Below are 288,358 nucleotides of genomic sequence, written 5' to 3' on the forward strand. Positions count from 1 at the left end.
AAGAGAAATATTGATCAGCACACCCACATCTCCAACTCCGGACCTGGCCTGCAACCTAGGCATGTGCCCCAACTGGGAATCGAACTGGCGACCTCTAGGTCTGCAGAATGATGCCCAACCTACTAAGCCACACCAATCAGGTCTTATTTACTGATTTAAGAGAAACATCAATTTCTTGTCCCACTTATTTATGCATTCACTGGTTCATTCTTGTACGTGCTCTGACCAGGGATCAAACCCATAATGTTGGTATATCGGGATGATGCTCTAACCAACTGAGCTACCCATCCAGGGCAAATCTATTAAATTCTAAACAGTGAATATTAAATGCATGCAAACTTATCTAAAAATAAAACAAAACAGAAAACAATCATAGCAACTTTATTTTTTACAAAACATAATTTAACCCACTAAGCTCACTCTAGCAGCAGACTAATAAAATAAGAGATTTGGATAAGCACCTTGTATTTCTGTTTTTGGTTTCACTACTAACCTGTTTTACAATGTCATTTCCTTTATCATCTGAAAGCAAAAACTAAAAACCCAGAAGCTACTCAGGAAACAAGTAACATTTTAAAATGAGACAGAAATATGAAAAGTGGTATCTACTTCTACAGAAGACCATTTAAATAAATATATCTCAAGCAGAAAAGGGAAGCAGTAAAGAAAAATCTAGCTTCACAAAAATACCCTAAGAAAATACACTTAACCTTTAAATAAAATAAGTATTTAAAATAATATCTGAAATGGCTTCCAAAGTAGTTTTAATATTAAGTGTTTAATACAAGACACATGAGGCTCACAAGCATTTCCAGCGTAGCCTCTGGTTACCCACTGAGACAACTCAGAGTGGCCAGTGAGCCCAGCCCACCTACAAGGAAGTGCTGCAGGTGGCCACGCCATGGAGTGCCTTGATAAAGTGATGCTGAGCCAATGTCAGAAATGGAAGTTCATTAGCATCTACCCTGAAGACTCTCCTGTTCTTCACAGCTTGAAAGATCACTGTACCTATTGGGTTATATTTTATCACTAACTCTTATGTCGTTTTTTTAAAAATTTAATTAATTTATTTTTAGAGCAGTGAAGGGAAGGAGAAAAAGAGGGAGAGAAACATCAATGTGTGGTTGCCTCTCATGTGGCCCTTACTGGGGACCTAGCTTGCAACCTAGGCATGTGCCCTGACTGGGCAGTGAACCAGCAACCCTTTGGTTCGCAGACCGGCACTCGATGCACTGAGCCACAGCAGCCAGAGCTAAATCTTATGTTTTTGAAGGTAGCTTTGGGATTTCCAATAGGGACAACTTTTTTATGCTGCTTTTGCTGCAGTGGTTGCCATTCACGTGGTGTGGGCCCTCTTTGTCTACATGGCCTGGAGTGAAGGTTCAAGACAATGGCGTGAAGGAAAACAGAATCAAAATGAACATCGTTCTGGATAGTATTAAACTGATTTTTAAAATGGGAAATGTGTCCAGGATACTGATGATTTCAATAAAGTCGAAAGAACATATTAAAAATAAAAAAATAAAAGACACATGATTAAGTAAATTATAGATGATCAGCTTCATGAATTATAATAATCATTTAAAATAATATGAAAACGCTATGGAACAACAGCATTTGGAAATAGAACAACACCCTCACTACAATTTTATAAAAATATCCAAATAAGAAGAAACAAAAATAAAAGTGGTTATGAGAATATGGACAGAATTTTCAAACTCTCTAGAATGTTACAGTGTTGATTTAACAGATTTAAAACAGATTCACAGAAGGGTTTTCTAAAAGCCCTTATTTAAGTGTTGTTGTTTTTGAGCAATCACAAACTTACTTGTTTTAACTGACTCCGTCTTTTCGACAAAAGCATAATATTTTCATTAAGCAAATCCCATTCTTTAGCCTCATAGCACATCTTCACTACTGCAACTAAGATACGAGATGTAGACACCATATCAGAAGCCTGTAAAGATGAAAATGCATTGAAAGTTAATGGAACCATATTAAATGAAATTATTGCTAACTGTGGTAACTTGAGGTTTTCACTATAAGCTACTCACAGTACGGGTCTGTTTTTCCAAAGAGAGCAGGGTTTCAATGACTTCTTGAAGTCTTCCTTCCTAAAACAAAAGATTAAAATGAACAATGAAAACATCACCACCAACACAAAACCAAATAACTAGTCTAAAATTTCCAACTTGGGGCCCATAAGCTATCTTTAATGTTCCAAAATACCTAAGAGAAATTAAATTCAGAACAACAATGATTTAATGCCTGAGCAAAACATCAAGAGTTTGTTTTGGATTCTAACTTATCAACTCAGTATAGCAGTATCTGTTTATCTGGTTCTAAACAGATATTCTTAACTGGCAACCACATGTGTACTTAAAGAATAAAAATGGGAAAAAGAATGGTTCTTTATAAATTACCATAACAAATATATTTTTTAAATTTTTTTAAAAGGTTTTATTTATTTATTTTTAGAGAGAAAAGCGAGGGAGATAGAGAGAGAAACATCAATGTGCAGTTGCTGGTGGCCATGGCCTGCAACCCAGGCATGTGCCCTGACGGGGAATCGAATCTGCGACACTTTGGTTCACAGTCCGCACTCAATCCACTGAGCTATGCCAGCCAGGGCTAACAAATATTTTAAAACATGAAATTTTGAGGAGAAATAAAAAGGATATTTGGTGGCAAAAAGGTAGGAAACTCTGATTAAATTACCAGAGACTTTAAAAATAAATAATTGTGCTGAAAAGAAATGAAGCCCTCTTGGCAGCAGCCACACTTGCCCTACCAAAAGTCATGCTTTTAAGCAGATACTGATCTAAATGAAATACATCCCTTTTTGCCTACTAATAATAAGCTCTACCTCATAAGCAAAACAGAAACATCCTCCCTGGGACACATTAAGAAATGAAAGTTGCCCTGGCTGGCGTAGCTCAGTGGATTGAGCGCGGGCTGGGAACCAAAGTGTCCCAGGTTCGATTCCCAGCTAGGGTACATTCCTGGGTTGCAGGCCATAACCCCCAGCAACCGCACATTGATGTCTCTCTGTCTCTCTCTCTCTCTCTCTCTCTCTCTCTCTCTCTCTCTCTCTCTCTCCCTTCCCTCCCTAAAAATAAATAAATAAAATCTTTGGGGGGGGGGGGAAGAAATGAAAGTTAACAGCCCTGGCTGGTGTGGCTCAGTGGATTGCATGCAGCCTGCGAACCAAAGGGTTGCTGGTTCGATTCCCAGTCAGGGCACATGCCTGGGGCCAGGTCCCCAGTAGGGGGTGCAAGAGAGGCAACCACACACTGATGTTTCCCTCTCTCCCCTTCTCTCTAAAAATAAATAAATAAATAAATTCTTTTTTAACATGTTTATTTTTATTTATTTATTAAAGATTTTTTAAATTTATTTTTAGAGAGAGAAAGGAGGGAGGGAGAGGGAGGGAGAGAGAGAGAGAGAGAGAGAGAGAGAGAGAGAGAGAGACATCAATGTGTGGTTGCTGGGGGCTGTGGCCTGCAACCCAGGCATGTGCCCTGATTGGGAATCGAAACTGCGATGCTTTGGTTCGCAGCCTGTGCTCAATCCACTGAGCTATGCCAGCCAGGGCTAGTAAATAAATTCTTAAAAAAAAAAAAAAGAAAGTAATAAAATTCAAACAACATAAACCTAAATGATAATACACTGGGACTAAAATAAGCCATCCTATTAAGAACCACACATTTTGATAAAACCAACCCACAGCACAAAAACTGCATTTCCAATACTGATATTAATAACAACGAACTGAAAGCTATGAGGAGTGTTTTATTTAGAAATTGTTCTTCTAACCGTAAATGGAAAAAAATTTTTTTTATTTTAGTGATATTCATGGATGGCACATGAGTACTCTTTTACTGATAAAAAATAAAACCTTATTAAACAGCTTTTGAATTAAGGGCACAAATAATGTTTGGACTTTTCAAAAATACTGTTTCTATATTTGCCAAGATAACTTTTAAACTATGAATTTCCTTTTTTCTTTTTAAAGATTTTTTTTTAATTTATTTTCTGAGAGAGGGGAAGGGAGAGAGAAAGAAAAGGAGAGAAAGAAACATTAACCTGTACAAAAAAGATGCATCTATCGGTTGCCTCTCACAGGCCCCCACCTGGGGGGACCTGGCCCGTAACCCAGGCGTGTGCCCTGACGGAATCAACCTGGTGACCTTATGGTTCTCAGGCTGGCTCTCAATCCACAAAGCCACACCAGCCAGGGCTAAACTATGAATTTTCTGTGCAGCAGGATATGTACTTTGCAAAGCCACTGTTTGAACTTACTTTAATTGAATCTGAAACATACGTGATTAACATTTTAACAATGTTTCCTATGCAAAGGGGAGAACCAGTTCTCAAAGTTCTATAGATTCATATATACAATAAATGCCCGCTAAATGTCCACCAGAGGAAAAGAACAAAAGGCAAATCTATAAATTCTCTAAAGGCTAATAAATCATAAAATAAAATAAAAAAACATCAGAACTGAAAATACTGCTAGACATTATTTAATTCAATCGTCTTACTTTCGAGGAAAAGAACTGAAGGCCAAACAACTCAGCCACAAAACCAACCAGCAGAACCAGAGCCCAGGGCCCTTGGTTCCTGGTCCAATTTTTCCTTCCCTTCACTACACTATATTAGTTTAAACTATATACCTTTGCTTTGATCAAAGTAATCATCACTGGGAAATGGTTACCGTCTGGCAACAAAATGTAATGTGAAATAGTTTAAATGTGAAATAGCTGTTTATTCATGGTCACCTCTTGTCACATTTGCAATTACTGTTATTTATATGACTGATCAATACAATATAGTGTATATAACATTCAAATTCAGAACTATGATTTTTACTTTTATTTTTTTAAGACTTCATTTATTTTTAGAGAGGAAGGGAGGGAGAAAGAGGAGAGAAAACATCGATGTGTCCGAGTTGCCTCTCACACACCCCCAACTAAGGACCTGGCCCAAAACCCAGACATGTGCCCTGACTGGGAATCAAACCAGGGACCCTTCAGTTTGCAGGCCAGGGATCAACCCACTGAGCCACACCAGCCAGGGCCAAACTCAGAACTATGGCTGTTAAAGAACTGAACCCTACATGTGAAGGAATAACACACTGCTCTAGAGCAATGGTCTGCATGTATCAATGAAACATTAAATGTTACCTTTTCAAAAAGATGTTCTTGACTAATGCTCTCTCAAATCAAGTCACTCAGCACCTCCTCTAACACTCAAGCCCAATGAATTTCTGTTTTGCCATGACCCCAAATTCTATTCTATCTTAATGTTTACTGTCTTTGTAATCTCACTAGAATACAAACTCTTAAGAGTAGGGTTAGTGTCTATACTGTCGATCAGTGCAGTTCAGTGCTCTGCATCTGGACAAGCATACATTGCTTTTGTAGATATTGTGGTGCATCCCCTTATACTTGTGCCAGTTATTAAAGTGCATGTCTTGCCTTCTAAGTGGTAAGTTCTTTTAGGGCTGGACCTTGCTTAGTTAATTGTTATTTCCCTTGCACCAACTGCACATATCGACACTGACCTGAACTAGTAGTCAGTTGACCTTAATGGCTTAAAATTTCTGATTCTTAGTGTCACAGCAAGTAGGATGTGACAGGTTATATAGCTAATAATTTGGTGCTATTTGAGGGACACTACCATCAACTTCATTAAATACAACTCCCAATTCTCTACCCACCGCCCCCCATCCCATCTTCCAGGTTCAATCCCATGGCTAAACATCTTCCTTTCCTATCTAATTAGATAGTTCCTGAAGTGCCACCTCCTCAATTCTGCCTTTCAACTCAGAGAGAAGCAAGATGGCCAGAGCTATCAAAACCAAGTTGGAACATGTGACTTTTGTGAATCATTTTTCTCATTAAAACATTCCTTGAAAATGAGGTAAATGACTACGGAGTTTGTTTAACATCAGTACATGTTGGGTATCTGTAAGTTCTGTGTATCTGTGTCCATCCTTTAACTCCTAAATGGATCCAATCTTTTAATGATTTGTTAAATAATCTAAACAAGAAAAAGCAAATAAGAAGTTACCACAGATAGCTGAGATTTAGTGCCAATCCAACACTTTAAATGAACTGTTTGTTAAGTGGGTCTTTGTCCAAGCTGCTAGCCATCAGTAAACTCTTCTACACTTCACTTCCTCTTTATTTTTAATACTAACCTTGAGAAGAGGCTGCAGGTGACCAAATGAAATGAAAAGACACCAAGAGAAAGGAGAACCAAGGGATATATTCAATTTAATAACTCAAGTAGTCCTCAAATAACCATATAGCACATATACCATCATCAAAAAGGAGAGAGGGAATCCTTTGTGTATTAAGAACTGCTAAATGTTCCATCTTTACAGTTTAGAAAAGGCCTTCTTTGGATTAATTTTTAACTCCCTGAAACAACGGTAAAGGAGAAAGCATTAGCAAAAACTGGTATCACTTTTATTATCTCACCGACCTAAGGTAGGATCCTCGAATACCAAAGACACAACAGAATGTAATGGTTAAAAACGAAGGCTCTGCAGCCAGACTGCTTCGGAACAAATCCCAGCCCTACCACTGCGTTACCTTGAGCAAGACACCCTCTCTGACTCGCAGTTTTCTCTTTAGTGAGATGGGCATAATAATAGTTCCTAGTCCACAGGGTTGGTGTAACGATTAATGTGATATCTATGAAGATATGCTGGAACACAGTATGAACATAATCATCATCATAATAGTTAACACTATGTAGAACTTACACAGCAATAAATGTTGGTTATTATTGCTATCTGCTAGGTGAGTGTCAGAACACAGAAACAGAATTCTATTAGGTCGTAATTGTAGGAGATCTGAATGGCCTGGATTTGACAATTTGACCACCCCGGTCTAGACTTCAGTCTACCTTTTGAAGGCTTTTGCTACGTGTGCGTATCTTTTTTACCTGATATATCTTTATTAAAGCCTCTATACACATGTAATTTCCATCTCTGAATGTCTTTTACATTAAAAATAAAAAGTTTCTTAAGCAAAGTAAGCACAAAAGTGATAGTCCCTGTTACAAAAAAGAACACTCTCCATGTTCCCAGAGACCTGAGCTTGACCTGGCTCTGCTGTGGTCCTTGGATAAACTGCTTTAGCTGCCTGAACCTTAGTTTCCTCACAAGTAAAATGAAAATAAAACTTTTTTTTCAGCTTTATTACTGTGTTCAAAGTAAAAAATATGCCCTGGCTGGTGTAGCTCAGTGGACTGAGCACGGGCTGCGAACCAGTTCGATTCCCAGTCAGGGCACATGCCTGGGTTGCAGGCCAGGTCCCCAGAGGGGGCCATGTGAGAACCAACCACACATTAATGTTTCTCTCCCTCTTTCTCCCTCCCTTCTCCTCTCTTTAAAAGTAAATAAGTAAAATCTTTAAAAATTAAAAAAATTATGCATGCTAACATGTTCCATATATTCTAATGCAGACATGCAATGCTAAATCAGTATTTCCTTATGTTTGGCAGAATGGTTATAAAAAACTATAAAACAATGAATAAATAGCAAATCAGAGAGACATACCATTTAAAAAGTTAACTAGGACTATATGACAACCATTTGTTTTTAACCTAATCCAAAGGTTAAAAACTGTGGGTCTGTATGAATAAAAAATGTACACCCTACCACCTCCAAGTCCCACCCCTACCCCCACAAAAGCAATTCACTTCTACACACTTGTTTTGTCCCACTGGTATGCTGGCTTTAAAAAACAAAACAGAACAACCAGAATTCAAATGCCTTTAATTTTAAACATTTCCATTCCACCTGACAACTTAAAAGGCCATCTGGTTTTTGAGTTGCAAATCCTTCAACTGTCTTGGACATAACAACAATGTCCTGAATAAATGCCATACATGTAATCACTAGGTAGCAGTGAAATAGTATTTTCTTACTGGCCTCTAACCTATTCGAGGGCAATAGCTTTGACTAGTAATCTTTACCCCCCACAATGCTTAGTGCCGACTAGGTCTTGCACACAGCAGACTGTCAGAACACATGGGTAAAAGGAAGATTTTTTTCCCAGGTCTCAGTTCTACAACAGCTGTACTTCTTTAAAGCTAATGGTTTCTTCCTATGGACAATGTCACTCTATTAGTTCCAAAGTGGTGGTTCAGGGGCTGCCTTTGGCCTGTAGGTAAGTTTCATTTGATCTACATGGTAGTGACTCGGGTACTATTTTAAAACAGATTACTGTCCAGTTTCTAAATACGGAGGCATTTCATATATGAATCCATGTTCCTGATTTTCTCCCTCAAAATAGGAGAATTAACAAGGCTTGGCCTTCATCCCCAATTGGCAAAGATTAACTGGAGGGGTAGAGTTACTGCTCTTTTCCCTGGGCAGGTGTTTAGAAGTTCAGGGTTTCCTCACACGAGGCCCTCTAGGCTGGGCAGCATGGTGAGAGCGCAAGCTTTAGAATCCGTCTGCCCGGGTCTGCATCCTGGCCCCATCACTTCAGTAGCGGTAAGACCTCGGAGTGTGTGACTTAACTCCTCCTAGCCTGCTGTCTGTGAAGTAAGAATAGTAATACCCATCACACAGGGCTACAGCGAGCAGCGAATAAGTTAATGCATGTAAGCACTAGGAAGAGTGCCTGGCACTGCAGAAATGACTCAGTGAATGGTGGCTACTGTTATCCCTCTGGCACTGCAGGTGTTTGAATTCTCCAACCCTTAAGTAACAAATGATGTTTCTTTACACTCTCTGCTAGAAATCTCAGAGATGAACTTATGGCTCCCTCCATCAAGTGCACTGTCCCTGAGAAATACAGGTGTGTCAACATCATCTATCCCTATCCTTGTTTTTTTGTAAAGTCTCATTAAATTTTTTTTGAGAGGCCTTAAAAAGGTGTCTTTCTAAGACTAAATGTGAAGTAAGTGCCCTCCTCCTGCCCCTGAACTTGCTGCACTTTAATGTACTTATTTGGTAAGCTCTTTAGGGACAAAAACGTCCTTATGAGTGAATGCACCCCAGGTGAATAACAATAAAAATCTGCAAGTGGAAACTGATCAAAGAATTTGTTAAGGCCTGAGCATGATGAGGCCTTAGAGCAACAGCCCATGATGTCGCTGACTCAAAAACCACCCTTCCCCTCCCATGTCAGCTAAACCGAGTCTTGAATCCCTGGCTCTACCTATTAATAACCGTAACGTTGGACAAGTAACTCTTGAGCCTTGGTTTCTTTACATGTAAAACGATACACAAAGTTGCCTGATACACAGTAGGGGGTGCGATAATGCTTGGACCAAGTTAGGTTTCTATCCTATGGGAGATAGGCAATGGAGCTAACCTACTGTTCAAGACCTCCTCTAATTAGGCTATTCTGCACTTTAGTGCCTATGTGTCTTATGTAGTTCCCGCTAAAGGAATGACCTTTTCCCCACTCAACCTTATTCATTCTTCCAGGTCCAACACAAACATGAGCTTCTCGGTAAACGCTTCCCTTATCCCACCAGTAAGAAGGAAGAGCTGCCTTCCGTATTACAAGAACACTTTACTCATTATTGTCGGGCACAGACCACCCTGCAGGACTTGTCTAATTCATTACGTACACGAGCTCCTCCTGGACAGAAATCCTGTGTTAATCATCTCGTACTATCACTTTCCTGCCCCTTTTCCTGGCCAAAGGCCAAGCACATTGCCGTGATCCACAAACAGCTTGACATAAACCAATTCAGCAAGAGCAGAACGAAACTCCCTGATCTAGCCTGAATGCTGAAGCGGCCTTTTAACCCCTGCGAAACTACTAAAGTAAGCGTTAAGCAGTATCCAAGGAAACGCAGAAAGTAGTATCCAGCCCCAACTCCTGCGGGTAGGAAGTGACCATCTGTCCTGAGAAGGGTCTGCAGAGCTGTACGCATCATCGTACCCCGCCTGGCATCCCCCTGATCAGGCAGACTTGGGGTGTCCCACTCAGACAGGCCCAACCTGGGCTGGGGATGCGCGGTCCAGCCCTCAGGCCCCCTGAGGCCTAAGCAGCCTCCGCGCCGTGACTCAGCCCGTGGCGCCCGCCAACAGACAACCGGCCTCCCCTCACCTTGGCCAGCTTCTCGCACTCGGGCAGACGCTGATCCACCGTAGCGCTGTAGTCCACCTCCATCTTGACGATGCGCCCATCAGCCCGCTCCGAGCCGCCGTCCGCCATGGTCCCTGCCTGAGCGTCCCTTGCTGTCCCCCTGCCTCAGCCACCACTCGTCACCCACACCGGAAGCTGCCTGCGCACCGGCTCAGGCAGTGAGTCGGCAGCTCGCGCGAAGGACCCCACGAGGCCCCCTGTGCCGGCCGCCAATCAGGCAGTGTCGGGGACAACCCTTAGGGCGGAGCTCGCCCACGTCCGGTTTTGGATGATAGTGTGGTATCGAAAATTTGCGGTGAGAATATCCAGTGTAATAGAGTAGGCTGTCCCGTATATTCTTACACCCCTGTTTTGAAATGTTACGATATCTCAGAGCGGTGGGCAAGTCTCGGTTTTCTCATCTCTATAGGAGCAGGCTGAAATAAGTCCTAAAGAAAACAGTTGTAAGGTTTTATCTGGTTGAGAATCTTGGTGCCTTAATCTGTGGGGTCTCTGAAAGCTTATAAACAAAGATAAGGCAGCGGCTCAAGTAAAGTATTTTTGGTTTTCGTTTTTACTGTAACGTACTACAGTTGGTAACAATCGTTGGAAAGACATTTTATTTGCTTGCCCTGTAGGATCCTTGAGGACACAAATGAGATCATGTATGCGAGACTATTTTAATTCTTAAAGACCATACAAGTTTTCTTTATCATCATCCGCACTATTAGGGTCCCTATGGAAAAACTTAGGATCCTTGAAAATGAAAATGACCTCGAATAGGGTGTGGTCAAAGTGTCACCAGTAAACTGGGAAGCAAATGGGAAATCTGGGAGTGGTCTGTTATGTCAGTGTAGTGGGCACCAACTTCCCTTTGTGCATGCTGAGTAGCCCTTTTTAAAAATATCGATCTGTAATGAAAACCATAGATAATATAATCCATCTACACACAATTTTTTAAAAAGGAAAACATCCCAGTTGTAAAGGAAAATTACAAAATAATACACACACACACACACACACACACACACTGTATTTTTCAGACTATAAGATGCACCCCCCAAATTTGGGAGCTTTACGTTGGTGAAATATGTTATGTTATTAAATATTTTACCACATTTTTTGCTTCAATTTTCCCCCCTATTTTCCTCTAAAACCTTATGGTCCTAAAACCTTAGGTGTGTCTTATGGTCCGAAAAATCTGGTAATTCAAAATATAAAAGCTGAAACATGTCTACAGTAGAAAATACATAGTGTCATTTGCTTGGGTGTAGCAAGCAAACAATAACTATAAATATAAAAGCTACAATTGCAATAGGTGTGTTCTATTGGTCTCTCAAGCATCATAAAGGCTTTCTGTTGGTGGCATGATTTTTCCAAAATAGTATACAACTTCTTGGTAAAGTTCTGACTATATCAAGTATAATCTTCCATTGCTTTTCACACGGAAGAATTCTAAGAAATTTTAGTCCATATTGAAACTTCAAGAAGAATAGCTTGGCATAAGTAAAATGGAGTTAGAGTCTAGGCCTCAGACACATAAGTAGGTGTCTGGAAGGACATTGAAAACTTTGATGAAACATGGGACAATGTTTTTATTGTGTAGGTTTGTTGCATTGCAGATGTCTAGCACCCCAGTTACATGCTGCTGTATCCCTCTCCCCTCAGTGATTGTGACAACCCCAAGTTCCCTTAACAGATTTCTAAAACACACTCTAGGGGCCAGTGTGGTTGAGACACGGTGAGCTAAGATGCTTTCTGGTTTTTATTTTGTGTGCAGTTGGTTTGATTGGAATAGGCAAAAGAATTGAGAGGTGTACATTTTTGTGAGAAGAGTTTGAAAAGACAAAAAGTAACAAAGGTGCAATAAACAGAGTTATGATGTCCAGAACTCAAAAATGAGAGTGTAAGGGGGTCTAAGAAAAAGGCAAATAGGTAGAGAAAACTGTAGTTGCTTCCCACACCAAACTGAAGCCTTTCTTCCCTAAGCTGGGAGGTAACAAAAAGTGAGAGCAAATTGAAGTCTAAGGGATAGCCTGAAAAGGAAACAAAAAATTAAAGTGAAGTAAATAAAGAAGGAATTCAGTAAAAGTTGGACCAGTGGACAGAGAAAATATATGAGCACCATAGTACAGAAAGACTACAAATCCTTTATTTGGGTGAGTCTGAGATTAAATTTGTTACTTTGTTAGAAAGAATCTGGTTTCAGCCCCGCCTGATGTGTCTCAGTGGATTGAGTGTCATCCTGGGAACCAAGGGCTCACCGGTTGATTCCCAGTCAGGGCACATGCCTGGGTTGTGGGCCAGGCCTCCAGTTGCAGGATGTGAGAGGCAACCAGTCAATGCTGATGTTTCTCTCCCTTTCTTCCTCCCTTCCCCTCTCTCTGAAAATAAAGAAAGAAAATATATTGAGAGGGAGAGAAACATCAGTGTGTGGTTGCCTCTCGTGCCCCTCCCCGCTGGGGACCTGGCCTGCAACCCAGGCATGTGCCCTGACTGGGAATCAACTGGCAACTTTTTGGTTTGCAGTCCAGCACTCAATCCACTGAGCCACACCAGCCAGGGCAAATATATAAAATCTTTAAAAAGAAAGAAAAGAAAGAATTTAGTTTCAGAAGAGAAAAATTGGCAGTGGAAGAATAAGGAACCTAAAAGGTAGGCTGAAAATAGTGATTGGGAAAAAATTATTCAGAAAGATTGGTAATGTATACTATGCTACTAATTACTGAAAACAATGTGTGTGTATATATAGTCATTACTTTTGGTATTTTTTTTTATCACATTAGGCATTTCTGGCATGTTTGGCTTACAGGCTCTGCACATAGCTGACTCAAAGCCCCTGCCTCTGCGAAGTGAGCATTCTAAAGGGGGGAAGACAGACACTTGTGTAAATGTGTACCAGAGGGTGCCCGTGTTTGGGAGGTGGTCAAGGAAGGCATCGATAGTGAGCCAATACCTCAAGAAAGGGAGTCTTACAATGGGGGAGGGGGAGGTGGCAGTGAAGATTCCAGGCAGAGAGAGGCAGGTGCAAGAACCCTGGGGAGAGAGCTGTCAGATCATGCCTGGCCTGTTTGAAGACCAGAATGGATGAGGGTTCAAGTTATAGGATATGCGGTTCAGGGCAGTTTGGCTGTTACAAGGAATTGGCTTTTTAATCTGAGTAAGATGGGAAGCCGGGGGTGGGGGGGTTTGGGGCAAAGGAGTAGCATGAGCTCACTCACTTACAAAAGAATCACTCTGTCTGATGTGGTGACTAGGTCGGAGCTTATTGCAATAATCCAAGAGGAAAAGGATGGTGGCTTGGACTGGGGCGGAGGCCGTAGAAGTGCTAAGAAGTGGCTAGGTCCTGGATGTAATCCGAAGATAGAGCTAAAATAGGATTTGCTGCCAGATGTGAGGGGAGAGGGTTAAACATGCCATCAAGATTTTCGACCTGGCTGTCTGGAAAAATGGAGTTGTCATTTAACAAAGTGGAGCAGATTAGTAACGAGCAGGTCAGGGGGAAAGGGCAGCAGCCCTGTGTGGGATATGTTAAATTTGAGGCGCCTGTTGGATATCAGAGCCACCGTGTTAAGAAGGTAAGTGGCTATACACGTGTCAGATTAAGGGGACTCATTTGGGCTGGAGATCTGAAGTTAGGAGTCCTTAGCATATCAATGGTATGCAAAGCTATGAGGCTTACATTATAGAAATGTTCTTGACATGTGTGTAAAATATTTGTTTTTGTAAATTGCTGATTTTAAATGCAGTGGGAGAACTTGGTATTTTCAAGTCTGCTGTCAATCATTTTGTAAAATATATATATATACTGTGTTTTATCTTTTGAATACATCAGTCCTGTGTAGAAGTTCTTCAAAGTTATATCAGGTGAACAAAGTCCTAACTAAAACATTATATTCATTTACTCTTATTGCTGCAGCAAATAACCACAAATTTAGTGGCTTAAAACAAGAGAAATTGATTCTGTCACAGTCTGGAGTCCAGAAGTCTGCAGTCAGTATCGCTGTGCCAAAATCAGGGTATGGCAGGGCCACGCCTCCCTGTTGAGGCTCTAGGGGACGATTCTTCCTCTTCCACCTTCTGGGGCTGTGGGCAGTCCTTATCAGTGGCCTCCTGTCTCCAGTCTCTGTCTTCCTGGTCAGGTGGCCTCCTCTTCCTGTGTGTGGAATCTTCTCTACCCTCCTCCTGTGCGGACACCTGTGATTGTATTTAGGGCCCACCCAGATAATCCAAGATAATCTCCTTATCACAAATCCTTAATTTAATCACATCTGCAAAGGTCCTTTTTCCAATAAGGTGATATTTTCAGGTTTCAGGATTTAGGACCTGATCTCTTTGGGGGCCAATGTTCAGCCCACCTACAATTACCTGAGCAATTTTTAAACTGGGATTTTGATATAAATGATTATATGTGCTTCATAAGCAAACATAGTTCTCTCTTTCTCTCTCTGGTAGTATTTAAAATGTTCCACAAAAAGTCATTGCACAACTAAGAATACATTTCCAGATGTGCCAACATCATTTTATGATACTAGGTTAAATATGCTTTGGCATTAAAGAACTGTGGATACAGTAAATTATGGTTGCACAGTTGCCTCCTCTTAAGGACACTCAGGATCAAGGACAATGTTTTCTTTCATCTTTAAAATTTCTCTCCAGGGAGTACAGGTTACCTGTAGTCCCATTAATTCATCTCAGAACTTTCCAACGTTTTGCCAATTCCTGTAAATAGGTAATGCAATTAAAAGTAATACTTTCCCTGGCTGGCATAGCTCAGTGGATTGAGCTCAGGCTGTGAACCAATGCATCGCAGGTTTGATTCCCAGTGAGGGCACGTGCCTGGGTTGCAGGCCACGGCCCCCAGCAACCGCACATTGATGTTTCTTTCTCTTTCTCTTACTCCTTCCCTTCCCTCTCTAAAAATAAATAAATAAAATCTTAAAAAATAAAGTAAAAACAAATAAAATCTTAAAAAAAAAGACAAAACTGTAAGTGACTACAGAACTTCCAGAGTTTTTCTGTGAAGCATTCTGTACCACATTATTGCCAATTAATTTATACTTTATGTGCATTTACTGCACAGTACAAGGAATTACACATCAAAGAGATTCTCTGTATCTAATGGAGGCCTGATACATGAATCTACACATAAGAATTGCCTTAGGACTTGCTTTATGTCGACTTTAGCCGTGACTGGTGTGGCTCAGTTGGTTGGGCATCATCCCACAAAGCTAAGGTCTTGGGTTCAATTCCCAGTCAGGGTGTGTGTGGGGGTTGTGGGCCTGGTTCCTTGTTGGGGTGTGCACGAGAGGCAGGCAACCAATATTTCTCTCCCCTTCTCCCTCCCTTCCCCTTCTCTAAAAATAAGTAAATAAAATGTTTCAAAAAGGAATGAATTTAACATTTGCTTAGCACCTAAAAAGGTGTTTATAACACACACAGATGTGCAGGCATTTAAAACACACATAGCCCTGGCTGGTGTAGCTCAGTGGATTGAGCGCAGGCCTGCAAACCAAAGGGTCACCAGTTCAGTTCCCAGTCAGGGCACATGCCTGGGTTGCGGGCTAGGTCCTCAGTAGGGGGCACATTAGAGGCAACCACACATTGATGTTTCTCTCCCTCTCTTTCTCCCTCCTTTCCCCTCTATAAAAAAAAAATAAATAATCTAAAAAAATTACAAAATACCTTTTTTTTAATTAAATTTATTTATTTTTAGAGAAGGAAGAGAAGGAGAATGAGAGAGAGAGAGAGAGGAACATCAATATGCAGTTGCTGGGGGCCATGGCCTGCAACCCAGGCATGTACCCTGACTCGGAATCGAACTTGTGATGCTTTGGTTCGCAGCCCGCACTCAATCCACTGAGCTACACCAGCCAGGGCACAAAATAGCTTTAAAAAAATAAAATAAAATAAAATAAAACACACAGAAGCACATATAGGTATACTTTGCTACAATTAAACAATATTTAATAAAAATTTTAAAAATTTAATCTTTATTGTATTTTTTTCATTACCATTTACTCCCCTTATATCTCCCTGCCCCCAGCAATCATCACACCAATAGTGTTGTCCATAATACAACAAAAATAGTTGCAGAGGGTAACATTTGATTTTCAAAAGTCTCCCATACAAAGTGGGGCATGTTGAAAGGGCACAGGAACCAAACAGCAAGAGCTACCAACCGTCCAAGGCTGGAACAATATGAGCAACAAAATTAATGTGGTACAGAGTTACAACAAGTATAGAATATGCACGAGTCCAGTCCGCACTGATATAAACGAGTGAATGAATAAATGAGGGAACGGACAAACCTTGCAGAATTCCATGTTGTGTAGTGAATTCTGCAAGATTTCCCTGAAGGAGGTGGGGCTCCCTTGAGTGTGGGCTGCATGTAGTGACTCCCAAACAATAAAGTACAGAAAGGGAAAAAGTAACTTTATAATGGAAAAACTTGACAGATACTACCTTAACCAAGTGATCAAGGTAGCCCTTTATCGAGGGCTATTTTGGTAATATAAAGCAGATCATAGGAATGACAAAGGGAGATCTTTACATCACTGTGATGTAACAGTTTTGTTTAATTGCTTTTCTCCTTAGCCCTGATTTTGGCAAGCTGAGTCAGTGTCTCCAGAAGCTTCTTCTTGGAGTAGCTAAACATTTAGATGAGATTAATTAATGCTACACTAATACAGTGCCTCCCCTCCATACCAAGCACTATATTTGGTAATGTATGTGTGTGTGTATCGGGGTGTGGGGAGTTGGTACATATTTAGTGGATAAAGACCAGGGCTGCTATTAAAAATCCTACAGTGACTTCCACAACAAAGAATTATCTGGTACCAAATGTCAGTCATGCCAAGGTTGAGAACCCTAACCTAATACATGCATACATCTGACAGACACATGTTGGGTACCTGTAATATCCCTCACACCAGGCTGTTTCCAGATGACATAAATAGGACATGTTCCATCCCTTCTAGAAGGGGAATCATGTTGGGGAATTGGAGAACAGGTGAAACACAGTACTGTATATGACATTTTATATATAAAGGCCACGCTCACATACACACAATCAAAATGAATGGTTCAAATAAGTTATGGGGGTTGTCTAGAAAGGTAAAGAATCATCTAAAATGGTTCTGTATAGGAAATAGTACTTTTTTAAAAAATTGAGTTTATTGAGAGGGAGACAGGATTTTCGATGGGCCTTGGTGGATCCACAGACCTTAGATACAGTGAGTGGGAAAGAGGAAGCAGGAAGAACCATGTGTTTTACAGTAGAAGTACCAGGGGTGTTCTAGGAATAAAACATAATTTGAATAGTCACAAAGATTCGGTACGCTGTTCTTTCAGACCCTACTTACAGAGGTGGGTAGGACCTTCTTACAGTTCTTTCACACATACTGAAGAGGTTTCAAATGGGGGATGGGGGTGCATCATCAGAATTCTGGTGAAGACAATGGGTTGTAAAAGCTCCTAGGATGATTGACTTTGATGTGTACCTCCTCCATCTCGAGTTTTGAGAACCTCTGCTTTCATAGGTTGTCACTCATCTGAGGATGAATGCTGTCACAGGCATGCATAGGCTAGTATTCTCTTCCTTTTGGTCATATCTTCCACATTGGGAACTTTTTCTCTTTTTTGTCCTTTGTGTCCACCCCCATTTTTCAATATGTGATGGTCAGTAGCTGTAGGTGATATGTTGTTAATGCAACATCAGGCCACCCACAGTGATAATAGCAACATCTTCAAGGCTCTTTGGTGACAGATACTGCGGGGACTCCATTGGTTGAAAAGCAAGATAAAATTCTTGTCAGACTTGCTAAGGTGACTTAAAACATTTGTTAAAATGTGTCTGACCAGTAGATGGCGCGTTCCTCCCTTTGTGAGAATGTTATGAATGGATAAGCTCTCCCTTTGCCCTCTCCACCCCCAAGTGCTGTTGTAGTGAAAGCAAATCCACCCCTATCCTCTTTTCGTTCTCGATTTCAAGCCCTTCCCCTAAATCTCGTATAGAACTATAATAATATAATAACCTGCCTCTGGTATCCTTCCGTCCTACACCATCCAACATGCTGCCGTCAGAATCACTTTCCAGAAACAAAGATTGTCAGTGCCCTGCTGAAAATTGAAAAATGGTGTCTGGGGGGAACGTGGGCGTGGGGAGGATTCTCTGTGAAGGCAATCACAGGAGAGAAAAGTCTAGGCACAGCAGAGGCCTCTCTGACCAACAGATTTGTCTCAGGGGATGAGTGACTGGCTATTGTGGGAAAGGTAGATTCAGAGCCTTGATCCTCCTGCCAAGGAATTTGAACTTGCTCAATAGGCCATGGAGAATCATTAAGAGGTTTTGAAGGCTGCAGGATTACAGCTGTGTTGGAACGAGATTAATGTGACCAGGCATGCGGATGGACTGACTGAAAAGGAGTTCAGTGGAGAAGTCAGCTTAAGAGAGGAGGGTAAGAGGAGAGGTGTAGTCAGGCTGATTCGAGTTTGGAAAAATCAGTAGTTCCTCAACCATAATATTCATCAGTAATATACAGAGTAACAGAATCCATGCCAGGCAATGTCTGGGAAGTCAGAAATACACCCCCAGAGTCTGATGTCCCTGCATGCACGTGTCCACCGGGCTAACCACTACGAGCCCTGGCTGGGTCTGGGAAGAGTATTAGGTGCCGAAAACGAAGCCACTACACGTGTTTTCAAGTCAGCAGTAGAAAAAACAAAAACAGCTTGAGCTTTTTTCCATATCACAGGCTTTCAATGTGTTATTATTCAACACTACAGTGTCAGATTTAGATTTTCCACCTCGAGGAATTTGGTTTAGCTTTAATTAGTTGCTAGGAATGTTTCTGAGCCAAGTCTGGGAAACATTTATCTAGAAAAGCGTTTTCACTAAAATGTAAGCTGGATATAGGGTGTCGTTTTTCTATCAAGCTTTGTATCATGTTCACACAGTTATAAATTTTCTCCAGCCATCTGGATGATTTTTGTCACCACCCACCATAGTTATACTGGGTAATTATTTATTAATCATAATTCAAAATACTATACAATTGAGGCCATCTGAGCTCTATGAGTAGCTGCAGGACTTTAGAGTATGAATATTTTTCAGAGAAAAGGTGTTCTGCATAGAGGCAACTGATGCATTTTTCATCCAACAACTTTTCAGAAAAACAAGCTTAAAAATACCAAATAACCCCTGCCCCGACTTTAGCAGTTATATGAAGCTTCCTGAGTAACCAAAGAATGTGCCTCTTGTGGTTAAAATGAGGGATCTGTGTAATATGGGAGAAATACCAGCACTCCAGGCATTTCCACTGACATTTCACTGTGACTTTTTGAACTTAGGAGAGCTGACGCGAAAACCTGTCCTCGCTGCTCTGCGAAGCCTGCAGTCAGACTGCAGGGCAGGGCCTGGAGCGGTGCGAGGCCGCGCCCCTCACCCTCTTTTTTCTGCTTGGGGTGTGTTCACGTCTCCCTTTCTGCCCGCTGCTGCACTGACCGTTTTCCAGGACTCCTGTTCTGAAGCCAGTTAGGAAAGAAGGCAAAGGTTTGTTTTCAAATCCCACGGCCTCTCCAGCGCTGCACTTGGTTAGTGAACCAAAGTGAAAACGCTTGTGATGGGTATTTGTAAAGACCTTTGCCAAAGGTCAAGGAGCACTTCTGTTCCTTGGAACCAGAAGTTTCCCAGAGTGGCTGGACGGAGCACTGTGGCACTCGGGGCACGTTGGAGAACCGATTCAAAGTGCACAGGAGTCTAGGGAAGCCCCGGTCTCCAATCCTCCCCAGATACGGTCAGGCTGTTTGGCAGCAGCCCGGGAGAGACATGCTGTTTTGTTTAAATCCTCCACATTCTTTGCCATTTCCCTATTGGCCGGATGGGGCTCCCCGCCACGGCCGCTGCTGATGTCAGCCCTGCCGGCGCTGGCTCCTCCCGCACCCACCTCCCCGGCCCGAGGCACACTGCAGCTCGGCGCGGACTCTCCGGCCCCCGCGAGGTGGCTGCAAACTCGCGGGCACGCACGGCGCTGGGGGAGCCGAGGGATTCGGGGGAGGGGACGCGCGCGGAAGGCGCCAGCCAGCTCTCGCACGCCCCTCGCAGTGCGAGTGGAGGCTGGAGGAACCCGGGCCCCAGCGCAGCAGAGCCGGTGGCGGTGGCGGCTTCCCTTTTCTACCCCCACGAGCTCCGGAGCGTCTCAGGGACCGGCCCTAAAAAGAGCAGGAAATCTTGTTTACCGCCCGGGGAGAGGAGCCCTCTGAGCCTTTGTCTGGAAAGTCAGCATCTCCGGCTGCAATGTGTTCCTGGTGAATTAGCTCTGGGCGGACCGGCTGGAGAAGGGGGGTCGTCAGGTTCGTGTTTGGTTTCAGAGGCAGATCGAGCGGGTGACTTTTGTGCATTCGTTTTAATTTTTGGAAATCTCTTTTTTCCTCCCTCGCCCGCCACCGGGCATGTCCTGATCTGACGGCCGCTCCTACCGCCCGCGGCTGCGGATCAGAGAGGTTTCCAGCGGGGCTCCCTCCCTCCCTGACTTTGCAACACCGCGTTCCAGGAGGACCGACCTCGGCGAGGAAGGAGGCGGGGGAGCCGCGAACACCCGGACCCAAACCTTGACATGGTCTCGGCCCGGGAGGAGGAAGCCAGAAGCTGAGCGCAACCGCCAGAGCTTATTCTCCCGCCGGCTCCGAGAGTGGGGCTCCGGGCTCCCTGCCCTGCGCCTGGGCGGCAGCTTTGTTGTTCTGGGGGGCGTCCCCCGCTTTCCGCCCCGAGGGCCCGCGGCCGGCAGGACCATGTTGCTGAAGGAGTACCGGATCTGCATGCCGCTCACCGTGGAAGAGGTAAGCGCCGCCCCGGCCCGGCCTCGCCCGCTCCCGGCCCCCCGCCCAGGGGCGCCGCGTACCCCGCTGCCGCCTCCCCGTCGGCGAGTCCACTACGGGCCGCCGGGAAACCTGGCTGGAGGGGAGGGAGGAAGGGGGATTGCTGTTTCCACTTGTCACCCCAGCGGGGGAGGGCGGCGTTGGGTGGGGCGGTGAACTCCAGGTGGGCCCTTTGGGGGCACGCAGAATTCTCATTACTGGGGATCAGAGTCGGTGCATTTTTCCAGTTAAGCGAATGAATAAAGCAAACCCAACAACCCCAGGCGCGCGCTGGTAGCTGGGGGGTGGGGGTCGTCGTCCCGTTCTGGCAAGGGCCCAGGCTCCCCTCCTGCCCTTCTCTGTGAGGTCCTGGTACGGGGAGATGCCCTTTGCCCTCGGGATCTAGAGGGCCCGAGCCCTGCAGGGGGATAACTTGGAGCCATGGGAGGGTCCGCCTGGGCCCGGACCTCTTGCGTTGGCCGCCAGCCTGCGTGCTGCTCCCGCCACGCCCTCGCACCCAGGCTCCCGGACCGGGCTTCGACCTTTTAGCAAACCGCCTGACTCGGAAACTTTCTGCGTCTCTTGTTTCCTCTGCCGCGGGGAGCGTGGTCTGCAGGCGAGCTGCGCGCTGCGGGGGCTGCGGCGCGGCCACTGGAGGGCGCTCCAGCACGCGGGTGCGGGGTCAGGCCCTGGGGTCCGGCCGCTGCGGCAGCGCGGGCGAGTGGCGGGGGTCGTCCTCCACGCGCGCTGCTCAGGTCCGTTCCCTCCAAGCAGCAAGCTGCATCACTCAGGAAATGATGACTCAATGAGGATTATTCAGGCCTCGGCTTCCTTTAATACCCCTCTCTCCCCGACCTCGTTGGTGATTTCACCATTGCTTAGCGTCTGTCTAGGGACCGCAAGGGAGCGGGAAGCCAATCAAGGCAATTCGAAACTCACTAGTGTGGTTTGGTATGGTAACACAAACGAAATCGGGAACCCCAACTGTATTTACATTTAAATACCGTGCCCATAATGTCTCAGGTGTTATTGAGCTACACTACTTTGTGCGGTGGGTGCTTTGGGAGAGAAAAAAGATAATTAACCAAGAACACGTCTGTGCACCCAATGGGCTGTCTTCATTAGTCGCTGGAGCCAGTGTTGAGGCAAGACCCACCTACCTACACTGACAGGCAAGATCGGAGTAGCTCTGAGTTTACAAAATGCATCCCAGGGACTCCTGCTGCCAGAAAACTATCAGCCAGGCCCCACCCGAATGACCAACCGAAAGTTGCAGTTTGTTGGCATCTGAGGAGATAGCACCGGAGCAAGATCATGAAGGGTGGAGGCCTTGTGGGTAGGCAGAATTTTGGTGGGGGAGCATCCCGACTGTGTAAATAGAGTGGTGAAGCACCACACAGCCCTCTGGAGAGTGAGGGGGGCAAAGGAATGAAACTGGTTAACTGGAGTATTTCTAGAAAAGGTTGAGATTGTCCCACTCGGGCAGCTGAGCTGGAGTAGTTCAGCTTGCTGGTGAGTTTGCTTCTACCCTGTCTCCTCCTAATGACTTTATTTATTGACAGGAATTTGGAATCTAGGGGCCATGTTAGTACTGCATGAAATACCCCAAAGTGCAGGTGATAGTCAGGGAAATAACCAGTTCTAGAATCTTCTCTACTACCTGCAAAATCTCTTTATTCTGGTTGGTTCTCTTCTCTGGCTTTCTTGAAAATGCAGGCAAAACTCCGTTCCCTACTTTTCTTTTCCCCATTACTTAAGTACCCACCACTTCCTGGTGAAGTAGTAACATTGAGTGGTTAGGTGGAGGCCCTTCCTTTGTTAATTGGCAAATTAAATCAGACTCCACCTGTAACATAATGTATAATTATAACCTAATTAATGTATAATTCATTTGGACTAAAGCATGATTCAGTTTCTGTAAGGTCATACTCTGAAGTAGTTTTCTACTTTGTCGGAGAAGCAGGGGTGCAGTTTAGGTTGATAGAGCTTCCCAGCTGGAAGGATTCAGGTGAAACCCATCAGGTGATGGATTTGGCTAGGCCCACCCCGCTTGCCAGAGGTTAGGCCCCTAGAGTCTGACTGGTAGTAAACCCCACAATCACCGTGATCCCCCTTTGCACTGTGCCCTACTGACCTGAGCATTGAAAATTGGGAAGCAACATAACAGTGTCTTCACAGAAGACATTTCCACCAATTTGGGTAGTCTTTTGGAACTCTTAACTAGTTTCAACTCTTGATTTGCTTTAGGCTGCATTCATAGATCTATGGAACTTCTGGAACTTATTTCTGTTTAACTGCCACAGTTAATCAGTAGCAGTGTCCATATTTGTAAAAACGAAGCAAATGCCTTGTCTCGGAGAGTCATTGAGAGAACAGACACCGCGTGCCAGTTCTTTATCCCTGGCCTTTTCCCATTTAACTCCTCGTGGAGGGAGCGTAAGGGGCCTGGTGTGTTGTTATCTGCATTTTGCAGGCAACTAAACTGAGGTGCAGAATGATTAAGTAGTGTGCACCTGGCCACACAACTAGTTAATAGCCAAGCCAGAACCAGGGCCATGGTACACACCACTATTTGTTTTTTCTTACTCTGTTCTTTGCCTGTCATTAGTATTTTCTCCAGCAAAAGCCAAACATACTTCTTGAAAACAGATCAAGTCAGCACTACTAACTAAAGGTAAAATCAACTGCTCTTTAATTATTATAGAGAGTACTGTTTCTGCTATTCCTCTAGCCTTATTTTCACTCATAAAATGTCTCCTAGTCCCAGGAAAGAAGAACAGCTCTGTGAGATAAAGAAAAGAAAGCTGAACTATAATCTAGACAGAGTGTTGGTGTTTTGTTCTGCTTTAGACATTAATTTCAGAAAAAAAGAATTATAAGAAGTCACATCCCATGGGTTAATTTTAATTTTAAAAATTTCATTAGAACAGTCTCCTCATTTATGTTCCTACAAATAAAAACCATTGGAAAGCTCTGCTCAGTAAAGGGTCCTGGGGGCTGAGAGTTGGTCATACAGAGATAGAGAGTTGTCGTTGTTTTCATTTGAAACATTTGGTGATGTTGATTCTGGAGTTTTAGACTCAGAAGGGCTTTTAGAGGTGATCTATAGTTGAGCCATTTCACTTTGCGGAGAAGAATAGAGTTGTACAAGGTTCAGTTAGTTGCCCATCTTCTAGCTAAGGGCAGGGTCTAGGCCAGAACCTAGGTCTTCCGATACCTGGTACAAAGCTGTTTTACCACTTTCCCTGCCTCTGGGCTTCCTTGTTTGAAGGGAATATTATCCCTGAGCATGATACACAAAACAGGCATACTAGACAGTCTTTAGTTGAAGGTAGGTTGGAGACGTTGACTTTGTGTACTTAGGGATATTTAGGGTAGTCAGCTGACCAGAAGGGTGGCCAGGGGTGCTCTATTTGAAGCTGCTTCTGTTTAACAAGCCTACTGGTTTTCCTTATACTGTGTACTTACTTGGGGTGGCTTTTGGATGTGTGGCTTCAAGGAGGTTATGGTGGAGTTCAAGACCCCTTCCTCCCCAAGAAACTCCTTGGATGTGGTCACTGGTCCCAGCATCCCAATCCAAAAAGTCATTTTTTAAAAAGATTTTGTTTTTATTTATTTTTAGAGAGAGGGGAAGGGAAGGGAAAAGAGAGGGAGAGAAACATCAGTGGGCTGACTCTCACATGCCCCCAACTGGGGACCTACCTGGCAACCCAGGCATGTGCCTTGACTGAGAATCGAAGTGGCTACCTTTCAGTTTGCAGGATGACACCCAACCTATCGAGCCACACCAGTCAGGGCCCAAAGGTCATCTTCATGACTCCGAGGCATGGTCTGAAGATCACCCTGACCAGTACTTAGCAGCAGGATAAGCATTTTCCTAGAGCTGAGCACATCCTAATGTAATCTAAGGCAGGAACCCTTTCGTGCACACTGCTTGCTTTGGTGTTCAACAGTTCTTCTGGCTGCATTAACATTAATGCATGTACTTTTAGGAATCTATTTTTGGACTTTAGGAATTTGGTGCACAATGAAAGAAAGAAAATGAAAAAATAAAAGAAAAATAACTTTATTTATTTATTTTTAAAGATTTTATTTATTTTTAAAGAGATGGGAGCAGAGAGGGAGAAGCCAGCCTGCAGCCCAGGTGTGTGCCCTGACTGGGAATCAAACCAGCAACTTTTCCGTTCATAGGCCAGTGTTCAGTCCACTGAACCATACCACCCAGGGCAAAAACAAAAACAAAAACAAACAACCCCCCCACAACTTCCTTTACTATGGAATATTGTTTTGTTCTTTGTCCTGGCAGAGAGCCAATGCACTTTATCCTGGTTCCCTGGGTCTCCACACACATGTCTTACACACATCTCTGAGAACAGATTTGGAACCAGGGTGGTGCCATCTCTGGAGCCGCCATAATGCCCAGCAGTGCTCCTTATTCTCTGTTTAAATGATTTTTGTGGGCTGCATCATTTTAAAGAGATTTTAAGTTTGATATTGGCACTGACAGTTTGTCTTTTGTACCAAGTGATACCCCTGAGTATAAAGGTTCCTTGAGTTAATCTCATAGACTTTCCCCAGGAATCCTTATAATCATAATTTTGAAAATGTTTTTATAGGAATGAGCACTACTGCCCTGACTGGCGTGGTTCAGCGGGTTGGACATCACCCTACAAAGCGAAGGGTCGCTGGTTTGATCTCGGTCAGGGCACATGCCTGGGTTGCGCATTCAGTCCCATGGTGGGCTGTGTATGAGAAGCAACTGATGGGTGTTTCTCTCTCACATCCATGTCTCTATCCCTCTCTCTCTCCCTCCCTTACCCTCTCTCCAAGAATAAATAAAAAAAAATCTTACCAAAATCAATAAGCACTATTAATAAAAAAAAAAAAGAAAAGAAAAGAGCCCTGGCTGGCGTAGCTCAGTGGATTGAACGCGGGCTGTGACCCAGGCATCGCAGGTTCGATTCCCAGTCAGGGCACATGCATATAGGTTGCAGGCCATGGCCCCCACCAACCGCACATTGATGTTTCTCTCTCTTCCCTCTCTAAAAATAAATAAATAAAATCTTTAAAAAAAATAAATAAAAGAAGCATAAACAAAGAAAAACAAAAACCTGGAAAACAACAAAAAAAGACAAACCCAAAACAATAACAACAAAAGGATGAGTACTGTTGTAACCCCCCCTCCCCCCCAGTCCCAGCCTAGCTGGGAGGAATCAATGCCAGGGTCCTGGATTTGACTTCCGGCCCCTCCTGGCAGCTTCTCTTGCTGGTTCCACAGCCAGGGAGCAATGTTCCTCAGCTGCCCAGCTGTCTTGCAGAGCTCCCTCCTGGTTTGTGAGAGGTACCTGGGGAGAGGGGCGGGTTAATGGATAAGTACAAACCTTTCACGGCTAATGGATCGGACAACAAGGAGCAGATGCCCTCCTCCTGGCTGGCCAGTGAAATTGACTTTGTGTGCGCAGGGCACTGCATTTTCCCTGTAATTTTGGTGCGAATGCCCTTCACATGAAACACATTCTGGGCCTTGAAAAAAATGCACACTGTTATTAACAAAACCCTAGTTAAGAGAGAGTGGTAATTAACTTTTGCTTTTCATTTAAAAGGCATTGAGTGAGTCCCTAAAGCTCTTAAAAATCAACTTAGAAACCTGGTCTGATTAAGTGAGTATTACTGATATTCAGAGAAAAGTGAGCCATCTTCATTTCAGAAAGGCTCTCATTTCAGGTGAATGGAGAATACTATTTTTTGTAAGCAATTTTTAAAAAATATTTTTCCAACATTAAATCCTGTCAGGTCTCCCTGAAGCCCCAGAGTATGAATTAAGAAAGTGTGTGTAAGCCCTGGCTGGCGTAGCTCAGTGGATTGAGCGCGGGCTGGGAACCAAAGTGTCCCAGGTTCGATTCCCAGCCAGGGTACATGCCTGGGTTGCAGGCCATAACCCCCAGCAACCGCACATTGAAGTTTCTCTGTCTCCCTCTCTCTATCTCCCTCCCTTCTCTCTCTAAAAATAAATAAATAAAATCTTAAAAAGAAAAAAAAAAAGAAAGTGTGTGTAGTGTGTGTGTGCTTCACACAGTTGTTTTAAAAACAAAAATGTGTGCACAGTGACAGGCAGGACGTGTGGTTTTCAGGGGCCGTGGTTCCTGGAAGAGTCAGCCGAGGGTCATTGCCTCCACCGCCTGAGTGGGGCACAGGTGCCTCTCCCCGACTGGCCCGTGTGGGCTTCTGCCTGCCTTCTGTTGCCTGCAGGTCTGTGTGGTCAAGGGGCTCTGAAAACCTTTTTTTGAAAACCAGCAAACACTTGTGCCTCTGTTCAGAGAAGAAGACAGATACAGAAATCAACTGATTTGTAGCAAGAAGTCAGGAAGGTTTTACGTATCTTGAGCAAATTTAGCCCCCTGGGAGAGGAAAAAGAGAATTTCAGATTGCAGGCCGCCAACTGTCCCGCCTCCCTGTCTCCTGCTTGAAGTCAGGAATTTGGTGGTATTCCCCAGTGGAGATTTTTTTGTAGGCCACATGGCAGATAAAGTCCAAGTGTGTTATAAGTATTAAAACCCAAAAACAAATCGTATCTGGAAAATGTAAAGTTGTTTGAAAAAATTATCTTGGAAGCTTGAGTTTCCAGACCTCCAACATAGAAATTTATGAACAGTTCGTGCAAACACACGGAATCTCAGGGGTGCGCACCTGCAGGGTGCATGGCACCCAGAGGACACTGCGCACTGTGACGGCCCTGCCCCTGAGCCCTGTCAGGCTCCCTGGCCCCAGTGTCTGTAGAGTGTGTGGAAAACTTCTGGGTATACAAGCGGAGATGTCACCTCCTCCGAGACATCCTTCCTTACTGCTCCTTCTAAAATAGTTTCCCCCTATTATGTACCTCTGCACTTCTTTCTTTCCTTCAGAGCATTTATCATGAGCTGTACTTATTTATTTGTTTACTTGTCATCCTAGAGCTTGTGGCGCACAGGCCCTTGGAGAAGTTTCATTGCCGTTATAGAACAGATTATGGTGATGGTTAGACAACTCTGCAAATATATTCAAAACTATTGAGGCAAGTGGCTCAGTTGGTTAGAGCATCATCCCAATACACAAGGTTTGGGGTTTGATCCCCTGTCAGGGCACATACAAGAAGCAACCAATCGATGCATAAATAAGTGGAACAACAAACCAGTCTCTCTCTCTCTCTCTCTCTCTCCCGCTCCCTCTCTCTCCCTTTCTCTCATTCCAAAATCAATAAATTTAAAAAGTTTAAAAAATCATTGAGTTGGTATATAAAATGCATCTCGATAAAGCTGTCCCCCCCACAAATTGAGGTGCCTACAGGTTTTTTCCTGCAGGGTTGATGATCTGTGTTGAGAGAGAGCGAGTCGTTGACAGAAAATGCCAAATTTGAATTATGGCTGCACCCAAAAGTTACGGTCCCTCTCCTCAAGGAGGTGGCTCTGGTTGTCCTGGATCTGGCTTTCCAAACGAGGTTGTTCTCTTCTGCAGCAGTGTGGGAAAAAAGTCTGCCAGATTTGGATCCGAATGACCACAATTTAGGTCAGAACTTCATACTTAAGGGAAAAAAAGTAATCACAACTTGACTAGTCACCCTAAGGCCATGTGCAGGGCTTCAGGGAGCTGGGGTCCTTTGTTGACTGATTGCACAACCCTTGGGAGCCCCCAGCCCTGTCCTCAAGGGGACAGAGGATGATGGCCATCATTTCTGGCTTTGGCTCCATCTCTCTGTGTTCTGTGCTCATGAAATGGGAAGTAATGTGTTGGCAGAATGAATCTTGGAATACGCATTCTGGGGCAGGAAATGGTTTAATAGGAGAGCCGAGTCCTCTGCCTTAAGACCTCCCATCACGGGTTTCTTTTCTTTTTATTATAATTTTTACTTTAGAGAGAGGGGAAGGGAGAGAGAAAGAGAGGGAGAGAAACATCAATGTGAGAGAGAAACATTGACTGTTTGCCTCTCATATGTGCCCTGACGGGGGTGGAAGGGGCACCAAACCCACAACATAGGTGTGTACCCTGACATGGAATTGAACCGATGACCTTTTGTTTTATGGGACCATGCCCAACCTAATGAGCCACACCGGCTGGGGCTGTCATGGGCTTTTAATAAAGGAGGCTAACTAGCTATTCAAAGTGTGTCTCAATAGACTCAGTCTGGGATGGCAGAAAGGACACCGCATCAGCCTGGGCAAGTCTCCCAGGGTGGCGGATCATTGGAAGGGAACCCCTCTGCACAGGACACAGTGCTTTGGCTGCTGGCTTTACCCGTGACAGAGGAAGGAGTGTAGGGTCACCCACCACTTCCTGGCTAACTGCCTGTGCAACATTATACAGTGCTGTTTGTTGATTTAGAAACTCGAAAGCCAGAAATCACCAAGAGTTTGACATCAAGTATTAAAGTGACTCATTCTTGCATTTCCCAGCACTCCGACAAAAGGGGCGCTCTTATAACTCCTTTTTAGACGTTGGTGAAAGTCGACTCATATCTAAACAAATATAGCTAACGTAAGTTCTTGATCAGATTTATTTGATGACACTTCACTTCTTTTCTTTTTCTCTTTTTGATCCTTTAAAGTTTGGGTGAAGGATGACCTTCTAGAATTCCTGTTGTTCCTGAGCAAAGAGAAAAACCTCATCATCCTTTAAGTCCTCCAGAATTATGTCTGATGATCTTTAGGGTGTTGTTTCTTTCCCAGGATGAGTCACCTAGAGCAGCAAGACTGACCAAACAAATGTAACTTGATGACAATCTATAACAATGTTGGTCAGGCGCCTAATTGAAGCAGCTCGTCTCCAAAGGCTGGCCCCTGCCCCACGTCGCCTGCACACACCCCCACCACGCAGGTCTGACTCTGTTTGCTATGTTACGGTGTTTTGGAGCAGTAGTTTTTTTTTGTTTTTTTTTCTATTATCAAAAATCACCAATCAATGTATTTAGAAGAAAATATATGAACTGGGGAATGAGAAGTCACCACTAACTTGGATGCTAATACAGTGGTCCCCCCTGATCCTCAGGATACGTTCCAAGACCCCACCTGCCCCGGGGATGCCTGAGACTGAGGATATACCAAAAACTATATGCACTGTTTTTCCTACACATACATACCTATGATAAAGCTTAATTTATAAATTAGGCACAATAAGAGGTTAACATCAATAACTGATAATAGCATAGAACAATTACAACGATATATGTAGTAGAAGTAATGTGAATGGCTTTGGGGCCGTTATTAGGTAAAACAAGGGTTACTTAAACACGAGGACTCCAGCATTGTGATAGTCAATCTGATGAACAGGTTGGCCCCTAAGTGGCTAATAGGTGGCCACTCTATAGTAGGGGTGTGTGCTGGACAGAGGGGTGATTCTCATCCCTAGTGGGGTGGAGCGGGACCCCACTAGGTCTTATCATAGTACTCAGAGTGGCATGCAAGTTAAAACACAAATTGTTTATTTCTGGAATCTTCCATGTAATATTTTCAGACCCTGGTGGACCACAGGTAACTGAAATGGCAGAGAGGAAAACTGGGTAGGGGGTGGGGCCTGCTGTGTACTGAAAGGGCTGAAACCTTCAAGTGCACTGGGTCTTCACTGGGTCTTATTTGCTTGTTTGTATTTCTCCAAAGCTATGCAATATTTTTTTTGTTGTTTTAAACATTATAGTGGGATTCCTTTAGTTATATTTAAAATGGGAAACTCACTTGCCTCTTGATTCTCTGGCCAGAAAGTTCCCAACCTGGAGAGCTAGTTTATAGAGACAGTGAAAAGGCCTGAGAGTGAGCATTGTCCCCAGGCCTCCTAAAAGTGTTGTGGAGGACTGGATAGTGCCTCGAAAGCTGAGGGTTGCTGTGTTCATTCTGCTTATCTGTGCCATCTCTCTCTTCTTGTCTTCACATATATTGTGAAAGTTATTTTCTCTGACTATCTTAGGAGCTAGACCTGTGTCACAAGATCTTGTTGAGTGTGGCCTTGCAGTAACCTTGCTTTTATGTACATAATAAAATAGCACCATATGCCTCAGCAATGCATCCCATGAAATACTGTATTTGGAAAGTGTTTAAAATTTTTATTTCTATTTTATGTGCTTAGACTGGTAGCAGCCACATTTCATATGCAAAGGAGAGAAAGAGAAATTACACTTGTTGAGTGTTTCCTTAGTCCTCATAATGGCCCCACGAGTAAGACATTATCCCACTCTGCAGATGTGGGCCACGGGTGCGTGTGTGGCCAGGCGTCGTAGACCGAGATCCACAGCGAGGTGGTCCAACTCCATAGCCCGTGCTCTTTGCTTTGCCCAGTTTTCCCTTCTTTAGAATCCCAAAGCTGAAAGGAGCTCTAGGGGTTACTTATTAAAGATAAAATAATTTGTTCAGGATTATCAAAGGAAATAGGTGGGGGCAGGCCGTTCTTCTATTCCAGTTAAGCTGAGAGAGTGGTCCACAAGCTTTATCCTTCATTGAACTATCAGTTTTACCCAAGTACCAAAGCAAGTGACATCCCTCAGCTTAACTTTGATAAATGAATCATACTCCTTTGAAAATAACTTTCGTAGCTCATGCTCTAAAAAGAGAACCACCTATACACTTTTGAGAATTATTCCTTTTAATGGCAGTAAAAACCTTCGGCTTTCATAGACATCAGCAGCAGAGATGTTCACTGATGAGCACCTGTGAATTTCTCCAAGTCAGCATCTAAAAATAACGACGGGAACAGGCAAACGGCACCATGTTTTTGGCATATTTAGTGGAAAAGTTAAAACTTTTCACCTGGAGGTGAGCGAATTGGAGGGCATGAGAAATGATGGAAGCATACTGTTCAGACTTGAATATCGTATTTACTTCCCCTCCCTGCTGAGACGGCCCCCCTGTGCCAGCATTCCCTGCACAGCCCGATTACCAAGCCCATGAGCAAATGAACACCTCATGTCGACTTCAATGAAAAATTCCAACTTGGTACGATTTTTTGTTGAGAATGGAGCTGTAAGAGATCTTTCATCCAAATTTAAAATCAGCCTCAAAAGACACTATTACCGAGAATGTTAAAACGACGAAGAAAACCCAAACAAACCTACCCTGCCTTCCACAGTGGAGATTCAGAGATGTTTTGCTCTCTGTCAGCACTATTGAAATAAACATGTAATCAATCACCTAAAATGAACTATTTGAAGGGACCACACTTACCTGGCAAGTTGTGTGTGTTCTGGTTAGTTTCCTTTTTTAATAATAATTTTTAAAAGTTGTAAAGTTCATATTACATAAAGCTTGCCATCCTGACCATTGTTAAGTGTCCAGTTCGGTGGCGCTGGGCAGCACACTCACTTATGCCGCCGTGGGGCGGCCCTCTGCACCTCTGGCCCTTGCCTTCCAACCGGTCTCCTCTCAGCAGGAGGGAGACTCTGCTCCTTGCTCAGCGGTGGCTCCCTGGCCCACCTCCCTCCCACCCTGGGCAGCTGCCCTTCACTTGCTGCCTCTGTGAATCTGCTACTTTACGGACCTGGTCAGTTTTTCTCTTTTAAGTGTCCTTGTATTACTTTATTAAACGTATACACCATTTCCTCACACAAACTCAGTAAGACTTAAATTAATGGAAACTAACTAGGATTTTTCCTGAGTTCTGCCTTCTCTCAAAGGCAGAAAATGGCAAGGTGGACTCATATCCGTATTTTGGGTGGCATTAGTGACTCAAAGGCTGTTACCTTTGCAGTAAGAGCCGAAGCACTTGAAAATTTAAATCCAGGAGAACCTAATTCTGTTCTGCCATTTAACAACAACAACAACAACAAAAGCGCATCTTTGGTGAGAATACGTACTAAGACAGGAAAAAGTGCCAGGCATTTTAGAAGCATTTTAAATAAACAGGGTTGGCACTGACGAGCGTTCTGTTAAAGTAGAAGACAGAATATTTGATTAATGACCATGCTCTATTCCTGTCCCAGGTGGAAACAGACATTAGTTGGATACTTCTTCTGAGTAAAGAAGTACAGTTAAAATGCTATTTTATTCTGCTTTATTTTTTTGATTTTGTAAATGTTTAACCCAGGAGAAAAAAATAATTTAAGTTAGTATGATGGCTTATTATTCAATTTGTAACATCTTCATTCTTGTCAGTTTTCTTAGTGATGTCTGTAGATAGAGTTTTCAAGTCGAGCCAACAATTGGATTTCATTAGATTTTATAGGACGATGGTCCTGCCACTCTCAGGGTGAAGTTGGTTCCATGCACTGTCCCGCAAGGTAGCGGGATCGAGAAACGTGTTAGCCCGCAGAGTTTCAATCCAGTCTGAGAAGCATTTTCCAGTGCCTGAGATACCCTACAGGTGTATTTGACCTCTAATGCACCTGAAATATTAGACACTTGTAATACAGAGTCATAGAAAACAAAACCCTTGTTAAAGCAGTCATTAGCAATTAAACAAAATAGAGAATCAACACTGGATAGATGTTTGAGAACACAAGCCATGTAATCACCGGCTTGTGTGGACAGGTTGTTCCGAAAACAGGGCATGCCCTCCGAAGTGTGTGTGTTCCTGATGGATGGTGCCCTAGTGTTACAGTTCCCCAGGAGGCGCATTTTGCTGAGTTTGCTGTGATCTGAAATTGTGGGGATGCTGCTGCTGATGAAAAGACTAATGCGGCCCCTTAATGTCTCCTCTCACGCATCCATCATTCTGTCCATTCAGCTGCCTAAAAGTGAGGCGGTGGATAAAGGTGGTTTATCATTATTTTTAAAATGCTGTGAAAAGACGGTTCTTTTGCTCAGTGAGGCAGGTTTAAAGATATGAAGTATGGTTATTTAATCTCCTCCCCCCTCAAGTGCAAAGGGCTGGGTAACTAGAATTACATTTAATCAGCAGGGTACAGATTGTACTGTACGTGGTGGAGACCCAAACCCTGGGCTATTGAAGGCTGCGATGGATGCTCATTTTTTTGGTATTATGTTTTTGCTGCTCATAAAGAGGCATCGCGTCCAAAATGAAAAACCTTTAGATGCAGGATTCAATAGTTTACCTCTTTTGGATTGTGTTTGACGGGATCTTGGACACGGCGGAGTGTAATTACATTTTTCAGCAGTATGACTTATGGAGCTGCAGATACGGGTGTACTTAAGATTTCTTGCCAAGGTCTGGCTGAAAAGGTGCTTGGTTGTTGTTGTTTTTAAAATAAATAGTAATTAGGCTATTAGTTGTCCAAATGGAGTAATCCCTGTAAGCCTTTTAAAGAAAAAGACTTCGAAACGGGTCAAGTATATTGAAAATTAGTCATTATTTATGTGCGTGCTCAGCCTTTTGCCCACACCTCCTCTAGTTGTTTCTTTGAAAAAAAAAATATTGGTTATGTCTGTCAGAAACCATCTAATTTTTCAAAAGGGTTAGAACTGGTTCTTAAATCAAAAGCAGCCAAATGCCTGGCCTCACAGAAGTGTCATCACAGTCACCTAGTTTTTGCACCCGGGGAGCGGCTACACTCAGTGCGGCCCTGGCCTCGGGGCGTCTCTTCTGTGGACCTGGAGAGGGAGCCGCACGAGGGCCTTCCAGGCCGCTGCTAACCGAGAAAAGTCAGGAACGAAGGAAACAGGGAACACGAAGTAGGGCTGGTTGGACCCAGGCCTGTGTAGCTGACCGCAGGGCCCAGCTCTGCCCTTGGGGCAGAACCCGGTCACCCTGACGCAGACTCCTCTACTCCTCTCGGGGCTGTGGCCCCAGGCCGCCCACTGACACGCCCTCTGGGTGCGGCCAGCCCTGCCCTCCAGCGGGAAGATCAGCCTGCCTTCTGCTTTTGTTGGGTCTTTTTGAATTGCAAATCAGCCACACCTGACAAAGGTCACATTTTAAGTCCAGGTAATTGCCCTGCCTCCCACAGGGAATTTCATCCCTGAAAAGAAGTAGAATTACTTTCAAACATTATTTTTTTCCATTTTCTCTATCTTTTCATTTAATAAAACACTGCATTTTATCACCTCGAGCCAAAGCGGTTATGCCCTAAGTTGGGGCTTCTGGTGTGGGGTGGTACCACGTGGCGAGGGGTGCGAGCATGGAGGCAAAGGGACTAGCTGAGTCCTTGCTGTGTGATAATCCAAGAATTGATTTAGGGAGACTTGATGTCCTTGTGCCTCAGTTCCCCCAACTGTCAACTCCTTTGCCTCCATCAAAGACTGATCACATGAGATATGGATCCCACATGTGTAAGGAGTGATGGTAGTCATCCATTCCTGGCTGCTGATGAATACCTAGCAATCATGCCTTCCCTGAGCCATGCACAAAAGGGTAATTGCCTCACTTTTTAAATCCCTTTATTTTAGGGGGACCATCTAGTCCGGTAGATGTTTTGGAGTCTGTGCTTTCCAAATGGCCCTCAGGAAGGAATCCTGAGATACCCATAAGGTCTGAGTTTGGAGAGTGGGAATATTTTGTCGTAGTAACAAATGCTTAAGGATTAGTTTATTTTCAGCCCTGCAGGGGCTATGAGTTGCTTCTTCAAATTTTATTTTCCGACACCATGATGTTTATGTTGCTATGGTGGTGTGTCCCTTGCTTGGGTATCAAGATTGCCATTGAAAATAGATAGGCCAAAATAACAGCTTAACAGGTGGCTGTTTTGTGATGTTCGTGGAACTGTTTCTTGAGGAAGTCCAATGCAAGTAAATCACACCACTATGCCCATTTTTTATATATAGACTCCCCACTCTTTTAAGCAGTGCCATGCCGATTTCCTGTAGTAACACAGGGAAAGACATCGGCTCATTTTACTTAGCAGTGAATGTCCTTTCCTTATTTTGTGTAATCGGAGCCTTCCTCCTAAAAATAACCCTTCTTTTCTTGATGTGATTCTTTTTATATCTGATGTACTCTTTATTTAAATGGAAGACCTCTTTTCAACATGCCGTATACACACGCACACGCACACCACACACACAAATACATATACATGTACTTGTAGGTATATATACTTGTATTTCCCTGTAGGATATGATCCTTAGTGAATGTGGTAGTCAACATTGTTTCCCATTGACCTCTCGTTAAGCTTTCACCTATTTATGATTATTTTCTTTCTTTTAAGTTAAAATCATAGGAAGAACCTTAGTGTTAAAACAGTGCAGCTTCCTACCCATTGTCAGAATCCTTTCTATTATAACCTTGCATGCTGATCATCTTGCCTTTTAGCTTAAGCATCAGCGTGGGAGGGTGGTTGTTCTTGCGGTGTAACCTCTCCTGTGAGTGTCCTCCTCGGCAGGTTAGAAGACTCATGCTTGGTTGATGTCTGCCTCAAGCATTGGCATGGGCAATGTCAGAAGCTGCATTAAACTGCTAGCTGCTTTGGACAAGGCAATCAGCTCACTTAGGTCTTATCCAGGGCACCTCCTGGCACAGCTAAGTCTCTCTCCCCTGGGTGTGTGAGCTCTACAGAAACCAGTGGCCTCAGAGCAACAACCACCATTCTACCGGACTTTGAGGTGTATGTGAGATGAATGGCAGCTGATGATGTCAAATTGGACAGAGTGTTTTGATTCTTGCTTCTTTTATTTTTACCATGTTAGCTACTCTTGACTTAGTGATGGATGTGGTAAGCATGTCCTTCTGTCTTTATCTAAGCCCCTGACCTTTCAGTGACATCCCAGTCCTAAAATATAGGTCACAACTGCTTACCTTGGTTGTAGAAACCAGTATGCATTGAGGTGTGGAGATGAAGCCCTAATTATATTAATAAGCTTAAGAATGGATTATGCTCTCCTTCCTCATTAGTTTTAATTTTTAAAATAAGGTTCTCATTAGCTATTTTGCAACACAGTTTAACTAAGATTATAATTTAACATGCAGAGGAGAGAAAATTTAGTAAATGGTGAAGCCAATTTTTTTAGTGTCCAAACACTTAATTAAAATTATGTTTGTCTGTGTGGACATTTACCTAGCAAGGCTTTGCTTTCACAGACAGAGAACACAGAGGGTTGACATCAGTGGAGCATTCCAGTGTGCCAGGACCACTGTGTTCATCACCTCAGTTCATCCTTGCCATCATCCTCCAAGGCAGATCCTATTATTTTCATTTTACAGGTGGGAAATTGAGGCTCACAGGATTTGCCAAAGTCATGGAGACAGTCTATGGCAGAGCTGAATTCAGACCCACGGCTCTTTGGCTACAGGTTCATTTTGCTTTCTCCAACAACAATGTTGCATTCTTTCTATAGCCAAAGAAAAGTTGACATCCATTCATTATCAAGTTAATTGTATCAATATAGACAGTTGATCCTAAAATGGATATACAAGGCCTGTCTACAAAGTATCCAGCTATGGAAAATAGAGACATTTATTGAAGAACATACTAGAAACATTGTACATAGGACAATGACTCCACAGTTCTCTTTAAAGTAGGCAGACACCTTGGGACCACACACAGTTCTAGCAATCGCCATCAGCTGCCCCGTTGTATTTTTCTGAATCTCATCAACAGTCTGAAATCTCTTCTCTTTCAAAGGTGATTTTAGTTTTGGGAAAAGCCAGAAGTCACAGGGTGCCAAATCTCCTTCCTCATTACCTGGCTCACTATGTGTGTGTGTGGGGGGGGGGGGGGTAGGGGGGTGGGGCCGTAGGAGACTGAGTCACCTGGGTGATTTGACATTTCGCCAGAAATCTCTGCATGAGATGTGATGAATAGGCGAGTTGTTGTGATAAAGGTACAATCACCAGTTATCCATAGCTGCAGACTTCTGAATCATCATCAGAACAGTTTCTGCAGAGGAATGTTCAAGCCTAACAGAAAATTTGATTCAGATTCGTTGCTCTACTCACTCAGTCACTTTGAATGCGTTGGCCACACAGTATACATGCTCCCTCAACAGCGTCTACCACCCCCACCGACTGTTGTTCACACATGCACATTCCAGTCCACTGTCCTTGGCTGCCGGGTTACATCGATGTCACAACAAACTGTTCTCATTATATTAACAATGGCTGGACTTTTTCTGGACAGACTGTGGCAGATAGTCCTAAAATAGTTACTGGAGTGATACATTTTGGAGTATATGTTCCAGAAGCTGTGATATAAAATAAGAATATTGACCTTCATAATAGAAAGAGTGTTCAAGTTCATATTATTTGCATTTGCCATATTTTGGTAAAATTAGACACATAGATACAATTTTAGATTACCTTAAAGCTACTGTAAATCTTGAGGGAAACTGCAATTGTTTTTAGAAAGCTTCTGTGTTTATCTAGACTGAATCTTGCAAAAAAGCACTTCAAGATGTCATTATATGAATATTCTAAAGGAAACTAATAGAGCCTAGATGAGAATGTGTGATAATCTAAAAATATCACTTAAGTCAGGATTTTAAAAACACATCACTGTATTTTTCAGACTATAAGACGCACTTCCCCGCAAATTTGGGAGGAAAAGGGGGTGTGTGTGTCTTATTGTTCAAATGTAGCTTACCTGGCTCACTATGTGTGTGTGTGGGGGGGTGGTGGTGGTGGTGGTGGCCTATGTTATTTATGTTATTAAATACTTTACCACACTTTTTGCTTCAAAAATTTTTTTCCTATTTTCCTCTAAAACCTAAGTGCATCTTATGGCTCGGTGCGTCTTACAGTCCAAAAAATTCGGTACTTCCAGTGAAAAAAACGTCTCATAGGCATGCTCTAATTCCACCTGCATTTGAGTCCCCAAAAGATTTATAAAAGGGAGATGAAATGAATATTCAGAATAAAATGTTGATGTTCTGAAAGTAAAATCTATGTCATATTATTGTATAATTGTTTGACTGTGTGAAATGGATTCCTTAATAATAGCCAGTTTGCCAGGAGCGGCAGAAGCTTTGCTGAGCTTATTCGATGAGGAAGCTGGTTGAGGGGCTGGCGGCTGCTCCAGGTTTATCCTCCTTCGAGGACCACGATTGTCGCTGCCTCTTGGAACTCCCTACCTCTCATGTTTGTGTTATGGTGCTTTGCACATAGTGGTTGCTTAGTTGAGGCTGACTACTACCTTGTGGTCATTCAAATAGAGATCTGATTTTTGTACTGATTGTGGCTTGAAAAACGGGGGGAAAACTATTATTATTATTTTTTAACTATTTTATTGTCGTTCAAGTACAGTTGTCTGCCTTTATCCCCCATCCCTCACCCCACCCCCAAACTATTTTTCTTTAAAAAATTTGATTTTTATTAACTACTGAATACACCCATGAATGCATGCCCAACTTAATAAGTAGAACAGTACAAGTTCATTCACACGTTACGTGCCCCTCCCTGGACCCTGGGTTCCCTATGCACACGGCGTCAGAGAAGACACAGCCTTCAACAGCTTGCTGTCTTTTTCTATTCAGTGTTCATGTTGACGTGTAATGTGCGTGCTATAAAACCGACTCTTTTCAATATATTACAGATCAGTAGTTTCTAGTGTATTTACAAACTTGTGCAACTATTACCACTGTCTGATGCTACAATATTGCTGTCACTTAAAAAGAAACCCTGTACCCATTGGCAGTCACTCCCCATTCTCTACTTTCCCCAGCCTTTGGCAACCACTAATCTGCTTTGTATCTGTATGGGTTTACGTATTCTGGACATTTCATATGAATTAAGTCATAGAATACATGGCATCTGCGCCTGGCTTCTTTCCCTGAGCACGGTGTTTTCAAGGTTCGTCTACATATGCTGTTGCGTGGATCAGCACCTCATTTCTTCTTATGGCTGAGTTTCATTGGATGGATGGACCACATTTTGTCACCAGTTGATGGACATTTAGGTTTTCCCACTTGTTGGCTATTACGAATATTGATGCTTTGATTATTTGCTGACAAGCTTTTGTCTGAACACCAGATTTTCATTGTTTTGGATATATACTATGGGTGGAATTGATGGGTCATAATAAAGTTCTGTTTAACTTGTCAAGGACCCGCCAACCTCTTTTCCACGGTGGATGCTCTATTTTACATCCCCAGCAGTGGTGGGCGGGGCCCCGCGTTTCCACATCCTCCGCCCCCCTGGTTACTGTCTGTTTGATCCCAGTCATCCTGGTGGGCGTGGTGAAGTATCTCACTTTGGTTTCCATTTGCATCTCCTTAACCTCTAAGAATGTTGAGCATCTTTTCATGTGCTTATTGGCTATCTGTATGTCTTCAGAAAAATTTCTGTTCAAGTTATTTGTCTTTTTATTGCTGGGTTTTAAGAGTTCTTTCTGTATTCTGGGATGTTAGGCCCTTGTCAGATACATGATTTGTATTTGTATATTGAATACATGTTTACATGAATATTTGTAAATATTTTCTCTCATTCCATGGGTTGTCTTTTCAGCTTTTTGGGAATGTCCTTTGAAGCACAGAAGTTACTTTTTAACCAAGTCCCATGTATCTGTTTTTTCCTTGGTCCGCTTTTGGTGACATAGCTAAGAAACTGTTCCCTAATCCAAGGTCACAGAGATTATACTGAAGTTTTTTTCTAAGAGTTTTATAGTTTTAAGCTTTCACATTTAGGTCCTAAGTCCATTTTGAGTTAATTTTTGTATATGGTATAGGGCACTAGTCCAAATTCATTCTCTTGTACATGGCTATGCATTTGTCCCAGCCATTTGTTGAAGAGACTGTTTTTCCCCATTGTATTGCAGAATTTGCCCTTTTCCACTCAACATTTTGATCCTTTTTTTAAAAAAAATTCTCACTCGAGAATATATTTTTTTATTTGAGACAGAGAAATATTGATTGGTTGCCTTCTATATGTGCCCTGATCAGGGATTGAACCAGCAACCTAGGTATGTGCCCTGACTGGGAATCAGACCCACAACGTTTTGGTGTACAGGGTGATGCTCCAACCAATGGAGCCACGGCGGCCAGGACAGTGCCCTCAGGACAGTTTTGATCCTGAGATTCATATAACTCCAATTAATTCATTTTTGTGGCTCTATAATATCCTTTATGTGAATCCGCTATGATGTATTTTCCGTTCTTCGATCCATGCACAATGGATTACTTCCAGAGTTTCGTTTTTATAAACACTGTTGCTGGGAACATACTTCATGTTTCTTACTACCCACTTGCGAGAGCGTGTTTCTAGGGAATATGTCTTGGAGAGTAGAGTTATGCACACATTTTCCAAAGCGATTGTAATATTTATGCTGCTGTCATCTGTGTATGAGAGTTACACTTGGGAAAACTCAGTTTTTCAACATTCCGGTTGTTTAGTATCTCTTTGAAAACAGTCATTACCTAAAGGGAAGAAATAGTATTTGCAAGTGAAATTTGCCGTTTAGGCCTCTGATACTTTATTAGTAAAAATTATTTGAGTGAGCAAAAGGTTGATAGCGGGAGAACATTGTATGCAGTGTGAGGCTTAAACAGATCTTTGGCTGGGTGAGGTTGTGAAGCTTTTTGCTCTGAGTACATGGGCTTGTGTGCCCATTGAAGCTGCACCACAACAGCCCACTACTACTGCTCCTTTACGCACGAGTCTGGAGCAAGTATAACATAGCAGTTGGCAGAATCGGAGTATGAGGAGTGGGAGGGATGCTTCCCTTCCTTGGTACCCACATATCAGTACACACTGGCTATGCTAAGACAAAACTGTGTCCACAATAATGAGAAGTGTGTTCTGTCTTGTCCTGTAGTATCTCAGGAAGGGGTGGAGTGAGGACAGAGTTGGGCAGGTGGTGCTCAGAACCTTGGAAGGCACGGAAGTGCTCTCCGGGACGGGACAGACCCACCGCTGATGATTAAAGGGAGCTGCACCTAGAAAGCACAACACGCTCGTGCCAGACCACCCAGGCAGGTGGGTGTCAGCAGGGATGGCCATCGGGATGTGAAAAGAGGCCTCTGGAAGGCAAGTGGGTGGAGGATGCAGGCAGCCTGCCTGGCAGCATCAGAGAAGCACACTGGGGTGGGGAGGGTTCCAGCTCAGACTGGGGCCCCGGGACAGGATGCCAGGTATGACGCAAGAGTGAGGGTGGGGGGAAGGAAGAGATTGGCAAGATGTTCCAGCCCCAGGGGCACTTGAGTCGGTCATCAGGCTCTGTATTTAAACTTCAATACGAGGATGCAGCTTGACCTCAGGAATAAGCTGAAGTTATGGCTGGTGCTATAAACTGAATGCTTATGTCTCCCCTCCAAATTCATATGTTGAAACCTACTCCCCAATGGGATGGTGTGTGGAGGTGAAGCCTTTTAGAGGTGCTTAGGTCAGACAGGTGGAGCCCTCATGAATGGGGTTAGTGTCTCCATAAAAGAGACCCCAGGGAAGCCCCTTGGCCCTTCCTCCCTGTGGGGACGCAGAGAGAAGACAGCCCTTTATGAACCAGGAAGTAGGCCCCCACCAGATCCCCAGTCTGTGCCTCAGTTTGGACTCCCCGACCTCCAGAACTGTGAGGAGTGCATTTCCGTTTGTGAGCCACCCAGGCCACAGTGCTCTGCCGCAGCAGCCCGGGTGGCCCGAGTGGACCGGCGCTCAAGAGCAGGAAGAACTCGATGGGCTTCGACCTTTGTTCAGACGGCTGTTGTTTTGGGGGTACTTAACGTGGGCGAAGTATTATGTGAATATGTGTCATCCACACAAAGATCCTATGGAGTGCATTCTACTCTGGGAAACCGAGGCACAGAGCAGTTAAACAACTTGCCAAAGGTCACACACTAGTGAGTGGTAGAGTCAGGATTTGAACCCAGACATTCTGGCTCCAGAGCCCAGGCTCCTCCACCATGGAATTATGCGTCCCCTCGGAAAAACTGTGGCTTAGGGAGTCAAATGACCTTGGTTTGTAATCCTCACTTCAGCATCATACTATCTTTATAATCTTAGACAGGTCAAGTAAATACTCTGTTACTCAGTTTCCTTATTTATAAAATAGGAAGCCTCGTTTGCAGCTCACATGTGGAAGTTCCTCACACCTTGGCTAGCCTGCAGTAGGTTCTCAGTAAGTATTCATTAATACTACTTCCACTAATAAACCTTTCCAAACTGAGGACAGGACTTGGCCTGGAGCCCAGGACAGGGTTTAATGTGTATGTGAGGATCAGGTTGTTCATCTGCGGAGAGACAACGGAGGTCAAAATTCCAGGCAGGTTCTGACAAAAGCAGGCGCTCCTGTCACTATCCCCAGGATGCCTCGAATTAGCCAGCTCAACTCGAGACACGGTTCAAATCTTGATGACGCCTCACTCGCTCTGTTTGCCTCTCTGGAATGACGCTCCGGTCTCCCTTGGCCTTACAGAGACTCCGAGTTAATGCAGACGGGAGGAACAGGAAGACGACGGGGAGCACGGTTTCACTTCCTCACACACTTCCTGCTCTTTATGCTTGTTTCTTTTCCCCTTTATATTATCTCCCATTTTGCTAGATGGTCTTTCTAGTTCCTCTCTATTATTCCCGCATCACAGTTTCCCTCTGCAGTTAGTGGGTTCCTGCATCTCACGTCAGTGCCCCTGAGCGTTGGAGAAGGATGGAAGAGCCTCGGAGAGCGCGGGAGGAGACGGAGATGACGGCAGGAGGATTAGGTTTATTGTCCCCCTTTCCCAAAATGCAGCAGAAACTGGAGGTTAGATCATTCAGAAAGAGAATTCAGCGTTTTCCAAACTGCTTGTGAGAGTGTCTTGGTGGCTCGACCTGACTCAGTACTTTTGAGGAGAGGAAAAATGAATTTGTATTTTTAGTAAATATTTCCCATGACTCTAATAAACCAAATACGGGAACCGAACTTAAACCCTCTTTAAATAAGGTCCCCAAGTGGGACCCATTAGCTCAGCTGTAGAATTACTAAATATTTTTAGTATTGACACATCCAAAAAACGCCCACTTTATATAAAGCGCTTATTTTTTTTCTATCATGTGAAAGTTGAAAGTTGCACAAAAGTGGCGAGAATGGTGTGAAGGTTCCGGTGTACCTCACCCAGCCTCCCCAGTTATCAGCCTGTGGCTAAGTATGGACGTGCCTTTGAAAGAGGACAGAGGTGTTCCTAACTAGTAAAGGCAGGAATTAAAAATACAAGTGCCTGGGCCTGCTTTGTGTGTAATGCTCAAAATCTGGAAACAACCAGATGTCCATCAACAGGTGAATGTAGCAACAAATGATGGGAGATCTGTTCAGTGGGATACTACTCAGCAATAAAAAAGAACCAGCTGTACACATGACGATGCGGAAGAAATTGCGGAGTCATTATGCTGAGTAAGAGAGTCGGACCAGAACAAGAGTACATGCTGTTGGGCTGACTCCTGTGACATTTCAGAAATGCCCACTAATCTTCAGGGACAGAAAGTAGATGAGTGGTTGCTTGGGACAGGGTTGGGTAGGGGGGAATCTAGGGTGGGAGGGATTATAAAGCACACAGGTACTTTGGAAAGATGACAGACACATTTATTTCCTTGACTGAGGTGATGGTTTCACGTGGGTTTGCATATGTCAGCATTTATCAACCTGTATACTGTAAATGTGTGTAACTCAGTGTATGTTAATGACACCTTGATAAAGCTGTAAAAAAAAGGGGTGATCAGGCTAGAATGAAATAAATTTCATTTCTGATTTTTTTTTGTTTTATCCAACCTAAACAAATTTAGATCTCTTAGTCATATCTTCAAAGATTCATAAAGTCCATGGCCCTTTTTTTGGATTCAAAATCAATATTTTCTTATGTACTGAACAGATTTATGCTAGTGTCACAATTTGGGTAATTGAATGTCTTTGCTGTCCCTCTTCAGTCAAGGCACCAGAAAAGCCTGTATTATTTTTAGAAAGTCCCTGAATTTGTTCAACTGTTTTTATGCCTTCATAACATGGGTGTTGTTGTTTTCTTCCACTGGGGAGGGAAAACAGTGGTTTTCTTTCTAGGGTTTAAAGGCGGTCATAAACAGAATGACCACTGTCTGATGTCCTTCCACCTTGTGGAACCCAATTTTTATGGAAATACCTGGAGGACATTAAAAATCTGGCCAGGGTGAGGTGACATTCAGCCAGAGGAGATCAGTCTTAGAAACTTGGAATTGTAGAACCCAAAGAGGGCCTTAGAATTCATCTTGTCTAATCCCCTCATTTTACTGATGAGGAAACTGAGGCAAAGAGAGACAACCTGTTTGGGCTCCAGAGCTATTATCAGGGGCTAAGCTGAATCCTCCTGACTCTTGGCCCATTAACTTTCTTGCCTCAAGTGTTTCTTCCGCTCATTTTTCAATATATCCACTACACTCTCGTGTCTCAGACCAACCACGAGCCATTATAAAACTCCATCATTTGGCCCTGACACTTGTGGCTCGGATCGTTGGGTGTCGTCCTGCAAACTGGAAGGTCACTGATTTGATTCCCGGTCAGAGTACATGCCTGGGTTGCGGGTTTGGTCCCTGGTTGGGGTGTGTGGAAGAGGCAGCCGATTGATGCTTCTCCCTCTTACATCGATGTTTCTCTCCCTCTCTTTCTGCTTCCCTTCCCCCTCTCTAAAAATAGTAAATACAATCTTAAAAAAAAAAAAAACCCAACCTTTCATCCTTTGGTCCTGCAAACTCTATGGGGCCTTGCCTAATAACCCTGTGGTATGTATTGAGACGGAGCTTCTGTTGACTATTTCCTATCTAACATCAATATTAAAAATAGTTCTCTTGCCCGCTTCCAGCTTTATGCTGACAAGACCCCCAAATGAAAATAGGCCTTTCTGTTTCCCCGAGAGAAATGCCTGGGGTCATTTTGCCCCACTTCTATCCAGTCTTTCTCACTGATGTGATGAGGAGTTGACTTAGCCCTGGGAGAGTTCCTCCAACCCTTGGCCTCTGCAGAACCGTTCGCATTCTCTGTGTGGACAATGGCTAGATTGGAAAAGACTGACATATTAAGTGTTGGTGAGATTGCAGAGCAGCTGGAGTTCTCATTGCTGTTGGGGATGCAAAATAATACAGCCACTCTGGAAAACATTTTGGAATTTCCTTAGAGAGTGAAACATGTACTTATTCTACGGTCTAGCAGTCTCATTCTTAGGTTACCCAAGAGAAATAAAGACACATGCTATAAGACACTTGTATAAAAATATTTATAGCAGCTTTATACGTAATCATCAAACACCTGAAAACAAGACAACTGTTCTCCAGCCGATGAGAGGGTGGACCGAGGGCGGTGCTTCCGTTCAGAGGGACTAGGATGCTACTCCGCAATCCAGAAAGGAACAAATGCCTGGCGCACGGCAACACCTGTGGGTCCCAGAAGCCCAGTACAAAGTGAAAGGAGCTAGACGCGGAAGGGAATATTTATATGACATTTTGGAAAAGATCAGATCATAGGAACAGGAATCAGATCAGCAGTCCCCGGGGCTGGTGGTGATAGGAGAGATTAACTGCCAAGGGACACAAGGAAATGTCCTTGTGGGCACATTTTTGGAGTACAGGGCATGTGCCCTCTGTGGTGTTGGCTAAATGACTGTGTCAAAATTTATGGACCTATACAGTTTAAAAAGGGTGAATTTTATTGCATGAGTTATATCTCAGTGAGCCTAACTTAAAAAAAGAGAAAAAACCTTCATGGTATCCCACGCCCTCTAAAATAAAGTCCAAACTCTCACACACAAATTTCCTTATAGAGTGGAATTTCAACTGACTTTATAGCTTATTCATTTGTATTCAGCCACTCAACAAGCAATCACTCAGCGCCTGCCACATCAGGTCCTGCTAGGTGCCCAGCACACAGGCTGTCATGCCTCGGAGAGCAGGGTCTGCCAAATCCCTCCTGTTGGCCAGTTCCCAGTCGCCACCTCTTTCTGGAGGTGCAGTTTTACTGGGACCCAGTCACACTCGTATTTATGTGTTGTCTGTGGCTTTCATGCCGCCAGTCAAGCTAAGTAGTTGTGATGGAGACCATAGGACCTGCAGAGCTTGAAATAGTTAACAGCTGGCTCTCTAAGTTCACTCGCCCCTCCTTTAGAGGTGGAGACAGTAAAACGGGAGTAATGGCCAATCATTATTAGTGCCATGCCTTAGAGAATGACAAGGGCAAAGGGGAGCCTCCTCCTGCAGGGCGCTTCCTGTGCATCTTACTATAGGGCTCAGGTGAAATTCTCATCACTTCCCCAGTGTATTCGGTGTTTTTCTGCCTCCACGTGTTCCCATACATTTGTCTCCTTTGTTGCCATCCACTGTCCCAGCTCTACCCGCCCCAGGGCCCAGCTGAAATGCCTCATTTCTCAGGGAAGTTTCCCCATCTCCCCCTTCATACTACATTTCCCTCCTGCCTTTTGTTACCTCATGAACCTCTTTGGGTGTCACTTCCATTAGGTGGTAAGTTTCCTAATAACAAGACCCAAGTCGCATTCTTCTCTGAGTCTCTTGGGTCAGCACAGCCTCTTCTGCAATGAGTCCAAGCCCCTTCGTGTGGCATTTGACGTCCTTCTGGGCAGATTTCTCCCAGCCTCATCCTCTGCGCCTCCCTTGCATCCTGTGCTCTGGCCAAATCAAACTAATTATGGCTCCCCAAATGTACCATGCAGTTAACTTTTAGTGTCTCTTCTTTTTATTGCCTTGGCTTTCTCGCAAATCAGAGCTAATGAAATGTTGGCTGTTACAGTTACATGGACGTGACGCTATAATCGCCTTGCCATGCCCTTCGTACACGAAACCTTAAAATGTTACCTCTTTTCCAACCCAGAAACTCATTCTGGCTCTATTCTTTCTGAAGCTTTGTGACATTTTTTTCCGAAGATCACGTTGTACTCTCCCTTCTTCTGGCGATTTGCACAGAACTTTGGTCAAAAGCAATAAAGTAATGACTTGGATGTGATACATATGCAATAGTCACACATTTCAGAATGAAAAACACTGACTTTTAAAAGTTGTGCTTGCACGAAGAGCAAACCTGCATGTGTTTTGTATTTATTATACGTGGAAAAATGCACTGCAGTTCTTCACTGTCATTTGCTTATTTGCTGAGGAACAGTTGCCGGTTGAAGGCACAGCGGTGTCGGTGTTATGTGTGGATCACTGTGGAAAGCAGCGTGGCGATGACTGGAGTCTCACCATCACAGACACCGACTCTGAAAAGTTCACTTAACTTGCCCAGTAAGGCTGCCTCCTTTTTTGTGCATGAATGTACACCCCTTTTCATCGTTCACTTGTATTGCTGTTTTATTTACAGTGAGGTTTTGCACAATTTCACTCACTGTAAGATTAGATTAAGATCCTCTATTTTTAGCTAAGGGTATATAAACCTAGGAAATCAAGGAGGTCATGGGGAGCTGGGGGAGATGCAATATATTTCTGCCTAAACTCCTGGGCCCCTCCAGTCTGTTGTTGGGGTTCTGAGGTGCAGGGAGGCTGGCGGACCTGGGTAAGGCCCTTTCATACTCGGGAAGTTCAGTTTTTGCTGTATCATAAACTGTGTGTGTGTGTGTGTGTGTGTGTGTGTGTGTGTGTGTGTGTGTGTAATACATTGTTTATTCATTTAACTACCATACACCTCTTTTATTTAACTGGGCATCTACATCACCATTAAAGAGGAACCTATGTCAGTGACATAAAATGCTTTAAAAGGAAGTTGCCCCCCCCCATCCAGGACCCTCCTGGTTCTTGAGGCCAACGTGGTATCAGCCAGGAAAGCAGAGGCAGAGTTGACTTGATCCAGATATAACGCCCTGGTGGGCAGCCTTCCTGAGTCTTCTAAGGCCCATGGCTCAACAAACGTGTTGTATTCAAAAGCCTGGATTGAATCTATTTCCTATAAAATTCTGGATGCCTGGATCATGTATAAGGGGGGACCCCCTCCAAAAAAAAAAAAAACCCACCTGAAATTATCTTCTGGAGGGTGGGCCCCTTGTAATACAGGCTTCTCCCGCTATGTGAGCATTCTAGGAACCCATCTGTATCAGTGTACCAGCTGGTGTTGTGTGAGGCTGCGTTCGTCTTCACTGAATTTTTTTGAAGACTCTTTCAACACGTTTGCCCACTTCATGATGGGTGATTGACAAGTGCACCTGCCCACACTGCACTGACCAAAACACAGCATGACCCCTATGCCCCACCCTCCCTATTCACCCAATCTCTCCCTGAGCAATGTTTTTTTGTTTCTCTGGATAAAAGAACTCTTCAAAGGGAAACATTTGCTGATGTGGAAGAGATGATACGAAAAAACGGCAAAGCACTAAAAGGCATCAAAATCAATGAGTTCAAAAACTGTTTTGAGCAGTGGGAAAAATGTCTTAGTAGGTGTACAGCATTAAGTGGAGAATACTTGGAAGGTAACTGAAGTTTAAGCATTTAAGAATAAATACACACTTTTTCATAAATAAATTCTGTTTTTTTGGGGGGTTGCCCTTTATATGTATCAATATTTGCACTTTTTAAGTAACTTCTTGTCAACCATCCTGCTGATGGCATACCTTTGTGTCCAGTGCCATTGTAAACCACCCGCCTCCCGCCGGCTTCCCAAGGAGGGGAGTTCTGACTGACTGCACAGTCAGCGGGATGAGGCCATGTATTGGGGTATTCTCTCCTTGGGAAGTGTGCGTGTGTGTGTGTGTGTGTGTGTGTGTGTAATCTCCCTGACAGATGATTTGGGTCTCAAGGCACCAAGGCTCATGACCTCATTATCAGCAGGTGATTAGCCAACAGATTACGATCTCCTTATTGCTTTGCAGGCTTTGTAAAGCTCCCAATACTTATTTTTATTAGAGACTAAATTTCTAACTTGCTCAGTTGGTTTGTTTATGGCAGCGCTGCTCTGCTAGTCTTGGGAGAAGACAATTTTGCACTTAAATGGACTATTATAACTGAGTAAATAGTGACCTAAAATTACAGTGCAAGGCAATGGAATTGCAGTGTTTCATGTAGAAACTTCTTATCCCAAGAAAATTCCATTTTTTTATTCTTTGGGTAGGTAGGCGGATTCCTCCCTGTTCCGTGAAATGGTCTTCCTGGAAGGGAGGAAACAAAAAAGAAAGAAATCAGCAACTGAAGACGGCATCATTTTAGGAATGTGCTTGATTAATCGTGATGAAAATGAATGCCCTTGACCGGAGAACACAGGCGCTGGTGGTGCCTTGGGTCGTGACCAGAGATCTCTCAGCCTGTCAGAACACAGGGCTAGCTTGGCCTTCGGAGGTAGCTAACTAGCTCCTTTCATGCCAGCCCACCTGGCAAGGGGCAGAGAACAGCAACCTGTTGGCTCAGATTAACACTGGATTGAAATTAAGTGGACTGGCTCGCAACCATAGTAGAAGGTTGTTCAGGGGGAGGAGGAAGAGAGAGAGGAAAGATGTGAAAACAGAGAAGGATGGCAAGAGGAGGTTGGCAAAGACGGGCAAGTGCAGGGGGAAAGGAGGGGAAAGGTACCTATGGTGGAGAAGTGGACACTTACCAGTTGTTCCATCAGCTCTGTCTCATTGGCATGAATTCTAGAAGATTCCTGTTTCTAGAGAAGAGCATGGATATGGTGCATTTCCCGCTAAGACAGATTTCTATGCAGCAAACATCCCCAGGTGCTATGCCAGACTCATAGGTCCTTCCCTGTGTTCTTGCCTCGGCCTCTGTAGATTCAGTGCATGCTTCAGACCTGCTGGGGACACCTTCTAGTTTTGACCTTAAAAATAATGTCAGAAAAAATCTGAGAAAGGAAGACCCTCTTTTTTTTGTGAATTACAGAGTAAACTGACTCATGAAAAAAAAAATCTTTGTCCCAGAACAATCCACTCCTGGCTACACAGAAGGCACAGATTTATCGGAGATAAGTCATGCTCATTTTCCTTTGTGCTCAAGGGCCTGACATTAGTCTGTCTTTGATCCCCGGGGGGCGGCAGGAAAGCAGTGCTTTTCAGGTTGAAGCTAAAAAAGGCACTCTGTGGAAAGGCATATATTTTATTGATCAATGATTAGTCAATCTTTTTGTGATACTTTGTATTAAATATGATTTCAAAACCTTCAAAGAAGGTTCTTAAGAATTACTAAGTCACAGCCTGTCGGCATGTTCCCAAGTGCAGCCAGAAGCATTGGCGCAAAAATTCCAGTGCGTGGCCAAGTTCTGAATACTCGGGGGCACACCGAGATGAACCAGTCCATTTTCTATTTGTGGGTTTATTCCCATTGCCTCTCCTGACATGGAATATATTTTCTCACCATAGAAGCGTTTAGTGTCTTGGTACTCAGGCTAATTTCCCAGCATCTCTTCTAATGAAACCAGTAGTCCTCTACTTATACGGTCCGTATGCCACGCAAGGAAATTCGGAAATGCCTAATATAAGTCCTAATTCACAATGATATTACTAAGAATCTCACCATCCATGAATAATGCTTTACCCACGATGTTAACTAGAACCTACTCAGTGCCAGTCGTGTTTGGGTGCAGAGGGGAAGATGGCACTTTGGGGGACCTCTGCGCCCCTCTCCGGGGTGGGCATCCTCCTCCCTTCCCGGTAGGCTGAGAGAAGGCTTTCTTCCTCAGGGTGCTTGTGAGAACTTGGCAGGGGGAGCAAGGACTGTTAGTTTTCACCCCGTGTTGGATTCATTCACACTTACAGCCCATATACAGGGTTGTCTTTTATCTTGTTGCCAAAGACTTGGGAGCTGAGGACAGTGACTTTCGAGACCCATTCCCGTTGTTCCAGTCCTGCGGTGGAGTGCGCTGTGGCAGAGGCGCCAGGCTGCTCTCGTCCAGGTTATGGCTGTTCTTACATTGCTTCGTAAGAAAAGCCCTACTCTTTCATGGTCTCAGGAAAGTTGCCTTAATTTTCTTGTGCCTTAGATTGCTTGCCTTCTTGAAGTGTGGCAAAGATAAGTGTCATTCATCTAGTAAATATTTACCAAGTTCCGGGAATACAGTGGTGAATGAGCCAGCTAGCCCTTCCTTCCTTGATGGGGCTCACCGTCTAGCAGGGCCTCGGCAATTAGAGACCTTCCAGAAATAACGTTGAGAGGCAGATTCCACATGTAGGCAACACCTCTGGCCAACAGGAAATGACCTTAAACTGACATTAAGATTCACAGTTTGAGAGGCGAGCCAGGAATCTGTGAACCCTCAGAACCCAGCTTGGTGAGCTGGCATAACTTGTAGGAAGTATGATTCAATCAGGACTGTGACACAGAAGGCCTAAGGCAAACCATCCGAAGACAGGCTGTGCCAATGTATGCTTCCAAAGAGTAGACGGGGAGGCAGAGAGAAAAACAGCACCTTCTGTGGCCTGTCCCACAAGAGAGGAGGTCACAGACCTCTGCCATGGTGCAGAGGTGGGGGAAAACAAAACAGGGCTTCGGAGTTAGGCTGAGCTTGACTTTCGGTTCTGCCAGTTTTTCCTAGGTGCTTGACTTTGGACGAGTCCCTTCAACTATCTGAACTTCAGTGTGTTTATATTTAAAAGTGGGCTGAGAAGTAGTGGTTGTGGGTACGTGTCTCAGTGTCTTGTGTGTGATGCGCGATCAGTAAATGTCGGGTCTGCTGTGAGAGACGGAGTTCTGGTTTGAACCCAGCCATGTCCTGATTCTGATACTCCCATGACTTCAGAATACTTGTTTGTTTAAACAAAGACATATGAGAAAGAATTTAAGGAAGAACAGTGTTTTAATTGAACCACCGCTGAACTACTGTTTTGATATGTTGAACAAAGTCCATTGATTCTTTGTGGAGGAGTGCTCATTGGGGAGTGTGAGTCAGGCGTCTGCATTATTAACTTGTTCTGAAGCTTTTTGTGGCAGATTGATTTTAAAAGTCCCCACCAAAACAGGGTTTTTGTTTAATAGAAATATTGTCAGAATGGCATTGAGATTTGGGTTTGGCTTTCAAATGATGCAGTACACGATGAATAAAGGTCTTTTCCCAACAGACACAAGGATCTCCATGTGCTGGGGAAACACTCCATCATCTCCCAGGGACTTTACCTGGGGGAGGTGATGCTTACCTGGAGAGCCAAGAAAGGTGGTGACTCTGCACAGCAGGCTTTCTTTTCTTTCCTTTTATAAAAATTTAAAATATGTATTTACTTATTTATAGAGAGAGGTGAAGGGAGGGAGAGAAGTGTCAATGTGAGAAACATGGACCGGTTGCCTTTTGTACACACCCTGACGAGGGACTGAGCCCGTAGCCCAGGCATGTGCCCTGACCAGGAATTGAACCAGCAGCCTCTCACTTTGTGGGACAATGCCCAACCTCTCTGGTCAGGGCAGGCTTTCTTTTCTTCTCTAGTATTTTCAACTTACAGGGTTGCATGGTCCACCTGCGTTTGAATGAGATGGGCACGTGCCAGGTGTGTGTATGTGGGTCTGCGTCCTGTGGTTCAAAGGCAAAGTACAAAGAGAAGAAAGTTGCTAAAGAGGAGAGTTTCCGTGGCCCCAGATTTGTACCCTCCAACCTGGGGGGGAACGCACGGCCCAGGCCGCATGCAGACAGTTGCGGTGGCTCTTCGTAGGTGTCTTCATCCTCATTTGGATTCAGTGCCGGAACATCCAGATCAGTTTCATAGAAGAGGTTTTGAGTAGATTCCTTGCAACCCTGGAAGTCACACTTGTCTGAAATTGGTTTAACACCAATCCAAATCCCACTGGCGTTCCTGTTACATCTTGCAGCTCTTTGTACACCCCTTTGTAAATGACCTCGGTAGAGAAAGAAGGGTCATTGTGCAGGAAGAAGTGGCCACAGCTTTATTCAAGACGTCTCACCTGTTCGGGAGGCACATCGCTTCACCAGGAATCCTTGCTACGGGCCAGCTTTTTCTTAAAGGGCCACTAAGTAACTATTACTGGTTTGTGTGCCATAAGGGCACTGTCACAGCAGTTTTCAACCTTTTTCATCTCATGGCACACATAAAGTAATTACTGAAACTCTGCAGCACACGGAGAAACATATATTTTACCAATCTAACACAATAAAAGGCATAATTTGGATTCATTCACATGAAATGGCTATTGTTGTGTTGGTGTTGTCATGTTTTTTAATTTGACAAACTAATGGAAAAGAGGTCAGTGCCCCTGACTACATAGTCAGGTATCGCGTATCTTTAAAATTCTTGCGACACACCGGTTGAAAGTCGCTGCTCTATCACAGTCATTCATTCAGTTCTGCTTCTGTAGCTCCGCTGTGGACAGTAGGATAGCGGAATGAGTGTGACTGTGTCAATAAAACTGCTTACTAAGTAGGTTGTTAGATTATCATAAACTTCCTGTATGCTTGTGACAGGAAGCTTTCTGTCAAACAGAAAGCTTGTTTTATGCTTTGAAATAAGAAACTCATTTGGATATAAATGTATAAATGTTTGCTAAGGGTGCCCACGTTTGATAGGAAACCGATTAATCCATGACGCTTGCATTCCTGTTCACTTTGAGGATCACTTTCCTGTGCCTGTGGGTCCTCAGCGCCACGTTCCTCACATCTCTCCTTTGTAGCATCACCAGTATGAGGTCCTTATACGTGTAATTCCCCCCACTGCTGGGGCGGTGCCACCCCAACAGACTTCCTAATCCTGCGTGAGTCTCCACAGTTCCCCCAGGAGAAGTTCTCCTGGTTGTGGGGGTGAATCCAAGCTAATAGAGATGGGCTGTGAGGCATTGTGAGGCCCTGGCCACTTTATTCCTTTCCCAGAATTTTTACTTTCTTACTGTTAAAACCTTCTCTGATGCTCACAAGAGTACCTATGCTGGGTTTGCCGCATTTCAAAGTCGTCCTTCGTTGTGCTTGAACATTGGCTCTGCCCCGAGCATGGCTGTGAACTGATTATTCTCACCAGGACCTGTTAACACAAATTCCATCACTCTCAGGGCTAAAAATAAACCACACTCAACACTTGGAAGCAAAATTCCAGGCAAATATATAATCTGATTTGATCTAATCTGTGTTGAAAACATTAATGGTGGAATTAGATGCTTACCTTTAAGATGGAAGATTGCATTTCTTCAGTGGGTGAGTAGGGTGCTAGGAATCAATTCCGCCTATCAATCGATGTAATCAGAGATTGATGGATGTCTAAGCACCTGAAGTGACACTAGTTGGTCTTCTTCAAGGACGCGCCCCCCCCCCCCCATTTGTGGCACACTGCCATTGAGGGTCAGTTTTCTATTTCAATCATGCCGCTCCATTAGAGGAGTTAGGAGTGTTTCGTGCCAGCATGTCTAGCTAGTGTCTGCATAATACAAAAACATGCGCTGCCTGGGAGGTACAAACGCCAGTTACAGTCATCAGTGAGTGGCTGGATTATAGATGATTTTAAACTTTCTTCTTATAATTTAAGGAATATGTATTACCCTAAGAAAAACAGTACAAAGGGTTTTAAAGCTTGACTGTGACCCACAGTAAGAAGTTCATTTTATACTGAGACCCAGGACAAACATGCATTTATGATTTATGTTTTTAAATTTTTAGAGAAAAAGAGAGGGGGGAGAAAGAGAGAGAGAGAGAGAGAGAGAGAGAGAGACACACACATCAGCTTGTTTTTCCACTTATGTATGCACTCATTGGTGGATTCTTGTGTGTGCCCTGACTGGGGATTGAATCCACCACCTTGGTGTATCAGGACGATGCTCCAGCCAGCTGAGCTACCTGGACAGGGCCATACATATATGGCTTTTTTTGTTTGTTTATTTGTTTGTTTTTGATTTTACAAAGAGAGGAAGGCAGAGAGGAAGAGATGGAGAGAAACATCAATGTGTGGTTGCCTCTCACAAACCCCCTACTGGGGACTTGGCCCACAACCCAGGCACATTCCCTGACTGGGAATCAAACCAGCAACCCTTTGGTTTCTAGGCCAACACTCAATTTACTGAGCCATACCAGCCGGAGCAGGATTATCTACTTTCTATGTTACAGAATAAGGATATTTAAAACGTATACCGTAAGCCCTGACTAGTGTGGCTCAGTTAAGGGCCTATTGTCCCATAACTGAAAGGTTGCTGGTTTCATTCCCCGTCAGGGCACATCCCAAGGTTGAATGTCTGATCCCCCATTCAGGTGCGTTCAAGAGGCAACCAATCAGTGCCTCTCTCTTGAGTCAATGTTTCTCTCTCTTCTCCGTTCCTCTTTCTCTAAAAAAAAAAAAAAAAAAAAGGCAATGGAAAAATGACCTCGGGCCAGGATTAAAAAAAGTTGCGCTGTTATATTCTTTTATTAATTTCTCATTTAGAATTTTGTTTTTATGATTTGGGGGAATTTTCATGACAAAATACCCTTTTATGAAAGAATATTTAAACATGAAACATTAGGAGGGTTACAATTTCAGGATTCAAATAGTGAATATATTCACCTTTATGAAAACAGACTACACTTGCTTTGTGTTTTCTGTTTGGCAATGAACCTGGGTAAACGTTGTGGCACGACAGCGCTTAGGAGTGATCCGTGTAGCCCCCAAGAGCACTGCTCTGGAACAGCACCATTTCGTTCCCAGCTCTGAATCCCTTCTACTTTGTGGGGCGTGGGGGCGCTGAGTCGCTTTTCTGAAGCTTATTTTGCCTGTCTGGGAAAGGGGTACCTTTTAGGTGTAAAGATAAGATTTATGAAGAGTTTAAGACAGTTCCAGGCACAGAGGAGCTAATAGGTGTTAGCATCTCAGGATCATTAACTCTCTCTGCTGCTTGGTGATCTGAAAACTAGGACCGTTGAAAGTTCATCATGTGTTTCTACTTAGAATGAAATGTTCCTTTAACAATCGTTAATATGAACAACACTTTTTTTAGAGTTTGCTGTCTTGTCTTACCCTCAAGCTTTACCCATCTTCCCACCTTTTCTCCCATCTTTTAACCTGTCTGCCTCCTTATGCCATCCTTCATGACAGGGACCAAGCTTGTCCAGCAGTTTGGTTTTAGGGTGCAATTAGAAAGCATTCCTTCATAGTACAGTGAGTTTGCAGTTTTTAAGTTGTGGTTTTGGCTAGAGAGGACTTGGACATTGAGTGGAATACTATGAATAAAGAAAGGATGTGCTTAAAATAGATCTCATGCGCCTTCTGTTTAATTACATGGTGATTTGTAAAACAGACTAGTTTCTGTGGCCTTGAATACTAATAGAGATCTGTCCCTTAACACAACTGACCCTAGAAGCACAAACATGGGGATATGCATAGTTGACACATCCCTCCACACATGATGTCTCCACGGGCTCCACACGCGTCACTCGGAAAACCTTTTCTCGTTTTTCTACGAGTCACGACTTTTTTGACAATGGACTGTATGCTTATTTCTTTAGCAGCATATTTAGAGTCTCTTCTATTTTCAGTTTTAGAAGGCACTGACCACACCCACGCCACCTCCGATTTCCCCAGTGGTTAGCCATCCTGGAAAACTCCAGGAAGCGCTCTCTCTCTGGGACTCTCAGGAAGTGAGCTGCGTGTACCTGATAAGGAAGGTTTACCAAAATCATGCGAATCTTTCTAGAGCGTTTTCTATAATAATAGCTAACGTTTTTGTGGGCTTGCTATATTCTAGAAAATTTTGTTACAGGTTTTGTGAACATCTCATTTAATCATAAAAAAAAGATGAATACCTCTCTCTGCCTTGATTCCTTGAGAGATCTTTGTCAGTATCAGCTGCTACATAGAGTGAGTGCGATCTGCCTTTGGCTTCCAGGTGTGCGGGTCTGTGCTCACTGAGCTCACCGCTGGTTATGGAGTGATTATTGTGTGTCACGCGGGGCTCTGGGCACTGCACATACACACCAGTGACTGGGACAAACGCCCTGCCCTCAGCAGGAAGGGGAACCCAGACAATAAAGTAAACTTACAAAACATACGAATGGAATGTCAGGGATTGATAAACAAAGCAGGATAAAGGGGCAGCTTGTGGGGATGGGGAGGGTGATGGGGGAAGGCCTTTGATAAGGTGACACTTGAACTGAGACCTGAATGAATTGTGGGAGCAAGACTTGCAGATATTTGGCCAAAGAGCCATTTGCTTCTTTAGATGTCCCTTTAGTTGTTTTGAATAGTTGTCCCTCTTCTGCTTTTTGTAATTTTTCTGTCCCCTCTTTGCTGTCAGTGTCAGAAATGGGCCTAGTCGATCCCAGACCAAGGGAAGCCAGTGGGGAGCAGAGCTACCTGTACGGAGCAGAGAATGTAGAGGTCTTAGCTGCAGACTGAGGGAGCAGGTCTGGACACATAGGTGTTTGCATAGAACCAGGGCTGCAGATCAAAGTGAGCTGCAGCTGCTGGACTTATGCTCGCACCTCAGCTATGGGGCCAGGGTCCTCTGTCCCCTCCCTGTGCTCACATAGGATGACCGGAAACAATCTCTCTGCGTATGTTGATCGCCCCCTCTGCCTGGTGACTGAGCAGCAAAGGGAAGCTCCCACCCACATGCAAGCAGAGTTTCCTCTCCCAGCCCCCACGGAGCTATTATTACATAACCTTTATATGCCTCTTGGCCAAGAGCTGCCATCTGTGTTTGGGAGGCAGGCTAGAAGTCCAAAGCACAGATCTACGACCACCTGGTTTGACCTTTGCCTTCCCTTGGGCAAGTTGTTTAACCTCAGTGACTTCATCTGTAAAACGAGAATGGTAAGAACACCTGCCCTGTAGGATTGTTGTGAAGGTAAAATCTACCCAACAGTGTCTGGCCTCTTAAGTTTTACTGCTGTCGACAAGTCTGTATGCCCTCACTATACTGCGAACCCCTCCAGGCAAGCCCCTGTTCTCATGGGGCTGACATTCTACTGGAGGAGACAGACTGTAAATAAGCAAATACAGAAGTAAATTACTTCAGATAGTCTTAAGTGCAAGAAAAATCAAATTAGGGTAATGCAGTCAAGTGACCTAAGTTGTGCTGGGATGCAGGTGCTATTGCAAATAGGATGGACGAAGAAGGCTTTTCCAAGGACTTAACATTTGAACAATAGTCTGAGCCAAGTGACAATCTGGAGGACAGCCATCCAGACAAGGGGGAAGCAGCTAATGCTGGAGTGACCTGGGTGTGTTTGCACAGGGAGATGTGTGAAGGTAAAGCTGCGTGTGCCAGGAGCCCAGTGGAAGGTAGCGAGGCAAGGGCGGGAGAAGGAAGGAAGGTTGGTGGGGGAGTAGGAGGGTGCAAAAGGGCAAACCGGGCTGAGGCCCAACCAGGAATGTGGGACATGGCCTTCTTACAAAGGGAGCCACTGAGAGTTATAAGTAGGGGAGTGATATAATTTGTGCCTCTTTGCCATGTGCAGAGTCAAGGTCAGAGTGGGGACAGGGATAAAAGTCGGGGGTGACTTGGACTTCTGGGCATGCGAGATAAAGGGGACTTGTTCTGATGGCCTTCTGTGTCATTGGTTGAGTCAATATTCCAATACAGAATCAACATTTGTGTCCACCTGCAGCCTCAGAAGTGACCCTGTTTGGAAATATGGACTTTGCAGATGCAGACTAGTTGAGGGTCTTGAGAAGAAACCACTCTGGATGTAGGACAGGCCTAAATCCAATGACTGGTGTCCTTTGAAGAAGAGAAGGCACAGTGACACAGAACAGGTGGCTGTGTGAAGATGGAGGCAGAGATTAGAATTAATGCATTTGCAAGCCAAGGAGGCCTGGGACCACCGGAAACAGGAAGAGGCAGGAAGGGTTCTTCCCCAGGGCCTCCAGGCCCTGCCAACACCTTGATTTTGTACTTGTAGCCTTCAAAGCTGAGAGAATAGTTTTCTGTTGTCTTTTTTTTTTCAGGTTTTAAAACTTTTTACTTGTATAGTTAAAAAATTGTACATTCCAATAATTACAATTATTTTAACCACACACAAAAAGGAGCCCTCTGATTAAACTGCATTTTACAGCCTGCATGACACCTTGGACCAGCTTGGTTTTTACTCCAGATTTCACTGTCGTCCCACCAGCTTCTTCACCAAGTTCTTCTCCTTCACTGTCAGTAGTGCTCTGATGTGAAGGGGGGCAGCACAATCATTTACACTGATCCGTCCTCTCCGCATCTCACAAAGTTAAAAAGCTAAAAGCATTAAAATAAGAAGGCAATGCTTGTGGTGTGTATGGTGCATATTGGTGGTGTGCCCTCATTAGGATTTGCCTACTCGCTTCACGTGTTCAATAATTTCTTTGGAAAGCAGTAGATTTTTCTCTTGCATTTCTGTCTTTTTCAGTTCTGATTTATCAAATCTCTCAATCTTGGCCACACTGGGTTTGTCACACATGGTTGAGGAGGAAGCAGAGTGAGGTGCGCCAACAAGAAGAGTCCAGTCTGCTCAGTGACCGCCACCAAGTCTGTTTCTTTTGTCTTTAAGCCACATGGTTTGTGGTACTTTGTTACAGCAGCCGCTGGAAACTAATATGTACACCTTCCAAGGGTCTCTGTTCTCTTAGGAGATTTGCACTGGGGGTTGGGGTGAGGGGCAAGGTCTCATCAGGAGCTTTGGTAGCTCTGTAGACCTTAAAGTCAGGGAGGGTAGTCTTACCTGGAACTGAGGGAGCTCAGAGGAGGTTTCTGATGAACGTTGATTGAGTGAATGAATGAATGAATGAATGGGCCTTAGACTGGGCCGTGCTTGGGAATCATTGAATTGCCCCAGCCATGACAATTACAGTTGACAGTCTTCAGGTCTCGGCCCTGTTTGACAGTGTACCCCTTCTGCTGTGTGCCTTCTAAGCTCCTGCAGGTTAAGCAACCAGATTAAGGTCTTGGTTAGAATATCTTTGGTTGAAGCAGACAGAGTCCCTCCCTAAGTGAATACCTAAGTGACTTTGTAGAAATTTGTGGATTTTAGAATCTGGACTTTTTAAACGTTGGTTTTCTGAGCTCAGAAGTAATTTTTCTTTCCTCCCTTTAGCTGTTCATTAGATAGGTCAGGTTAGGAGAACCGGAGAAGTAATCCAGCAGCATAATCCTGTGCCTCAGCAACAAAAATCAGCCCTGCTGCCAGCTTGCTACTTTTCCATTTTTTAGAGTTGAAAGTGCTGAAAAGGGAGAGGAATCTCCAGGCCACAAAAATTTAATTTTATTGTAATCCTACCAGAGGTCCACCCCCTCTGCTCCTATAAATTTCTCTTGGCCTGTCCGGCAGAAAGTGTACTTGGATTGAAATAAAGACCTTTTTTTTTTTTTTTTTTAAATTAAGCTAATGTACTGTGCTCTTTTCCATAAAACACTGGTCCAACTGGCAATGCTCTGTTGTTGGGCTCCTGTCTGTCTCAGGACACCTGGCCCTTTGTCTTGGTGATACAAATTCCTGGTTGTGTCCGGACACACAGTAAGCGCTGAATGAATGCTTCTTTAATTGAAATCAGGACTGATGTTGCAATAGTTTGTTTGCACTGTAAAGAAGCATCCGATTTGCTTAGGAAATTGGAGAGTATGTGTACCTACACCCCCATGTCAATTTCGGTGTCAGTTTCTCTTCTGTGTAACTGATGAGCCTCCTAATGTTGATTTAAAAAAAGATCAAGCTCTGTATTTAGTTAAAAAAATACAGAATAAGAGTCATAACAGCCATGTTTGCTGTTGGCATGTGGTTACCCTCTTCATACTTGTGTATGTCATAACAATACCACATTTGTAGAAACAAAAGTTTAGAAAGAAAAAGGATGACTTTTCTCCCTCCAGCTATCAGTGACAAGCTCAGCCCATTGTATTTATTTCACTTTGTATCTGGTAAGAGGGCTCAGAGACAATGCTGTGAAGCAGATGTGTGAAGATGTTATCATAACAAAAGCTTATAAAAATATGTTATCCAGCTTTAGGTCAGGGGGTATGACATTACCCTTAGACACTTCCTTTTTGTGTCCTTGAATATAATTATGGATAGCATGAAACATTTTAAAGATTTTGTTTATTTATTTTTAGAGAGAGGGGAAGGGAGAAAGAAAGAGAGGGAGGGAAACATTGATCAGGCACCTTCTGCACGTGCCCCAACCCATGATGGAACCCGCAGTCCAGGTATGTGACCCAACTGGAATGGAACCTTTTGCTTTGTGCACGATGCCCAATCATCTAAGCCACACCAGTCAGGGCGATAGCGTGAAACTTTTTGCCTCCATTTTCCAATTTGCCACCTTTTACCACATTAAAAATTTTCTTGTATTTATTGATTTGAGAGAGAGAGAGAAACATCGATGTCATTCCACTTATTTATGCATTCATTAGTTGATTCTTTTTTATATTATATTTTATTGATTATGCTATTACAGTTGTCCTGATTTTTCCCCTTTTGCCCTCCTCCATCCAGCACCCCTACTCCCTCAAGCAATCCCTCCACCATTGTTCATGTCAATGAGTCATTTGTATAAGTTCTGTGGCTACTCCATTTCCTCTACTGTACTTTACATCCCCATGGCTATTCTGTAACTACCTATTTGTACTTCTTTGTCCCCTCACCTCTTCAACCATTCCCCCACAACCATCTGGCAACCATCAAAATGCTTTCTGTGCCATGACTCTGTCTCTGTTGTTCTTGTTTGCTTAGTTTGTTTGATTCAATTTAGATTCAATTTAGTTAGTTTTTTAGATTCAATTTTTGATGATATGTATTATTTTTGCCATGTTATTGTTCATAGTTTTCATCTTCTTTTTCTTAAATAAGTCCCTTTAACATTTCATATAATAATGGTTTGGTGACAATGAACTCCTTTAGTTTTTTCTTGTCTTGGAAGAAGCTCTTTATCTGCCCTTTGATTATCAGTGATAGCTTTGCTGGGTAGAGCAATCTTGGCTGTAGGTCTCTGCTTTTCATGACTCTGAATATTTCTTGCCAATCCTTCTAGCCTGCAAAATTTCTTTTGAGAAATCAGTTGACGCTCCTATGGGAACTCCCCTGTAGGTAACTACCTGCTTTTCTCTTGCTGTTTTTAAGATTCTATCTTTATTTTTAAACTTAGGCATTTTAATTATGGTGTGTCTTGGAGTGGGCCTCATTGCATTCATCTTGATTGGGATTCTCTGTGCTTCCTGGACTTGTGTATCCCTTCACCAGATTAGGGAAGTTTTCTTTCATTATTTTGCAAATAGATTTCCAATTTCTTGCTTTTTCTCTTCTCCTTCTGGTACCCTTATGATGTGAATGTTGGACCTCTTGAAGTTGTCCCAGAGGCTGTGTATACTATCCTCATTTTTTTGGATTTTTTTGTTCCGACTGGTTGTTTTTTGCTACCTTATGTTCCAGACCATTGATTTGATTCTCAGCTTAATCCACTCTATTGGTGTTTCCCTGTAAATTGTTCTTTATTTCAATTAGTGTATATCCTTTGTTTCTGACTGGATCTTTATTATGCTGTTGAGATCTTCACTAAGTTCTTTTTAAAATTTTCAAATTTTCTTTTTAAGTCCTTTAAAGATTTATTAATTTCTTTTAGAGAGAGGGGAAGGGAGGGAGAAAGAGAGAGAGAGAAACATTGATGTGTGGTCACTTCTCACAAGCCCCCAACTGAGCACCTGGCCTGCAACCTAGGCATGTTCCTTGACTGGTAATTGAACTGGTGACCCTTTGGTTCATAGGCTGGTACTCAATCCACTTAGCCATACCAGCCAGGGCTAGATCCTCACTGAGTTCTTGAGCATCCTTATAACCAGTGTTTTGAACTCTGCATCTGATAGATTGCTTATCTCCATTTCGTTTAGCTCTTTTTCTGGGGTTTTGGTCTGTTCTTTCCTTTGGGCCATGTTTCTTTGTCTCCTCATTTTAGCAGCCTCCCTGTGTTTGTTTCTATATATTAGGCGGAGCTGCTATGACTCTGTGTCTTGGTAGTGTGGCCTAACGTAGTAGGTGTCCTGTAGGGTCCAGGGCACAGCCTTCCCTATCACCCAAGCTAGGTACTTGAGGTGCACCCTTCTTGTAGTCTGAGTACACCCTCCTCTTGTAGTTGAGCCTTGGTTGCTGTTGGCAGGTGAATGGGAGGGATTTACCCAGACCAGTCAGCTACAAGGATTGGCTGTGACCATGTACCACCAACCTCTGCCCTCTGTGTAGGATCAGCTGTGCAGGGGCAGGGTGGTGGTCCTCTGACATGGTCCGTAGCTCTTCACTGGGTGCACTCACTGGCTCTGGGTATCCCAGGTGGTGCAGGACAAGGTCAGCCCCCACCTCTGTTTTGCCTAGGGCCACCCTGCCTGAGCTATAAAGCAATCTGAGATATCAGCTACTTGTGCTGGGCTTGGAGATTTCCAGGTGAAGCCAAGCTGTGAATCTAGGCTGGCTGCTGCTAGTGTCAGACTGAAGCCAGCTGTTTCTGACTTGAGATGATTTAGGAGGTTGTATAGTTTGAGCCAAGAGCAGCCATTCATATGGAAAAGCAGCTTGGGTGGGTCTGTAAATTGGGTGGAGTGTAGTCTCCAGAAATCTCTAGGGCCGGTCAGACAGGGTTAGCCTGGTTGTTGGAGTCTCAAATATGGCACCAACCTGCTGCCTCTGTGGCTTTGCAGGGGGAGGGCTCAGAAAACGGAAAACGGGTTGTGTTCACCTTGATGCCAGACACTTAGCTTCTCCTGGCGTACCACTGGTACCCTTCAAGCCACCACCCCAGTGCTGGAGCTCACAGGGAGTGAGTCTGAGTAGGTGAGTCTGTGTGTGGGTTCTTTAAGAGGAACTGCTTGAGACTCCAGAATTTCTTCCTTTGACTTGAACTCCATTGGTATTTGCAGCCATAAGTTTTGGAGACTTATCTTCTTGGCACTGGAACCCTGGGCTGGGGCCTAGTGTGGGGCTTGGTCTCCTTGTTCCCAAGATGTTCCACCTAAATTTCTATCCATCACACGTGGGTGAGGGACCTTGTCTGTGGCCCTCCTACTAGACTGGATGGATGTGGTTTTTTTAATTCCATTGTTGTCAGTCAGACTTCCATTCAACTCGATTTCAGATGGTACTGAGTGGTGGTTGTTCTATATTTTATTTGTAATTTTGATGTTGTGGTGTGAAGAGACGATCCATGTCTGCCCACGCTGCCATCTTGACGAGAAGTCTCTTCATTGGTTGATTATTGTGTGTGCCCTGACTGGGGCCTCTTTTGCTACATTTCTTGCTTATAAATATCCCAGCCAGTGAGTTTCTTTCTGAATAAAGAAACAGGATAAAGGAAAAAAACAAAATGAACAACAACAAAAACAAAAGAAAAAAAAAAAACAAGAAATAAAAAATGAAAACCTCTTTCCCAGGGGGCAGTAACTTTGGATGTAAAACTTATGAGGCAGGCTAGCAGGAGGAAGGGAAAAGTCTGCTGGGAGTGAGAGCTGCTCTGCAGATTCCATTCAGGTTATCACAGGTCCGATGTGCCTGGAGCAGAGCCAACTAGGCCAAGACACGCCCTTTGGGTGCAGAATTGAAGGGAGCACCAAAAAACTCAATAATTGCAATGAATAATATTTTAATACAATGTTTTTAAAATCATAATTAATGCAAAATACTTTATGATGAACAAAATAGCAAAATGTTCAAGTCAGGAACTGACCCTGCCCTGGAAACTCAGCCTCATTCACTTCCCTCTAACCAAAAGTAAGGTCATTGAGATCTGCAAAGGAAAGGTTTCTCATTCCTTTAAGCATGGTTTAGCTCCGGCTTTTAATTCTCACCGTGTTAGGACCAGCTGCGTGACTTCAGGCAAATAACATCTCTAAGCTTCCTTTTGTCAAGTGAAAATAATGCTTTCCTTTGCAGGGCTTTGGGGTGGTTGAAAAACTAAGCCTGTGATGCACTGAGCACATCGTAGATGCCTGATAAACAGTGGTCTTAAATAATTCATAATTGTTCACAAAGAATTAAGTTTTCTGGGAGATCCAAGCAGGTACCACCTATAAGCTCATGAGTCAGTTGCACATCTGTCAGGGTTCACACAGCTCGGTTTTCACTTTATAGGATGAACATAGCCTGTGCCAGGGCTCTGAACTCGCATACATCCGTTCAACTGCTAAGTAACCGATTTCCTGTTAAGCCACAGCCCCTTGCCTGGGTCTGGCCACACATTGCAAGCTGTCAACTCTGTACTGTACCTCCCTCTCAGAGCAGCTCAGCCTTCTGACGCCTTCTAGAGGTTGGGGTTTAGCAGCTTTTATTTATGAAGAACTACCCCTCCTCCAGGCATTATGAGTCTCTTAAGCGCATTTCCACACCTGATGATTCATCTGGATGACGCCTCGCCCCATTGTCACTTGAACTATCCGCAGTCCTGAGCTGGCCTCTGATTTGCTTTGCAGACATGGGGCCATGTCCTTATCACCTAAGACTGAAGGTAACACGGGCAGGCTAGAGAGAGTGAGGTGGGGGTCTAGTTAATATTTGATACAGAAAACTGGAAAGCAGCTCGGCTGTGCTCTCCAATTGCACAAAGCAGGGAAAACACCAATTTTGTCAGCTTTTCTTCTAATCTGATAGCTGCAAGGACCATAAAGCTGAGCCCCGATTATTGTTCTCCCTAGTCCTAAGGGTGCAAAATGAAATGGGAAAACAATAGGAGAGTGTCATCCAAATAACTTATTAGTGTTTGGGGCTCATAGTCATTGTTAATGGTTCATATGTTTTGAATATTCACCGCTTCTCCCTGCTCTTCATCGAGAGGCTATATGAAGTAGGAACTACACACTTCTGGCTTCAGTTGTGTGTGCTTTGGATTTAAGTTCTTTTTTCCACCTAATTATTTATTTTTAAATACTTTTTAAAAGATTTTATTTATTTATTTTTAGAGAGAGGAGAAAGGAAGGAGAAAGGGAAGGAGAGAAACATCAATGTGTGGTTGCCTCTCACACACCCCCAACTGGGGTCCTGGCCTGCAACCCAGGCCTGTGCCCTGATTGGGAATTGAACCCGGCCTCCCTTTGGTTTGCAAGCTGGCACTCAATCCACCAAGCCACACCAGCCAGGGAATCCACCTAATTTTTTAATAGGAACTCATTGAGCTGGGTGTAACATGATTTAAAAAAAAATAAATTAAATTAAAAAGGACTAGGAGAATGGTACTTCTGCCCCGGAAGCACTTAGGATATAGTTGGGTAGAATAAATTAAGCTTAACATGAACCTTAAGGTCCACACCCCTGTGTTTCCACCGTCTCTCGTTTCTGCCCTTGAGATGTTTGAATCTGGTGTCTCCTCTTTAACCCTAGGGGCGTGTGCTCTTGCTTTAAGGGTGGCCCCTCCCCATGTCTCCCCATCTCTTTTTCAGAGTCCCGCTACCCATGTTGGAGCCCAGTGCAAACAAAACCGTGCACCCCTGTATGTGCTCATCAAAATATCCTCCCGTGTGGTGACCCAAGTGGGAAAAGTTAATAAAAGCTCTACAATTAAAAAAAATACAACTATATATAAAGCGTCATATATGTCCCATCTGTTCCCATATCATTGTCAACCCTCATAAATCCACCCAGTGGTGGGGGGTGGGGACGGGAGGTGGGTTGGGTTTCCAGTTACATAGTAAGGGAGGGTCGTAAAACAGCAACAGCCTGCCTTTATTTACAATTTGGGTTTTTTTCATTGTGGATTTTTTTTGCATTAATCTTGATTTCTAAAAAGTATTGCATTTAAATGTAATATTTATCTGGATCATTGAGTTTTGGGCGCCCCTTTAAATCTGGCACCTCATCCACCCTGACCCTGGCTGTGGTCGCTCCCTGCTTTCACTTGCACAGCTGCCAGGTACCTTCCTGACAGACCGACAGTGGTTCCCTGTTGATTTCTGATGGCCTAAGAGGTCAAATCCAGACCCCTTGGTTTGGCTTTGGCCCCTTCACAGTCTGACCCCCATTTATGTTACCAGGGCACCCCCCCCTTCACAACTGCCCCTTTGTGCCCATGTCCCTAAACTCCTTCACCTAACATGTTCTGTCCCTGCTGAGCTTTTGAGCTCCATCTGGACACCACTCCTGACTGGGCTGCTTTTGGGGCTCCCCAGGCCGGCTTAATGACTCTGTTTTCCCACAGGAAATTGTTTCCACTCAGTTCCTATCTTGCCTGTTTTGCACTCACTATTTTCCACTGTCATTTATCTGTTTACCTGTGTCCCCAGTTACACTGCCAGCTCCTTGAGGAGAACAACCAGGGCTTTCCATGTCAAATGAATAAAGAATACAATAGGATAAAGGGGAAAAGGCCGTGACAGCAACAATGAAATAATTAATGAAAAAGCAGTACTCTGCAGAGAGGACACTGGTGTTACAGTCAGGAGGTCTTGCGTTCAAATTTAGGCTCTGTCACTCGCTAGCTTCTGGCCACTCGTTATTTTCAGGTTTTCACTGTGGAAATTCAAACATAAGCAGAAGTGGAGAGAACCTCGTATGAACCCATATGTCTCCATCCTCCTACAAGGACAGGCAGCTCCTGGCCATTCCTGTGCCTGTGACGCTGCTCCCTCTGCCTCCATCCGTGGGTTATTTTGAAGCAAATCCCAGACAACGTATTATCCGATATGTCAGTATTTCAGTAAGAACATTAAACTTAATCAACTGCAGACTTGCTATTGACCACGTGCAAAGAAGAGCTTGCAAGGGGTTGGGATCATGGATGGGTCACGGGGAGGCTCTTTGAAGGAAGTCCTGAAGGATGAATATGGATTTTGGCAAAGAAGGTTTGAAAGTGGGGAGCTGTAGGTCGTGTGTGCTGCACGTGGGCGGCAGATTGTTTTAGCTGGAACCAAGGGCAGGGTAGGGAATAGCAAATGGAAGGAAATTGTAGGTGTGGGACAGAGAGGGGGCTAGCCCCTTGATGCTTTAGAGGCAGCCTTTTGGCTGGGAATCTGATACTTTATGTAACAGTGTGTTACTTTGAAGAGTTGCACTCACAATTGTGACATGGCCCCGAAGACAGTGGTAATACTCAAGCTCTGTTTCTCAAGGCACTTTGCTAACAGGGGAAGAAATTGTGACAGGCACATTTAAAGAAATTAGAGCCTGTACCAACCACCAGGCTTTACTTGGGAGACAAGAGCTCACTTTTCCATGCTTAGCCCTACATAACTAAGTTGACTTGGCAACTGTGCATTTTATCCTGTTGGGTTTAATCCTTAGTATGAATAACAGAGCGAAGCTTTGTTATTTGTGGGAGTGGACTTCTGCTGCTAGGAGAATTAGCTGCAATCTTATTCGGAAGGTGCCTTCTGATGCAATGAGGTCTTTTGGACTGTGCATAAATAGAGCCCATTGTTTAGGCATTTGGAGCGTAAGGCTTAAATTGCTTCAGAAGTTCCAGTCGGACTCCAGGTATCTTTGTGTGGCTGATTCCCTAACCCCCACCTCCAGCCACAAGCAGTAGTTTTCTCTATATTGCTTAGGACCTACCTCTTCAGCACCTCCCCAAACGAGGGCACATTCAACTCTTTTTAACTGGAGTCTTTTGCCTTGGTATAGGGGTGGGGGTGGTCAATTCTTCTGGGTCAAAAAAAAATGAATGAATAATAAAAGTATGTGCAAGCTTAACCAGGATGTCACAAAGAAATAGAGCCTTTAGGAACATGGTGGAAAAACTAATTTTGTTTCTGATTTAATTTTTTTTTTAAATTTAAGCTCAGAGAAATAGAAGAATGGTATAGAGTGAGCCTTTTAATGACTTGCTACCCTGGGATCTCTTAGGGGAGAAGAAGATACTTCAGGATTTCTAAAGGAAGAGTTGGTTATTTGTGCAAGTTTCAAAGCTCCCACACCCCAGTTCCCCAGCACAGTAAGGGTTTCTGGGTCCTTGGTGTGGCGGATGTGAAACTTGCTTGTTTTTGAAACCACAGAGAGAAGCCCCGTCCTTTGAAGGTGTTTTCTTCTGAAATTCTTACCTGGGATCCCAACTAATGCATTGCTGTTCTTTAAAAAAAAAAAAAAACACAACTCAATGTGAGTGTGTGTGTGTGTGTGTTATGAGAACTTTTAAGATCTACTTCTGTAGGAAATTTTAAGTATACAATGGAGCATTGTTAACTATAGCCACCACGTGGTATATTCCATCTCCAGGACGTACACTGTTTTCCTGGAAAGGTTTATGGCAAATGATTTGTGGGCTTAATCCTGGTGTTTTGTTTTTCTTTTGGTCACTTCATTCTGCACGTGTCCCTGGCTGGATGGCAGTGGTTCTACCCAGAATGAAGTGATTTTCTTACCTGGGACCAGATGCTCTCAGGACCAGGGCAGCTTCCCTGACTTTAAGGAGAGGTACAGGTCTCTTCAGCACCCTGAGGACTCCACCTTTACTAATCTCACCTCTGCTTCTCCCACCGCTGAGCCTGTCCAGAACCACCATGCCTTTTTCTTCCATCTTCAGTGATTCTGTGCTTCCAGCCCTTGCTAGGGGATAAGATCTTCAGGTGCAAAGTCCTTTCTCACTGCCCAGTCAAAATCATCCTTAGGCCCTATTTACTGAACTGCAGAGGCAGGTACATTGATCTTCAAAGCATTTATTGCTCTGCTCCTTTAAGTGCTAGCATTTTAATCTCTTTGCTCTTCCTCTTTGTCACCTAAGCAATTAAAACTATTTGGTCCTACCAATTTAATTTACCTTCCGTGTCCATGTTGACATAGCTAAGTCCCTTCTCTTACATATTCTCCTTCTCCATGCTTGAGGCTGGAAAGGCTTGGTGCTTGGAAAAAGGTAAAAGTGACCCAGGAAATTGCTCATGATGATGCTGATACACACATCTTTTGAAGGCTGGAGTGGGCATTGTCAATTTAATTTGGACTCTGTCACTTTGTTGCATTCTAATCCACCATTTTAAAGCCTTGCTGAGGACCCAAGATTAAACTGACATTGGAATAAATATAATACTTTTCTTTAAAAGGAAAAGAACTTGAAAAAAAGGTAACAAGCATGGCTCTATATTGTCTTGACAGATATAAAAAAAAAAAAACCAAAACACCTTCCTGTCTTTATCTTGATAAGACATCTGACATTGCTGGGAGGTTTTGCTTGTGTGAGAACTTCAATGTTATAATCTAGAAATCTCACAGAATTGAACTCAACTACTTTCTCTGTTTGGGTGTGGTACAAAGGGACAATAAAATAGTTCTATGCATCTGGTTACCAAAACAGTCAAATATGAAAGCTAATTCGTTTCATGTTAATCTCCTTTTAAAAATGTTAGTCCTTTGATGTAGGAATCACAATTGATGCTAAAAAAACGTGTTAGCAACATACACTTTTTTTCTGTTCTAGTTCAGGTTTTGAATATCTTAATTACTTAACTGTTTATCTCTCTGGCAGTGAGGTCAGCAGAGTAGCCAGTGATTGCAATTAAATAAATCTATGAGTCATCTGCAGCAACACTTACACTCCCAGAAAGCCTAATTAACATCGCACTTCATTTTTGCTTTCATGATTTAGAAGTAAATTTAGAATCATTTCCATGATTCTTGTGGTATTTTCCAAATTAAAGACTGCAGACATTTGGACCCTGAGCTGTGTAAAGGCTAAATGTGTTTTCTTCCCTTTGCTGTCAATTAGATATTTAAGAACTCAACCGAAAAAGAAATAGCCACTGAAAGTGAACCAAGGCCATGGCCCCATATCCTTTCTCAGGCGAGATACTGCACAGGAGACCTTTTAAAAAATTGTATGTCGTGTGTGTGTGTGTGTGTGTGTGTGTAATTTACCATTTTAGCTGTTTTTAAGTGATATTAAATACAGTCACAGTGTTGTGCAGTCACCACCACTATGCATTTCCAGAACTTTACCATCTTCCCCGAAAAGAAACTCTGTACCGGAAAAGGCTAACTTCCTTTCTTTCCTCCTCCAGCCCCTGGCAATCACCGTTCTACTTTCCGTCTCAACGCTTTGACTATTCTAGGGACCTCCCGTAATTGGAATTATACCGTATTCAGCTTTTCATATCTGGATTATTTCTCTTAGCATAAGGCTTTCTAGGTTCATCTGCGTTGCAGCTTGTGCCAGTATTTTCTTCCTTTTAAAGGCTGAATAATACTCTGTTGTGTGCATGCACCACGTTATGTTTATCCGTTTGTCCGTTAATGAATGCACAGGAGGTTTTTAAAATTTCATTCTTGCTCGCATGGCACATACACGGAGGGTTCACTGCGGGAGGACATATGTTGGTTAGCTTGACTGCAGCGACTGTTTCGTGACGTGTGTGCGTGTGAAGTCATCCTGTTGCACACCCTCAGCACGGTCATGGGACACACAGTGTTGTGGAGAACAGTGGATAAGGAAGCTAAAAAATTCCTGTTGCCGAATGACGTGGCTGTCACGGCACCCTAGCTGTTGCAGTGCAGCGCGGCGCCGTTGTGGAATAAATCGAACGTAGCCCGAGTGCGCAGTGTTCCTGCAAGTCCGTCGTAGGAGACGGCGGCCTCCCAGGCCTGCGCACTCGCTCACCGCTGGCCGACCCCCAGAGCGGCGTCCGCTCCTGCCGGCGCCGTTCGTGGTAGATAAGTGCTCTCTCTGTACAGGTGTACCATTTTTCCATCTTTCAGACCACATTTTTACTGTCCCTTTTCTATATTTAGATATGTTTTGGTACAGAAATAGTTACCACTGGTGGCAGCTGCCTACAGTGTTCAATCAGTACAACGCTAGGCTGTGCAGACGTTAGCCCGGGAGCAGCAGGCTGTACCGTACAGGCCAGGTGTGTAGCAGGCCACACCACCCGGGTTTGTGTGGGTGCACCGTGTGATGTTCACACAGCACCGAAATCGCCTCGTGGCGCATTTCCAGAACATGTTCCCATCATTAAGTGATGCTTAACTATATGTACAATTTTTATTAAAAAAAATCTAATATAACATTTTTATTTTTAGTATGTGCCATTTAGAAGTCCTTCCTACTTCTACTTTTCTGCCATTCTTTCACTTGGGAGTCATTGCTGGAGCCCCCTACACGAGGCCGAGTAATGAGAACACAAGAAGAACGAGCTCTGCTTTGTGTCCCGGAGGCTCCTTATCTGGTCACGTGAGACAGACACGGAAATGTGGACCCTGCCTGGGTAGAAGGGGCCCAGGCAGAAAACAGACGGGCAGTCAGGGCAGCTCTCCATTGGAGGAGGCCTGCTGTAGGGGGCGGGCGAGGCCTGAGCAGCAAAGAATGAGGGGCTCCAGGTCATGTTCTGAGTTCTGTTACTAAAAGGCTAGAAACATGTGTGAACAGAATTAAAGGCTATGTACAGAAGGGGAGTCAATTAAACTGTAGTTCCTCCACACCTAAGCATGCTTTCTTGTAAATTATTCTCATATTTTACCAGCAAAGGTTCTTGTCCCCCCTGAAACAGTAGAGCATCGCTCTAACTTCTTCGGCCTCTCAGTATGTAGGAGCTGCTGTGGGATCTGACCAACTGTCAGGCAGTATTATCCCATGTTGTACAACACTTACTTTTTCAAAACCTGTAGTGTGCATTGTAGGCCCATTTGTACGTGCGAAGAATATAATTAACTTGTCCATGGTGGAAGAATAAAGTATAGAATCTGGATCTCTTGGCATTTAGCCAACTGTTCTTTGTCTACATTTCTTACCTGTATGTGGATGGTATTGTATGACATTTTTTGGCCTCTCCCCGTGTCAGCCATTTGGGGGCATTGGGAAGGTCCAAGAAGGCCATTCCCCAGGAACCGATGTGCGTATCTCGTTATTGAGCGATGGTAGAACTGATGGGCATTTGGATGGCTGTGTGTGAGCTGAGGGCAATAGACAGAATCTGACCCTTAACCTGAAAGAGCAGATGAAATGCCTGTGCTAGAAATACGAGTTTTGAAGCCAGCTAAAACATGTACCTTGCTCTCTAGAGAGCAAATTCTGTATAGTCTAAATTGCCTATGTTGTATTCTGCCATTAGGTTCTCCAATCTGTATATCTGTTCCCAGTCTGATTATCATCTTTCTCATGTTTGCTTTGTAATCTCGAACTCTTTATAAAAATATGTTAGCAGTCTGCTAGGAATAGACTAATGATAAGAACAACAGAGGAAAAACATTTCCATCATGTCTGCTCACAGGACAAAGTAAATTGTGGGGTTTATTTATTTATTTTTAGAGAGAGGGAAAGGGAAAGGGAGGGAGGGAGAGAGTGTGAGAAGCATCAATGTAAGAGACACACATCTCTCATATGCACCCTTACTGGGGACCATACCTGCAACCTAGTACATGCTCTGACCGGAAGTTGAACGGTGATTTTTCACTTTGCAGGATGACACCCAACCACTGAGCAACACAGTCACAGAAAGACTTTATAAATCTTAAGCCCTAACTTCTTGCTCTTTATGTGAATCCACAAGAGCTTAACTCACTTGAGCTGTTTCAGTGACCATCTTTTTGCTAAGGATTTCCCAAGCCACAGCTCCAACTCCAAACTCTTTTCCAAGTTTGCAGTTGTACACTGGATATTTATACCTGAATATTTCCCCTGGCACCTCAAAAATCAACGTAGGCCCTGGCTGGTGTGGCTTAGTGGGTTGGGCGCAGGCCTACAAACCAAATGATTACCAGCTTGGTTACCAGTCAGGGCACATGCCTGGGTTGTGGGCCGGGTCCCCAGTGGGGGCTGTGCCAGAGGCAAACACACACTGATGTTTCTCTCCCTCTCTTGCTCCTTCCCTTCTCTTCTGTCTAGAAATGAATAAATAAATTTTTTTTAAAAAATCACCCTAAAACAGGACTTATTGTCACCTTCCTTCAAACCTACTTCTGCTCCTGTAATCCTTGTCTGATTTTAGTGATACCACCATCTTCTCAGCCACTGAGACCAAAAGCTGTCTTCCTCGTCTCTCCCACCACCTCATTAGAAACTAAGGGTTGGTTCTGTCTTCCAAATCATTTTGATCTGACTTCTACCCACTTTGCCTACAGCCCTGCTTTCCTTTATATCTTTTACCTGGATGTGGCCTCTTGCTTTTTCCCCCCTTATCTCTAAGTCATCTGTTTTTTACATTCCCTCCAGCGTTAGCTTTCTAACACTCAAATTTGATAGTCATTCACCTGCTTAAAATCCCGTAATGACTTCTTATCGCTTAGGAGATGAAGTGCCAATTTCTTGGCAAGGCCCCCTGTTTCCTCATTTGTCCCTCTTTCCAAGTGCATCCTACCTCCAGTATCACGTCCTTCTTTTCCTTACCCAAATGCTACCTAAGTTTTCGTGCCTTCTTGCCTTTGCACACTTAAATCCCCACCTCAACTAAATGTTCAGTTGCATGATGTTATCTCAGAAGTTCTCTCTTCTGGAAACTTTTCTACCTTTTCTCCACCTCAGTCAATTAGCTGCCCCTTTGTCCCTACAGTTTTGTTGAACACCTTTATTAGGAATAATTTGCATATCATAAGTTCATTCATGTTAAGTGTGCTGATGAGTTTTAGTAAATCTATGCATTTGGCCCTAGCTGGTGTGGCTTAGTGGATTGAGCACCGGACTATGAAGCAAAGGGTCACCAGTTTGATTCCCAGTCAGGGCACATGCCTGGGTTATGGGCCAGGTCCCTAGTAAGGGATACATGAGAGGCAACCACACATTGATGTTTCTCTCATTTTCTTTCTCCCTCTCATCCCCTTTCTCTAAAAATAAATAAATAAAATCTTTTAAAAAATTATGCATTTGTGCAACCGTTACCACAATCGTTTTTGAACTTAACATCACCCCCAAAAGCTCCCTTGTGCTTGTTTGCTGTCAGTCCTTGCCCTCACCCCAACCCAATGGCAACCACTGATCTGCTTTCTTGTCTCTATAGCTTCATCTTTTCAGGAAATACCATTTAGAAATCATACAGTATGCAGTCTTTTGAGATTGGGTTCTTCCACTTAGCATACTGTTTTTTGAGTTCATCCATGTTGTTGAGTGAATCAGCAGCTGGTTCTTTTTGTATCTGTGAGTAGTATCCTATTGTGTGATGCACCACATTTTATTTACCCAGTTGTCAGTTGGTGGATATTTGGGTTGTTTCCAGCTTGGGACTGTCCTGAGAATACTGCTGTGGTCAACTGTGTACAAGTCTTGGGATGGATGTATGTTTCCGTTCCTCTTGGGCAGATATGTGGGAGTAGAATTTCTAGGTCATATCTTAAGCATATATTTAAGTTTTGAAGAAACTGCCAGACTGTTTCCGTGGTTGGTTGCATTTATATTTTATATTTCAATCAGCAATGTATAAGGGTTTCTGTTTCCCCACATTCTTGCCAATACTTGGTATTGCCTGTCCTTTGCTTATAGCTGTTATGGGTGTGTGATGGCATCTTACTTTCATTTTAATTTGCATTTCCTGTAGTCTTTTAAAACTGCTTTCTGTTACAGAGTGTGTTGTGTTGTATTGTTGTATATCTTCTCATCTGTGAGCTATTCTAGGGCTAATCCATCCATTGCACAGGGTATGTGGTAAATGAGTTTGTTGAATGAATGAATGAATGAACTGATACTTATTCTCAGTTATTTTTTGTAATAAAAACAGTGATCATTTAATTTCAGAGATGATATATAAGTCTAATCTCTTCCTTGAACAATTTTTGCCAGTTCCTATGAAGCTATAAACTGATTGAACTAAGTTTTACTTTCTTTTCTTTGCTCACGCCTTGGTGAGAAGTAATAGATTTAAAAAAATACAGACATGGCAAAAGAAAAAGGAAAGAAACACAATCTCTAAATGACTAAGAGCTTGTGGAATAGCTTGGGGGAGAGAGCCATTTGGGTTACCGGTCACCCCAGGGCTCCAGGTGTGGGATTTCCTGAGTGCTGTGAATTGTCTGCTGTTTCTTCTGCTTTCCTCTGTCAGATCTTCAGACATTTTCTGTACAGGGCCAGAGAGTAAATATTTGAGGCTTTGTGGGCCAAGAAATAATATCAAGGACATGATGTAGGTGCTCATTTTATTGAGAGACAAACAAATTTCAATGAATTTTTATTGATGAAGTTAAAAACAATAGTAACTGGGTACAATTTTCTGTAATACAGGTTTACTAACGAGAAGAATGGAATTCTTTTGGGGAGGTTAAAATTTTGTTTAATTGGAGTTCAAAGTTAGTGTTTCTTATCGTCATGGTAAAAACTGGGCCTCATTCTCCAAGAAGCTTCCCTGAAACACCATGGTCTTCCATCCTGAGAATTCACCAGAACGTCTGTCTGCATTTGCCATCATAGTGTTGGAAAACTTTCCATATGGGGGAAGCAGGTTAAGACCATAAGCCCTGGGGTAAGACTTCCTGGGTTTGTTTTTTAAAGATTTTTATTTATTTTTAGGGAGAGGGGAAGGGAAGGAGAAAGAGGAAGAGAAACATTGATCGGTTGCCTCATGTCTCCAACTGGGGACTTGGCCTGCAACTCAGGCATGTGCCCTAGACTGGGAATCGAACCAGCAACCCTTTCATTCACAGGCTGGCACTCAATCCACTGAGCCACACCAGCCAGAGCTAAAACACTTTTATTTTTAAAACAATTTAAATACATAAAAGTGTACAGACAGTGAAACTCACACCTCTGTACCCACCAGAAAGATTGAACAAGTGTTAACATTGTGTCACTCCTGCATCGTGCTCTGAAGGTTCTCCTTGCCTACTCCTGCTTTTCCCAACATCCTTTCTTCTTTCTTGGCACTTGCTTCTTGGAGTGTTCAAACTAACACAGTCTCTCTGTTTTATTCATCTGATCTTCTATTTTTTTAATAAAGTTTTCTTTTTTCTTTTAAAATTAATCTTGGAGAGAGAGAGAGAAACATTGATTTTTTGTTTTACTTATTTATGCATTCACTGGTTGCTTCTTGTATGTGTCCTGACTGTAGATCGAACCTACACCCTTGGCATATTGGGGCAGTGCTCCAACCAACTGAGCTACTTGTTCAGAGCCATCATCTGGATCTTGTATTAAATAGATATGGGTTTTCTTATCGTATTCTCCATTCACTTAGCTGTTCTTTCATGCTCTTTGTTACCTTCCTGATGTCTTTTAGCATTCTTCAAATCTGTCTTTCATTTTACTCAGGTCTCTCTTTGTGTCTAATCTGCTATTTAACCTATCTGTTGACTTTTAAAAATAAATTTTAATTATTAATTTTTAGAAAGAGAGGAAGCAAGGGAGAGAAACATTGATGTGAGAGAGAAACATTGATTGGTTGCATCTCATGTGTGTGCTGTCCGGGACCTAACTCACAACCCTGGGCTGTGCCCTGACCTTTCACTTTCCAGGACAATGTCCAACCCACTGAGCCACACTGGTCAGGGCTATCTGTTGACTTTTTAATTTCAGTGATTGTATTATTCATTTCTAGAATTTCTGTTTGGTTTATTTTTAAATGTTACTTTTTCGTATTTTTTATCTGGGTTTTATTTCCTACTTTATTGTCTTTAATAGTTTTTTTTTAAGATTTTATTTGTTTATTTTTAGAGAGGGAAGGGAGGGAGAAAGAGAGAGAGAGAAACATGAATGTGCGGTTGCTGGGGGTCATGGCCTGCAACCCAGGCATGTACCCTGACTGGGAATCGAACCTGTGACACTTTGGTTCACAGCCCGCACTCAATCCACTGAGCTACGCCAGCCAGGGCTTGTCTTTAATAGTTTTAAACACACTCATTTAGTATTCTCTTTTTCAAACTGTAATTTTATTTTATTTTATTTTTTTTTGAATTATTTTTTTTAAAGATTTATTTATTTATTTATTTATTTATTTATTTATTTATTTATTTAGAGAGGGAAGGGGGGGGAGAGAAACATCAATGTGCGGTTGCTGGGGGTTATGGCCTGCAACCCAGGAATGTACCCTGGCTGGGAATCGAACCTGGGACACTTTGGTTCCCAGCCCGCGCTCAATCCACTGAGCTACGCCAGCCAGGGCTTCAAACTGTAATTTTATTATCACAAGTTCCTGAAACTTGGATAATCTTACTTGTTATGTTTGCTGTTTTCTGCTCATGGTACATTATACTTTTTAATTTTCTTATAGGCTAATCTTTAGTGGGGATTTTTTCCCTCTGTTGATGTCCTGTGGCCTGGCCTGATAGCAGGACTCCTCCAAAACCATTTGCATCTTCTAGAGACGCCAGGAGAATCACTGGCTTGGGATCAGCATTTCTGCTGCTTGCTTAGTTTGGAACTTCCTGGGTCACGCTGTTCAAGGCTCAGATCTGGAATATCCATTTTTCAGGGGCACACAGAATCGTCTCCTCGGACCCCTTTTCCAGAGGACGAGTTTTTCTCTCCTCGTCTTCCTTTTCACAAGGGAGCATCCTGCCTTTCCTCAAGGGTTTTACTTTCAACTCCCTGTCTTATGGCAGCTCAAGGTTTCACCGCCTTTGTCCATTGGGTTTAAAAATATAAATCTGTAAATTACCAGAGTAGACCTCAGAGTCAGCTCATAAACTTTTACTTGGCTTTTTCCTTTCTTTCTCAGGTTATGTTTTACCCAGCATTCCCAGGTGTTTGTAGTGGGAGGTGTTTTTTTCCCCCACAATATCTTAGCCTGTTGCCATATTGCTGATCCAGAAGTCCCATTTATCGTACTGAATTCTGTGTTTCAAGACTTCACAGGACACTGGTTTCTAAGCAGTGTCGTTAGTGAGGCCCATAAATTCACCCCTTCCTAAAAAAGACACGTGTTTGAGATCTTGTTGAGACTATAGATGTGTAGTACTTTCTGAGGAATTTTGAAGAAAGCTACCTTTATATCCAACCCATGGTAAATCAGGAAGTGCTGTAAAAATTTACAATTACGACAGACACTTATAAAGCAACGACATCGCTTTACTATTATTATTATTTCTTTTATTGCACAGGCCTAGTATCAGAGCTCTTCTGTTTCCCTCCCTCCTTTCTCCCAGTTTCTCACTATCCTTCTCAATTTGTCCTGTGTCAACAGGGCAGAAAAGAGAGGTTGAAGTGATGTATGGGTGCAATCCACTGTGCACTGCTAAAAAGATAAACTTAAATGAAGTGATTTATTACCTGTGGCAGGTATTCTGCACCCAGCATTGTCTATCAAAGCGTGTGCTCATTGATTTTCCATACTTACCCTGTCAGCCTGTGGATCGCCATTGTTCTCAGCAGTGCAGGAACAGCCTAAGGTGGCAGGGAGCGCTCCTAGCCAGGCACTCTGCTGCAGGGTTAGTCTTCACTTGTGTTCTAGGGCTCGGAACTCTTGCCTTCTCCCGCCTTCAACTGTGTGTACCAGAAAAGGGGCAATTCCATGGGTACCCCAAATTACTCAAAATAGAAGTAAAACATGTTATATACTCCCATTTTGAAAATGCTTCTAGACTCTTCCTACTTGAGTCAAGTAGACAATAGGGCCCAGTAGAGGAGCATAGACACACACAGCTGCAGGACAGTGTCTTGAGTCAGTCTGGTCTGCGGCTGATGAGAAACACGAGCATCCTCTGGGGATTAGTGAACTAGGGAACGTCCTTCTCTTCAGGGGCCACACGCATATCACACAAGACAAGTTTTTCCTGTTTTCCTTCAAATGCACCCATTGTCCTGGGGAGTAACGAAGTGAAATCTTTCCAACATCAAATTTAAAGATAACTATGCAGGTGGCAGTTCTCACCTTTGAAGCCCATTTGCTGGGTCCTTTGATCAGGAAGGGAGTCCTGTTAATTATTGGCTGGGAAGAGTGAACTTAGCTTCAATTTTTTCTTTTTTTCCTGTTGTGTGCTTCGGGTAGAGTGATCTGGACAAGAACACCATACACTGGACACTTTCCAAATACATACTGTGCTGGAAAGAAGACTGCTTTTATGCAGTTGGGATGGAGCCAGGGGAATTATTTGCATGACATAATGATTTCCTTAGCAGTGATGGCTGTAGCTGTCATTGCCACTCCCTGGCCCCCAAAATGATTTAACTAACTGGTGAATTTAAGGGGAGAAAAAGGCTAGTTTGATTACTAATTATAGACAAATACATAGGTTGTGTTTATGTGCACACACATGCACTGATAGTAACATATTGATGATATTTGGTATTTTTATATTTTAAAACTATAAGCTTCCTGCCCTGGCAGGTGTAGCTCAGTGGATTGAGTGCAGGCCTGTGAACCAAAGGGTCACTGGTTCGGTTCCAAGTTAGGGCACATGCCTGGGTTGCAGGCCAGGTCCCCAGTAGGGGGTGGGTGAGAGGCAACCACACATTGATATTTCTCTTCCTCCTTTCCTTCTCCTCTCTCTAAAAATAAATAAATAAAATCTATAAAACAAAACAAAATGAAACTATAAGCCTCCTGTAGTAATTCAGATTTATGAATACCTTTGCATAGCAAGAAACAGTTTATAATAGCTAAAGAGGGATGTATACTGATAATATTTCTTTGAACCTCAGATTGGCAGTTGGGGAAAATTAAAAACTTGATTTGGGTTAGGTTTTTTTTTTTAAATACTTATTTGTAATACCATTTAATCACTTTCTTAACTGAATTTGTGGCCTGTATTTCCATAATAGACATTTGTCACAACATCAATTTAGCTCTTTCCCTGAGCCCCAAGTACCAGTTCCCACAAGGTAAGTGGGATGTCGCCTTCATGCTGGAAATATTTTGTACTTCACATAATGCACTGGACGTGTGAGAAGGCAACACCTGCTTCCAGAAGTCCTTAACTTAGGGTCGAGAAACGTCAGAGATAGCAGGAGACACTACCTGAAGGTGTATGTGGTGGTAGAATGAAAAGGTATTTTATGCACTCGTGGAAGCAGAGAAAAACTGTGTAGACCCCCATTATGTTCATTTTCTTCCCTGTGTTCCTTGGTGGCCTGATTATTCATCTGGCTGAGATGTAAGATCTTTTGAACTTCTAACATAATAGTTATTCATAAAGGCATTTAGGCTGATGGCTTTCCCAGAATGTCCTGCTGTTCAGGATGGACTTCATATATATTTTAACAAATTTCTAAATGGGGGACACAGAACATTTTTCCTTTGATTAATTTATTGGGTGTTTTAGTCCTCAAGGACTCGTATGCTGGTGCACTCCAAAAGGAAGTCAGTAAAGGAAGAATGGTGAATTGGAATTGGAGCCCATTAAAAAAAGCCTTTGACCACTGTCCTAAATTCAACATCTGAAATACAGCGGGCCAGGCGAAGATTTATGACAGCTAGTTTAAAATTGTATCAGGGAGCACAGTGTTATGAGTTATATAAAGTTCTTAGGCTGTTTTAGACTGCTGTTTTTACAACTCTGGCTTTTGTGCTACTTTGCCCAAGAATCGAGTACTTTGGCACGTTACTGCTAGTGAGAACACAGAGGCAGCCTTTGCCATCTTGGGTTATTCACTGGGGATATGCCCTCTGGATCTATGATTTTAAGATATTATGTTACTGGATGTCCATCTGACGTCCTTTCTCCCATCTGAATAAAGAAGGACTGGGAAATGACCCTGACCTCTGGTTTGGAGGCATCAGCTGGGCTTCGATCAGAGTCCTGTCTCTCTGCCTAGTTGTCTTCAGGGGAGGACTGTCCTTGAACTGGAAGTTATCTTCCCAGGATGTACCAGGCACTCCCAACACTTCATGAAAGCTTGACTCCTAGTGTTTTGGGTCAGGTTCCTTAGAAGTGGAGGGAGTCTCCTGCAGATGCGTAGGGAGGGGTGGAGGTGGACAGAGTGGCAGGGCACTGGGGAAGCGGAGCTTCAGCTGGGTTCTTGGGGAGCTTGGGAGCATGACCTGCACCACAGAGCTTGTCTTCCTGCACCCAAGGGTCGGCCTTTTGTACCCTCTCCCATGTCAGCCATTGATCGGCTGTGGGCCTCTCTCAGGGCAGGTATGACCTTTCCGGGCAGAATGGCTGCCATTAGCTGAAGGCCATTTTGTGGACTAGGGAGCAGATGGGACCCATTAGCAGCTGACACCCTCACCACCCTTGCCTGGTAAAGGGACCCAGGCAGGGTGCTCGGTGTTGCCCAGAAGAGCGAAGAGAATAGGGTCAGGTGCTGACGTTTTTCTAATTCCTCTCCTTTAACACGGGTCACCAGCCCTCCAAGTGCCCTCTTCAAAGCACCCCTCCTGCCCCCCAAATTCATTGTCCTCAGCCCTTGAACAGCTTCACTGCTGGACACAGGGGAAAGGAGGCTCAGAGGCCCGTGCCTTTTGGCGCCTGTGGCTTGAGCTGAGTTCCACCGGGAGCTCGCTGGCAGAGGTGGGGTGGGAAATGATGAATGGTTTAATCCTGATCTGTCTCTCAGCTACTTTCCCCCAGAGTCAGCTAAAGGCGAATAGGCCTCAGCAATGAGTATTAATTTTCTGCCCCAAACAACCTAGTAACCAATCTAGTTTTATAAGAAGTATTTTCTTCCTATGAGCAGGACTTCGACTCTACTCTTTGCAAAATAATAACCCGGCATTCTTGTGTGAAGGACCATCTGATTTCTTCCTGAGCCCGCTTTTGTTACCATGTTAGCTGAAGAGGGTGCTGAGGCAACCAGGACATTTTTTTCTGAACTCAAATTTCTTTCCAGATACGAGATTGGGGGAGGGAGGCGTGCACTGGTGAGAGAGGTTCAGGTGTACCTTTTTGATCTGTACTCCGACCCAGAGTGACTGGGGTATTAACTTAATGGATGCTCTCACTGAATCTCTTGAGGTGGCCATGTCAGTGACTGAACAGCTGCTGCAACAATTCCGAATTTTGGAACCAGGTATTGTCTGTCCCTTCAGCCATCTAACAAGGCTTGCTGGGCCTGTGCCCCACACAGGTTCACTCTACAAGCTATTGCCATTCAGGGTGAACACCCAGCTCTGTATCTTGGTGAAAAGCTTAGAATCATCAAAAAGCAAAGCCTGCCCTGTCTGGGCAGTTCAGTTGATTGGAGCGTCACCCCAATACATCAAGGTTGAGGGTTGGATCCCAGGTCAAGGCACATACAGGAATCAACCAGTGAATGCATAGATAAGTAGAACAACAAATCAATGTTTACCTCTAAAATCAATAAATGGAAAGAAAGAAAAAAAAAGCAAAGGGACCTGGCCAGCCATGCCCAGGTGTGTGTTGAGTTTGGATATTGGGATATCCAGTATCTTCAGGGCCTGAGAGTAAAACCCCTAAAGCGGTGAGCCTGACATCCTAGAAAGACCTGCCTAGGGCACACTCGAAACAGGAGTGTCATTAAATCCTGCCTGCGTTTAAGGGGAAGGAAATTGAACTCTACCTCCTAAAGAAAGGTTGTTTAGGTGTGCTGAAACCACCACAGTAACTGATCAATGCTTTTGGAGAGATGCTTCGAGGCTATGCAAGTATCCTGTGTCACCCTTAAAAACTTCCGCCATGCATCAGTGACTCTTGCTGGCCATAGCCTTCTACTGGAGATTTTCTCTCTCGTTCCACATTTATTACTTGGACTTCCTCTGTAAGGAAGCTTTGTCCCTCCTCCATTTAGTCATTCATTCATTCATTTGTTTATATCAGTGTGGACTCACTGACAGTTATTTTATTCTCTGGGAGAGGTGTTTTTAAAATAGGACAACAGCCCCTGTGAGTCCGGTAGATGGAGGTGGTGAGGAAGAGTGATGGTAGACGGAGTGAGTTCCCGAGGGTGAGATGCAGAAGGGGAGGCCTTGGCAAAGAGGAAAGACACTCTGTTCTCAAAAACAGGGATGAAGAAAGCTTGGGAGGGCCAATGTTGACGTCAGGAAGGAGTGCCCATTTATTAGCCTTTGTCTTCTTAGTCAAGATTTTTTTTGTGACGACAGTGGGAAATTGACTTTTGGAATTCAGATTTTCTTGGCCAAAATTCCTGGCCTCTGCAGCAGCATTTCTCAACCTCAGCACTATTGACATTTGGACTGGATGATTCTTTGTTGTAGGGGCCCGTCCTGTGCATCCTTGGCTTCTACCCACTGGATGCCAGTAGCTTCCTCCTCTTCTCCCCCAATGAGACCATCAAAATATGTCCACTCACTGCCACCACATGTCCCCTGGGGAGCAAATTGCCCTGGCTGAGAACCACTGGTCCAAAATAATATTCACAATTCCGGCGATCTCCAGGATTTCTGAACACTACTTTTGAAAGACTAAGATATGGCATTCACCTAAGTTCCTGCAGAAAGGACTAAGCCGCCCTAGCTTCAACATTCAGTGTTGCCACAGTCGATAAGGGAGGCCCTGATTCCTTGGGAGTAGCCGCCCATGTTCTGAGCACACAGGCCAGAAGATCCAGGTACTTGGAGGGTCTTAGGTTCTGAAAAGCGTTGCTGTGGTTCTAGCCTTGCCTCGAGGTGGAGGGTTGTTTTGCTTTCTGTGTGGGCTGTGAGAAGCACTTTCGTTGTGTCAGTTGGGAACACAGAAGCTCTTCTCAAAGGTTGGTTTCCGAAAACCCATTTCTTGTAAATAAATCCAGCCTGACACTAACCTAGCTGGGTAGGCATCAGTTGCTGGTAAGGTTGTTTCCAAAGCGAACAAGGTTGGGTGCCTTGGGGACCCTTACTCCTCTCATATTATCTAGGGACACTTGCATCGTGACCTAATTTTTTTTAAGCTTCAGTAAATTTTTAACAAGACACTGCATTTCAAACATAACAAACATGACAGAGATGGAGGAACCAGGCCAAGGCTGAGGCCGAACCGGCCTTGCACGACCACTGATGCCATCTGTTGGTGGCTGGCAGAACTGACATTATGTGGAGGTTTGTTTATTGCTCAGAAAGTTGAAAGTTGGCTGCAGGGGACTTTCCTTGCACTGTGGAGCTTGGGATTGGCAGGATAGGGGCGGTGTGGTGGGTTCGATTCTTCCTAGGTTCCACATCAATCATACATCAATCATCCGTTAGTGCCAGGAATCCATGTCTGAGTATTTTCAGGAGGTTTTTCAAGGTACTGGCTGGGATACCCATTTACAAGTCAATTGTCATTGAAGAAAGTTAGAGTCCCAGAGCTCTGGGCTTTGGGGAGTTTTACAGCAAAACAAACTAAAAAAACAATCCCTTTCTTAGAGTTAGCATGCAGTAGAATTTAATTAGTCAGGGACACTATTAACTCCTCACTGTAACCCAAGAACTAAGACACTACCATGTAAAATAATGATTATATTTCATCTTCTTTCGAAGTGCTTTCAAATACTGTACATTTGTTTCTATACCAATCCATTTTGGCCAGTATAGCCCCTTTTCTGATACAAAACTGAGGTTCCCAGAGATGTAAGTTCCTAGAGTCCACAAATCTAGTTGACAGTGAAAATCAGAATTATCCCAGCCACTGGGCTCTCAACCTGCCACCACGTAAGAATGCTCTGGGAAACTTCCGGCCCAACAGTTGGCCCCACTGCCAGAGGTAGTGTCTTAATTGACTAGGGGAAGGTTGGATCATGGGTTTCCGATTCTAGTGTGCTGTCTGGGTTGAACTGCAGCTACTCCAAGTCTGGTCTGTGGACCAGCGGCATGGCATCATTTGGAGGCTTGATATACATGCAGAATCTCAGACCTCTTCCCAGACCTTCTGAATCAGAATCTGCATTGTAACAGGATGCCCAGGTGATCCCTATGTGCAGGGAAGTTGGGAACACTTAGTGAACTGCCCATGGGTGTCTCTATTGAGGACACCTGTTTTTGTTTTATTCTTACCAGTCACACAACATGCAAGGTACGATTGGCTTCCCCTGCGGGCCTGGCTTCCCTTTCCCTGTGGGTGTCACGTGCCTCCTAGACTGAAGCCACAAGAGAAACCAGGAGCTCCCCTGTTCCCTGTAAAGGTCTTGCTCACCAGCAGCAATTAGAGTGTGTTTTCACAGACCCCGCTTCTTGGGTGCACTGTTGAGTAGCCATCAAACCAAGATTCAGGCTCGGGCTGCTAGCAGACTCTTCCTGTTGAGAACGATGGTGCGTCCGCGAGGGTGTGACCCGTGAGGAGAGGTTCAGCTTGTGTGCAGCTCCTGAGACTCTCACAAACTTCCAGCTTCCAGACTGATCGTTTTGGAAAGGAGGGAAGCAGAGCCTTTTTTTCTTCTCTTTTATTTTTGTAAATGGAAAGTCCTGGGTAAATGTGCTTAAACATTCAAATGGAGTTAAGGCTGTGTGGGCACCTTGGAAGCATGGGTCATTACAGACAGGCTGCATCCCAGGGGGATTTGGGTTTTGGGTGAGGGGCTTCTTAGCTGGTTGGCACTCTTATGCAGAAAGTCCATCCATTGTCTTTCTAAAAGGCCTTTTCAAATTTGTTTCTTAAAATCTAATGCTATATGAAAGGTCTTGTCTACATCAGTAGTTTCATTTTGGGTAGTGCCTCAAGGAGACTGATTCCCTGTTCAACTTCTTTTTGGGAAACTAAGAGCCTTGGCTCTTCTTCTACCCCTCATCTGCCGTTTTTAACAACAAATCCCCTTTGATGGAGGGCTTTTCTGAGCCCAGCAGAGCTGTCACTCCTCCTTTCATGTTCCCTGTCCTCCGAGCTCTCCGCCACTGCCTCCTGCACCTCTTCCAGCCTTCCTTGCAGAGGAACAAAACCCTGACAACAAACCAGACTTGGAGAGACAAGGGAGGCTTGTCCCCATTTGTGAAATCCCTTGAAAGGGTGTCACAGAAAGAGAATTCAAAAGCGCGTGGAGGGTCTCTGTGCCTCTCTTTTTCTGGAAGTGTCGGGAGGTCTCTGTGGATGGATCTGGAGCGACTGGAGTGCTAATTTTATGCACAGGCACCATTCATGAGTGGCCACCAGCAGGAGGATCTTGCCAATTGCCTGACATTCTCTGAATTCAGAGGGTTTTAAAAAGATCCCAAACCACTCAAACTGGGCCTGTGTCCTTCCTCAGTCTGCTTTTTTTTTTTTCTTGCTATTTCCTCCTCCTCTGACCTTCCTGTTTCCCATAGCTCCCCTCCCTTTTCTTCCCCAGTGTTTCTCCTCTGTTGCCCACAGCAACCCCAGCAATTGGTACCGGGGTGGAGGGAGCATGCCAGGTTACCTCCATGCCAAGCAATCATTACTGAATGATTTCACTGATTTCACCAGAGCCACACAAAAGACTAGACTTCTCTGAAGATCTCTCTCTATTTGAGCAGCCCCCCACCCCAGTGGCTTCCCATCTTGCCTTTCCTGAGAGACATGTTTCCTCCAGTACCTGAGGGACCAGTTACTCCTGACCCACCTTTGGAGGCACCTGTTTGCCCCCAGTGCTTTGTAAACTCCAAACACATTTCTTCGATGCTCACACTCCCCTCCACACACACGTTCCGCAGTCTCTTCTACAGTGGAGGGTGTTACTGAATCTAACATCACTCTAAGTGAGCTGAGAGACAGAGGGGAGGGCGTGGGGGGAAGAATTACCAACCGCCACTCGTGTGAAATAGGCAGAGGCTACAAGGTTTCCCTCTTTTGCTCATTACCACAAGAAAGTGCTTTGTCGAAAGGAAGTGCCAAAGGCGTCATGGAAATAAATGATCAGGCTGTGGCAGTCAGATTAATTGAGCCATCTTTAATTTGGGGGAACTCTTCCATGAATGTACCTAAATCTCATCCTACAAATGAGCACATGATGACTTGATCCTTAGACACTTATTCCTGCAAAGCTTTTTGAACCTCAATTAGTAAATTTCATTTCTCTTCGAAGACTCTTAACACTCTTCCAAGCTGAGAACAAGGGGGTTGAATGCCAAAGAGACCAAATCAAAGATGATGATTTTTCGGAAGGAGAGAAAAAGAAATTGGAAACATAAAATAGTACTTATCATTTATATACTGTCTTCTGATTTCTAAATGTATCAGTTTCTTTAAATTTCAAGGATGGTGTGTGTGGTCTTTGAAATATTTGTCAACGACAAGAAGTATGCTTGCTTTGAGTAAAGGCATTTTCTTCTGCAATGTTCATTTCTCGTTCAGTGGTTTGCCTCAGTACTTTTCTTTAATTAGTACTGTCTATGATCACTGATGAATAATTCAAAGTCATACAAGCAACAGATGTCAGAGGATTCAAAATGACTTTCCCTGAATTATTTATTATTTCCAAAAAAGTAACAGGTTTGTTGAACAAGTAATTGGCAACACAGATGTAGATCAAGGTTTGTCAGCAGGAAACAAGATCTACTGCTGCTTTCCTCTCCGTGTTTCTAGCCAGGGCTGCAGTGCACGGGGGAGTCTGGCCGCTGCCACTGCCGCCGCTGCCGCGGCGCAGGGAGCCGCCTGCTCATTGTAGGTGCTGACCGGAGGGCTAGAGCCTTGTTCCCAGGTTGTCTATGGAAGACAAGATCTGAATGGGGATTCTTCCAAAAATGTAATTTATTAATGAAAGTAACTTTGCAAATACCTGTCAGACAGAATGTCTTAAAGCAGTTACCAGAAAGAGGGAACATCTTTGTTTGCAAAGATATGTTACAAATAGAAACCTAGGGAGGAAAAAATCTGACAGATAAGGGTTTATGTACAAGAATGTTCTTTGCAGTGTTGTTTATAATGGAATTTTTAAAAGGAAAAAATCCAAATGCCCATCAAGGAAACATTGATTAAATTTCTGATAAATCTAAGTAGTAGAATATTATAGTATAGCTATTAAAATGATATATGTATTTTTATTTAGAAAAATACCTGTATATTAAATACAATAGAATGATAGTAAGTGGGAGAGGCTATAAACCAGTATGGTTTCATTTCTGTAGACAGTATGTACATGTGTGTGTTTTATAGGCATAGAAAAAAGTCTGGAACTACCCCAAAATATTAATATTTAGGCATAGTAGGATCCAGGTAACTATTGTTCTAACTTTTCATATTTCCTTATCCTTTCAATTATAAATGTACACATATTATTTATAGTAAAAGGCCATGCTGCTAAGAGGTCCACAGTATTGAGACTTAAAGAAATGAATTCGCCCTGGCTGGTGTAGGTCAGTGGACTGAGCATGGGCTGCGAACCAAAGGGTTGCCGGTTAGATTCCCAGTCAGGGCATGTGCCTGGGTTGCTGGCTGGGTCCCCAGTAGGGGGCACGTGAAAGGCAACCACACATTGATGTTTCTCTCCCTCTCTTTCTCCCTCCTTTCCCTTCTCTCTAAAAATAAATAAATCTTAAAAAAAAAGAAAGAAATGTATTCCCCTGTCATTTAACAGTATGAGGTAGGTGTTCTGCATGTGCAGATTGAATATGTCGTCTAGTCAGAGATACTCACTGACCCAGGTTTCTTCTACTCTGTAGCTCCTCCATTCCCCAGGGCCAAGGCCTTCTCCCTGGTCATGGCTGGGTGGCATCACAGGGAGGAAGAGGGGTCATGGAAGAGGCACTGGTCCCAAAGTGGCACATATCACTTCTGCTCACATCCCTGAGCAGGGACACACTCACACGGCTACAGCCAGCCGAGAGCCAGGCGGGTAACAAACTCCTGATAGGCATCTGTATGACCAGCTCTAATGCTGTGCTTTGGAGAAAGGAGAAAATGAATTTTGCTGGACAGGTTTCTAACCTCTGCTAAATGTTTTACCTATACAATAAAAAATAATATAACAAATTTACAAAGGGGTATAGTTTTGGATTAGATGTCTTCAGAGGACATTTCTTGTGGGAATTAAACCTACAGAGGACGTATAACATTCAGATACTGCCTTCGAGGGATTTACAGTCCGACAGAGTAGCTGGGCCAGTAACAGTTCAGCGTAATGCATGCAAAGGGGCGAAAGAGTGGCCATACAAATGCTGGGGAGAAAATTGGCTAAGATCATGGAATGAGGCTTAGGTGAATTGAAAAGCTTGCAATTCTGCTTCATTGTGCTATCAGGATTACTTGGATCTTTGGAAAAAGTAAATCTATTTGTGTTTTATGACATTTTAGGGTAGCATGACCTCCTTCTACGCCATGGAGAAACTGAATCATATTTTCCTACTGACCTAACAATAATTTAAGGCTGTAATTGATTTTCAGTTAGCTTTTTTAAAAAAAAATTTTTATTTATTTCATTTTAGAGAGAGGGGAAAGGAAGGAGAAAGAGAGGGAGAGAAACATCAATGTGTGGCTGCCTCTCGAGCATCCCCTACCGGGGACCCAGCCTGCAACCCAGGCATGTGCCCTGATCAGGAATTGAACTGGTGACCCTTTGGTTTGCAGGCTGGCGCTCCATCCACTGAGCCACACCAGCCAGGGCTAGCTTTTTACATTGCAGTTCTTTGTTAAATTCCTAATGATCTTTAACATTAAATATTTTGGAAGGGCTATAATTTAAAGGAGACTCTTGACTTAATAAAGTATGTTATTTTTAAATGCACTCTTTAAAATGTGATTTCAAAGTTTTAAAATATGATTATCTAGAGTAAGGTAGTTGCAGACCAATTTGGGAGGTAAATCAGAAATATACTGTAGATAGAGGTTGTTTATTTTTTTCTCCCTTGGGTAGAAAATTTCCTGTCTTTGCTGGGTTTATATGGCACTATCTCTTTCATAACTGGATCAAGTTTTGCATATCTTTGGCCTGATCAGATTTTTCAAGTCTGCAGAGTTTAGGTTAGTAAAACCAGAAACATGTTCTGGTTTTATACATTAAAAACTCCAAAAACTCCAAAAACACACTCTTAAATGGTGTGTTTTGGTCTCTTCTTTAACCCACCCCTGTATGGTCCCTTAAAACATGCTGGAGTCCAAGGGCCTATGATCTGCTATTTCCCTTGGTAGCCCACAAAGTACAACAAAATGTTTCAAGAGGGACAGCAAGAACAAGTTGGTACTTGGGTGTTTTTTTCTCCCAGGAAATTCAGATTGCAGAAGCCCCATAAGGCAAGAATTGTTGCAAATGAGGCCCAGATTTGAAAATTGCTGTTTTGCAAATGGTGCTTATTCTAGAAATAATGATTTCCACAGCTGGGAAGAACTTTAAAAACTGGATGATCCCATTGCTTTCTTTTGCAGATGAGGACCTGAGATGTAGAAGGTCAAATCTCTTGCTGAGATCACATAGTTCATTTGTGGCAAAATGCAGAACCATGGCTCTCACTCTCAGTCCTCTGGTCGCCCTGCCCCACACCACACCCCACCTCTCTTTTTGTAGTGCCCCTGGGGGCCACCAGCCTGCTTTCCCTGAGGGAAGGGAACCTCAGGCGCAAACTCCAGTGAGGAGAGGGCAGTACTTGCCCAGCTCCAGGCCCATGGGAGTGATGGCTCAGGGCTGGGGTGCAGTGGAAGTGAGGGCATCATCTTTAGATCCCAGCATCAGCAGAGATGACGAGGTTTATTTCTTGATCCATGGTAACAAGAAGCCCACTTGGGGAAGAAATTGGACTTGTGGCCAATTTTGTAGGGAAGTTTCACAGCCAAAACATCTCTAGATAAGAATTTTAAAGTTTCTTTTTATTTTTTTAAACCATTATTCAGAGTACTCAGAGTTGAAATCTCACAGTAACAACAAAAGTAAAATATTCCCATATTCTAAAGTGGTCAAATTGCTGAAAAGCAATACCGTCTTTTAAAAATACTTTTCTTACCCTTTTTTGATCAACATTAAGATGAATTGTCCTTTTGGGGGTGTGATTCTGGTTTAATCTGTACAAATATTTTGGGAAATGTTTTATGACTTATTGGTTTATTGATTTCAAGGACTATAAATCCATCTGCTCACCTCTCTATCTCCTACCCACCTATCTGAGAGCAGAACAGGAGGGTGGGAAATTTCCAGTGAAGTACAAACAGATTGCATTTGTAGGTAGCCTAGGGGACTCAGTACTTTATACTGTGGTTTTTCTGCTTGAAATGCATATAGATCTTAATTTTCAAAACCTAGCTCTGTTAATAACCGAAGAGCAGGAAGTTTTGTAATGTGGTCAACAGTGTTGGTTGTCATGGAACAGCCATTCATGCCTGTTAACCCGTTTCTTCATCCCATTTTCTTGCCTGCGATACAGCAAGTGCATACATGACAGATACTTGTGTTAGTTCTTACTCTCTAGCTTTGCCTAATTCGATTTCTGTTATGCTTGGGGTAATTTATAGCCAAATTTTTCTAGATTAAAAGTATAAGCCTTTGTTGATATGTTTTGTTATTCTAAAGTGGGACCATCCTGACTTTGTATCAAACAAGTCCCTTTTAGTTCCATCAGCACATAAGCCAGTATAATTCTCAAGTGGCTGCTGTCATTGTTAATTTACATCTGACCTTGTTCTGAAAAAAATATTTAAGGCAGGGAAACCCTCATTTAGAATTTGCTGGTTCTTGCTTTGCCAATTAGTCTGGATCTGTGAAAATTAGTTCACTTCCCTGAGAAATCAGATTCAAGATTTTAATAAAATTTTCAAATGCCACCTTAAGTGCTAGGATTAGACTCTTGGTCACTGCGTCAACAAAGGTGGTGGCAACGAGCATTCACGTCTTACAAACCAGGAAACAGAGCTTTAGACAGTCCCAGTGTCTCACCTCAGGTTTGTGGAGTGGAGCCACAGGGGTCTCAGCCTCACCAGTTGGCTGGTCTATCTGTGTATATATGTGTTTGTGTCAGTTTCCTGGTGGTCATGCTACTGGAAGCATCTGTCACGTGTGCGGCGGGAAGTGTGTGGAGCCTTCTGCAAAGCATCTGGGTTTTCATTTGGATTTGTGGGTTTGATAAGATTATTTGCCAGACCTTGTTCCTGGGAGTCACCCGTAGTTGATGGGTTTGTTTATAGGAGAGGAACGGACTTGCCAAGTCAGACCGGAACATCAGGAATTGAGAGACATTGGAACTAGAGAAAAACATTATTAAAAATGACTCTTACGATGTCAAGAGGGGAAAAAAATGATTTCTTAGGTCAGAAAAGCAAAAGCTATCACACTGTGCGAGCCACATGCTGAGGGATGGCTTTTCAAGGGCGGCTTAAACGCATTAGATTAGTCTGCAGTGTGGATTAAGAGACTGTGGGATTCAATAATTTGTGTATTAAAGAATGGCTCTGCAAATGTTACTGTCATAAAAATGTAACCATTCTCATTGAATTTAGAAACAATATGAAAATTATTCTTTCAGTGATGCTCCCTAGATGAATTAATAAAATATCAAAAGTCACAATTGATTAAACTGAAACTTTAGCATGTGAAAGTTATTAAGCACTAAATTCTGTTGCTTGAGGGTTTTTTTTATTTTTTCTGAAATGTACTAAAAAATTTCTCCCTTTCCATAATTTATGGTCATTCTGCTGTTTCAATGTCCCAAACAAAAAATGTTCTCAGAATCTTGGCAGCATTTTGGAACATAGTATATTATCTTAGCATTGGGCTCTACATACATATTGAACACAATATATATTGATGGTGATATTCCAAGAGCTGAATTCTTCCTTATGGGGAAAGAAAGAAATACACTATTAAGTTACACAGGATGCTCAGCATGCCTTTAAAGAGCAACAGTGGGAAATAAATCTTTCCTTCCTCCTCCTATGGCAGTATAGAGGTGAACTCACCTTTTGCCTGTACTCAAAGACCTGTGAGGAGATGAGAGTGACCTGTGGTGGCACTCGGGTACAGCTGGGGCACTGCTGTCCACATACTCCATAGACCACTCTGGCTCTGGAGTTCCATGGGTTCTGTCCAGAGAGCCCTGTGGAAATGACAAAGCACGAGTGGCAATTATGATCAAGTGGGTCTTTTCCTTTCCATGCAAGGACAAGAAGGATGGGCACACGTGAGGGTGTGGGGGGGCTAGGAGGTTATGACTTTAATCCAGACAAACAATGAGGAGTATAGTTGACGGACAAGTGTCTGCGCTTTGGGTCACAGCAGGGGTGGGGGTGGGGCGGTGGGAGGAATTAGGAGTGCCCAGGAAACCTGGTCCCCTCTTGCTCTTTAGGATATCTCCTGGAACCCCAAAAGCAGTGTGTTCTGTGTTGAAGAGTATTGTGAACTTTATTCCTAAATACCATGTATTGAAGTCAGATTTCCTTTGCCCTCCATGCACAAGAACCTCTCTCCTTTTCTGTTACTGTTCAGATTTAGAGAATTTTCTTTTATTTTGCAAAACACTGTGTCAAAGAAACAATAAGTGTTTCTCTGTGTCTATCTGAGCTCAGTAGAAGAATTTTCAAGTACTTAATCCAACTCCTGTTGAATGATTGGCTCCTGGCCAAACTGTTAATTCTCAAATTCTAAGAAAGGGGAAAGTTTACATTTTTTCAGCTGCCAAACTTTGGGATTCATGGCAAATCACTGGGACAGACTTTCTAGGCCAAGTGAGTCTGCTCTGGGGCTGAGGGGCTGAGGCTGGGGGAGACGACAGGTTTATTTAGATGCCTGGCTGGAGCTCAGACACATGCATGGGCTTGGGGACCAGCCTCCAGGGCCCTGTGACTTCCCCTGGAATACATCTTCCCCTGTATGGGATCTTCATGGACTGCTGATTGAGGAAAAGTATTAGGACCCCTGATCAGAGAGGAGCTGTGCTGTTTTTCTTCTCTGTCTTTGTCAGGGTATCGGTAAAGGAGAGTGCTTACTCACTTGAAAGCTTTGGATTCCTCAGCAGCTCAAAAGAGCTGTTGCTGGTGGAATTTTCTCCTGCTCAAGTTTTTCTTTGCCCCTAGAATACTAAGCAAGATGGAAAGATGAAAGACAGATAAAAGTCTTTAAAAAATGCGTTTGAGTCAACCCATCACAGAGAAACCCTGAGATTTCTCAACGAATAAATACGTGGTGTCACTGCACTTGGGATTTAGAAAAAGCCCCCACAATAAAGTTATTTGGGAATTAATCATCAGTCGGCTGGCTCATCCCAGACCTGGAGCCCGGCGGTGTTCACCTCACGGTGTTTGGAAGCCAGCAGCCTGGTTATATAACATGAAACGCCAGGCTCACCAGCCAGCCCTTGATGTGCCCCCAGGGAGCTTCGAGGCTCTATAACTCTTTCGGGAGTCAGCCCGTCCTGCCAGAGAGATGCCAGCGGCCTACGGTGTGTTTGGCACAGACTTTAGGCTTCACAATTACAGATGCCATGTCTGTGGGATTCTGTCTTCCATAACCTCCACCGATGCCAGAGAAAAGTAAGTGAGGGGTACTCACTGGGCTCCCGCCTACTTTATAAAATGTGTTTGAAATTGTGGTAAAATATACATAACAGAACTTACCATTGTACTGTAACCAGTACAATGGTTACTGTACAGTAACCATTTTTACTGTACAGTTCAGCGGCGTTAAGTACATTCACGTTGAGTTACCATCACCACCACCTGTCCACAGAAGTCTTTTCATCTTGCAGAACTGAAACCCCCCAAGCAATACTCCTTTCCCCATCCCCGGCAACCACCACTCTACTTTCTGCCTCTGGGAATCTGACTGCTCTGGGGACCTCATACAAGTGGGAACACACAGTGTTTGTTTTTTCGTAACTGGCTTACTTCACGTAGCGCGATGTCCTCAAGGTTCGTCCGTGCTGCAGCCCGTGCAGGATCTCCTTCCTTTTCCAGGCGGAGCAGCATTCCATTCTGTGTCTATACCGCATTTTGCCTATCCATGTTTATCTGCTAACAGATGGGTGTATTGCTTCTATCTTTCACCTATTTTGAATAGTGCTGCTATGCACACGAGTGTACAAGTATTTCTTGAGTCCCTGCTTTCCATTTTTGAGGGCGTACGTACACCCAGAAATAGAATTTCTGCATCATATGGTAATGGATTTCTTGTTTAAAAAAAAAAGGAAAATATGATCACCTGCAACTGCCCTCAGAGTGCAGGACTCAACTGTCTGTGCCGTCCTCCTTTGTCCCCCGCTGTGACCTGCAGGCCGCTGTGGTCACAGGCTGGGTGCAGGGGGAAAGTGGCTTTGCCCCAGGCTGAAGTCGCCAGTATGGACCTGCTCAGTGCGACACTAGGTCTGACTAACCCACTAAAGCACAGAGAGGATGACAGAGTAAATTGAAGATTGTGTCATGTAAATGATGACTCCTTCCTTCTTTTTTTGATCTCTTCTTCTTCTTCTTTTGAAAACTATGGTTCTGGTCTCTTCACAGCTATTTTAGCGTAAACTCCAGTAAATCAATGGCACTCCAGGTTGGCTACACACCAGAGTCACCTGGTGGCTTACCGTCGTCCAGACCCCACCTCCAGATGTTCTGATTCCGTTGGTTTGAGGTTGCACCTGGGCACAGCGACTCTGGGAAGCCCCCATTCGAGTCTAAACTGCACCCAGGTAAATGTCTGCACGGGAATGGCTATTTTCTCCACACCTTTCTTTCTGTCTTCTATGTGGTTATTTCTTTAGAACATATCTGCAAATTTATAAATCTCTGCCCAAACTTTAAAGAGTTTTATTAGACCTTTTTTTTTGTTACATTAGTGAGGTGGCATGATGTAATTTTGACACCAAGAATAAGGAGACCTGGGTCATACTCTTGGGGATGTCATTATCTAACCAGGATGATGGATGACTTGACTTGTCAGAATCACAGTTTTGTTTTGTTTTTTAATCTTGGCTTTAAAATTAGACTATGGATAGGCAAACCAAATTAGAAGAATAAAAATGATTTTTAAAAAATGTCCCCTCTAACTCCAACGTGCTCTGAGTGAACAGGTGGAATTACCAGGGAGTGAGGGAGGCTCGTGGTTCCATGAGGTGCGTGAACTACGTCACATGCTAGCAACAATGAGCAGGACAAGGTGCTGCTGGGAGTTCGGTACCCCAGAAGCAGCCTCAGGGCAGTTATGATCAGTAAATGAAAGGATACAAAGTCAAGATCTTGAAGGATCAATAGTTAACAACAACAACAACAAGAATGTCATTCCCAGCAGACTGTTAGTGTTGGGGACATTTTAAGTGATAGAGAGACCATGGCAGGACTCTGGCCCAACCAACCAATCAGACCATCAGAGGCCCCCATCTCCACGAAAATTGTCACCTCCTTGCCACTCACCACCTTGCAACTCAAGCTATTTAAGTTAATAATTCTTGTTGGAAATTCTTTCAAAGTGCATGCTTATTTTTCTCCTTCTCTGAGCCTACTCAAGGAATGTGAATGGCTCAGGTTTTTTAGTGTGTTTTTTTCTGCTTTCCAGATTAGCACCGCTAATACAGGAGTTATTAGCGTAGAAAGCCAGAGAATGTGTTCAGCCCTGCCCTGGACACCTCCAGGCATGGAATTTTACTTCCATGGTGACTTCTTGGACTCATGGGAAAGTGAGAGGAGGTGGCCTCCTGGGGGGTGGCTGGCTCAGCCTCTGGAACTGGGAGCCAGAGCCAGCCCCATTGCTTGCAGCCGTCAGAGTGACGCAGAGAGGCATGTGAATGCAGCCAGTTGCTGCAGCTGGTGCACTTGACTCTGGGCACTGTGTTCCCAGGAACCCACGGGACACTGAGGACCATGAGTGATGTAACCCAGATCTGCCAGATGTGGGAGCCAGCGTGAGTCATGCCGGACGATTCATTAAGAATGTTTTCTGGGTCATCTGGACAAGGAGCACTGGCTGCTTCCCCTGCCATCTGGGGTTGGAGGCAACCAACTCCACACACCAGGATTCCCCAAGTTCACTAACATCTGTCTAAAATTACAGCCTGCTTCTCTGAGTGGATATGGTGCAGAGCCCAGACGCTTTGATGGTCCATGGCTTATAATTTGTTAAAGGATCTCACCACTTTCTGTAGTGGACGGTGGAAGGGAATTACTTAATCAAAACACACATATAAGTTGCTGTGAGGCTTCTGTACATTCTACTAAAATCAGGTATGGGATGGTTTATTGTAAGAAGCCCAAACCACTGCTGGCAATGCAGCCAGTGAAATGCCAGGGATCATGGTCTGTTTTTGTTAGATGTGTACAAGATGCCTCACGGTGAATAACAATGTATTTCCGAGAAGTTGCCATGGCTGGTGTGGCTTGGTTGACTGGAGCATCATACTGTGCACTGAAAGTTTGCAAGTTTGATTCCTGGTCAGGGCACATACCTGGGTTACAGTTTCAATTCCCGGTCAGGGTAGATACCTGGGTTGCAGGTTCAATACCCAGTTAGGGCAAATATGGGAGACAGCTGATCGATGTTTCTCTCTCCCGCCCTGCCCCTCCTCTGGAAGCAATGAGAAAAGTCCTTGGGTGAGGATTGGAAAAAAAAAATCTTCGTTTTGGTTTTCTACTTTGCTTCTGCCTCAGTTTCCCTGTCTGTACAATGGGGGTGATCATAATTGCACGTATCTCTTAGAATTATTAATGAGGGTTAAATGAGTCAGTGTACAAAAAGCTGTTAGACCGTCTTCGGTACATAATAATTTGTTCAGTAAACATTAGCTGTTAATATTGTAACTGAAGCACATTAAATGCACGGCAGCATTCAGCACTCTGAAAACATTGTGTGGACCAACAGTAAAGTCATAAGAGGAAAGTTTGTGATTAGATGAGCAATTCTATTACCATAGTTGCACCGTAGGCTTATGAATTATTCCTTAGTGCTTTTCTTCTCTGCCTTCATAAAGTCATAATCAGTGTTTTAGGATTTACTCATGTATATATATATTTTTAGGTCAGTAAACTGTTTTCAGCTCTCAGGATTTTTAGTAAAGCACAATCACTTCCAGGAAATGGATTCAAATTGTGATGCAAATTTGGTTTAGATGCATGAGAGAAGTTTTGGAGGGTAACAATACAAGAGGCTTAAGAAAGATGGACAATTTAGGATTTTGAAGATTTGAGGAATAGGTTGGCCACAGTACAAAAGTTGGAAACCAGAAAAACCATCAGCCTGATCAGGCTGTAGTGGCTGCTTGGAACACTGCGTTGAAGAGAATTGTGGGTGATGTTTAGGCTGTTGATAGTAAGCAATGTCCGAACTGGGGTGAGAGGAGCATTTGCCATTCCTAGCCTCAGCTTAACCCTTTGTCACAAAGAAAAGTACAAGGTATTATTAGGAGGCTCTGACAAGGAGATTGAGTCCAGTCTTGGGGACGCAGGGAAGACCTCTGGGGCAGTTTGAGTGAGGTTAGTACGATGATGTTCATGAGGCAAAGGCAAGGAGGTTGAGGTAGTCCTAACTGCAAAGGCTCCTAAGAGGGGGGGAGCAGCCCAGTGTATCTGAGGCACAGAACTGTAAATGACAGGAGGGCACACGCTGGAAGGGACGCCCAGTCAATCAGGACGCCCTTCCTGGGCCAGCCTGAAGGCTAGGGCTTTATTGCAAGAGCAGCTGAAGGGATTCATCTTGGGAAGCAACAGAAACAAATTTGCAGTGAGGAGAGGGAACAGAGAAGTCCAAGAATGGGTTTGGGCACTCCTCTTTGGAAGGTATCACAGGGTCCAAAAGGAGGTGTTTGTATGTCAGATCAGGGCCATAGCTGTAGGGTGCAGAGAAGTTAGCAGAGGTGAGAGTTACTGAGAAATCTACAGGATGCGCTGGAGGGTGGAGGCATCAAAGATGACAACTCCCGGATTTCCCACTTGTAGAACTGGGTGAAAGGTGGTAGGAACTGGAAGAACTCATATCACTTATTGAACTACTTCATCTCACAAATGAGTGGTCCACAGGGCTGACAAAGAACCCTTGGTAAGCTGGCTTTGTTTGGAAGGGAAAAGGGGCACATTGCCCAGTTGCCATCCCATTCTCTAGGTTACTTCTTTTCAACCCTGGTATTTTCTCCAGTGTGTGAGTTAGCCTTCCCCAAAGGAATAAGAGCACTTGACCACTATTGAACATAAGTTGTTTTTGTTTTCTTTTGTATCAGCTTGAAGTCTAGGGCAAATGAAAGCACAATATCATATAAACAAAATACACACACAGAAAGCTACTGAGCCCTGGCTGGTGTGGTTCAGTGGATTGAGTGCTGGCCTGTGAACCAAAGAGTCGCCAGTTTGATTGGCGACATGCCTGGGTTGTGGGCTGGGTCTCCAGTTGGGGGCGTGCAAGAGGCAACCACACATTGGTGTTTCTCTCACTTCCCCTCTCTAAAAATGAATAAAGAAAATCTTTTTTTTAAAAAGCTACTGAGATTTTCTTGTCTTTTCAGGTATGTGTAAAATAGGTCTCATCTAAAGCATCTAAAAAGGCACAGAGGTAATAATTGTTTTGCTATTCCAGCAACTGGTAGTTACATGTGCAAAACTATTGGAGAGCATGTTTTCAACCTCATGCCGAAAAGCTCTAAGCAAATGACCAAAATCTTTCCAGAGCCCATGTCTGTGGGGCCAAGGGAAGACCTGGGAAGTGATTTTAACGAAGCAATGCTAATGACGTATGCAATTCAAGTCATCTCTCTGGTTATCTCGGTCAGTCCGGTTAAAGGTTTGTCAATTTTGTTGATCTTTTTGCAGCACCACCTTTTGGTGTCATCGATTCTTCCTCTGTTGTTTTCTAATCTCTGTTTCAGTAGTTTCTACTCTAGTCTTTATTATTTCCTTCTTTCAGTTTGCTTATGGTTCAGTTTGCTCTTCTTCCAATGTCTTTAAGTGGAAGGTTAGATTATTGATTTGAGATCTTTCTTTTTCAATAATTTCATTTATAGCCATACATTCCTTTTTAGGCACAGATTTGGCTGCATCCCATACATTTTGGCATGCTGTGTCTTAAGTTTGACTAGTCTACATTACCAGTATTCATTGGAGGGAGATAGAAGTGGGCTAAGGAGAATAAATGGTGATGGGAGGAGACTTCACTTGGGTCGGTGAACACACAATGCAATATACAGATGACGTGTTATAGAATTATACAGTTGAACACTATATAGTTTGATTAACCAGTGTCACCCCAAATTCAATAAAAAAGAAAAGTAGTAATTTCCTTTGTGATTTCTTCTTTGACCCATTGGTTTTTTAAGAGTAAATATCCACATATTTGTGAATTTCTTAAAATTCTAATTTTTTTCTATTGTTAGAGAACATACTTCATATGAATTCAGTCCTTTTAAATTTATTGTAGCTTGTGTTATGTTCTAGCATTGGTCTTTCCTGCAGACTCCCATGTACATTGAAAAGAGTAGATTTGGGTGCAGTGTTCTACAGATACTTTGGTCTGGTTGGTTTGCAGTGTGGTTCAAGCCTTTTGTTTCCTTGTCAATCTTATGGCTAGCTCTTCTACCCATTATTAAAAATGGGGCATTGAAGCCTCTGACTGTTTTAGTTTAATCATCTGTTTCTCCCATCGGTTCTGTTAGTTTTTGCTTTCTGTATTTCAGGGCTCTGTTAGGTGCGTACACAGTTATAATTGTTGCCTCTTCCTGATGGTTGACCCTTTTATCACTATTAAATGTTCCTCTTTATCTCTGATAGCATGTTTTGTTTTAAAGTCTCCTTTGTCTAACATCAGTGTAGCCATTTCAGCCTTCCTATGGGCTACTGTTTACATGGCATTTCCCCCCATCTTTCAGCCCATTTGTAACTTTGAATCTCAACACTCTTGTAAACAGCACATAGTTCGCTCTGTGTGTGTGTGTGTGTGTGTGTGTGTGTGTGTGTTTTATCAAGCCTGGTCATTTGCTTTTTAATTGGCTTGCTTAACTCCCATGTAATATTATTGATATAGTTGGATTTAAATTTTCTATTTTACTTTTTCTTTCTATATCTCATGTCTTTTATGTCTGTCCTCCCTTTCCAGCTCTTTGAAAATTAAGTGACTATTTTATAGTATAGCATTCACATTATTATAATGATTTAAGAAATTTAAATGTTTACTTCTTAGGACTTGCTCTTAGGCTTGCCATATAATACATCATAACATATCGGAATCTATTTCATATTTATGCTAATTTAATTCTAGTGAGATATAGAAACTTTAGTTCTATATAGGCTTATTCCCTTTTCCCCCTTTTGTACATATTACATAATATTATGCACATTCCATCTATGTATGTTATGAACCCAACAGTAATTGTTGTAATTACTATTTTATATGCTTTGTAAGTCTTTTGAAGAAGTTGAGAGAAGAAAGGGGAGTATGTATTTATAGAGATGGTTACATTAATCGTATTTACTGGCTCTCTTCATTTCTGTCTGCAGATATGGGTTACCGTCTGGTACCGCTTGGTAGCATTTCCCTACCTAAATACAGCTTCGGTCCTACTCACCTCGTTTGTGCTGTTATTGTCAGATACATTGTATTTCTGTGTGGCATAGGCCCAACAATACAATTCTATACCTATTGTTTTATAGTGTTGCTTTTTTAAGTCAGTTAAGACACAGAGAAAAATACGTACTTTATACTGTTTGTTTTAAATTACATAATTACCTTTACTGGCACTCTGTTTTTTTCATGTGGATTTCATCTGGGATTGCTTGTGATATTTAAAGTGTTATTTACATTATCTCCCACCTGTTTGTTAAAAAAAAAATCCAAAACAACACAGGGCAGCAACATAAAAGAAAATTCTCTTCTGCCCGTCTATTTTTCCCTGCCAGTTCTGTAACATGAATGTCTTCTGAGACTGCTAACCTGAAAACATACTAGCAGTCACTGTGCTGTCTGGTTGTCCGCCTGCCAGGTGCGTGGTTTCTCCCTAAAAAGAGAGACAGTAGTGGCTCACAGCGGCCAGCCAGTGCGCAGCCGACCTGACTTCCAGGCACAAGACTGGAGGCTAGAACTGTGCAGAAACATAGTAAAAACTGGCTTGTTACAACCTCCGCCGAAGGCTACAGCTTTAAAGTCAGAACAGAGGCGAGGATTTTAATTGCCTTGATCGTTCTGGCAAGATGGTCTTGTGTTGCTTTGTTCTACCCTCCTATGACGATGAATTATGTTTTGTTGTGCTTTTGTTTAATCTTGGTTCTGATTGTAAAACTGCTGCATGCTCATTGGGACTATTTGGGGAATTTAAAAAAAATGCAGTTTCATAACCCACAGATAAAAGTACTTCTAGCATTTTATCAGAGTCTGTTCTGTCTCTCTGAATGTGTATAAGTTTATAAGTACATATAATATTTCAATGACATCTGAATTTGGAATTAAGCCTAAGAGGAATAGAACAGTCGTGTTCCCATCTGTTTATCTTGCTTCTGATTACAGCTTTGCCCTTATCACTGAAGATTTAATACACAGTGTTCCTGTTGTTATTTTCTGTTGTTTAATTGTTTGTAACTATAGTTTGGACTTCCACTGTGACCAAAAGTTATCAACAAGTTCTTTTAAATTTCTAGGTGTTGGAGTTTTGATTTAGACTTTTGGGGTTTTGCGGGGTGAGTGAAGGGGTGACAATGAGTCCTGTGTAGTTTCTTCTGGAAATTTATTTAGGCTTTTTATTGTGGTTTACTATATGATTAATTTTTATGTGTTCCATGAGCCCATAAAAAGAAAATATAGCGCCTATTATAATAAATTAAAATCACTTTTTATTTGTTCTTGTCTACTAAATCATTATCAGCCTTTTATTGTGACCATTTGTGTCTCATTTAGTTCTGTCCCTTGTAAGCAAAATGCCACTGGGCTTGATTTTTCAACCCAATATGAAAGTTATTTCCTGTTAATATGGAAGTGTAACTTATTATTATAACTAATAGTATGATCCTATTTCATCTTTGTTATTTTTATCTTTTTCTTTAACATCTGCTGTTTTGCATGTACTGTGTCTTCCTAGTCATTTGAAAATTCACATCCTGTTTTTAATTCTTCTTGTAGTTACCTTTAGATTTTGCAAAAGCATTCTCTACCTTTGCCTTTTCTGATTACCAAGGTCAAGGTAATCAGTACTTGCAGCAGTACTTTTGTCTCCCCTCCCCTTCCTCTTTTATGCTTTTTTTTGCCATAGCCACCTACTAGCTTAATAATATGTGGGATTCAGAATGTTATTAAAACTTTCTTTGCATTGTATATTTAAATTGCTTAATTTCCCACCAATATTAAATCATATTTACAATTATTTAGACGTAACTATCTTGCTGTCCATTACTAGATCGACCATATTTTGAGCTCTTACCTTCTTAGACATCTGAGGAGCTCCTCTGGTGCTGTTTGCAAGAACACCTGTAGGGCGTGTGTTCGAGCCCTTGTGGGTATTGCCTTTTGATACTGATGGCAGCTTGGCCCTCTGTGAGATTTAGGAGTAACTCTTTTCCTCTCAAAATTCATTTGCTGGTGTTTTTATTTTTTGCTTTTTTGGTTTTTGTTTTCTTATTCTGCCCAGCAACACTAACATCCACCTCTTAATCTACATTGCACAGGAGCTTTTTGTCCAATTGTTGGCCTTCTGTTCTTGCTCCATCCCAGAAGCCCCTTTCCTGCCTCATGGGCGCCGGCCCAGTTTCTCTCCTGCTGGAGCTCCTTTCTCTCCCTTCTCCCCCAAGTGATCATGCTCGGGAGATAAAACTGTGTGCTAGGTAGATATGAATTGGCCGTACTGGAAGTTTACTCTATCGTGGGCAAGTACATAAATCATGTTTAACTGGCTTTCACCAATATACTGAAAAAGTTTCAGTATATTTTAATGTGAAGTGAAAGTGCTGAAGAAAAGAAGCAGAAAAAGCGAAGTAAGATGTCACACAGATTTTCAGATTAGGAGTTACTGAAGATCTCTAGAAGTTTGTCTCCCTGTAGACTTAGGACATTGTTTATTTTTGCTGAACCACTGCGCTAATCATGGATTTCCGTTTTTGGAAGAAGATGTAGCCCTCGCAGACTGGGGAAAGCAGTTTTTTGTTGTTGTTGTTTTTTTTTTTTTTAGGTTTAACTGACTTTTGGAACAAAGGTTTACAAATTCTGAAAATATGTGTTCTCACACAAACTGAAAAACTCTTTTTTTTTCCATTTAAACCATGTATTTGCTATTTAAATGATAAAGTAAATCCAGGACAGGACTGGCCTATTACTACTGTCTTCTACTGATAATAGAAATTCAATTAAACAAATATTTTCTGAATACTGACTATGTGTGATGTCCTGGATGGTAAGCAAAAATTTTTAACAATTATTATTCAGCAATTGGGAATTGATTAAATAATATCTATGTAAGGATATATTTTATATAATTATTAATAAGTTTTGGAGACTAAGGATACGGGAAATGCTGATAATATAGTCACTTAGAAAAAGCATGTTACAAAATAATGTTCAGTATAATTTCCAATTATCAAAAAAAGTGAAAGACTAAAAAGTATATGTACCTAAATGTTACTATTGTGTATTTCTGGATAATTTTTAAAAATTAAAAAAAAACTTTTCATATTCTCATTTTTCTGGGATGAAAATTATTTGATTTTGTAACCAGATGATGGTATGGGTTTTTTGTTTGTTTGTTTTATTTTGTTTTTTAAGGACAGTGTTATAGGGAATAGGCACATTCACCCTCACCTCAGGGATCTATTTTGACCTCAGAGAAGTGGGGATAGGACCTAGGGCTTGAAGGGAGAGCAACATAGCAATAGATGAATATGCAGAAGGAATGCACACGTGCCATGCAGAAGTGGCCTGCTGAGAAAACGTGCAGGACTGAGCAGGTATGCAGCAGGTAACCTGGGAGGCTGGACCAGGCCGGGTCAGTGGTCAGACGGTCAGGGCTGAGCTGGGGAGAGCATTGAAAACTTGGGTAAGGAGTTCAGGTTTGCTCTGTGCGCTGGAGAATCATTGAAGGTTTTAGATTTCAAGTGAGAAAACAAGATCGAGTACATCTGTGTTCTACACAGGTGATTCTGGATGGAGCGATGAATAGGGTGAATGCAAGGTAGGGAAACCCTTAGGAGGCATGCTTTCCGTTTTTTTCTGTTTCTCTGGCTGATCCTTCTTCTTAGTAGCCTTTCCGGGGTTTTTTTCTCTCTCCTCCTAAATTGCTGGGTCTCTTGACTACTGCTTACCCACCCGGATTATTCCAGGCTACAAAGGCCATTGGAATGCTGTCAGTTTCAATCCAGAGCTCCAGCCTCCATCTCTTTCCTGGGCCGGTGTATACTTATTATGTCCCTAAGCTGTTCCCTAACTCCTCAACCTCAAAAAGGCTTCTTCCACAGTCCAGTCCATGTGCAGGTAGGTCTCCCTTCTCCCTTTTACCCCTTACCCAAGCCAGAAACTTCAGAGTCCTCACAGAACATACAAAAGGACAAACATCGTGTGATCCCACTCACGTGAGGCAACCAGAACAGGCAAATTCATGGAGGCAGAAAGAGAAGTGGTGGTTACTGGGGGCTGAGGGGTGGGCTGGGGGGGATGGGGAGATCGTGTTTGGTGGGGACAGTGTTTTCTGTATGGGAAGATGGAAAGACCTGGCGGTGGCTACATGACATTGGGACAGTAACGAATGCCGCTGAGCTGTACACTTAAAAATGGTTAAAACGGTAAATTTTATGTTGTGTATATTTTACCACAGTTAAAAAATTAAAATAAAATAATAAAAGCTGTTCTACTTAGTTTGAACCAGTCCCCACCCCCCAACAAATTTGACTATGGTGCCCTCTGATCAAAAGAATAAAAAATGTTTTAAAGTGTGACACACATTCACATGCTTTAGAGGTTAGAGGGACACACTTTGGGGCGTGTTCCCACATCTTTGGGGCATGGAAGAGGAATTAAAATTGTCATTTCCTCATACCCTGCTGGCACTCAATGCATTTCCTTAAGAAACATAATTAGAAACAGTGGTTGGGCTTCTCTTTAGGGGAATTATGGGTAGTTAGTCTTCTCCAGGCTGACTTAACGACATTATTTCTATGGGAGAGTGTATTTAGAGCTTTAAGACACATTAGCCTGAAAAGGAAACTCTAGACACAGTCCACTCAAACTGGAGACAGATATACTTCAACAAGGCCACACAATCTGCTCACTTTATGCAGAGGTTTGCAAATTATTTTGAAAAGATAGGAGGTTCTGCCTACTTTGGATAACTTCCAGGCTCTGGTCACTATGGCCAACCCAGAGATATTGAAACTCAACCCAGGTAATTGGGTGAGAGAAGAGGAAGTGAGATGGGCAGCCTCAGATGGTGGTTTTTCCCTCCTTCCCCCCGTTGCGGGTCCAAGACCAGTGTGGGTCTGAGGCAGGGAGCATTGAAGCGGCTCAGCCCATGGGGAGCAGTCGTGTCTTTCACCCATCTGCAGATCTGGGAACCACAGTCACGCTCAGGGTCTCTTGGCCACTCTGTTGTCCACTTTCGGGGAACGCTGACCCCTGCATCCTGAGGTGGCCGCAGTTGACATGCATCCTCTTCCTTTCTTTCTGGGCCCCCTTCTGATAACACTCCTGCCTTCCTTAAATGCCAGAGCTTTTGCTTTGGTTGCCATTCTGAGTTTCTGTTTCAGGAGCCTAATGCCCCACACCCTGGACAGTTAACTGACAAGGGCGTATTTGGGCAGCACACAACTTGTGTGGTCGGTCGTTCACATTCATGAAGACTCCCAGGTCCCTTCCTGATTCTGTCTACCCTCCCAAGGAACTGGAATTCTACTCTAAAATTTCAGCATTGGACCTTTTCTATGCCAGCTCATTTCTTTATTTGTAAAGGACAATCTCCTCATAAAAACTATAAAGCTTATAGAAGTACATTTCCCTCAGTCATCTTAGATAATTGCCATTAACAATTGACTACATATTTTTTAGTCTTTTCCCCTCTGCCTGTATACTAGAATATGTATGTGCACTGTACCGAAACTTCTGCTGTACCTACGGTTTTGCTGCTTACTTTTCCCCACTTAACTATGCATCTGGGCATCTTTCCCTTTTGGCAAGTAGAGCTGTTTCGTGATTTAATAGCTGTATTATATTTGATTATTTGGATGTACCTTGAATATCTGACTGGTCCCATTGATGGACAATTGGAGTTTTTCCAGCTTTTTACTATTGCATATAATGTAGTCACGAATAATCGTATGCATATAAATCTTTGCACAATGGCAAAAGAGTTTCTCTAGGATAAATTCCTAGGTAGAGCAGCTAGGTCAAATGGTATAAACATCTTAAAGTTTTTAAAAAGATTTTATTTATTAATTTTTAGAAAGGGGGAAGGGAAGGAGAAAGGGAGGGAGAGAAACAGTGTGTGGTTGCCTCTCACACGCCCCCCACAGAGGACCTGGCCGGCAACCAGGAATTGAACTGGCAACCCTTTGGTTTGCAGGCCAGCACTCAACCCACTGAGCCACACAAGTCAGGGCTAAATATTTTAAATTTCAATAGACAAAATCATCTTCCTAAAGGGTCTAACCTTTTTGTTTTCCCACCACATTGTGGTTAAAAGTCTGTTCCCTCCACCTCACCAGCAGTGCCTAGCCTTTATAATCTTTATTGATCTCATGGGTACAATGTTTTAATTTGATTTAAAAATATTTTTTTACTATCTTCCCCTTGTAAAACCCTGGAGTGGTACTGATTACCTGAGGTTGAACATTTATCAGACGTTTATATTACTTTAAATTCCTGCCCAGACTTCTATTAATCATGCACTTTCATTCCTCACTTGTACTCTACCTGCCAGAATGGGAAATCCATCCCCGCCCTTTGGACCTCCATGCCAAGTACCATTTCCTGCCGCAAAGCTGGAGGCTGATGTCCAGCTTAGAGTTATGGCGGGAAAGACCCAGGTTGCCTGCCAGCCGCTCCACACACTCTTTGACCTTTGATGACTTTTTCAACCTCTCTATATCCCAGTTTCCTCATTTGACAACTGAGATGGTAATTTTGCCTACAACAAAGGGTTGCCTTCTGAATTAAATGAGATAATTTTTATATAAAGCACGTAGTCCTTGCCTCTTACAGGGTAAATGTCCAGTAAGTACTTTTGTTATTATTGCTATAATAAGTTGTACTCTTTGTTTTCCAACTTACACTGTCTGACCATTATCGATATTGAGGTGGTGACGGATATGGGGGAAATCTTTGACAGTGGAGCATTGCTAAAACATTTACAGTGTTCTTATATCTTCTCCATTCCCATAGTTGTCCTAGAGCACAGACATTAATGAGGTGGCTTGGCTCTGAATATGGTGCTTCCGGCAGCATTATTCCGCTGTGCACCTCCGTTCTCTTTCTTTATTGTAACTAGGTTTGACGTAGTCAGAGGTTACAACACACGGCTTAACGTAGTCCACCAATTCCTTGTGTCTCTACAGAGTGCTGTGAGTTGTTGTTTTTTAATTCGAGGCAACTCAAATTAAAAAGTTCACGGCATTCATATAAAAATCTAGATTTCCAACTTTTCTTGAGAAATAGGAAATGTTGGCAAGCACCCCCTAGAGCTGGGCCACTGCTGCCCACTCTAGACAGGGCGTGGTTTCTCCAGGTTGCGATGCCTCCCTTCATTTCTCCCCTCCCACCTTCTTTCTGTCTTCCCCGCCCCGCACATCTAGGTGTTATTTCTCATTCATTGCCACACTTGCCTTGTTTTCTTTCTGGCTGAGGAATATTTCTTGGTACCCATGTCTCTACTGGAAGTGGGAAATTAAGACAAAACCATTAAAGCGAGCGTATTTCTATACATTATATAAGCGAAGGGCATTCCCATGTTTCTACTTTACCAGGGAAGTATGCCTGTTCATTCTAACTATTGGCCTCCTTCATGGGCCTGACCTGCCAAGCCCCTGCAGGCATTGGAGAGGTGACTGTTGTCTGACTCGGTTTTAACCTGTCTCTAGGGATTGCTCCAGGGCGCTCTCTACCCTCTTTACCGCAGTGGTTCTCAACCTTAACCTGGACGCTTTAAACAGTACCAAGGCCTGGGTGTTGGGTGTTCTATTTCCTGCCCCACTTCTCCCCCCAAGAACAAGAGAACCTTCTGAAATGGGAAATGCATGCTGGGCTTGTGTCTAAGGACACTTCCTTGGCATGCTGCCTCTTAGAATCCCCACAGGTTCCTCACAAAACTGAGGGTTATGAGTCCTGGGGTTCTTGAGCTTTGGGGCTGTTCCCTAGGAAGGCCAGGTGGGCGAATGAGACCAGCCCAGACCTAGTTCTCAGGGAGGAAAAAGGGCTTTTCTTCTTTCCCTTCTCTTGTTCTTTCTTTGGATGGCCCATCCTTCAGTTTCAAGCTGGTAAGACATAGAGGACTTCGAGACAGTGAAGCCACACTGTCTGCATGGCTAAGTCCCAGGATGTGTCTCCTGGGGCAGCAGGGACTGCTAGTTCTAGGTGGCAGAGGTCAGCTCATTAGGGCTTGGAATCCTAAGCCAAAGCCCTCAGAGATCCTCAAAGCTTTTGAGGCCAAAGCTCAGCTAGTTGGGGTGTTGCCTCATGGCAGCTGCCTCTTGGCCAGTTCCTCCCAACATGTGGCCCTGCACGGCCAGTCGAGGGCCTGGGTGCTCGAGCCCTGGCTGCGCATCCCATCCTGAAATCTCTGTGTCACAGTGCTGACTCCTCCCGCTTCCCACAAGTGCGCATTCCCAGGCAGCCTGGGCCTCCTTTTTGAGTATTTCTATTTTACCATCATTCTTTGTTTATATGTCTATTTTATCTTTCTTTGTTTATATGTCTGTTTCCCTTACCAGAATCTAAGCTCCTGATTCCCAGGATTGTACTTTATCATTTTAATATCCTTGGTGCCAGGACATAATTGGTGTCCAATACATATCTTCTAATGGATTGAAATTTTTTTAAAAAATTTATTGACTTGTGTCATATGAAAGACTGTTTTCTAGGTGCTATGGGAATACAAAAAATGTTTGGAATGTGTATATTCAACCCAGGCTGGTGTGGCTTAGTGGATTGAGTGCTGGCCTGTGAACAAAAGAGTCGTTGGTTCAATTCCCAGCCAGGGCACATGCCTGGGTTGCACCAGATCTCCAGTTGGTGGCACATGAGAGGCAACCACACATTGATGTTTCTCTCCCTCCCTTCCCTTCTCTCTAAAAATAAATAAATAAAATCTTAAAAAAATAAATTACTAAAATGTGTGTATTCTGAAGGAAATATTACCTATTTGAGGAGATAAGCTCCTCCTCATTCAGTTATTCAACACTGGTATCGTAGTATCTAAACACTAAGGAGACAAGGGTGTGCACCCCATTCTCAAGTGGCTTTCAGTCTAGTGGGGGAGACAAAGAAAATGATATAAAGTGAGCACAACATAATGTGACAAGTGCAATGATACACTTTCTAACAGTTGTTAAAAAATATATAGTAAAACCAAAATAGCTCCAACAGTCAGGAAGAACTGTCAGAAGGTGGCACATGACCTGGTAGTTGTCAAGCGGGAGCTCAGGTTTCCAAGGGCTCCCTAAGGGAACATTAAGGCTTTTCCAATGATCCGTGGTGTGAATCAGTCAGTACAGCACAGGCCCAGAGAAGGCCTGTGCTAACGCACCTGTCTGACTCTGACCTGGTGGTGCCCACACTTGACTATGGAGCTTTTCCCTTCCCACTGTTGAACAGCCTGTGGCTCTCCCATTCCTTAAAGTCAGTATGGGGCATGCTGGTGTAGATACCACCTGCAATTAAATGGTTGCTAGCCTTTAACATTTCGGGAGGCATGGGCCTTTTGAGAAGTTAATGGTGGGGAAAAAGATGGTGCACAATTCATGCATTCCTTGAAAGCCCCATCCAAGACCCCTTTCCATGAAAGGGAAAGAAGAGAAGAACGTAAATCTGAGGCAAGAGGGATGTGTGTGGGTGGAGACCAAAGAGGCGGAAGAAGATGGCTCCTGTTCAGTGCCATTTACTGTACTTTGCTGTGTATAATGGTCACTTTGTTGCCCAAATTTTGAGGGAAAAATAAAGGTGCACATTATATGTGGGCATAATGATTGCATACCGTTGGCATAGTAATCCCATGTATAATGTTCACAAAATGTGAGTGTGCATTCTACACAGCAAAATATGGTAGTTTGGCTGTGAGAGAGAGGGTGGGGTCGAAGGAGGCCAACTTGGGAAGGCCCGAGACGCCTGGCTAAAAATGAGCAGTCCTTAATGACCAATTGACTGAAGGTCGAGGGAGAGGCGAGGCTGAAGATGACTGGACTAACAAGAGCTGGAGTCGCAGTAGCATTACAGACGGAAACAGTAAAGTCACAGAGCTACACCTTCACCGTGTCCAAACCTGTGTTATTAGTGTATTGAAATGCCTTTATTAACGACTGTACTGAGTCTTCCAACTGAGAATTCATTTTAAGAATCGAATTTGTCATCTAACTGGGCATCCTTCCTTGAACAGTTAAAAATCATATCGGTCTGACTTCTAATTTTAGAAGGAATCAGGCTGACCTGCATTGCGCTGTTGCTAACTGCAGCCCGTTACCTGGGTGACTAGATTTACAATATGTCAGTACGCAAATACCATCTGCCCAAGAGGAGGAAGCAAGAAAGGCCTCCCTTCTGGGAGGAGGGTGGGGGGTTTGTCAGCAGTTCTGGAAATGTCTTCCTCAAGGGATGGGATGAAGGGAAGAGAAGAGAAAGGAAAAGCAGGGAAGAAGATGCGATTTTTCACTTTTAGAGCCTTTTCCTCACTCTGTTCCCACAAAGGAGTTCAGGGTTTGCCCTGTGGGCAGTCTTAGGAGGTAGACCATTAGGGATGGACAAGTGGGGCTTAGATTGTACATTTCTTCTGGGGGATGGGAAGGTGAGCAGGAAGGGTAGCATATATCACTTCAGTGTGTCACAGAACACTCAGATTCAGATAATTGCAGTAGCTAATGAAGCCATTGAATAGGCAGGACTCTGGCCTTCCGCAGTGCCGTTAGGAATCCAGTCTCCGGTCGATCAGAGTGCGTGCCCCGGACCGGGAGCCCGCTGCCTTCACTGGTGAGCTCTTGGGAAGGGTGAATGCAGGCAGACAGTCATTTCCTCTTCCTGCACTTCAGGCTGACTGGTGAGCGGAAGGGATTTTCTCCCATAAAATGTCCATATCCAGCTCCTGTCCTGCAAATTATTCCAGGCCAGGTTTAGAATCGCATTGGGAAACATTCAGATCCAAAGGCAGGCAAGTTCTCCTCCTTGTCATGCAATAACTGTCACCTCAGCTGTCAGCTACAGCAATGGCTTCCACCCACGCGTTTTGTGAGTCCAAATTGGATGCAGTCATTACTTTTAATTTTTACTTTCACATCTCAAGGACTTGTATGGGTGGGTGTGCGTCCTTTCATTGCTGTGTGTCAGAATTTGTACAGGGGAAATCATTTCCAGGAGCAGGGCTCCAGACCCTTGGGCTCTTGGCTTCTAATTCTGTCACCCCTGCTAACTTCCCCTGTGACCTCTTCTCTCCTTGCTCTCTTACGCCCAGCTGTCTCCCACCTTAAAAAGGAAAAAAAAAACAAACCCCAGAAACCTCCTAACATCAACCTAAAACTGTCAGCAGCATTCAAGAGAAAGGAAAGTGACTTTACTCCCCAGGGTACTTTTCACTCAGCCTTATAAATAAAGTAAATAGCCTTTTATTTGGATGTCAAGCAAATGGCTGAGGAGATTGATGCCAGAGACAGTGGAGGGTCGATCCTGGAGCTCAACTGCCTGGGTTCAAATCCCAGCTCTCCTACTTTCTAGCTGGGTGGTCTGGGGCAAGTTAGTCAGCCTCTCTCTGCATCAGTCAGTTTCTTCATTTGTAAAATAGGGATAATAATACTGCCTACCTTGCCGGGTTGTTGTGAAGATTAAGTAAGTATAAGCACTTTAGAAGCATGCTGACCCTAGCAATATTAGCACTGTGTGGCAGCTTTTATTATTATTATTTCTGTTCATCTTCAGGGGTCCCGGGAAGTACTGCAGTTTTGCTGTGAGCAAGTGAATGTCCTGGGTGTGTTTGCTGGGTGTGATTTCCCCCTTCCTTCTTCCCAGGCTAGTGGCTGTTCACACACAAATCAAGCCCCATTTTCCACGTGACGCCCTCCTGGACAACAACAGCCTGTGCTGCTCCTCCATTCCTAACCCTGCGCACACTTCCCTCCTGTGCAGCGAAATTAATACATTTGAATGTGCTGTCTTAGCTTCTAATTGTCTTGTCAAGTTTAGGTCTTTATTGTCCCTGTGACGCAGATCCCAGCTCCTGGGGTCTGCAGCGTTATGGATGAGACGAGACAAATTCACACAGACTACCAAGTCCTGTGGAGGAAAAGGGACGGCACGGCCAGTCTCTCAAGGGGAGAAAAGCCTCGGAGCGCCTCAGCCATCTCTCAAGAGGAGAGCGCCTCAACCCTTGCCTTGTTGCCTTGACAGGTTTTTATTGGGTTCAGTTTGCACAGGAATACAGGGTGTATAGTAAAGCTCATCAGTCATTGTCAGGCAGAAATGATTAAACAATAGATCACATTCAAAGAACTCTGAGGGCTTATTCTGAGTCAGGGTCAGATAGTTAAAGGGTCATAAAACTTTGGGGAACAAACACTTCCTGCTTGGACCCTTATCATTTAAATTGAGGGTATTAGCAAAGTAGGTTTCATAGGATTTCATGCATTCTTTCTTAGCCCTGATTGCCCTAGGGAACCTGCCCTTTCCAGCACAGGGCTGCACCCACCTCCAGCATTGTTTCAGGCTTAAGTCAGACAGGGGAAGTAAGGCAGCCAAGAGATTAGGAGACTTCTTGCAGACAGAATGAGGACTCAGGCTATGTCAAAGCCAAGAGGTGAAGGTCCTTCACCCTCTTTTTCTCTAGCCCCCCGAGTCCTTACCTGAGGGCCCCTTCGTGACCATGCCTGTCTTAGGTTGTCCCTCCCTTGAGGAATCTTACCTGTCATTGGCTAACCAGTCATCCAACTGCCCGGGGCCAAGCAGGTGAAGAGAAAGGGGGCAGAGGTGGTGCCCCTACAAGGAAGATAAGCTTTGTTTCCTAAGTGGCTTATAGTCCCAAGGTCCTTTACTCAACCTTAGCCATGAGGGATTACAGTTTCTAAAATCAGGCAGGGCAGTTCCCAACATCCCTGCAGACTTTTTTTAAAAGTATTTTATTTATTTATTTTTAGAGAGAGGGAAAGGGAAGGAGAAGGAGAGGGAGAGAAACATCAATGTGTGGTTGCCTCTTGCTCGTCCCCTACTGGGGACCTGGCCTGCAACCCAGGCATGTACCCTGACTGGGAATTGAACAGGCAACCCTTTGGTTCACAGTCCCACGTTCAATCCACTGAGCTACACCAGTCACGGTGTCCCTGCAGATTAATGAAAAGATGCCACGTGGCTGGATAGTTGCCCACAATATCTGTTCACTGGATGTTTCCCAAGTATTAAATACAGTGACATGAGCAAGCAAGGCCACACTTGTCCCATAGCTTACTCTTGGCTTTTGAAGTCACTTGTTTGACCTTGTCTCTACAAGTACTTAAAACTATCAAAAGTTAGTATGAGACATTATTAGCGGGAATGTAAAATGGTGCAGCTGCTGTGGAAACAGCTTGACTCCCTCAAAAGGATAAACATAGAGTTACCATATGACCCAGCAAATGTGTCCACACAAAGACTCATCCACGTATGTTCATAGCAGCAGTATTCCTAATCGCCAAAAAGTGGAGACATCCTAAATGCCTGTCAAATGATGAATGAGTGAACAAAGGGTGGTGTATGCATACAGCAGAACATTATTTGGCAATAAAAAAGGAAGGAAATACCAATACATGCTACAGTATGGATGAATCTTAAAAACATACTAAATGAAAGAAGACAGTTGCAAAAGGCCACATGTGGTATGATTCCATTTGTAGGAAATGCCCAGAATAGACAAACCCATGTTGCTGGAAAGGAGATGCCTGGCTGTCAGGGTCCGGGAGGAGGCAGTACTGGAGGTGGAGTGCTAGTGGGCGTGGCGTTTCCCTCTGGGATGATGAGTGTGCTGGGGTTGGATAGTGGTGACCGTTGCACAACCTTGAGAGGAGACTGAAAATCACTGAATTGTGTACTTTTTAAAAAGTATGAGAAATCATTTGTCTACTGCAGAGTTTAAAGCCATTTCCAAGATTACATTTTCAGCATTAGCTGTCACTTGAAACAGATAAAAAGTGACTTCATCCACAAGAAAAACATGTAATATGCAAATTACCAAGAAGGGCTTTTTTACCCCAAATCTTTGAATGTAAATCATACACATTTGTTTCATAAGCAAATTCTGCAGGACTATTTGCTGACTTCTACAGTGTGATTCTACAATTTACTACATTCTTGGCTGGGCCACTGAAATAATACCGAATGGAGCTTCTATAACAACCTAACGAGCCTTTTCAGGTCACGCCCACCACCCGGGCTCCCTAAGGTAGTAATCTGTAGCTGCATTTTTGCAGTGCCCTTACAGAGTGACTTAAATGTTTGTGAATGTGTCGGGGCCTTTTTGACTTAAAAGGATTTATTGCATTGAGTTAGTCTTATGTTTGCAACGAGAGCATTGCCAAGGGACCCCCTCCAATCCCCTGAAAAATAACCATTTCAGGTCATCAGTATTTTATCAGAAGGATTTATTGATTGCCATTTCTGGTTTAAATAAACAATAGAGTTGAAATCTCTCCCAGGGCTGTCTCAGTACTTATGTGGAAGAAGGGTTTAAAATGCCCGTGCACCACCTACAATGAACATTACAAGAATGAGAGATCCAAGAAAGAACCTATACTTGACTTGAAAGCATCCTGTGATCACTTCACACCCATTAGGATGGCTTTTATTTATTTTTTTAATGGAAAACAACAAGTGTTGGCAAGGATGTGGAGATTCTGGGATCCTGTGCATTGCTGCTGGGCATGCAAAGTGGTGCAGCTGCTAGGGAAAGCAGTTTGGTGGTCCTTAGCAACTTAAATGTATGATTACCATGTGACCCAAAATTCCACGTCTAGGTATAAACTCAAAAGAATTGAAAGCAGTGACTCAGGTACTTGTACACCAAGGTTCATCACCTTGGCATTATTCACAATATGGCCAGTGGGGTAGAAGGAACCTAAATATCCAACAGCAAATGAATGGATAAACAAAATGCGGTACATACACACATTGGACTGACTATTATTCAACCTTGAAAAGGCTGAATGCTACAACATGATGAACCTTGAAAACACTGTGCTAACTGAAATAAATTAATTGCAAAAAGAAGAGCATATTGTGTGATTCCATTTATATGAAGCATCTAGAATAGACAAGTTCATAGAGACAGAAAGTAAATTAGAGGTTATTAGGGGGGTAGGCGCTATTAGGAGTTGTGTAATAAGTATAGAGTTTCTTTCTGAAACGATGAAAACATTTGGAAATGTTGGTGATGATTACACAATGTGAACATACTTAATGTCACTGAATTGTAGATTTTAAAATGATTAAAATGGTCAACTTTGTTACGTATATTTCATGACAGTAAAACACGGGGGGGAAATTCTGTGAGGAACACTTCCTTATTATGTCTGCTACATTCTTATTTCTCCCAACTCCTGGATAACGTGGTAAATTATAGTTCATTATGGCGTTGCCTAGGGGACTCGTTCCCGTCCTCCCTTAGGAGGACACACAGAGCGAAGCGAGGCCCAGTGACTGTTGGCGCCGGGAGGACAGGGCCACCGCTCAGCCTTGAAAGTACCGGTTCACAGTCTCTCCAGGCCATTAGAATAAGCCCAAAACACAACAGGAGCTCAGAAGATAGATTTTTTTAATGCAGCAATTTCTGGAACTGTACCCAATTGACTCTGTTTTGCCTATCTTCATTAACTGTCTCCAGAGAGCTGCAGTTGACAATCATAAGCTCTTGTCAGTTACTGCTGTTTTGTTCTCTTTTTTTGTTTGTTTTTTTTAAACCAAGGAAGAAACATCCTTAGGCTGCCATTGCTTAGGAAAATGGTACCTTCACTACAGCCAGCCACATACAAGTACAGGCTGCCTGTGGGCTGAAGGCACTGTACCATGTGTGTGAAGCCTGGGGCCTTGCCTCTGAAGTGGGGTGAAGAAAGGTGTAACTTCACCTAACTCTCAGCATTGCCTGGTAATTAGCAGAGCCCTCAAACCACTTGCTGCGCCGCGTAGCACTTAAGTAAGCAAAGAGGTCCTGTGACCTTCAAATATTACTGAGATCTTGTTGTTCTAGGCGTGAAGTGGCTTGAATAACTCTCTGAAAACATTTAGAACTCCCATTGTTCAACTGCATGGAAAGCAGCAAGTGCTTCTCTTTGCATTGTTTGCCTTTCTGTTCTCACAAGGTCTCAAAGACACTAAAACTAATTGCCGTGATTCATGCGAGTATATTTGTGCTTTTATCCAGTACTACCCTGTCCCTTGATGCTACCAGTCATTTTCTTAAAGGGTCAATAGGTGACATAGGCGTCCCAAACAGGGGCTTTTCTCATTCTGGAAAGGCCTTGCTACCCGACAAGTAGATAGGCCTCTCTCCTGGGAACACCTCTGACTCTGAGGCCAAGGTTAAGGAGATGTGCATCAACAAAGGGGGGTGGCAAGGAGATGCTGCAGGATGCACTTGCTGGGAAAGCTCTGTCTCAGTTTTGTCCTTTTTAATCTTGAGATTGGCTGTGGGTATAGGTTCCATAGTAAACACCAGAGCACTGATTGCTTTCTAAAGGTTAGGCCTGTCACCAAACCTCTCCATTTACTTGGGTTGTGGTCAGTGTCACAAGGTGGCACTAATGTCTTCAAGGTGGAACTCCTCAGGAAACCCTCCTCTTCACCAGAGACCAGGTCTCTCCTCTCCATAGCGCTTTCTCCAGTGTCTCCAGGGCCTGGCACACACTGAAGTCTTGTTGAATGCACAGGGCTCTCCACAACTGAGACTTCCCACAACCAATTGCATGGAGAAATCCCATGTTCTGCCACAAGGGCCAATGACCTTCATGGTATTGAATTGAGTTCTAGTGGTTCCCATCTTCATTCTCTTTGTGATTCTTCATGGCACTTACTAACGGCTAATATGTGCAGCTTCTCATTTATAAATACAAGGGAGGACACCTCCCACTTCAGCTCATGCTTATCAAGCAGCCTTTGTGTGCTGCCTGCGGTCATTTTGGCTTTGCAGTCGGGGCATCAAATGAGTTCTCAGGACTAGAATACCACCCTGCAATCGCGAGCCAGTGTTGGAAGGAGCAGATAACATGCTCTCTTTGACATTCCATGTGCTACAAAGAATATTATTGGCACCCCCCCCCCCCCCATATCTGGTCAAGTACATTCTGCTCTTTGATGGCAAGCGTACTGGAAATGATTTGCACAGTCTCGCAGCAGGCACAGGTGTAGAGCGGAGCTCGCACCCGCACAAAGCTTAGCCTGAGCCCTTCCCTTGGCACTGAGTTGCTGTGTTCTCTTCAGTCCAAAGCTCAGGATGGGCTACGCATCAGTGTATGATGCTGCTTATATTAGTTTGTCACAAAAGGAGAATTTTTTTGAATTAATGTCGATAACCTGGCTCTTTCTTAAATCTCTTTATCAGCCTTCTTGTTCCCTCACCCTGGCATAATGACACAGGCATTACGTAAACAAGACACCTCAGAGAGCTGCTTATAAAAATCCAGGAGGAAAGATAAGTGTGTGATAATGCACCGATAGCCTGAAATATGAGCTGCAGGTTTGTATTTTCTTTGTGGAATCGGATATTGGTTTTCGTGGTTTATTGACCTGGCAAGGAGAGATCTGACGAAACGCCAAAGAACTTTCCACTTTTTTTTTTAAACCTCCCTGTCTACATAGGGAAATCAGGGCATTGAATCAAAGAGCCAGAAAGACTGAGGGGTTAGCCAGTCAGGTCCTGGCAGAACCCAAATCAGATCTAGCCCTGGTAGGTAAGAATGAACACTGCTTTCCCAAAGGAAAAAGGAATCGGACTAATATCTTGCTCTCAGGTGGATCTCCAGGCTGAGGAGGCAGGTGGAGGGACTAGGCCATGAGTTGTGACAGTCTCATTGAAAAAGGAGCGGGTGTTCTCATTACCCCCCTGTTCATGTTAATATGGTGGCAACAATGCGTTTGTATTCCATTAATCACCCTTCCCTCGTGTCAGGGCCTTTGTCTGCGGCATGTCCCAGTCGGCACCACGTTGCTGGGGAGCATCAGCAGTGTGAACTCTGCAGAATGCTAATATTGAAGACATGTAGGTTGAGGGCACAGGGAGCCAGACGATGCCCCTGGCACGGCAGCAAGAGGGGCGTCTCGTACAGCAGTGTCTCTGAGGGAGGTCACAAACCAGCTCACCCGTCTGCTCGGCTCGCCACCTTCAAATCAGCTTCCAAACCCGAGAGCCATCAAGCATAAAAGTCCCTTTCCTTTAAAATAAATTTTTTTTCATAATCATAAAAGTAGAATCCTTGTTGATGGCCACCTTTATGAAGCAGGTGAGCCATACTCACTTAAAAATGACATGTTCCAGACTTTAAAAACCTCTGAGATAAAACATACATCACATAAAATTGACCACTTGCAGCATTTTTTAAGTGTACAGTTCAGTGGCATTGAAATCATTCATGTTGTACAGCCATCGGCACCACCACCACCTCTAGACCGTTCTCATCACCCCAACCTGAAATTCTGCCCGTTAAACTCTAGCCCTCCACACCCCTTGCTGTCACCATCCTACTTTCTGTCCCTGTGAATCAGACTCTTCTAGGGGCCTCCTATAAGGAGAAGTCCCCAGGCTTTTTAAAAAATATCTTTTACTTATTTATTTTTAGAGAGATGGAAAGTAAAAGAGAGGGAGAGAAACATCAATGTGTGGTTGACTCTTGTGCGCCCCCCTGCTGGGGGCCCAACCTGGCCTGCAACCCAGGCATGTGCCCTGACTGGGAATTGAACCGGCAACCCTTTGGTTTGCAGGCCAGCACTCAATCCACTGGGCCACACCAGCCAGGGCCCAGACTTTTTATAATATTGTGGCAAATGTTTGATCTGACTGCCAACTGGTGGACTTTTTACAGAGGGAAAGGCAGATGGTCAGGTTTCCTTCGGGTTTGGCATTGTGCAGGTGTCTGGCAGGGGCCTGTCCTCCCATCCTTCAGAGCACTGCAGCATCCCAGGGAAACGAGAGACACAGGTCTTGCAGCCCCAGCCAGGCAAGTTCCCAGACCGAAGCAGCAGTTGCTTGAGGTTCGTGTACAGTTTTATATTTTATAAGCATTTTAATTTGTAAGTTTTTTCTCACTTGGTTCTCGCCAGGTCCTGCGAAGTATTTTGCTTGTCCCGTTTTAATTATAAGAAACTGTGGCTCAGACAAGTAAATTGTCTGAGGTTATAGAACTAATCAAAGGTAGAACCAGGACTTTGGCTCCACTTTTTCCATTTTAAAACCCCAGGGCTTTCCACCATAGCACACTGTGAGCAATTATCACTTCTCTGGAGGGCCAGGTAATCGCCAGTCCTCTCCAAATACACCCCTAATTACCAGCGCTCCACCTTGCTAGCTTAGGATCACTCGGAAACCCTGGGCTTGGCTCTGTCACCTGACTGCCCGCCTCTGCATTCTTGGTGGGGCACGACAGCCTGCCTGACTCTCACAGCCCACGGCCCCAGGTGAGGGTCTTGACCAACACTGTTCGGTAGAAATAAGGAGCCACAGATGGGAGCCTTGTGCATAATTTTTCATTTTATAGTAGCCACATTTAAAATGGTAAAAAGAAATAGGTAAAGTTCATTTTAAGACTATACTTTAGTCAATGCACAATATCCAAAATGCTATACTTTCAATATGTAATCAATATAAAAATTATTAATGAGCTATTTTACTTTTTTGAGGGGAGCAGGATGTTATCAAGTCATCAAAATCTTGAGATCAGATGCTAAACTTTCATTAGTGGTACTGGCTATGAATTTAGATTTCATAAAGTTTCCAATTGAAAAAGGAGATTTACACACCCAAGCAAACATATGTAAAGGTTTTCTAATAAGTGAATTGAGTGTCAGTTTTTATATTTAAATTAATTAAAATTAAAGAAAATTTAAAATTAAGTCCCCCCATTGCACAGGCAAAATTTCAAATGCTCACTAACCATATATGGCAAGTGGCCACCATACCAGACAGCACCGGTCTAGGGGAACAGCTAAGGCTGACTCAGGCTGGCCCCGGTACCAGTGAGCTTGAATGGGGGTCAGCAAACGTTTTCTATAATGAGCCAGATAGTAACATTTCTTACTTTGCTGGCCATACAATCTTCATTGTCACTACTCAACTCTGCTGTTGTATCGTGAAAGTAGCTGCAGATTGAATGAGCTTGGCTGTGTTCTAATAAAACTTCATTTAAAAAAGCAGCTTACTCTGGTTTCTCTTCAGATCATATAAATCTTTCCCTCTTTAAAAAAAAAAAAAGGCAGGTGCCAGCCCACAGAGTTTGTTGTCTGCTAGACAGGAACGTTTTCCCTAGTGCCTTAGCTGTGCTGTGGGATTACAGAAAGCAGCGGCCCTAGCCTCCCGCGCTCTGAGATGAGGGTGTTAAAATCTGGACTCATCGTATCTCTCTCCTTGTGTGTAATTACGATTTGTGCATGACTGGGCGTGAAGACTGCAGTACACCGGAATCCTGCAAGATGTTCTCTCTTTCGGACACTTTCTTCAGCAGGCTCCTTGTGCTTCGCTCTGCTTGGAGGTCTGTGTGTAGAGGGTGAAGAAGGCTGGAAGAAAGAGTTGAAATAAATGTGTTCATAGTGCTACGAATAATGTGGCAATCTCCCAAGAATAACCAAATTGTGTCACCCTCTACTCTTTCCTTCATCCACAGAGCCAGAGGAGGATAGGCAGGAGTCACGCACATTTCACAGGTGAAAAAATACATGATACCATGGTGAGTCAGAGGGTAGGTGTTCCTCCGTGGTTGTTAGGTTATGTGACATCCATCCGCTGTGATGGTGAGGCCTGCCTTCAGGTCCCAGTCAGAGCATCAGGAGGTGACTCCCTCCGGCATCAGTGATGCTTATTGCAGAGCAGAGGTCCCCACCTTTTCACACCATGAAGTTTGGAAATGGAATTGGGACAAACAGGGGAAGAGGAAGAGGACGGGAAGGGAGGAGACAGGAACTGGTTGGAAGGAAGCTAGATGACTGCCCCTTGGTTCCCAGGGCGGGGGACATAGGAAGCTGGCTTGCAGACATCTCTGAGGCTCGCAGTTGTGGAGAGTAGTTAAGTGAAAATCAGTCTTAGGAGTTCTGTGGAACCTGAAACTTTGGGTCCACTAGTTCTGGCAAGAATTATGTTCATGGTGTTATTGGTGCTCCATTAATTATCCTTTACCATACTCGGGAGTTTGGCTTTTCCGAAAATCAGGGCTGGAGGCTAAACTGGATTCAGTGGATTGTGCCCCGCCATAGAGTCGGCAAACTGCAAGCTTGCCCAGGCACATCATGCAACTCTGCCTTCTCTCAGTTCCGAGGTGCTGTGTGCCACTGGGAAGGCTCCGAATCCCCAAGATGTTCTTTGACTGCAGAGATAATTACTTGGGGTAGCTATTCTGATGGTGGCTCCCTCGGAGGCCCAGCCCTGCAGTGTGGAGCTGTCTCTAACCCTGCTTGCCTGGAATGATGATTAGCCAGACTCTAGAATCGTAACAATAGATTTTACAAAGTTAGAGCATAATTGCTCCGCCATTTCATGTGTGAGCACAGCTTAAACAACTTTGATCTTTCAAATGATATCAGACCTTTGTTATTCATCTTCTGAAACAGCAGGGTTCAAAGGCAGTGGCTCTGAACAACCCCCCCCCCCCACCCTTCCACCGCCCCCGTCTGTAATCACAGTGAGGCTTTGATTTGTTGAAGCAATTCACCTGTTAGAGAAATAAGGGCTGAAGTTGGGTGGAGGTGTTAAATCCCAGCACTGCCACCTAGAAGCCTCGTGACATAGAGAGAGGCTCTCCCCTCTCTGAGACTCACCTTCTTCCTCTGAAAATACCTCTCTGCATGAGTCATTGAAAGAATGCAAAGTGCCTAACTTACTGGCAGTCAGTTAAGCTATATTCTGCAGTCACCACCACCACCACCATCATCAGTTCTGTTATCAGTTCTCTGGCTTCAGAGTCTTCAGAGCCCTGAGTCTTTGGATTTGGTGGTGTTCAGTTGGCACATGAGTTTGGGGTTGGTGATCAGGGACAGGCTGTTTCCCCTAAACTAGGGATGGAGCTTTGCAAGACATGAGCATCGAAGAAGAAATGGGTCACCAAAAGATGGAACATTTCAGCCTGGGCACCTTCTTACACCGAGCAAGTCCTAGTTAATGCCTTCACCTCTCTCTCACCCAGTGGTTCTCAGCATTCCATGTGCATTTGAGTGAGATTCCCAGCTCCCCTCTCCCCGAGAGGCTGCATGTAAAAGGCTGGAGTGGCCCAGAATTCCACATTTTTAGGTCTGTGCCTGGTGACTTTGAGGCGGATGGCTCATGGACTGTTTGCCTTGCCCTCTCCCCCAACTGAGAAATGCATGTGTCTGTGAGTCAGTTTGTGGTTTATAAAAACAACAAAACCTTTGCTTCTGGGTGGCCGGCTCCGATGGCCACAAGCAGCCAAGCGGGCCTGATGTGCTGGGGAAGGAAAGAAGTGACCACTTCAGAGCCCTTGACCATCGCAATGTCTGGGCTTGAGTGTCCTGCCACCCCCGAAGTGTCACCTACCTTTCTGCATCCAGCATCCGTTGGGCGCCCCCAGACTGACGCCATCTTAATGAGCTAAGGCTGATGTCTGCCCTGCACTAGCTCATTCAGGAGCCCCTGGAATGATCAATGAGGCCGGGCGGCCAGGCCCTCCGTTGAGCGCCCGTGAGTCAGCCGCCGGCTGCCGCGGCCCTTTCCCTTCTCCGCCGAGCAGGAAGCACTCGAGCCGAGGGCAGCAGGGCTGACTCACGTCTGGCTAACGGCCTTTCTGTGCCGTGCCTCGTCCTTGAAGCCATATATTTTTCATAGGTGAGTGGGGTGGAGCTCCTGAAGATCATCCAGTGGTAGACATGTCCCTTCTGCCAAATCGCCCCCCACTGAATCCCTTGACAGAATTTGGGTTTAGGGGTAACTGCTTCAGAAGCAGAGTCAACACTTAAAAAAAGTTTTTTTGAGGTGAAAATCACGTAACATAAAATTAATCATTTTAAAGTCACTTCAGTGGCACCTGGCGTATAACAGTGTTGTGCAATCACCGTCTCTATCCAGATACAAAACACTTCCATCACCCTGAAAGGAAACCCTGTCCCTTCTCTGCTGTCTTAGTTGGCTGGGCTGCTGTAACGAAGCACCAAAGACTGGGTGGCTTCCACAACTGGAGGCTTATGGTCTCACGGTTGTGGATGTTGTGGAGTACAAGATCAAGGTGTCAGTAGGCGGGCTTGGTTCCTCCGAAGGCGTGAGGGGAGGATCTGCTCCAGGTGCATCCTTGCCTGGCGGGTGGCTGTCTTCTCTCTGCACTTGTCTTCCTTCTGTGTGTCTGTGTTCAGCTTACCTCTTTGTATGAGGACACAAGTCCTGTCCAGTTAGTGCCTACTCTAAGCCCTCATTCTAACTTGATTACTTCAGTGAAGAGCCTCTTCAAATAAGGTCGCATTCTGAGTTACTGGGACTTTAACGTGTGAATTTTGGGAAACAATTCAACCCATAACACCCATTAAGCAGCTCTGTATTAGTATTTCATTCCTTTGTATGGCTAAATAATATTTCATTGTAGGTATGCACTTATTTTCTGAACACCAACTACTAAGTAACTGCCGGTGAAATCTTCCCCACCCCCGGCAGCTGAGTGTTTGTTCTATTACAGGCTCATGTGCCCATCTGCGTAAGGTGGACTGTTGCTCTCATGGGTGTATCACGCAGATCTTAATCTGTAAGCTTTTCCTTACTGTCTTCCTCCTTGAAAGAATGTTAGTCTTTGTGAGCAAAAGTAAGAGTAAGGATTTATTAAGGGGTAGCCAGGCCATGTTTCTTATTCCAGAAATTTTTTTTTTTTAATTATTGGATTTTAGAGAGAGAAGAGAAAAAGAGAGATATCAGTTTGTTGTTCCACTTGTTTATGCATTTATTGGTTGATTCTTGTATGTGCCCTGATCAGGGATTGAACCCACAACCTTGGTGCATCAGGAGAATGCTCCAACCAACTTAGCTACCTGGCCAGAGCTCCCAGAAATTGCTTTAAAAATAGATTTTGTCCTTGATTTTCCTCTCTCCTCTTCCTACTTCTGTCCTCAGAGTTCTTCCTCCTCCCAAGCACACATATACTTCTGTTAAAACTATTTTAATAGAAAAAGGTAAAGGGGATGAATGGTGACAGGAGACTTGATTTTGGGTGGTGAACACACAATACAATATACAGGTTCTATATTACAGAATTGTACAGTTGAATCCTATGTAATTTTATTAATCAGTTTCATCCCAATAAATTCAATATTTTTAAGGCATTTAAAATGCCAACCATCCTGGGGAGGGGCATGGCACAGATAGGGAGCACTGCCCTTTGAGGAGACCCAGCTAGCTGCTGCTCTCATTGTCATGGTTACCAGGCCTTGTCCCTGGGGCTGGCCTCAGACCAGGGCCTTTCAGATGCTCCTCACACTCCCCGCCCTGCACCTGCCTCAGAGTGAAGTGTGTGTCCTCTCGGCTTTGAAACCGATTGCACCATTGACTTGTATGTTTCATCTGCCCATTTAATTTAAAACCTGTTTCTCTCTTGTGTGCATATAGACAGGAGACCTACATCCTTCCTGGCCTGGGCTCTTTTGGGAGCAACTCAGAACGGTCACTAGCTTGCTACAGACGCAGGGCCCTTTCCCCCACTCTGTCCCGGGGCCTTGGTAATGATGACATGTATGTTGTTTCACCTCGAATCCATGGGAAGAACCACAGCAGGGTGGCATTTTCCTGCCTCTGGACTCTCCCCCCTCCTTCTTTCCCTTCATCAAATTAGCTCTGCCACCCCTGGAAGTTCATTGGGGGAAGAAATGCCCACCAGCCCCAGGGCTTTTAGAGAGGTGGGGAGAAGAGTGGAAGGGCTTGAAAATGAAGACAGGACAGAAACTGTTCACATTCTATGTTATTCCATATTATCATTTTCATGTAAATGCAAGGTGCTTCTGGGACCCTGGGCTGGAAGGCTCCACACTGTTAATGGAGTTGGATAAAAAATAGTTAAAGATGCTATGGATTTTCCTCATTGTGGATCAATCTTTAGAACACAGGGTTCACTCTGGTGGGGCCTGAGCATCTGGAGTTTTTAAAAGCTTCCAGGTGATCCTAATGTCCAGCCACCTTTGAGAACTGCTGTCCTAGGGGGCAGAGGCCTCCAGGAGAGCTTGAACGTTCTGTAAGAGGTGATGGAAGAGACAGGTGACACCTAATCCTCTTGTGCCCAGCAATTCAGTTAATTAGGCAGAAAGAAGTGACAGAAAGAGCACACCTTGGCCTCCGTTTTGCTGAGAAAAATAGGACTTTATCTCCACTTAACCCTGTAGGGCGAGAGTAGGAAGGGAGACTCCCGCCTTCCCGCCTCCCTGCTGCTACCAGGGGCTGGTGGGGTGCCAGACCCAAGGTGATTGCCAAGGTGATACATAATGTTCACAGGAACATGCCGTTTCTGCATTCTGCTCACGACTCGCCGTCCTCCTGGCTCCCGAGGAAAAGTAACACCAGGCCCATGTGTCTGCTATCTTCTCTGAGCAGAGAGTGCTGATATTAGTTGTTTGCGGCACCGTTGATGGGGGGCTGTTTTCAGAGGCTAGCAGGTGGGCTGACCTCTGTGTCTGTGTTTTATAGTACAAAATCGGACAGCTGTACATGATCAGCAAGCACAGCCACGAGCAGAGCGACCGAGGGGAAGGTGTGGAGGTTGTCCAGAATGAGCCCTTCGAGGACCCGCACCACGGCAATGGGCAGTTCACCGAGAAGCGTGTGTATCTCAACAGGTAAGTGGTGGTCGCTGGCGTGCCACCCGTGGGCTCTGTTACCACACAGGGGCCCCTCCCACCAGGACCCACAGCAGGCCTGAGGTAGAGGCAGTGTCCAGGATAAAAAGGTGACTTGGAAAGTCATTATGTCCACCTTCTGCATCCACCAGCTTAGGTTGCTTCCAACAACAGAATCCCCTGCGGTCTGCAGAACAGCCCTCAACTGCATTTCATCAGGAGGAGCCTTCTTCTTAGCTTCCCCACACCTTGAGTGACAGGATAAGATAAAATCTGATCTTCAGGAGTATAGGAGTTTGTCTCCTCCTTTGCTTCAGGGTCAGCATACGGAGAAGACGGCTTTGTCTGCGAGGTGTAGAGAAGTGTTGAAGGTAGCAGGTGCCATGGGGGCTGGGACTCAAGTACAACAGGCAATGCTAAGGTGGTTTCCTTTCTCAGGTGGGGCCGTCCTCCCCAAGGTGGAGGCTGTCTCCTCTCCTTGGGGAGGGTAAAGCACTGAGGGTGACAAAGCAGCACCGGTCAGGACTGCCATTTCTGCTTTGCAGAATATATTTTTTAATCTCTTCCTATTTTCTTATCACCAATGGTATGATTGATTATTGGTTCCTGTTTGATCTTCTCCCTAGTCTACACCTCCACTCCAGCCTATTTTCTCTGTTTCACTTTTTTGGGGGGTCAGAAATTTGTAGTCACGTGCCATATGGAATATATTTTATTGAAAGTAACTGTCAACTCCAGGGAACCAGTGTGTGACCAGCCTGGTGTTCGCTATGTCCAGGAATGCTCATTATCCCCCAGGTACAGCATCTCCCGTTGGCCCGTATGTGATTATTCAGAAAGCACGTCCAACGTAATAGCTGGGCAGTGCCCCCAGTTCATCCCCAACCCATTCCCCGTGCCTTGACCGTAGTCAGATGTTCACAGTCCGCTGTGCTTACATGGCCTCCAACCTCCGGAAGGCTGAAGCACACTATTCCTCCCTGGTGGAGAGTTTGGGCCCTGTGCCTAGGGTGTGCGGTGATCCCTCAGGCCAACATCCCGGCACCGAAGGCCATGGGCTGATTAAACCAACACGTGCTATTAATCTGCCCAGGGATGCAGTGCCCGGGAAGTCCTGAGTTGGGATGAAAAGCAAATTAGATTGATCCCATTTACCTTCCCAGGGCTTGGAACCAGTTCCGCCTGCAGCCAGCTGTTGATGGGCCGCTTCCTTACAGAGAAAGGGTCTCCAATGTGCTGCCCTGGATTGTTAGTGCAGACGATGTAATTCAAGCACTGAGCAGGGGTCATCTCTGCAGAGCAAAAAGAAGTGAGGGAGATGTAGGACAGGAGGCACAGACCTACAGAAAATTTCATTTCTTGGCATTTGATTATATTTCCCCAAGTTATTGCCTGGGGAATGTTCTCTACTCACCAAATTCAAGAAAAATTCTAGAAAACTTTATAAAGAACAAGAACAAGAGGGGTCCAGCTTCTCTCTGTCATGTCAGCTTTCTTTATCAAAATATATGATATTTATTTTAAAGGAGAATAAACATTAGTAAGAGGGAAATTTGTTATAAATAGAGTATCTGGATTTCCAGGAATAAGAACTAAAAAGATTGATGTGGACCTTCCCCTCACCTCGTCTGACAAACACAGGATGAAATATAACAATATAAAGTCGAGTTCCAAACAAAGGAAGGGAAATCCTTAGGTGTGAGAAATAAAGAGGAAACTTGAACCAGAATGGACAGCAGACGAGCTAATGCTGAGGAGTCTGGAGGCTGTGGGACATCTAGGGCTGCCATGCGCGTAAGGGGGCAAGATCTGTGTCCTGGGCCCATAAAAATAGGGAAGTGGAACTGAGAATCGAGCCTAAAAATAATTTTTGACAATAAAACCCAAAGAGGTTACGCATATGGAAAGAACTAGTAAAGGATGCACTTGAAGTAAAAAGAAATTGATCCCAACGAAGGAGGGGTGTGTCTAGAAATAATAATAAACAAGAAGTTGGTGAACATCTGCACAAATCTGAATGAGCACAGAATGTTAAAAAATATTAACAGTGAGTAATTGGAGCATATTCATGGAATTTAAATACTAGACAGTAAATAGCAGAAGATGAAAGGGTAGTAATTGTAGTAAAACACAATCTAAGTCGCTAATATTGTTTAGAAAGGGAGGGAGAAGTTGATTAACTTAAATTCTTTAAAGTGAGCGCTCACAGTCCAAAGGTAAAGCTGGCCCATAAAGGAATTCACCAGTGTGCAACTTCCCAGAGAAAACTTGATCGATCCAGCAGAAGGCAGAGGAAGAACAGAGAAAGTCCTCCAGAAGCACAAGCAGAAAGCACGTTTTGATGATGAGATAGAATATATCCGTGATCCCAGTAAAGGTCCCAGTAAAGGTGTGCGAGTTAAATCCGAAACCTCAGCCTAGGTCAAAAAAAAAAATATGGCAACACTAACAAAATTATAAGTCGCCTAATGTTACAGTGAGGATTTTAACATAATATCAGTTTTTAAAAAATGTATTTATGTTCAAGACAGGGGAAAGAAGGGAGAAAGAGAGACAGAGAAACATCACTGTGTTGGGAACCGCCCTGTCTGGTATCAGAAGCTGTAACCACCCCCCCAAGGCTAAGGCTGAGGGAATGACTTTGGAACCATAAACCACCAAGGACACAGGCTTATCTCCCTGGCAGGAGTGCTGCTTCTGCTACTTCATCCATAGCTGGCCCCCAATGCTTGGTCAGTTAGCCAATGATGGGTAAGGTTCCCCAAGGAGGGAACGACTTAAGACAGGCACGATCACATGGGAGGCCCCCAAGGAAGGATTTTGGGGGCTACAGCAAAAGGGGTGATGGACCCTTACCCCTCGGCTTTGACATAGCCTGATTCCTCATTGTCTGCAAGAAAATCTCCTAATCTCTTGGCTGCCTTACTTCCCTTGCTCCACCTAAGCCTGAAACAATAACAGAAGGTGGTGCAGCCCTGTGCTGAAAAGGGCGGGTTCCCTGGGTGATCAGGCCTAAGAAAGAATATGTAAGATCCTGTGAAAACTGCTTTGTTTAGAATGCTCTCAGTTGAATGATAAGGGTCCAAGGAAGAAGTAAGTTTGTTCCTCAAAGTTTTACAGCTCTTTGACCCTGACTCAAAATAGGCCCTTAGACTTCCTTGTTACCTATTGTTTGATCCTTACTTCCTGGCAACGAGTAATGAGCTTTTACCTGAATTCTTATGCAAACGAACCCAGTAAAGGCCTGCTCGGGCAGGAGAACGGGGCGCTCTCCCTTAGGGGCATTCTCCTTTGGGGAGGGTGGCCAAGGCGCTCCCCACTAGAGGGAGTGGCCATTCCATCCCTATTTCCCCACAGGACCTGGTTGTCTCTGTATGATTTTCTCGTGTGTCGACGAGCCATCTGCAGTGTTCCGCAGTCACTGCCAGTTGGTGGCCGAGACATCACTGTGTAAGAAAAAACGACTGGTTGCCTCTCACACACCCCCTGACGGGAGAGCACACCTGCCACCCGGGCCTGTGCCCTGACCGAGAATCTAGCCAGTGACCTTCCGCTTTGTAGGACAATGCCCAACCAACTGAGCCACGCCGGTCAGGGTTAACATACTATCAGTCTAATAAACCTCGAGATCAAGTAGACAGACCATCTAGCAAGCACAGAGAAGATACAAGCAACAGAATGACGAGCTTGATCTAGTGGACACTAGTACATCCTGGAAATAACGTGCTCTTCAAACACACATGAAAATGTACAAAACTTGACTACAAACTAGGCCAGAAATCAATCTCAACAAGTACCAGAAAATCAATATCATGGAGATCCTGTTGGCTCATTACAAAAAGAAATTGGTAACAACAACCACAAAAAGATTTTTTTTAATCGTTGAGAAATGTAAACATTTTTAAATAATCCATGGGTTGAAAATGTCAGTTAAACCCCCTTCCCAGCCAGCTTTGCAGCTAGGAGTGGCTAAATGACTTAGTTCCAACCAATGAGATACGAGATTGTTCATCCTGTGCTCCAGAGAGGCGTGACTGCCTCTCTGGCAGTGGCTGCTGGGCAGGCAGCGAGTAGAGTGGTGCCTCTCACGTGAACCCTGACAACAAAACTGAGTGGTGACAGTGCAAAAAGGAAACTTACAGACCCACCTCAGGAACACAGCCATGAAAACCTTATATAAAACATTAGCAAATCAAATACTTCAGAGTATAATAATAATAATAATTCATGGCTTGATCAAAGTTATCCTGGACTACTAACATCAATATAAGATGAAAATTCACTAAGATTGCTGGGTATGAAATCCATGTACAAAAGTCAGTAGCAATATTATGCACCAGGAACAATAAGTGGAAAATAGAATTTTTAAAAGTTCTGTTTACTCCCTGGCTGGTGTGGCTCAGTGGATTGAGCGCCAGCCTGTGAACCAATGGGTCACCGGTTCAATTCCCAGTCAGGCACATTCCTGGGTTGCAGGCCAGGTCCCTGGTTGGCAGCACGTGAGAGGCAACACATTGATATTTTTCTCCCTCTCTTTCTCCCTCCCTTCCCCTCTTTCTAGAAAGAAATAAACTAAATCTTTTTATTGAAAAAAGTTCTGTTTACAATAGAAAAAGAAACTTAAAAGATACCCAGCAACAAATCCACAAGATATACTGAATCCTTTTGGAGAAATATATCAACTGTTAGTGGAGGATATTTTAAAAATCCCAGACAAGTGGTAGTATTCATGGATGGGAAATGCTACTTTATAAAATTGCCATCAATTCCCAAATCAATTATAATTTAATGCAAATCTAATTAAAATGGCAATAGGGTTGCTTTTTAAGAATTTGATAATATAATCCTAAAATTCCTAATTGCTATAGCTTTATAAAAAGCCCGATATCTGCTAGGGTAAGTCCCTCCTCCTTACTCTACTTTTAAAAAAATTTTTGCATGAATTTTAGGATCAGAAACCCAAATGATGTGAAAAATGACTGAAGAAACCAAGAACGTTTAACACAAGACAAGCTATACAATGGATAAAACTGGATAATTGTGTATTCGGGGGGAGAAGAGTCAGGCCTGTGGAGGGTATGAGACCCCAGGAAGGCCAACTGGACAAAGACTAGTGGGTGGGAATTCCAGGAGGAAGCTTTGGGTTCCATTTAAGGAAGAAAACTCAGTGTGCAAGTCACCTGGGAGCACAGTAGGGCGCCTTACAGTCTATCACACCATCACTGGGGGCGCTTGAACAGGAGCGGAGCACCCAGACTGCAGGCTGTGTCCTTGAGCAGACTCCAGCGTCACTGGGCAGCTGCCTTGAGCAGCCTTGCGGCTCCTTTGCAGCCTGAATTTTCTGTTTTCCAAGAATGTTTCAGACGTCATCCTGACCCTCCTCCAGCACATGTGAATGAGCAACCAGTGAGGCGCAGGACAACAAAGTACTTATCGCTCCCGTCGTGCAGATCTAAACCACGTCCATCATTTTGTAATTTAAAAGGTTCTTGGCATATTTGGAAGAGTAGGAACATATATCTTAGAAGCAAGGAGGTTTAGTAGGAAAGACAGAAAAGTTATGTGATATAACTATAGAACAGCAAGTATTTCCGTAATCCTAAAAAATCACCAAACTCATCACTGTGGAGGTATAACCAAGAGGTGACCGGCCTCAGGTTGACCCGTATCCTCCAACCACAGGTCCTGGGGTCACTGTGTTGGGGAGGCTGCCTTGCAGTTGTAATTCATTAAATTACAAAACCTGTGAAACAAACTGCCCGGGTGTTGGAGGGAATCCCATGGTAAATTAGACATGTGTCTGCCTCCTGATCAAAGTACGGTCACCGGTCACAAAGTAGGGTCACTATCTGACTGGTGCCAGCATTTATGAGTCCTTTTATCCATCTGGTGAGTGGTGCCATGGAGGAAAACTTTGCCTTGGCCCCCTAGGATTGGTGACTGGGGTCCTGACAGATTAACAGGGGAAAAGAAATTTTTCAGTACCTGAGAGCACAGAAAGATGCAACTCAAAAAATAAGGGTGGTTAAATTTGGGGCTTATATACCATTTTAATAGGGGAAGAGGCAGGGGAGAAAGGCACCTATGGGAAAACAAGTTACTTTTAAGAAAAATAAATGCGGCCTTAGGAGATATGATAGCATCTCCTATCTGAGTTGTGGCAGTGGCTCTTCAGGGCATTTCTTATCCTGGTGTTTACTTCTGGTCCCTGGTGATAGGGGTCAGCCTTCTCTGGCTGTGAAGCTCGCAGGGAGGGGCTGCGACAGTTTAATTCTTTCAGGAGGCTCTACTTTGAGGCAGATAAGGGGTGTTCAGAAAAAGCAACTGTTGGTTCTCAATTGTCCACAGCTCTAAATAATCCCTAGGCCACTGCGGCATGTTGCAGACCCCTGCGCTGGCCAGAGGGAAGTGGGCTCTGGGAATTGGACTGGCGGTAGCTAAGATGCTGCAGTACCCATTTAGTAATTTACACAGAGAAATATCATTGTCCTATGGACCTGAAGTCGTGTGCTGGCAAAATAAGCCATCTCATTCAGAAATTGCTTTTTAAATTTATTATCCAGAGCAACTATTAGAAGCACTGGAAATACTCAAAGCATGTAGTCAGGGTCTAGCTGGAGCAGAAAGGGCATTTCATGGAAGGATGTTCGTGACCAGGGCGTGATGGTCTTTTATCTGGAAGCTTGAGAATGAGCAGCTCCAAGGGGCCAGGAGCAGCAATGACAAGAACCATCTTCTAAGTAGAATCAGACTTTCATTCTGCCGTCATCCCCACGGCTGCCATGAATAGGTCCAAGTTGTCCCCCCACTTTTATTTTATCACTTGTTCCAGAATTCCAAACATAAGCATCCCTGAGTGGGAAGAACTTCCAACTGGTTTCCAAAGCATGGCACCATTTTCCATTCCCACCAGCACCATATGAGGGTCCTGACTTTTCCACATGATCACCGACATTCGTTACTGTCTGGCCACCCTGGTGGGTGTGGCGTGGTGCCTCATAGTTTTGATGGGCATCTGTTTCCCTAATGTGTAGTGATGTTGAGCATCACTGGCCATTCGTATGTCTTCTTTGGAGAAATGTCTACTGAGTCCATTGCCTATTTTTCAGTTCAGTATAATATGTTTTATAGGTGTCATTTATCCTTTTATTAGTTGCTATCACATGCCAGTGACGATGGGCTTGCTCTTTCCTCTGGCACTCCCTACGTCTGGTACACTGTTGGGTGTACAATACGTTTTGGTGGTTGCTAATTCACTTAGGACATTGCATTAGTGCCGACACATTAGTACATTGGGTGGTTGTCCTCCGATCCATTTTTGTTAACCAAATAAGTGGTATTTCTTGGCTTGTCTTCAAAAATCCTGGCTTCAACTGCCATCCCAGGAAAGGAGGCAAGATACTCATCAAACTCTGGAAGAGATTGTAAATCAAATCTGCAGCCAGAATCCTATGGGGAGTGGGGAGCTTTTCTTCTGTGCCCTTTTCACTTCATTTCTAGTACCTCTCCAGTCCCTTCCCATTGAAGCCCAGGAGGAGAGGGAACCAAGGGGTGGGGGTGGGGGACCTTGGGGAAAAATGGAGCCTATTTTTAGTCTTGTTTTTCAGTCATGAAGTGTCATGTTCTTCCCCACCATGGCTGCTGGATTAATTAGGCTGTGCTGGCAGCTGCCAGTCAGGGAGGGCTGCCAGCTTCTAATAGCGATTCTGCCTAATGCCCGAATCGATTTGCATGGAGCATACATTTCTCCTGCCACGTGTCTCTTGCCTTCCAGGGCAACCTCTCCTGGCCTCTAGAGGGTCTGGGTAGGAGCAGGAACAGCTTCCATGAGCCATGAATCCTGTTTGATTGAAAAAACAAAGCCACCAGCTGGTTGCTTTACCTACCGGCTCATTGGTGGAGCTGTGTTGCCATGGCTTGGGTCTGTCTTTCACATTCCCTCTTCCTAGTCTCCCAGGTCTTCCCCAGGGTAAGAGCCCAGTGCCCAGAGCTCATGTGGCTTTGGAAGAGCCCACCATCTGGGCACAAATCGTAGAAAAGTGTCAGAGCCAGAGATTCTGCCCCAGGGCCTGTTTCCATGCTGTTCTTCAAGACTCTTCATGGTCATTATTGGCTCCTGAATATCTGAATACAATCTTCATTCATTCACAGAATATTTATTGAGCATCTGCCTTGTGCCAGGCACCGTCCCAGGTTCCGGATGTGCCACCATGTGCAGAACGAAGATCTCTGCCCTGGTGGGACTTGCGTTCTAGTTGGGAGTGCCAGACAACAGTAGCCACAGTATATAAAAACTTTACGTATTTTAGAATATTCAGCCTTCTGTATAAACGTATAGTTACTATAATATTAAATAAGTTATTTAATATTTGTTTACTATATACTAGGGAAAATGGAGCATGTGAGGGACTTCTTCCAGGCATACTTTTCAGTCCATGCTACTCTATTCTGTCCCCATCTTAGTTCCTTTTTTTTTTTTTTTTAAGATTTTACTTAGTTTTTGTTTTTTTTTTTCTTTAAGAGTGAGGGGAAGGTAGGGACAAAGAGAGGGAGAGAAACATCGATGTGAGAGAGAAGCATCAATCAGTTGCCTTTCGTATGTGCTCCAACCAGGCACCAAACCCTCAACCCAGACCTGTGCCCTGACCAGGAATCAACCAGCGACCTCTTACTTTACTGGCTGCACTCAACAAGCTGAGCTGCACCAGTCAGGGCCCTGTCTCAGTTCTTAACAATGCGCCAGGCAGCCTCACGCTGACAGGCCCCGCCCTCCTTTCTGCCCCTTCAGCTGCTCCCATGGGAAATCACAGAAGCAGAATGTTTGGACCCACTTGGGATCTTAGCATCCAGTGCAGCGGTTTTCCATCCTGGTTCCTTGGCGCATGATGCAGACACGTGTGAACTGTTCCTCCGAGTTCAGCACAGCGTGCTGGCCACATTCCCCTCCTGCTGTCTAAGCAGCGCCCTCCAAGAACCCACACCGGGCAGGCCTCTTCCCGGAATCCCAGCCCGTATTGTGCTTTTCGTAGGGAGAGTGGCAGCGGTGTGCACATCTGGGGGCCTCCCGCGGGTAGAGCCCCGCAGCCCTGCTTCTCAGAGGTGATGGCCCTGGAAACTGCTCATCTCTCTGCTGCCATAGAGAGAATTACATTAAGAGCAGAACTAAAAGATCAGCCAGGAAAACCATTAAGAACAGCAAGTGAATAAATCACAGCAGTTGCAGAAGAAATTTAAAGACCTCAGAAATCACTGTATATGGAACTGGATAGGAATAATTGATTATCATCCAAAAATTGTCAGATGCTCAGTTTAGGCACCAAGAAGGAACGAAAGGTCAGAATAGCCCTCCTGGACCAGTGGGGACTGGGGACACGAAGGCAGTTGGGTCCTTTCTAAAGGCTTTGACGTGAGCTGCAGCTACTTGAGCATCATCTCAGCACCGACAGGGGCAGGGTTCAGGTGCACTGTGCTGGGTCAGTGCTGAGCGAAGCACCGTTTCCGCGAACTTGGGAGGACTGCCTTCTTCTGCTGGGAATGTTGAAGCCCCAAATTTCCAGTTAGGACCATCGGGATTCTGATTGCTGTTGAGAAAATGGAATTAGACTCCATTTAAACAGCACTTGGCCTGATGATGTTTGGTACTTCCTGGGGCCAAATGCTGTTCCCAAATGTGCATAAATTACAAAGCAAGATTAGATATTATGGAGAATGCGGTGATAATCTGGATTATAAAGTGCCAGAAGCTTCTCCTGGAGGGATGTTTTAGGTTTCAGTTCCTTTAATCCTTTATGAAGTAGGTTCAGATTACGCTGCCCTTGGGGGCCCTCTTATCAGGTCAGTGGTGATTTAGGGAAGCCTGGGGAATGTATGAGAAGGTCGCAGTGACTATATTCACTTATGTCCGGGGCTGGGTTTCTCGATCTTGGCACTTTGAACATTTGGAGCCGGATGATTCTTTGTGGTGGGTACTGTCCTGGCCATTGCAGGGTGCTGGGCAGCATCCCTGGCCTCTGCCCACTAGACACCAACAGCATCCCTCTACCCAACCCCCTCAGTCGTGACCACCAAAAATGTTTCCAGACTTTGCCAAATGTTCCCTGGGGGGCAAAATCCCAAATGCCTCCTGCTGTTGAGAATTACTGCTTTAGGATGACCCACCAACCATCCCGATTTACTCAGGACTTAGGAAATTTAGCACATGGGACAGCACATGCAACCTGGGAGGAGTTGGTCACCCACCTGTGGGACTGGTATTATCTACATCATACTAAAGTTTAAAAGTAAGAACCCAAACGTTTTGAAAAGTCTGTCTTCAATGAAGGCCCGGGGGGAGACATGGTGTCATTTCACATCCGCATGCTTTCCAGTACCGTGAAGGCGTCAGAGACAAAGGTCCCTCTCTTTCCTCAGTGCCTGTAAACCACAGCCGTGGCGAGACAGGCCACTGGGGGCTCCAGCCCTGGCCAGTGGACCGAGAGGCCGTGAGTTGAACCATGCCGCCTTTCTAGAAGAGAGGTTCTTGTTTGACACCTAGTAGTTAGTTTGAGTGACAGACTTCTCCTTAGAACTGTAGGCTGTGTGACAATGTACATCATGAGAGTGACAGCAACAATGGGGACTAATATAATTCCACTTTTGTTTGCAGCCCCAATAAATCATTACTGCAGGGAAAAAGAAATTTCACTTTCTCAGACAAGGACGATTTATATGATGATGTGTTCTGGGTAAATGAGGTCCAAGAGAAGGTCTGTTAGGGGGCTTACAAACATTTGAAATGACGTGTCATAGAACTTGCTGCAAATGCCCCCTGCACCTGGCCTGGTGAATGACTTGTAATCTGGTGAAGGGCCTCCTTCCCAGATTAACTGAGAGTCACATGAGATCATACCAACCAGCTTGGCAAAATGATGGTCTGTCTTCGGGTGTCACATTGGACAATGTAACTGATTATAGTGCTGTGGATCCTACCAGAGCTGGTGAATGAAACAGCTAAAATAAAGGTTCTAGACTCTAGAGTCCTGACCACTTACAAACAGGAGAAGTCTTGATGTGAATGGAACGTTGCCAGTGTTTTCCATCTTCCTTCCAGAAAGTGATACTTGCATAGGAATGTGCTTCTGGGAGGCTTTCAAATGAATTATGGAGAGAGGGCAGCTTGGGCCTCAGAGTGCCATGCCTGAGCACCTAATGAATCAGGGTGGGGGGGCTGCCATATAGATGGACCCCCTCTCCCCTGCCCCACCACCGAGGAAGACAGTGTATAGTGGGCCCTGATGCTTGCAGAGAGTCATAGGCACTTTGTCTAAGCTAAACAATGCCTAGCCTACTTTGGGGACATCCTGCAATCCTGTTTCAGTCCATTAAAAGCACAAGAAAACCACTTGCCTGTGAGTAGAACCCACTTCTTCCTGCACTACATTGACATTTCGCTCTGGGGTTGAGGGCAGAAGGAGGGAGGGAACCCAGGGGAAGTTTTGCTTAAGATCATTTCCCGCACGAGGGCTCACTGCAACCTTCCTACCCGAGACGTCAGCACCAGTTGCGCCCCCACTTGAGGGACTGAAAGAATAAATCATAGGCAGAAGCTGTAAACACGCCCGTCAGGAAGCAGCCTTGCTTCGGAGCTGTGCGAATGTGAGGTAAATGAGCAGTTACTGCAGAGCTGACTTTACAGGAGGGAGACATTCTGCGTGAGGGCACAAAGAACTGTAATGTGAATTCTAAAACTGCTCCGGTTTTCTCCCCACGGCCCACCCGAAGCAGTGATCTTCGTCCGCACTCGCCTGGCTCAAGGGAGCTTTCATACCCCCATTTGTTTTAACCCTGATAAGTGGCCCAGAGCTCCGGGTTGGGTCTGTCTGGTCAGCCGTTGAAAACACGTATTTGTCTTTTAGGGAGCAGGTCCTGGATACCGTCAGAAACATGAGAAACAGTTTGAGGAGATACACAAGGAACAAATATTTTACTGTCACTGGGTGTCATTAAATTCCGTGTCTAAGAGGGATTGGGGATTTGGGGTTCTAGGAGCGTGATGCTCCCCGCCTTTCCTCGTTGTATCATCTTGGAATGCAAAACTGCGTCGTGGTGCTCTTTATTGCCAACACACAGCCCTCAGGAGCTGGCGTGTGCGTCATCTTGCTGGGTCTGCCGTGCTGCCAGACACCGGTGTCCCAGACACGTAGCTGTAGGCACCAGAACAGGAAAGAAGCGAAATGGCAATGTCTGGGAAGACGGAAAACCCCGGGCATGCTGCTGGGGCGGGAGCAGGGGGGATAAAATCGTGCGGACATATTTAAGGAATATATAATACTCTACGTTTAAATAGAATATTTAAGGAGTTCTCTGGGCCTGTCCTGTGCTGTAGAGTTTGCCTCTGAAGGAAAACAAAACAAAACTTAATTAGCCCTTGGTTTACAAAAGGTCTTGGGACCTGTGCCTTTGGGTTTTCTTTGTTTCAAGAATTTGTTTTCTGCAAATGCAGGCCTGGTCCCTGTTCCACAGGCGTAATAGCTCTGTCATTGTGTTTGTTTTCTAGGGCTGCGGCAACAAATTGCTAAAACCTGGGTAGCTTGAGAACACAAATTTATCCTCTCATGGTTCCCGGAGGCCAGGAGTCTGAAACCTGGGCATGGGCAGGGCAGGGCTGGTTCCTTCAGGGGGGCTGTGAGGGAGGGTCTGGCCTGTGCCCTGCCCCTAACCTCTGGTGACTGGCAGCCCTTGGAGCTGCATCACTCCACTCAGTCTGGGCTTCTGTCTTTGCGTGGCCATCTCAAATCTAGGGAGAGTTCATCAAATCTAGGGAGAGTCCATCTTGAGATCCTTAACAATTACATCTACAAAAACCCTATTTTCAATTAAGATTAAATTCTCAGGTTAGGATGTGGGTGCATCTCTGTGGGGAGACCCAAGTCAACCGACTGCAGTCATTGAGGGGTTTTTCTTCGTATCTAAAGTTGCTACTCTCTGTTGTTTCAGTCCACTTTCAGAACAGGGCTCACTGTTAAGCTAAGCTCCAGCGTTTTCTTCTCCGTCCCCCTACCCCATATTCGCGTTTAAACATCCCTTCCTACTCCGTCTGCCATACCACTCCCAGTAGACAAAGGCCAGGCTGGCCAAACCCTTTAAACATAGCACCTCCCAGCCACTGAATTCTCCTGTCCTGGTCAATCAGATCTAAGAGGATGATCCTATGAGGTCCCCCATACCAGCCGTAACCTCCTGCCTTCACACATTTGGTGAGCACATCAATATGCACAGAAATCGACAAACTGGGATAAAGACCAGAGGCTCAGGGCAGAGATGGCTGCAGAGAGAAGAGCTGCCTCAGAGCCCCGAGGTCCCTCTAGCAGTCAGTTCATCCAGGAAGATGCGGTAGCACAGTGAGGCTCTGAACAGACTGATTCTTCTTTTTCTTTCTTTCCTCTTAGCAAACTGCCTAGCTGGGCCAGAGCTGTTGTTCCCAAAATATTTTATGTTACAGAGAAGGCTTGGAACTATTATCCCTACACAATTACAGGTAAGTCTTTTGTGCTGGTATGTTACATGTAGCAATAAGACGGACCAGTATCACATGTCCCTGATTGCGGGTTCATTGTCCCCACAGAGACTAGTGGGCGATCCCAACCTCCTCTCCAGTCAGCACTCTTCTTAGCCGGGAGTAGGGGGGTTAAGCTAGACCATTTCCTTTCTTTTAAAAGTGATTTTGGAGAAGGAAAGTTAAGCTCTTTTAATGACATTTCTAGAGGTTTTGTTATCCTTATTGTTTTCTGATTCCTCAAGTAATTTGGGGGTTTGGTTTTCTTGTAAACAAGTTGTTTATTTTGACTTGTTTGTTTTATAGCCCCACCCTCATATCCCCAAAAGCACCTTGACTATAATTTATGTAAAAGATTCTGTTGGGTCCCTTTGTCTCAAACTACATGCTTTGCAATTGGATAGCATGGGAAGCTTTCAAATCACTTTTCCTCTCACTTGTAGTAATGGAATGTTAAACTCTGTGCTGATACTGAACTATAAATTGTGGCCAAAAAGTGTAGAAGGCTTGGTTCTTGCCCTCAAACACATGAAAATTCAAAATCCCACTTGAATGCCTTCATAACAGCCTCTTCTTACTGGTTATGAAAGCTGCTTTTCCACTTAAAAGATTTTCTGTGTGATTAATGAAATGCTCTGCTGGAATTATTAATCTTTAATTCTGCTTTTATAATGCTAGTGCTTTGGTTTTTAATTAGCCACAAACTCATAGGCTAATTGAATCTTGTCTTACAGTCCTTGTCTGACCAACCACTAAAGTATCATAGAGTTTCAAAAACAAACATGGAAACATTCATTTATGAAAGTTTAATTTTTAGGTTTCTTTACCACATTTGTAATAATTATAATGAACTAGTATATGTTAGCTTTATGGTTTTATATGTAAGCATGGTCTAAATCACCATTTTTGTCTTTTTTTTCTTTTCCCTCTTGTCCAAATGAACTTCTGGGACCAGAATACACAGTAAGTTTTATTTAATCATTTTTAAATATTCAGCATACAATCAATGGAATAATTGAAACTTCTCTTGTACCTCTCATCTTCTCAATGTAATAAAAATATAGAGGAATAGTTCAGAATCAGAAATATTTCAATGTTGGCTATTGCATAGTTATATATGATACAATAACTTGAAAATTATTTCAAGTTATATCATTCTCATTTGGTCCAGAATATGAATGTTAATTTAAAATGCCTTGATAGTTACTTTACATAATTAACTTTGCTTATATTTTTAAATGGCTTGACTAATCTACTTGTGGTAGGTCACTGTCACGAAGAACAGTTTCTAGAGACGTGGAAGGGAAGAGATGGCGGTAGTTGGCAGTGGAAGATGGGCTGTGGCCTCATCCCTTACAGGAGAGCCTTGAAACTGGAGAGACACGCGTTCAAACTAGTGTACTCGGAGCTCTAGATTGGAAAGGCTCGGTGGCTTGATGAAATTACTTAATTTCTTCGTGTCCTAAGAATCTCTAGAGTCATTACTTCTATTTAAAAAAAAAGAGGACCTTGTATATTGTGTTATGGTTTTTTCATTGGTTCATTTCCCCAGCGGCCAACAGTTCAAACGGTCAGAACAAGAAAAGGGTTAACTGAGCTGCAATGGAATTGCATTTTCAGTCTCAATCACAGCAGCCAAGGAAGGAGAGATGGAGAGAGAGAATGGAGAGAAAGGATTCCCCTTGCCCTTGGCATGAGCAGCATGCCCTGTATGTAGCAGGTGCTCAGTAAGTAGTTATTGAAGGAATGAATTCATTCATTCATTCTCAATGAACTTGTGAATTCACACCTGAGTGAACACCTATGGGACTGAATGAATGAAGGAATGCATGAACCAAAGACAGACAGTCCAAACAGACACAGCAGAAGTACCACTAGCTGGAGTCCATGGGCCTGAGTGTCCCTTGGCTCTGCCACTGGCGGAAATTCTTACACGAGTGACTCCAAACAGCCAGTTCTTCCCTTCATACAGGTCTGTGACCATGTTCTTGTCTGTCCTTTGCAGAATTAAAAAATAGAAATAATATTCAAAGTTTTTCATAAAATAATTTATTCTTGGACATTAAAGTGTCTTTTTTAAAAATGAAATTATAGGAATATATATAACATTCCCTCCTGCCCAATGCCCATAACTTAAAAAAAGGGCCATTCTATGGCAAAATATACATTTTGGAGGTCAGGGAACCACTGCTCTGGAACAAGCCACTTAGCTTCTCTGCACCTAAGTTTCTTCCATCTCTAAGGTGGGGATAACCCCTCTTTCATGCTGCTGTTAGTAGAAGGATGCAGTGATGTAACACAAGGGTCAGAAGACTTTCTGTAAAGGATCATCTGGTAAATATATTCTGCATTGTGGCCCAGACGGTCTCTGTCACTGTGAAAGCGGCCATAGACAATATGTGAGGATATTGGCGTGATCATATTTGCCCAGGCAGCAGGCCAGATTTGTCCCCAAGGCTATAGTGTGCCAGCCCCTGATATGTATAGAACACTATTAGCACATCTGTACATAACAGGCAATTAAATGCTCCCCACCAATGCTACTCCCAGTTTCATTGCTCCTAGTAACCATACGATCTTCGAGGAAAAGACTTGAGGGTCTTTTGAACCTTGCCCCTTTTAACAGCTGTGCACATTACTTCCCATCAAGCCTCCACTTCCTCATCTGTAAGTGCAGAAAATGTACTAACTTCTCTCATAGGGTGATGTGAAGAGTATATCTTTTTGTTTTATTATTAATCATTCAATGCTAGAAGCTGCCACCATTAGAATGGAACTTCTATGGACGAGTGTCTTAGTGACCATCAGCACAGACTGGGCTCTAGTTATTACAGTGGACAGCACTAATTGTCTGGGTTATTATTTGATTTTATTGATATCTCATGGTATCCCACTTTGAGCTTCTCCAAAATCCTGTGCACAGACTTTTCGTTTGGAATGTAGGCAGAACATGCTCGTCCCTGTAACTACGCAAAGGCAGTTATTTGCCTGGTAGGCCTTAGAATTAGGTCACCTTGACTTGCCCCAAAAGAATCCAAAGAATCCTTCCTTGTCCCTTTCTAGCTTCTGATGGCCCCAGGCATTCCTTGTCTTGTGGCAGCCTGACTCCAAACACTGCTTCTGTCTTCATATGTCTCTTCTCTGCATATCTAAAAATATATTTTTATTGACTGATTTGGGGGAGAGAGAAAGAGACTGATTTGTTGTTCCACTTATTCATGTATTCATTGGTTGCTTCCTGTATGTGGCCTGACCAAGGACCAAACCCTCAACCTTGGCATATAGGGATGACACTGTAACCAACTGAGCCACCAGGCCAGGGCTTCCCTTGTATCTATCTTTTCACATAGCACCCTCCTCACTGTGTCTCTCTCCTTGTAAGGGCACCAGTCACATTGGATTAAGGACCCACCCTACTCCAGTATGACCTCATCTTAACTAACTGCATCTGTAGTGACCATAATTCCAAATCAGATCACATTCTGAGGAACTGAGGTTAGGAATTCAACATATAAGGGGGGTGCAATTCAACCCATCATACCGGCTTTCAGGTTTAGGTTAACATTCACTTATTAAGCACAAACAAAGTGTAAAACACTGTGCTAGAAGGCATCACTGAGCAGTAACCTCTGCCTTTGGGGCAAGTTACAATCTGGACATAGCAGTCTGATGACATTCCAGTCAAAGCCAGAGAGTCATCAGCAAGTCTTGGAATTTTCTGAAGGCAAGATAGGACAGGCCGTCCTTCAGCCCAGGGGACAGGCTGGCACCAGACCTGCTCACTGAGCTGGATGAACTCGGAGAGGGGCTGACAGCAGAGGCTCACACCAAAAGGTGGAATGAATGGCACTGAAGCCTTAGCCATACAAGCGATTGCAATGTGAAAGGAAGAGTCCTGGTCTCTAGATTGGGGTCTTCAGCTTCAGGGACAGGACACAGCCATCTTACCTAGGTCAGACAAGGTGATCATGCAGTGCTGGGATGATAAAGTTGCCAGCTTTAGCAAGTAAAAAAGCCTACTGCAAGCAACTAGTTTTTACTATAAGTATGTCCCAAATACTACATGGGATATACTTATACTAAAAGATGCTCATCTCGTATTTTATCTGGCAGTCCCTTGGGAGCAGGTGTGGCGGTGGGGCAGAACTGGTCTCAGAGACCAAAGTGCCAAAATCAGGTTGTAAGAACAGGGCACACTGGTAGGCCAAGGGACCAGGATGTGAGAGAATTGTGTGACTCCGGAAACTGCCCTGCAGTTGACATGCCATGTTAACGCCAAGGCCAATCCAATGACCAGTCAGAACCACTTAAGTGCTTCCTGCCTCAGTTGGGATTGGCTCAGGAAGTGAAATGGATTGAAGGCAGGCAGAGCTGGAGAAAATAAAATGAGAGAAGATGACTGCATGACTGTCAGTATATCAGGGAAAGCCTGTACTAAGGGTTAAAGTGCAAATAAAAGGGTTGTGAAAAAGAGAAATTCTGCCTCAGAGAAATATGAGATTTCTTGGAGAAGGTGGGATTTGAGCTGGACTTTTGGAATAGTAGAACTCCCACCTACAGACACCTGCTATGTCTCAGTTTGCTCAGGGTACATAACAAAAGACCACATACTGGGTGGCTTAAACAAGAGACATGTATTCCTCACAGTTCTGGAGGCTGGAAGCTCCAGATCAAGGTGTTAGCTGATTTGGCTTTTGCTGAGGGCCCTCCTCCTGGTTTGCCTTCTTGCTTTGTCCTCACTCAGCAGAGAGAGGGGGGAAAAGCAAGCTTTCTGGTCTCTTCTTATAAGGGCACTAATCCCATTATGATGGCCCCACCCTCATGATCTCATCTAAACCTAATTACCTCCCGTAGGCCCATCTCCAAATACCATCACATTGGGGTTTGGGCCTCAACATGAACTTGGGAGCAGGCACACAGTTCTTACTTAGCATGCTCACTCCATTCCCAATGGCTAAGTGATATCACGCAGGTCCTGGCTGCCTAGATACACAGAGGCCAGGTCAGTGTGACTTTGAATGTCAGGTCAAGGGTGGATTTCATTCTCCATAGGGAAGCAACATTGTTCCTGTCTAATCCACTTTTATTTTCCATCCCAAATATAGGACAACTTTGCTTTCTGTCTCCCAGTGAGTGGGGGAATCTTGGGACTTTTCTCTCTCTGGCTGCAGGTGCACTCCTTCCCATCCACTTGGACTTGACTGTGTTCTCATGCCCTCTGCCCACCGCAGCAGACCAGACGAAAAAGCCCACTCTTCTCTCTGACTACAGGGTCTGCTGCTGGGATTTATGACACATGCTTTCAATTGTTTTCATCTTTTTCTCTGTTTTAAGTGCTTTTTCACTGGGCTGTTTATCCCCTGATTTCTTAATCCTGAATATCTCTACTCGACGTCATTCCAAGCTTCATATTTCATAACTGTGCCCCAGAGCAAAACCTCCCCAGTGCCAAACCCCCAATTCGGGCCCCCAAGCCCACCCCTCCCTCCTGGAAGCCAGATAGTTGTCTATTTTCATAGGATTAGTCCTGAGCAATGTTTTTTCTTAGGGTCCCCTAGGTCTTATATCTGACTGTCCAGCCTATTACTAAGACCTCCTGCTGACTTCATCTGTGACAAAGTCCAGCCAAGGGACCTTTTTATTTAGGATCATTTAGGGCCTTGACATTATCACAGTTATAAAGACATAAAAGCTTTTTCAGCACTGTGAGTGACTGTGTGTGTTGAGGATTATGTGGAAATTCTACTTGACCAGGAAATGGAAAAAAATATCTTTAGCTTGGTTATGGGAAAAAGCTTAATTATACAATAAACAAAGAGCAACACAATGACAGTTTTCCGGAGGACAGACCATCCGACCAGTTCTTCAGAACCGGCAGGTCCTTCTGAAGTTTGTCAAGTCACAAAGGAAGGTGCCCGGGGAGGCTGGCTGCCTTCCAAAGTCGCTGATTTTGTTTGTGTAGAGCTAAAAAAGGAAGCACTGGAGTATGAACATAGCTCAGCAGCATCAATTCAGCCTCGGTAATGATGAAAGGAGGAAAAAAGGATTTTCTTCCCATTTGTGTGGATCTGACAACCTAAGCTATAGTAAGTCGATAGGAGTGACTTTTGCTATATATATATTTTGCTGTTCTGACCACTCCACTCCCCCAAAACGTCTTTTTTTTATATATATATATTTTATTTATTTATTTTTTTTAGGGAGGGAAGGGAGGGAGTGGGAGAGAGAAAGAGAGAGAGAGAGAGAGATCAATGTGCGGTTGCTGGGGGTTATGGCCTGCAACCCAGGAATGTACCCTGGCTGGGAATCGAACCTGGGACACTTTGGTTCCCAGCCCGAGCTCAATCCACTGAGCTACGCCAGCCAGGGCTTCCAAAACGTCTTTTGATAAGACTCTGCAGAAGAGGCGATGACAAATGGGAAGCACCGTTTTGTTAGAACAGCTAGCTGGCTGGCTGTGCCCCGAGGGAGCAGAGGTGGTCACGGGCTGCCCAATGTTGCCCAACATTTTAATTATTTAGTTGAAAGAGGTACAGAAGTAAATTGTAACAGACCAGGGAGAAGGAAATGACCCTTGAATGAGAACTTCAAACAGTATTGAGCCATTCAGCGTTGGTTTAGTTGAACCTGGAGGGATCAAGGCTGCTCGCAGCTGGGAATGGGTCATCAACCACCCAGGATGAACTCAGGTTATCTTCCTAGGAGCTGCAATTGATTGAGGCATTTTTCTGAAAGCAGCTAACTGTCCTGGGTAGGAATTCACTTGCAGTCTTGGCCTCCGCTGTTTCCCTGATAATCAGAGAGAGCTGAGGGGTGCTGGTGCCCATTCCTCTCAAGCCCTCTCTTTCCGCTTAAGCTCCCCCCTCCTCCGCCTTCCACTGAGTCCCTGCCAAGGGTTATTACAAAACTAGGAAATTACAAAGCTAGGAAACAGGAACAAGTCCAGGGATGATAGATTATTATACCAGAACTCCAAGATTAGTCTGGTCTGGAGGGAAATTAGAGGTCAATCCGGCCATCTCAACTCCTTTGTGAGCTAAGAGAACGGAGGTCCCTGTGTGTTTCTTCTTTGGGAATGAAACCAGGGATTGCGATGGGGGTTAGATGAGCAGGAAGTAACATTGGTCTCCACATGACAATTAACTCTCAATATCCAGTGCAGTACATAATTTTATGGGGCAAAGCACAGTATTCCTTCTTAGAAATGGGGACGTATGAGCTGGGACAAGTTAGAGACCAAGGTCAAAGAAAGTCTTCCAGCTGGAGGTGCAAGGTCCTCCAGTTGGAACCTCGGAGCAAGGCAGCCGTCCGGCCAGAAGAGGACCTTCCCAGAGAAGGCGGTTGAAGTCAGAGGAGCCATGGACCGTGGCTCCTAAATAGAACCAGAATGATCAAGTTCAGAAGTCTTCAGGGTTCAAGAGAATTTAGATGGAAACTTTCTAGAACCATTTATAACCATCACGAAGGTGGTGTGTAGCCCATTAAGTAAGGGAAACACTGCGTCACACCGTTAAACACATTTTGGTATTGCAGGGCTTCTCAGAGCCCTTACCGTTCTAACCTACGTTGTGAATCCACAAAAGGGAGCTGTAGTGTGGAACACTGCCCACCCTTTTCTGCCCAAATGTTTGAGTGAAAAATAAGGGTATGCGTTATACATGGGTAGTACTAATTCCGTATCTATATAAATGTTTTTAATTCTTTCATTTATGCTTATGCGTTGAAAGTGTAACTCTACAAAGCAATAATGATATCCATATGCAAAATAATACCCTGGAATACGATAATTGGTTTTGTTTCTAAATATAAGTAAATAAATAATTAAATTTTAAAAACTAAAACAAAAGGGGTTTTTTTTTCCCCCTGAAAGTTTGGGCCAAAAACATGGGGGCACATTATACACAGGAGCGCATGATACACGGCAAAATATGGTGTTTGCCCCCACGACCTTGGGTTTCTTAAAGCCAGTCTTCTGAAACTCAGGAGAGTACCAGAAGTTTCTCTCAGGGTCACAGCCACGATGTGCTCAGTAAATAGGCCAGTGGATTAATTCTATTTTGGTTAATGTTATTTCTTTTCTCTTAAATTTCAGTGGGTTAATATGTTGCCTGAAGATTACTATCACTCCAATACCAGTTTTTTTTTAAGAACTCCCAACAGCAATGAAAAAATGTTTTAAAGAATCACATGACACAGAACCTCTAAGTTCCCTTTTAAGTTTAGCTGATTCTGTTAGACCACAAAACAAAGACCCCAGTGTATCAGAATGACTGTGAGCTCCTGCATTCCGATTTACTTCTATTTAGAAAGTGAACTGGTTGCACGGGTGAACCACTTGCCTGCCCACTCATTCGCAGATGCACTCTGGCCCTTGCGCAGGACGGGAACTTGTCTCCACATCCCACCAGCCTTGCTAGCCCATCAGTACCCGGTGAAGCAGGAACCTCACAGCATCCAGTCAGTGTTGTGTGTCTGGTTGATCCCTCGCTCTTCCCAACTCTACTTTGTACTTCGGAGAAAATTAATTCAGCCACTTGGAGTGAGGGAGAGAACAGAAGATGAAATATGTTTCTCTGTTCTGACCTAGCATTTTTTAATTGTATTTTTTTTTAAACATCACTCAGAGCGACTTTATAAAGGGCCATCATCAGAGAAAAAATATTTGTTTAAAGGAATTTTCGATGGAACATTTCACTAGGGAATTCTTCTTTGTTTTCTCTTTTCCACTTGCGGTCCTGAAACTTGGATTTCTTTTCCACTATGTAGTAATTTCTATGGAGTGCGTTCATTTCAAGTCGGTGAGGTCAGAATAGTACAACCGGGACAGTTTTGTGGGGCAGATTCTGTAAAAACAAAATGAAATGCATATAACATGGTTATACTAACACAATCAGTTTTAGTGATTAAATTAAGTCATTGCAGACTTGCCCCAGCTCTTTTGACCTTTCTAATCACCAATGTTCTCTGAACTACATGGTAGTATATATTTAAGTGAGGACTTAGCCCAGTTGGTTAAGGGGAAGAGTCTTACAGGTTTTAGCTGAATCTGAAGGTTTCCTACCTGGCCATATGCCAGCCTATATTTGGGAAGTCCCCCAATTCATTCCCATCTCTGTTATTTTCATGCACTTCTTTTTCATTTGATGTGGAAATCATTAGATTTCATCTGCCTGTCTCTTTAAATTCTTGCCCTGCTTCTATTGTGTATAGCTATCAGTCTGCCTCTATTGTGTGTAGCTATCAGTATTCACCAGCATCTTCTGCTTATTTCTGCCTTAACAGGTCCAGTCCTAGATTATGAGCCCGAATTTACTTTCCCTGCCTGGTTTTCATAGAAGCGTATGCAGCAAACCATGTCCCCATTGAGAAAACATACTTTCATTCATGTCTTTGCTCCCACTCCCTCCTGGCCTTGCTTCTCCATGAGTTGCTGTTACTCAGCATGCTAGTGGACAGGAAGAGGCTCCATCAATGAATGAACTAATGAATGCACAGAAGCCTCCGTGTAGGGCGCCAGCTGATGAGAAGCGGAGGAGAGGCTGCCGTTCATTTCCTCGCTGTGGGCTGCAGTACAAGCAGCTGTTTTCCTGCCCTGTTTGCGTGCTCTGCCTTCCTCTCATCCTCCCCCACTTCTCTTTCAGGTCCTGCTGCTCTGGGATACATTTTTCTTCCTGTGCAGCCTATATTTGGGAAGTCATTCTCTGGTTCATCCTCATCTCTCTAGGATTTACTTATAATTCCCTTTCTTCTTTGCTTTCAGATTCTCACACCTTTTTAAAAAAATCTCCACTTGGGTTCTTTTTCTCACTTTTCTGGAACTGTTCTTTACCATTTTATCCCAACTACCACCCACTGTTGTCACTATTACCACCCACATCTGTGTGTAAAGTCACGTGTGGCCCTTGGAACCCAGAACAGCAAAGGAAGCCCACATAGCTCCTTTTATTTCCTTTGCATCTTTCCGTGCAGGGTGACCAAGGCTCTGAGTAACGGGGGCAGCCGGACAAACAGCTTCTTGAAACTGGTGTGTGTGTGAAAGGTCTTCCATGCACAGAAGAGAAGCTTATCTCTATTACCTTCTAGTTATGGGGCGAATTTTCTTTCAAAATGGAAGAATAAACATTTCCTGGTGAAGAATAAAGGAAATTGAAAGATGTTTTAATATCTAGGTATCTACCAGGTGCCTCTGTGTATATGGACTCACCACCCACAGTCTCTTGTTTTACAAACAGCACAGCCTCTGGTTTGTAGACAATAATCAATCCTAAACCCCAGGCCGACCTCACTAGCCCCGCGGAGCGTCCTGGATGTAAGGCGCTTGTTGGTGAGATGTGGAACATTTGCAAATCCAGTTTTATTAATGATCCCATCTCAAGCTGAAATTCCCTGTACGGCCTTAGACTATCTTTGTTTGATATGATAAAAAAGAATATAGTACCAGAGAATCAATGTCTTCAAGGGAGTTCCATTAAGAAAAGGTCAGGTCTATAGAGAGCTTAATGTTCATTGATAGCCAGGAACACCTGTTGTCTGAAGCCAGCACAAGATGGCCAGGGAGGGACGCATTGAGTTCAGATGAAAGCTAAAAGGAAATAGCCTTGTAAAAGCATATAGATACATGACCTACCCCAAGCCAGCTTCTCAACTCTTCCATTTAACTTTCTTCATGCCAGGCCTCCACCTGAAGTTTGCTCTCAGGCATGGAAGGATTGCAGCTGGTGACCAGGAATGAGGCATTGAGTTATTGGGCTCAGCCTTGGTTTTTAGACTTTCCTTTTCTTGGTCCCGGAGGTTCCTTGTCCATGCCTCACTGCATAACACCATGTCCTGCGTAACACTCTATTTGGAGAATAGACTCTGATATCCCTTAAAAGTAGCTTGAACTACTGAACTGTATCAGCTCTCAGGTCCTGCCCTCTGCTCAAATTCCATGAACGAAGCAGTGATTCCCAGACTTCTGGATTTACATCTCCTCCATGGACTTATCAGTGCTCTTTATAATATGCTCTTCCTTGTGTTAAGGTGGACCAAAATTAAGAGAATATTTGGAACATCTTGTCATAATAGACTTACTTTGGAACATCATCGATGTTTCTCACATCAATGTTTTGACTCTCTTTCTTGCTCCCTCTTTTCCTCTCTCTCTAAAATCAGTAAGCATGTCCTTGGGGGAAGATTTTTTAAAAATACTTCGAACAGTGCCTGATGATAGTAAGCACAATATCAACACTGTTGTCATTGTTACCTCAGTGTTGGGTCATGTCTGTCGGCCCTCACTGGACATGGAGAATGCTGGCTGTGTTTGCCTTGCATCATTTTGACCCAGAGCTACTCTTAAAACTTCCCGGGGTTAAGAAACACGTGGGCAGTATGTGAGGAACCTGGAACCCTCAGCAAATCAGCAGGAGAGGGGCCTGGAGTCTGTTTTTAACAAGCCCCCAGATGAGGCATCATTGAGAAAGTTTTAGAAATACACTGTTAGAGAATGCATGGCTTTATTTTACTGTGTTAGCTGCTACAGGGCAGGATAGATTCCTGTTAGTTTACCAGGTTAGTTTCACCATGTACTGCGTGCTGCAGGAGTGTAGTGTGTTGTTAATGATGATCTTCAAAATGAATGGTGATTCTTCCAGAAGTTTTGCCACTGTGTGTTTCTGACGTGCAGAACACTTAGAGAGCCTCAGACTCACCTCCCATGGCCCACTCTCCCTCTGCAGCTTGTGGGTTGGCTGCCAGGGCCTCCGGCACCACCCAGAAACTGACTGTGAAATTCCCAGTCTGTTTGCCTCTTTCTCTTTAAGACTTGCTGCATTTAGTTTGGTTCTAAGTGTTTCTTATTACCATGGCAACCCTAATCAATCACTGAACTAAAAATAGCTCTTTCATGTTTCCGAAGCATGTCTGTAGTGAATTGAAAATTCAGATCTGCCCTGTAGTCTGCATATGACGCTTCCGTTTCCCGACACTGAACCTGAGTGTGCTCATGTCTGGAAGTGATTCTTCTTGCAGGTACTTGGCTCATCCTTCCTGGCCTTCTTCCACTGCAGATTCTCTCATGTCTTCTAAAAGATACAAGTACAAGCATTCACGTGTTCAACAACCATTGCTTTTCTGTGCTTGCAGTTTTAGGTGCTACAGGTTGTACAGGTACTCAGTGGTCACTATGTAGGAAGAGGTTCATGCCAGTGGATGCCCCTGGGTATGGACGGCAGATTAAAGAAACACAGATCCTAGCAACTAAGGAAGCTGGTCATGGCAGGGAGCAGATGGCAGCACCACTAGCAAGACTTTTCTGGGTTGGGAGGATCTGAGCAAGAAAATCAAAGGGGAGATCACAAGAGACCTTTTTTTGCCTTATTTCCCTAATTGCTCCATGACACCATTACTATTTTTAGGAGGTTGAGGGCAAAACAAACCCTGGATGTAATAAAGTGAACGTTTGTTGTGATTCTTCTGGCCAACCTGCTCTTATAGTCAAGAGAAAGAGAAAGAAAGGTTTTTCTTGAGAAAAAAGATTTCAAATCCAGTGTGGTCCCAGGGGAGGCTGGAGCACTAGGGAGGTGCTGAAATGACTCACTGTGTCCCCCCTGGCTGCAGGGGAGGAGGGCCTCTCACAGCCTCTGCCCTGCTCCGTCCACCATGCTGCTCTGGAGTCCCCACCCCAACCCCGGGCCTGTGAGTAGGGTCATCTCGTGGGACTCTGCCGCTCCCAAATTCTGTAGGTTTTTTGGTGCTATTTCTTAATTCCTTTGAGTCTCAGTTTGTGTAATGAGGCTCCATGAGCCAGCCAGCATAAAGACTTTAGATCTAGGAAAAAAGAAAGTACACGGAGATCCCAGTAGTATTCTTGTTTTCCTGCATGGAGTTGGCAGGGAGTCTGGGAAAGCTGAGAAGTAATGCGGGGAGAGAGCTGCCGTGCACGAAAAGGAGCTGCCAACCCTCCAGGAAAAGGAGGACAGTGAGGGGATGGCCCCGGAAGGTATAATGACGTCCTCAACAACAAAACAGGTCAGAGGTCTCAGAGCGAGGCTGAAGGAGCCCAAGCGGGCTCTGTGTCTTGGCCACCATTCATGTCATAGGAAGGACCAAGCAGGCATCTTCCTTTATCGCCGCTCCAGCAAGCCCCCAACCTCCCGGTGCATCCTCACACTTAGACAGCAGGCGCCCCACACCCCCACAATCCTGTTTTCCCCCCGGTAGCCTGTGGGATTTCCTGGGAAAGGGGTACAGTGGGATGAGCCAACATACCCCAGGGACTGTTCCACCGACACCACCCGGTCTTGGCCATTCATTTTATCATTTAATCCTCACCCCACAGCTCTGAGGTTGGTGTCATCTCCCCTTTGCAGATGAGAAAACTGAAGCTCGGTGGCTTAAAAATTTGCCCCACATCACAGTTTGTGAGAAAGGAAGCTGGAATTTGAATTAAAGTTTATTTCACTCCAAAACCTTTTTCTACTGAACTACCACTCGTCCTCCCTGTGGGCCGGCCGCACGCTGCTGCACCCGGACAGCAGCTAACAGCAAGCTTAGTGGTATCGGTTACTAGTAAATGTCATCCCAGGCGGTAAACAGTGGCCATCGGTAAAGCAGATGACATCAAAGGTAGAACTCTTAAGTTGAAAAGAATGTAAATTCCCCATTTCCCTCAAAATGTTTCAACCTCGGAGTGAGTAATTACTTCACTCAGATGAGCCAGATGGGAGATTTGGAAAAGAAGCAGTGGTTGGATTCTGGAGGTTGAGTATTATATTAGTTTTCTATTGCTGTATAACAAACTTCTCACAAGTTTAATGACTTCGTACATCACAAATTTATCATCTCACATTCCGAGTGGGGCCCAGGTGAGGTGGGTCTTTGGCTCAGAATCTCACCAGGGTGAAAGCAAGGTGTCAGCCATGGCTCCTGGCTCATCTGAGGTTCGGGGTCCTCTTCCAAGCACACTGGTTGCTGGCAAGACCCAGTTCCTTGTGGAGCGGGACAGAAGTCCAGTTTTCTAGTTGACTGGCCCCTGCAGGTCACTGGCAGCTCCTGGAGCCCTCCCTCAGCATCTAGCCACGTGGCCCTCTTGAAACATGGCCACTTACTTCTTTAGAGCCAGCAAAGGAATCTCTCCTTCTGAAAACAAGCCTTATAGGATACAACACAACATAATCTGATCACTCGGGTAATCTAATCAATGAGCTACTATCCTGTGTTCACAGGTCTTACCCACACTGAAGGGGAGGGATCGTACAGGATGTGTGTAGACTGGGAATCAGGGTCCCATCTTGGAATTCCATCTGCCATGAGTATTTGAGTCCTGCCTTCCTGCTGCCTTTGTGTTGTCATGGGCCAGATGGGACTTTCAGCTCTCACCGTGCCTAGAGAGCGTGAGTCTTCCAGGTCCCTTAGACGCCATCCAGTTTCAGCCAACGGGCCATACTCCTGACGCCTCTCTTCTTTCACTGTGTCCCAGTTTGGTTATGTTGGGTTTCCCAACTTTTTTCCTTTCCCACACTCCTGACAGTTCCCTCAGCACAGCAGCATCCCCCCTACCCATAGAAATGTGTCCAAATCTTTAGGGAATAATGCATATTTTGATGAAGTTCAGGGTTGTAAGGTGGGGTGTTCCTTTCTCCCCCTGGATATCTGAGAATGATGAGGTAGGGGCTAGATTCCTAGCTAGAGCAAAGCTCTTAAGTCACAGGTAGCAGATTCAGGCAATCTTAAACTAAAGGAGATGCATTGGTGTCTGAATGACTGGGGTGACCATGACTTACTCCATTCCATTCTGCAGTAGCATCAGAGCTTATCATCTGTTTGTTCATCCAGACACGTAGACAATTGTGATAATGGAAAAAGAACGCTGTGACAAAGGTACAAACAACATTGCCTGCACATGGGGGACAATCATTCTGAAGTGGTATTTGAGGTGGTCTGCAGTAAGATTTAGGAAGGAAGTTTCAGGCTGAGAGAACTATGGACAAAAACCAAACAAACAAAAAAACAAATATGTAGCCCCAAGTGTCCCAGGGAGTGGGAAGTGGTCTTCTGTGTCTGGCCCGTGGGATAAATACAGAGCAGAGCCTCAGAGAGCAGTAGGGTCAGCTCTGGGAGATTCCTTGTCTCCCCTGTAAAGAGGGAAGCTGAGCCAGGAGGACTTAGAGGTTTTTTGGACGTGATGGCTGAGTGTAGTGGGACTGTTATGCCCTCAAAATTCATGCCCACAGAACCTCCAAATGTGACCTTATGTGGCAGTAGGATCTTTGCAGATGTAATTAGTTAAGGACCACGAGGTGCGAGACGAAATCACAATAGACTTAGGATGGGCAAAAATCCAATAACTGGTGACTGTTTCTGTGCCTTCTTTTCTTATAGTCACCAGTTACTGGATTTTTGCCCATCTATAAGAAAAGAAGGCACCAAAACAGAGAGAGAAGGTGGTGGTGTGGAGACAGAAGGAGCAATTAGAGTTGTGCAGCCATAAACCAAGGAACATGGGGACCACTAAAAGCTGCACGAGGTGGCTCTAGCACCTTCAGGGGAGCACAGCATTGCCAACACCTTGATTTCAGACTCACAGCTTCCAGAACTGTGAGAGGATAAATCTGTGTTGTTTTAAGCCGCCAGGTTCATGGTAATCTTGTTATAACAGCCCTAGGAAACTCATACAGTGCAGGAGAACATTCAAGTTCAGTATGGACCTTTCAAGTTTGGTGTTGCCTTGTTGGGGATGGCCTGTGGGCAGCTGGACTTGTGATAAGAGCAGTTGGGGTTAGAGATAATCAATCTAGAGGTCGTCCATAAAAAAGTGGTCATGAAGTAGGGCTGGGTGAAAAAAATTAGTCATGGAAACTCAGGAGCTGATAAGATCACCACGGGACAGAATTTGGAGCAAGGAAATAGGATGCAGGGCAGAAGCTAAGGGACCACCTCCTTTGAAGGGCTGGAGGAAGGAAGAGAAAGCTGAGAAGCATCTGCTCTTCAGGAAGGAGGAATTGCTCTGTGGCATCGAACAGCGTAGAGAGTTGTACGGGGCGTACAGGATGGAAGAGCAATGATGGTTTGAAACTCCTTTGATAATCATTTCTATTCTGGATTGCTCTGGCTGAGGGAGGTGGGAGGTGAACGCAGAGGCAGCAAGCATCGACTGCTCTTAATAGAGTTCGATTAGGAAGACAGAGACATGGATTGATTGTAGATACAGAAAGAAACGTAACTGAGGGAACTTGAGGCCTATTTGGGTTTGGTTTTCATTTTGTTTTGTTTTGAGAATGTGAGACTTTCATTTTTAGGCAGGAAGGAAGCAAAATGCAAGTAATGAAATAAGTTTCCAGAGAAGAGACACATTTTTTTTTTTTTTACCACGTGCACCTATTGCGTGCTGGCACTGTGCTGGGGTTTAGCTGAATGCTCCATTGAACTTCTCAACACTACTACAGAGTAGAGAAGGATTGTCCCCTTTCCATAAATGGGGAAACCGAGGCTCAGAATGGTAAAGCCGTTTGCCCAAGTCAACACCCTCAGATTGAGCCCAGATCTGCTGACTCCTGTATCTCAGTTCTTCTCATTATACTGTTTTCCATTGGGATAAAGAAGGCACTATCTTTCTCTGATTCACAAAGAATAAGAAGTAGTATAAAAAATAGGCAGAAGATTTGAAATGCAGGAGAGGGAAGTTGTAGGTGTTTCTATCTCATGGTCCAAGTCTTCATTAAACTGTGAATCAGAATTATCATCTGTGGGAGAGGAAGAGTGAGATAAGCATGGGGTCTTAGGAAGAGAAAGGCTTTAGAAGAAACTCAGTGGTGAGATAACTAATCTTCATGAGGATTAGTGGGCCCAAATATTTTTTTTCTTGAGAGAGAGAGAGAAACATCTATCTGCTATTCCACCTATTTATGCATTCATTGGTTGCTTCTTATATGTGCCCAACCGGGCCTTGAACCTGTGACCTTGGCATATTGGGACAATGCTCTGGCCAACTGGGTGACCCAGTCAGATGGGCTGGGTTTTTCAGGGTGCTGCCTGCGTGAGGAAGCAGACATTTATCTCAACATGGACATCCCACTGGAAAGACTGTAGTGACAGCTTTGAAAGTTTCCTGAGCCATAGACACATCTGACTTTTAAGTTGAGACACGTATACACTCCAGGGCTCCAAGAAAAAGCCCTCACAGCTCCCGAGGGAATCATCAGTCACAAACCACTGCCGTAGGAGAAAACTGCTGACCAGCCTGCAGTGGGCCCATCTGATCCAGGTCCTCCCGCTGCCTTGCCCACCAGGTGCACTCACAGCCTCTGGCAGGGTTGCCACTTTGATAGGAAAATAACTGAAGTCCTTGACTCGAAAATAACACCTGCTAATTTGCATAAGAGTTTTGCATTTCATATTTGGGTTCAGTACCCAAATGCTGAGATTAATTTTTTGACCTTAGGTAAGTGGTTTAGTGGTTCAACCAATAAAAACTCTTTGCGGGGTTCCACTCTGATGCACCCACACCCAGCTCCCCACACGGGGCAGCTCTGTTCTCTCATCAGCTGGGACCGTACGCGCATTGGGTTGACTCATAAATGATGTGTCAAAAAGGACAAATCTGTTTACCTGAAGGCTTGTTGTTTTTAAAAGGGTCTCAGATGGGTGCATCTGCCCTAGTTTACAGGTCGATGGAGAGCTCTGCTGGGGAGCTCTGAGCCATCCTGGGTCCTCCAGGGTCTAGATTCACAAGGAGCAGCCCCTCTTTGGGACTCCCTGGGACTGGGCGTGAGGGCGGCAGTTACAGAATGAGAGGTTGGAGAGGAGACAGCAAAGAAGGTGTCACTAAATAACCACAGGACCACATTCTCCATAAGGGCAATTACTGGGATTGACTGTTCTCGTGTCTCCTTAGTCACGGTTCAGCTTGCTTGCTTCACTTGGATTAAGCCAATTGAATGATGAATCACACAGGCATGTGATATGAGAAGTTTCAATGGCACATCCAAGGCCCCTGCCATACGGTACAGATGCCTGGTGGCCTCAACTGGGCTGAAAGGGAATCACCAGCACATGGTGAGGGTGGGCACTGCGGACTTCAGGATTTCAGATAATGCATTCTCTCGGTCGACTTCCTATGCATGAAGTAGCAAAGTGGATTTCCCACTGGAGTGAGCATCAGCAGTCCCCGAAGGGCTAGTCAAATGCAGATGCCTGAGCCCCATCTCCAGAGTTTCTCATTCAGTGGGTAGGGGCCAGGCCCAAGAATTTGCACTTCTAACAAGTTCCATACTGCTGCTGCTCAAGGCGCAGAGAGACCCCACTTCAAGAACCAGTGGGGGCGGACACTGGGACCTGGCCACCAGACTTTCAATCCTGACTCTACTATTTACTGACTATGTGATTGCGAGCCATTTTTGTGACCTCTCTGTGCCTCCATTTCCTTATTTTTAGAGCAGGGTAATAGTAATAGTACCTAGTTCATGTCATGGTTACAAGGAATAAATGAATGAGAACCTGCAAGCAGTGAGGCCAGTGCCCGGCATAGAATACGTGCTCTTGGGACTGAGCATGTATCAGCCCAACTTGCATTTCTCCAGCACCTGCAGCTCCCAGTGGAGTTGCCTGGGTCATTTTACCCAATAGTCTTCAACCCCATTTCTGCTGGCCAAGGAAGTTAATGCTCAGCTTAGTGCTAGCGGCAGGGACATTACATCAACATTCATGAAAACCTACTTTTTAAGCTACCTTAACACTTAAAATCCACTAAATCCATAGAATGTAACTCAGTGAGACTGGGAAACTGGGGCGGCATACATTTGGATTTCTCTCCCCTGTGCTGGCAAGAAGAGGGGCTGCTTTTACGGCAAGCTCAGCTGTAGCCTCCCAGTGAATGCTGACTGTGTGCCCAGCACCACGTGCTCTACACACATGATTTTATTTAAGACTCACAGTGTTCCTACAGGTAATAATTAGTATCCCTGTTTTAATACTGCTGAGGTTCGCAGAAGTTAAACAGCTTGTCCAAAGTCACATAGCTATCGTGTGATAGACCCAAAACTAAAAGCCAGGTGTGTCTGACTTCAGAAACATATATGACCTTAAGGTTCCACTATTCCAGCTTTATATGAATATTTATAAAAGGGTAAGGCCGGGGCCCCAGGTTCCAGCAGTGGTAGCTGCTCCCCAGAGGAAAGCACCTGGAGCTGGAATTGCCTCTGATGAGGAGTTTGCTTTTCTCCAGTCTTTGGGACGACTCAGAACATAATCCTTTTGGAAATGTTCTCTTCAGTGACTTGCCTTCCATTGCTTGGTTATTCTCTCTGGCCTGACATAGATGCAATTGTGTTCATGTTGCCCAAGGCGGCTCTTGTCTGAATTCAGATATTGACCTAGTATCTTAGCATTTCTGATCGCAAACAGTGTTCCTGGCCAAGTGGTCAAGAGAGCATCCAGAGGCTATGTTGAAGATGTGAAGAGAGAAAAAATGGTATGCTAATGAAACCTTACTCTTTTTTCCGTAGTGTTCCTTTCTGCCGAAATTCTCCATTCATATAGAAACCAAGTATGAGGACAACAAAGGAAGCAACGACAGAGTAAGTAGCCCCCCACCCCACCCCCATTCCATGCTGTGCTCTTGCATCTTGGGCTCTGAGAGCCACAGTACTTTTCAAGCCCTCGTGTGTCCAGGGCCAGCAGCAGGATCTGTGCCTGGGACATGAGAGAGGTTTGGGCCTTTGGATCTGAGGGCCAGTGGCCCGGGATTTCTTTCTGGAATACTTTGTTGTCCAGCTTTTGTTCTCTCATTTATGTGCAGAAATTTCTGTGACTTGGTGTAACCTTAACCAGCTATTGAGAGGACTCCCAGATTTGGTTTGTGATCTTTGGATTAATCGCACATCTTCTCAATGACTGTTAACATTTACTTACAAAAATGAATAGTCAAGATATATGCGTGCATCCATTTTCCGGACCGTGCCTCTGTGCACATGCATACACAAGTACACACGTATCCCACCTTCAGATCAGTGTACTCCTCCTACAAAATATTCACCTTGTGGGGCTTTCTGAAACTTCCTAAATTTCAGCCAGGTACTTTGTTTATTAGTATTGCCTAAAATCCGTCTCCTGACCTGGCTTTTACCCCAGCTTCTTTCTGTGAGAGCAGTGATCCCCTTCTCCTTGGGAGTTAGTGTTTTGACCCATCAAGAGCCTCACCCTGAGGCTGGGCTGGGGGCTGGGGTTTCTATCAGAACACACTGAGGGAAGAGCCTGGATCTTGGAGCCACAAGGCTGCCACTGTTAATTCCTGCTTCATGTATGTGTTTTGCATTTGTGGAAAATGATGAAGATTGTGACTGTGTCAAAATGAGCAAGAGAGAACTTCCTAACAAAGGGACCCCTTTGGTGCCTTCCCTGTGCCAAGGGAAGGCAAAAAAAAGGATGCGGGAGGTTGTGGAGGAGCCTAAATGCCATGCAGCAAGATCTAAGGACTCATCTACATCATCACCCGGAACACCTTCTTTCACACAAAAACAGGCACTGAGAAGACCTGAGAAACCCGCCAGAAGGGACAGCTTTAGCTAGACCTACTCTGTGGCTCTTTTGTTGACATATTCTAGAAGCATCTTCTAGAACATACTTGGGGCAGGAGCAATTTTTTCTGGAAGGTCTGGATAACCTTCAGGACACAGATAGTTCCATTCACAGTGGAGTCAGCCTGGACAGAGCTTAAGTGGTTCCCAAGGGGTATCACCCAAGAACTACATTTCACAGAAGCTTGGTGAGGGAGGACACGCCTTCATTCATTCAGTGTTCAGCAAGGCTGTATCAAACACTTTCTATTTATATGTCACTCTATGAATTGCACCAATGGTATTTTAATATAGACTCATTTGTCAAACTTCAGGAACTCATAGTTTAGCTGGGGGAGAACCTACATATTAAATGTCTTAAAAACATAAGCTTTAGCCCTGGCTGGTATGGCTCATTGGATTGAGCACCAGCCTGGGAAGCAAAGGGTCACTGGTTCAATTCCCAGTCAGGGCACATGCCTGGGTTGTAGGCCAGGTTTCCAGTAGGGGGTGTGCAAAAAAGCAACCACACATTCATGTTTCTCTCTCTTTCTCCCTTCTTCTCTGTCTAAAAATAAATAAATAATTCTTAAAGCATAAGCTTGATAATGGGATTCCCTTCCTTTGATGTTAATAGTCACCATTGGTTGATCCTCAGAATGGCAAGAGTTTGAGGAGCTGCATTCAGTAATGACCCATCTGTTTACAAGGACTGATTTGGCCTGTACTAGTACTGGCCTGTACTGATCTGGACTGGTCTAGTCACTTCAGCTTTGAGGACTAAGTTAGGAAACCTAGAGTTTATCAGGAGTCAGCCAACTACTTTTTCTGTAAATACAGTTTTATTGCAACCCAACCACACTCACTCTTATGTATAATCTCCCTGATTTTCATGCTACATCAGCAGAGCTTGTCTGTTTCAACAAAGCTCATATGGTCCACAGAGCCCAAAATATTCATCACCTTGCTCTTTACAGAAAATAAACATGTTTATTGACCCCTCGTTAGACTCAAATCAGAACGATGCTCACCAGATCTCAAAATTTGACGTTCACCAATCTTTCTACCAGCTTGTCCAGCTGAATGCCTTCTCCAGAGTTCCTGGAGCTTTCCAGAGGAAAGAACTGTTGGGAACTGCCCTGCCTGGTTTCAGAAGCTGTAATCCCCTGTGGCTAAGGCTGAGCAAAGGACCTTGGGACCATAATCCACTTAGGAGACAAAGCTTATCTTCCCTGTAGGGGCACCACCTCCACCCCCTTTCTCTTCACCCTGCTTGGCCCTGGGCAGATAACTGGTTAGTCAATGATGGGTAAATTTCCTCAAGGGAGGCATGACCTAAGACAGGCATGGTCATGAAGGAGCCTTCAGGGAAGGACTTGGGGGGCTATAGAAAAAGGGGGTGATGGACCCTCACCCCTCAGCTTTGACATAGCCTGAGTCCTCATTCTGTCTGCAAGAAGTCTCCTAATCCCTTGGCTGCCTTACTTCCCCTGCCTGACTTAAACCTGAGACAATGCCTTAAGCCTGAAACAATGTTGCAGGTGGGTACAGCCCTGTGCTGGAAAGGGTGGGTTCCCTAGGGCAATCAGGCCTAAGAAAGAATGCATAAAATCCTATGAAACCTACTTTGCTAATACCCTCAATTTAAATGATAAGGGACCAAGCAGGAAGTGAGTTTGTTCCCCAAAGTTTTGTGACCCTTTAACTATCTGAACCTGACTCAGAATAAACCCTCAGAGTTCTTTGCATGTTATCTATTGTTTAATCATTTGTGCCTGACAGTGATTGATGAGCTTTATGTATACACCCTGTATTCCTGTGCAAATTGAATTCAATAAAAGCTTGTCAAGACAAGGGTCAAGGCACCCTCCCCTTGAGAGAATGGCCATGCTGTCCCTTTTCCTCCACAGGAGTCGGTGTAAATTTGTCTCATATCTCATCCACAATGCCTCGGATCCCAGGAGCTGGGATCCACGTCAAAGAACAATGTAGCTGGCAAGGGTACTCTTCTCCCAGTAGTTCAGGATCCCTCGTGGTCAGCATCCCCTGGTGGTTAGTGAACTCCAGGGAAAAGTTTAGAACCGTCTCCTTGTCAGCAGCCTGAAATCAGAAGGGGTTTGGTGGTCAATTTCATCAAAGCCTTACTGCCTAAAATAGTGTTACACAGTGTTTGACTTGAACCCTTATAAAATAAGGGCTTTTTTTCTGATTGGAAAATTAATACATGGTTATTAAAACTTGAAAAACCCCCCTCACCCCCCCCAAAAAGACATGGGGGGGGGACACAAAAACCAGTACTAATTACATAATTTAGAGATGGCTGCTATTAGCATTTAGGTTCATGTTTCAGATTATTGATAAATTTATTTTTTAACCAGCTCTCCTAAATTGAACCGTATACTATGCTATGTTGAACATGTCATGAAGTGTCCTTCCCAGTACGATTTTTAATGGCGTTCCATACTTACATTCCTTCGAGTAACCGCCAGTCACTGGATATGGAGTGAGCTTGACCATTGTAATGACCATCAGACAGAGGGTGATACGGATTGGATATGTCTGCATTGCTTTGCCTGGCACAATGTTAATTTTTTAAACATCTGTTAGTCTTTCCAAACAAATGCCCATGCTTTCTCTTTTTCTCTAATTCTCTATCCTCATGGATAATTAAAAATTGCTCCCTTTGTGGAGGCATAAGGGGGTCATGTGGCCTCACCGTGATCCCTACAGGTTGAGAGAAACAGCATAATCTTATGGGTTGTCCTCTGCTCAGTTCAAACAGTAAAAAAAGTTCACATAATTATCATTTCTTATCTTGTATCCCTTCTCTGCTGGTGCTAAATTATTTTCACTGCTCTTCTAGGAATTTAGCTTTGTTACTGCTCTCCTGGGAATTTGTAATACCAGGTCACCCTTCGTGGAGCCGTAGGCTGGCCCGCAGTAGAAGCACTAGGCCATAGGCAACACAATATGCGTGCATCCACTGTGAGAAGTGCCAGCTGTGCACCCTGTGTCCTCTCCTCCCCGACTCGCTGGTTCAGAGGCTGCCCCTGGGCCAGCTCCTTATCTCTCTGTCACGGCACCCAGCTCACCCAAGTCCACGTCCTGCCATCTTGTCACACTGAAGAGGTCCTAGGTGTGCTTTTGCCCAAGTTCCCATTTCAGCCTGTGCCTGGCTGTGCTCCAGAGATCCCCAGGCCTTGCTTCTGAGGCCACTGGACCGGACGGGCCAACCCCGGCTTGCTTAGACTTCTTGGCAATCCGCCTTTCTCTCGTTTACATATTCAGCAGCAGCTGTGGATCACACAGCTGGTCCAAGGCTGTTGGTCCCAGGGAGGCAGAAAAGAAAGACCTCATCAGTTTTCATTCATACTTGTTAATCAGACCATAATAAGTATACTTTTATGTAATGTAATGCTTCCTTTAATTATTAAAAGATAGCTTTGTCCAGGGGTTCAAAACTAGGGCCTGAAGTGGGTGGCAAGTGCTGGTATGTGCTCTGTCTGTCTGTGGATGAGAATGGAGTTTTCCATGGGAGGCAGAGTCACTAAAAAAAGGCAGTGCGGTAGTGGATGTTTCTGTTGTCTCACTGTTGTGCCGAATTATTTAGTAAACTCACTTGACTTCTTTGCATTTCCTGGGTCTTGTCAGTCAGCTGCCATCCTCCAGACTAGTGTCTGCACTGCTTCCTCTCCCACCTGCCAAAAATTTAATGAACTTGATGACGACAAGCAGCAAAAATTAAATAGAAAGACGTTAGTGATAATCATATTGATTAGTGATTAAAGAGAGTACATGTTGTTATCCTATTATCAATTACCATGTAAGTAACTTTTTACATGATCCAATATATACTAAAAAAGTTCCTGTTGAGATGACTAGGTTTAAGTATCTTCTCTGTGTTAAAACTAGTCTATTTATGATTGTGAGAACCTGCACATTTTGAATACATTAACCAGGACACTGGGAAAGTTGTCTTAAATTCAGGTCCATTTGTTTTATGCACGTACTGATGAGAATTACTTAAGCCTTAATTTGTAGTGGGGAGGACGGCACCATGAGGAGTTAGGGTTCTGTTGTTTGTCCAAGGCCATAAATCCAGATCTGGGAGAGTCGGTGCTTGGCACTCGTGTGCAGCTGCTGCCAGGTTACTGTCATTCACGGGCGCTGATGGGGCGGCCTTGCCTGCACTTCCTCTTCCAAACAAAGCAGGTACCGTTGAAAGCAGTGGTTCTCAACCTCGGCTGCCTGTTGGACTTACTTGCACAGTTTTCACAATGACTCATGCCTGGGTCCCACGCCCCTGGGATTTCATCTGTCCTGGGGGCAGACTGGTCTACAGCAGCCAACACGCAGCAAGTACAGAACATTACCCGTCTAGGAATGCTGAATTTGCCCATTGGGAGCACTATATGCAGTTTTAGAGTCCACTGCCCAGTTACACACAGTATATGCTCTTTGCAGGGGAGAAGGGAGGATATGCCATTTGTAGGAATGATCCCCATTCCACTTGAGGGTCTAGACAAGTAGTTCTCAGTGGTGACAGATGGTATTAAAGCAACTGCCACCACCCTACGCCTTGGGATTCTGATTTCATTGGTCTGGGTTGGGGTCCTGGCATTGGGGTTTGTAAAGCTCCCCCAGGTGAACCCGAGGGGCATCAAGGCTGAGAATGTAGATTTAAAAGAAATACTAAGTGCTATTTAAAACCAGTTATGAAACTTAGGAAATTGGATTCTCTAAATGTCTCCACTTTTTCATACTCCTAGAAACAAGTTTACAAAAGGCACGTTTAAAACCACCACCGCCCCCACCACACACAATCAAAGGGCTTGAGGGCTCCCTGTGTATTCTCCTCAGCCATTATTCCTCAGCAAGGGAACCTCCGCTGATCAGCTGGAAAGGGTGTGTCCAATTGAGTTCCTGGAAGCAAGAAGCCCCGTCCTGCACGGAGCTCTCCAGGAGGTTGCCTCAAAGAAGTAGTATCTGGAACTGAGTGTCCAGTTTAGCTGTGTTGTGATGAAAGAACACGGAGTTGTTCTCTGTGCAACAAAAGGACCAGTGCTGAAGCCCCAGCGGTATGACCTGAAGCAATGAAGTCTTGCTTTCCTTATCAAGAAAGTAGACTAAATAATATGGAAGATTATTAGCATCACAGAGTGGAGGATTCATGCAGGTTAATTTACCTGGAAATACTTTATAGACTGTAAAGTGCTGACCTATAAGGGGTATTGCTTCGGTTACAGTCATACTTTGGGATTAACCATGCTCATGATTTCCTAATGAGACTCGACTTTTGTCTGCATTGTAAGTAAACCATTTCTTATTCAGCAAAATTTGGGTGCCTGCCACATGTCAGGTGTCCTGAGAGGCAGTGAGGACCCAGCAGTGAGGCAGATGGGGCCTCCACTGGTCATGGGGTGCAGGGAGGTGGGTAACGAGCGAAAAGACAAACAAAAACCCCAGCTGTGGGGAATGCACAGGAGGCCATAAACAGGATGGAGGGGGAGCTCAGCTTCAAGCCCTGTGGTCAAGAAACGCCTCGCAGAAGGGTGACAAGTCCTTGGGTGACCTGAGGATGCAGAGGAGCCAATCACCTGAAGTGGGTAGCAGGGCAAGGGAACTGTGACGGGCTGAGTTGTGACCCTGGGGGTCACAATCCATGTGTTGAAGTGAAAGGCCTTTAAAGCAATGATTAAGTCAAAATGAGGCCTTTAGGCCGGGCCCTAAACCAATCTGACCGGTGTCCTTACAAGAAGAGGAAACTTGGACACATAAAACTTCAAGATGTGCAATCACAAAGGAAAGACCACAGACAGCAGACCATGGGAGGACGCAGCAGAAAGCGGCCATCGGCAGGCCAAGGACAGAGGTCTCAGAAGAAATCAAACCTGCCATCACCTTGATCTGGGACTTCCAGCCTCCAGAACTGTGAGAAAACACATTTATGTTGTTTGAGCCATTTGGTCAGGGGTATGTTGTCATGGCAGCCTGAGCAAACTAATATGGAGACAAGAAGGGTAAAGGCGCCAGCCCCGACACAGCCTGGCCTATCCCAGGAACGTTGGATGGGCCCAGATCCTCCCACTGGTCAGAAAACCAGGGGCCAGAGCATTAGGAGGGACAGCAGACTTGTAGGAAATTAGATTTTTTTTTCTGTAAGTAACAGAAGCCAGATCACATAAGACCTATGAGACCAAGGCAAAGAATGTGAGTTTCAGTGTAGTAGGAAGTTATGAGAGGACTTTAAACAAAGAAGAGAAATGATATTTATGGAGGGTTTTAAATAAACTTTTTTAATTTGCAATGATCCTAAATGTACACTAAGGTTACAAAGATAGTGCAGAGTTCTCCTATACCTTCCCTGTATAGCTTCCCCCAGTGCTAACAGTTACATAGCCATCATGTATTTTTCAAAGCTATAGACTTTGTTCAGACTTCACCTGTTTCTCTGTTCCAGAATGCAGTTTAGAAAACCGTGTTACATTGGGTGACTGATGTTTTTATACACTTGCTATGGCCATTCCGTGGAGAATCGTTGATAGGACAGCAAGAACGGAAGCAGGGAGTCCCGTCGGCAGGTGGTTGCAGTAATCCGCACCCAAGGCGGTGGTGCTTGGCTGAGGAGATGCCGGCACCTAAAGAAAAGAGGGATATACATTAATTCGACAACTGACTTTCTGTTGGGACTGATGCATGAGGAGGGAGCGAAATAAGGAAGACATCAGGATTTCCAGCTTTGTCTATGGAGCCTATTTGTGGTGGTGCTCTTGCCATAGTGGGGAACAGTGTGGGGAGGCAGGTTCGGAGGGGACAACAGCTCCTTGTGAGACACAGTCAGTTTGAGGTACCGGTGAGACTTCTTAGTGGAAATGGCAGGTGAGTAGTTGGATATACGAATCTGGAGTTTAAGGAGAGGCGAACAGGTCGTGATTCAGAGTTGAACATAAGTGGTTATCTAGGGAGAGGAGTGACAGAAAAAAGAAAGTTCTGGATACTCTAAGATAGAGCACACCCAGGTCCTGAGAGGGACCATCCCACGGCTTTCAAGTTTAGCTTTTTTTTTTTTTTAACTTTTAAAAATGTATTTATTTATTTATTTATTTTTAGACAGAGGGGAAGGAAAAAGAGAGAAGGGGAGAAACGTCAATGTGTGGTTGCCCCTTATTTGCCCCCTACTGGGGACCTGGCAACAACCTAGCCATGTGCCCTGACTGTCAGTCAAACCAATGACCCTTTGCTTCTCAAGCCGGCACTCAATCCACTGAGCCACACCAGCCAGGGCTCAAGTCCAGCTTCTGATTATTATCTCTTCTCCTTGATTAAGACTCATTTTCAATCTCTGAGTTGCACTTAATTTTAGGAAATTAGACTGCCTCATTTAGTTGGCTACAAAGATCTACCTTACAAGTCTGGTGACTTCCCCTGAGTAGGTGCCTCCTTTGTATGAATTAAATAAATATCTCAATGTGTTCACTTGGCTTAACTTCCGTTGCCTTGGAGAAATGGCCAGGAAAGTTCTGCTGACCACAAATAGCTTCTGCTGAAGTTACCAGCTGACAAAGAGAGAATTTTATCATCTAAGGAGAGCTATGTGTATTGAGGATTTGTTATTATAATCGCCATCACAAAGTTTGTTTCTTATTAGTGTTAGTGTTTTTATTTTTAACACCAAGAGGGCAACATGGATGGATGTGGGATAAAATAATTCATTTATACATTTCAAAATGTTCAAAAGTTCATTTGTAAAGCAGAGGTGCCGGGGAAAACTGTAGGATCCATATTTATTAGGTGTCTGATGCTGATTATCTTTTCCTTAAATGGCTTCTAATTGAGGATTATAGAAAGAAAAAAGCGTTTGCTTTATTTTTAGACAAGATCTCTGATGTCTTCAACTTTTATGGTTCTGTTTTTAACCTTAGATTATAACCAGCCACCTACAAAATCTGCAATTTTCCCTCATAAATCAAGACGTGCTGAAAAGAAGGTTGCCCAAGACGCCCCCATTTGCAGTTTCAAAGGATTATTCCCCTTTGGCCCATGAAGTGGGAAGTCAGTGGCCTTCTCAGTCTGTGTCTGGCTGTCATTTTGAGGACAGTGGAAAGGAGATCGTGTTTAATTCCTTGAGATGTTAATTTTGCTGTTGGTGGTTCAGTTTGTGATCTGAGGGCTACATATTTTAAAAAACAAAAATGTTGGCAAAATGAGCATCTATCCAGCCTGAGGGCTAGCTTTCTCATTGGATAGTCACAAGGCAGGTTATTGCTGCATTCAGAGAAGCTAGAACTTATTGCTAGTAACAGTTACAATGAATAGACATAGCTTAAAGAATTATTTGCTCTCTGTCCAAGCCAGCTTCACCAGTGCTGTGAAGAATCTAAACACGGCCTGCCTGTGCTGACCGTTAGGAAGAGAGTTAACCAAACTGGTCAAAATGATCAAAGGGACCAGGCTGAATCCTGGTTAGGAAACAGAGGTCAGAGCCAGGAAAGCAGTACCAAGGATCAAGTTCTGGGCGACCGTTTTACAGCTGCCGTAGTCATGACTGACTCAAGCAAGAGTCGTCCACAGGTGCTGACACCATTGAGTGAAACTGTATGGGCGACAGGAGTTCACCCTGCCTCCAGGTACACCTCAGATTTATGTAGCAATTATAAACAGTGGAGCAACCTCATGGATACCATTGAGTAAGCCAGTTTTGCACCACCAGTCATGGGACACACTGACATGACATGCCCTCATTGTGACATACTGACACAGCATCACCTGTGCATTATCTTTGCCAAAGGTTTAGTTAGAATTCAAAATGGAGGGAACAGTCAACCTGTTGGGAACCACCCTGCCTGGTATCAGAAGCTGTAACCCACACCAAGGCTAAGGCTGAGGGAATGAATGACCTTGGAACTGTAAACCACCAAGGAGACAAGCTTATCTCCCTGGCAGGAGCACTACTTCTGCTACTTCATCCATAGCTGGCCCCCAATGCTTGGGTGGTTAGCCAATGATGGGTAAGATTCCCCAAGTGGGGAATGACCTAAGACAGGCAGGATCATGTGGGAGGCCCCCGAGGAAGGACTTTGGGGGCTACAGCAAAAGGGAGCGATGGACCCTCACCCCTCAGCTTTGACAAAGCCTGAGTTCTCATTGTCTGCAAGAAAATCTCCTAATTTCTTGGCTGCCTTACTTCCCTTGCTCCACCAAAGCCTGAAACAATGACAGAGGGTGGTGCAGCCCTGTGCTGGAAAGGGCGGGTTCCCTGGGTGATCAGGCCTAAGAAAGAATATGAAAATCCTGTGAAACCTGCTTTGTTTAGAATGCTCTCAATTAAGTGATAAGTGTCCAAGGAAGAAGTAAGTTTGTTCCTTAAAGTTTTTTACAGCTCTTTACTATCTGACCCTGACTCAAAATAGGCCCTCAGACTTCCTTGTTACCTATTGTTTGATCCTTACTTCCTGGCAATGATTAATGAGCTTTACCTGAATTCTTATGCCAACAAATCCAATAAAAGCCTGCTTGGGCGGGAGAACAGTGCCCTCCCCACTAGAGACAGTTTCGTCCCTATTTCCCCACAGGACTCGTTTGTCCACGTGTATGTTTTTGTCGTGTTTTGACGAGCCATCGCAGAGTTCCGCAGTCACTGCCAGTCGGAGTTGGTGACATCAACCAAATCCAAATTTAGGAACACGCTACAAAACAACTAGCCAAAACTCTTCAAAAAAGATCGGGTCATTCAAGACCAAGAACAAAAACCTGGGGAACTGCCCCAGGTTAAAGGAGACTAATGTATGGGTAATTTGACAACTTACTCTAATGCCTAACTAGTCCTTGATTAGATTCTGGATTAAGGGGGCTGGGGGGAGACGGTGCAGGGAGCGAAAAGCGATATTGTCGGGACAGTGGGGCAGATTTGAACATGGGTCATATGTCAGGTGATAGTGTGTACATAGTGTTGAGTCAACATTGAACAACTTCTTGCCTGCGATCATTATTACACGGTGAAGGTGTAGGAGAATGTCCCTGTTCTGAGGATACGGCTCACATATTCAGGAATGGAGTAACATACTTCCTCTCACACGGTTCAGCCAAACATGTTTATTTATATGTGTATTTTTTTCTTAAAAAGTCTTATAAAAATTAAGGAACTCTTCACATGTTGCAAAGAGATGTCAGATAGATAACTTACTCAAGGTTACACGAGTCTTGTTTTTCTTTTTCTATGGCCGTGAAACCTAGGTTTTCCGTCATCTCTCTTTGGGGTGATATCCGGATTTCATTAATGAAACAGGTTCAAAATAGCCTAATAGTAACCATTATCAGCATCACTGTTGCTTCTGTTCATCCAAAAGATGGTTATGAAGAGAAAATATTTTAATTGCAGAAACGCTAGGTTCTCCCTGAGTAATTTCATACTCTGGGTTGTGTCCTCAAGTTTAGAAGAGGCAGATGGAGATGATTCAGACTAGACCTCCAGGCGTGTGACTTGCCACCAGTTGCAGCCAAGGCTGTGAACCTCCCTAATATTTGTACACAACTCTGCCTGTGCCTCCCTAACTACTTACAGCACTTATCATGCTGGATAGTAATTGCTCATTTAACTGTCTCTCCAACTCACCTAAAGCTCTGTGGGACCAGGTGACATTGTTAATACCAATACAACTTTAAGGCACCAAGGAACAATCTGACTTTTATAGATCAAATTAATAAAGGGCATAACGAAGACCTGAATAAATGATAAATACTTCATGATCATGGACAGGAAGACTAAACACAATAAAGAGGTAAGTTATTTTCCCCCTAATTAATCTCCAAATTGAATATAATTACAATCAAAATCACAACAGAATTGTCATAAAATGATTATAAAATTCAGATGGAAGAATGAAAGTCTAAAAGTAACCAGAACAAATTCTGAACAAAGAACAATGAGGGGAGAGTCATCATGCCAGACAACAAAACCGTGTTAGGAGAGTGCAGTGTTGGCACAGACGGAAACAGACCTGAGCTGGTTGTGGAAGTTTGACACGTGGTAGTTGAAGCATCTCAAATCACTAGAGCGAAGAGACATTGTCGTTTTCTCAGAAAATGACATTGGGTCCACTGACATTTCATACAGAAAGATAAGATATTCGATCCCTACCTCACTCCATGCTAAATAGTAAAATGCAAAAGGAGTTTACAAACCTAATTGTGGGAAACCATTCAAGTCCTTTAAGAATATGTTATTTATGGATACACTTACACATTCTAAGAAATACTAAGTTTATACAAATATGGACCAGGTTCATGACATATTCATGGTAGCTCTCAGCCTGGAGTAAAAGTGGGAGGGACTTCAACTTTAAATGGGAGACTTTCTTTTTTAAAAATGGGGGAGGGGAGCCCTGGCTGGCATAGCTCAGTGGATTGAGTGAGGGCTGGGAACCAAAGTGTCCCAGGTTCGATTCCCAGCCAGGGTACATTCCTGGGTTGCAGGCCATAACCCCCAGCAACTGCACATTGATGTTTCTCTCCCTCCCTCCCTCTCTCTCTCTCTCTCTCTCTCTCTCTCCCCCTCCCTTCCTTCCCTCTCTAAAAAATAAATAAATAAAATATTTTTTTTAAAAATTGGGGAGGGGAGCAGAATGAGAATCAAATATGACAAAATGTTTACATAAATGCATTCATTTTGATGGTGGATAGTGGCTGCTGTATGATCCTTGGTATTTTTCTAGATGGTCATCTTTTTTGAGTTTTGGGGAAAAATATTTATCTAACAACACCATTCCGGGACATTTGAATGTCTCCTATTTTCTGTGTTGCAGTCTCAGTTCCCGTTCTTTTGCAGTTGCTTCCCAAATGTTTGGCTTTTTCCTCCCTCAGAGGAGACTTAATTCATGTGGAAGAACAGTTCAGCTCATTTGAAAAAGATACAATGCACAGCTTTCCCATTTCCTTACCTAGAGCTTTGCGTGTGTGTTTGTGGAACCCAGTTGTTGGTACTTCAGTGAATAGATTACTCACGACAGATGGTGGCCAATGATCTTTGGGGCTTGGGCCATTTCAGATGAGGACACTTTAGGAGTTTGATCAAAGCTAGCACCTGGCCCACCCCATTGAGCAGGACAATGTACTAGATTCAGAGAACTGACCAGCCTTGACCCAAATGGGTCCAAAGCAAGGCTGTGGAGCCTGATGACAATGGGACTTCATTGTTCTGAACTTCCCCGGCTGTGGAAAAGGGGGAAACCGATGCCTCCTTCAGAGGGTCCTTGGTTGGATTCAGCGAGATGATGCATATCAGCTACTCTGTAAACAGTGGTTCTTTCCTTCTCTGTAACTTCACTTGTTCTTGGTGGGAACCACTTCAGGGTTACAGCCTTAGAGATCTACAAGTAGAGAACTTGAGTTCTTTGGAGGGGAGATACTAAGTTCTCATATTTCTAAAGTCTGTAGTCCCTACTCCTGTTCCACCGTCCAGGATGGGGCATCCTCAGACATAAGCTGAGAAGTCACATGTCTGTGGGAGCCTTCCAGTTCACTTTTCCAAGGTGGAAGAGGGAGTGACCTCTGGCGGAGCCTTGGCCCTTCTGCTTAGTAGCATTCTGTTTGGGAGTTGGGAGTTCTGATTTCAGAACCAGTCTCCTTGAGTCCCATTCACCTGTAGGAGATTCTGATTGGCACAACTTGGCACCAACAGGTGAGAGCCTCCTGTCCAAGGTAGTAATCAACAGGATATAGGCAGAATGGTGAAGGAATGGAAGCTGCACGCCCTAGAGTCAGGCCACTGGGTTTGATTCCTGGGCCAGCTGCTAGCGGCTGGCTAAGGCACGGTGCTTCACTCTCTGTGCTCCTGCAGATGGTTGTAATCATAGTTCCTATTCTCTGAGTGCTTGTGACGATTCAATGTGCACATAGTAGGTGTTCAACGTGTTAGCTGTTACTGGTGTTTCCGTATTTCATCGAGCCTAAGGCAGCTATTGTTTTTCATGTTTTAACAACCCTAAAATGAAATGTGAGTTAGAGTCGATGGCACAACACAGCTATAAGTGGCAGCACAGGATGTTCAGGTGTCTGAACAGTTAATTTAAAAGCACTGAATAATGTTCGCATATAAGGTGTGAACACTGCACTGGCTGGATTCTCCAATGGAAAATCATTGACTGATAAGTTATTCTATCAGTCCAGCCTGGAAGGTTAGTGGTTAACTTTCCCAGGGCACTGACTGGCTTCCTATTAATGCCAGTGACCCGACAGAGCTCTGAAGAGGAGCAGCGGAATCTTCTCTACTCATAGGTTCAGAGTCGTCTTCTTTGCAGAAGAGAGTTCTCTCTAAATTCCCTAGGTGTCATCTATCTGATGAACACCTTCAAAGACAAAGTCTCCGCCAGTGTTTTAGCTTTAAAATGAGTGGGGCAAGGCGTTGATAGGAGCCGACCTTATGGAAAAGAAGTTAATGATTTCCAATAGACATGGTTTCAGAGCAGTTTTTTTGGTTTTGGTTTTGGTTTTCGATGTACTGAAATCATTGATTCCGTCTACCCTACTTGTGTGAAGCTTCTGGGCTTTAACCAAGCAGCATATCAGCTGTTGCCCTCCAAATTCTGCACTTGAACTTCTGAGACTGATAGCAATTCTATATGAGCAATATTAAGCTGTTAAATCATATCTCCCTACTAATACCTATTGAAGGCCTGTTTACAGTCTGTCAGACTTTATAGACATTTGGTACATAAACCTATTAAATGCAAACCTCACGGAGCTGCATCTGAAGATTTCATCTTGTGCCCAGTCCTTTAAAGAGACAGTCTAAAATGCCTTTGGAGTATGCAGACCATTCTATGAAGCAATTTTAATTTTCTTTAGTTATGCCAATCAGATTAGGTGTTAATAAATTCATGTTGAAAAGCATCGAGTAAATGCCATCAAGGAGTGTATACTCAAGGAAACCAAAAATTGACTGTTTGGTCCTGAAATGTTTTATTATCACTCATACCTAGGTTCAGAGGGAATTAGAAATCTGTCTTGAGTTTGAGTTTATTTTTAATTCAGCCTCACCTTGGTTGGCACATGAGAAATAGAGTGAAATATGGAAATGAAACATGAAATGCATTAAGGACGGTTCTCAGCAATGAAGGACACTGAAAAGATTGATTTTTCTGGTAACTTAATTTTGATCTATGGGTGAATCATGTGTTTTCAGCACCTAGCTAAATTCGCTTAAAACCGTCTGTGTCTCTTGAGATAGGTGATATTGAATCAGGTATACCAGTTGCACACATGCCATGCCTTTGTTGAGGCTTTTTTGTAACAGTCTGGAATAGAAAACAGTATTGTTTTTTAAAAAAATAAAAGTAATTACGTGCTACTCAGGATGACTTAATATTCTGCTTTAGCCAAGTGTTCCTATAACTGTATTGCTTCCTCCAAATTTGTCCTCACTACTCAAAAAAATCTTATTATTGGAAAAAATATTCTCTCATACAATGAAGGATAAAAAATTAATTCGCTCCCTGTGGGCACAGGTTCTTGAGAGTTATGTTTTTTGCCAGACTTGTTCTATAGCCACCCTACAGACTGTGTCTTCTGGGACCAACTCTGTAATCCAGCACCATGGAGGAACAGAAGGTGCTGTGGGTGAAAGTTATCATCGCACACTTGTGCAAACAGGCACGTTCAACATAAGGATGTTTCCGACCCTGTGTGCTTTATCTTATTCCACGCCAGCGCCCTCAGGCAGCAGGTGCTTACCTGTAACATTGGACAGGGTCACAAGTGGTTTTATTGGGCCGAACATTCTGGGATTTGAACAGGTTTCTCCTGCCGCAGAGTTGGACTCACATACCTGAAGAGTCCCACAGTGTTCCCAGGGCAGTCAGCGCTGGCCTTGAAAGGTGGAGAGGTTGAGCAGTTTTCTGCAGACCTAGTTTTACTTGGGTTGTTCCCAACCATTGTTCTGAACTGACAAGAATGTAAGGTTTTCCAGTTTAAAAACTGTTCCCTTGGGTGCTCTTTATTCCCCAGAGGTGTAGTAAATTCTTATGTTTTAAAGATTCTTCCCCTAGATTTTCCTTATGCCCTTGAATCAATTTTTAAAATGATAATGAATGTCCTGAACCAACAATTGATAAAAGCTACCTATTCTACAGGTAATGGATGTTTAGTAAATATCAATATCTTCCTCAATCTATTTGTCTTTACTTTGCAGTGAGAATCTGAGAAGTCCTTTATTTTACATTGAAAGGAAAGGATGATCTCAATAGTGCATTAATCTGTTGTACAAGAAACATTTGTTGAGCATCTACTTGGTATGAGGAATTGTTAGCTTGGGCCAGCAAGTCCTACCATTGTAGCATAAACTTGTAGGTACTACAGTGAAGAGAGGGTAGGAGCTGAGACCGGGAAGAAAGATAGGGTTGTGATGCAGGGAGAGCCTTGTTGAGGAAACAGGAGACTTGCTGGAGGTCAGAAGAGACAAAACTCAGCCCAAACTGGAAATAGAGGAGAGGATTAATTAGAAAGAGGAAGGTACATTGGTGCCTAATTAGATTTGGGGATGGAATGAAACAACTGGCTCAAGGGTCTGTGATAATTCATGTTTTTTATAATAGGTAGGTGATAGTAGGTGATAGCGCCACCAAGGCAAGGAATTTTTTTTTGAGTGGTTTAGGAGCGGTTGATGAGTTCAGTTGTGGTCTGGTTGAGTGTGAAGTGCTCATAGGAAATTTAGTAAAAATAACCAGTGCAAAACTGAATATTATAAATCTAAGCTGAGACCTAGAGATACAGATTTGGAAGTCATAAAACAAAAGTAGTTTGAAGCCGTAAGAATGGAAGATAGCGCCTAAGGACACGTGAAGGATAAAGAGAGAAGAAGGGTAAGGATGGGACCTGCGGGAATAGCACCATTAAAGGGGAAGGAAATGGAAGAGCATTTGTGAAGATGGATGAGGAGGTGCGCCCTGAGAGATGGGAGGAGAATTGGGAAGCTGGAGAGTCACAAAGGCCCAGGAAAGAGAGAATGCCAGGGATGAAAATGTCACCGATGATAATAGCAGCAGAGTTCGGGAACGTAGGATTTAAAGGTCCTGTGGGATTGAGCAATGAGGCCGTCATCAGTGACCTACATGAAAATGAGTGAGAAGGTGGGGCCAGAGCCCAGCTTGCAGTGTACGAGGAAGGAATTCAGAGGTGCCTGGCTCTGAAAGGAAGGGAAGGACTGGAGTCAGACCAGGGCTCGGGGTTAAGGGGAGAAGCCTGAGAAAGACTTAGTAGAAAACAAGTTCATGTTCTGATAACATCTCCTCTGTTCCAAACAATATAGCAAGGCCAGATAAAATTAAAAAACAAGGAAAACAAAATGATATAGCGTGACTCATGGATCAGAAACGGCAGAAACTCAGGAGGACAGGGGTGTACAGAGTGGCTGGGCAAGCAGCAACCAGTGTGGATATGGGAGTAAAGGTGCTCCATGCAAAACAGGGGACCGAAGCCAGGCCCACTGTTGGAAGAAGGAGGCCGGGATGGACTCCTCCACTGGAGAAAGGAGGCTGAAAGAATCTCCGTGACTGCTGCCTCAGCTGTGGCTTCAAGTGCTGGTTTTGCTTCTGCAAGCAACTGTAAAACCTAGAGATTGATGCCAGGCTTGAGAGAGAATGGAGACAGGGAAACACCGAGGAAAGGAAAAATCTTCCCACTCAAAAAAATATATATATCCCACAAACCAATGACTAAGAAAGACAGCCAGTGTGATCAATAATCAGAACATGAATTGAATGCAAAAGGAAATCATTTTATAGAGGGGTCTAATTAAAATGGTATGTTTGTGCTGCTCAAAGGGGAAAATTAGGAAATAGTGTCTATTTTTAAAGAATGAGAAATTAAGAAACCAAAACTAACAAAAAAGATACAAGAACTGAGGACTTGAAAAAGAAGCAATCAGAAATGCAGGAACCAAGGCATGGAAATGACGGACTCCAAAGATAAAATAAACCATAGGTACAGCTAAAGAGAGAAGTAGTGAATTGGAAGATAGTATTGAGAAATACTACCCATTTCACAGCATAGAAATATGAAGGATTTAAAAAAAATAAATAGCTCAGCTGGAAAGCATTATGCTAAGCGAAATAAGCCAGGCAGTGAAAGACAAATACCATATGATCTCACCTTTAACAGGAACCTAAACAACAAAACAAAGAAACAAGCAAAATATAACCAAAGACACTGAAATAGAGGACAGACTGACAGTGACCAGAGGGGAGAGAAGAGGGAATTTCAGGGGACAGTGGAAAGGGTTTACAGGAACAAATTTAAAGGACACATGGACAAAAACTAGGGGGAGGGTGGTAGTGGGAGGGAAGTGGGGAGGGTTGGGTGGGTGGGCTGGATTTGGGAGTAAAAGGGAGAAAACTGTACTTGAACAATGACTAAAATTTTTAAAATAGGAAAAAATAGCTAAATGTATAACTTAATAATTGACAGTTGAGTGTTGCCATGTGGTTATCTCATTGCAGCAGAAAATGCAATAGAGGAACACCAGAAAAGCAATTTGAAATGATAAAAGCAGAGAACTTTCTACAATTGAAGAAAGACATGAAAACTCATACCAAAAGTATACTTTGCATAATAACAATGTCTAACAATCATTAGCACTTACATTCCACCATTCTATGTGCTTTCCATGTGTTAACTCATTAATCTTCTAATAGCCTTTAAATGAGAGCCCACATGCGAACATACTGTGAAAGGGATAGTATACACAACTTGCCCAAGTTTACACAGCTAGATGGTGGGATTTCACTCCCAGCAGGCTGGCCACCCTCTAATATCACTCTAATAGTAAGGAGGTAGATATAAATCAATACCCTGTCTCATTGTAATGAAACTGCCAAGTATTAAAGAATTTTTTAAAGTTCCTCAAAACTGCTTCAGAGGAAAGACAGATCACATACAAAGGGACAATAATAACCCTGACTGTGGGCTTTTGATTAACAATAGACACAAGAAGTTAACAAAGGGATATATTTAAAAAGTGAGCCCAGGGAAAGGCATGGGATACAAAACAAACAAACAAACACAAAAACAAACGTGGGCCTAGCAATTGATAAATTTGCTATTGTAAATTAACTCTTGGCTGTGAGACCCGAGAGGAAGCTGCCAGCAGGAGAGTGAAAGTTTGAAAGTAGAAAAGAGCCTGCTGCCGGAAGTCAGAGTGAAGGGTCTTCAGGAACCTCAAGACAGGAGGAAAGGGCAGAAGGCCGGCCAGGGAAGGATGTGTGTGAGCCGGGAGGGGGAGGGGGGCGGAGCAGAAAGTCAGTGACTGGGAAGGGGACAGGAAAGGGGCTCGAGGAGGAGGATGCAGGTCGATGATAACCTGCATGGGAAGTGAATAAAGGAACCACTTCCAGAGGAATAAAAGGATTACTTGAAAGCTTTGGCAATCTGGTGATTTGGGTAATTTTGAATGAGTTAGTGCCACCAGCCTGAGTAATGGTGTCATTTTCCCAGCTGTGCTTTGCAGCCTGCGTGTAGGAGCAGAAGAAATGGTTGAATTGATTCAGGATTTGTTTTCAGGGTGAGTTTGGCAGGGTATGGAAAAATTGAGAGCGTGAGCGGCCGCTCTTGGGGACTGGAAGGCTTAGCAAGGTCAAGGGCAAGGTGTCCTGGGAGTGAGAATGGGAGAACTGAGGTTGAGGTTGGAGAAAAGGTAACTAGAGGCTTCTGATGTAAGAGGTAGAATAATTCCAGGAGATTCCAGACCAGGGTGGGGCTTGGGAGGAAGTTAGTAGAAAGTAGAATAGAGGTGAAGGTCATTGGAAAAAGAGATGTGGAAAAAGATTCATGCCTGCGGCATTGAACGGATCATCCATGTGGAAACTGAGGCTGCAAAGATGTGGGTGTGAGTTGGGGTAAAGCAGACCCTTGAGTGTGAGCCTCTTGGACCTTGTTCAGTGAGTTGAGGGGCCAGGGTTCTCCACATTGGTGGTCTATAAATAACACCCATCCACCATGAGGCCTGGTGTCTAGAAAGCATGATCCTGGAAGGAAGAAGGACCCAAAAGTGCCAATCATTCTACAAGTGACCATTAACCTCTAGGAATGTTCTCCTAAGGAGTCTGTATAATTATTTTCTGGAACTGGATTGATTAATGATTCTGAATGTGCCACTTCTCCAGTGCTGAGCTTTATATTCTGAAGGAGTAGTACATGTCTTCTCCTTCAAGCCAGTGAGACCCAGCTTATCACGCATGTGCCAAACCACGAGGGCTGTGGTGTTTTACTACGGTGCTGACTTGGGCAATGACTGCAGGGCCCCATCTAATGGCCCTTTTGCAAAGTACAGGTGGAGCAAGCAGGCTCTCATACCCCTCAGCCAAAGGAAGGCAAAGAGTGTAGAAGGTAACCCAGCAAGCCCCAGCATGAGCCCCGCATCCTGCTAACCTGTCTGTAGCCATGATCTTACCAAGTCCTTGCAACTATTATTATTCCTGTTCTACGGCTGAGAACTGAGGTTTAGAGAGAGCGAACGGTGTGCACAAGGTCAGAGCTAGCAAACATCAGACCAGGGCCTTGATTCGAGGTGAGTTTGGCCTCGGCACAAAGCTCTCATGTAATTAATATGCTATATTTGGTTCTAAAAGTGGTATTATAAACGTGTATGTGGAATCTAGTACCTGAGTTTTTTAAGCCTGGCTGAAGGCTACGAAATTTTCCCAGCAAACAAAGGGAAATAGTCCTTCCCATGTTATAGAAGCAATGTCAAGTTTTTTTTCTCCTTCCAAGTTTTGTAGGGCAGCAAATGATCTTGAAATGGAAAATAGCTTTTCAAACCTGTCTTCAGTTTATATACATGTTCAAATATGGATGGAAGGACAGAGCTGGGTCATCTTGGGTCTGGCTCAAGTCAGATACCCCAGGCTTAGGAGGTGAGGAGGGTAAGCAGGATGCAAGTGGCACGAGCCAGAGGGATGAAAATGATCAGACTTGGAGAGAAAGGGGATCTGGGGAGAACAACCACGATAGAAAAGAGAGACTGGCCCCAGAGACCCAAAGGCAGAGGAAATAGGTTTAAAAATAAAACAAGGCTAAAGATAAACCTTAACAGGAGCAAAGTTGAACTGAGAACTCTATTCCTAGAGCCCAATGTCTGAACAATTTATATTTTTTCCTACCTTTCAGTCCTCATGTGCCTTCTTTGGTCAAGGTCAAGTGCCAAAGGACATCTGAAAATATCCACAGCCAAAACTGCTCAGCATACCTCACCACGTGAGAGAGAGGCAGCTCTGCAAGAGTCTTTGTCCTAAACTGTTTATGGATTTTCCATAGTCTGTGCAAGACCCTGGAGACATGCCGCCTGCTGACTGGCGGCCACCATCCAGCTTAGCTGCAGACCTCGCCCCTGAGGCTGGAGTCCTCCCAGGGTATAGTGTGACTTTCCTATTTTGCGTTTTTATCCTGAAAATCTCCCACTCTTTCTTTTTAACTTTTTGTTTTTAATTTTTCATTATTGCTTCGAGAGAGGGAGAAATATCAATTTGTCGTTCCACTTATTTATGCATTCATTGGTTTATTCTTGTATGTGCCCTGACCAGGGACCAAACCCACAACCTTGACGTATCAGGACAACGCTCTAACCAACTGAGCCACATGGCTGAGGCACAGTCTTTTCTTAACAAAGATTTCAAGTAGAAGAAATTGCATTAGTAGCTCCTAATTTCTGTCATTCCTCTTAATTATATTAGTGGCGAGTAAAGGCAATACAGTAAGTCCTTGTGCTTGTTGTGGGTTGTGCCTGGGAGTCATAATGACAATAAAAGAATAAGTAATGGGCAGGAAGACAGCTCTTCAAACCAGGCAAGGCACTCCTCCAGTGCCAGGCAGAAAAATGCCCCCTGCGGTCGTCAGGAAATCAGGTGAATTCAGGAGACACTCAGGGAGCTCCTGTCAGGGGCCAGAACCAAAGCAGAATACCTAACACTTACAGTTAAGAGAGCATTGTTCTATATTTATCTTAATTAATATTCATAACATCTTAAGGTGGACATTATTATGCTCTGCTGTTGAGAGGTATTTCAATACATTGCCCAAGGCCACACAATTAATAACTGACAAAACGGAGGGCCCAGTCTTATAACTGCATATCCTTTGCTTTTTCCACACTCCACCCCAGCTGCCCAGAAGCAGATCCTATGGCCAGATTGGACCTGTGGGAGGTGTCAGCGATGAAAGCGTTCTGCCCTAAACTGTATCTGAGTTCATGAAACAATGGACAATAGGTGATAAATGGGGGAATTATTCAGTAGTTTGGTTGAAAAGACTTCAGTATGTAAACAAGTCTTATGTAAGTCTTACAGAAAACCAGGGTTAAGAGGAATGAGGAGAATAAAGAGGCAAACGCTGTCATTTCTCTTCTCTCTCTCTCTCTCTTTAATTATTAAGACAAGTGATCCTTTTTTACCCGAACTCAAATTCAGACGCCTTCAAAGGGATGTTTATAGAATGAAGCCTTGAAGAGAAAACTGGCTTTTCCTAAAAGCTCTAAAGGGGCCCCTTATAGGCCAAGAAGCCCCGTTTAGGATGAGTAGCCTTGAGAGGAGAGGTTTGTAAGTGCAGGCTGGCGTGCCCGGGCCACACCTGCGTGACCAGGCGAGGAGTGAGGACTCGTCGCCTGGAAGACTGTATGCCCATCTCAGGAACATTTTTAAAGCTGAGCTTCATAATGGAAATGCTGACACAACCTGCTATCAGCAGCCACGATATTAAACAGGCACAAAGCCAACAGCACTGGCTCAGAGCCAGGGACGAGAGATTAGCATCACAAGTAAGAGATTTTAGACTCTGGGCCAGGAGAGTTCTTTTTTCCTTTTCATTAAATAATAATAAAAAGGGAGAGAAAAAGACAGAAAAAAAGGAGGAAAGGTGCAAAGAATTCTTGTTTAGCAACCCTCCATCAGATTGTTCTGGAATATCCAGATAAGCATAGAAACAAACCATTGTCTGTCTGAAAATTTGGCAGTTGCTTGACCTTACAACAGTCCCTGCAAAAACCCTAGCAACTGGCTCCAGTCTGCTGTCCTTGGTTGGCCCACGTGCAGAATGGGTACGTTACCTCCAGCAGAGGATCAGCAAGGCCCATTTTCCCACTTGGAGTTCAGGGAAACAGCACTAGGGCAAAAATTTGGGGTGCTTCCTCCTCGCCCTGTGGAACTCTGAGGAAGAAATGTGCAGTGGTTGTGAAACCATAAAGGTGTTCACTCTGCCTGTCACTGCCAGGACCAATAAGTAGAGGTTAAGGGTTGAGTCTTTATGGGAGCTTTATTCAGATGCCGGTGATCTGAGAAGATGGCAGGTTATGTACCCTCAAAACTATCTTAACATCTCATCTCAAGCCCACCTTTTTATAAGGAGAAGAAAAGGGTTAGTAAGGAGTTTGGGGGTGGGGGCAAAGGTTAAGTGTTGCAGCCCAGCCAAAATTTTCCTGGTGCTTTTTTATCTGTTGATCAACTATTCTTTATCTGCATCACTGACAGTCCCTCCTGGAACACAACAGCTCAGATACCTGGTCCATTGCTTGCAGATCCCCCTGGGGCACAAGGTTGAACTGCCTGTCTACGTCTTGGAGTCACATGGTCATGCATTCCAGTTCCTGGAATAACAGCTTTCCATAGGCATTAGTCACTTAAGCCTATCAACTATGACTGAAGCTAAAATCTTTAACTCTTTTGAGATCAGTTGGAAGTGGGTGGCACCTGCTCTCTGGAATGATGGAGCATCATTATGGGGCCCAAGGAGACCTCTTACGAGATAGCACCTGTCCACCAAGCTGTTTCTTCTACATTTTGGGAGAGGGAGCCAGTTCTAGGAGTTACATGATGTAGCAGAAACAAGGTAGCATTTTCCAAGAGAACTCTCCATCTCGGGGCATGTGGCACTGACTGCCCAGAGCCTGACCGCTGTGGAGGGGCAGGAGCTTTTTGGTTGCAAGTAACTCCTAAGACTGAATGGCGCGCCCGCCCAGTTTTCCTGCTCCACACTTGCTTCTGGCATTTTGCTTTCTCCAAACCAGCAGACAATTTCTTATGACCTTTTAAACTTTTTATTTAAAAACCTTTTAAACTTAGAGAGAAGTTGCAAAAATAATACAGTGTTCTAGACCACCAGTTGTTAACCTTTTTCTACATCTGCTTTCTCTCTCTGTCTCTCCATAAATGTTACCATATTTTTTCCCAGAACCCTTTGGGAGTAACTTGCAGACACCATGACCCTCTTGACCCTTAAACACTTCAGTATACACACCTGAGAACAAGGACTTTTCCTTATGTAACTGTAGTGCAATGGCTAAGTTCTGGAAGCTTAACGTTGATGCAATACTATGATCTGATGTAGTCCTATTTATGTTTTGCCTGTTGTCCCAAAAATGACTTTTATAGTGAACAACAATAAAAACCCTTCATGATTCATGTTCCAGTGCAAGCACACACATTGCATTGAGTTGTTACTTTCTGTGGGTGTCTTTAATCCCGAGCAGTTGTTCAGCTTTGTCTTTCTTGACACCAATGCTTCGGGAAGCCCAGGCCATGTTTTGTGGATGCCCTTCCTTCTTGGTTTTCTGACTTGTGCTCTCATGATTACAATCAGACGGTACATCTCTGACCAGAATGCTGTGTTAGCAATAATGGGTCTTCATGGACTTTTGTCCTTTCCCATACCGTGTGGCTTCCCTGTGTTCTGTTTTCTGGCCTTTGGGAAGATTTTGATCACCTTCGGTTTTCTAAGCCATGTTCATCACCCAGCTGGCATGGGGGCCGAGTGTGAGGGATTGGCTGAGGCTCAGGCTGACAGGTGTTCAACCCTGGAGAAGGAAGGTGGCTGCTTGCTCTGAAAAGTCACCCTGAGTGACAAGAAAGCAGAGGCAATGGTGGGCTTCTGAGCTGGCCTCTAACTTTTGCAAACTGCCCGTGAAGCCTTAACAGGGTCATTCAGAGCAGAAGTAGGAGGCCAAATTCCCCACCTCCATTTGCCTTTTGTACCCAAGCTGCTGAGCTTGGGAATTCTGTTTGGATGGCATTTCACATCCATCCTCTCTTCTCCATTTTAACTACAGTGGCCCTGGTTGAGGTCCTTGTCTCTTTTCTACAGCACTGTTGCACTAAACCCATCTCCCCCGAGCTATGTGCAGGATCCATTTAAACCCCAGATCTGATGATCTCACAGTGGCCTCCATTGCCAGGAGGGAATTCTGTTCTGCCATTTCTTTATCCTGTATTCCCCACCTTAAGTTTCTATTCCCCACAATATTGGATGTTTATAGACTCTTTAGCATCAGCATCACCTGGGACCTTATTAGAATCTCAGGCCCCACTTCAGACTCACTGAACCAGGGCCTGCATCTTAGCAAGCTCCCCCAGGTGATTTGTGTGCCTGTTAAAGTACGAACAGTGCTTTTTAGAACATGCCGGAAGGCAAGTTCTGTGCAAGGTCTTAGGTTGCCCCTTAGGCTCTGGTCATTGGTACTGAAGCATGATTCTCAAACTATTCTTTGATCCAAGTGATCCAGCCCCTAAAATTAAAATTTACAATTATATTTTCTAATTTGCAGAAAAGGAAATTTAGTGGATGGGACTTATCTTAATTCTTTTTTTTCTCACCCAAACATTTTCTAAACTTCGACATCTGCCACTTACTAGCTACCAAGATGTCATCTGCTAGCACAACAATGCTAATGTTAGAACTGAAAGTTGATGGCATTTAGCCAACAGTTCAAATGCTAAAATTCGGTTGAAGAATGCACCAATCAGTGAGATTCTTCCGTTGTACAGCATGTTCCCCACTGCCCCTAGGGCCACATGTGCTCCTAGTGCTTGGGCTTTCAACGGGCAGTGACCATCTTTTTAGTAGGGCTCCTGAGAGGCTGCTAGCCCAGGTGTGCAGAATTCAATGAAATGAAAGACTTCTGCAGTCACTTGTCAATTTCATTTCATCTTCCACATGGCCGCCTGATAGAGAAATGTATTTTAAAACAAAAGTCACGGTGAGTCTGCCACCACTTGCTAGATTGGGTTTTAGTCTGGAAGATTTCAAAAGCCTAAAGGTTCAACCTTTGAGTGGTATTGATTTGTGACCCTCTAATTTAGCAACAACTGAGACAAACCACTTACTAGTGGCAGTGTTCGCCTGGCAGTTCCATCAAGGAGCAGGGCACTGGGGTCTCTGGGAGCTCAAGAAATAACCAAATGTTATCCCCAGAAATGAATCCATATTAACTGTATGCATTGTTGCTTTACTTAAAGGTAATCAATCAAGAAAGGTGTGGCAGAGGCCATGACCTTGAAGGATGAGTTGGTATGACCCAGACAGATGGGGTTGGTGGGAAGGAGCCTTCAGAGCAAAAGGTAGAGCAAGATCCAGGACATGGAAGGTTGAAATAGTGAGTTGTTAAGAAGTTTAACATGCCCAGAGGGGTGAGTGGGGCGTACTTGGAGCCAGGAAGAGAGAAAGGAGGACAATCCTAGGCAGTGTGGGTGGAAACGTGGAGGCAAATATACTAATTCCGTATATTTGTGTAGCATTTGGGGTTTTCTTACCACCTTCACACCCATTACCTGGTCCTGGTGGGGTAGGACACGAAGAATGCTCAACCAGATGGTGAAGTGGGGAACTGGAGGGGTTTCTCGGGCCGTAGAACTTGCAAGTCACGGAGCCAAGAGTAGAACCAGCTATTTTGACTCCTAGGCTGTGGTCTTTATACCATAAACTGATATGTTCCAGGGGTGATAACGAAACTGTTCTAGCATATTGGGAAGAAAACCTCATATATAGGTGGATGGATGGATGGATGGATGAATGGATGGGGTGTGGAAACCAGAGTCTCAAGAGAAAGGGAGCTTAGGGGTCCTGCAGTTGTCCAGGTGAGGTAGAGAATAGAAGGTCAGTCAGGGAGATGGACTGGTCAGATGTAGAGCCAGTGGAATTAATAGGACTGTGTGCCTGACCAGATAGATAGGAGAATGAGAAAGAAATAAGAGCCTCGGATGACCCCCAAGTCTCCACCTGGGTGATTAAAGGTCCACAAGAGGAGGTGCCAACTGACACCTTAGAGCCGAAGGGGTAGGGCTGGAGATGATGGGTGTAACTTCGAATATGTTAATTTTGAGCAAAACCAGAGACTGATGTCCCATGGTGAGTTGTTCTCCAGAGGCCTGGGAATCAGGAAAAGTGTCTGGGGTGTAGAGGAGATTTGTTAGGTCGTTAACAATCAAAGATGAACATTTCATTATAGGTGTTCACTGGAGTATTATAAACCACATGATAAAAAAAAGAGAAAAGACAGGACCAAATGGAGAGGTCTTAAACATTAACTGTGGGAAAACTGGTTCATTATGTTACAGACACATAATGAAATGTGATTCAGACCTTAAAAATGAGTGCTGACCTTGCGGTGATCCCCCGCCCCCGCCCCCAGCTCTGCCCCCTTTCAATGAGACCAACCCCTGACATGGATGGGCACTTACCATGGCCAGATCAAAGTGAAGTGGGCTTTATCTGCTGTAGGTCATTGAGTCCCCACTGCTGCCCAGGGAGGATGCTGCCTGGACTTCACAGATGAGAACAGTGAGGTCCAGCTGTCCTCGGTAGCATCCCCGGGTCACCCAGCTGAGCAGCACAACCAGGTCTCGGGCCCAGGTCTGCTGACGCGGGCCTCCAGGCTCACCACCACCGTGCTGTGTGTCCTCTCTCTGCAGTTGTCTGACTACGTTTTCCATGACGAGGGAGTGTTATGATAAGGGAAGAAGAAGAGGTTGAGAGCTGGTCCGTCCCAGGAGGAATGACACCGCAGGCTCCTCCTCACTGGGGGAAACAAGGACAGGCCCTTTTGGGGGCTGATTATGTCTCCACCTTGGGCAAGGCTCAGACAGCCGACCCTTCCCATCTGCTGGGCCACGTCTGCTTACCCATGCCTGGAGAGCTCCTTCTGGAGCCTTCTGTCAGGTGCCTGGGGCAGGTCTATGGAGCTCACCCAGGAGGCCTAGCGTAGTCCCTGACTTTGCCTTAGGAGGTATTAGAACCTATCCATGCAGAAGGAAAAACCACAAAGAATACAACCTACCAGGAAAATGCAACAATCTGTTCTTTCACTTTGTTTTTTTCTGACAGTTGCTGCAGCATCTATCAGGAGCCTTCAGGGGTCTGGGGCTGGTGCCTATCTCATTGTTTTGCCCAGAGAGGCAGTCCCTGAAGTACCTGTGGGTACCTGATTGGTGAACAAGAGAAGGAAACTGTGGCCTCTGGCGAGTGAGGCTGCTGGCAGCCTTCTCGTCACTCTCCTGTCTTTTGACTTCCCAGTGTGGCCCCCGCAGCGTGCAGGCCTCAGCAGGCCCTCTCTCTCGGTATTTTATTATCTCCCCTCGAGACCCAGCTGGTGGCTTCTCCGGGACGAGCAAGCACCAGTCATTTCTCTGTGTCAGGAACTCTGCCTCTCTGCAAAGGACTCATTGTTTAGGCTCAAACAAGGTTTGGGGGGAAGGACAGGGATCAGAGTGACCTTGCAGTGGCCAGCCCCAGAAACGGAGGCTGTTGAAGGCTGTCCCCAAGCAAGCCTGCGAATATTTAACGCTTCCAGGTTAAATATTGCTTCGTCAGCTTGAGAAAACCGGCAGTTCTAGTTCCCAGAGACCACCCTGCGAATTGAAATAAGAAGGAACTGGGAGAAATTGAAACTATATTAAGCTCAGCTTCTGAAGCTTATTTGGGAGGCGTATTGATCCTACTGCGGGGAAACCGTAGAGTGTCTCAGGTGCCAGGATCTACACGTGGCTGCGTGACATGTGGCCCGATCTGGTGACACGGTCTGTGTGTCCGAAGGGGGCCTCGGCCCAGAGGAAGGATTTGGATGGAGGCTGCTCTGTCCCAAAATTAGACCAAGCTTATGAAAAGAGCCTTGTTACAGCCACCCTGGGAACCGTAACTTAGAAGCTTGTTTGTGCCATAAAAGCCTTTTAGTAAATGAATGGAGTGTAGCATTTGTGACCCTCTGCGTTACTTTCACGTACTCTCCTGTCCTTTTCGTAAGTAGTGGCCGGGACCCGGAGCACCTTATTAGAACACTGTTATGACTCTGTTCCTTGTCAGTCACCGTGTCACTTTGATTACCGTCTCTTGTACTTTCTTCCTCACCTTTCAACTCACCCAAATGAGCCTGGGTTCACCCTTGTCCCCTTGACTTCAGGTCACGGTGTAAAGTGGTCCTCCACCCTCCACTGGTTTGCTGGGGCTCTTTCTAGACACAAAATCTGGGCTAGAAAGACTGTTCTTCCCCCTCGAAGGGATCGTGCTGTGAATTCATATCCACTTTGCTATGCCTGTGCCCTGCAATCATCCTGCCCCTTCCCCAGGCAGCCTTTCCTCATCTCCCGGTTGTGCTCGTCCGCCAGGCGCGTTTAGCAGCAGCACTTTATTTTCAGCTTCACTGGTGAGCAGTGCCCGGTGCTATTCCTGTCCTTCTGTCTCTTCTGTTGTCATCAGGTCTCTGTCTGTTGTTGTTTTTATTTTTTTAATCTTCTGCAACCTTTGAAGCGGGTAGAGAGAGGGGAAGGACAAACCTCCACCATTGGCTCACATTAAAGAGAAAAATTGTCCATGGCACTTGTTGAGGACGGGAAGGCCAATTTCATTCAAGGGGACGACACCGGGGTGGTATGTGTGGGGGGGGGGTGCAGATGGGGCCCAGTTCTGAGCGAAGCAAGACCAGGGGAGATGTGCAGGCAAGGCTGGGTGGGGGGGGAACGCATGGATAGAAGGAGGATTCTTGCTAAAACTGGACCATCGATCCAAGGACAGAGCCCAAGGGCAAGGCCTAGTCGAACAGAAGACCTGGAGGGGCCTGACTGAGGTTTTGTTCGTCACCAGAAACTGGTGGCTTGAAACAACAGAAAATTGATTCCGGGCAGTTCTGGAGTCTGGAAGTCTGAAGTCAGGGTGTCAGCAGGGCCTCGCCCCCGGTGTAGATTCAGGGAAGCACCTTTCCCCGTTTCTTCCAGAAAATGGGGCTCCAGGCACTCCCTTGTCCTTACATGATCTTTTCCTTACATATCTCTTCATGTCCTCTTACAAGGACACTCACTAGCGATGGGATTTAGGGGCCATCCTAAACCCAGGATGATTTCATTTCAAAATCCTTGCTCCATTCAAGCTGCTGTAACAATACCACCGACGAGGAGGCTTATAAACATAAATTCATTTTTTTACAGTCTGGAGGCTGCAAGTCCAAGATCAGGGTGCCAGCGTGGTTGTGTTCTGAGTTGCCGACTGTCAACCTCTTGCTCAGCCCTCACATTGACAGGAGAGTCTAGGGAGCTTGATGGAGTCTTTCCTGGAGCATTGATCCCATTTGTGAAGGCTCCCCACCCATGACCCAAGCACCTTCCAAACCCCCCCCCTCCTAATACTGTCACATCGGGCAATAGACTGCAACATATGAATTCAGGGGGACACAAATATTCAGTCCATAGCAATCCTTAACTGGTTATGTCCCCAAAGACCCTATTTCCAAATATGGTCGCATTCTGAAATTTCTGGTGGGCATGAATTTGGGCGAGACACAATTCCATCCATAACAGGAATATTCATCCATTTGCTTATAATGAAGATTTAAGCTCTGGCCAGTGTGGCTCAGTGGATTGAGTGCCAGCCTGTGAACCTAAGAGTTGCCAGTTCAATTCCCAGTAGGGGGGATGTGAGGGGCAACCACATATTGATGTTTCTCTTGCTCTCTTTCTCCCTCCCTTCCTCTTTATCCAAAAATAAAATAACTAAAAATCTTTAAAAATAACTAAGATTTAACATACACCCTGCAACCCAGCAATCCCACTCCCGGGTAGGCACCCTAAAGAAATGAAAACTTGTGTTCATGTAAAAATCTGTCCACGAATGCTTTCAGCAGCTCTGCTCATAATTGCCCCGGACAAGAATGGGTGTGGATAAACAAACTGTTCCACCTGCACCCAGTGGAGCACTGCTTAGCTATAATGTTTGGACTCTGATTTGCACAACAATGGGATGACTGGCAAAGGCAGTAGTAGGCTTACTGAGAGGCTTAGTGAAAGGCGTCTTTTTAACTCAAAGGGTTAAAGCCTGTGAGGGCTGGGCAGTGGAAAGAGTGACTATAAATTCTCTTCTGGGGTGAAGACGTTGTTCTGTATCTTAGTGTACTGCTGGGTACAAGAATCTATACAGGTGTTAAAATTCATAAAACTGTATACTCCAAAAAATCAATAAAAAATTATTGTTTATAGTGGCAAGGAGTCTAAAATGAAAAGCAGGGATCAACATATCTTATGGAAGGGATTAAGTTGTCATTTATTTTTTGCGATAACCGGCTAGCACTAAATTTTGTATAAAGTTAATTTTTGAAATTTTGTCTGTCCCACAATAGAGGTATTGAAGGATTGAGTATAACCTTTATGGGTAGTTGCTGATTTTTTTTCCTTACACTTGTTTCTGTTTCTTTCAAATTAAAAATATCTAGTTCCTGTGAATCTTTGTTTATTTTTTAAATTTGTATTTGTTGTTTTATTTTAGAGAGAGAGAGAGAGAGGGTCAGGAGGGGGAGAGGGAGAGAAACATCCATTTGTTGTTTGACATATTTTTGCATTCATGGGTTGATCCTTGTATGTGCCCTTACATGGAATCAAACCCACAACCTGTTTATTTCTATCTTAATGGCAATGTTACATGCTCTTGGGTTGGGTCGTATAGTGTCCCTGTTTATGAGACAGTCACAGTTGAATTGTGTAGGCATGAAAATGTTCTTGGTGAGAATACCAGTGGAGATGGGGTAATAAAATGATGAATTTCCTCATCATTAACTTGAACTTTTTTTTTTTACCAGCCCTAAGTGCTTTTCAGGCCCTCCTCCCCACGGCCCCGTCTTCCCCTCACCCTCCCCACCCCCCCAGGTGTGTTGCTGTTAGATAATAATCAGTAAACGGGCCCCATGTGCCTTATATGTTAGCGAGGGACCAGCATCTACCTACCACCCTCCACCTAACCAGTGACCACTTTACCGATCCACAGCACTGAAATGAAGCATTGTTAAAACAATAACTGTGCTTCCAGTGTGGCTGCTTGCTGAATTCTTTGTTGTGTCTTAGTAAATTGCTTCCCCCTGGGACCTCCCAAGTGCAGCAAAATAAAGTGAGAGGAGAATGGTGGCTTAGCTGGGATTCTTTGTACCTTTAATCATTTCTGAAGCATAAAACGGGATGACTAGTAGATTTGTCTCCAGATCCCTACTCATTGACCATCCCTACCTTGCATCCTTGGTAACCTGGGCAGATGGCAGGAAGGTAAAATCCACACAGCACTAAGCTTGGATCTTTTTCTCCCCATCAATTTTTTTTAATAATAGCCTTTATTTTTTTAGAGCAGTTTTAGGTTTACGGAAAGATTGTGCAGAAAGTACAGAGCGTTCCCATCTAAACTTGGACCTTAAACCACCGAAGTTACTATTACAGAGGAAGGGGCTGCAGAATCCACAAGTCCCAGGATTGTGTGTTTCTGAAAAGCTGTAGGACACAGAGGTCTCCCTCCACGGGCTGTAATGAGAGATCACAAAATTTAGAAGCAAAACAAGAGAGATTACAAAAATCTAGACACTCCTGTCCAGGGAATAAGTTTAGTGCATGGTTAGAACAAAGCCCCTATCTGTCAATGCACCTTTCCCTCCTGACCTATGACCGCAAGACTCGGCATTTGCCTGTATTAAATGTGGAACACCTCCCTTTCTCCATCCCACCACCCCTGTGTATACCCTCTGGGGAAACCTGTTTTACGAATGGAGTTATTAGTGGCTACATAATCGTTCATCAAATGGATTTACCATCATTTCCTTGGCCATTCTCCCATACTGGGATATTTAAGCTGTTTGCTTTCTTTCTCTGTATTTTTTTTTCTTGCCATTACAATAATGTCTCAGTGAATATCTTTCTGCATAAGGCTTTCCCTTTACTTAATATTCTAAAGATAAATTTTCAAAACTTAAGCTTACTAGGTCAAAATATATGAAGATTTTAAAGGTGTTTGATACTTAATGGTCATAATGGTTGACCCCCCCAAAAGGGTAACTTATTTTCTTTATATTTTGGAATCTATAAGACAGTAGTTAGCCCTGGCTGGTGTGACTCAGTGGATTGAGCACGGGCTGCGAACCAAAGGGTCGTTGGTTCAATTCCCAGTCAGGGCACATGCCTGGGTTGCAGGCCAGGTCCCCAGTAGGTGGCGCATGAAAGGCAGCTACACATTGATGTTTCTCTCCATCTCTCCTTCCCCTCTCTCTAAAAATTAATACTTTTTTATATATATATTTAAACAGTATTTATTTGGGACACTTGCCTTCTCACTGTAGTACTGCTCAGGTCATATGCGATGTAGTATTGCTCAGGACTTTGTGTATGGTGTGTTCATTGCCTAGTGGGGAGAGGAATAGGAGAGTCAACCAGATTGGCTCTGAAATCCACTGCAGATGATTCGTAGGTGGGCATGTCCCTGATAAATAACCAAAGATGGGAACGTTAGGGGATACAGGGAAGGCACAACAGTTATTGTACAATAACTCCGAAACCCAGCTGCCATCCCAGAAAGAAACAAATTCTGCCCAAGGCCTGAGGGTGCGTAACACCTGTGTTAGGTGTGATCCTGTCAGAGATGCATCTTCTCCTAAAGCTATCTCAGCAGAGGTGGTGGTTGGACCGGAGTTCTGACAGCTGCTGTCACTACCCCAAGGGAAGCACAATTGAATACTTATTCGTGCTGTTTTCCCTGGGGGCCTGGCTAAGCCTCTGTCTGTCTGTAACAGTGTTGGCTTCATTCTGGATTGCGCCCTAAACTGAGAGTGAAGATTAGACTGTTTCACCCTGGCTGTGGCCTCTGATGACACTCCATCGTGGCCACCCCCACTTCCTCTGTGAGCCACCCAAGTTGGCTGGCTGTGGAGTGAAGGGGCAGAAAAGAACTGAGCCAGAGAGCGAGCCCTGGGACACTGACATGACCCCAAGGTCACTCCACATCACAGACATTTTAACCAGGAACAATGTTCGTGGTGATCTGGGGCATTGATCTCAACCTCACTGGGACCACAGATCTCTTTGATAATCAGATGAAAACAGTCAGTCTCTCCAGAAAAGTGCACAGTCCCAAATTCTTCCCCAAAGGGGTACAATTGCAGGGCGTTTCACAACTTTCTGACCCCAGCTGTCAACACTAAGCCTCTTAGTTTGCAGAGGAGGATACGGAGGCCGGGGGGCCGGGGGGGGGGGGTGCAGGTCCTTGCCCAAGGTCACGCAGAGGAGGTAACTGAGTTCACACTCAGATCTCCTGGTTCCCAGTGTAGGGCCTGTCAGCCAAGGCCAGGAGGGCTCCACTCGACACTGAGCCCTGTGTGGGAATTGTGGAACGTCAGGGTACTTACCACCAGGGAACTAGAACTAGGGCTCGTGAAAGGAAACTAAAATCATTTAGGAAGCAATATTCCTGCCATACACTTCTCTTTGGAAAGCAGAATCTACTGCCTTCCATTAATTCAGAAGGCACTTGTTGAGAACCTAAGGGCATCTCCTAAAATCTCTAATCATTGGGAGATTATTTATTTATTGGAAATTATGACTCTGTGATCTAAAGCTTAAAGGAAGCTGTTGATGTTCTCAAAGTGATTTTTTGTGACTTTGTTCAAGTGGTGGGAACCCCACTCCAAAATGTTCACTGCAAAGGCGCTTGGTATTTCACCGGCTTTAATACAAGGGTTAAATATCATGTTAATGAAGGAGACCAGAGTTTGAACTAAAGGGTACCTACTGCAGCCTCAGCTACTCGACAAAGACAAGAAAAGCTCCAAGTCTTTGGGGACATACATCTTATAAGTAGCAGTGGGAGAACCAGATTCCAGTTTCATCCTTCTGGAAAGAAGCAGGAAGCACTCTTGACTGATAGGTATCTTCTCGGTTGGGGACCAAGAGGCAGCTTTCTACCATGGGAGGAACCCGCTAATGAAGGCTGGAGACTTGCCCTGAAACAGAGCTTCTTTGTTGGGGAAGATCACCCAAGGAAGAACAAACTTAGAAGGGGCCCCTCTCCATGGCTGGGACTCAGACTCTGTTGGAGAAGTCACGGTCATGGCCCACAGAATGGTGGGGAAGTGTGCAGGGTTGTCTGGACCAGTGCTGGCCCACAGCTGCTGGGCAGCCGAGAACAGCCCTCCGGATGCAGGTCAGATAAGACTGATGGCAGGTGTGTGGGGTCGGAGCACTGCAACCAATGCAAGGCCTGGAGTGCATGGTGCTGCATCCAGAGGGCCACGGGGAAGGCCAGGGCTGCAAGGTCACCAAGCAACAAGACACTCCAGACACACAGCTGGGACAGCACCACTGAATGTCCCCATGGACAGATTCTGCAGCAGGAGCAAGATCCACACCAGCAAGAGAAGCCCCCTTCTTCCTGAAGGGGCCCCCTGGTACATGGCTTAAGGGTATACTTGCTATAAAGGAGAAGTGCTTACAGGGTCCAATCCATCATCTCAAAGCAGAGGCCAGGGGGTGAACGTGGAGCTGGGAGGCAGCAGTGTGATAACTGGTGTAATGGGTGATCAAAAATGTTTGAATTAAAGTAGAAAAGCCATATAATCCATCAATAACTCCCTTAACCCCACTTCCCCTTCTTTTGGTCCCTTACATTTTACCACCAATAAATGTCAGACCTCTCTAGCTTCTTTTGTAATTTACTCTCCAGAAGCTCATATCCCTCTGGGGTATTCTGTGTTGTTTTGTTTTCCTTCTGAGGCACAAGTCTTTCTTCTCTTGGCACACACTTCAATGAGTGGGAGAAAACACACAGACGTTCTGAGACCCAGTATTTCATTTCAGAACTTATTTCTCCACTCAAACTCGAGCCTGTTTCCCTACCGTCTCTCTCTTTCATTTCAAAGCAGTCCACCTGTCCCTCTCAAACACTATGGGAGTGTCCCAAAGCACTGGCCCTCAAGTGGCAGTGGAAGGAATCAGCTGATCCAGGAACCAGCCTTTCTCTGCCTTCAAGGAAGATGCAGTGGCCCCTTGGGTCCAACCGTGGAGTTCATCTCCTTGGACAAATTGGAAAGAGGCCAGGTCTCCTGGATGAAAATAAGCGACAGAGCAAACACCAGACTTGGAGGATAATTACCAGCACCAATATTATTCAGAAAGCATTTGGAAAAGAATAATAGTTTCACCTTGAGAATCAAAACAGGAAGAGTATAGCATACAAAGAGGCCTGTGGTGGCTCTCCTGGGAGATCATGTTATTAATAGGCACCAAATTTGTGTCAAGACAATGTTCTTAGGCATCAACCACCCTGTTCTTCCAAAATATTTCATTCCCTTCTGAAGAGTCAGCTTTAATTAGTGTTGACGGATGACTCCCCTGCTGGAATTAGCTCAGCAGCGAAGTGGAGGTTTCGTTAAAACTTCCTGAGAGGACGAAGTGGTTTTGGAAACTTAATCTGTTCACCATCCTTCTGAAGGGCTGGGAAGATCACCCCTTCGGTCCAGAAAAAGTTGGGAGAAGGCAATCTTTCCACCAAAATTTATATCTGTCTATGTGGCTGTCTCACGTGCTTCTTTGCAAGTGATGGACACTGTGGGCCGTGAACCCCAGCATAGACTGGCGGGGAGCCATCTCAGTATCTTTTCAAAACTGTCTTACCCCTGTGTGTTCCAAGGAAACCACGCTCTTAATGAGCAGGAATAATACCATGTGTATCCCTGGGTCATGGGATTGGGGACAATCTTTATTTTCTTCTGTGTATTTGTAGCTTCTGCAGTGAGCATGTATTATTTGTGACATTAAATAGATATAAAGACCCACATTTTTGAATTCTCCAAATCTCAGGCTGCATTACAGCTTTGTCTCTCACCTCTAGCCAGACCCTTTTTGGCCTCCTCACTGCTCCTGTTCAGATTAACTGCCAAAAACCATCAGACATCATTTTGGGAGAGATTTATTTCTTCACTCTTGAACTTCTAAAAACAACCTCCTTTCCTTCCACCAGACGGTGATTGTTGCCACACCTGCCTGCGATGCGGCACAGCACAGGCAGTGAATGAATGAAAACCTTTCACGCTCCCTGCACACCGGGAGGCGGGCGGAAGGCGCCAGCCGGGCCTGGAGCCACGTGAAAATGCTCTGCAGGGTGTTATTCCACCCGCGGGCACCTTGAGGATGTCACCTGGTCTCCCTAACGTTTGATGTGTTGCTCTACTCTTTCAGATTTTTGACAATGAAGCCAAAGACCTGGAGAGAGAAGTTTGCTTTATTGACATCGCCTGTGATGAAATTCCAGAACGTTACTACAAAGAATCTGAGGTAAGGCCATAGAGGGGATGACATGTGGAAGAGACTCATTCATTCAACAAATATTATTAAGTCCTTCCTAACCTGGGAGACTTCCTTCTATCTGTCTTTGTGTTGATTCACTTTAGTTTTGCATCTCGCTAGATTCTTAACTGCGGTCCCAAAATGAAGTCCCGATTCCTCAGGGCCCATCATGGGCCCTGGATGTTGCTCAATTTCACTGTAGTCTTCCTGTGTCCCCACTTCTGCCATCGTGCTGGGCAGCAGAATGTCCACAAGGCTGAACCCTCCAACATACTGGCATCCCTTGAAGAGCAGCAGTTACCTCTGGCTTCCTGTTTTTCCAGGCCTCTGCACAGCCTGCTCACCCTCTGTGAGGGCAGGGACTGTTTGATTTGTATCTTTGGAATCTAATGCCCAGAAAATGCTCAGTCTCCTCTGAGTGAGTATTGAAACTTGCTTCTCTCGGCCCAGGACCTTTCTCTCAAAGCAGGAGGCGCTTTCGTAGGGTTTGTCCTTGTTTTGTCTTGACTGAGAATAAATTCAAGAGAATATCTTTCTCTACAGCTTCTACCCTACCACTGTGTGCCACGGTCCAACCTTCTTATGTTTCGGTTGCTGCAAGTCGTCATTTATATGCCGTTAGTATTTTGTGGATGGGGGCTGAGGGAACTTGGGCAATCCCCTTGTAAATAACAGATGCAGGGCTGTTTTAGTTGTTTAGCAACATGCAGCCGATCGCAGTATGTTTGGACTCTGGGCCCCAGACTCGTCCTTGAGCTGAAACACGTGGACCTTGAAACTCTTCTCTTGGGTTCCTGAAGGCTGATTTCAGACACAATAGATAAGCCCATTAAAAATAAATTCCACCTTTGCACAAACTGGGCTGCCAATGGGGTTCACGTTTTTCTGCCTCCACAGTTCCAGATTAATTTGGGTATAAAGGTCTAACCTGAGCTTAGCAAATACCAAGCTGCACAATTGCAGGCGTGTGTGCTACAGCTGCCGTCCCTTCCAAGACCAGGAGCGGCTGATGTGAATTGCTCTCGGTTCTACTTAAAGGCTGAGCTTTTTAACGTCATCAGTTTAAACTACACTCAGCAGCCAGCTGCACTTGTGAATTTTCAGAAAAACAAAGTGAAATGCTCTCTGTGTAACATGGGCCTGCTGCAGAGGAGAAGCCCGGCCTCCTCTGTCTCCCTGTACAGAGGAGACGTTTCTGTGGTTTTGTGTCAAGTCCAGCAATACGCACGGGCCTTCAGTGATGTGCAGAGCATTGTGCGATGTATTGGGTGAAGCTGTCCTTCCGGGACATCTGGCCTCTTTGGGAGCTCACGCCTTCCAGAAAAGCACCGTCACCAGAAAACCCTGAACTAGTTTCAGCTCTTCTTAGATCGCCTTGGGGTGGTCCTGCTGTTACTCAGGGAGCTCCCTTCTGATTCCATGGAAAGTCTTAGGACAAATATGGAATACTAACGAGGAAGTCAACAAGCTCCTTTCTGATCAGTGGCGCCTGACTCATTTCCCTGTGCTTCGTGCTCCCAGGGACCCCCACTGGGAAGCTTGTTTGCATCGATACAGACACTCCACTTCGTCTTCCGGCTTCGTAGCCAGTCCTTTCTCTGGGTCATAGTATTATTCTTTTCTGGATGCAGTTTGACCAAGGAAATGAGGGGTGAATAGTCATTCATCCAATAGTTTTTCACTGGGTACTCACTGAGTGTGACATACAGTGCTAAGATGGGGACATGGCATTGGGCAGAAGGGACACTGAGGGTCCCTTTCCTCAGGACACCCCCCCCCCACATCCAGCAACAGAGACATACAATAAAAAAATAATCACATGCGTACGCAAAGGGAAACTGAATTTGGAAGGAGGAGATTGGGAAAGATGTTCTGGAGGAAATGATGTGCTGAGCCCCTACAGGATGGAGAGTGCTGGGGCGCTGAGCTCCAAGCGGAGGTAGCAGCATGCGTGGGAGCCCCGAGGTGGCGCAAATGAGGCAGCAAGAGAAGGCTAGGGCGACAGTGAAACAAGGAAGAACGGCACCTGGGAGGCTGGACTGGGGGGGGCAGGCCTGCGTAAAGACACGTAGATTTTATTCCATTCAAGAGCAAGCGAATGCCTTTTAAGAAATCAAATGATATGGTTTGATTCATCCTTTTGGAAGATTGCTCTGGATGGAGTGTGGCCTGGAAGGGAGCAGAGTAGAAGCCAGGAAACCCCCGAGGTCATTGGCACGGTCTGCGTTATTGGTTATTTAGATTCTGTGGCGGCTCGGACCGGAGGGCTAGGAGCAGATGGTTGTAAGGTACATTTTGAAGGCAGAATTGACAGGGATTAGGTCTGGACTGGATGTGAATATGAGGGAAAAAGGAGAGTCAGGGTAACCTTAAGGCTTATGGCTTAGACAGCCGGTAGGTGGGGATGAGAAGAGAAATGATTTTGGAGAAAGACGGATGGACCCTGTGATGCCAGTGAGACATCTAGGACGAACAGAAAAGCTCCTGAAGCTTAGACAAGAGAGCTGGGCTGGAGACAAACTCAGGAGTGTTTCACTAACAGAAGGTATTTGAAATCCTGGGTATGAGTGAGAGGGAGACAGTGTAAAGTATAACGGTAAAGGGGCTCAGGTGCAAGCACTGAGGAATGGCAGCATTTGGGGAGCAGGAAGAGGATGGGGAAACCCCAGGAGTCTTCCAAGAATCAGCCAGAGAATTAGGAGAAAAACAAGGAGAGTGTACAAGGAAGGCAAGTGTCAAGAGGAAGAGCGATCACACTCTTGCTGTCGTGAGATCCAGTAGGATGACAATGGAAAACTGTCCTGAGACAAACGGTCTCAGATGGGGGCAGTCTTGCCCCACAAGGATGCTTATGATGTCTGGAGAAATTTGTGGTTGTCACAACTTGGGAGTGCTACTGGCAAGTAGTGTGTAGGAGCCAGAGATACTGCTAAACATCCTATGATGCAGTGGTCCCCAACCTTTTGGGCACCAGGGACTGGTTTTGTGGAGGACAATTTTCCCATTGTCCAGGGCAGGGGAGTGGTTTCAGGATGCGCTTAATTCAAGCGCATTACAGTCAAGCTCACCTCCTGCTGTGCAGCCCAGTTCCTAACAGGCCCAGACTGGTACCCATCCACGGCCTGGAGGTGGGGGACCCCTGCTAGAATGCACCAAACAGCCCCCACAACAAAGAGCTATCTGGCCCTAAATGTCAGTAGTGCCAAGACTAGGAACCCTGCCCTAGAGGCAAAGGTTACTGGGGTGAAATGGAAGTCTCAATTCAGCTCATCACACCCAGAGCCACCCCACCTGCCCTGGAGTCTTCGGGTTACTTAATGGGTGTGGGAGAAAGAGGGCACAGACCACTCAGTACAGCACACTTGTCAAGGATGGCTTCCCAGATCGCCACCCTGCGTTACAGGTAGAATTCTTCCTGCAGTTAGACCTCAAAGGAAAACTCATAATTGCAGGCATAATTGAGAGCCTGCAATAAAATCTTAGAAAAAGGACGCGCTGTGGGACTGACTCCCTTGTGACCCCAATCCCACCATCCTTCAACCTCCAGAATCCAGACTGCAGTGGGAATCCACCGAAAGGGAGAGACGTGAGTTTCCTAGGCTGTTTTCAGTTGAGTGTTGCTAACCAGGGACTGAAAATAACAACCAATTCAGAAGGCAAACTATCTCCAAATAAATGTCTACTCAGTACACTGTAAATAATTAACACCCCCTTCCCCACCCCAAGAGTTTCCTTCTAAAATAAAATCTAACCATGTCACTTTCTGCTTAAAACCCCTTAAAACCCCTTGCTGCCTGGGAGGAAGCCCAGCCCCTTAGCATGGCCCTCTGCCTTCTCCACGCCCCGGTCCTCCCCACCTCTGTGCCACTCCCCTGGGGAGCATCCAGCCATTCCTCCTTAGAGGGCAGCTCAAACACGACCTCTCCAGGGGGCCTTCCTGGGCATCCCGCACCCCAGCCCACTGTCAGCGGAGTTCTGGTCTGTGGATTCTAGATCGTGCTAGCTTGTGCTAGCTCACAAGTTATATCAAGAGTTCCATGAAGACAAGAGTTGTCTTCTCTGTCACCACGTGTCAGCAGCTGGTACGGTGCTGGCACACAGCAGATGCTCACGTAATGGTTGTTGAATGAGTGAGTGAAAGCCATGGGCTTTATTTTTCCTTCCAGCATCCACAATTTCAGAGCGAGCGCCATCAAAGAAAATGAATTGGTTGCCATTAAGCTAACAGTTGTGAATCAGAGCTCCATTTTTTTCTAAAATCTGAGGCACACAGCTTTACGGGGTTTTTTTTTTCTCAATCCATCTTTATAAGTTGACTGTGTCAGCATCATAAATAGGAATGCATTTTCTGTGGAGCAAGCTGCAGTGCCAGTGGGCTGAATCTGCTCGGGGATTTTTGATGCTTAGGAATTCAGACCTGGGTTATCTAGGTCACTTCCCTCCACCCAGCTGCCGTCACACGTGCCACCATCCAGACCCAAGAAAAGCACTCTTTTCTTTTTCCATTTCTCTTTGGAAGCCTCCCAGCCACACAATCAAGAATGCTGCTCTCCATAAGGTGACCGGAGCTGGGAATTTTCCTCTGGGTGCCCTCTGCCTGGTGGCTCTCGTGCCGCCCATAGCCAGGGACCCAGACAGACGCTGGCGGCCCAGGATCAGCTCATTGCCTTGCCCGGTGGTCTCCGTGTTCTCTTTTTTCCAGAGTTGCTGTTTCCTATCCACCTTCAGGGCCTGAGCTTCACCTCTCTAGAACCTCTTCCTCTCAAGTTTTGTTCTTTCATATCCATTGCAGAACTCTGTGGGGCGTCACTGTATTTAAAAAAAAATCAGTGTGATTTCTCAGGCACAGAGAGTACACCCATCCGTCTCAACACAGCCCCACCAAGGCCCTGTCCCCGTCAGAGTCAGAAAGCTCGCATTAGCACCACCAACGCCGCAAACAGGAGGTGAGGCCAAAATCCGAGCAGGTTGTGCTTGTTATGTGGTTGATATGTGGGTTGTTGCCTCTTACCAAGACTCCCATCCCGACCCTTTGAAGCTCTGCCATGGTTTCCAGGCAAACATCGCAGCCCAGGAAGGAGGAACTCTGTACGCTAAGAACTCTGTTGCAGAACACCCGCAGAGGGGCGTGCAGTGGCCCATACCTGCAAAGCTTAGGGCACAAGGACTCATCTCAACACCTGGCTGAGGGCTAGTGCGGCCTGGACAACCCCCAACAGTTAGTCTTAGAGAGCACTAACTGGGGTGTTTCGTGTTGGCTCATGTATAGTCCATTGCTCTCCCTGCCGGATTCGCTACTGGATTCCAAAGGTTTGGCTTCCTTCAAAAGGCAAGGAGTGACCAGAGAAACGACATCTCTGTCGGCCTCCTCGAGGCTGCCACCCGCAGCTCCTCCAGAGATGCAAATGTGGGGGGCATGGCAGCTTCTGAATTTTCAGACATGCCTTGAGTAGAAAGGGGGGAAAAAGAAAAAAGAAATGTAATTCCCTAGTGAAAGAAGTTTAGAAATAGAGGATTTTTGTGTGTTCGTGGGCTTCATCTTTTTTTAAATCTTCATTGATAAATAAATGTAAAGCAAAGAGGAGTCTCTAGACCAGTGGTTCTCACTATGGGTGAGGTTTGCCCCCCAGGAGACCCCTGGCAAAGTTGGGAGACATTTTTTATTTTTGCCGCTGGGTGGGGCTTGTTTGGCATCTAGTGGCAGAGGCCAGGGTTGCAGCTAAACATCCTACAATATGCAGGCTGCCCCCCGAGCTGCATTATCCAGCCGGAAATGTCAGAAGTGGTGAAGTCAAGAAACCCTGCTATAGACCAATCCAAGGAAAGGAAATTTACTAAAGCCTATTGGCGGCAGGATTCATTCATGAGTTTCTTAATTTGCATTTATTCAGTGCTTGCCCTGTGCCAGGCTCTGTGCTAGGCACTGAGGTAACAAAGGCCATGATTGTGTCTAATCTCTACTGTCCCTTGAACTTGATCCTCTTTTTACAGAAAAAGCAAGTTCCTCTTTCCCTTCATTTTGAGGGGTGTAAAAGGAGTCTCCATCTTACCAGGGATAAGTAGAGCATAGTAATGTTAATGGGGAAATGTACAGTGTTTGGGACCCAGGTAGCAATGAAGGACAAAGGATAACAGCTTTCCTAGAAGCATGGGCCCCTGGAGTGGTACAGTTGAATGCAGAACAGTGCAGGGGAACTTCTGGGCAGAATTTGATTTCGAGCCTTCCGCTGGGTGACCAAGGGAGGGGCCTCTTCCTGTCAGCCCCAGGCTGGAGACAGTCGCCTACACTGAGAAACCCTCAGCAGTCAGTCCGTTGGTCACGCCAATCTAATAAATACCTGTTGAATGCTCTCTTAAGGGAGAGAGAACAGAACAAAGAGAGCTGTATCTAACTTTCCCAGTAACTGTCAGGGGTGAGAGATTAAGTGCTATTTGCTCAGTACGTGGGGCCCCCAGAAAGGGAACAGAGAGACAAGTAAATATTGTCGTACTTAGCCGTACCCTTCAGTACAAAGTGCTTTGTCCAGCCCACTCGGTTCCCTCAAATTAAAAATGTTTTCATTTTGGTCCACATCTTAGCACTTGAGGGTGGTAGAATTTTCACGTAGCTCACAGTGGCCAGATTGGACGCAGCTGCCTCATGCTGGGGTGCGTAGTTGAGTTTAGTTGGTTGTGTTGTTATTGTCGTTTTTCCCCTTTTCCCTCCATCCATCTGTTCCTTTCTGAGAATAGTGCAGCTGTTTCGTGATGGGTTCCAAGTGACTGGGGTGCTGGGTGCCTCTTGGGTAATACGAGGGCTGACTGCACCATTGGTATGGGGAGAGGGGAGGAGGCCTCCACTGCCACCGTGCTCTCTGGCGATCACCCCTAGAAGTGGGGTCCAGGCCTGCAAAGGAGATCAATGGGGGGGCAGAGGCTGGTCCCCAGCAGCTGCTGCATCGCAGGACCCTGGGTGTCACCTCTGCACAGGGTCTGAGGAGGCCAGTGCCGTTAGAGAGGGAGGCACTTGGTGGCGGCTTCCGGAAGTGGCGGGAGCAGTAGATGATAAGGGATACCATGGAAAGAAAGGAGAACATTTTTCAGTGGAAGGTTCTGTCTCTTGCTCCCTCAGAAGCCCAGAATACGCAGGTGTTATTTCCCAAGGGGTCTGCTGTCCTTCCCCGCCCCCCAGTGGCCCCAAGAGGAAAGCAGCATGTGGTGGCCATATCTTCACAAATGGGGAGCCTGGGTGATTGCCTGGGAAACTGGCTTTTTCTCTCCCAGTCCTCCCCTTACATTGCACTGTGCATCTATCCGGGTTGATGGTACTGGGGGAGGGGGGGACAGGGGTTGTCCAGTGGCCAGTCTCCAGCCCAGTGAGAGGCTCAGATGATCTTTGAATGGCTTCCTCTGTGTGGGAATGAGGGTCCATTCAGCCTGGCCAGGAAAGCTGGAAGGAAACGCTGCCATTCCTCAGATCTTCAAGAACAGATCATCTGTGCAGACCCTGTGCAAGGCATTGGATGGGGATGTAGCCTGTGGGACAAAATGAAAGTAGGACACGCAGCTTTAAGAAGCTTAGGGCAGTTGGCAGGAGAAGGCCTCATGACAGCACAGCCTGAGGCAGCCGCAGGAGAAATGCCCCCGGGAGATTCACTCCCTGTGCTTGGTGGTCACCGCATGATGGCAAGGAGGGGCAGCTCTGGACACGGAGGTGGCCAGGGCAGGCCTTCTGAGAGCGGGGGAATCTGAGCCAGGCCTTCAGACAGTGTTTATCTTTATTGTTCATCCGTTCAGAAAGTAGTACGTGATCTTTGTAAAAAAAAACAAACTCCAATGTGCTATAAATAAGTAACATTGAAAACAAACGTCCTGTGACTCCTCATCACACAGATAGCTGTTGCTCAAGTTGGCGTTTATGGTGTTTATACTTAAACATAATGCATAAATTACATTGTTTTGTAAAAATAAACTTACAATGCGCACCACTGTACAACATGCATTTTCTCACTAATGCTAGAAGCTTGCCGTCTCCTGGAGAAGCACGCTTCTCTCTGGCGGGTTGGGTGATGGTGTGTAATGTGCCATTGCCCAGTTATGTCCTCTGTGGGCCTAGCCCCGTTTGGTGGGCACTTAGGTTGTGTCCACTCATTTACTGTTTTAATACTGTAGGAAACATCCTCATGTGACATCCTTTGGGCATTGTTCTAATGTTTCTGAAGAATAAGTTCCAAAAGTGAAATTGTTGCATCAGTGCTAGGTGCAGCCGAAGTGCCCCACTCAAAACCATACTGAATTACCCTCTGACCCGCACCTGCATGGGAGCAAACTGAAGTCTGAAGATGAGAGAGATCGGAAAGTCAGTACAGTGAGGGCAAAGGCAGTGGCCGGGGTAGGAGTCCCAGCGCATTGTCAAGGGGCAGTGGTATCTGTCTGGCTGAGACAGAAGAGCCTTGAGTGTCCAGCCAAGGAATTTGGATTTTTTTATTCCACAAATAGCCTAGGGCTTTCAAAGCAGGGTCATCAGCTGTTATGCTAGGGAGAGAGGCTAGCTCTTCCAGGGGGTGCAGAGGGAGGCTTCTGGACCCCCAGCGGTTTAGGGCCCTCCTGCCCATGAAGCTACTTCTCTCCCTCTTCCGCTACCCCTTTTGTGAACAAATCACCTTCAGCTGTCTTGACAGCAGTAATATTTTGTAACGAAAAGAAGCCTTAGGAAATAAAACGACATGAAACAGTAGTCCAGCCGCCAACAACCCTGGTTACATCATTTTTAAACCAATCATGGGCACCTCATTTCCCAAGGAACAAATAGCTGTTCTCTTTCAGATCTCATTTCTTCCCCATGAAAGAGGGCTGGGTCACCAAGTCTCACCCAAGCACCATGTCTACGGCCGGTTTTTAAAACCCCTGCTGTTCTTTTGGCCTAAAAATGTGGAGCCTACTGACATGTTTTAAGCAAAGCCGATTGTTACTAGCAAAACAGTAGCGCCCGACTCCATCCTGGGAAAAAGTGTTTTGTTTTTAATTTTCCAAGAGAAGAAATTGTTAACTGCCGCAGTAATCTACACGAAGCAGGTCCCCCAGAACTCTGTGCCCAGAGTAGCAGTGGCAGATCTTATCAATTGGATTTGATAGTGAAATGCCAGACCAAGTAGGTCAAACAAAATTAAGGTAAATGAATTCCTAAATATCAGGTCAAAACCAGAGATTCCAAGTCTCTGCCAGGAGTGGGGTTGCTAGTTATGGCATTGAGTCACTGGCTCCACAGAAGGAGGCTTTGAGGAAATGGCTCCATGTCCTAAAAGGAAGGATTCATCCAAGCAAAGCACCCATGGAAGGGAGAAGCGCTTGGGCTTGCTGGAGAGGGGTCGGTGCAGGAGGCAGCCCCTGGAACCCATGCATGGGGGTTCTCAGCCCATGCTTCCCATGTGCCGATGACCCAAGGTAATAAGGGGCCTAGGCTTTGGTCATACAGCCATGGCACTTCATCCTCCCCAGTTACTATATCTTGAACCTCTTCCTCCCTCCAAATAAGTGGGTGGATGGAGAGATGTGATGTGAAGGGCTAGGCAGGGCATTAAAATGACTAGCACTGTCCTCGGCACCTGGTAAGCCTCCTCCCCGCTTTGACTCTGGCATGGACATCGGCAGGTATGTGTGGCTGGGATGGCTGCGCAGTAGAAACCACATGTCTTTGGAAAGTGGCTGCTGTGGATGGTGCTGTGGTACTTTGTTTGCATACTGCTTTTGATTTGTTGGCATGAACAGGGAAGAGAAACAGGGTTGAGTCCAATCACTCCAGTTCTCAAGATCACAGAATCCTCTGCAGGTACAACAAGATCCTTCAGAAAATAGAGCCATTTGTACTGCTGAGACTTTTTTAAAAGGTGTTATTTATACATGTGTTATTATTGTTTGACCTGAATTCAGAATGCTACGTGTCTCTGATACTTTACTTCGAAGAAACCTTAGAAGTTACATTTACTGTTTGTGCGCCAACCCCGGCAGCCTTCGGCCCTGCGGTCCCCGGAGGGTACCCAAGGATCTCTGGTAAATGCACAGGTTTAGGGAAATAGCCCCAGAGCAGAGCCACCCAGCCTTTTTTGTGCCATGACACACGTGGGAAAGGATCTGTTTTGACTGGCATGTCAGGGAGGAGCTCCTGGTCACAGATGACCAGCCCTCAGGGTCAGAAGGTCCAGTCTGTTACCCAAGAGCGGAGAGGAGCACTGTTTTGTCCCGTCTACTATCCATTCAAGGTAGGGCAGCTTCGCTCAGGAGACATCAGTTTTCCGTACTCGGTTTACACCGTTTTATTGTTATTTTAATTTTGTGGAGGGAAAAGGAAATAGCAACCTTAAGCCTGGAAGGCTGCCTGCTCCCCTGCCGAGGGAGGGTCAGTACCATGGAATTCCATGTGCTCCGTTGGGAGTCTGGTAGCATCTGTGGGGTCACATCCCCATGCTCTCCCTGCTGGCCAGTGGCACTGATTACAATACACGTGTTCTCCCAAACTGCTTCTGAGTTGGGGGCTGCCTTTGGATCAACAATCTAAGCTTATTTCCTCCAATCAGAGACTCTAATCAGTGTCCTCCGGGTGCTGTGGCTTGGTGTTGTCTAAGCCCTTCCCCAGCCGACACTTTCCGAGTCTGAGGCTACAACTCTGGGATGAGGGGAGCAGTATTTTTCCCCTTGAAAAGTAAGACCTGGCCCAGTGATTCTCTCTGGCACTTTCTCTATTTATTCAGACTCCAAGTACAACTGTTCAGCTTCTGCTCCAAAAATATCCAGGAAAGCATAGGTGTTATTAAGTCGCTTGTCTTCATCTGTTCTTGTTAAGGGGCTCAAAGAAAGACATGCAATTACTAGGTCATTAACTTGGGCCTCAGAAGTTTCAACAGATTTCTTACAGAATTGCTACACCCAGCTTTAGAGGGATGACGGGAACTAACTTTTGAGAAAAACAAGCCATTTATTCAGTTATATCATTTAACCCTAACAACCCAGTAGGATAGATATCGTCTCCATTTTATAGATGAGGAAACTGAGGCTCAGGGACTCTAAGTAATTGCCGGAAATTTCAGGAAGCCTAGATTCAAACCCCAAAATGTCCAACCCAAAAGATTGTGCTTGCCTTCCCCCACCAAGCTGGCTTCTTCAGATAAAACTCAAGGCACGAGCAACTGTTGTCTGTCCTGGAAAACACACTAGGAGATTTGTTTCCTCCTTGAATGTACCTCATTAACCCAAGTCTCAGTGAGCTTATGAAAGGAGGACCTTGGGGAATCACAGGGTAAGTAGGAAGAGGGGCCTTTCCAGTCCTCAGTTACCCCTCTTAGGTTTAACGATCTAACAGACCTACTCCCCATCCTTTTGGGGGAAATTTCCTTTTTACAAACAGTCCAGAAAATAGCAGATTGGACAAAAGCAAACCTGGTCTGGACAAACAAAAACTGACCATTGTGCAACTGAGTGATGCAGGAACCTACTAAAGGGGCAAAAAGTTAAACCCCGCCCCCCAAGAATACACCCACAGACCCAGCTCAAGAAACATTCCTTGTCTCATTTTCTTATCCCAGCAGTCTTGGAGTTAAATAACTTGCCCAAGTATACACAGGTAGCAGTTGCTGGAGCAGAGATTCGAACCCAGGGCTGTCTCATCCCAAAGCCTTTTCGGGCCCTCCTCGATTCTGCTCCACTGAATCCAGGACCCCGCAGAGGTGCTTCCGGGCCCAGTCAGCATTGAAACATGTTGTGTTATGCATTGAAGGTTGAAATAACCCGAGGAATCCACTTCTCACTTTACCTGCTTATGTATTGGGATTCCAAATGATATCATATTTGGAAAATATGGTTCTAAAGTCAAAATGGGTTTGAAATCTGTTCTGCTTTTAAAATGGAAATCCTTTACTGCTTTCAAATTACAAGTGGATTGGCTTATTGAACATCTCGGTCTCATCTCTGTTCAACAAGTTGGAGGCCCAAGTTTCCCAAAATAATGCAGTACAGAAGGAGCAAGCTCAATTTAGGGACAGCTAATCCCATGCTGATGTCTGTTGCCATGTTGTAACTCATCAGGAATATAGGTTAGTCTGTTACCAGCTTTTGACTTAATAAAACTCAAGCTGTCTGTGGGCCAAACTGTACATCGTCAGCATGGATCAAGGCTGTTAATGCTTCCTAGCCTGTGTGCAAACAGCACTGCCAAGGTCAGGGTGAGCAGGACAATGCACAATGTGCATCTCCGGTGCAAAGGCAGCTGCAAACCAAGCCAGGTCCTGGCTGCCTTCCTTGATGGGAAAGAGCTTAGCTCCCTGGCTCTTAGGAGAGCTGGTGCCTGGCCTGTCTGTCACATGCTCGGCAAGGCAGGGTCCCCTCCAGGGTGTACTTCAATGACCTTACTGGTTTTGAGGTTATCATAAAAATATAAAGTCCTATCTGTTAGTGCTGAAAGGAACAGGTTAGCATTATGCAACAGACTGTTAGGGAGCCGTCTCTTGTTGCTCTGGAACTGGGAGCAAGGCTTAAAGCTGGGGATGAAAGAGTTAGGATTCCACATTCCACAGGCAGCTGCTAGTCCACCAAGGCCAGGTGCTCCCCAGGGTCAACCCAGATGGCCTTTCCCCAGGGCTCCCAGCATCCACCTCTTCCCCTTTCCCAGTGTTTATTTACAGATGGGGAGGGGCATTTCCAGAGTCATTGGGGGTGCACTTCTTGTCTATCCCCAAAGCCATGTGGAGGGAGTATTCAAAGACACTCGATTACAGAAATGAGGGTGTCTGCAAAAAAGCCAGCTATTTGCTGAGCTGCGACTCTGCAGGCCTGCCCTCTGTGCTACATCCCGTGAGACTGAAAGTTGGCCCCACTAGTTTGTAGGGGGTCAGAGATCGATGCCTGCTGTCCTGCAGGAGATTTCTGAAGGAGGGGGCTTATGGAAGGTGCCCATAGCAGGGGCTGAGGTGGAGGAGAGTGAGACTGGGAATAGGAAGGGGGCATTCCCTTGGGCCATCTTTGGGGGAAAAAAAATGAAGATAGTAATGTATTTGATAGGTTTGTTGTGAGGAGAATTCTGGGCTGTTTTCTCTGGTCCGAACCAATTCCCCATTTGTCTGACACTAAGTGGATGGGTTTCCAGCAGTTTCATTCTGACACTGTCTACCTGGAGCTAACATTAGGTCCCCCAAGTTAAAGGGCTCAGTCCCACAAGACCGCTTCACTTGAGATGCCACTCACAAGTCCCAAACCACCCATCCAACTAACCAGGGGTTTCCAACACAGGCTCTGGTTCACAGCAAGCACTTCATAAACACTAGGTAGTATGATTATTTGTCCCTCCCATCTTTTCTCTGATCATCTTTCTTGGAGTCCTCTCCCCACCCCCCTTTATTTATTGGTTTTAGATAGAGAGGAAAGCCGAGAGAGAGAGAAACATCGATTTGTTGCTCCACCTATTTATGCATTCGCTGGATGCTCCTTGCATGTGCCCTGTTGAGATCAAACCTGCAACTCTGTGGCGTGCTGGAATGATGCTGTAACCAGCCAAGCTACCTAGCCAGAGCTTGGGGTTCTCTCTCTCTCTCTTTAAAGATTTTACTTATTTATTTTTTTTATAGAGTAGGGAAAAGAGGGAGGGAAACATCAATGCAGCAAATCTCAAAGCATGTGCCTCAACTGGGAATTGAACCCACAGCCTTTCACTTTGCAGGCTGACACCCAACCAACTAAGCCACACCAGTAGAGGCTTAGGGTTCTCTTGATTTAATCTCCCTAGTCTCTAAAAGCCATCAGAAGTGGTCATCCTCAGAGCTCAGGACTGCTGACCATTAAATTGTTTTGTGTTTTATGATCCAATTTCCCTTCCTCGTGCTCCCTGTTCTCCAACTATGGAGTTTTGAGTTTTCCTGGCACTGAATTACTGTAACTGAGAAGGGCTCAGAACACACACCGAAGCAATCCCCCCACCACGACCACCCTTTGTCTGCCTTTCTACATGTCCGACGCAGCTTAGGAGTCAAGCTCCTTTAAGAGAAGTGCTTTGCCGACAAATAGCCCGAGCCACTCACTGCTTGTGGTACACTGTAGTGCCCGGAGCTGCCCCATAAAAAACAGCACTTTAGGTATCAACTGCTAACAAAGCAGGAATTGGCTGCTTCTGGCTACAATTTGCATTTAGGGGTTTTTGTGGGGGATTTTTTTTAAGCTGATGCATAGCAGTTGACCTTTTAAGTAAAGTTTTAGGTCAGTTCTCAAGCATACTCTGAAAGGTCCTTAGTTCTGTTTCTTTGGGGGTTTTTTTCTTTTTCTTTTAAGATTAATTTTTTTCTCCTTTTTTAAATTGTTGTTAAAGTACAGTTGTATCCTTTTCCCTGCCCCACCCATCCCCACCTCCCACCCTTGATCCTACCCCCTTTGGCTTTGTTCATGTGTCCTTTGTACATGTTCCTTGACAACCCTTCCCCCTTCTCTCCATTACCCCTTCCCACCTCCCCACTGGTTACTGTCAGGTGGTTCTTTATTTCAATGTCTCTGGTTGTATTTTGCTTGCTTGTTTGTTTTCTTGATTAGGTTCCACTTATTGGTGAGATCATATGGTATTTGTCTTTCACTGCTTGGCTTATTTCACTTAGCATAATGTTCCCCAGTTCCATCCATGCTGTCACTAAGGGTAGGCGCTCCTTTCTTTCTGCTGCATAGCATTCCATTGTGTAAATGTACCACAGTTTTTTGATCCATTCATTTACTGATGGGCACTTAGGTTGCTTCCAACACTTGGTATTATAAATTGTGCTGCTATGAACGTTGGGGTGCATAGGTTCTTTTGAATTGATGTTTCAGGATTCTTAGGGTATAATCCCAACAGTGGAATTGCTGGGTCGAAAGACAGTTCCATTTTTAGTTTTCTGAGGAAATTCCATACTGTTTTGCACAGAGTCTGCACCAGTCTGCATTCCCACCAACAATGTACTAGGGTTCCCCTTTCTCCACAACCTCGCCAGCACTTCTTGTCTGTTTATTTGTTTATGATGGCCATTCTCACCAGTGTGAAGTAGTATCTCGTTGTGGTTTTAATTTGCATCTCTGATGACTCATGATGCTGAACATGCTTTCATGTGTCTCTGGGCCCTCTGTGTGTCCTCCTTGGAGAAGTGTCTGTTCAGGTCCTTTGCTCATTTTTTTTTCACCGTTTTCTTTTATTATTATTTTTAAATTTTAATTGTTGTTCAAGTACAGTTTTCTGTCTTTTACTCCCATCCCAGCCCACCCCCCGCCTTTTTGCCCATTTTTTAATTGAGTTGTTTGTCTTCCTGAAGTGGAGTCATGTGAGTTTTTTTAATACAGTTTGGAGATCAAACCCTTGTCTGAGGTATCATTTGCAAATATATTTTCCCATGCAGTTGGTTCCCTTTTCATTTTGCTGATGTTTTCTTTAGCCATGCAGAAGCTTTTTAATTTGATGAAGTCCCATTTGTTTATTCTTTCCTTTATATCCCTTGCTCTATCAGTGAAAATATTGCTGCGTGGAATATCTGAGATTTTCCTGCCTCTGTTCTCCTCCAGGACTTTTATGGTGTCATGACTTATATTTAAGTCTTTTATCCATCTTGGGTTTATTTTTGTGTATGATGTAAGTTGGTAGTCGAGTTTCATTCTTTTGCATGTAGCTATCTGGATCTCCCAACACCATTTGTTGAAGAGGCTATTTTTACTCCATTTTATGCTTCTGCCCCCTTTATCAAATTGATCATCGAGACTTGGGTTTATTTCTGGGCTTTCTATTCTGTCCCATTGGTCTATGTGTCTGTTCTTATGCCAGTACTGGACTGTTTTGATTACCGTGGCCTTGTAATATAGTTTGATGTCAGATATTGTGATCTCCCAAAATTGCTATGTAGTTTGTTTGTTTTTTTAACAGCATTATTGAGATACTGTTAACATACCATACAATTCCCATTTGAAGTATGGAATTCAGTGGATTTTAGTATATTCATAGACATATACATGCAACCATCACTACCATCGGATTTAAAACATGTTCATCACCCCTAAAAGAGACTCTGAATGCCTTAGCTGTGCCCGCTTCCCATCCCCTCCTCCCCCTTTACCTCACCCCAGCTCCAGGCAACCACTAATTTTTCTCTCTGTAGATTCCTCTGTTCTGGACATTTTGTGTAAAAGGGATCCTTTAATATGTGGTCTGTTGGGACTAACTTCTTTGAAAGCTCCTTATTTTTTATGTGTATCCCTTTTAGGGTTCAAATTCAAGAAATTTTGGTCTAAACTCAGGCCTAAATTTTACCTGGTTGAAATGGCCATCCTTTGGAAGGAATGAGAAAATAATATCTGTAATACCTTGTAGTCTTCAAGAAAACTCCCAGAATGCAAGGGGAAAAATCGGACATGTGTTTTTAGTTCATTCCTATTTTAGGGCCGAGCATTATATTATAGTTATATAACATAGCACTTCCTAGCCAGTTACTACTTGGCCCTTTTTCATTTCACATTTATCAAAACCTTCTAATTTCAATTAACAGGGCAAGCCCCTGTTGGATATGGTCCTTTGTGGTTCAAATTGAAAGCGTAATTAATCATGGAGACTTGATATCTCAGTGAAAGTTAGCCAATAATATTCCATGTGAGATGGATGCACACTCCAGCCCACTCCAGGATCTCCTGAGGGCTTCTCCTTGTACTTCCCAGGTGTGAGACTGATTCTCACAAACACTGGGGCAGTTTCACCTGGGCTGCATTAAGGAAGAAGCCCTAGTGTGTCATCTTTGTTCTGCTCTGTCCAAGTGCAAGACAGATGAGGCCTGAAGGTGTGCTTGACCTTGAGGAAGCCTTCTAAAGAAGATGTGCCTGCACAGAAGGGGTAGCCTGTGAGGCCCATCTGGCCCCGGGGAGACAGTCCTGGCACCAGCTCACCTTCCTCCATACAGATGGGCTTGGACTACAAAGGTCCGATTTGCCATCTGCCACGCCTAGGGAGTGCCAGCAGGATCTGGCATCCAAGCTCTCATTGTGGACGAATTTAGAAGCCCCCAGCCAGAAGAGCCTGCAGCCTGCCACAGTCCCAGCCAGCCAGCTGCTGGGCAGAGCCCTCAGGCCCGAGCGTTACTTTTAGAGCATTTGGCATCACCCCGTGGACCCAGCTGCAGCTGGGTAACGTGAGGTTCAGTGCTCTGTGACCGAGTAAGTCAGCTGTGACCAAGTCCAACCCCCCAGTACCTGAGAGTGTGACCTTATTTGGAATTAGGTCTTCACAGAGATGATCCAGTTAAAGCGAGGTTGAGAGGACCCTTATTCAGTATGAGTGGTGTCCTTATAAAAGGGAGAAAGTTAGACAGAGATTGATGTGCACAGAGGGAAGACGATGTGAGGACATGCAGGGAGAATGCCATGTGACTGGGGTGTGCATCTATGTGCCAAGGAATACCAAAACTGCCGCCAAACCCGAACCACCAGAAGTAGGCAGAAAGGCATGGCACAAAGTATTTATAGCTCTCCGAGGGAGCCAGCTCTGCCCACATCTGGGTCTCAGGCTTCTGCCTGCAGACTGGTGAGACAACACATTTCTGTTGTTGGGGACACCCAGTTGGTGGCAGGTTGTTACTGCAGCCCTAGGAGTCTAATACCGCTTCCCCATTGGGGGAGAGAGCCCTGTCCAGCTTGGAAGGTGAGTGGAAGGAGAGGATTGCACTTGTCTGTGTGTAGCTCTCAAGTCTTCAAGAGGAAAGCTTTTAAGAAACCCCTAAGATGCTCACAGCCTATCTGATCCATCGTGCTGCTGGGAGGTAGCTGCCCGGGGTGTCCACCCACCAGGGAGGCTCCCAGGTGGCTCCTGCAGATGCCACCGTGTGGTCCCGGACCCTCCGTGGAATCGGTAAAATCACTTCCCTGAGGGAGCAGCCTACAGTAGGGCGATGTCTTTGCTCTCTGCTTCATCATCCTGGAACTTGTCACTGGAACATAAGACAGAGATGGAAAGGAGTTGGTTCTGAGACTGGAGATGCTCAACTTGTCCTTGGCCCAGGACCTGTCATAACGTCCAACAAGCAAAAACCCTTGTCTCGGTATTTCTGCCACCACCGTTCTTATGGACACGGACAGGTGACAGCTTCTGGAAAATGCAAGCGCCCACCAGCCTTTCACTGACACAAGGACGCCTGCATGGTGGTTGGCAGTCATGTTTTCATGGGTGCTTGTCAGCATTTTTCTGTGCACTGGACCAGGGGATAACCACAAAGTAATAATCACCCTACAGCACTTTCGGATGTTCCTGCTGCCTTCGTTTGAGGAGCTTAATGAGATCTGAGGAAATTACATTACAGTGTCTCTGAAGGATGTTTCTGTATCACATGCTCTTATCTCTCTGGCACGTCTTCTGGGTTGTCAGACGCCATCTATCAGGTGTTGGACTGGAGACATCGCCCACATTATCCAATTTAAGCCCGGCAACAACCCCACAAGGGAGTTAGAATGGACACCATCCTGTCCACGGGGTATAAGGTTTGGGAGCCCAGGTCTGGGAGTCAGGCGGCGCTGAGCTTAAATTCTGGAGGACTGTGGACAAGTCAGTGATCAGCTGAGGTCCAGGGTTCTCATCTGGAACATGGGGGCAATGCTGTATCTTACAGCAGTGGCTTACCCTTGGCCATACGTGAGGTCACATGGGGAACTTTCAATAAGCTGGATGGCCAAACCTCACCAAGGCCAATTATATCAGAAGCACGGGGGTGAGGGTTCACCTCGCTCCTCATCCCCAGGGGTTTCTCTCATGGTTCTGGGGGCCAGAAGCCCTACATCAAGGTGAGGCTCCAGAGGAGGATTCTTTCCTGCCTCTTCCAGCTCCTGGTGGCTCCAGGAGTTCCTTGGTTTGTGGCTGCCCTTCAGTCTCTGCCTCGGATTTCCTGTGGCCTCTTCTCTGTGTCTTTTCCATTTCTGTTTCTTATCAGGACACTTGTCATGGTATTTAAGGCCCACCCTCTTAATCTAGGATTATCTCATTCGAGATCTTTAGCCTCATTACATCTGCAAAGACCTTTTTTCCCCAGATGAGTTCACATCCAGAGGTCCCGGCGGTGAGGACCAGGACATACCTTTTGAGGGGTCACCAGGTAATCCACTACAGAGAACTTTCACTGTATTTTCTGATTGCACTGGGTTGGGACCCAGGAGTTTCAAGGTGTGTAATCTCTTAATCACACTGAAGTCAAACTTTGTGTCCTTTTAAAATAGGCCAAATCCTAAAACCAAAATGTGGGCAGGTCCAGGCAATTTTTAGCATCAGAGATGAAGGTGGAGGCTTATAAACCTCATTTTAAAATAAACCTGCACATGAAAGTTTAAAACGTAAAACAACCCAGTTCTTTTGTAAAGAACAACATGAGTGATGTAACAGAGTTTAAATCAGGACCAAAATATTGTAACAGCTGCAGAAACACAAACCAGAAATTTAAAAATAAAAAAATTTCAAAGTTTTTAAGAAATGTCAACTGATATGTAAATGGACAGTGTAGACATTTATATTCACAAGATCAAGTGAGAAAATGAGAGTGGAAAATGATTTTGGGAGGAATAGGTTGTGGGGTGGGGGTTGGGGGGAGGGACGGGGGAGACGGGGGCCCAAATGGGGAACAGGAGAAAAGCCTGAGGCCAGAATATTTGAGATAAGACCCAGGGGTTAGATTTTCGGTTTCCTCATCTTCATTCACAGGCATTCAGTTGGAAGTTCATTTCTGATCTTGGATTTTGATTAAAGGAGTCCTCTAGTCCTCCCTCCCCTCCCTCTGGCTCTTTGAAAGTGAGTCCCTAATTATAGGCCCCATCTGAGATTTCCTAGATAAAATCAGCTGCTATAGATATGACACCAGACTTGCAAAGAATCAGCACACTGTTGCCATAAAAAGCCCAATTGTTAATTGCTTCTTTGGCATCTGGCTATAACAAAAAACACCCTCTCCCTGTTTCGTATTAAAAGTAAATGTAGTGGAAAGAACATTGGGCTAGAATCAGGAGAAGCCGAAATTCTAGTCCCGGACCTGTTACCAAGCGCCTGTGGTTTGGGGCAAAATATTTCACTTCCCCTTGGGTTTCAGTGCCCTTATCCATAAAACTGAGGACATGAAACTGAATTGTCACTTTGATTTTAAAAGTCCTATTCTACATCTTGAAAATACAGTGCACTTCTCATTTCCATCTAGCCTTTCTCTAAAACCTTCCTTCGCAATAGCCTACTATGGTTTTATAATTTTGTGGTGCAATCAGGAACCACACAGATATAAGCATCTACATAATTTCCACTGTGCAGACAGTACCTTTCCAGTCTCATTCGGAACTGAAATTTGCTACAAGGCCCCACAGTTCGTAGCTGCTTTGGAAATGTGATCTACCAGTGTTCCACGCTTGGTATTACAGAGTCTCACTTTGTTCTTAAGAAGTCTGGAACATACATTAGTGTGGCCTGAACTGACACCGTGTCCCTTCTGCCACACTGCATTGGTCAAAACAAGTCAAAGGCCAGCCTAGATTCAGGGGGAGGACAAATAGCCCCCACCCCTTGGTAAGAGGAAGAGCATGCTGGCAAAACGAGGGAAGGAGTTGGCAGTGACCATCTTTGGAGATTATCTACTATATCCCTGGTGATACATCTCTTGGCTTATTGGTTGTCTCTTTTTATTCTTAATGGTATTATGTGGTAGAGAAGCACAGGGCAGGCAAGAATTAGTCTCATGGCATTAAACATCAAAGCTTTTACTACAAACTCCAGGGTGCTTTGGACTGTAGGATTGGACACGTTACTCAAAGTCTTCACTGACCATCTGGGGAAGCACAGTCATGGTTTACGTTGATGGAAGACTTGCTGTGGGCCAGACCCTATGCTTGTGCCATTTCCATGTACCATGTAATGAAAATATCATAACCTTTCCAGGCCTGTGCATATAATTTCAGAGGCAGTTTCAGGGTTGGTTCAGGTGATAAAAAAGACAGCACGGCCAAGTCGATACCAAAGAATCAAAAATGCCACCCACGTTCAGGATCAACAGCCCTTCCCTTCACAGAAGCACTGCATTGGAGTATTTACTATGCATCCTGTTTTCTTTTCCCCACTTCTAGAATCTCTTTTGTTGGTTTCTTATTCCATTAATTATATATCTCTCCCACTCTGGTCCCTGTCAACACCCGGGCCCACCATTCTCCTGCAACTGATGCAAATCAAGAGGGACCCTGGGGGAAGGACAGGGAACAGACACCATCCAGCTACAGTAGCATAATCAGGAAAATATAATTAAAAAAAAGAGAGATTACCCAAGTAGAGTTGAGTCTGTTCTCTGCATGGAGGGAAGTTCTCTGCAACCCCACACAGACCATACACACAGCTGAGGCCCTTTCACGCCCCTCAGGACAGAGAAGTCGGGTGGAGAGAGAGCATACTGTGTAACTCCTGGTTCCGCACGGGGCCCACACTGTGCATTTGGTAGATGTGTGCTTAGGATAATGACTGTTCTATCACTTTATGTAGCAAACCCAGAGCCAGTGAACACACTGAAAAATCCCCCTGCGGTGGCATGTAGCATTTTTCATTGTGGTTATGTCTTTTTCTCAGTTTTATTGATACAAGATTTACATACCATAGAGTTCAGCCATTTTAAAGTGTTCAGTTCCATGGATGTTAACACACTTGTAGGGCTTTGAGCCGTCACCTTAAATCTAAGTTTAAAACATTTTTATCACCCCCAAAAGAAACTTTGTTCCCATAGCAGTCATTCCCGACATGGACCCCAGCTCCTGGGGTCCACAGCATTATGGATGAGATGAGACAAATTCACACAGACTACCTGTGGAGGAAAAGGGACGGCACAGCCATTCTCTCAAGGGGAGGGTGCCTTGACCCTTGCCTTGACAGGCTTTTATTGGGTTCAATTTGCACAGGAATACAGGGTGTATACATAAAGCTCATCAGTCATTGTCAGACAGAAATGATGAAACAATAGATAACATTCAAAGAACTCTGAGGGCTTATTCTGAGTCAGGGTCAGGTAGTTAAAAGGCCATAAAACTTTGGGGAACAAACACTTCCTGCTTGGAGCCTTATCATTTAAATTGAGGGTATTAGCAAAGTAGGTTTCATAGGATTTTATGCATTCTTTCTTAGACCTGATTGCCTAAGGAACCCACCCTTTCCAGCACAGGGCTGCACCCACCTCCAGCATTGTTTCAGACTTAAGGCATTGTTTCAGGCTTACGTCAGGCAGGGGAAGTAAGGCAGCCAAGGGATTAGGAGAGTTCTTGCAGACAGAATGAGGACTCAGGCTATGTCAAAGCTGAGGGGTGAGGGTCCATCACCCCTTTTCTATAGCCCCCCCAAGTCCTTCCCTGACAGCTCCTTCATGACCATGCCTGTCTTAGGTCGTCCCTCCCTTGAGGAATCTTACCCGTCATTGGCTAACCAGTCATCCACCTGCCTGGGGCCAAGCAGGGTGAAGAGAAAGGAGGCAGAGGTGGTGCCCCTACAAGGAAGATAAGCTTTGCTTTCCTAAGTGGCTTATGGTCCCAAGGTCCTTTACTCAGCCTTAGCCACAGGGGATTACAGTTCCCAGGCAGTTCCCAACAGATTCCCTCTACCATCCCCTTCCCCTGGCCTTAGGCCACCAGCCTACTTTGTTTCTCCTGGATTTGCCTATTTTGGATATTTCATATAAATGGATTTATACCTTGTGACCTTTGTTGAATGGCTTTTTTCACTTAGTTTTACTTATTCACTTCTCTTATGTCATATAAATGACAGTTGAACTTTTAAGTTGCCATTTCTTTGGTATATTTTTTCCAGGATCCTAAACACTTCAAGTCAGAGAAGACAGGACGGGGACATTTAAGGGAAGGCTGGAGAGACAGTCATCAGCCTATCATGTGCTCCTACAAGCTGGTGACCGTAAAGTTTGAGGTCTGGGGGCTTCAGACCAGAGTGGAACAGTTTGTACACAAGGTAAGTGAGCCAACAGCGACTCCTGAGCTGTGGACAGTGTAACCATCTTTATGGTAAACTGGAGTGAGTGATGTTCAGCAGACGCACAAATGCTGAGCCAACCTGAAGTAACTACATGCAGACAACCCTGTTTTCATGAAAATACCTTTTACATGTAGGTTTAATTTCCTTCCACTGATAGACGTATTACACTACACCTCCTCTTCTGTGACCTCCATGTCTGCTGGGTGAGTGTATTCGGGAAATTGGGTGTTCAAAACATACTTCTCCCATATGGAAGCAACCCCAGTGCCCATCAACAGACAAGTGGATAAAAAAGTTATAGTACACATATAAACAATGGAATATTTTTACTCAGCCATAAAAAAAAATGAAGTCATACCATTTGCAATAGCATGGGTGGACCTGGATGGTATGATGCTAAGTGAAATAAGCCAGATAAAGACAAATATGATTTCACTTATATGTGGAATCTAATGAACAAAATAAATGAATAAACAAAATAGAAACAGACTTCGAGACACAGAGACCAGACTGATGGTTGCCAGAAGAGAGAGGGCTTAGGAGGCTTGGTAAAAGGGATTACAAAGTGCAAATTGGGCCCTGGCTGGTGTGGCTCAGTGGATTGAATGCTGGCCTGCAAACCAAAGGGTCACCAGTTCGATTCACAGCCAAGTCACATGCCTGGGTTTCAGACAGGGTCCCCAGTAGGGGGCTCACAAAAGGCAAACACACATTGATGTTTCTCTTCCCTCTTTCTCCCTCCCTCCCCCTCTCTCTAGAAATAAATAAAATCTTTAAAAAAGAAATTTTTTTAAAGAAGTACAAATTGGTAGTTACAAAATAGTCAAGGGGTGTAAAGTACAGCATAGGGGATATAGTCAATTATGTTGCAATGACTATGTACAGTACCAGGTGGGTACTGGAAATACCGGGGACCACTTCATAAAGTATATGATTGTCTAACCACTATGCTGTGCACATGAAACTAGTACAAAATAATGTAGAATGTAAACTGTAATCAAAAAGTAAAATTTAAAAAAAATATATATTTCTCCCTTTGGCATGGGGCTAATCTAGTTCCAGGCATTGGGTTCCACGGAGAGGCCCGGGGTGTATCTGTGTGTGCAGTCCGCAGGGATAATTCTCACCCAGAAGGTCCTGCAGATGTAGGCCCCTAAGGTAGAAGATGCCCTAAGGAGCAGAATAAGAAATCCCAGTAGTCCCATTAGATTGTGCACAGCAGAATTTCTGCTCTTACAGTAATTCTGTCACCAAAGGATTGGTAACAGTCTCAAAACACAGATTTCAGTTGTATAACCACTTTGGCTGACATGTTAATTTTGCAGCAAGAATTCACTTGGTAATTATTTAAGTTTGTTAGGGGTTTCTAACATGACTTCTGACCTCATAGGAAAAAAAAATTTGCAGTGTTGAGTACTGCCCTTTGTAACTCCTTCCAGTTCCATAAAAATAAATTCTACCCAAGTTGTCTCTGCATTCCACATAGGCTGGATATCTGTTTATTTTTCCACTTAAAAACTGATTAAAAAATAGCCTTCTGAAATTCTTTTGGAGGCATTGGAATTTAACCTTAATGTGCTGAACTTTTTGTTACTTAGATGTATTTGTCTATGGGGAGAGGGGGCAACTGACAATAAAATAGGGCTGCCAGTTAGCAATAAAATGTATAAATCTTGAATTTAGCTCCAAGAAATAGATGAACTTGGGCTCATGATAATAGCAGACTCTGGAACAGAGAAATGTGCCGATCTTCTGCTGAGCTCCAGAGCCATGCTGCCCACCCAGAGGTGGGAGCTGAGTGAGACACAGAGAAATCAAGTCCTGGGACCTCCTGTTGTCCTTCTGCGTCCAACTGTTTAGCAGGGACAGATGGTCAGAGTAAATATTTTCCAGCCTCAGTTCTAAGTCTGTCTCAGGCTCTGCCTTCCTTGACTTCCTACATTCCCCTGCCCCCCTTTTTTTTTAACCACAGATCATCTCTTACTAGGGCCACTCCCATAGTGCATTTTATTATTTCCTTCTCCTACAAAGCATATTTAGATTGCCACAAGGCTCATTGTGTTTCTTTTCTCACGGGTGACTGACTAGCTTTGAGAATCTCTTTCTTTAAAGTACTGGTAACAATTACGCTGTAGTCATAGGCATCCCCATTGTCCGTTTCCAAATATAATGAAGTGTTGTCGACACCCCCACAGCACACCTGCTCTGGCCCATGAGTTGCTAATGAGTTTCCGAGGCTAGCATTTGCATGGGCGCCTTTCTCTAAACACCTTTGTTTTTTAAGAATCTTTTCACAGTTGAGGGGAAAAAATGTTGGAAAGCGAGCCATTAGCACATTATTGAATCCTTGTTTCCAAGCAGACAGCTGTGTTGTGCTTAATGTAATAGAGTATATTTACTGATGCCTCGATGCTGTTCTTTTGATTTCCATGAATTTGACACACTCAGCACTCAAGTGCATGCAGCCTCGTGTTGTTTCTTATTTTCTTGATGTGTTTCCTCCTTAAGCCTCACTAGATAGCCAGAGTCCTGGGCTAATAAACACTTTACTATAAATGCTTCCCTCGTCTCTGCAAAATCACCAAATTAAAATCCTTCATTTATTGATACATGCTGGAACCTTGCATGAGAGATTTTTGACAATTGATTTGTTTGATAGGAAGGAAGGAATGTTGTGTGAGTATCCAAGAAAAGTAAAAAGGCGTATTTACGGAGGACCAAAATAAAAGAGTACCATGAAATAAAAGCACATGAACAGGGTTACACATACACAAACTATATCTATAAATGTTTTCTTTGTCCACTGTTGTCATCATGCGACACCATCAGAAATAGTCTCATTCCTTTTGTCCTCAGTCAGGCTTCTCACTGCTACCGTGTTCTGTTCTAGTTCGGGTCTCTTCTTCCATCTCTTACAGTCATAGTTGACTGCATGTGCTTCTTCCCCGCTTCTGTTTCGTGACAGCCTGGAAAGTCAAGCCTAGAAAGGTATTTGCTCATCTGGTATCCCACCCCTCAGTCATTTAAAGAAAACTAACCAATATTTAAGATACTTCACCAGAGAAGCAAGACCGTTAAGTGCTCTTTACTGAGAAGTGACTTGGTGCCCAGAAAAGGTTCCTGACTTCTAACATTTATGACCCCCTGGCACCAGTGAGACACACCCTTCTACAAGTGAAAAGTAGAACTTGTTTTATGCAAAGACAAACAAAAGGAAAAACTTCAAGGTGATTAGCCTGGAGATTCATTCCGATCATTGCTGAGACTGCCAAGTCGTTTGTGCACACCTCCAGCCCAACCTTCAAGTAAGATGGACATTAATTTACACCAAGGGCTTGCACGCCACGCAAAGGGCTGAGGGTAAACAGGTGCACTATCTGTGCAATTGTCATCCCATAGGGACAGAGGGATGGAGAGATTTGTAATTAGAATTGGGAACGATCTATGTTCCTGATAGTTTTCATTAAACATGGTATTATTTCAACATCCTTCTTTTCCTGTTGTAGGTTGTCCGAGATATTCTGCTGATTGGACATAGACAGGCCTTTGCATGGGTTGATGAGTGGTATGGTAAGTCAACTTCCCCGGATAACTTGTAGAACAATTTCATAACAGGCTGACTTGGGATTTCAGTCCATCTAGCTTCCTACACTACTTAGAAAAGCAAGAACGAAGGCAGGGCTACTGCATCCTGCATTGGAAATAGCACTGTTCATGGAACATAATGAAGAAAAATGTAATGAGAGAAGCTTGGTCTAAAATAGCTCTAGTACTTAGCTGTTTACTAAGTAGGACCTCAGGATGTTTGATGTTTGCATTCTTGACTTGCATACAGGACTCCATAAATCTCTGTTGGATGGGTTTCAATCCCATCCTAATTTATACCAAACTTCAAGATGAAAGCTGTCTCAAGCCATCATATCAAATAAAAGCCATCCTTTGATTCAGAGATCACTTGAAACCCTCCGTCAACCAAAACAAGGATTCTGTAAGAACTCAAGGGCAAAGGCAAAGGTGCCCCCTTAATCCTGAGACTATTGTTTTGGCCTTTTTACTTCTCTCTCTTTTTTTTTTTTTTACATGATTTGGGAAGAGTTAAACAAGTTCTGCACATTTCCAGTAAATGAAAGCGTTTGTGTCATCCCACGGTGGGTGGACCACCCTCTCCAGGTGCTCAGCACCATCGCTTTGTCTATGTGAATCTGCATTCCCCGGATCAGTCCTCCCCGGCTAGTGCCCTTGACTATAAATAGAAGCAAACAGACCTAATTGGCTACTTGGGTTAGAGCCGATTACCTAATGAAATGCCCTTCTCCTCAGCCTTATTTGAAGTCACACTAAATTTGTTCTGAGTGTCACCTCAATTGCATTTGGGGGCTTTTCTGTCCTCGTTTCACCAGTTCCCTTCCTCTTCTGAACAGAAGGTATCGAATTGAAAGTAGAAAATAGGTTGGACTGAATGGGCAAAGACAGTAAGTGGTGGTTAGTAATGTCGTTAGCTATTTCTGAGCCACATTTTTTTTAGAAACGTGGTTCTGTAGGCCACCGGCTTTTTATATTTTGCAATTTTTCCCAGATCAGCATCTTCTGAAGAACAAATGGGTCTTCCTGGAACAGATTCTGTGGAAACCTCACCACTGTCTTGACACCCAACCCTCCCCCGCATGCTGCTCACACAGCGAGGGGCCTGCCCCGCCACACGGTCGGTCGGTCGTGCTGCCTCCCTGAGACCTGCCTGTGGCTGTGCTTCGTGAGGCAGGCAGAGGGAAGGTCTCCTGTGATTACTGCCCCTGATATTTTTTTTTATTTACTCTTTAAAATAGATTTTATTTACTTATTTGAAGGGGGGAGAGGGAGAAAAAGATGAGAACCATAGATGTGTGAGAGAAACATTCATTAGTTGGCTCCTTTGCATCTTGACCAGGAACTGAACCTGCAACCCAACCATGTCCCCCAACCCGGAATCCTTTGCTTTGCCAGAGGGCCCCAAAACAAGCCACATAGTCAGGGTTGTTATTTATCAGTAAGTTTAAATCCTGGAGGGGTACAGCATTACACGGATTCTGTGTCCAATGGCCTTAGCGGGGAGGTTGCTTCGGAATTTAGCACGAACCATACCACTGTTTCCATAAGCACGAGTTACCTTTCCCCAGATTACTCTGGTTTTGTTTGGTTTACCACCAGGAGTCACTGTGTTGTTCTTTGCTTTGTACACATAAGCGCATCTTTTTCCTAGATAGAATTCAGTTTCATCTCGAGCATAAACACCTTCAATTTTAAGAAGAGCTGTGTACTCCCTCTGGTTCCGGAGACCCCGTTTATAGCCAGCAAAAATGGCCTTGGACCACAGCCTTCCAGACATATTTGTTGTTGCAGAAGTTCTGTTCCTGGCAGGCACTGCAGGATTCAAGATGGCGAAAAAGCCTGCCCCTGACATTAAACCAACATTTCTGATTGTCCCTGCCCCACCCAGGGAGCTTTACTCAGACTCTTAGAGGGAGCACAGACCCCCAAAATAGGTTAAGGACTGGTCTGTCCCAGCTTGGACTCCTCCAAGCTCCTGGTTTCCTTACACTTAGAAAATAGCAAAAGGAGACTCAAAGAATAATAGGCTCAAACCGATTAGAAGTTTGACTAGTGAAGAGAGACCTGCAGGGCCAAATACCTGCCACTCTGAGGACCGAGAAGACACGGGGCAGTCTAGCAGACTTCTCTCTAGTGCTAGAATGCCCACACGGACTGTTAGGAAACAGCATTGCACAGGGTAGTTGGGTCCTGACCAAGAGGACAAGCCACTACAAGCCTGTTGGTCAGGAAGAACGGTTCAAGCAGAGGCCGGATCTAGAAAGAGAAAAAATGGTGGGTGGGTCGCTAGTAAGTGAACTGCTGGAGTATGAAGGATAGGGACCCACTCGGCAAGCCAAGCCTGGCGTAAGGAAGAGACTTCAATACTTTTAGTCCAAAAAAAGAAAAATCTCAAACTATTACAAAGGCCCAAAGCTAGAATAATGCGTCAAAGGAACCTGGAGGTCTCCAGTCCTAGAGACCTCACAGAGAACACCTACCTATTTACTGGGTTGGCCGAAAAGTCTGTATGGTTTTTTTCCATAAAATAAGAGACACATTTTTCATTTTCACCAATAACTTTATTGGTTTGGATATTTTGAGTATGTCAGCTCTCCCACGTGGTGTAATGTTGATTGTTCTCAGTTAATGTCTCAATTTGATCACGATCAACTTCAACTGGTCTACCTGACTATGGAGCATAGTCCAGCAAGAAATCTCCAGCATGAAACTTTGTAAACCACTTTCAGCACATTCATTTGGTCACAGCACCTTCTCCATATATTGCACAAGGCTTTTGCATTTCAGTTGCATTTTTACCTTTCTTAAAATAATAAAGCATATTATGCCAAAAACATTGCATGTTTTCTTCCATCTTCAATATTAAAATGGTACACACAAAAATTCACCAATCTTGGTAAGTTTTTTTTTAATGCGCACTGATGTGATAGCTGTCATAATACAATCTAACAAAATTGTTTCGAGTGAAATTAAAAACAACTAAGCACTACTAGAACCATCTTATGGAAAAAAACCAAATGAACTTTTTGGCCAACCCAATACCTTAGATGGCTTAGGTGGAGACAGAACTCAAGGAGTCTATTGACAAAAAGCCTGTTCTGTATCTGAGTGCGGAAAAACAGCTTGTGGTTTACGGGATGCAGACCAGCAGGGGCCTCGGGCTCCCCAGAGAAGATCTCCGCCCTCTGTGTACACAGTCCTAGCCCCAACCAAAACAAGCAGGGTTTTCACTCAGCACAGGATCTGAGAACCACCCCATCCATCTCATATAAATTACTGCTGGCATCATCCCCCAGCTGAGCCTTTTGCCAGCAACACAGTGGCTCCTTCATTACCCAGATGCAGACACTCAAGGCAATTGAATGGAAATGGGCCTGCCCACAGGGCAGTATCTTCTCAGCCCCTTATCCAAGGTAATGCTGGGGACTATGGGCTTCTCGGGTGAATGGGTGTATGTCACTGTTACAAAGCCAAATGTCTACCAGGATAGCCCTTCAGTTTGGGGTACCTGAAGTTGCTTCTTTTTCTTTGGTCTATACAAGCTCAGTGATGCTGTCATTAGTAAACATGGAAAAGGTCCAAAGTAAAACCAAACCAACAACAACAAAAAAAAACTCCTGCCTGTAGCTTATGGCCTGGTTCTGGGAGTGAAGCCCCTGGACCAGCAACATCAGCACCCACTGGTTACTCATTAGAAATTCAGATTCTCAGACCCTACCCCAGACCCACAGAGTCAGATACACTAGGGTACAGGCCAGCAATCTGTGTTTCAATAAGCCCTCCGGGTGATTCTGATGCTTGATAAAGTTTGAGAGCATCTGCGGTATGGCATGGACTGTAAACCAGATTAGATGGCAAGAAGGACAGTTTAATTCAGTACAAACAGGTTAGACTAGAGAATGGTAGATGTCTTCAGGGCCACCTGCCAAACTCTGGTGCCTTGTGAGAAGTAGAGCAAGGTGCCCCTCTTAAGCAGATTCTGCAGGTGTTACTGGCTCCAGGCTGAATTTTAGCCTCATTCACCTCCTGGTCTGTGCATTCATGCAGGGCACAGAGTGTATGCTCTCCTTGTGCAGTGGCAGCCCTGGCTGTCTTTCTAACTAGACCTGCTGGAGGTGGCAGGTCTCCGGTGTGTAAGCAAAAGTTAAAAAAAAAAAGGACGTTGTACTTGACGATGATCTTTTCTTGCCCCAGGATTTTAATTTTGTGCCTTTTCGGAGTTTTCAGTGTTTTGCTGTCGCATCACTATTTCCCTAAGCAGATGCTGTGCTGCTCATGTTCATGGTAAAGTGTAACCATCTCCACTGTAGGAGGACTGGAGCTTGTCTTTCAAAGGCTTGATTGGTCTTTATCCCTGAGCCTCGGGTGCCTCCTGCATGACTAGAACAGTAATCAGAGAAGTAGCAGCACATTTCCGAAGATGAACTGGATAAAAATAGGCAGCCTGGCTTCACAGAGGCATGGTTTTGATTCACAGCCTGACTGTATTTTGGGAGAGGAACACAGGATTACTAGAGGGAGGCTGTGATTGGAGGGAACCTCTTGAACGTCTTTGAAATCCTCATCCTTCCAAAAAAAATCTGGGGGTCAGTTCTGACTGGCATAGATGAAACCACCTCATGAAAATGACTTAGAAATCATCTTGGAGTCCCTAGCTCATAATGAGTGAAGCTAGCTCAAGGTGGAGATAGCATTAGCTGATTGAGTTCACCATGCCTGCACTTTCCAATGGCCTCATGTGAACTTGAGTGCCGTGGCTCTTATGCAACATTTTGTGTGTGTGTGCTTATTATGTTCATTTCTCTGGGGAGAGAACTCGTAACTTTCCATCAGATTTTCAAAGGGATCTGTGATCCACTCTCCACTCGTTCAAGTTAAGCACTATAGGAAAAATAATCCCAACTGCAGTTTACAATTCTGGATCTTAAGAGTGTGAATATATGGAAAGGGTATGCACCAAGCTTTGAGGACTGGCTAGTTTCACTGGGGGAAAAAAAAAAAAAAAAGTGTAGCCATCCTAAGCTGTTTATAACAAGCATTGTTGAATTTATAATCATTTTTAAAGGTTTAAATAGGGCACCTCCCAAAGGACAGTCACCGTTTCAGTGGAGCCAAAACAGTATCAAATCTGACTCCTGACTGCTGGAGCCTTCCCCCACCCCCCCCACCCCCCCACCCCCCGCCACCCCTGGCCCAACCCAGCCAGCAAGAAAAAAATGCCTTCTACTTAGGCAGAGTAGCCTGGAAGTGGAGAGAAAATGTAGGAAATATAACATAACGTGCCATTGGACAAGTTATTGAGTTAGAGTAATAAGACTCTTTTTGAAAAGTTTTAATTGCTGCAAATGTACAGCACAATGTGGGAAAACTCTTGCTTGCAGATGCTTGCTCCCTCGGCGTTGGTGATTTCTCTCTGCGTTCAACTGACTCCTATCCCAGAAGCCTTTCAAATGTATGATCTTGCCTCCACTTCCCATGAAATCAGCTTGCCTTCTTTAAAACTGAAGTGATTGAAAGAAAATTGCCACCATAAACAAAGTTGAAAGACTCTGCAATATGTGCTTACAGTACTTGTAGCTAACTTGTAACTTGTAGGAGAAAATACTTGTAGTATATGTAGCTAACAGGATTAATACCTATAAATATATAAAGAGGTCCTATAAATAAAAAAGCCAACAACTCAATAGAAAAAAAACCCGAACAGATCAACAGCAGAAAGAGAAATGCAAATGGCTGATAACCTCCCTGCTAATCACAAGAAATGCAATGAAAACAACAGAGATATGACATGTACCCATCTGATAGCAAAAACTTAAGAGAGTGACAATATTCAGTTTTGGATAGGTGGAAGAACAAACGAGCAGCTTTTATGAAAATGTTAAGTATAGATAAACTATAACCCACTTCTAGAAATTTGTTCTTAACAAATTAAGAACGACACATGTGCTCATTAATATAGGTACAAAGGCATTCAGTGTAGTGTTGTTTATGAAAGCTGAAAATTAGTCTCAGTGTAAATGCCCATTAAGAGAAGCATGGTCAGGTAAATTACGATGTGCTTATTCTATGAATATTGTGTGTAACCACTAAAAAGAATAAGATATTTCTTATATACTGGTATGGAAATATACACATTTTCCATTAGTGGAAAAAGCAAGCCAGAACAATGTGTATGGTATAGTTTAGTATGCTGTAGTTTGATTCCTAAGTGTAAAATAAATTAGATTGTGTGTGTGTGTGTGTGTGTGTGTGTGTGTGTAGTAATGTACATGTGAATTCATACAAAAAAAATCTGGCAACCTGGGGTTATTTCCAGAAGGAATAGGATTTGTGGGAGAGGTTAAAAGCAGTTATTCTCTTTTCTCTCTGTAACCCAATACTACTTGAATTATTTCTATGAAACATAATTCATTCATTACTTGAGTGACTCATTAAATAATAATTAGAACCCACATTTTATTTTTTAAAAAGTAGAAAATGGTTGAAGAAAATGGACCAGGACTCATATAAAGTTGGGATATGTCTTGCTTTTTAATGAGAGTCTTAGTTCATGGTTTAGGGAATCAAACAAAGGTCATCAGTGAACAGACCCCCTGGGTCCAAAGCTTTGATGAAGCTGGGCTGAGGGTAGAGGAGGTGGTTCCAGGCTCCGCCCAGTCACCCGGAGGAGATGGTAGGGCTCAGGCTGGGGCAGCTGGAATGTGACTCCGCGTCTTGGGCTAAGAGACTGCTGCTTCTCCGCCATCACCTGAGGAGGGTGAGAAAGGAAGAAATGGCCTTGCGAGAGGACAGAGAGGAAATCGTGCCCCACAGAATGCAATGAGAGGGACATTAATACCCCCAGAATACTTCCAGGGCTGTGGCTGTCCATCAGCCTCTGCTGGCCTAGTGTCAAAGATACTAGGATGTGCCTTTCTTAGAAGCAATACCACGCTAGGTCCAAGATTCTCTTACATCGGACCATTCGCCCAGCGTTACTTGTTTAAGATGCCTTTACTTAAAAGACCTTATTTAGGAAAAAAGTAAATTATGGCCTTCTAAATCTACAAATTAAGGAGTGATTGTTTTTCAGTTTGCTTGCAAAATAATTGACATAGATTCTTTTAATTGAGAGTTTCTCTGATGCACACTCGCACTTGGTGGCTGGAAACAAAGAGTCCTGAACCTAAATGGCCAGACCTCACCGATCACTGCAAGTCAGTCAGTGGAAACGAGTCACCTCCGAAAGGGTAATCTGTCATAGGGCACGTGGAACTGAGTTTACTAAGAAATTGATTCGTGTCTACAGAGTAATATACCTTACAGAAGCGAGACTTAATTCATTTCACCAGATAACCTGAACAGGAGCGTACATTTTCACTTGATTAGCTTTCCATAAATTACTGAGGAATACTGAAAGTGTTTACATCATTTCCATACGCATGTGTGGTGAGTGGGGACAGTGCAGGATTTCGGCAAACACGTTTTGCTTCCTCGTCAGCAGGGACCAGATCACCGTCACTCGGTCATCTGGTGAGAACCGCTTCACTGGAGGCGTTTGTTCTCCTGTGGTCTGGCTGCAAGGCTGTTTTTCTTTTAGATAAAATGTCCTGAAACTTTGTTTCTTAACTCTGAATGTTTAAAAGGGGGGAGGATCATGTTTCTGGAATGGGCGCAGCTCTAGAAAAGTGTATCTTCTCCTTGCCACTCCCATAGTGATGGTGTCCCTCTTCCTTCTAGTGATCACAAGTAGTGGATTGTTGAGTGACCTTTTTCTCTTTCTTGCGTGAGCAGTGCATATTTGAGGTAGAAAATGTGGAGAATATAGATAAGCAAAAAGAAGAAAATTACCTACAATTCCAACCCCTCAAAACAATCACTGTTAACATTTTGAAATGTATACTTTGTTTTTTTAAATGTATATAATGCTTTTCTAACAAAAATGATTTCACATAATGTGCGTAAATTTTTACCTCCAATTTTTTATTTAACAATATACCAAGGACATTTCTCCATAGTGTTAATTACTTTTCTACATTATTTGTAATGGTTTGCATAATACTATCAGTCCCCTGGGTTGTTTTCAATTTTTCACTATTATAAACAAGATGGTAATGAGTATCTTTACTATTAAATCCCTCTTCACATCCATAAATGATCTGTCTTTGAAAGCACGAAGTCACACAGTTTGAGCCCTTCTCTAAAAATTGAGCTAATGAAAGGTAAAGAATGATTTGTGTTGGAATTCACTAGAACAAAGAAACTAAAGTGCCTTTGTTTTTGTTTTCCACATTCCTACCCTCGCAGTGAGGGGTAGGAAAGAAAAGTGTTAAGTGAACCTAAATACAGAGAAATTTCTGTAAACTTTAAACTTTTAGCTTAAAATGATCTCAGTATTCATTCCAGGTATATCTGTGTTTAAGAAATGTTGATAACCAGCCATAGAAATTAAAGTGATTGTATTGAAAGAATGTGTTATTTTTGTTAACTAAGGTGCATTTGTTCTAATCACAAAGCAGCATCTCTTTATTGCTTCCAGTTACCTTGATTTTCTAAAAGAAAAGCATGCTCTTTGCTTGGCCAGACTGCTGCTTAGCATTCTTGATACTTACATTGCTATGGACAGCATCCTTCATTGACGGGTTTGCGGAGGGGTGGGAATCATGCATTAAATAACATAGCCCAGGTCTGGATTTAGAGCTGTCCTCCATCTTGGCCCCAGACCACACTGCATGAAATCGTAAACTTCTGGCAAGTCTGCCCTTTGGAGATAAAGAGAGTCTCACATGACACACATGGATTGATATAAAAACACACCAAACCCATGATGCAGAAAATACGTAAGGAAAAATTAACAGCTGTGAACACCCGCTCTAAATCCCCAAGATCATTAGTGATCAGAGTGGCCAACTAACCAATTGCTCAGCATACCTTTATTGTAAAGAGGCACGAAGTTAAATTCTGCCATGAGAGCACCAGAAGAATGCCCGTCTGGGGAACCTGCTGATAAAATGCAGTAATACAGCCAAGGAGTAGTGGCGGGGGGGTGGGGGGATGCGGGAGAGAACAACAAAAGTATTCAGAGAGACTAACTGTTATTTTTATGCACTTCACATACTGAAAGTGGACGGGTTCTGTGTTAGGAGTTTTATATCCGCTGGATTAGGACACTGTTTCTCAACTTCAGCACCATTGGCTGTTGGACCAAATCATTCTTTGCTGGAAGAAGGGGGGCATCCCAATGGTGATAGTCATAATGTCACAAAATTGTACCCCATTGAGAACCACTAGATTAACAGATCATTATCCTGAAATACTGAAAAACTGCAGACTCGGGCCAAGAATCATAATGTCATGTACCAGTTTATTTATAGAAGAAGGTAGGTGTGAGTAGTGCCAGCCATCTTCAAGCTGTTAGGCTAGACTTGAGGTTCGGTGCAGACCTGCACTCTGACACCTATATTCTGTGCAAAGACCCACCCCTGTGCGAGCATCACACCCGGCCTCACTTGTGCCAGTCAATGCCGTTTCTCTGCCTTATATGCCACGCCTCCTATAATAGCAATGAAAGCGTCCTTTCTGTTGTTGAATGCACTGGCTGAAAGAATCTATTTGGAAAGGTATATGGAAGGTAAGTGTTAAACCAGGCAAAGCTGAGCCTATCCCTGAAGGGATCTTCTAACTCTGGTTTAGGAGATCTCAGCCTGCGGCGCTGCCCACGTGCTAACACTCTGCCCACTCAGCTCACTCTTCAAGAGCCACCCCTAAATAATTTCCACTCTTCTCTGTTCTGAGACTGTTTTGACTTCACTTCCTCGTACTCACCCCCCCTTTGGCTGGTTTGGCTAACTTTATGATTCACTCTTCATAAAGTTAGTGAATCCCCTGCTTTTTAAACCTCTCTTTGGCTTCTGCTAAGCTACCGTTTTTCCCTAAAGCTTCCCCATTGAAAGTTTGCATTTAATAACGGAAGTTGCCAACGTCTTGACCTTCTTTCAGATATGACAATGGATGATGTTCGGGAATACGAGAAAAACATGCATGAACAAACCAACATAAAAGTTTGCAATCAGCATTCCTCCACTGTGGATGCCATAGAGAGCCATGCCCAAACAAGTGTATGTAGAATTTTTAAAACATGTTGCCCACCCTTCACAAAACATATACATCAACTGATCTTTGAAATGCCGCAAACGCTCAATTCTGAAACTTCCACAAAAAGTGCCGTCGCCCAGAGGCTGTTGGTTAAGAACCTGAGCTGGGTCTAAATTGGACAGTGTCACCTCTTGCTTCCAGACATTTCAATTCTTTAAAGCCACTGGACTTGGCGGGTTGTGGTGGTCACAAATCCAAGGACACGGAGAGTGGAAACATTTTGTGGTACTAGAATGGCCTGGCCTGCACCATAAAAAAACAGAGGGGTGAAATCAGGTGCCCTAAGAAAACTAGAACTTCACATCAGTAACTTAAAAACATGGGTAACAGTTATTCATTCAAGGAAAGGCTTCTGGCCCACCTGGCATCTTAGGGATCTTTACATTTGCTTCAAAATGCTTTGTATGGCTAGGTTAATATCAGGGTGGGTCTGTGGTCTGTTCACACACACTGGCTGCGCAGCGAAGGGGTGGTGAGCAGGGACTGTGCCAGATCCAGCCTGGGACTTAATCCCCCGGAGCCTGAGGTTATTCCCTTGCACATCAGAAATGGACAGCTAATGGTATGGTGTATGCCAGCATTTTAAATCTAATTATGTCTCAGTCATTCGTGCTAGTGAAGAGGAGATACAGATGACAAAGAAAAATGTAGTCACTGAGTCATTTATTTGTATGTACCTTTGGCCAGACCTGTGATCTCTTTGGGTGCCAGCTTGAGCCTGCATGCCCCAGAATAATAACATTAATTAGGTTTTTAAGAAATGGATGATGTAGTTATAAAAGATTGAGCAGTGGCTATTGCTGTAAATGGATGCTTTGGAATTGTGAAGGCCTTTGGTTGCACTTTGGAAATCTTCAGTTAAGTTTTAAGAGCATGCCTTTGGAATGTGCCCTGCAAGGCGGCAATCGAATGCATGTGACGAGGAGGTTGAAATGGCCCTGATTCTCCCTCCCTGTTTTGCATGCAGTGGTCAGAGTTGCAGAAAACCCCTGTCCCAAGGTTTAGCCCAGGTGATCCTCTCTCTGCGCAGACTAGTACGACTGACCCCTCCCCCTTCCCTAGCTCTCAAATTAGAAATGCGTGCTCCTTACGGAAACTGTCCTTGAACTGTCATCACTTTTCAGTTACCTTTTCTTTTAGGAATGTTAGACACCAGTTCCCCCTCAGCTGCTGTCTGAAAGATGCCCACTGTCAGCATGACCAGGCAAAGGAAGCAGGAAAGGGGGAGGTGCCACAGTCCAAACATACTAAGCACAGTGCTTGTCTCATTCCGAGTTCTTGCAGCTTTAGGCTCTAGCCTCTTTGCTTGCTTTTCTTTTCGTTTTACTGCGATTACTGGTGTTAGAAGGAGAGTTTACCAGGTAGACAATGGTACTTGGAATGATTCTCCCCATGGGAAAACCCATGCATTCTCTGGCTGCAACTCATCGGCATTCCCAGGGCTTCAGCGAGAGACATGCCCACCTGCGTGAAGTTACACAGAGTGGTTATTTTGAATGCTTACAATATTTCCCTTATTCTGTGGAATTCCTCCAAATTGGGGACTACTTATTTTTCCATTGTCTCTCTTCTCTATCATAAGGAAAAACAGTTGAAATCAAGAGGCTGCTGTCTGGCACAAATTAAAACTGCATGGGTGTTCAGTAACATTTAAATCATCAACCTGAGTAGGAACAAATTAGATTGAAAGTATACAAAATTAACACCTGTGCTCACAGCAATAAGGAAATAATTTCCTTTTCAGTTGAGCAGTTTCAGTCCCTTCACGGAAGGGAACTTCAAAGAGACTCTTGGAAGGGACTGGGAAATCAAAATCCTGGTGTACTGTGGGCCATCTCTGCTCTCTGCTGGGTGTGTGGAGTAGAGCACTGTCTTCGGCTGCTTTTTTACAAAGCCCAGTTTGCCCAGGGTGATACCCGTTTAATATAGCAGACACAGACCCCCAAGTTACTGAAATTTTTCCAGAGTCTCAATTTCATTTTGCAAAACCTCTTTCTTTAAAACATAATCTCATTTTTTAAAGCGTGTTGAATAGTCATATTATTTTTTTAACAAGTGGTAAGGTTACAGGTACAATTTTTCTTGTTCTATTCTGAATTTTATATCCACATAGCCATAATTTTATACTTCTTTTGTAAAAACGTTCCCTTTAAACAATTTAATAATTGTTTCGGGGAAATCTGCTTAAAAAAATTTTTTTTGAAAAGTATTTCCGATTTGCTCATATGTTCTTTCTCTTTTTTAAAAGGTTTTATTTATTTATTTTTAGAGAGAGGGAAGGGAGGGTGAAAGAGAAGGAGAGAAACATCAATGTGTGGTTGCCTCTTGTGCATCCCCCACCAGCAACCTGGCCCACAATCCAGGCATGTGCCCCGACTGGGAACGAACCGGCGACACTTCGGTTCACAGGCCAGCTCTCGATTCACGGAGCCACACCAGCCAGGGCTGCTCATATGTTCTTATGTGACCTATTATTTATCAGGGTAGGGCAAAAATAAGTTACAGTGTTCCTTTCAGAACAGTGTTCATACAAAAAATAATATAATAATCAATTATAATCCAAGAATAAACTTTCACATACAGCTTTAAACCTACTTTTGCCACTCCTTGTATGCATCATTCTGGAGTCATTGATTGTTTTAATTTCCTTCCCTTTGTACAGAATATGGCCAGGTCTGACAGTAGTTGCACCCTCACATACATACACTGCTCCGGTCCGGTTCTGTACTCTCCCGTTTTTTCCTTATTCAGAATACATCAAACGCTCACCGAAGAGTGTTTGGGGAAGTCTTGGATGCATATCCATAAGGGACTACTGCTTCAGAGGTTTGCCTTTATAGGAAGGAAAAATTCAGGGTGTCCAGGGTTTAGCCTTTCAGTGATGATTTGGGTTTATAAACCAGAGGGGCCCCTTATTGTAGTAGTGTTCCTGTAGGTCCCTTAAAAACTGGCATAGAGATGAAAGCATTTGTACCCCTTCTAAATAGCTGCTAATTTTCCTTTCTGTCTTTTTTTCTTTGAAGACATGACAATGGATGAAGTCCGAGAATTTGAACGCGCCACTCAGGAAGCCACCAACAAGAAAATTGGCGTTTTCCCACCTGCAATTTCTATCTCGAGCATTCCCCTGCTGCCTTCCTCCGTCCGCAGCGCCCCTTCCAGCGCTCCATCCACTCCTCTGTCCACAGACGCGCCCGAGTTTCTGTCCGTTCCCAAAGATCGACCCCGGAAAAAGTCTGCCCCAGAAACTCTCACGCTTCCAGACCCCGAAAAAAAAGCCACCCTGAATTTACCTGGCGCGCCCTCTTCGGATAAGCCATGCCAGCCCAAATCAGAGTAACTCCACCTGAATATTTCATGGGGTTTTATATTTTTGTTTCCAGGGTTGGTGGTTTTGGTTTTTGTTCTTTGGGTTTTTTTGTTTGTTTGTGTTTGTTTTTTAAAGACTCTTCTATAGCAAAAGACTGCTTTGTCACTCAAACATGTTCCTTTAATCTCTAAGTGTGCATGTGGTTAAGTAATTTCACATATAACATGAATCCCTCAATATGCCACACAGCATCATGTTAGATGCAAAATGTAAGACATGCAAAGGACAAAAGGCATCTTCTGTAGCCACAGCTGCAGCCAGAGAGGAAGCCTTGTTATTGGGCACCTGACGAGGTCGGTGTGGACTTTAAGGGTAAATAAATGACAACTTCACACCACTGTGTTACAAGGTGTGGTAAAATAGTAAGTCAGTTTCCTCCCATCAAACCTGAAATTCTCAAAAATACTCTCAGGCATAACATACCTAATTGTTAAATTTTGAACTGCTCATCACCAATACTTGAATACGACTAGTTACTAAGATTACTACTTTGGTTAGTCTGACTCAGGATTTGGGGCCTAATTAACACTTAAAATTTTTTGAAAATTTATCAACCCACAGAGGCTCCAAGTGCAATTAATGATGACTTATTTATACCTTTCACAGAATTTAATAAATATTCCACTTCTGTCTTTTAATAACTTTCCCCTTTGTGCCCTCGTGGCCTCAGAAATCTTAAGAATTGCGTGGGTGAATGTAACCTTCACTGGCAGGTTTTGGAAGGGTTGAGTTAGGAACCAGGAGGCCTGGGTAAGATGAACATCTTCCTCTACATGTACCAACAAACCTTAACCTGTCAGCTTCCATCACCCATGAAGATTCTCAGAATTTGCAATTAGAATTCATTGACTACTGGCCCATTCAAAGAAGTTCAAGGGTAGATAGAGTAAGCTAACAGGACTTGAATTCTGTCAGAATGTCTGGTCCGGGGAAACCCTAAAAATGAGAATTGTCTCTCATCTTCTTCCTGATTTTACTTTTAATAACATCCAGACTTTCTGGAACCCACAGCCCATCACCAGACCTTAGAAAAGACTGTCATTCTCTCGCTCCTTACGTGAAACCAGAGTATTGGGAATGTCACAGAAGTTGAGTAAATACTGTCAAGTGGGAGAAGAGAGTGAACAGAACTGTCCAGTCTTTATTTGTAGAGTAAAAAGAAGGAGAGACTGAAGATGCCCCTCTGTCTGGCTTTCTTTTCAGCAAGTGTCACTAAGGCAAGATTAGATTCAAGGTTGACTGGGAGGCGAGATCACTCACCAAAGTGGCAGAAAGAGAACTCTCCTTTGATCTTAAGAGGGAAAACCTGCCACCTTCGCACCTCACTGCCTTTAAACACAGAAGGAAGGGCAAGCAGAATCTAGCATTGATTGGTGTCCTCCACGAGAGGAAGACAGCAAGGTAGTTGGGCAACTGCAAGCCCCCAGCTAGCCTTCCTTACCGTAACCTCCAACCTCAGGAAAGGGACCTTCCCAAAACAGATTCCAAAGGAAACCCACAGATTGAGGAGCGTATTCTCCTCTGTCCCAGCCTCTCAGCCCGTGGACCCTGCCCACTCCTCTACGTGTCTTTCAAGTGGACAAACTCCCAAGGTGCAGATGCTGGCCCCATGAGCCCAGCACCAAATGAGTGTAATTTCTACATCAGACTGTCAAGCTCATTTCTTTATCTACAGGTTGATATTTAGCTCAAAAAATAAATAAATAAATAAATAAGCCCAGAACTCAAAGGAAACCAGTTGCAAATAGTTTAGATCAACAGTGCATCTCTTCGTTAAGAAGATAGCATTGTAGTAAGACACCCTTGCATGGTATAGTAGCATGATTTTTGCTTGTGGGAAAACAATCTTTTACAAACCCCTTGGACTTCTCAATGACTCCCTCTCCACAGTACTTAACAAGAATGTTTGGCTTTAGGAAGCAAAATTCTGTTTTCATCAGGTGGTAGTAGTGTATGTGTATTTGCTTACCATTTATTCGCAAGCTGAAGTCAGGAGCGGATGGGATCATTTTCTAATAGAACCAGTTTTTGTGCAAGTTGTTAACACATCTGACACCTAGAGATTCCATGAATGCCATTGCTCTTTGTAAAGCTGCTTCCGCTCTCAAGGTCAACAGTTCTCTGTGCTTTAGAAAGCTAATTTCTGATTTCCTTCTGTGAGTTTTCTTTCTCTCACGGCCTGCACAATGCCACAGGTAACAATTACAAACTGCCGACGATAAGTCTGATTTTTAGCTATCAAATGTGTGTGCTCTTAAAATATGTTCAGTTTTCTGTCTCCATGTGGTTTGTGTGCATTTAATAAAGGGGGGTGTGTATATTCCTTTAGCCGCTTCGAATATTTAATCCACTCATCACTGGCATAAATGATTTATATTTTAATCTATCTTGATTTTCAAGGGTCATTTGACATTTTCTCCGTACATGCTTTTGTTTATTGTGGGGTACTAGCCTGCAATGAATGTGTATATAGAACGTTAATAATTCCTATAAGAATGGAAATTAAATGGCAGCATGATGGAAACTTAGAAGAAGAAAAAAAGCAGAAACTTGAATTCGTTAAGCATGTTTGCGGGAAAATAGAATCTTTAACTCAGTGCCTCTGTCTGCAATGTGGAAACCTTCAACTTTGTTCACCAAAACTGTATTATACCTGTGTGTATATATATATACATATATAAATATAGTGTAGTGAGTCAGACACCACCACTTTCAAGTCTTGGTAGCTGAATCAGAGTAAATAACCCACAGAAGAACACGTGTGCACACCATCTCCACCTCTGATGCTTGTGCAGGCTATGGTGGTGTCTGCAGACAGCATCACTTTGGGTGGATTTCAGAGAGGAAACGCACTGTGCTTCCGCTGGCTGTGGTACAGCGTGGTAGCTCTGACTGCTTTTCCCCGATAGGAAGGTCTCGGTGTTCCTACCGCATAACTTTGTCAAGAGTTAGCTCTGAAGACCCCTTCATTATTTTTGCTTTTGGCCTGTCATAAAGCAGAGCAAAGGAGGCCACGACAAGGTTCAGTTGCCACCGTGAGAGCAGACCCAATGCGTGCCCATGGGCGGGCTCACTTATAAACTCTTCTGTTACGGTTTTGCCTCTGTGTGGGAGGAATGGCTTTGATACAGTTGGAGGTACTTGTTAGCCATGTTTTTGGTTGTGAGTATACATTTCTAAGCACAGTCGTGGTTGTGTAATGCAGGCACTTAAACCCAAGACCCCAAAAGTAATTGTGGTTTTCTGTCAAGGCACTGTAGTGAACAGTGACCTAAGAGTAGATTCTGACACTTCTCGAGAAATCATTTTTCTGTGAAAATTTCAAGGCTTAATGTGTTTATGTGTGTTTTTAAATTCTTTCTTTAATATCTCTTCACAGCTCAGAGACAACAAGGTCATTGGCTGGTTTTGGTCAATAGGAATTTTACTTTTTCAGAAGGGCCAGAGTATGGTTTTTACATGTTGTATGCATTCAGATAATTCAATAAACAAGAATTGTCTAGTTTTAGTCCCTTTCTGATCATCTGACTCAGCAGGCTAGGTGGCAATCTGCCATCTGAGATTTTTTTTTTTTTCCTAATCTGTCCAGTGACTGTAATGGGTCATGGGTAGACTACCTAAAACAACCGTCTTGTCAGAACTGAAATGTTACACGATTGATTGCACAGCATTGGCATGCCGAGGCAACACCAGGTTCTTCTGTGTTTTACCTTCAAAACAATCTGTTTGCATTTGAAATGTAAATGTTTAAGCTTCTTAGGAGTTAGTGCAATAAGAGAATGTGAATATGTTGAGAACTTTGCAGATGTCATTAACTGTAATTTTGTTGTTAATAAATGCTTTAGGATGTTTTTGCTTAAAATTGAAAGTATGTCTTGAATTGCAAGTCCGCCTTCAGTTTCTACGTATCACCAAGCAGAGATTCTTTGAGTTGGCGTTATACCTATGCCCCTTCTGCGTAGCTGCAAGTGTAATTTTTAGTGTTTACATTTCAAGCTGGGATCTCGATTAGGTCAGTGGGTCGATACACCACTGCCGCTGCCGAAGGACCAAGCTTTGGAATGCACAGTGTTACAGACTCCAAGCAAAGCAAACAAACAGTGACCTTCACACACGCCATCCTTCTGTGTCATTTTATGGCTGTTTTGTGGGGGGGTTTTCCCAGTTATTTATTATTGTTAATAACTTACTTTTTCTTACATTCTGTTGTAAATAAAGTGCAAAGCAATCTTCTTTCCAAGTGTGGCTACCTCTGTCCCCTATTCTCAAGGGAATGTTGGCAACTGGGAATTTCTGGGTTGATGAGAAAGAAGTGATGGAGGCCGAAGGATGGGCCAGTGGCCAGTCCTTAGACCTGGTTCTGGGGAACTTGTGCACAGGAAGCCTGGCCTGCTCATAGTCATGTGGTGCCTCCAGGGCCCCTAGTGGGAAAAGTCTGGGTGCCAGCTCTAGCTATCCAGCCGGAATAGACCTTAGGTGAATTATAACCCAGTTGGATACACGCACAGACTCATTCATCCATCTGACAGGTTCCTGGTTCTCCCTTGTCCACTGCAAGACTGTAGTCGGAGTGGCAACCAGGAAACACCAGCTTGAAGGGCTGTGTAGGCACGCCCCCCAACGGGGACACCAGGCTCTCCCCTCATGCCCTGTGCATGCATCTCCATGTGTATGTGTGACTTCGTGTGCTTGGTCCAGACAGACCCTGTTTTCCAGTTTCATATGTTGGCTTCCTCTGCTTAATTATTAGCCCACTAATCTTCGATACTTCTATAAATTCTCCCTTTTCTGTAGCATGCAACCTAGTAGGATATTCCATTCAAGTCCAAACATGTAACTACTACTCCTTCTCCTGGCAAAATTAGAAACAGCCTTGTACTTTGCCTTAATGCTCTCACTCTGGTCCCAGCGTTGAGACATTGAGCTAATACGCAAAAAAGGACATGATCTCATGTCCTGATGAGTCAGGCCGTGCAGTGCAGCAGCATTACTGAGTTCAATTAAACACTCAGAATTTAGGGACAGGTGTGTAAATGTAAGTGCCAGCGATCCGCACCAAAGGCAGACACAAAAGACAGATCATTTCCCTTCCTTTAACTTAGAGAAAGGAGATGTGGCCACTCGGCCACTTGAGGGTGTTTGAGGGCAGCCAAATCTGGACCTTTGTGATTTTTTTGAAAATCTTATTCCAAAATACCTTTCATGCTTCCAAGAGACTCTACATGTAAGATACTGGCAGTTTTGTGCTCAGTAGCAACCCCTGAGAATCTTTTTGTAATCTTTTCTTAAAGATTTTATTTATTTATTTCTAGAGTGAGGGGGAGAGAGAAAGAGAGGGAGAGAAACATCAATGTGGTTGCCTCTCGTGTATACAGCTCCCTACTGGGGACCTGGCCCACAACCCAGGCAAGTGCCCTGACTGGGAATCAAACCAGCACCCCTTTGGTTTGCAAGCTGGCACTCAATCCACTGAGCCACACCAGCCAGGGCTCATTTTGTCCTCTTCAGCCCACAAGTTACTATATCCAGAGCATTTGAAAGATAGCCTGCTGCTCTCCGTGCAGTCTGCTGTGAAAGTCAGCCCTAGCGCTAATGTGGCATGCCTTGTCTCAGAGCACAACTGGAACATTTGGAAGGATTTCCACAAGTTTGAATTTTCCCACTCTCAACTTGGAAACAGCTTCTATTTCTTTGCATTTTATAAAAATCTATTAAACAGACCCAAGGATGTGAGTTTTCACTTTCGTTCATTGCTTTAGATGTTGCTTGTCCATGGAAGATAATTCATAGATGCATTCCCTTCTATGAAATGCTTCAAGAATTTTGAATTGTTTTACAAATACCTTTACATTTGGTATATAGTATGTTTTTCATTCTTCATAGCTATGTAATATCCCATTGGGGTAGAAGTTCATAATTTATTTAAACATTATTATTTGGCATTTAAGTTATTTTCTGGATGCTGTTATTATATAGAGGGTTGTTAGGAACATCTTTGTAACATAGTTTATGTCTTCATTTTAATTACTTGATTTAGATAAATTCCCAGAAATTAAATTACTAGATCAGAAGATAAAAATATTTTTATGATGTTGCATATTTACTGCCAACATCTCCAAAGAAAGTTGTACCAATTTACAATTCCACCAACAATATGTGAGTGAGAGTATTTGTCTTCTTATTTTTTTTAAAGATTTTATTTATTTATTTTTTAGAGAGGGAAGGGAGGGAGAAAGAGAGAGAGAGAAACATCAATGTGCAGTTGCTGGGGGTCATGGCCTGCAACCCAGGCATGTACCCTGACTGGGAATCGAACCTGCGACACTTTGGTTCGCAGCCCGCGCTCAATCTACTGAGCTATGCCAACCAGGGCAGAGTATTTGTCTTTTTAAATAAGGATCTGCCATTTTAGAAGTTCACTATTCTAAAAAGTCTAACTTATTAAGCAGTTAGTAGAATCCAATTCCCAGATAAATCCTGTGTTGGTTTCATGCGTTAATACTCACTTGGGGTGTTTGTGTGATGAACCGCAAGCCTAGGCAAAGAGGTCCCTGATTTATTTAAATGTTCAGTGCCTTCTGCAGCTTACTAACCTGCAGCAATGTTGACTGGCTACTTACAGAAATGCAGCATAAGGAACTGCATTTGATTAAATAAATAAACATCAATTTAAGTCATTTTGTTTCCATGCTCTCAATGATAACAAATATTGCAATGACGCATTTTTACTTGAGGATTTTCTGAAAGCCACCTATTACTGCCAGCGAGTTTTGGTTTTGATTTTTCTTTTAATCAAGGGAGAATCAAAGTGAAAACACCAGCTCACTCTTATTTTAGAACCAGTGACTTCCGGATTGTGACAGAACCTTGGTAAGGACAGAGCGGAGTCTTTCCTAAGTCTTTCATTTAACTTCTTGGAAAGAATGCGATGACAGATTGCACACGTTGTCTAAAAAAGGAAGGTTCGCAGTCTGTGCGTCATCCTCTTTCGAACCACAAGCCCTGTGAGAGCCACTCCTGAGGAGCAGAGAGCGCTCTTCCAGGGCAATGAAGGGTCATTTCTCACACAGAAAACCAGGACCAGGGATTACATTTGCCCTCAAGTTGGTTTGGAATCTGACCCCAGTCCTCTCTTTTGTTCTCGGTAGGTATTAAATGTTTGTGTTACTTTTTACTCACAGAAAGTTACAAAGACATGTACATGAATGTCCTCACCTCCCCCCCCCAGTGATAACAGCTTGTACAACTGCCATACAATATCACAACCAGAGAACTACACACACACAAGTGCCTGTAAAACTGGTAAAATCTGAATGAGCCTTAAGTGCCCAATTTAGTAACATTAAATATACACAGTGTTGTACAACCATCACCACTCTCCATTTCCAGAACTTTTTCATCATTCCAAACAGAAACTCTGTACCTATTAAACAGTAATTCTCAATCCTTTCTTCCCTCCAGGCCCTGATAGCCTCTATGCCTCTATCTGTTTTCTGTCTCTATGAGTCTGCCTATTTGGACATTTTATATAAATGGAACCATACAATAATTGTCATTTTCTGTCTGGCTTACATTACTTAGTACAATGTTTTCAACATTCATGTTGTATATATCAGACTTCTTTTTTATCCTCACCTGAGGACTTTTTTTTTTTCATTGGTTTTGGAGAGAGAGGAAGGGAGAGGGAGAAACATTGATGCAAGAGAGAAGCGTGGATTGGTAGCCTCCAGTACACACCTGGACTGGGAATCACAGGCACTGAACCAGGAATCAAACCTGCAACCTTTCGGTTATGGGACGATGCTCCAACCAACTGAGCCTCACTGGCCAGGGCCCTGTATCAGACATTTAACTTTATTTTATTTTTAAATTTTTATTTATTTATTTTTAGAGAGAGGGGAAGGGAGGGAGAAAGAGAGGAATGGAAACATTGATGTGTGAGAGATATCAATTGGCTGCCTCTTTCACACCCCCACTAGGGAACTGGCCCACAACCCAGGCATGTGCCCTGACTGGGAATCAAATTGGTGACTTTTTGTTTCACAGGCTGGGACTCAATCCACTCAGCCACACCAGCGGGGGCTGTATCAGATGTTTTAAAGGCTTATTTTTCATGGGAGTCTGGAGGTGGATCTGATTAGCCAATAGACATAAAACTCCTATTTCTAATGTGTGATATTGGGCAAATCACTTCATCTTTCTGAGCCTTCATTTCTTCAGGTGTAACAACACCAGTAATAGCAGGGAGCATATATTATATCTCATGGACAAATGTAAAAATAAAATGGCCACTTGCTGATAAAAAAAATCTGCTGCTGAAGAGCGTGAGGAAAGGAGAGGTTATACACACTGAAACCGAAGTTCATTGAGAAAGACAGGGGGGCCGTTCCAGAAAGCTGCATCATTATTACATGAAGCTCCTTTCTTTTTATTAAGTTTTTTTATTTTATTTTTTAAGATTTTATGGGGTGGGGGATGAGGGGGGAAATGCAGGCAACTGTACTTGAACAACAGTTAAAAATATAATAAAAATTTAAAAGATTTAAAAAATATTTTATTTACTTATTTTTAGAGAGGGGGAAGGGAGAGAGGGAGAGAGGCATCAATGTGTGGTTGCCTCTCACACACCTCCCACCATGGACCTGGCCTACACCCGGGCATGTGCCCTGATTGGGAATCAAACTGGCGACCCTTTGGTTCACAGGCCAACACTCAATCCACTGAGCCACCCCAGCCAGGGCAGCTCCTTTCTTTAAAAAAATTTTTATTGTATTTTTTTTTCCATTACCATTTAGTCCCCTTATACACCCCTACCCCCAGCAATCACCACACTGTTGTCCGTGTCCATGAGTCCTTTTTGTTTTTGCTCAGTCCCTCTACCCGCTAACCTCCCCGACCCTTAGCTGTCATCCCACTATCTATGAGTCTGTCTCTGTTTTGTTTGTTAGTTCAGTTTGTTCATTAGATTCCACATGAGTGAAATCATATGGTGTTTGTCTTTCTCTAAGTGGCTTATTTCACTTAGCATAATGTTCTTCAGGCCCACCCATACTTTCTCAAAGGGTAAAATTTTCTTCTTTTTTATGGGCCAATTAGTATTCCATTGTGTAAATGTCCCATAGTTACTTTATCCACTCATCTACTGATGGACACCTGGGCTACTTCCATATCCTGGCAATTGTAAATAATGCTGCAATGAACATAGGGGTGCTTATGTTCTTTTGAATTAAAGTTTTGGGTTCCTTTGAATATATCCCCAGAGTGGGGTTGCTGGCTCCTTTTGAGTCTATTTTGAGAGAGTCTCTTCCTTTCAACCACAGGAGGTCATTAAAAGCAGTTGGGAAGTAGGTTAAAATGTCCTTTCTACAAACAAGTTTGCCAAAGGAAACAAATATAAGAAATGAAACTTCTTGGACCCTTTCTGGGATTCCAAAAAATATTAATAACATCCCAAGTAGAAAGAACAATATTTCAAGAATAAGGTGAAATACAATCTCTGCTTGAAAAGAACTGGACAGATGAAGTCAGACCTGCAAAATTTGCTTCATTTCCATGCATGTAAGTTGTCAAATAATTATGTTTCACTACTGTAAAGAGAATTAACTGAGGCGTCCTGGCTGGTGTGGCTCAGTTGTTTAGAGCATCATCCTGTAAAGCAAAAGGTCATGGGTTCACTTTACATAACATTTGCATTATGTAATGTTATTATTAACCAGTGTTACCTCCATAAAAAAATAAAATACAATAAAACAAAATAAAATTAAAAACTCAGTATCTGTGAGGAAGAGTAAAGTGAAGCATAATAAAATGAGGCGTACCTGTTTACGCACTCTTTTTCCAACCCAGCCCTGCCCTTTGTTTTAGTCTTAGCTTTACAATTAAACATAACACATGGTTAAAAAAATGTCTTGAGGTTCTAAAACTGAAAAATATATCTCACAGCATCTTAAGAACCACCACAACTTCCATATAATATAAAGTTTTGGCAGAATACACACACACACACACACACACACACACACACTCACCATCCATCCTCTTTTCAGAATGGTTTCTTCAGAAATGTTTGTTTGGCAAAGCAACAGCTATATCCCACCCGTGCATGACACTGACCATCAACCATCCATGACAGGTCTGTAATGGGTAGCATTCTTCCTTTTGAATATGGGCAGACATCCTTTCCTACCAATTATATAATTAGATTTGTTCATTTATGTTTATCACCTGATTCTCTTTTATGAATTGAATGCGGGAGGCCATATCTTCCCCTGGTCTTCACAGCTAGGCATCCAAGCAGTGTAAACACAACCAACACACCAGACAGAACACCCACAGCTCACAGTGAAGTGCACAGGGTCACAGCTGCCTTTGAAGACCAGCCCTTAAACGTCTCCAACCAGTGATGAAGGGCCAGGCCCTGTTCCTGCTCGCTGACCTCTTCTGATGCATCTTGGAAGTGGAACACGTCGCTCCACTGCGATCGCAAGCCGGGTGCAGAAGACTCCTGGTTCCCTTGTTACAGCTGGTGACCTTCCAAAAAGGATTGTAATCTCCTTTAATAGTTTACCAGACATAGACTCAAATTTATAAACAAACATGCAAGCACAGCTCCAGCTTTCTCAGCCAGTAAGTCTTAACTTTGTCCTAATGGATCCCATCCACATCCCATTTATTACAATGGCTTGCCATGTAAATGTGATTTATTCAACAAAAATGCATTAAACTCTTTACATGGATCAGACACAATTACTGGTGCCATGGATACAAAGACGTAAAGTGATTCATTCCATCACCCAGCACACTTTGATGGAGTGCCTACTAAGTGCTAGGGAATGGGGATGTACAGGTGAATTTGACAGACAGAGACCCCTTCAAGAAGCTTACTGGGGGGCCTAGCTGAGTGAGCAAAGTAATTACACACTGTGATGAAAATGAAATAAATAATTTGCTGAGTTAAGAGAATGATGGAATGTTTTAGACAAGGTGAACTGGAAGGCCTCCCTAATGGTATCTTTATCATCTCTCATCTGGGTTATTATGGTAACCTCCTTTGCATAAAGCTCCCTGCTTGTGCCACAGGTCCTTTGTACTTGCTACAAGAATGCTCTTGCCTCAGCTAACCTCTTAGCCAAGATGATTTGCTCCCTCTTCTCTTTCATGTCATTACTGAAAAGTCACCCTCTCATGATGGCCTTCAACAGTCACCGTAACAAAAATGTCCTTTTTTGATGTACCATGGAGCTGGCCATAAGCTGTATCACATGTAATAACAAAATGGACTGAATGCAGAAGCAGATGTAGGAATCCCGTTATCTTTTATTAAGCCAGGTTAAGGAGATTTGCAAAAATGTACAATAATGCCACTCCACTCAATTAATTTTAAATTTATCTTTCATAAAAATGTTATTTATGTTAAAATGATGAGTTTATTTTTTAATGAATATATTCATATTTTTAATTCCTCCATTTTAATTTCTAATATGGTAAATATCTATAGACATAACTCATATAAACAAAGGCTCTTTATGGGCCTCAAAAATTTTTTAAAATTTATCTTTAGAGAGGGGAAGGGAGGGAGAAAGAGGAAGAGAAATATCAGTGTGTGGTTGCCTCTCGTGCGCCCCCCAGTGGGGACCTGGCCTGTAACCCAGGTATGTGCCCCTGCTGCGGAATCAAACCAGCAACCCTTTGGTTCGCAGGATGATGCTCAATCCACTGAGCCACACCAGCCAGGGCAGGCCTCAATAAATTTTAAGTATGTAAAGGAATCTTGAAATTACAAAGTTTGTGAATCTCTGTCTTAAACTGTTCAATCTGAAGAAGAAGGAAAGCACAAATTCAGTATTATGAATAAGCTTTCACTGTTTATTCATTGTCCCACAGATTTTTATGTGATGGGCACTATGCTAGATACAAGTGATAAATCCAGAGTTTCTTTAAAGAAATAAATGTAACAGGGGAGATATATGAGTAACTAGACCATCTCAGTACTGGGTGATTAAATGCCCTGCATCAGACATTTAATCCAGTCTGAGAGAGTCAGGAACACTTCCTGGAGGAGAAGTCTAGGCTGGAATGGAAATATGGGCAATTTGCACCAAACAAAGCTCAGTACAGTAGAAGTTTATTACACATATTTTGCCATGTATAATGCTCACCTTTTTGCCCAATTTTTTTAGGGGAAAATAAGGATGCACATTATACATGGATACTACCAGAAACATTCTTGTGTTTTGTAATTATTTGTTACATAAAATTTCTTGTACCATAAAATGTTCAAAAAGAAACGCTAAAATGTATAAAAAAACACAAATTTTTTTAAAAAATAAATAAAACATTGAGTTAAAAATGAAACCAACCTGGCTGGCATAGCTCAGTGGATTGAGCACGGGCTGCAAACCAAAGTGTCGCAGGTTCAATTCCCAGTCAGGGTACATGCCTGGGTTGCAGGCCATGACCCCCAGCAACCGCACACTGATGTTTCTCTCTCTCTCTCTCTTTCTTGCTCCCTTCCTTCTATAAAACTAAATAAATAAAATCTTAAAAAAAAATGAAACCAAAAGATTTTTTCCCCTGAAAGTTTGGGTCAAAAGTATTAGTGTGCATTATGCACAGCAAAATACGGTAACTGTGCTGGGAGAAAAAGGAAGATTTCACAGAGACTAAGCTGTCTACGGCAGAATCTCATGATACTTCTATTTCAACTAATGAAGGGACAAATTTAAAATTTTTGGTCATGTTGAAAAATAAAAGTCCTGTTAACCTTATTAAGAATTTACAGTATCTGAGTTCATCACAATAGCTGAGTATTTTCGCCAGCATGTAATGTTCTGGCCATGAGAAAATAGCACACACAAGGGGAATCTCAACTGTGGTGGAGGCATTGTGCCCTGGATGTAACACATGGTTTACATGTTTGTTTAGTAACTGCCAATTTTGATGGCTTTTCCCTAAGAACATGTATAATTTATCTTTTTTAAAAAGAAATTTATTGAGCACTGGCTGGTGTGGTTCAGTGGATTGAGCGCCAGCCTGTGCACTGAAAGGTTGCAGGTTCAATTCCCAGTCAGGGCACGTGCCTGGGTTTCAGGGCAGGTCCCCAGTAGGGGGTTTGGGAGAGGCAACCACACATTGATGTTTCTCTCCCTCTCTTTCTTTCTTACTTCCCCTCTCTCTAAAAAGTAAATAAATAAAATCTTTTTAAAAATTATTGATTTTACAGAGAGGGAGAAGGAGGAGACAGAGATTGATTTGTCGTTCCGTTTATTCATGCATTCATTGGTTGCTTCCTGTATGTGCCCTGACAGGAGATCCAACCAGCAGTCTTGCCATAAGGGACAGACACTCTAACCAATATAGCTACCCCACAAGGGCAGTAATTTATCTTTTTATTTGGATTTTTTAAATATTATTTATTGAATCAGTCATGTACCTTAGAACTCTTTAGACTCAGAGGTATCCAACCTTTAGGCATCTCTAGGCCACCCTGGAAGAAGAGTTGTCTTGGGCCACACATTAAATACACAAACACTAATGAAAACTGATGAGCAAAAAAAAGGTTTTAAGTAAATTTATTATTTTGTATTGGGCTGCATTCATGGCCATCCTGGGCCCCAGCCAGTGCTGGATGGACACCCCTGCAAGATGTCTTGCCAAAAATTGCCCCAGGGACCTTCACCTTCTTCATTAGATAAATTTGAATTTTCCCTAAGCTAGAGTCTTCCCCTCTGGTGCTCAGAGAACTCGGGGAGAGAGAGGCGACCTAGGGGGTTTGAAAGGCAGCAGAGACTAGACCTCTGTGATGGGTTCTGAGGCGCAGGGGGATTAGGCATTCCATTCAGGTACAGCATGTTATTAAGAATTTATATGAAGATCTAAATATTTTTTCTTTGGCACATTGTTCCGGGAAGCCGCGGTAGGAATTTCTGGAGAATTCCCTTAAAATAAAAAGTTTTGAAAAACACCCACTAATTTATATTCGGCCACTTGCCGCTCCCATCTTCCCAGGTCCTCAGACGGCAATAGCACTGAAACCTCCGTGCGCTACAAGTGAGTTTCCCCGCCCCTTCTCCCCAAAAGGAGTACAGCCGGGCCTCGCTGGGGCGTGGCCTGGGAGGTGGAGTCTAGACTCAAACTCCAGGCCCCGCCCACCCGTTCTCATCCTCCACGCGTCCGCTCCGCCCGCCAGAGGTCGCAGTTCCGCGAGCAGGTTTCTCTTTTGGCGAATTTCCGTCCTTTCGGACTCCTATTTCTCGCGAGAGAAAGCGCGAAGCCTGCCGGGAGGGATGCGCAGCGGTCCGTAGGTTTGCCCAAGATGGCAGCCCTGGAGGAGGAATTCACGTTGTCTGCGGTACCCTTGGGTGCCGGGCCTGATGGACTCCTCGGAGTGGAGCAGAGCGACAAAACAGACCAGTTCTTAGTGACGGACAGCGGCAGGACTGTCATCCTTTATAAGGTGAGGGCGATAGAATTGGAGCACCCCCGCTGCCGTCTCGCCCATTGCTGAGCCCGGAGCCGGAGAATTGGGTTTCTCCCAGCTTCAGAAAAAGATCCTCGAGCGAGTTTGGGGGAAAGCCGGCTCCGCTTCTCCAGAACGCTGAAAGAAGCCTAGAATTTGATTTGGTCGTTTTCCTGGAGAGAGAGGCGTATTTCCGATTTGCGGGCTGCAGAGCGTCTAAGTGCACGTGGACTCCAAGACTCGGAAAGGAAAGGAAACCTGTGCTTTTGCTATGCATCTCCCGTAGATGGTCTTGCTAAGATCCCCTACTGGGGTCTCTCACCCTGTCTGCCCACTGAAGGGTTTGAATGGAGATTGATTGGGTAGGAGAGGATGACCGACTTGGTGGGAACTGGTTTGTCCCTGTATCCATACGCTTCTTCCCTCGGGGAAAAGTTTTGTGGCTTTTTGTTTTGTTTTGTTTTTGCTCAGTTAGTATCTTGATGGGAATCTTGTTTAGGAATATTCTGTTGCCAACTAAGTAAACGGTGTAAATGTAGGAATCGAGTCCCGAGAAATGTATTCGCCCCGCCCCCTTTTCATCCTAATGCCTGAAGGCACACCTTTCAGGCAGCTTTACTTTTGGTGGTTGGGTAGTAATTACTTTTTGCGGGCTGCTGAATATAGTTTTATGTCTCTTTCAGAAGCTTGATAATCTACTTTGCACTTTTGGAGACAGGCTGCAAACAGTTCCCAATACTATTTGTTTTGACTCTTCTGATGACTCCATTGGTTTCTATCTGGGCTGTCAAGTGGACTTAAAATTTTGCAATTCCTGCATAAGGTCGGAGTGGCTGATTGGGATTGGTATGATCCCAACTATGCCTACTTAATTTCCCATACCCCTATTCAAAGGCACAATGCAATCAATTTTTAATGTACTGTTGTTTATATTTTTATATTTTTAATGGTGGTAAAATGTCCATAATTACTGTCTTAAACCATCTGTTTAAATCGTGCAGTTCAGGATGTTAAGTATGTCCACCTTGTTGGGTAGCCATCACCACTATCCATGTCCAGAACTCTTTTCATCTTGCAAATCTGACACTTTGTACCTATTAAACAATGTCCCCCACCCCCAGTCCCCAAGCTCCTGGCAGCCACCATTCTACTCTCTCTTAAGTAGAATCAAACGACTTGTCTTTTTGTGCCTACTTCTTCTTTTTTTTTTTAATTTGGGAAATTCCTTGAATACCATCTTTTTTTTTTTCATGGTAAAGACTGGTTTATTGGTGTCAGTTAGTACAAGTCAATAAATATTGATCCCCAAAGAAAGAACTCAGGTATTAATCAGTTTACTGGTCGATAGAAAGCTGAATGAAACTGAACCAACTGATTGCTCCTGCTTCTTGGGAAGGGACGCCACACCCAGCTGGTGTATGGCATATGCTGTTCCACCAAATGTACATACTGGAGGGCATCAGCTACCTCACCCTTTAGATGCCCTGGAATTCCATTATCCTCCTGAAAAAGCTTTTGTTTCTCTGGAACTTTATTTTCATACTGCCTGTGTGAAGCACAGTGGTTCTCTGGGAAGTCTGACAAAGAGCCAGCGGGTTCCACACATGTTGGCTCAGTTACTGAGTACTGTCACTTTTAGTTGTAAATTTAATTGTTTTTATAGTCAGAAGTTGACTTTTTGAACACTGTATTTTACTAGGTTTCTGATCAGAAGCCCTTGGGGAGCTGGTCAGTGAAACAAGGTCAAATTATAACATGTCCAGCTGTGTGCAACTTTCAGACGGGAGAGTACATTGTTGTACATGATAACAAGGTGAGTTTTAAAACTTTTATATATACTTAACACAAATGAAATGCTCGTTTATTACACGTAAATGAAAATTGGAATACTCTTGACATTTTATGTTTTAATTTAAGGTTTTGAGATTATGGACTAATGAAGATGTAAACCTGGATAAAGTATTTAAAGCTACAGTAAGTCTTTGGATTTTCCAACATTTATTACCTTATTGGTGACATGGAATAATTTTCATTGTAGTAGGTTATTTATTTTAGTGCTTCTGTGAAAGTGAGCATAAAACTTACAGTTTTTCATTCTAGTAATCTTACGGTATATCTTGGTAACACATCTCAGTTCATGAGTCAATGTTAGTGAATAAACTTTATTATCCCATGGGTTAAGGGTTCAGATAACTCCTGAATAATAAATTTGTAGTTATTTCTATGAGTTTAGATGTTGGTGTTGTGTCCCTTGTGAGAACAACTTCACTGCACCTTTCTTCAAATAGGTAAAACAAACCCTGCAGAATTCGTGCATTTTACATTTTAAGAGTGGTACGTAATGCGTTAAAAAAGAGCCACCACTGACTGCCTTTTTTGTTAATGACCTAACAAATGTTAATTAACTTCTTACTTATAAAATGAGGATCTAAAATTAGGCTAATTTAGAAAATTCCAGTTTGAAATGTCTAACTCTAAATATAATTGGCACATTTTTTTTTTTAAGATTTTATTTATTTATTTTTAGAGAGGGAAGGGAGGGAGATAGAGAGAGAGAAACATCAATGTGCGGTTGCTGGGGGTCATGGCCTGCAACCCAGGCATGTACCCTGGATGGGAATCGAACCTGCGACACTTTGGTTCGCAGCCCGCGCTCAATCCACTGAGCTACTCCAGCCAGGGATTGGCACATTTTAGAAGTGGCTTATAGTAGAGCTGATTCAGATGTAATGGCAGTTGGTGACTGCACCCTTGAAACTTCCAGCCTGCTCACTGTGCTGTTTCTTGGCACCAGTCTTTTCATTGACCTTGCAGTGACAAGGTCCTGAATTTTATACAGTGGAGTTAACTTCTCTGGGCAGGGGTGGGGGTGGGGTGGGGGGGGTTGCAGGCTATAGTTGTAATCATGGCATTAGTCCTTAACACCAGGATTGCTTATGATTCCATTAGTGGCTTTATTTGTACCACTCCCCACTTCCAGCTTTGGTTGTAGTCTAACCTCCAGTAATCACAATGGAAGGATAAACTAAAAATGAATAGAAATGATTACTTACGGGGCAGAGAGCAGGGGCAGGGTAGGCAGAATAGCAGTTACATTTCTCTATGTATTACATGTTGTAGATTTGACTTTGAAACCATAGGTAGTTATAAAACAGTTGAATTAAGATGAAAACAAATCAGTCCTTAAAAATAAGCCTTCTCTAAAAGCTTTTATTCTATTAAGTGGTAATTGGTTTAGAATAAAAATTAAAATATGTGTATATTCTTGTAGTTGTCAGCTGATGTATACAGAGTACATTCAATACAAGGGACAGAACCTTTGGTGTTATTCAAGGAAGGTGCGGTTCGTGGTTTAGAGGCCTTGCTTGCGGAGCCCCAGCAGAAAATTGAAACTGTTATCTCTGAAGAAGAAGTAATTAAGTAAGTTCTAACATTTGTAAGTGAATTTTTACCAAACCAAAAATGCACTTTGCATGTTTTTTATAACACTGCATTTCGAACCCTGGCTGGTGTGGCTCAGTGATTTGAGCCTGTAAACCAAAGGGTCTCCAGTTTGATTCCTGGTCAGGACCCATGCCTGGGTTGTGGGCCAATGGAATGTTTATCTGGTGTTTCTCTCCCTCTCTCCCTATCTTCCCCTCTCTCTGAATAAATAAAATATTTTTTAAAGTCATTTTGGTTATAAACATCATAAAAGACTAATTGAAGACTGTTCATAAGACCTCCGCCAAAATAACACCCCCCAAAACCTTTTCGGGTGATAAATGATTGAGGAAACTGTAGGATCATATGAGTCTTGTTCTAATGAAAGGGACCTGGATAGTCAGTTATTTGAAGATGAAGTAAGTAATCTCAAAACAGACAAATCTTTGTTTCTGTTTTTTTCCCGAGTGCCTTAGTCAGAACCCTGACCCCTGAGGAAATGTGTGGCTCACTGTTAGTGAGACAGTAGTGTTCTGAGCCCTCTGCTTTCCCAAATCCTGGAATAAAACCAGGAAAATGACTCACCCCAATGATAGAAGGAAATTTCATGATTTCATATCTCTCCAGTCCCCATTATTTTATCACATTTTCTATTAAATTTACTTGCTGTCTCTTCAGGTCCACCTGAATCAAACTAAATTTCTAAAAGTCAAAGCAAAAACTTGTACTTAGTGGACGATAACCAGTTAGTTATATCTTGGACTCCTTTGAATGCCCCTAAACTGTGAGTGGCTGGAAAAAAAGATGGAGGATCTGGGTTCTAATACCCATTTCGTCAAAAACTGCCTGTGCGACCTTGGTTTACATCCCTTTACCCTCCTGTGCCTCATCGCAGTTCCCCCTGTCGCTTTAAGAAGGCAGATGAGAGGCTCCATCAAGTTTGGGAAACACTGCCTGCTGTCATACCCCACCCCCCTTGGAAACTTTGCAAATCACATTATTGTCTTTAAGAGTCTGGGAAGTTCAGCAACTGGCATTTAATCATTTAATCCAGAGATGCATTTGACAGAGAAATACCTACTAATTCCCTATGGCATATACAGGGTGGTGCAAATGTAGGTTTACAGTTGTTTGTATGAAAAGGAATACATTTAATAATAAAAGAGTAAGCTTTGTTTCGTATACTCACAACTGTAAACCTGCTTTTGCCCCACCATGTATTTTGGAACACTAAATTAAGTGCTCTCTGATATCTTCCTGGCTCTAAAAATACATATATATAATAAAAGATATTCTCAAATTTAGATTGATGGTATATTTCTCTCAACTGTTGATTTGACATTTCATACTTTTAATTTTTTTAGGTGGACGAAGATTTTTATGGTGTTTAGGCATCCTGTTTTAATCTTCATTACTGAAAGAGTAAGTGATAACTCTTAATTCCTGGACCATGGTGGATGACATTTTAAAATCACATTCTTTTTAAAACTAAAATTGGACTTTAGTATTTCTCTAGTTGGTTAAAATGAGAATATTACATACTTAAATGTACATAATATATACTTAAAATGTATGTATTTTATTTAATAAAATAACTTTTTTTGCAGCATGGAAATTACTTTGCTTATGTACAAATGTTTAACTCACGTGTCTTAAGCAAATACACACTCTTAATTGGACAAGAAGAAAAATCCGTTATACAGAGTTTTGCTGCATCTGTGGATCGGAAGTTCATCTCTTTGATGTCATTAAGTAAGTATTTTTCTTTAAATTGACCGTGATTATAAGTAGAGGACTATTACAGGGTAGTATTTGTTTCTGCAGTTTTCTGTTGTAGCACTTCCATTTGCGGACTTCTTTATAAGCATTTGTGCTTTCACGTTTTGCACTTGCCCTCTCTGGTTATGCTTAAGTCACTGGTTCTCTGCAGATAACTTTTATTTCTTTTTCTTTTTCTTTTCTAAGATTTTGTTTATTTTTAGAGAGGAGAAGAGAGGGAGAAAAACATCAGTGTGCAGTTGCCTCCTGCACACCCCTCACTGGGGACCTGTCCTGCAACCCAGGCATGTGCCCTGACTGGGAATCAAACCAGCAACCTTTTGGTTCACAGGCCAGCGCTCATTCCACTGAGCCACACCAACTAGAGCAGATAATGTTTATTTCTTAAAGTTTATCATAGGTGGTAAATAATACAATACCAACAAAAAAGGAAAAATCGCCTTTAATCTTATTGCAGTAAGACCAGGTTCTTTGATTTCATAACTGGTGAACCATAAAATATCTAAGGTTGTTATTGAATGAACCCCTCCATTCCTTTTTCCCAATCTTAAGATTTAGTGTGTTCTTCTTTGAACAGTGATGGAGACAGGTGGGTAAAAGGAAATTAGCAAAGCAATCTTGGCCTAAGCCAGTCAATGTTCTACAGATTTCTTTAATGTCTTGGAGTTTACCTCTATATAATGGTCTAAAGTATAACCCCAGTCTTATGCCTAGGGAAAGAAAATGCCTTTGCGGTATCCTCTCCCCCCAACCCTTTTTGGCTTCTCTTTGAGAAGGTGGTGGGAAGAAAAAAATAAGAGAAGATCCTCATGAAGTGTTCTAGTGCACAGGTGTTTGTAATGGCTGCTCCGAAACACATTCCCATCATTATTCATATCTACAGGGTTATTGTAGCCTGCTTGATGCCTTTGCTTCACAGGGACTGGTTTTCTTCAAGTTTAACCTAGGGGACATATTTGTTGTTAAATAGAAGTTTGCAAGTTATACTTTAGCTTAGTGAACATTGAAATAGGGATTCTGAATCAAAGGGTCATAAAATCTTCCTGTAACATTCCCAGAACCACATGGAATTGCCAGATTCAGTTGACCTACAAAAAACAGCAATTACATATGGTTATTCAGGGCGATGGAATAAGAAGCAATGTAATGTATAGACCAGAATGCTAATTTTTTCTGACGAGAGATACAGCCTTTCGGTGACTAGATTGTCTCTAATCTACCTCTCATAGTCCCCTTTCATATTTCATTACACTATTTACAGTTTATTTCTTGGCTGTTATGACATTTCTTAGGTAGGCTTTTATTAATGATACTCCTCCCTCAATTTTGAGCTTATAGTATCTTCTTTAAGTGAAAACATAAAGCAGTGTGATTGTTAACATTTGTTTCTTTTTTTGGTTGAATCTTGTATCAAACTGAGAAACTCTTATAAACAACTAGTATATACATTTAACTTTAACAGATATAGAAATGCTGTTTATCCAATAGTGAACAGAAGTACTGGTTTTCAACAGGCTCTGATGGGTGCATATACGAAACCTTAATACCGATACATCCGAGCGATCCTGAAAACAATCAGAATCAGAAGGTGGTCAGTTCACTGTTGCTCCAGACTGTAGCATCTGGAAACGCCCGCCGTGGCCTTGCGCTTGCCGTCCTGGATCAAGACCACGTAGCTGTCCTGGGACCACCACTGCCAGCTTCTCGAGGTAACTGAGCTCCAATCAATGCGAAGTCCTTTGAGGTTTTACTTCGAAATGTACCTCTTAGTCTCTTTCCCCATTTGTTACCATCCTAATTATTTTTTAGCTTCCTAGTTCTTGAATAAGTCTTTGATTTCATCTTGCATTCGTTAATCTTTGTAAAACATTTCCTTATATCACTACTTTTCTCTTGCATTCAATTCATGGCTTGGCAGCATTTCCACAGAATGGAAATCCACTGGACTTAGCTTGAAATCTGGAGCCTGCTTGCCTGCTTTTTTTGTCTCTCACTTCGGAGCAGGATTCTCATCATCGCCTCACCCCCAGACACTCCTCCACACACACAGACTTGCAGTCTGTCATGAAAGACGCATCTTTCCTGGCCAGTGCAAGATTGGGGTCTCTCAGCCCCTATTATAAACCTCAGAATCTGTTGTTTAGCATCCATGTCCCCTCACAGCCTACGCCCCATCCACCTTTTCCAGTCTCTTCTAACTTAAGAGCACGAACCCTCTGCTTTATTCAGGCCACACTCCCTATTGACTACAAACTTAATTTGCCCATTCTTACCTGTATACTTTGTTCTTCTGTTCCTCTTATATGTAGGACCTAATAGTGATAGCATAGCTATGTGCCGGGCATTTGACTTAAATCATCTCATTGTTTGTATCGTGTTATATCCTCCAACAAACCTATGAGAGAAACTACAGTTATCGTCCCTGTTTTACAAGTCGGGAAACTAAGGTGTTAGGTAACCAAGTAGTGGACTAGGGTTCCGCCCAAGCAGGTTGACTCTGTTATGCCCTGTACCTTACCCCTCTTAAGTCCTGGCTCTTAACCATTTCACCATGCCGAGCTTCTGTCTGTCAGCCCCCGTCCTTCCTCGTTCTGGTTCTTGATCTACCAGCAGAAACCCAGTAACCATTATGAGAGGGTTACCTTATTGAGATATTCCATATTATTCAGAGATATCAGAGAGGTCTTTCCATATCACCATATTATTATTTTATTATTATTATTATTATTAAGACTTTAATTTTTTAGAGCAGTTAAAGGTTCATAGCAAAATTGAGGGGTAAGTACACAGATATCCCCTATATGCCCTACCCCCACATGTGTCCATTTCTTGTCATGAGATCTAATTCCTTTGAATTTCTGTGGCATTCACTATTGTCATTACTCATTTTTATATTTACTAAGGCAAGACTTGTGTGTTTAACTGTGATTCACCCCTTGCCCTTCCGTGAGGTATCACTCATTCATTTTTTTCTGCGACTTCTGAATTTCTGTCTTTTACAGAATGCCTCTCCATATGGAACACAAAATTTCAAACACTACAGATTTCAAAAGAATTACCGCAAGGTACCAGTGGTCAAGTAAGTTTTTGTACTTGAAAATTTTTTTAAATTTAGTTATTTTTGTTCCTAATAAAGGAAGAGACCTCTTTGATCTAAATGTTTTGACAGGCTTTTTGTTTTGTTTTGTTGATTTTGAGAGTACATTTATTAAAGCTGGGGACCCCGAAACAAGGAAGGGCTTAGGAGAGAAGAAGCGATAGGAGAGAGCCTAGGTGGGGCTGCTTCTGCTCACTGGAAAGGCAGAGCAAAGGGACCTTGGAGACAGCATCAGGGTGTGGCCTGGGAGCTGCTCACATTGCTTCTCTGGCTGCAAGCCTGAAAGGTCCCTTTGAGTTTAGGAGATACACACCTGAGAGTGTAGAAAGGCGTGGGTGTGCTTCTGGGAGGGACAGTGCTGGCAGTTTTTGATTAAAATAAGAAATATATTTTTACTTGAAAGATTGTATTTAATTTGGTTGTTTGTTTCCTTATGTAAGACTAAATTATAGCTAGTTAAATTAGTCTTTTAGGTTATATGTTCAACATTATCATGAAATTACATAAGAATACTTAAAGAATTAATACTTAAACAGACTAGACCGTGAACTTCCTGAGACAGGGTTCCTTGTCTGTTTGGTTTTCCATTGTGACGTCACTGTCTAGCAAAGGCGCCAGTGAGTATTGGTTGTTTCGTAAATGAGTATTCATATACAATATGTAAATCAAGGTTATAGGACTTACTGATAATTGAAAAGGAATAAGGAGATGACATTTCTCACCATACAATTTAATTCTAATTTATTTAAACAAATATATTTTTAAATATTTTATTTAGCCCTGGCTGGCATAGCTCAGTGGATTGAGTGCAGGCTGTGAACCAAAGCATCGCAGGTTCGATTCCCAGTCAAGGCACATACTTGGGGTGCTGGCCAGGTCCCTAGTGGGGGCCACATGAGAAGCAACCGCACATTGATGTTTCTCTCTCTCTCTCTCTTTCTCCCTCCCTTCCCCTCCCTAAAAATAAATTAATTAAATCTTAAAAAAAAAAAAAAAGAATTAAGCCCTGCCTGGTGTAGCTCAGTGGATTGAGCGCGGGCTGCGAACCAAAGTGTCGCAGGTTCAATTCCCAGCCAGGGTACATGCCCGGGTTGCAGGCCATAAGCCCCAGCAACCGCACATTGATGTTTCTCTCTCTCTATCTCCCTCCCTTACCTCTCCAAAAATAAATAAATAAAATCTTAAAAAAAAAAAAAAGAATTAGAGGATGAGATGCATTCCAGATTTTGGTTTGCAATAGTCCTATACCAAAAGTCTTTATTAAAAAAAGATTTTATGTATTTATTTTTAGAGAGAGGAGAAGGGAGGGAGAAAGAGGGAGAAATACCCATGTGTGGTTGCCTCTAGTGCTCCCTCCACTGCAGCCCAGGCATGTGCCCAGACTGGGAGTCAAACCATTGATGTTTGGTTTGCAGGCTTGTGCATAATCCACTGAGCTATACACTAGCCAGGGCTACACAAATAATTTTAACAAAATTAACCACTCACAGTTTCACTGTGTTACCATTAGTTTTGATTTCCACATTCCCTTGAGCTTTTTATTGCTATTCCTGTTTTATTTTTACAATTTTATAATTGGAGTCATTAGATTCTGTTCAACTCTGCCTTTTTTATTTAATACATCATGATAGTGTTGCCCTTGTTACAGTAGACTTGTTAATTATCATGTTAATTAATAGATGTGTATTAGTGACCATGTTAATTTTAAACAATGTATATATTGATCAGATTTTTGTGAGTTAAGGGTGTCTTTTAAATTATGTTTCATTCAGATGTGAACAAAAATAAGAGCTATGTAAACCTACCAAATTAATAAGTTGTACATGAGATTATTCTAGAAGGTGGCTTAATTTGGTGATGGCCTTTTATTTTATATTAAGATTGCTTACACCCCAAGTTACTGTTATAAGTTATATGGCTTTGTTGAATCAGGTCATAATTGAGAGAAAATGATCACATTTTTTGTTTATAGCTCTGGTATTATGGAGACAATTTGTTTATGCTACATGGGAAATTTCTATCTGTGATTCCATACAAGTGTGAAGCGTCGTCATTAGCAGGTGCTCTCGGAAAACTCAAGAACAGTCAAGATCCAGGTAGGAACTTACTAGTTTGTTTTATTAATATAAGCCATTCTGTTAACTTCTAAACCATTTTATTAACTTCCAGTTTGATATGTAGATTTCTACAACCATCAATTTACAGAGCCTGTTCTTAATGTTGAAATTTGCCGCTGCTTATTGAAATTTTCTCGACCCAGGTATCTACCTTGGGAACAGGCCATTCACATTGCAGGTATTGCCACAGGCTAAAGAGCTACACTGTGGTTTTGAACACCAGAGTGTTTCTGACTTTAGGGGCATTGAGAGAATCCTGGGTTACCAGTGATCTCCTCTATCTGCTTCAGTGTTGCTGGGCACATAGGCTTTTACTGCACTGTGACTACTGACCCGGGGTTATCAGTAGAATTAAATGGACTTTAAAGCCTCACCTGAATTGTGCATAAGTGGTTGTTTTTTGTTTTTCATTCATTGGTTGGGAAAATACCATAGGTCAAAGAATTCTAGAAATCATGTGTTTTGTGTTTTCTTAGGCGCTCACACCATGCCTCAGTTTGTAAACTGGGAAACCTCCCAGGGGTCTGGACTCGGATCCCAGAACTCAGAGTCATCAAAGAGAGTTGTAAGTTTGGTAGCTGAAATACAAATGTTAGTGCAAATATTATAAAACGAAAAAAGGCTGAACTGTTTCAGTGATTCATATCTGTACAACTCTTAAGCTTTGATCTTAATGACAGGGCAGTTTAAATCTTTTTTATTGAATTTATTGGGGTGACATTGGTTAATAAAATTATGTAGGTTTCAAGTGTACAGTTCTATAATACATCATTTGTAAATTGTATTGTGTGTTCACCACCCCAAATCAGGTCTCCTTCCATCACCATTTATTCCCCCCTTTACACTTTTCTACCGCCTCCCACCCAACTGCCCCCTTTGCTCTGGTAATCATCATACTGTTATGTGTCTGTGAGGTTTGAGGCCGTTAATCCCTTCACCTTTTCACCCAACCCCCTCCCCTCTGTCAGCTGTCAGTCTGTTCTCTGTATCTGTGAGTCTGTTTCTATTTTGTTCATTAGTAAATCTTAAACTCAGTAACCTGACAGCCTTTATCCAAAAATGACATGCATATCCTAGTAGTTAATTTTTATGGGCATGTTTTGGGGTAACATTCAGGTGTCAAAACGGACCAATTCACAATTAGTAATAATATCTTCCTGAGTATAAGGATTTTATTTTGTGTTTAAAAAATAGTAAATAACGCCCTGGCTGGGTAAGTTAGAGCAAGGGTCCCCAACTCCCAGGCCGCAGACACCAGTACCTCAGCTTGTCGGGTCCCAAGGGTGAGCTCTGCCTTCTGTCATCCTATGACCCTTCCCCCATATGACAAGGTTGTGGGTTCAGTCCCCAGTTAGGGCATATATAAGAGTCAACCAACACGTATACACTTTCTCGCTAACTTTCAAATCAATAAGATTCAAAAAAAAAAGACTGGGCCCTGCCTGGTGCGGCTTAGTTTGTTGGAGAGTCGTCTCATAAATCAGCAGGTTGCAGGTTCGATTCTGTCAGGACACATATGAGAGGCAACTGATCAATGTTTCTCTCTCTTTCTCTAGCTCCCTCGCTTCTCTCTCTAAAATCAGTAAGGAAGTCCTTGGGTGAGGATTTAAAAAAAAGACTCAAATGCAAATAAATAAAATAAGAACAAAAAAAAACTTTAAAAGTGTTAAAGATATTAAGTTAAAAGTAGGAATAAACCCACTTTTCACTATAACACAATAAACTGTTACAAAAAGTTGATTAGAACATAAGTTTACTCGTCTCTTTGGGATGTGTTATATTCTTCTAAATGTATACTAGAGCTTTTTGTATTGTTTTAAGATCCTAATCAATTTACTTAATTACAGTTAAGAAGAAGGAAAATGGAAGCAAGTGTACAGCCAGAGGTTCCAGCATCCAAACAACTTTTATCAACTATAAAGGTATATTTAAAAACATTAGAAATGAGAAAAATTAACTCAAGTGGTTAAAAGAAATCCTATTTACTTTTTATTCTATCTTATTTTTATGATCATTTTTATAGTTCTAGCAAACATTTGTACATCTTAAGGTGGTTGGAGTGATCCAGTACTTTCGCTTATTTGCCTCACTAAGCATTTTGTGGTGGTGGTGCCCTCACCAATATCTGGTTCAACTTTGCATTGAATATGTTTGTAATTTAGCCTCTTCAAGATTTGATTTCTAAACCCTTGAATTGTTTTTCTTTTTTTTAACTTGCCATTTGTCTTTCTGCAGCACATTGTAATATCAACTCCAGTTTTAAGTAATGCATGACTTCTTTCAGTGACTTTAAAAAATGTTGCCCTGACCAGGGTGGCTCAGTGGCTGGGCATCACCCCTCAAAGCAGAAGGTCACTGGCTCGATTCCCAGTCAGGGCATATGGCTGGGTTGCAGGTTTAGTCCCCAGTTGGGGCATATACAAGAGGCAACCGGTTGATGTTTCTGTCTTACATCAATGATTCTCTCCCCCTCTTTCTCCCTCCCTACCCTTCCCTCTAAAAATAAATAAATAAATTTTGTTTTTAATGTTGATGGGACACTTTTAAGTTCAGAGTGACATTGATTAAGGTACCAGACTGTATTCTTTACTTCTCCCCTTTCAGGAAGATTCAGAAAAACACATTGAAGTAGAACTACGTAAATTTTTGGCTATTAAGCGGACACCTGACTTTCATACAATCATTGGGGACATAGTAATAGGACTTCTGGGAAGATGTAAAACAGAACCATCATTTTATCCCCGAAACTCTCTGATGCAGCTTGTCCAAATGCATGTGCTTTCTTACAGGTAAATGTTTGTGCACTAGTCTTTCCATGTATACCTGTTTTTACCTTGTTTTTTACTGTTCTGATTCTCATACTCTGAAAAAGCTTTAAATTATTTGCAATTGAGACTTTTCTTAGTATGTGAAGATGATACATGTTTTCTTAGCTTGTGCCCTGGCTTGATGGAGGTTGCCTTAGAAAGGACGGACGTGCAGATGCTACAGCTCTGCCTGCAGCAGTTCCCCGACATCCCTGAAGCGGTCACCTGTGCTTGCTTGAAGGTTTTCTTGAGGTAAGGTAGAAGCCGGTGGTCCTTTTCCTTCACCGCATTTTTAATCCCTTATGTTGTTTAATTTCTAAAGTTTTCAACCCTTAGGAAATGACAATGTTTTAAGTAAGTTCAAAGAGTGATGAGACTTTCTTGCTTTAATTAACATGATAGTGTTGGTGATAGCACACTTCAAGAGACAAGCATCAATATGGACTCAGTTTCCGACTACAGCGATGCTGCACATGACGAGAAAATGGAAGCGCAAACTGAAATTCTCCAGAACGGCTTCAACCCTGAAGAAGACAGCTGTGATAACTGTGAGAGAGCACTGAAGGAAAAGCCTCAGGCCACCGTGGAGGAGACCGCCTCATGCCCTGTGATACCAAAAAGAGCAGCTCTGCTGTATCCTTCGAAACGTTTCCCTTGTATTGTCTCTCTCCAGGGTGCAGAGTCAAATGACAAGCAGCAACTGATGAGTAATTAGGGTTTTTTTCTTTTCAATTTTTTTTTTCAGTTTCTGCTTAAAAATGGAGTGCATTCAATGGTATGTTAAAAACAACTTAGTTAAACCTGTTTTATTTTTTAATAGCTTTTTATTTTAAAGATTTTATTTACTTATTTTTAGAGAGAGGGGAAGGGAGGGACAAAGAGAGGAAGAGTAACATTGATGTACAAGAGCTACATCGATCAGTTGCCTCTCACGTACCCCCAGCTGGAGACCTGGCTGGCAACCCAGGCACGTGCCCTGAGTGGGAATTGAAGTGGTGACCTTCTGGTTTGCAGGCTGGCGCTCAACCCACTGCGCCACACCAGCCAGGACAACCCGTTTTGTTTTTTGTTGTTGTTGTTTAAAAAGCTATACTGAGGTAGAACCTATATTAATTCTGAAGTTGGTATTCTTTTTTTTTTTTTTTTTTAAAGATTTTATTTATTTTTAGGGAGGGAGAGAAAGAGAGACAGAGACAGAGACATCAATGTGCGGTTGCTGGGGGTTATGGCCTGCAACCCAGGAATGTACCCTGGCTGGGAATCGAACCTGGGACACTTTGATTCCCAGCCCGTGCTCAATCCACTGAGCTACGCCAGCCAGGTGAAGTTGGTATTCTGAATAAATATCAATTATTTTTCATAGTGAATTATTCAAGATGATCTCTAGTGATTAGGAGGATGTTCAGAGATAGAACTCTTCTGGAAAAGTAAACCTTTCATATAAACATTAAAAAATGATCAGGAGAGGGAATGAATCATAATTTTAGTAGAAAAGCCTCTATTGGCATAAGAGTTTCCTTTATTCCTACACAGAAACGCAATTCTTCGTTCTGCATACAGTGAAGCCTTTCTCCTGCCTCACTTGAAAGACATCCCAGCGCAGCATATCACTGTAAGTGTTCTTACAGAGCCTATGGAATTTTGTTTCCAGTTTAAATTCTGCTGCTTTACTCGGACAGTTTTTAGGGCATCGGAAAGGTTACCTTCCTTCACGTAAACAAGAGGTTTCCCAGCCTTCATCGTGAAAAATTGTTGCTAGGAGACTACAGTGATTTCTGGGTGGCAGACCTTAGCATGTTCCTGGTGCCAAGCCTGAAGGCCAGGCTACTCCATCTAAGTTATGAATGAGTAGAATCTAAAACAAATTGCTCAGAGAAGTAGGCTCTCTTCTCTACTTACTATGTATAAACAGAATGAGCTCTCCGCATTTATCCATTCATCATCAGTCCCAAATCAGATGAACTAACTCATTGATGCCAGGGACTGCATTTTATTCATTTTTTGTGTCCTCAGTCCAATTCAGTAGCCTCTTAAAATTCCTTTCAGGGGAAAAGGGAAAGGGTTTGCAGGAACAAGTATAAAGGACACATGGACAAAAACAAGGAGGGGTGGAAACGGGAGGGAGGTGAGGAGGGCCGGGGGGTGGTGAGCTGGGATGGGAGTAAAAGGCAGAAAACTACTTGAACAACAATTAAAATAAAATAAATTTAAAAAATTAAAAATTCCTTCCAGTCTCTTTGTTTAGCTTTATGTAGAGAGAACATTTTTCTGTCAAAGTGATAAATTGCCCTTTTTATTTTCCCACCCAGCTCTTTCTACAGTATTTGTATTTCCTTTATTTGAAGTGTAGTGAAAATGCTACTATGACTCTCCCGGGAGTGCACCCTCCAACCCTGAACCAGGTGTGGTAATGTTTTTACTTTTGTTTGGTGCTGTTGAAAAAGCTCATATATAGTGTCCGAACATGAAATTCGGTAACTGGTTTCTCCTTGTCTGCTAGTCCATGTGAACTTGCCTCCTCATCCTGTATCTCACTAGGAGAGTGCAAGGATCTCTCAATCCGGCAGATAGCTTTTTAAAGTTGTAATTCTACACTAAAGAATTTAAAATTTATCTTAAATTCCTGATTCTTTTTTTTTTAAGATTTTATTTATTTATTTTTAGAGAAAGGAGAAGGGAGGGAGAAAGAGAGGAAGAGAGACATCAGTGTGTGGGTGCCTCTTGCCCGCCCCCTACTAGGGTCCTTACCCACAACCCAGGCATGTGCCCCTGACTGGGCATTGAACCAGTAACCCTTTAGTTTACAGGCCAGTACTCAGTCCACTGAGCCACACCATCCAGGGCTACATTTTTTGTTTCAAAAATGCCATATTACCTTCCTGAAGGGTTGTGACAATAGGTACTACTGCCACCAAGGTCAGAGGCTTTACTCTGCCAATCAGATAAGTAACAAATGGTGCTTTATTTTAATTTGCTTTTTCTTTGATAATGAGAGAGGTGGACCATCTTTTCTTGCCTATGTATATTCCTTTTTGTAAAGTGCCTTGTTTGGATCTTTGTTCATTTTCCTATTGCATTTCATGTCTTTTTCATTTTGGCTTACAAAGAATTACTTATAGATTTATTCCTAGTTTCAGCAATTAAAAACAAATTTAAGGCCCGGCTGGTGTAGCTCAGTGGATTCAGCGCAGGCCGAGAACCAAAGTATCACAGGTTCGATTCCCAGTCAGGGCACATGCTTGGGTTTCAGGCCACGGCCCCCAGCAACCGCACATTGATGTTTCTCTCTCTCTCTCTTTCTCCCTCCCTTCCCTCTCTAAAAATAAATAAATAAAATCTTTAAAAAAAAAAAACACAACAAATTTAAAGAGTTCTTTGTTAATGAAATTAGCTCTTTTTAAATCAAGTACATTATGAATACTTTTTCCTATCACTTGTCTTTTTATTCTCTTTAGTGTTTTTTTAATTGATTTTTAGAGAAATACTGACCTGTCATTCTGCTTACTTATGCATTCATTGATTGGTTCATGTATATGCCCTAACCACGACTTAAACCCACAACTTTGGCAAATCGGGATAACTCAAACCAATGGAGCTACCCAGCCAGAGCCTCTTAGTGTTGGTGTTCTTTTTGCCATACATCAGTTTTTAATACTTATGCTATCAAAATTGTTAAACTTTTTTTTATGGTTTCTTTGTGGCTATGTCATGCTTAATTACCTTTCCACTCTAACATATAAAAATAGCCACAATGCCCTGGCTGGTGTGGCTCAGTGGATTGAGCACAGCCTGCCATCCGACAGGTCTCCAGTTCCATTCCTTATGGCGAATTCCTGGATTGTGGGCCAGGTCCCCAGTTGGGGGCGTGTGAGAGTCAGCCAGTCATTAATGTTCCTCTCCCTGTCTTCCTCCCTTCTCCTCTTTCTAAAAATAAATAAATAAATTAAAAAAAAATAGCCACACTATTTTTTCCCTAGTCCATTCATGGTCTCCTTTCCTGTGTTTACCTCTTTAATGCGTATAAAATCTGTTTTGGTGTGAGGAGTTTCATAGGGATCACCTTTTCTCCTCCCCCCCACCAAATAGATCATTGGTTTCCTTGATGCTTTTTCATGACAGTGATATTTGCATGTTAACTATACTATTTGGAAATATAGAACTCCATGGGATATTTTAGTAACTATATAGTAAAGTTTTTACTTCTGTTCATGGTAACTCATCCTCAGTACTCAACACCCTGTTCTTTGGGTATAGTGTGTATTTCAGAATAGGGGAGAACTGCCAGTAATTATCCCCAAAAAATACTTCAAATAAAAAGATAAGTACTAACTTTCCCTTGGATTAAATGTCACTGTGGCTTTCAGAAAAGAGCCTTTCTATATTGTTTAGAAATTCTCTTATTGCTAAACTAAAATTTTCAGATTTTTGTAAAGAAGAGGGTTTTTTTTTATAACTGCTTGGTATAATCACAGACTTTATCAAATGAATTAACCTAAAATTGAATTTAAAATCTTAACTCTCCATTTTCCTGTTTATCTTCAGATTATGGATTGGATATGCCTCCTTCTAGATGCTAATTTTACTGTTGTGGTAATGATACCAGAAGCAAAGAAGCTACTGTTGAGTCTTTACAAGTTTGTGAAATCTCAGGTGTGTGATTTTCATATATATATATATGAATTCTGTTTGTACCCAGGTATCATCTAAATTATAACTTACTCTTAAATTTTTTTCTTGGAATAGTTATAACTAATCATGGAGGGCTTGCTCGTATGTAGAAATTATAGTAAAAGTTATTCTGAAATTTTTTTCTTTAGATATGCATTTGTTCCGAGCTCAACAAGATTGAAGTAAGTTTTCGTGAACTGCAGAAATTAAATCAAGAAAAGAATAGTAGAGAATTATATTCAATTGAAGTACTGGAACTCTTCTGATAGTACCAGTTCTCTTTCATAGACATTTTATGAAGCTCTTTTGAAAGTGAGTTCTTCCTACTCATCCAGGCAAGAGATGTGTTTTGTTCATGACTGTCTCTCAGCAGCAAGAGAAATGCATCGGTACCTAGACCATCACTTACCGATGCTCCTTTGGACTGCAGGTTTCATGCAAACGTACTCTAGTTTATGGACGTTGGTTGGGAGAGGTTCTGAAACTTTTAAAAAATATGTAACTGAGCTAATTTTAAGTAAACTTATTTGTGGTACTTATGAAAGTCAGATTTCTTATCACATGTTTTAAATAGCTCTTTTAATAAAAAAAAAAATCACCATTGAAACAGTGATTCTAGGGAGAATATAGTTTTATCAGAGTCAGAAGCTGTCCCAGCTCGTCTGTGCTCGTGGGTGACAGCGGAGGTCAGTTCCACGAGCAGGGCCGGGAGGGGTGGCGGTACAGCATGTGCTGGTCTTCTGCCATTTTTTTCCTACCCAGGCACTGAATAATACCTTCTCTATACATTGTCTCTCATATTCTACGATTAGTTGATGATTTAGGTTACAAAAACATTACTAAGTTGTGTGTGTGTGTGTGTGTGTGTGTGTGTGTGTATCTCTCTCTCTCTCTTCAAAAGTAGTTTAAAAGGTTGATTGACCATAGAATTTCTCCTTTTAACTCTTTGGATTTACGTTTTATGTAGGAGAAATAGATAGTTTTGTTTCTTGAAAATAAATTCAAATTTATTTTTGTTAAAGTGAAATTGCTCTTTCGGGTAATGAATTACATTTCCCAAAAGTAACTTGAAACACTTCTGAGCCATGAAAGTTTCTGTTAAGTAAATCTTATAAAACCTGTTTTAACTTGATGGGTTACAATACTTTTTTAAAATTTATTTATTTTTAGAGAGAGAGGAAGGGAGAGAAACATCAGTGTGTGGTTGCCTCTTATGTGGCCCCCACTGGGGACCTGGCCTGCAACTCAGGCATGTGCTCTGACTGGGAATCAAACCAGCAACCCTTTGGTTCACAGCCCACGCTCAATTCATTGAGCTATAGCAGCTGGGGCTACAATACTTTTTTTTAAAATTTCTTTTAAGTTGTAGTGTATAAAATGTAAGTTCAGGTGTGATTCTAGAGCCCAGATTTACAGAATTTTGATTGTTTAACTTAGTTTGCATTAGAGAAAAGCTTCATTTAGGTCAGGCACTCTATGTAAACTTGAGTTACAACTAAGGTAGTTAACAAACAGGTTCTCCTCAATCATTCCTAATCTCTTCAAATCTGAGGGAAAAGAAATACCAAAGATAACAGCATATAATTAACTGTCGTGCTTACTTTATACAGTGAAACCTTTTACTCAGAATTTAAGCTGAAGGTATAAATAGAGTATTTCTCAGCAGAAATGAAAAAATGCAGGTCTCCACAATGTACATTTCCTTTTTATAATTTTTGTGGAACCATTTAAAAATTACTTGCAGAAATCCAGACATAAAATTGTGGGTTCCTAAGGTTTTTTTTAAAAAAAACTATGAGCTGTAGAGTAGCAGATGCCTTATTTTTTAGAGATCCATTTTATGAGGGTTAGATTATTCAGGATTTTGACGCTTTTTAGATTCTGGCTTGTGATTTTATTTATAAGAACCCATAATTAAGAGACAGATCTCAGATTGATTAGTGGATTTTTTTTATAAAAAATAAATTTGTATTTCAGCAAAAACAAGATAAGCAACTACAATTCAGTAGCAGTTAATTCACACACTGACGTTTTGCTCTTCGTGACTGCTGGCTGAAGTGCACTTAAAGTTGGCTTCTGCAGTGAGGCCTGACTTGCCCAGGCAGGGATCAAACAAGGAGCAGCCTTAGGGCAGGGAGAGGCCAGGAGAGCCGTTCCCACAGACTTTTGTCTTTTGACACATGTTCTGTATAGGATCCTTATAAAGTCTGTTGTAAAGTTGAATGCTTTTTGGTTGTAAATATTATGGAAGCAAACTTCTGATTCTTAAAGTAGACAGTTTTAATTGCCGTTAAGCACTAGTTGCAAATTGTTTCTGGGTTGCCTATATTATTACTAAATTTAGAAATTAAAAATTTTGTTACGATGTAAAGAGACTTTTTTTAATTGAGATATATTGACAAGAGACTCTTAAACAGGCTGAATTCCTCAAGGCAAGGCCGTGTCTTACCCTCTCTCTACACGAGGCACAGAACCACAGACAGTCAGTGCTCAGTAAATGATTACTCAAGAAGTTACTGAACAATGGACCTTACCTGTCCGATTAGAGAGTGATAATTCTGAGAATTTGCAGTAGTTACTTTTTCTGGGTAATAGACACCTCTCTTTGTTCACCACACGTAGGCAGTATATCATCTGCCTCTAGACTTATTTTTGAGAATACTAAATATCTCAGCTTTGTTTCTCATTACATATATAATGACATCTATGTGATAATAAAAAAGAGTTCTGTAGACTTCAGTTCTACTTCTAGGAAGTAATTTCCTGCTGTGAACTTAGTGTTTTGTTTTTTAAGGGAGGGGTGGGCTAACAGATTATCATTACTACTTAAAATGAGACATTTGTTTGCTTTTTGCCTGCCCCATTTTTGTAAATATATGGTGCTGTAACTGTAGTGGAGCTTTTTCTGGATCATGTATAAAACTTCAAACCTAAGGTGGACTCTTTGTCCAGCTCTTTTTAAAAAATTTTGTATCTTGAAAAAATGTACAAAACAGTAAATATAGCCATATATATATAAAGATTTTATTTATTTTTAGAGAGGGAAGGGAGGAAGAAAGAGAAAGAGAAACATCAATGTGCGGTTGCTGGGGGTCATGGCCTGCAACCCAGGCATGTACCCTGACTGGGAATCGAACCTGCGACACTTTGGTTCGCAGCCCGTGCTCAATCAATCCACTGAGCTACGCCAGCCAGGATTTTTTCTTAAAGATTTTATTTATTTACTTTTAGAGGTTGGGGAAGGGAGGGAGAGAACTATTGATATGCAAGAGTTACATATATCTGGTTGCCTCTCACACACCCCCAGCTGGGGACCCGGCCCAAAATCCAGTCATCAGTCCCAAGTAGGAATCGAACCGTGGACCTTTAGGTTTGAAGGCCAGCACTTAATCCCCTGAGCCATACCAGCCAGGGCCGAATACCGGTATAACCTTGATCTAAATTTACATATTGGTAACATGCTGTGATGTTTGTTTTGCCACTCTCTGCATTTTTCTTTTTTTCTGAATCATTTGAGAGTTATATACAAACATCCAGATTAATCTTATAATTTAGTTTAATCCCATGAATTACTTCAATTTAATCCTCTGAAACAATATTTTATGTGACCACAATGCAATGATCAGATTTAGAAAATTAATATTAATATAGTAATATTTAGAATAATTGCAGTCCTTTTTCACATTTTTACAGTTGTCCCAGTAATGTGGGTGTTTCCGTTTTTTAATCCTCACCCGAGGATATATGTTTATTGGTTTTAGAGAGAGATACTGATGTGTGAGAGAAAATTTAAGTTACCTCCTGTGAACCTTTTCCCCACTAAGAAAGCAGTGTACTCTTATTAAAAGGGTTTAAAATACTTATAAATGCCTGTTAAGATTACCTATTAGTTTTAGGTCACATACTAAGACTATTCCCTGATTAACACAGAGTAATTAAGTGGAATTGTGTTTTTTATATTAGATGTTTAATGTATGATACATTCAGATCCTAGTTGCTATAATATTCTGTGCTCATTTCAGACTTAGACTATAAAATAATTTTGTTTTTAATTGTATTTTAATTAATAAAACATGTGCATTTGTGTACTTACCATTTAAGTTTATGTTACTATTAAGTTTATGTTACTGTACTTACATATACTATGTAAGATTATATAGTATTTATTGTGTGCCAGTCATTGTTCTAAATACCTTACAAATATTAATTTAATATTCTACTCTTAACCCTGCTGAACAGTCCCATAAAGTAGGGTTTACTGTTCAGGAAATTGAGGCACAGACCAATAAGGTGGCTTTTCCAAAGTCCACATAGCTACTAAGCATCAGAATTGGAACCCAGGCATTCTGGCTGTAGCATCAGTATTCTTAACCTCCTATATAGCGCTGCCTGTTAACCAGTGCCATGCTTACGCACATGGCTAGTCATTTCCATAATTCGCTGTTCAGTGTTAGGAGTGTAACTCCTAATTATTGTTTAATGTTATGTAAGACACCTGCTTCACAGTAGTCTTTTACTGAATGTAGTTTACAGGAACACCTTAAGATAATAAATGGATTCAATGTATGTAATGCTTAAAAAATTAGATGATACGTTTTAAGTATGACATGAGTACGCAGTTTTATAGAAAACATTATTACTTTAAGACCTAGCAAATTGTCTTATCAGGTGGAATACCTTGGGTGGTCGTAGCCCAAGGCATGGAATCAAGATTGAGATAGTTTGTCTGCGAGAGATAAAAATAAATTAGTCTAAGGATGAGTGAATGAATGGAATTCAGAGAAAGGGGGAAAAAAATTAGTGGCGTCTATGCAGAACAATGTAAAATTCATGAACACCTTGTTGGGGGAAAAAAAATGAAAAATAAAAACAGCACAGCCCTGGTGGGGAAAGAGGAGTCTACATTGTTGCCAAAAGGGAAATTTCTTTTTGTTTTTGTTTTTAATTCTCAACCAAGGGTGTTTCTTGATTTGAGAGAGAGAGAAAGGGAGAAACATCAATTGGTTGCCTTCCGTATGTACCCAGACCAGGAATCAAATCTGCAACCTAGGTATGTGCCCTGAGCAGGGATTGAACCCACAGCCTTTGTGTGTCTGGGATGATGCTCCATCCAACTGAGCCTACCCAGCCAGGGCCAAAAGGAAAAAAATTTTAATGATCTTTTTTCTCTTTAATTCCATACCCACAAAGCAATTAATTGTCCTTCAAACAAAGAGAAGTGGACAACTAAACAGTATAATAGAAATAGAAAATTAGGCACAGCAGAGGTGTATACAAAACTTTTAATTTAAGCTCATAGACTCCTCCTGATTTTATATTTTTAAACTTTCACTTGATAGGTTCTTTCTCTTTTTTTTTCTCTTTTTCTTTGTATCATGGTCAATTTCAAACATACAAAAGTAGACAGGAGAGTACAGTTGACCATTGAGCAGTGCAGGGGTTAGGGGAGCTGACACCTCCTACACACATTTGAAAATCCTTATGTAGCTTTTGATTCCTCCAAACCTTTAATTGTCCCTCAGTATTCTTGAGTGAGTGATTCCAGGACTCTCTACAGATAGCAAAACCCACAGATGCTCATGTTCCCTAATTGTAAAATAGTATATATAGGTCAATGCATACAGTCATCCCGTCATATCTGCAGATCCCCAGTTGTGAATTAAAAACAATACAGGGCCCTGGCCAGGTAACTCATTTGAAGCACCCTCCTGTGCACCAAAAGGTTGCTGGTTCAAATCCCAGTCAGGGCACACACCTAAGTTGCTGGTTTGATCCCTGGTTGGGGTACATAGAGAAGCAACTGATTGATGTTTCTCTCTGTGTTGTCTTTTTCTCCCCCTTCCTCTCTCTCTCTAAAGTCAATGGAAACGTGTCCTCAGGTGAGGATTGAAGAATAAATGAATAAATAAAACAAATAAAAATAATACAGGTATTTATTGAAAAAAAACTGCCCTCACCAGTTTGCTCAGTGGTTTAGATGTTGTCCCACAAAGGTAGAGGTCACGCCTGTGATTCCTGGGCAGGGCACATGCCTGGGCAGGGCACATTCCTGGGGGTGTGCGAGAAGCAGCTAATCAATGTTTCTGTAGCACATGGATATTTCTCTTCCTCTCTTTCTTCCTCCCTTCTGTTCTCTCTGAAAGTAAATAAATAAAATCTAAACAAAGAAAGAAATTGGTCCTGGCTGGTGTGGCTCCATGGATTGAGCACTGTCCTGTGAACTAAAGGGTCACTAGTTCGATTTCCAGTCAGGGCACATTCCTGGGTTGCAGACCAGGTCCCCAGTAGGAGATGTATGAGAAACAACCACACATTGATGTTTCCCTCTCTTTTCTCCCCCCTCCCTTTCCCTCTCAAAAAATAAATAAGAAAAAAACCTTTAATAAAAAAGAGAGAGAGAAATCCATGTAGAAGTGGACCGGGGCAGTTCAAACCTGTGTTGTTCAAAGGTCAACTATATAACTAATCTTATCTATGTATATCTCCCAGCTTCAGCATTTATCAGTATTTTCTCCCATACTATTTTCTCTGTACCTCCACTTACTTCCTCTTCCTCCACTTACTTCCTCTTCCTGTATCATTGCAGACATAGATAATCTTATCTCTGAATGTTTTATTTTTACAAGTTATGTGAATCAGGCTAAGTAAAGTTTACACATTGTGGTAATAGTTGATAAGCCTGATGACTTTTTTTGTTATTGTTCTTTACAGTTGTCCCAACCCTCACCCCTTGCTCTCCCCTGCCCAGCCCACCCCCAGTCTTGTGACTTTTAATCTGTAAATTCCCTTACTGCCTCACTTGGTTTTCTTCTTTCTTGCATTTACTTGTAGAAAGAAAGTAGGTCATTTGACCTATAGAATTTTCAATCTGGGTTATGCTGATTACTTAAGTATCATGATGTAGAACATTTCGTGTTCATAATTTCCTCTAAATTGGATATTTGGACCTAGAAACTTTGAGATTCTGGTTCCTTTAGATTGCAGTATACAATTTTAAAGTCAGTTAAAGCCTTTAGGATACCATAAACATAAATTAATAGAAATTTGCCTATATTATTTATGGGTGTGTGTTTAAATTGATCATATTTCAAAAACTGTATGTTCATTCATTTCCTAAGATTTCAAAGGAAGTTTTGTCTATGCCTACACCTTTAGTAGGTCGTGCTGTTTGCTGTTGTATTCTCAAAGCCATCTTTTTCTCTGAAATGCTTCTATCGGCAACACCGGATTGCGTTCCCTATAGGGTGGAATGTCTCAGGAAATGTTTGAAGGGTCAGTTTTCTTACCTGATTTCTATACATTTCATAGTCACTTTTACTTCAAACCTGCTCTTAAAAAATGCTGTGGTTTCCTTTATATGGAATGTCAGAAGGCCACAAGAAGCTTTTTAGGTGATCAGCGCATTTTTCTCTTTTTGATCAAAGAGATATTTTTGATGGGAGAGATGGTGTGACATAAAGGCAGCCTGTCGCATGACAGCTAGGTTGAAAAGGTTTGTGTAGCATTGATTTGCATATGATTTGGAAGTGCTTTATCGGTAGAGTTCAGTCCTCACTTTCTACGAAGAGAGACTGAGCGATTTAACTCAAGATTGCTTGCTACTCAGTAGCAATGTTTGGGCTCCGAGTCAAGGGTTTTTTGTTGTTGTTTTTTAAAGCATTAATATTTTAAATTCTGTACAAATATACTAAGACCCTGAGGAAAACATGAGCCCCATAGATGTTTGGCTAAAGGGATTAGACCTTGGTGTCAGCGTAAAGTGGATTATGGCTCAGTTACCAGGCCAGGGGATGAATCAGTCTTGTCCTTCATTGAACCCAAGCACTAGGTCAGGGCGGGCTCATAACAGGCATTCATTTGTTGAATGAGTGAGGGGACCAGCCAGGGCCAGGAGATGAAGAAACAAGCCCTCTGCCCTGAAATCGTTGAGGCAGCTCTATTTATTAGAGGTGATTTATTAGAGGTATTGCCAGTGGTGCCCCTAACTGGCTAAGGGACCGATTTAGCAAAGGGAGAATAGAATGGTTCTTGATGTGTGGGTTCGAGTACATTTCCTTCCTCTTGAGCCTCATCTTTGCCTGAGTTCCCGCACTTGTGTTTTACAGTGATTGAAATAAGCAGGTGTAGACAACAAAGGACAGGCGATTGTGAGAAGTGTTCATTTTCCTTCCCTTCCCTTCCCACTGTGTCCACCCCGAGGTGGGAACCAGGCCCCGTTGCTGCTATTTGAGCAAAAGCGGACCCGCTTAGACAGGCGTTTGGTTTGGTTTACAGGGCTCCTTCCAGAGACTTTTTGTTAGCAGTTAGGATAACCACCGACACAGGAATATGCATTGTCCAGCGAGAGTCAAATCACTTGAAAGCGTAACAGTGTAAGAACAAGTTATGAGTAAGTTTGATTTCTTCAGCATGAGTGATCTCAATGAACAAAGCAGACCTTGGTCCCACTTGGTTTGTTTTTTTACTGAAAGGCACTTAACACCCCCAGTGAGAGTTACCGGTTGTTGAGGCCCACGAGGTACTGACTGGAGTGGCAATAGAAATGCAAAGAGGCCTGTTAAGTGAGGTTGGTGACTCTGAATAGACCTTGAGGATGCTGCCTTCTGTCTTTGTAAATGCTGAGTCCTCATTCAAATGCAGAAATTCCGATTAGCTGGGAGCTGAGAGGCATCAGATTTACTGACCTCTTACTCTTGGTCACCCTTGGGGGTGTAAATTGCTTTATTATAATGCATGTGATTTAACACATACTCCCCTGGATTTAGACTCAGTCTTCTGGCTGATGACTCTCGAGTTATTATCTCCAGCTCTGACTTGCCCACTAATTCCCACATTCGAATTTCCACCACCTAATTAACATCTCCAATTAGCTCTCTCACCCTTAACATACCCAAATAAATTCTTGATCTCCCTCACACCTGTTTCCCCTGCCCTGGACTTCCTGGGGACTTGGCCCCACACTTCCCTCACCGCCCATGCATCAGCCAGCCAGTCCTGTCGACATTACCTATAGAACAATTCCAACACACCCCCTCTTTCCTTTGCCCCTGCAGCCACCGTTCCAGGTCTCCGTCATCGCCCCCCACCCCATCACAACAGCCCCTAATGCATGTACCCACTTAACACTCTGGCTTCTCCCGTGCATTCTCTCCATAGCAGTGAAAGTGATCCTAAAAGGTAAATCAGATTGCTTCCCACATGCCCTTTAAAAAGCTTGTGATGGTATACTAATAAATGCTACAACATGATGTACCTAGAAAACATTACAGTAAGCAAAGGAAGCCAGTCACCAAAGGCTATATAGTGTATGATTTCATTTACATGAAATGTTTCAGAATAGGCAAATCTATAGAGAAGGCAAATTAATGGTTGCCAGAGCCTGGGGGCAAGGTTGGTGGAGGAACAGGAATACACTTGACAACAGTGAATTTTACCACGATTTTTTATAAAAAGCTCCCATGGCTTGTCATTACAGTCTTTAGTCTCAACCTCCTCACAGCCGTCCACAAAGCCCTGCATGGTCTGGCCCCTGGTCACCCCTGCTTACACTCTGAGCTTCACCCCGTCGGCCTGCTCTAAGCAGCCTTGCCAGGCACACCCCCACTCCTTTGTGCAGGCTGTACCCTCTGCCTGGTCTGTCTCCAGCCCCACTGTGGGGTTGGCTCTTACTAGCCTTTTGTCTTCCACCGTGGAGAGGCCTTTCCTGACCATTCTCTCTCTGCATTGGTCTTGGATTCCCTCCTGGTACCGATCACAGTGTTTTTTACTTCATTTGTTTGCGTGGGTTTGCTGTTGCCCAGTGAAACCACATGAGTTCCGTGAGGGCAGGACCGAGTCTGTCCTATATTCCCAGAATGTGGGCAGCCTGGAAATTCACAGAATGAATGGAAAAGAATTGTTTTGAGTGTAGAATTAAATGAATGAGTGAAGTTTGAACATTAAGAATACAAGCAGGAATTGGGGGTGGGAGTGTGTCTGTCAAACAGGTGTTTGTCAGGGAGACTAATTAGAGCTGAGGACACGGCTAAAAGGTGCTGGTGACAACAGAGAGTAAAACTTGTCCTGCCCCTGAAAACAGGCAGCCCTTCCAGCAGTGTGTAGCCCCCTTCACACACAGGCTAATTTGGGAAATCAGAACTGTTTAGAGGCCTCGTTTACTTTTGTCAGTCAGGATGAGATAGATGAGAAGAGACAAGATTGTTAGCATGAAATAAGCTAGTTTATAGACTAGAAGAATTTCATCAAAGAAATTGCGCTTTATTATCAGGAAAACATCTGGGTCTATGCTGAGCAACTAGCTTTCTAACCTTCTTAGCTTGTTTTTAGGTAGTGCACCATCACCTGCCCTTCTGTGCATTAGCTCATCTGTTCTTTGAATTAACTTCTCCAGGAGGGTGTGCTATTATTTCCCCTTTGCAGAAGAGAAAACTGAAGCTCCTATAGGCCAAGCGATTTGCCTAGAGCAACAGTTTTCAACCAGTGTGCTGCAAGAATTTTTAAAGCATGCAATACCTGACTACTTAGCCAAGGGCAATGACCTCTTTTCCCTTAGATTGCGAAACTAAAAAAAAATGACAGTAGCCATCTCGTGTAAATATATGAAAAGCATACCTTTTTTTTTTTTTTTTGGTCAGGTTGGCAAAAAATATATTTTTTGATGTGCCACAGAGTTTCAGTGATTAGTTTGTGTGGGCCACGAGATGACCGAGGTTGAACATCACTGGCCGAGTCGTGCTCGGCTTAGCTTTGTTTTGAGCCAGTTTAACCTCTGACTGGTGGGGGGGGAGAGCAACAGGGGGAAAGTTGGGGCTGCTAGAATTGAACAACAATAAAAAGAAAAAAAAAGTTTCTTAACCTCACTAAGCTCCCTCTCTTCGCTTTCCTCCTGTTCTTTCCCACCTACCCAGGGGACTGCAGTGAGAAATCAGTGAAACTGTGTAGAAAGTGCCTGGCTCTGGCCATAAGCCTTTAATCAAGGTTTGTTGTTGTTGCATAATTTTTCACTTAATGTCGTGCTGACAGTGTCCTTCCAAAGGTGGCGGGTGCTGCGATGGGCCAAGAGGGGACTGGAGGCCCCTTCTCTCCTCTGCACCCAGTGTTCCAGGCCAAAGACCCAGGCTGAGGACTGGAATCTCAGGGCAGGGAAAGCCACAAATGTGGGTCCTTCCAGCTTCTCCCTACGTGCCTTCATCCCACACCCGTGCTCATACACAGATGCTCAGCGCAATGGAATTTCCAGCTTGGACAGGAGAAAGGAATGTATATTGAGGCCCATAATGGTCTGAAAAATAACCCGGCCTGGCCCCTTTCCCAGGGCCAGGCGTCCCTGGTGTCGTCCAGACCTCTGACCTACCGCCCAGCCCAGCTGCTCTGCTGCTGTCCCGGAACCACCCTCTCTCCAGGCAAGGTATACATTAGCAAGACTCAAAGGGTGGGGGGAGGGCTTCCCTCTCCACCAAGCAGGCTAATCCCCTGGGACTCCAGTACTTCAGCCAAAGCTGTTTGAGGGCAGAAACTCTGCTTGCCCCACCCCACAACAGATAATGGGAAATCACAGCAATGACGGAGATAGGAGGCGCCCCTCAAATCCTTCTTTACAGTGTAGGTGAATGAGGATTGTGTTTGTTTTCTACTCTCTGCAGACAGAGCAACCAGGTGTCTTTAAACTCATGTTTCTTGAAGCCTTGAGCCCCTTAATAAAAAATAGTTCGTCTTTTATGCACTTCAGTGCTCTTATCCCTGGAGAAGCCTCTCTGCCCCAGGCCCTGGGTGTTTCCCTTTGCAGTACCAGTATGTCCTGCTCTGGAGCAGGAAAGGAGCTCCGTGGCTTTATTTCGCCCTTTAGAAACCAGTGAAAAGAGCAACTCTGTAGAGTCTAGAGTGCTTCAAAACTGGTTTATAAAATTAAAATACTATCTTAGAAACACCTGTGCACCTTAATAATACAAATGCAATGCTGTCTTTTTAAATTTTACTCCCTTGTAAGTGAATCAGCATTTGACTACAAAGGGTGGAAAGTGTGGATGATTGCCCTCTCCTACTGATTGGAATTTGCTTTAAGACCAACCTACACCCTGGCGGGTGTGGCTGAGTGGATTGAGTGCTAGACTGCAAAGCAAAGGGTCCTTGGTTCAGTTCCCAGTCAGGGTACATGCCTGAGGTGGGGGCCAGCTCCCCAGGGAGGGGTGCCTGAGAGGCAACCACACATTGATGTTTCTCTGTCTTTTTCTCCCCCCTTTCCCCACTCTCCAAAAATAAATAAAGAAAATCTTAAACAAAAACAAAAACCAAGCCATGATCTTGCATCATTATAATTTTGTGTTTTAAAGTATAATTTAGGTTTTCTCCTACAAAATAAATTGCAAGGATGTAATAGAGAGGGGGAGGGGTAACCTATATCTTTAAAGAGACTTAAAAACATATTTGGATCCCAGTTTAGACAAACCTAAAAAATATACAAAGAAAAGTTTGATTTCTGATCAGATATTTAATGATAAAAGGAATTATTCTCTTTTTAAAGATTTTATTTATTTTTAGCGAGGGGGAGACAGAGAAATATCCATGTGTGGTTGCCTCTTGCATGTCCCCTACTGAAGACCTGGTCTGCAACTCAGGCATGTGCCCTGACTGGGAATTGAACCAGCAACCCTTTGGCTTGCAGGCTGGCGCTCAATGCACGGAACCACGCCTACCAGGGCTCAAAGGAATTGTTCTTGATTTTTCTTCAGATGTTTTATGTTTTCGAAAAGGAGTCCCTGTGTTTTAGAGATATATACTTAAATATTTACATAAGTAATGATATTTCTAGTATTTGCTTCAAAATAATATGCAAGGGGGAAAGCAGAGGTTTAGATGGGACCTGCCTGGCCAGGAGTTTGATGATTGTTAAATCTATAGACGGATTCATGGGAGCTCATACTAATCTCTCTATAATTGTATATTTAAAGTTAATTTTCCATAATGATTTAAAGAAATTATATATGTACACACATATTCAATCAGTACAAAATGCTTTCTAAATGTAGGGCTTTTCTAGCCCAATCTTGTCTATTTGTTAAAATTGTTGAAATGGCCTGTTGGCCCTACCCGTAGCAAAGAGTGTTGGTTGAGGCTACTCAAATCCTAATTGGAGGTCGTCTTAAGAACTATTTTTTAAATCTTTTTAAAAATATTTTATTTATTTGCAGAGAGGGAGAAGGGAGGAAGAAAAAGAGGGAGAAAAACATCAATGTGTGGTTGCCTCTTACATGCCCCATGCTAGGGACCGGGCCGGCGATCCAGGCATGTGCCCTGACTGGGAATTGGACCTGTGACCCTCTGGTTCACAGGCTGGCACTCAATCTACTGAGCCACACCAGCCAGGGTTATTTTTTATTTTTAAGTTCATAACTGAGTCACGCCTGAATAACTCATTTTTATGAGTGTATAAAACTTCACTATAAATGGTACTTTAATATTATCCTCTCCTCCTTATATTCACAATAACACTCGGAGGAATGTGGACACTAAAACCCCTGTGAAGAAGCTAACAGGATGAGAGCTGAGTGACTTGTCCAGAGTAAACCAACTCCAGGGGTACCTTGGGCCCGGCTGCCTCCTTGGGGCCCACCCAGTGAGGGGAACTCTGGGAGAACGCAGTAAACTATCAGTAAAACAGTGTGGCAGGTCAGCCAGAGTTTGGGCCTGGTCTTCACAAAGACTGGCTGGGGAAGACCAGGCCCCAGGGTCCTGGTGGGCGGAAGGGCTTAATCAACTCTGTGTTCTAGAAGGACAAGGGAGATATCTTAGGGAGCCTATAGGAATCAGCACCTTGAAAATGTCACCCCTCCTCCCCAAGACAGCTTGCTGAGGAGTCAGCTGCTCCTCCTCATGCTTCAGCAGCCTGTCGCCAACACTGGGGAAGGGCCAGCCACCTTGACAGTTCAGCTTCCCTGAACCCGCAGCAGTTCCCGAAGGCAGCCCAGGGTTTGAGGGAACCGAACAGAAATGGGTCTGGCATTGGGACTGAAAGTCCTCTCCCCTTCCCTATGTCCCCCCTTGCTGCCTTCAAACTCACTCCCATCTCTTTCGTCCTTTTTAAATTGAAGCGGCCAAGGCAGCTAGCTTCTGCAGTCTTCAATGTGGCCATAGGTAGGCTTCTTCTATATTACATTCGTTAATTTCAAGTCCTTCCTTTTTTCTAATAGCCAGCTAGGAAGGGCGAACTCATTTGGAGTCATTAATAAACGTCTTCAAAACTGTATATGCCAGAGAGATAATGAAGGGGCTATTAGTCATTTCTGGAAGCAGGATAGAATCATGGGAAAGACACTAAATTAGAAGCGAGAGTATACTTGTTTTTAGCACCACCACTAAGTTAACAAGCCTCAGTAATTCACTTTTCTGTGTCTTAATTCCCCAGCTTCAAAAATAAGGCTAACTAAACCATTCTTAGTTAGCTGGGACTCTTGTGATAATCAAAGGTGATAACTTGCCAGCAGTTGCTTTGTATGTCGTGTTAATTGCCATCCACACTTAAGGTTTTATTTTTACCTATTTATTTAGCTCAGTAATTCATTTAATCGTATCTCTTTCTTACACAGCAAAGCATGTGTGTAGAAGGCACTTTGCTCAGTGGAGCTGCATGACTGCACGCAGTGCAGGCTGCATCAGGGGCACGGACCGGCTAGGCATCAGCCTGTAGCAGTTCTTTGGTGTAGGTGGGAGCTTATATTGGGGCATCCAAAGCAAAGAGGGAGGGAGCGAGATAGCAAAGGTGATGGGACCTTCATAGTTCGGAGCTTGCCGCTGGTCACAAAGCGGATTGCCACTTCTTGTCAGGAAGCTGAAACAAGGGACAAGGCTTGAAGAGTTAGAAGTTTAGGAGGTCTGGGAAACAGGCTCACAGGAGCCAAACTCAATCGCAGTTTCTTCGTTTGGTTGGGAGTCTGCAGGTCAGGCCCAGGCAGAGGGGCTCGGATGTGGCGCTCCAGCCTCGGGCGCAGAATGACCACTCGGCACAAACATAACCACCATTTATGAGCCAGTCCCCTGCTCCACACTTGCAGCACGTCATTTCACGTATGGACAACAGCCCTGTGAAGACAGTGCTGCATCCCCCAGTGAGGAATCAGAGAGGGTCAGAGATGTGAGGGGACTCACTTGTGGTCACTGTGCTGAGTGGCTAGGTGTAGTTTTGAGCCCGGGACTGTGTGGCATCAGAAATGGGTTGGGGGGGGAAGGCAAGTGAAGGGTGCAATGGGAAGAAGCTCAAAGCTAAGCTGGTCTCACCCCTACTGTCGCTTCTGAAAGGGCCTCATGGAGGAGAACCCAGGCTCACACATGGGCAGGACTGAGTCCTGAAAGCAGAGGCCCCCACAGAGCCAGACTGTTCGCAACACAAGAAACCACTAAAGCCAATTCCAGTTCAGAGAATCATTTTGACACCTTTCCTGCCATGCTTAACACGCCAACTGCAGGGAGAACCTGGAAAATGCCAGTAAGGCTGAAACTTTCTATAAGCAAAGGCTGTTTCGCCAGAATAGGTAATAACATGGGGAAATGCTTGGGACATAATGTTAGGAAAAGCAGAATATATGATCACTATCTTGTATAAAAGTGTATAGGGAACTATATAGAAAAAGTAATGGGTTATGTGTTGGGGTAGGATTTTTTCCCACTTATTTTCCAAAATTTTTTATAATGTATTTTTAAATTATAATCGTGAAGACAATGTGAAAACATGACCAATGTTTATGAGCCAGTTATGAGCCTGCTTTTTAAGCAGAATGATACACTAGAATGAGGATGATTTTAATACTCTGTTTAGTGATGTACGTACAGTGGCTGGCATGTGGCCGAGTCTCAATAAATAAGTGATAGGAGTGACTGTGTGACTATGGAAATAGTTTTAATTAAGGTGGTGGGGTTACGGATGAAGTGTTTACTTTGTGCAAAATTTTCTTTAATGTGACCTTGGTTACCCAAACCTAAAGAAAACAAAAACCCCTAGTAAAGGCCAATTTGCTAGAATTCTTTATACGTTAGTCTCTGAAACAAGATTCTTCACTGAAAATAAGGCAATGGAGGCTAAATACGCTTTCTTTGTTCACAAAGAAAATGCTCAGCTCAACTTTCCAGAAGCACAGGCATCGTGGTGAGAGGCCTGCTTGGGCCTCCTTTTTCTTTCAAATGTGCTTTGTGACACTTGGTGTCAGAACAAGAGCCTGGAGCTATCATCTTTCTCCTGACAGAGGAATGGGGACCTAGCCCATGGTCCTGGCCTCATGATTTAGGCATAGGTAGGTAGGTAGGTAGGTAGGAAGGAAAAAGGAAGGAAGGAAGGAAGGGAGGGAGGGAGGGAAAGGAAAGGGGGGGAGGGAGAAAGAGAGAGAGAAAGAAAGAAAGAAAAAGAAAGAAAGAAAAGAAAGAAAGAAAGATTGATTTATCACAAGAAGTTGGTTGTAATTGGGGGGTTTGCAAGTCTGCAATCTGTTGGAAACCTCAGTTCCATTCTTAAGGTGTTTCAACTGATTGAATGAGGCCCACCCAAATTATCAAGGATAATCTCCTTTTCTTCAATTAAGTTGATTTCTTAAATCACATGTGTAAGATATCTTCACTGGCAGCAGCTGGGTTAGTGTTTGATTGAACAACTGGGTACTATACCTTAGTCACATTGAGGCACTGAACTGACCATCACGGGTGGCACCAAAGCTGCATTTGTTTTCCCCCTGGCAAAATCAGGGGACTGAAGCATATTGTCTCCCATGATATATCCATGCAGAAGTGGGGAGCAAGGCCACTGTCCCTGACTGAGACTCCTTGAACCAGGGACACTGGGTTCCAGATGGCTGGGTCCTCAACTAGACAGGTAAGAGTGACCTAGCCAAGGCTGTTTTCATACTTTGTGATAAGTGGCAGAGGCCTTGGCTGGGTAGCTCCGTTGGTTAGAGTGTCATCCTGATACACAAGGTTGTAGGTTCGATCCCTGGTCAGGGCATGTATAAGATTCAACCAAGGAATGCATAAATCAGTGGAACAACACATTGATGTTTCCTCTCTCTCACGCGCGCACTCTCTCTCTCAAATCAATCAATAAAAATTTTCTTAAAAAGTGGTACAAATTTTTTTATATGACAGTCTTCCGATTCAGAGGCTTTAGCTATGGGACAGTGGCCATGTAATACATAACAGTGAGTTTCCCTTGGACACACAGAGTGACGCCAGAGTCCCATCCTCTCAGCCCCCTCTGACTCTTTCAGCCCCCGCCCTCAAAGCCACTGATAAAACATTGCCTGACATCTGACCTTCTACTCACGTGACTTGAAAACTAACCTGAGATTGAACTGTGGAAGTCAGGTGTGCCAGCCGTTCCACGCACCTCACAGTTGTACAACAGTCAAACCAGCAGTTTCTAGAGGTTTATTTCCAGTTGTAACAACGTG

General features: G+C 43.7%; 5 protein-coding genes and 1 long non-coding RNA gene across 7 annotated transcripts in view; 2 read left to right on the plus strand and 4 right to left on the minus strand.

Annotated features, from left to right (window-relative positions):
• Positions 1-10,278, minus strand: part of PSMD12 (proteasome 26S subunit, non-ATPase 12) — a 23,537-nt gene extending 13,259 nt beyond the window's left edge. The window contains exons 1-3 of the mRNA XM_045837284.1: positions 10,089-10,278; positions 2,055-2,114; positions 1,829-1,957 (exon numbers count right to left, since the gene is read on the minus strand). Coding sequence (XP_045693240.1) covers positions 1,829-1,957; positions 2,055-2,114; positions 10,089-10,196 — 297 coding nt within the window. The 5' untranslated portion in view covers positions 10,197-10,278. The remainder of the gene's footprint in view (positions 1-1,828; positions 1,958-2,054; positions 2,115-10,088) is intronic.
• Positions 10,279-19,842: 9,564 nt separating this feature from the next.
• Positions 19,843-242,823, plus strand: PITPNC1 (phosphatidylinositol transfer protein cytoplasmic 1). Of its 2 annotated transcripts, XM_045835969.1 has the most exons (10): positions 19,850-20,945; positions 127,920-128,068; positions 141,496-141,584; positions 142,558-142,565; positions 161,084-161,155; positions 198,400-198,495; positions 221,315-221,470; positions 225,001-225,064; positions 235,058-235,176; positions 238,237-238,370. In XM_045835969.1, the coding sequence occupies exons 1-10, from the start codon at positions 20,898-20,900 to the stop codon at positions 238,240-238,242; spliced, it is 807 nt and encodes a 268-aa protein (XP_045691925.1). In that variant the 5' UTR covers positions 19,850-20,897; the 3' UTR covers positions 238,243-238,370. The 2 variants fall into 2 exon arrangements, with proteins under 2 accessions (XP_045691924.1, XP_045691925.1); XM_045835968.1 differs by lacking the exon at positions 235,058-235,176 and having other exon boundaries at positions 19,843-20,945; positions 238,237-242,823.
• On the minus strand, positions 59,836-59,970 carry LOC123816774 (thymosin beta-4-like). Its single transcript, XM_045835971.1, has one exon. It carries the CDS (start codon positions 59,968-59,970, stop codon positions 59,836-59,838), a length of 135 nt encoding a protein of 44 aa, XP_045691927.1.
• On the minus strand, positions 226,301-226,923 carry LOC123816773 (60S ribosomal protein L35a-like). Its single transcript, XM_045835970.1, has one exon. The coding sequence runs from the start codon at positions 226,854-226,856 to the stop codon at positions 226,524-226,526; it is 333 nt and encodes a 110-aa protein (XP_045691926.1). The 5' UTR covers positions 226,857-226,923; the 3' UTR covers positions 226,301-226,523.
• A 10,048-nt stretch (positions 242,824-252,871) lies between the features above and the next one.
• Positions 252,872-271,545, plus strand: NOL11 (nucleolar protein 11). Its single transcript, XM_045837348.1, has 18 exons — positions 252,872-253,038; positions 254,741-254,854; positions 254,959-255,015; positions 256,313-256,461; positions 257,829-257,886; positions 258,072-258,216; positions 259,758-259,952; positions 261,246-261,322; positions 263,313-263,436; positions 263,934-264,022; positions 265,305-265,379; positions 266,062-266,246; positions 266,391-266,516; positions 266,667-266,897; positions 267,798-267,876; positions 268,574-268,666; positions 270,807-270,914; positions 271,082-271,545. Exons 1-18 carry the CDS (start codon positions 252,898-252,900, stop codon positions 271,196-271,198), a joined length of 2,163 nt encoding a protein of 720 aa, XP_045693304.1. The 5' UTR covers positions 252,872-252,897; the 3' UTR covers positions 271,199-271,545.
• A 13,191-nt stretch (positions 271,546-284,736) lies between these two features.
• Positions 284,737-288,358, minus strand: part of LOC123817333 — a 14,567-nt gene continuing 10,945 nt past the window's right edge. The window contains exons 2-3 of the long non-coding RNA XR_006785400.1: positions 288,249-288,358; positions 284,737-285,756 (exon numbers count right to left, since the gene is read on the minus strand). The exon at positions 288,249-288,358 is cut by the window's right edge and continues 99 nt beyond it. This is a non-coding gene — a long non-coding RNA (uncharacterized LOC123817333). The remainder of the gene's footprint in view (positions 285,757-288,248) is intronic.

Source organism: Phyllostomus hastatus, unplaced genomic scaffold (assembly GCF_019186645.2).
Source record: "Phyllostomus hastatus isolate PE091 unplaced genomic scaffold, TTU_PhHast_1.1 phas_contig_210, whole genome shotgun sequence".
Taxonomy (NCBI): domain Eukaryota; kingdom Metazoa; phylum Chordata; class Mammalia; order Chiroptera; family Phyllostomidae; genus Phyllostomus; species Phyllostomus hastatus.

Coding starts and splice junctions, on each gene's coding strand:
- PITPNC1 (XM_045835968.1), top strand. CDS start 20,898: ATGTTGCTGAAGGAGTACCGGATCTGCATGCCGCTCACCGTGGAAGAG. Junction 20,946..127,919: donor TGCCGCTCACCGTGGAAGAG/GTAAGCGCCGCC, acceptor TGTGTTTTATAG/TACAAAATCGGACAGCTGTA. Junction 225,065..238,236: donor ATGGGTTGATGAGTGGTATG/GTAAGTCAACTT, acceptor TTTTCTTTGAAG/ACATGACAATGGATGAAGTC.
- LOC123816774 (XM_045835971.1), bottom strand. CDS start 59,970: ATGTGTGACAAACCCAGTGTGGCCAAGATTGAGAGATTTGATAAATCA.
- LOC123816773 (XM_045835970.1), bottom strand. CDS start 226,856: ATGTCTGGAAGGCTGTGGTCCAAGGCCATTTTTGCTGGCTATAAACGG.
- NOL11 (XM_045837348.1), top strand. CDS start 252,898: ATGGCAGCCCTGGAGGAGGAATTCACGTTGTCTGCGGTACCCTTGGGT. Junction 264,023..265,304: donor CAGAGTCATCAAAGAGAGTT/GTAAGTTTGGTA, acceptor ACTTAATTACAG/TTAAGAAGAAGGAAAATGGA. Junction 266,898..267,797: donor CCAAAAAGAGCAGCTCTGCT/GTATCCTTCGAA, acceptor ATTCCTACACAG/AAACGCAATTCTTCGTTCTG.